This window comes from Zosterops lateralis (assembly GCF_965231275.1).
Source record: "Zosterops lateralis genome assembly, chromosome: 15".
Lineage (NCBI taxonomy): Eukaryota > Metazoa > Chordata > Aves > Passeriformes > Zosteropidae > Zosterops > Zosterops lateralis.
In genome coordinates this window covers 15,079,935-15,294,003 of record NC_139775.1, presented here as the reverse complement: position 1 = coordinate 15,294,003, position 214,069 = coordinate 15,079,935, and the positions used below count along the sequence as shown (strand labels likewise).

The following is a 214,069-nucleotide window of genomic DNA, read 5'->3' as shown; positions in this document are numbered from 1 at the left end:
CTTTTAATGAAACTCTCAATGAGTCAGTGCTCTTTTATAATACTTTATTTAAAAGCAGAAAATACTGTGAGGAGGATTGATTATGAGAACTGTGGAGTCCTCATGAACTTCCCCAGTGCCAGATGTTGTGTGGATGGGAGAGGAGCTGGAGCCCATCCCTGCCCTGAGCTGGGCCTGGGTCCTGCAGCTTCCCCCAAACACCTGCACTGCCTGGGAATGCAGGGGGGGGTGTTCTGTCACCTCCAGCACTCATCAGTGCAGGAACACTCCTCCTGTTTAGCTCTTTGTGGTGGTGAATGGAGAGTCTGAGCATTCCTGCTTTGAGGCCCAGGTGTGGATAAGGACTGGAACCAAAGGCAATAGACTCTTGCAGCAACTCCTAATGCAAAATGGTGAGGCAGAGGCAAAGCGGGTGGGCACTGTGTTCTCACCCAGGAAGGCAGATCAGCTGCCCTCGTGGGGCTTGGGTGGCTTTAAACAAGTTTAAAGTTTAAAGTTATCCTGCACACAAACCTCCCAATCCCTGTGGGCTCCTGTCATGTGGAGGATGAGCTGAGATCCAGAGCCATCCCCTGTGTGTGCACAGCACCCTCACCCTGCAGAGCCCCAGGGCTGTTCCCTGACCCTGCAGACATGGACACTGCCAGCTCTGGGGTTCTGCTGCCCCAAGAGCTCCCACTGTGAGCTCAGCTCAGGTGTGAGTGTGGCTGGAGAGAAAGTGCTCTCTGCTACCAAGTCCAGAAAAGGAGCAAGGAGCAAGTCAGGGATCTGAATCAATGCACAGGCACCCCCCTAACCAAAGCTTTAGCCCCCAAAAGGCAAAAGGGCTGCTGAGAAGTCCCTAAAGAGGGGGAACAGGAGCAGAGATGACACAGGTCTGCTGATGTTCACACTCACTGAGGCAATCTGAGTTACGGTGTCACCGAGCTCTGCACAACACAAGGACAAGGGACACAAACAAACACATCAAACCCTGCCTGAGAGCTGGGAACACCTTTTCACTGAGGGGATGACCAAGCACTGGCACAGGTTGTCCAGGAGATCCTTGGAGATATCCCAAAGCCATCTGGACACAGTCCTGGGCAACCAGCCCTGAGTGAGCAGGGGCTGGAGCTGGTGATCACAACCTCCAGCAGTTTCCTGTGATGGTGTAACCAGCAGGTCGAACACAAAGGGTAAATCACTGAGGGACAGTGTTAAGCAAGAAGATGGTGTTGTAGCAGCAGGAAGAGACAGCACAGGGTGAAACAGCTTGTTTTCTGCAGGGTGAAATGCAGATTTTCCTGCCTTACACTACTGAAAATCAACCTATGGGTTGTGTATTTGTGCAAGAGACTTTGTGTGGGCCTGAACAGGGCACAGTCCAGCTGCAGCACCAGGGAAAACTCCCAAACCCATAACCAGCCTGCAGTGCAGTGTAATTACTGAGGTTTCCTTTCAGCATTGTCACATGCTGTCCTGGTTTGGGGAAGAAAGTATTTCTCCAAGACAGAATTTCTCTCTAGGATACAGTTTTTCACGCAGTGAATCACATTTTCCTTCACAAACCCCCTGCCTAAGTAAAGAGGGGGTTTGTGGCAGCACTGGGAACCAAAAGGTGGGAGAAATAATAATAAGGAAATGCAGTATTTTAAAAAAGTCTGTAAGATTAGAGTCTTTGACTGATGGCTGGCAAAGCCTGCTTGCTGCCTGCTATAAGGGGTGCGTGGTAGGAATGGGAGATGTGGAATTTTTAACTACTTCTCACTCAAAGGCTGCTCTGGATAATCTGGATCTGAGGATAAATCAGAGTCAGAGCCTTCCCTGAGGAAATGCCAGTGCTGGGCCAGTCTGTGCTGCTGTGGGAGATGAGGCTGATCCTAAGTTCTAATTAGAGAGATGACATAAGGTCAAGTGTTCTGGAGCAGGATGTCTGCTACGTTGTTGTAATGTCTCTGCACAGAGTCGGAAAAGGGTGGGGGAAGGCTCAGAGCAGAGAATGGAAAGGAAGAGGAGAAATGTGGCAAACATCCAGCAGAAGCAACTGAGATGCTCAGATACCATCGAGGACAAGGAGAACACCCCGTGTGAGGAGCAGAGAGGCAGCCCAGGCACCAACTCTGGGTGACACAGGAGAACTGCACCCACAAGGAGCTGCCACTGCCCAGCCAGGCTGCTCGAGGTCCTCTGTTGCAGAAGATCCAGGGTCTCAGGTTTGAGGAAAAGCTTCTCCTCAGTTTGGTATTTCCCCACCCCAGAGGCAGTATCAGCTTTTAGTAAACAAACCCAACACTGGAACATCTGATCCATCTGGCAGGTTCCCAATAGGAAGGTCACAGTTGCTGGTTTTCATGGCTCTGTGCTGTCTCTGGGGCTTTCATGGCATTTGATCCCAAAGGACCATGATCAGGACCATAATGAACTGTCTGGTCTCATAGAAAGTTTTTAAAACTCAGGATATCAGAAACATTACTTTCACAAGACCAAAAATAAAGTTTCTCACAGCAATCAGCAAACTGAACTGTGCAGGCATGGGAGGAACCAGGGGACATCATTTAGGAGCTCCAGGGGAAAGATGAGAGGGAGGTAAGGTGTAAACCTGCTCTGCTCAGTGCCAGGTGAGGATGGCTCATGACTGGCTTCACTTGAAGTGAAAATGTTATTTAGACCATTCATCCACTAAATGCATCACAAATTTAAATTTAAATTTATATTTAAAATTGACCACCACATCATGCCCAGTGGGACATCACCCTCCAGTGCACAGGTACCTTTCCAAGAGAGAGAGAATAGGAGACACATCAAAATGAGACCAGGCCATGGAAAGCCAAGCACTGATGCACTTTGGAAATGTATCCAAAGCAAAAAAATCACCTAAGAGGAATCACAGAATCATGATACAACAGCCTGTGCTTCTGGGCCTCCAGCCCCACTCTTTCAGCACCTTCTCTGGTGGAGGGTGAGTGCAAGCCCTCCTCAAAAGAAATTCATAAATATCCCATGAACTCAGACATTCAGCTGTTCAGTTTTCAGTTCAGGACTCCATAAGCTGATTCTCCACATGGTTTTGATCAGCTGGCTTGAAGGCTGCAGCATAAAAGGTCCAAACCACGTTCTGGCTGAAAGGCACCACAACATTGTGGCTCTGAACCACCTGAGGGGCTGCTTTTATAGCCCTGTGAGCTGATGTGGAGGGAGAAATTCATCACCAAACCATCTGGGAGCTGCTTCCTCCATGACACTGGGTGCTGGTTTCATGAGGCACTGACAGGTTCAAGCTTTTGCTTCTAAAATAATTATTAGCATAAATATACAAACACAGTGTAGGGGAAGAGGAAAGTTGAAAAATAATGTTCAAAAATAGTTGCCTTTAAAAATTCAGCCCTTCCTATGTTACCAAAATCTATTTAAAGGGATGGAGCAGTTGCTGTCTCTGAGCAGCCTTTGGTCCCAAAGCATTAGGAGTCAGTATTGTTCAGGTCAAGTTCATAAGTTCTTCCAGTGTCTTTAGTTCTGCTTGTCTCCTTTGTGTTTCCAAGGGTAGATGAGCTCTCCAAGGAACAGCTTCTTGCAGAGAGATGCCCAGGAGTCCCTGGGATAGCAGCTGTAGGTGGGCAGTCTGTATGTCTGCACCACACCTCCATAGGACAGGGGGTTGATCTGTGTGGAGAAAAGGGGACAGCAGCAAGGGAAACATCAGTCCTGCTCCTCACACAGCACCAGAATCCCTCCCTGGCTTGCTAAGGGTGTTTATCTTCCTCTAATGTCCCCCAAGATTAACAAATGGAGTTGGGCAAGGGGTGTCACTAGAATCATTCCCGAGCAGAGGGGCAGACAAGCACCAGCAGGAGATGGGGGAATGAGAGGGGGGTGTGTTACACACCAGAGAGGAGGGGACACCTCCCACTGTCCCAGGCTGCTCCAAGCCCCATCCAGCCTGGCCTTGGACACTTCCAGGGATCCAGGGCCAGCCAGAGCTTCTCTGGGCACCCTGTGCCAGGGCCTGCCCACCCTCAAAGGAAAGACTTTTTTCCTAATATCTACTCCAGACCAGCCCTCCTTCAGCTTAAAGCCAGTTTTCTCCCTGGGCTATTGGTTCAGTTGAGCCACACTGCCAGAATTATTTCTTCTTGTGCACCACAAGAAATTACTTGAAACACTAATGAAAACACTGACCTATGTAAGAGTTGCTGAAGAATATTAAGTAGCATTTGGAATGGAAATATCATCCCCCATCCCCTGCCCTGCTCCAGGGTCTGGACTTTGCATTCCACAGACACTATCTTAAAAATCAAAAATAATCCCTTGGCAGGAGCAGGAGCTGGTTTGGAATACTCAAAGCCAGCATTATTGATTTCTAATCCATTAGCAGTGCCCCACAGGACAGCTCAGACTATCACCTACAGCTGCAATTATTTTGGGCACAGGTCCATGGGTCCAGCCTGACTCCCACCAGGCACAGCTCCAAGAGGGGCTTTCACAGAGAGAGGAGGAAAAGCCACTGCAGATTCTCAAGAAAGGCACATCACCATGTACAATAAATAAAAATTCCACTTAAAAATAGTTTTTTTAGATTACCCTCTCCAAAAGCTTATCAGAAAGTGGGATATTCAGCAAGATTTCTGACACAAGCCCATTTTTCATTTCCACCAGCACACAGAGAGCAAAAAAAAAGGTGCCTTTTCTGCCTGTCTGCTCATTATTATTGGAACAGAAGGCCAGGACAGACATCTACTGCAGCACTTCCACCTCTCGAGGTGATGACTTGTGCTATATTCCAGACAGAAAATGGATCTTCCTGCAGTGGTCCAAGGAAAATTCATCACAGTCATATGATTCAGTGTCCCTGCTCTTTAAGTCGTGGTCTTTTCCCTCTGCAGATTCCATCCACCTCATCTCTCACAGACAGCAATGCCAAAGCCTCTGCTCAGCAGCTCCTGCTGTCTGGTTTCCTTCTCCTGGAATGTCCTAGCCAGGGAGGATGGCAGATTTTGGTTCTTACACCACTGAAAGGCAGAAGCTGGGAAGACAGCTTGCTCAGAGAATGTTAGTTTTGCCCTAGAAGACATATGGAGAAGGGATTCCCCCTGGAATTGCTACTAACTGGTTTGCTGGTTCCCTGCTAGCCTGACCTTTGCTGAAATAGGGTGGGACTGGGTGATGGAAAAAGCAAAACTACTGGGAAGCTGCAGTTAAATCCTTCCCACACACTCTCCCAGTGTCCAAGTGCTTTTATAAGTGCTATACACTATTGGCAGTCTCTCCTCTTTAGGATGCAGAGAGCAAGAAAAGCCGCCCTGGGTCATGGCTGTGTTCCTGCTGGGTCAGGAGATGGAAATTCCACTCCTGAAAGTGAAAGGAAAACTTTTCCCTGCTGGCAACACCTCATTTCTTTTCAGAAGATAATTTCCTTTAGTATCTTTGATGCCAGAGCGTGGGAATGGGGGGTTACAAAAGCACAGGTGAGCTTTGCCTGTACCCCTCACCAGAGCAACTCAGGAGAAAAGTTTGAGACCCTTTCCCTCTCATCTTGTCCAGGCTCTCGTCCTGCTGGCCCCATGGAGCAGCCAAGGCTTCCCAGCATCTCTGGAGGAGAAGAGCTTTACCTGCTGCTTCATTCTGGATGGTTTAACTGCCTTCTTTTGGAGCTGATGATGGCATGAGCTCTTATTCCCAGAAGTAACACAGCTCTGTGTTTCTCCTACCTCCCCTTCTTCTACATTTCCCTTCACGCCACCCAGGGCACTGCGTTTTCTCCAAACACACGATGCAAGCAGGGCATCAAAAAGCACAGAAAGCAGCAGCCAGCCATAGCAACACGAGGTTATTTCCCTTGTTTTAGCATTTTACAGCTGATAATTTTGAAGTGGAGCCTTTCAGTGGACTGGGGTCACTCTGGGGAAGGAACTGCCAGGGAAGGCACAGGAGCTTTACCTGCATAAGGAGCCTCAGAGGTTTTCCATCCTGCTGCTCAAGGACTCTGAACTTCACTCCAGCTGCAGAGACACAAAACAAGGAGAGCAAAGCCATGGTGGGATTGTTGGGGTGTCCTGTGCAGGGTCAGGAGCTGGACTCGATGATCCCTGTGGTTTTTTCCCACCCAGGATATTCCAGGGTTCAATGCCTGGAGCACAGACTCAGTGCTGGTGTTTGAGAACTGATTCCCTGGAAATTGTGTTCATCCTTTCTGGATTTGGGAACATTCCCTGTTTTCAACAGGAAGGATGGATTGTCTCTACAATGCCTTAAGCCTAATGACACAGCTCCATTAAAAATAAACCCTCTCACCTCCAGCTTGAAAACTCAGTCCTAGAGCAAGCACAAAGCCTAGAAATCAGCCAGACAGACTTGAAGATGACAGAGGGACTGGAAAAACCTTCCACTTTTCCCAAACTTCCATCAGAACGGGAACTCCATGTCAGCAGCAGGCAGAGAGAGCCTGCATTTAATTTGTGCTCATGTGGACAGAGCACATGTGCAAATCTTTCAGGCTGAGAGAGGGAAGGGGCTGACCTGGAGGCATTAAAATATTTCAAAGCAATCCCTGTGTTTTTAACAGGCTGACCCCATCAAACCTGCCACTCTCCTATTTCCTCTGGGATTTGCCTCATTGCCAACACTGTAAAGATAAACAGGAAAGATTTTTGGATTCTGAGGGTGACACGCTGCACACACACAGATTTAATACAATGTTTCAAAGGTAACAGCTTGGACCAGAGAGACATTTTTCTTACAAAAATGTCAAGTTACTTCACAGAAATAAAACCACCAATTCATCTCTGCAAACCTGTTCCAGCCAAGCATGCCCTGTTTATTCTTTCCTGCAGGTAAGAAGATGAGAAAAGACCAAGGCACAGATCAAACACTGACAGCAGCACAAATAGAAATAAAACTCTTCACCATTGTAAGTGTAACTGCCATTGCTGCAGTATCTCTAGGTTTCTTGCACACTGGATGGAAAAACCAAAATGTTTTCTCTTTTTCCTCAAGTTCTGTATTAATTAAAATGATACAGTTCACTCCTGGGATAGAATGCTTTTCTCCAGCACACAGCTCTGGTTTAAACTCTCTCCCCAAATCATGAAGCTTTTTCTGGCCAGGATAGGAAGGATTTATCTGCATTTTGCTGGATAATATTGATAAAGGAGCTTCCCCAGTGGCTTGAAATAGATGTTTGAGTTCTCTGGGCCTCAACAAGCAAATGTGCTGGATGACCAAAGTGCTCAATGTGATTCACAGAGCTTTGGCTATGAGGAAGTGTCTAAACCATTCCAGGAACTACTTTTCTGGCAGACAGAAACAAGCAGGCACTGAAGGTTCAGATATGTGGTCGAGCACTTTGGAGTCTCACCCCAGGAACAGTCCATTTACCCCAGCAAATGCTGGTTCTGTAGGTCCTGGCCACACACCTCCCTTCTAAAGCTGCAGGCCAACACTTTCTTAATTGGATTATTTATTTGCTCAAGAGTCTTAAACATGTAAGAAAATACAAGCACAAAAAGGCAATAAATTCGTTTTAGAAAGAGCTGCAGGTAACTGCAGTGCTCAGGACCCTGAGCAGTTCCCTCCTCATGGGAAGAGTAGGAAGGCTCAGGGTCCTGCAGATCACTCCAGCACAGAAAAACCCACACTCTCTGAAGTCCTTTGCATTGGATTCAATTGCTCCATCTGTCCCTGCTGCCATGCCATGGTTTTGTGCTGGGGCAGCAACACAGGCTGCAGAAATGCTCAGAGATGCCTCTTCCTCTCACAGGCACTGCAGTGCCAGTAAAGGAACTCAGCTGAGAAGTCAATCCCCTGCTCAGGTGGGAGTTTGTTTCCTGCAGCAGAGACCTGGCTGAACAGGAATGAGGAGAAGTAACCTGTGGCCTTACATAACCTAAAGGAATTCATGGTCTTACACCTCTCAGTGGAACCAAGATTTCCTCCTGCCCTACATCCTGCTCCTTACTGGGTCACTTCTCTTCAGCAGCATCTCCTGTTCCCCAAAGGCAAACCCTGAAGGGTTTAAGACATTCCTGCCAGGAAATTCATAGGAACCTGCTGAAGGCTTCCATGGAAAAGGAAGAGAGTTGGTAACACAGCTCAGCTCTATCTTCCCAAAACTGAACCTGGCAGAACTCCAGCAGACAAAGCTGCTGAGGTTGCCTTGAGCCTCCTCTGCCTTTGATGCCTGGCCTTGGTTTCCTGATGATCAAGCTCTTTCTTCTATGCTAAATTCCTGCTGCATGCTCTTTAAAAGGATGGGAGATGATAATTTAGATGTGCTTGATTGTAACTAGATCAACCATAGCTGTGGACAGTCAAAGGCATTCCAAAGTGAGTCCTTACTCTAGTGCCAGCCATGGTTTATGGTTACCCAAAGTGGAAAAACAATGACTGGTTTCAAAATGGTGACAGATTAGTCTCAAAAAGGGAATGATTATCTGAACTCTGCAGTCTCAAAAAGGGAATGATTATCTGAACTCTGCCCAGAGCTTTGAAATTCATCCAAACACCTCAGCTCAGGGCTTCAGTCAGTCAAAGTCAGCACAGAACTGAAAGAGCTCCATTGATTTGCAACCATTGTAGATCCAACCCTTTGGAACAGCTGATATTCCAAGTGTTTTTGTGATTTGGCTTGTTTCAGAGATCAAACAACCAAAGCCAAAAGCTTGTTTAATAGAATCATGGAATGGAATATCATGATTTGGGAAGGACCTCCCAACAATCCCACCCTGGGCATCCCTCAGAGCATTGTCCAAACCCTCCTGGAGCTCTGGCAGAGCCCATTCCCTGGGGAGCCTGGGCAGTGCCTGAACCCTCTGGGGAAAGAATCTTTTCATAATATCCAACCTAAACCTCCCCTGACACAGCTCCAGCCATGCTTGACTCGCAGAAGTTTTACCTGACCTGTCTAGAACTGGAATAAAAGATGACCTTGTTTATATGATGCTTGTTTGGATGTCATTTCTGGTGGCCAAGGGCTTTCTAAAGGTGCTCCTGATTCTGCTTCAGGTTCAGATTTATTTCCATTGACATCCTTATCCTGCTGGTTCACAGCAGGGACATCTGCACAACTCAAACCTTGGGTTCTTTCCTACCCCCACTGCACTGAATCCTCAATTCAGGAGTGACCCAGTGCACCAAAATCCAGCACATAATACAAAATGCTTGGAGTTCTGCAGGGACAGAGCTGAGGGACTCACCTGCAAGCCTGTAGGATCTGCAGAGGCGAAGGATGAGGGAATAAAGAGGCAGGGAGTCAATCAGGTCCACCAGCAAGTGAATGAGGCCCTGCACAATCACCACCAGCAACCGGAGCTACAAAAACCAGTTTAACAAAACATCTCAGGAAACAGGAGATTAAACACTTGTAAATTCCCAAGCTGAGCTGGGATCTAATGCTGTGGGCTAAGCTAAAGCCTCCCAAAGTGGGTGTGATATCTGCAAGTGCTCAGAACCTCAGCAATCTGGGTTTAAGGTGTAACTGGAATGAAGCTCCCACAGCTGGAGATGCTGTGACCAGCAAGGACACGAGAATTATTTCATTTTCAACAGCCACAACTGAAAATGAAACCCAAATTCTCCCACTTTGAGTCAACTCCATCACTGTGTACCAGGGAATGTAAATTTTACTCTCTCCAACAGTGAGCTGCAACAGCTCTTTGCAGCCTGAAGAAACCCCATGAAGAGTTTGAGCAGGAGCAGAGCAGGCAGAAATGAGCTTCCTGCTCTGTGTTTTCTATCCCTGACTGAAGCACCTCCTTTTGTCACACTGCAGTTATTTTGTGCTGCCAAGCTCATCTGAAAAGAGAAGGCTCAAAAAAAAAAAAAAAAAAAAAGCTGAAAGCATTTGATGGCCACTGGCTGTGGAAAATTTGGCTCTGGGCAGACCATGTAGAGGACTGGTCATATTGGGGGAACAAAAGAAAAATAAAGAAGTTCCAGCCTCTGAGGAAAGCTTGGTTGAAAACATTTACAGTTTTTAATACAGCAAATTAATTCCCTGAAAAAAAAAAAGTTCTGGATCAGACTAGAGATGCCATCATTGTAGATGTGGATGGAAACATAAAAAAAAAAAACAACTTCTGAGAGAAAAAGAGTGGAACAGTTTCTCCTGCTGGCCAGGATTTGCTGGGAATTCCCTTTGGAAAAACACAAACATGGGCTGTGTGACAATCCTTCCTAAGACACCCAGATTTTTATTTTCTTTATGGATGATCATAAACCATTTTTTCCTACCTCAGAAGAGAATGGCTGACTTGTTTCAAGGGTTAAATCTTACCAGGGTAAACACCAAATAATAGAGTGCAGTTGTAGGCAGGAGGAACAGCAGGATCGTGAACAGCAAAGTGCCAATAAATAACTGGGGAAAAAGGAAACACAATCAATGAGCAGAGCAGTGGCAAAATAAAAATATATTACAAATAAAAAATAGGAGACTCTGAGGCAATGGAAGTTTGCAGGACTCCTTAATGTGTTTTTATCTTGCCTATGTGAATAATGCTGTTACCTTGGATATTTTCAGTATTTCTCCTCTCATTGGGCCTTCTTCAAAACTCCTTATTATGGGAGTACATTTGGAAAGAAAAATAAAAGCTGGATCCTGACAGAACTTTTCATTTACAGGCAACATTCAAGATTTCCCATTTCAGGTCAGCTTCCTTAGGAAACAAGACCTGCATGATCTTGCATTTTTTCCACGCCCTGTCCCCAAAAGTTTTAGAGCCATTGATCAGATTGTGGACAAGAACAAAGAAATGGTTATTTGAATGGGAATACTGTGAAGAATTGAAAAGTATTTTTGTTCCTCCTTGTTTTAGCAGTGCAGGCACCTGGTGCAAACCTGACAGAATTTGGGTGATGAACATTCCCCAAGGCAGCAACCAGCTGAGTTGTCCAGCCACAGGAATTCTTCCTCTTGCTCAGTGGGAAGATGGGAGAGAGGAAGAAGCTGGAGTCAGGGAGCAATATTTAGAGGAGGAAGGAGAAAAATCCCCAGGGAAGCAGGTGTCATTAGCTCCACTGCCCACAGAAAAAGTTATTTTTATTCTGGGCCAACCCAGCTGACAGAGGTCTAAATAATTCCAAGTGGGAGAAATTCAGATTTATACCAAACAGGGACCTGACTCTTCTATTTCCAGTCACCACTTCCAGAGCAGAGAGGCCAAAGCAGCACAGGGCACTGCAACCTCTGCAAAAAGGGACCACGGCTGCAGGACACCATGAAAGAAAACAACCCATGGCAGAGAGGTGGATCAGCATCTCAGCTGTAACCAGGAATAGACCATAACCCCATCCATTCTCCTCACAGCAGTTGTTTCTCCCTTCTCCTGTCATTGCATTGCAGTTGTTTAAACCTCGAAAAGTCTTTTAAGGTCTGCTTTGAATGTCTCTTCCTACCCGGCCAGTGACACAATTCCCACTGGTCTCCAGAGCAGCAGGATGAAGCCTGAAGTGCCAAACCAATTCTCCTCAAAGTACACAGGGAGTGAGCCCTGATGCAAACCTGGCACGGTTTTTAATCACCAAAGGCTTTTAATCACCAAAGAAACAGAAAACCAGCTCTCAGCTCTGGTGCAAGAAGCTCGAGGTGATCTGTTGTAACAGAGAGAGGCACTGACCCTGCAAGTTCCCAAATATTATTGTATTATTTCAGTGATGTTTGCAGCTGCTGGCCTGGAGCAGCTCAGCCTCTGCTGGACTTTTGCATGGCATTTCAGAAATTAAAAAGAGCTTACAGCACACTCCACAAAAAAAAAAAAAAAAAAAAAAAAAGAACTGCCTCTGCTTGAGTGAGAGTGTGTGGGCCAGGCTCCAGCACAACGTGAATGAAACGGGGGCCTTTTAATAGAAACGCTGCCACGGCTGTTACTGTGACAACACTGCTGGGCACCACATTTCCAACTGCCTCCATCCCTCCCCCATTCCCACTCCAGGCTCTGGGAGCTGCCAGCATCTGCAGCACCCACACACCCACTGCAGCTCCCCCAGGGCCTGCCAGGTGCTCAGGAAACTCTGCACTTGCCAGAATTTGGCCCTCTGAGCAAGGGAAAGGGGTGATGGAGGGCAGGGGAAGGGGAAGGGGAAGGGGAAGGGGAAGGGAAAGGGAAAGGGAAAAGGGAAAGGGAAAGGGAAAGGGAAAGGGAAAGGGAAAGGGAAAGGGAAAGGGAAAGGGAAAGGGAAAGGGAAAGGGAAAGGATGCTGGAGGTCAGGAATAGGGTGCAGGGTAGGGAAAGAGTGCAAGGAAGGGTGCAGGGCAGGGAAGAGGAGGGGTGCAGGGAATGGAAGTGGTATAGGGAAGGGAAGGGGTGCTGCAGGTAAGGAAAGGGTGCTGGAGGTCAGGGAAGGAGTGCAGGGCAATGAAAAGTGCTGCAGGGTAGTCAGGAGTGCTGTAAGGCAGCAGAAGAGCCACGGGCTCAGAGTGTTGGGATATGTCCTTGTTCTGGGCACCACAAAGGCTCCTGTATCTGTGTCCCAGCATCAATCAGAGCAGGATGGGAGGGCATCACCAAGGGCAGTGGCCCGGGGTGTCCCCAGGGCTGTGGCAGTACCTGGTCCAGGTCATAGGAGCAGGAATCCACCCGCTGCCTCAGCACGTTCCACTTCTTCCCCCGGAACAGGCGCCACAGAGAGGACAGGCCGTAGATCTTGAGGCAGTAGAGCCTGAGCAAAGAGAAAACTCTGCAGCACAGCTGGCAGCTCCCAGCTCCAGCAACACCCAGCTGTCACCCACCCACCTGCAGAGCCAGGGGTGGCAAAAGAAATCCCCTGGGAATGATGCAGATAAAGACTCATGGCACAGTGAACCCTCTCTGGGCTGCCCCTGGCACAGGGGGTACTGCAGCTCCATGCCCTGGAGCCACAGCAATCACCAGCCTCATGGCAACTCCTCCCCTGCAGCAAAAGGGTGCTGAGACCCTGGTACAGAGAAGCTGTGGCTGCCCCTGGATCCCTGAAGTGTCCAAGGCCAGGCTGGACAGGATTTGAGCAGCCTGGGATGGTGGAAGGTGTCCCTGCCACAGCAGGAGTTGGAATGAGATGAGCTGTAAGGCCCCTTCCAACCCAACTCATTCCATGATTCAATGAAAAGAACCAGCAATCTTATTCCACCTGTGTGTCCCCAGTTCAGATCTGTCCCTTCCCCTGCCTTCACACCCTTCCAGGCAGGGCTGGCCAAGGTCTTACCCCCACACCTGAGTCAATTGTGTCTCTACAGCAGAGACAAAGGGAGAGGAGTCCATGTATCTTCTCTAGTAACCCACAGCTCTAAAAATCCCCAAGAGTGGAATGAGACCAGTGAAATGCCTGGAGGCCCCTACTGATCTCAAGGCTTTCAGAACTTGGTGCTGTGAGACTTGGAGCTACTTTCCTCATACAAATAAAAATGACAACAGTGAGGGAAACTTGGAGTGACAAGGGGTGGGAAACAGACACCTCTCTATGGAATAACATCAAGGAAGAAAGAGCTCTTGGGATGGAGAGGAGGCACAAAGTGCCAGGGGCAGCAGTGCCAACGTACAGGGATGTAAAGAAAAGGTACATGGCCGATGTGTGGGGCAGAATAGAGTCTGAGAAAGCCTGAGCTACAAAAGCCAGACTGGCAAACCAGGTGTGGAGGCTGCTCAGATTTCACAACAGCAATGTGAAAGCAGAGGCAAAGGAGTCTCATCCAAGAGAAGAATCTGGTTTGAGGAACACCAACTGCTTCAAGGAATTGGCAGGGTGCCTCCAGACTGGCAGGCACAGCTTGGTGCACTAATCCCTAGGCAGGAGGGAGCCCAGGACAGCTTCTCCAGGTTCTAGCACACACCTGCCCGTGGCTGTGACTGAGGCCACGTTCTCTCTGCATTCCCTGACATGACACCCAGTGGGTGTTGCTGCAGTGGCACCTGCCCTGCTGCCTGTTCACACATGCCTGCCCTTGTTTCACTCTGTGGTTTGCTCCAGAAGGAGATCTCGGCCTTCACCAGCACCTGAACCAGCAAATTCTTCCTTTTGCCAGCTGCAGGAATTCAAGGGGCTGTGGGTGACTCTTCCTGGCTCTCCATGGGACAGCACACAGCTCTTTGTACTTCTGATAAACACAGGACAGGTAAACGGGCTCCCTGCAGCTCCAGGGAAGAGCAATCAGCTGAAAAAAAATGCTTTTCCTACTTCCTGCTCCCACTCTGCACAACTAGGATGAGCAAGGCAATTCCTCACAGTCCAACACAGAAATTCCAGTAATTAGAAGAGTTGGGAAGAGGCCTCCCACTCCTGGCATTACTGATTCTGGGTGTAAGACCTGTGCTCACAACAGAGCCAGCTCATAAATCAAGTCTCAATACTTCCAATCCAACCATTCTCCAGTTCCCTTTAAAATCTCTAGCAAGGTGCAATGGAGGAGAGTACTCTGAGGCTGAACCAAAGGGAGGGGGTGAGCTGCTTTCTTGCCCTCTGCCTGTGGTGTAGTTTCATTTTTCCAGGTCACTACCACAACAGATAAATATCTAAATGCAGGAGAAACAAAAGACGGGCTGCTTGTACTAAATGATGGTTGTGGCCATCACTGGGAGTTAAAATGTGAATTCAGGAGAACTACACCAGGACTGAATCCTTCCCCACAGCCTGAGGTGCTCCCAAGCAGAGCCCAGGGAGGGAGGGACACTCACCTGGCCCCGTAGACATAGAAGCAGTAGATGTGGAAGGTGAGGAGTGCAATGATGTCCGAGAGGAGGCAGAGAGCCACGGTGAGCCCCAGGCAGGCAGACAGCCCCACGTACCACAGGATCATCTCGATGAATGGGGACAGCAGGTGGATGTAGCCTGGGGGACACGGCAGAGGGTCAGTGCTCCACTGCCTCATCTCCCTCCTGGCCCTCTCAAAAGGCTGATTGTCCTCGCCCTACAACGCTGCTCCAGAAATCAGAGCCATGGAAACATGGAGGTGAAGCTGGAAAACTCCTTTAGATGCCATTTTCTCTACAGGAGGGACAATGAAAACTCTCTTTCTGCCCAAGTTTCTGCCCCAAGGTGGGGCAGCACTGGGAGGGTGGGAAGGAGTGTGCACAGCTTGAACACAGCACTCACCTTTCTCACATGGGATTTAATGGAATCAGCATGGCATGGTTTGGGTTGTAAGGCATCTCAAATATCATTCAGTGCCACCTCCCTGCCATGGGCAGGGACACCTTCCACCAGACCAGGTTGTTTCAATCCCTATCCAATCTGGCCTTGAACACTTCCAGGGATGTAACATTTAATTTTCTACATTGGTGTCCAGGTTCTTAAGTACATTTTTAACTGCACACATCAACCTTTACTGCAACCATTCCTGTTTTTCTCTTCTTCCCACAAAAGCCACCTCATATGGCTTTTCTAAAATAAAGCAGTGTGGACAAACAGTCTCTTTCAGCACCAAAGTGGGGCAAAGTCACAGAAACAAGACCATACTTGACTGGTGAGCAAAGTAAACCAGTAAGATAACTATGGAGTTCATGCCCACCATGCCTGCACTGCTCCATCAAGGATAACAGAGGTGTGTTATTTCAAGGAAGAACCTGAAATGATAAAACTGCACTAAGCTGAAGTTGGTGATGGAACAGGCTTGGCATTTGCATCCCTGCATATTTCTCATCCCTGTCCCAAAAGCTGCATTTCACATGGCAAAGACCACAAAACCCTGCAAAAGACCTCACAGCAGAGCCTTCCCCTGGACACTCACCACCAGTGACACCAAAGAAACTAAGCCTCAGTAGGATCTGCACTTCTTGCAGAGAAGATACCTCAATATCAGCACTTTATTTAATACGCATGAATTCCTTGTGTGGGAATCCAACTTTGGCTTCAGTTCCCACAGCAGGAAGACTCCCAGACAAGTCTGTACTTGCACAAAGTGCGTTTTGATTCATTACTCACCTCTAGGCAAACATTAAACACTCAGAGGGAAGAAATGAAAAGGGAGGCTGGAAAGTTAAAACAATTTCACTTACTGATCCAAAGATGGATGTGATAAAGGAAGAAACGGCCCAAAACTTGATCCAGGGCTCGGTTCATTTTCAGTCCAGCTGGGGCTCCCATCAGCCACTGGAGCAGGTCCTGCAGCTCCTCTGCCACGTGCTGCAAACACAAGGAAACCAGGCCATGGAGAGAAGAAAAGGCTGAAATCACCCTGAACAGGACCAGTAACTGCTGCCCCCTCAAGTATTCCACCACAACCTTCAAACCAATGGGAAAAAACCCAAATGACTGCTTTACAGTCAACTACCTAAATCAGAAATGCACCTTTATTAACTCCTTACTGAATCAAACACAACAGCTGAGAGGAACCTGAAGTTTTCAGTGGTTTCTGTGCTGGGAATATGGAACTGTGTCACCTCTGGAAGGTTTGCACAGTGGCATTTCTTGGGGTAATGAGGGTTCTAGAAATAAATGGCAAATGCTGGTGCACAAATCCACTTCTGGGGAGAGTCAGGTGAAAAGCCAGAGCTGAGCTTGGGGAAGGCTGTCAGGATTTTAAAAGGGGAGAAGGTGACAGTGCACTAATAGGCAAAAAAGAGTGGATTTTTATAAACAATCTGTGTTTGTTTAGAGCAGGGTAGAAAGCACAATTACATAAATGTATTCCATGCACAAAATCTCTTGATACCTTGTGGTGTACTAGGAAATAACCCTGATCTTGCCTCTCACTCTCTGCAGGCTTCATGGACAGGCACTCATGGCATCAGCAGCAAAGCAGCCCTGGAATCACTGAGGAAAAACACTAATGGAGCTCCTCCCCACATCACTGAATCAGAAAATCATTATGGTTGGAAAAGCCCTCTAACATCATCAAATCCCATGAACCCAATACTGCCAGGTGCACCACTAACCTCCATCCCCAAGTGCCACATCCATATGGCTTTTTGAACACCTCCAGTGACTGCACCACTGTCCTGGGCAACCTGTTCCAATGCCTGACCACCCTCTTCATACAGGAATTTTCCCAATATTGAATTTAAACCTTCTCTGCTGCAACCTGAAGCTGCTTTCTCTTGTCCTGTCCCTTGTTAACTGACTGTCCCCTCCTGTCAGGGAGTTGTGCAGAGCCACAAGGTCCCCCCTGAGCCTCCTTTTCTCCAGGCTGAGCCCCTTTCCAGCTCCCTCAGCCTCTCCTGGTGCTCCAGACCCTTCCCCAGCTCTGTTCCCTTTCCCTGGACACGCTCCAGCCCCGTGTGCTGTCACTTCACTGCTGCAGAACAAACCAAACTCCAGCTCTGGGCTTGTTCCTCCCTACCTCAAATGTGAGCTCCAGACCCTTCACTGAGGGCTGTGATTCACAATTTCTGGTGATTTCAGCCCAGGCTGGTGTTATTCATTGATCTTCTCTCTCCACTCCACTACTCCACACTCCCCTTGCAGTTGGGTGATTTTTCTCTTCAGAATTTCACACCTGCCCTGCTCCCTTGAGCTGAAACCATTGCTGAGCTCCAGTTACCAAGCTCTGAACTGAGGGAAGGGATAACCTTCAGCAAACAGGTGGGGAAAATACTTGGGAGAAGTGACCTCTTACACTGCCCCACATGAACAGAGACTGAGGAAAAGCCTTCTTTCCCCAAAAATTCCCTGCAAGTGAAGGGCACTGAAAACTGCCCATGTGTAGAACCACCAAGCCATGCTCCCTAAAGCTGTAGCCTACTTTCCTTATCATCCACACATATAATTTCCCTAAGGAAAAATTATTTCCAAGGAATGATTCCATTTTCTTTATTAACCAACACATCCCGGCAAAATGAGTTTGTAAACATTTACTTTTAGTGCAGTGGCAAAATTAATGGTTCCATTTTCAACTTCTCCAAAAAGGCTTGTCTGTTTTCTTCCTTTTCCCTCTGTCTCACTGCAAGTCAGGGCTGATTGGATCCCATGGAGCTCACCTCTGTGGCTCAGAAGCCTTTGCTGCTTTATAAATAGACTGTTTTTAATATTTAAAGTGTTGGACTGGTAACTTAGAAAAAGCATTTGGGGATTTTAATGAAATATTTAAATGCTTGAAAGCAGTCCTTCAGCAAGGCTGGGTTTTAGCAGGGAGTATTTCTGGAGGCTGCCAGTCCCAGAGGTGCTGCTAAAACTCTGACAGGGGCAAGTAGCCCTGGGAAGGTGCCCTACCTTGCTGCTCCTTATCTCAACAGAGTCCTGAAGCATAACCTTGCAGGTTGTTTCCCAGACAGATATTTCAGGACTGATCAATAGCAAATAGAATCAGGAAAGGTGACTGTGAGTCCGAATCTCCTCCTGCAGTCATGAATACTGAATGTGGGCATATTAATAAATCAGATACACTGGTTTGGAAGTGTTTCATAACAGGGTGCTGGGACATGACCAAAATGGAGAGAGAGTGGAGCTAATGAGGGTTAGATAAGCTCACTGGGGAAATATTCTCTTTACTGTCATGCTCTTCTTCCTGGTTTCCATGTGCAGAGGACTAATGCTGGTGTGACATGGATGGAGAAGGACATTGTGATGCTCCAGAGAAGGGAACAGAGCTGGGGAAGGGGCTGGAGCACCAGGAGCAGCTGAGGGAGCTGGAAAGGGGCTCAGCCTGGAGAAAAGGAGGCTCAGGGGGGACCTTGTGGCTCTGCACAACTCCCTGACAGGAGAGGACAGCCAGGGGGGGTCGGGCTCTGCTCCCAGGGAACAGGGACAGGATGGGAGGAAACAGCCTCAAGTTGCACCAGCAGAGGTTTAGACTGGACACAGGGGAAAGTTCTTCACTGAAAGGGTGAAGGAGCCCAGGGCAGGGGTGGAGTCCCATCCCTGGGGGCACCTGCAGACAGGGGTTAGTGATGAACACAGCACTGCTGGGCTGATGGTTGAACTTGGTGATCCTAAAGGTCTTTTCCAGCTTTAATAGTTCTGTCTGCTGCAAGTCAGAGCACACAGAGCCAGAGCTCTCCCTGTCACACACACCTGCCCTGTGTCTGCTGCAGGTGGTTGGGGCTATAAGAGACACTATTTTATAAATTAACATCTAAAAATAATTTTCAGGAAGTGTTTTCTCTGCTTGCTTTGTTTATGGATCAGTGGAACAAGACTGAGTAGGAACATACATCAAATCATCTCCAAGCCCCTGTAAAGCTTTTGCAGGCACAATCTATGATAAATATGTAACTGTTTCAGACAGATTGCAACTTAGGAAAAAGACACATCGGCAAGGATAAAAGAGATGAAGGGGGAAAAAAGGAAGATGGTTTATAAGCAGTTCTGTTTAAAACCAGTGCAGAGCTCTGAGTCAGGTATTTCTGAAAGAAGGCTGTCTTGTGGAAGAGAAAAGCAAGGACAACCATTGGGAAGCCTGGTGGGATCAAGAGAAGGAGGAAGGTAGGAGTTGTGAGGGCACCTACAGAGAAAAGATTATTCAACTTTTCCATTTTAGGATTTGAAAGCCTGCTTCAAAAATCAGTCCTTCCTAAATGCTCCCTGCCACTTACTCCCTGGGTGTCTCTGAATCACATCTGCCTCACTGAGTGACAAAAGTAACTTGTTATTACAGCCAGCACAGCACAGCACAGCACAGCTCACCACGCTGGGAAAGGGGGAGCTGCACTCAGTGATGTACATCAGCATCAACAACTGCCACCCAAGTGCTGATTTGAGATCCATTTTATCAGAGGATGACAAGGGATGGCCAGGGAACACAGCTTGAACTCCTGACAGCTCTCTGGCAGTGCTGAGAGTCAAAATAACCCACCTGCACTGTTTCCTCCCAGAGAGAAGTTGGTTGGGAAAAAAACTGAGCACTCTATCCAGTGCTGGGATTTTGTCAATGTTAAAATCAATCAATCAAACCAATAAGGTTATGGGTTATATAAGGGTACCCTGTCAATATTAAAATCAATAAGGTTAAAGTGAGGTTATGTATATAGACTTATTATATATAACAATCTTATTATAAAAGCAACATAAAATATCCTGAGTTGGAAGGGACCCACAGGAATCATCCAGTCCAACTCTGGTCTTGCACAGACATCCCAAAAATCCCATCCCTGGCAGAGCTGTCCAAACCCTCCTGGAGCTGTGGCAGTGCCCATTCCCTGGGGAGCCTGGGCAGTGCCTGGACCCTCTGGGGGAATGAGATATCCAATGTTCTATTTACCAACAGACACAGAGGTGCAGGGTCACTGCTATCAGCAGATCTGGGCACAGCTCAAAGCAGAAGAAGGAACAGGAGCTCTGTGCACACAGGGAATGCTGAGTTACTGAACTTGGCAGCACACAAGCACTTGAGAAAGCCCAGTGATGGGAATAATGCAGGCCAGATGGACACTCAGCAGCAGAGAGGAAACCTACTGCTGAATGGCTGAGGGGAGATTCTGCTGTCATACTGGAAAAGAAGTGGGGCTGGCTTGCACACCACATGCTGAAGTCACCGGTATATTTTGGGATCACTCAGATCTGCATTTTTTAAGACCTGCACATAATGCATATAAATCAATGCCCAGCAAAGGGAGTAAAAGGACTCCAAATGATTTTATGTCCACAATCTCACATGCCTGGAAGAAGAAAGTAAGGCTGGGAAAAAAGAAGAGTTGTGAGTGGCCTGAAGTGATAAGCCTGGAAAAACAGGGAAGAAAGGCACTGGCTGGCTATCAGCTCCCCCAGACATGGAGGAGGCAGCACTTCCAGGAAAGAAAGCAAACAGCTCCTGGTGATAGCCAGGTAACAGAGTCCACACACGGAGGAGGCTCGGTGAAGACAGCTGTCACTGTGATGCCAAAGTTGAGTGACAGGTGAGCTAAATTACTGAAAGAGGAACAAACAAACAACCCTCACAAGAAAGCCTGGCCAGGACAGGTGCTGGGGGTGGACACACCTTGAGCACGGAGAGTGTCCATCTGCCAAAGACACTGGGCAGATGGAATCCCTCCCAGAGCCACCTGTGCAGCCAGAAATGCAGCCAAAGCCACCTCCCTGCAGGCTTGTTAAGAAATCAGATTTCTGAGAGCTGGGCACTTGCAGTAATCCCAAAGGGAAAGCTCTAGATAACTTAAATTTCTCCAACTGAAATACATGTAAGGGAAAAGATGTAGGAATAAAGCTTAGAAGAATATTTGCAGTGTACAGCTCAAACACAACAGCAAGTGTCCTGCAACAAATGTGGTTTTTCCTACCCACCACCACTGCTGAGTAGTATCTATAACAAACATGCTGTCCTTAAAAGTTTGACTATGAAAGGTAAGAAAACCAGCAATAATCCTGATCCACAGCCATGCTGGACACTCCATAAATGCTTTCTGAAAGTCCAGCATGTACAAGAATGATCAGAGACCTTGTAATAATTAAAGAGTCAGACATGGACCAAGAGGATCATCATCAAGGGAAATGTGAGCTCTTCCCGGTAGGAAAAATAAACCATTGCTGGAATTCTCTGATCAAAATCAAATTCTTCCCAACCAAGAAGCTGGAGAAAGAGCAGAGAGAAGACATTCTCCTGCTAGAAAGAAACCAATTCAGAAATGAAAGAAAAGTGGGCAGAGAAAGGATTAGGCTGTGCAGCTGCATGGCAGGGCTCAAAATTGGCCACACAGAAGCTCTTAAAGCAGAGCTGACCTCAGATTAGTGCTCTGGTCTCCAGCTTCTGAAGTACATTATATGTTCCTTACTGCCACTAAACAGATACACTGGAGCTCTGCACCTAAAATGAACCACCAGAGGAGCAGGACAGTGTGAGTCATACTCCCCATCCGTGAATTTCTGCTGATGTTGAGGGATCTCAGTGGGCAAGTGGAGTTATGTTTAAGAAAATCACAAGACACAGCAAGTTCTCCTAGTTTAGCATCCATACCCCAGAGCTCTCAGGCAGGATTTCAGGTGTTTGTACTACCCTGACCAGCAAAGCCTTTGGACTTCCCCATGAAACTCCTTTCACAAGCACAGCTGCTCTGCTTATCATGTTTGACTTTCCAACAGTTTATCAGATTCAACCCAGGTTACAGCTTTTTCTTCACCACAAACAACCCATATACCAACATCTTGACACTTTCTGTTGACTACAGAAAATTAAAAGCACTGTGGCTCCATAACCACCCAACCTGCAGCTGCAGAGCTCTGTCCAAGCCATAATTGTTCCCTTAGAAGCTGGAGGAGCCCTCCCATAAACATCTAATTACTATTCACAGCGCATGCAAAGCAGAGCTAAGTTTCTTTGGAGCAGCCCCAACAGGCTTGATTTGAAGATTTCACTGTTCTTGAGGAGACCTAATTTGCATGACTTCAGAGAGGTCTCTCTGAAATGAGGCATTGCCTCTTTCCAGACACGGCAGGCAGGAGCTGGGCAGGGCCCAGAGCAGGTGAAAGGGGATCAGATTTGGCCAGACTTACATCAGCCACAGGGATGAGAGTGTCAGCCAGGTGACCAATGCGGTTCTTCCTGTACAGCCACGACATCAGCAGGATCCCCAGGGCCACATCAATCAGCAGAGACACAAAGATGTTGGCTTTCCTGCAGGCAGGGCAGAGAGAAACAGAGATAAAGGAAGGACAGTGTTTAATGTTTCAATGATAGTTGTTGGCTTTGCTTATGTAGCACCTTTAATGTCCCAGGGACGCCAGGACAACTCAGTGAAGAGGAACAATTTTGGAAATTTATCACTTCCACTGGTGTGCTGCTCCCTCTGTAGCCAAGCACAGCACAGGTTTGTTCAGCCTGGAGAAGGGAAGACTGAGGGAAGACCTCACAGCTGGTTACAGCCTCCTCCTGAAGGAGCAGCTCCAATCTGTGACCAGGGACTGGACCCAAAGGAACAGCTGGAGCTGTGCCAGGGGAGGTTTAGGCTGGATTTCAGGGAAAGGTTCTTCCCCCAGAGGGTTCAGGCACTGCCCAGGCTCCCCAGGGAATGGGCACAGCCCCGAGGCTGCCACAGCTCCAGGAGTGTTTGGACAATGCTCAGGCACAGGTGGGATTGTTGGGGTGTCTGTGCAGGGCCAGGGGTGGACTGGATGATCCCTATGGATCCCTTCCAACTCAGGATATTCTGTGATTCCATGATTCTAAACTCGAAGCCATTCAGAGCCTGCCACACCATGAAACCTTTCTTGGTATGGAGCAAAAAGGGGATTGAAGCTACAAAGAGGAATGTTAGACAGAAAGGTTTATACACACTCAGGGGGGATTTACCAATTACCAGCACTTGGTACAGCCACACTGAGATCAGATGGCTTTCCCAGACAAGGGAATAAATAGTGGTTTTGGGTTCATACACAGACCCAGAAGGGCTGCTGAGCTGCCCCTTCCTCACTCGAGTTTCTGAATGGAATTCCATGATGTGAGTTATTCAGGAAATCAGACTGAACAATCACAGTTACTTTCAGCCTTCAAATCTGCTAATCTATTTTAAGTGTTCCCTGGGAGTCTATTACTGCAGGATCAGAGAACCACAGAACAAGACTGGCTGTGGAAGAGCCTTAGGGCATCCAATATCTGTCTCAGATCTCTGCTCTGTTCCTCTCACTGTGCTGCATGTTTGCTTTTTCTCTTACACTTTGTTACTGTTCTAACAGCCTAAGTGGAGTTTCTGGTCTGCAGTTTCTGCACAAAAAGCTTCCCCAAAAGAGTGGGTGAAAGAGGGGAGCATTTAAACCTTTCTGCTCTTATGGAAAGTGTCATTTAACACTGATGGATGGCTGTGGTTGACAGCACCACATATAAAAGCAGTGAGCCTGTGGGAGTAGTGACAGCAAAGCACTCACACATGGGTGCAGGACATGTTTTTGGGGTGCAATATCCCAGTTGCCTCTCCTGGGCTAGGGAAAAAGGCAGGTATCTGGCCAAAAGCATAATTAACATATAAATATACAGATATATATGCATATGGATACAATGCAGAGTAAAGATGTGTAAACTAGCAGGGAGTAGAGCAACATGACAGGGTGCAGTGAGGACCTAGTGCTGTCCAGGCATGAGATCCATGGCTTGGGCTCCACACAGGAGACAGGAATAGAGCCAAGACACACCTCACTTTACATGTACCCCATACCTCATCAGCTGACTTTGGTTTTGAGCCTTCTTGTTGCTGCTGATGACCTGGAGGTGCTGCAGGCGATGTCCCAGCTGCTCACAAGTTGAGAGTTTGCTCCACAAGAAAGACAAAGGCCAAAAGTTCAGCACCCTGCAGAAACACATGGGAATGTCTCCTCTTTATTTTGCCATGCAGCAGGCAGGCCAGCAGCCAACATCCATGCAGAACAGTCAGTGTTTAAGTTAAGGTTGTGCAACCACAGCTGGTGATTAGATGTTAACGACTCTCTGAAAGGTTAATAAAATTAAGGCAGCCTTGCTAGACCAAGACATGAACACAACCCAAGCTCTCATTTGCACTCTGTCAACCACGTCTCACTCTTCCCAGAAAGCCACAAGGCAATCCTGATTCCAGCCTCTGCTTTTGGATACATTGCTGGGCTTGCACAATGCCAGGAGAGCATCTGATTTCCAGGAGAGCAGAGTCAAGTTGTGTTCAGTGCAACAATTAACTGCAGCACAAATCAGTTACTCATCATGGATCATAGGATGGTTTGGGTTGGAAGGGATCTTAAAGCTCATCTCACTCCACACCCCCTGCCATGGGCAGGGACATCTCCCACTATCCCAGGCTGCTCCAAGCCCCATCCCAACCTGGCCTTGGGCACCTCCAGGGATCCAGGGGCAGCCACAGCTGCTCTGGGCACCTGTGCCAGGGCCTGCCCACCCTCCCAGGGAACAATTCCTGCCCAATCTCCCATCCAGCCCTGCCCTCTGGCAGTGGGAAGCCATTCCCTGTGTCCTGTCCCTCCATCCCTTGTCCCCAGTCCCTCTCCAGCTCTCCTGGAGCTCCTTTAGGGCCTGGAAGGGGCTCCAAGGTCCCCCCAGAGCCTTCACCTCTCCAGGTGAGCAGCCCCAGCTCTGCCAGCCTGGCTCCAGAGCAGAGGTGATCACAAGTCTCCTGTGTGGTCTCTGTGTGGTGTGAGCCTGGTATAAAAAAAGCCATGCTCTCCATGCAGTTTATGCCCCTTTCCCCCTGCTCTTTTCTTTTATCTTCCACTTGATCCTTCTCTTCTTTTTTTTTTTTTTTTTTCTTTATTACTTCCAAATTCCTTTTTCAGGGTCTTTACTTCTACCTTCTCTCCACTGCCTTGCCGTGACCAGCATTATGTAGCTAACACAACATTTAGCATTTAATTAGGTTTCAAAGTTAACATCCACATTAAGCTTGTAGGGGAGGAAACAGTCACAAGGTTCTTTTCTTATGACTCAGAAGCAAAGTACTAAACGATGCTCAATTATTTTGGGGAGTTACTTTTATTACCACACCACCTATAAAGCAAGGACAGATGGTGATTTGTGCAGGCTGAAGTGACACAGTACTGGGTGCAGGGCTGGTCACAAAAACCACAGCAACACCAGGCATCACCAGGCAACACCAGGTTTGGTTTGGGGGATAAATTCTGATGTGGACATAATTTGGATCACTCCTCCCCTGTACACAGAAGTACACTACACCAGTCAGTGCAGTTGTTGCACTATTTTCACACTGTTTCATTGTTTTTTATTACAGGTCCAGGAATCCACAGTCACTTTTAGTCACTTCACCTGCTCTCCTGTGCTGCTTTGGCACAGTCTTTCAGGTTACATTCATTTCACACACCACCATTATTTCTTGTATCCTGCTTCACTTTGGAAATTGCACAGCTGCTTGGGTCATTACTGAGCACAGCCTGGAGATGGATGTTTTTGCTATCTGTGTGTGCCTTCCATGGATTTCACCTGGAAATGGACCATGCCAGCCTGTGCCCAGCAGGAGATGCCTCCAGGACAGGCCAGGATGGGCACCCTGGGGTGCCCCTGCTATTTACACAATTCACACCCATCACAAGGGTTTGATTCCTCTAAACCCTGCTCAGTCCCCTGGGACTGCTGTCCCTTTCCTCCCCACATCCCCCTGAGCCCTTTGAACCCCACTTTGTGCACAGTTTGTCAGCTCAAGGACCGGAGTGTTGAAGCCCCCCCGCTTCCCCCTCCCTCACCATTCAAATTTCAGGCACATTGGGTTTGAAACACACGCACTGTGCTGTGAATCATTCTTAATTTGAGGTCTCCAAGTTACTCAGCTCTGTGCTACAGCCTCCCACCTTGGAGACAAATGAATGCACTGTTCTTCAGCTGCCTTGTCAGGGGAGGGACCTGAGGCTGTGGAGAAAAGAGCAAAGTGCAGGGGAGGGAGAAGGGGGTGACTGCTCTGGCCACTGATCACACACACACCTGGGCTCACAGATTCACCAAGACACGAGAGCAGACGAGTTTTCCCTTCCGATTATGCCCCAGCTCGGTGGTTACAAACTCTGGTGTGGCAAAACTTGACTAGAGCAGAGAGAATTGCACTTGAGATGTAAAGGAGGGGAAGGAGGAACGCTCTACCTGTGGGATTATGTACAGATGGCTGAAGGTGAAGAATTATGGGTCAAACACCAGCTGCCAGACCCTGTCAGCTCAGGGAGAAAGCAGCAGCTCTGGGGCCTGGGCTGCACTGGACATTCACTGGGTGATAGGCACAACCTCTACTCTACTCACATATTTCCTTTGGAAAGGAAATACCTACACATGCTTATTGAAATAAAAATACAAACATACTGCAAAAAGCTCAATAGAGCGGCTGCAAGATGTGCTATGGGAAGTCTCCTCTCTGTGAGGACTGAAGGAGAAAGCAAAAAATATTCCTTGCGTGGTCTCCTACCCTTTGCACATCGACTGTGCATTGCCAGAAATACTCCCACTTGTTTGCCACGCACTATATAGAACAATTTTCAGAAGTTCAATGGAAAACTATCCAGATTAAAAAAAAAAAAAAAAAAAAAAAAAAATATCCAGTGACATTGTGTCATTGCATTATTTAAGCAGCAAGAGATCTTTGAGGTATTTCCAAATATATGGAATTACAGCAATAAATTAACATAAAACGACTAAATCTTGATTTTCCAATTCAGAGGAGAATTTTCAGATATGAGATGAGAAGCAATTTTTCCAAATCTGGATCACATGCAAATATTAAGCTCCATTAACCAGCTCCATTGTGCAAATACACAACAGGGGCATATCCAGCAATCCAACAATCCCCAAGCCTCCCCAGCTGTACTGAGCACTGGGGAGGCCACACCTTGAGTGCTGTGTCCAGTTCTGGCCCCTCAGTTTAGGAAGGACATTGAGTGCTGTGTCCAGCTCTGGCCTCTCAGTTCAGGAAGGAGGTTGAGACACTTGAATGTGTCCAGAGGAGGCAACAAAGCTGGTGAAGGGATTGGAAAACAAACCATATGAGAAACGACTGAGGGAACTGGGGGTGTTTAACCTGGAGAAAAGGAGACTCAGAGGTGACCTGATCACTCTCTACAACTTCCTGAAGTTGGTCTCTTTCTCCAGGCAGCAACTGACAGAGGACACAGTCTCAGGCTGTGCCAAGGGAAATACAGGTTGGATATTAGGAAGAAGTTTTTCACAGAAAGAGTGATTAAATACTGGAATAGTCTGCCCGGGGAGGTGGTGCAGTCACCATCCCTGGATGTGTTTAAAAGGAAACTGGATGTGGCACTTGATACCATGATCTAGTTAGAGGTGTTAGGGCTGGGTTGGACTCTTGAAGGTCTCTTCCAACCTACACATTCTGTGATTCTGTGATTCTGTTTCCCACAGAACAACTTTGTATCACATTTCTCACTGGGGTCCAGCAGCAATCCTGCAATGCCTAAACACAAATTACACTGCCAGGCAAAACAGAACCGGGTTGATGCCACATCACCTACCTGCTCCTGCAGAGCCCAGAGAGCAGTGAGAGCAGCAGTGTCAGCAGCATGCAGGCTGGCACAGAGGCCTGCTTCAGCAGCTCCACGATGATACTGGCCTCCACCCCATCCGACTGCCAGTGGGTCAGCTTGACGGGCCCCTCGTCGTACCTGTCTGTCATGAACAGCACCTGGCTCCTGGCCACCGTGTCAAAGATGGCCCAGAGCTTTGAGGAGTCCTCTGCCCCCTGGCCAGATGTGTCCAAAGGGGGGTGCAGATGGGAAAGCATCACCTTGCGCTGGTCGTAGTAGACCAGGATGATTTCCTCCTCCTCCTGAGGGTTCTTGGAGTGTTTCTGAAGGGTGGAACAGCTCCAGAATTTGCTGTCTCCCTCTTTGCTTATCTGGATCCATGGCTCGTGGCAGAATATGGTCCCAAGGTCTTCCAAGAACTCACTGAGACTCTCTTCTTTCTCCTGTTTGCTGTTGCTCCATGAGCCAAGCACTGAAACATTGACTTTAGTCACACGTTGAACTTCCCCCAGGTACTGCTTGACCTGGACAGGAATAAAGGGGAAGTGCACCACGGCCAGGATGACAGCAGAGTTCTGCTCCGAGATCCAGCGGCCGATCAGAATGCCGCTCTCTGCTGAGGAGCAGCACGAGGGAAAGAACACCTTCAGTACCATGGCAGTGCCCCTGGAGGGACGAATACCTGACAATAAACACAGAAATTAAACCTGAGGATGGTGAGTAAATGCAAGGAAAATCCAAGCTGGCCAAAGCCACCAGAGAGGAGAACTAAGGATGTTTGAAAATACTAAACCCAACCACTTGAATAATGACATTAGTGACAGCCAACAGCCATACGCACATTCATGAGGTTCCTGATGATCTACAGTCTTTGAAGTGAGGGAAGGTGAGCCCAGAGTTTCCCAGTAAAGCCCTTCTCCCAGTCCTGGGAAGATCTTTCATGGTGGTACAGCCCATCAGAGCAGCCAAGATCTGGAATTCACCCAATCTTAGATCTTGGATCCCACACTGGATGTGCTGGAGCACTTCCTAAAGAAGGGACCACACCATGGTGCCTCTGGGGAGTGTTTCCTGCTGCTACCAACAATCAAACTCTGCTTCATGCTGTTCAGCCTCCTTTACCACCTTACAACCCAGAGCTCTGCTCTGCAGCAAACTCACAGAGCAACCCTGATCTCCTCACTCAGCTCCTCCTGCCTCACCCCTCTCATCTGGAAACCAACACAATCACTTTGTCAAAAGGGACTACAGCGATTAATTGAAGCAGTTTTAATTCATTTGATTCAACAGCCTAAAAAAGGAGAAGCACCTCTGCTTTATTTTAATGCTTTTCTCCCCATCATTAAGAACACATCTCGATGGCCTTGGGAGGCTTTTCCAGCAAGGAACTTGGAGGCAGCCGACAGCGTCTCTTTAAATAAGGTGGAGGTTTCTAACAGGAATGTGATTGCAGTAAGGGGGGCGCTGGCGCAGAACAGGCGGCGCCCGCTGTCCTTCCCCGTCCTTCAGCGCTTTGTTGGGGATGTGAAAATGAAAACTCCCTCCGCAGCGCCCCGGGGCTGCTCCTCTGCCAGGGACCCAGTCAGCTGGAAAGGGAACACAGAGGGTATTTACAGCACGGAGAGAGGATGGGCAGCAGGAAGGGCCTGCTGGCTTTGTTCTCCTCTCCCTCAGTAGAGGAGAGCTGAGGCAGTGAAGCTCAGCACCTGGGAATTTCCTACAGCACGGAGGGATGGAGGAGCAGCTATGGGGAGTGATTAATCACTCACAGTTGGGGACTCCCCATCCCTGAAGTGTCCAAGGCCAGGTTGGATGGGCCAGGAGTGACCTGGGACAGTGGAAGGTGTCCCTGCCCATGGCACAGGGTGGAATGAGATGGTCTGTAAAGTCCTTTCCATGTCAAACCATTCCATGATCTGTGATTCCTTTGAGATCCTCACAGACTCCAGGGCTCTGAGGTTATCCCTCTGGTCAAACAGGGAGAAATGAAGTCCCTCTGTGGCCTCCAGATCTTGCTGGGGTTGGAAGATCTCTGGAGCAGTGAGGGCTTCCAGCACCTTTGAACACCGTGCTTCCAACAAAATCCCTCAGGAGAGGGAAGCCTTGGGACGTCCTTTGCAGTTTTGCAGTAAAAGGGAAAATTCAGTCCAAGGAAGAACATCAAAGACAGCTCCATGGTGTTTTTCCCATCAAAGGGAGGAGAGTTATTGCTACAAGAGACTCTCAGTGTCTGTGCACAGCTGCCCTTAAAGATCTGTCCATCCACTGGACATTTCAGAGAGGAACTGCCAACTGACTCTTCAGACACACATTTTTCACTGAGATTGTTTTTAAAGACAGCCACAATCCCCTGGGAAAATTTCTCATGGAGTAGAAACACTTCTCATCCTTATCTTCTCTAGTTTGTGGGTTTTTCCTCTTACACCTTCCCCAACTTTTTAAATTGACATAGTTTAATGCACTCAACTACTCTGGCTGTAGCTCAAATGATCTGCCCTTTGCCTGCTGGAGACATGGAAGAGAAGATTCTGATATGATTTTTCAGGCTGTACAAAATATCTTGATCGCTGAAAACCTGCCTGATCAACTATTGTTATGTTAATGTGCCTCATATTCCCCAATCCACGACTTGTCATGCATCCACCTCATTCATTTCAAGAGACTGAAATATCAAATGTCATCACAGTCAACTGCTTCACTGCTGCCAATTTTAACAGAAAAATTCTACCAATGCTCACGCAGCCCCTGTTTATCAAGTGCCTAAAATCTTCGAGATCCACCCATTTCTGCTGAAAACATCCATTTTTCTCTGAGAGCACTAACGCAATGATCTCAGGTCACCAAAAAGAACAAAATAATAAACAACATCTAAAATGTGTTCATGCAACCAACAAACGAATACAGGATGCCGGGACTGATTAATTCCAGAATTTTTGGTAGAAAAGAAAAGGTGAGTGGCAGGATGTGCCCCATGTCTCATCCCAGAGGTTGTGCCAAGGGGGACTGATCCCACAGCAGACCTAAACCTGAGCATCCCATGCTCCTTGCAGGGGGGTTAGGGACAAGATATTAAGAATCATAGATTTGTGCAATTGTAAAGGTTGGAAAAACCCTTTAAGACCATCAGGTCCAGTCATTCTCCCAGCACTAAACCATGCCTCAACTGCCACATGCACTTTTTAAACACTTCCCGGGCTGGAATTCCACCCCTGCCCTGGCCAGGCTGTGACTTTGCCTGACCAATGCTTTGTGTGAAGAAATTCCCCCATCTATCCTACCTATATACAAATTAAACCTCTCCTGGCACAACCTAAACCTATTTCCCCTTGTCCTGTCCCTGTTCCCTGGGAGCAAAGCCCGACCCCCCCTGGCTGTCCCCTCCTGTCAGGGAGTTGTGCAGAGCCACAACAGACAGAACTATTAAAGCTGGAAAAGACCTTTAGGATCACCAAGTTCAACCATCAGCCCAGCAGTGCTGTGTTCATCACTAACCCCTGTCTGCAGGTGCCCCCAGGGATGGGGACTGCACCCCTGCCCTGGGCAGCTGTGCCAGGGCCTGAGCACCCCTTGAGTGAAGAACTTTCCCCTGTGTCCAATCTAAACCTCTGCTGGCACAACTTGAGGCTGTTTCTTTCATCCTGTCCCTGTTCCCTGGGAGCAGAGCCCGACCCCCCCTGGCTGTCCCCTCCTGTCAGGGAGTTGTGCAGAGCCACAAGGTCCCCCCTGAGCCTCCTTTTCTCCAGGCTGAGCCCCTTTCCAGCTCCCTCAGCCTCTCCTGATGCTCCAGCCCCTTCCCCAGCTCTGTTCCCTTCCCTGGACACGCTCCAACCCCTCGGTGTCACGATGGGCCCGTCGGGGCCTCCCCGGTTCCCGGCCCGTTCCTACCGCCCGCTCCGCCGCGCCGCTTCCGCCCGCGGTTGCCCGGAGACGGCGCTGCCGCCGGTTGTGCAGCGGGACGGGCCCGGCCGGCTCCACTGCCCGCCGCCCTCGTTCCGCGGTGCCCCCCTGGCTCCCGGCTCCCGGCCCCGCGGTGCCCCCCTGGCTCCCGGCTCCGCGGTGTCCCGGCTCCTGGCTCTGCGGTGCCCTGGATCCCGGCTCCGCGGTCCTCAGGCTCCCGGCTCTCCGCTCCCGGCTCCGCGGTGTCCTCCTGGCCCCCGGCTCCTCGATGCCCTGGCTCCCGGTCCCGCAGTGCCCTCCTGACTCCCGGCTCTGCCGTACCCTGGTTCCCGGCCCCGCAGTGTCCCGGCTCCCCGCTCTCCCGGCCCGTCAGGCCCCTCCAGCCCCTCTCCCGGCTCTCCACTCCCCAGGCCCGTCCCGGCGCCTTCCCGCGGGCCCGAGCGCGGCCTGAGGCGGGCGATAAGGACGGGCCGTGCCCCCCGCCCGGCCGGGCTGGAGCGGGGCCAGGCCTGGGCTGTGCCTGTGGGACACTGCGGCTCCATCCCCAGGAGCTCAACTGCCCTCACAGCACCGCGTTGTGCTCTAGAACCAAAATAGAGGGGCTCCGGTGTTCTCATGGGACCCTCCTGTCCCTCATCCCACAGGCCAGGCACTCCCCTTTCCCTGTGGGACCCCCTTGTCCTTCATCCCTAAAGCCCAAGGACTCACCTTTGGGACCCTCCAGACCCCCATCCTGACCGCCCCAGGGGATACCCTGAATTATTAAAAAAAATATGGATATTGATCTAACACCAATATCCAACTATGACAGACAAAGACTCTCTAACAGTTTAAAGTTAGAAAGTGTATGTTTATTATGGCAGCGTGTGGGATCGCTCCCAAACACACACCACAATTTACAGATGGTCACAGGGTCTTTTATGTACAGGAGTATTGAATACCCAAAACACAAATGTACATTCATAACTCTGGTACATCCCATTCCCCAATCTGTACGGTAATTAGCCAAAAAGCCATTAAACATGGGGAGTTTATTATTTGAAATGGGTCGATGGTCTTTTTTATGAGGTGGGGTCCCAAAATGATGAAGAAAGATTGTCTTCCTCAGCTCTGACTTTTTAACCTTTTAGTGTTATGTGACAACCGAATCCTGTTTTTCCAGGACTGTTTGATTTATGATTGTATTGTATTGTATTGTATTGTATTGTATTGTATTGTATTGTATTGTATTGTATTGTATTGTATTGTATTGTATTCATGGGGTCTATTGGTAATTTGATGGGTCCCATGATTTATCAGTTCCTTCAATCCGGCCTCTGTTAACAAAAGGGAAGCTTAGCTATCTTACCTCAGCAATATCTATTTTAACTAAAATCCTTAATTCTTCTAAATCAATGCTTCAGCCCGGCCCAGCAGAGCCCACGGGTGCCAACAGGTGCCCAAGGGTTTGTCCTGTGTCCGGCACTGGGCTTGGGACAGGAGATTGGGGAGCATAAGAAGGTCTCACATGGAAAGGGAGAGCAGGTGCAGAGGTGGGGATGGGCTAGAGAAAAGGTTTGAGGTTTTATTTTTGTTGTTGGACGCCACAGAATTGGGAATGAGATGGGGGAGATTAGGTCTTCTGAGAGGGAGCTCAGCTTCCCAGGATGGGACAGGCTGATTCCCTGTCCCTGTCCCTGCAGACCACACAACCCCACTCCTGCTGTGCCCCACTCTGCAGGGACAGGGCTCCTGGAGGGCACCACGAGCTGTCTCTTGTGTTCAGCGCCTGTTCCAGGGACAGGAGGGGCTAAGGCCCTCTCCAGGGATCATTTAGGATTGAGAGGAGGTGACTTGGGACATCAGCAGAGCCCGAGGAGCCGTTGAGCTCCGTGCCCAGACCGAGGGCTGGGACAGGGAGGAGAACGTGCCCGTCCCTGTGCAGGCACACCCTGCCCGCCTTCTCCTGGCCCCTGCTGATAAAGGCAGCGGATTCTGCTCTGAGCCCTCCTCTCCGGAGGATAAAAGGGCAGCTCCAGCCCCAGGACGGGGGCAGTGTGAGGAGTTCCACGTTTCCATATGGAATTCACTCCGTGCAGTGGTTGCTGCTTCCCTGTAGAGGTCAGGAATGCAGCACAGAAGGAGTTACTTCATCTTATCCTTTTCCTGAAGTCTGCTGCAGACCCAGTGCTGTTCTCGGATTGCAAAACCCACTCTAATAGCCTGAGAATGAATTCGAGCAGACCAGTTGGCTCAGTCATGCCAGGCTGGACAGGGCTTGGAGCAACCTGATCTCAGGGCAAGGTGTAGATCTAGGTGATCTTTAAGGAGCCAATCCAAACCATTGATTCTGTGATAGAACATGGACTTCTGGCTTGACCTCACCCCTCTGGCCATGGTCTGGCATCAGGAAGGTGGGACCATGGCACATCAAAATTGCATGGAGAGAGGAGAAATATTTATATTACCTTGTAAAACACACAAGGAATTGAGGGTGTGCCAATGCAAGGTACCAATGCAAGACCAATTCTGAGTAGCTGGGTCATCCTTTACATACTGTGGTGGGTGCAGAGCTGGTCTAGTCCTGGGGAAGCTGGGGGCCATCAGGCAGTCAGGTCTGGGGCAATGTCCCATCCCTGCAAGTGTCCAATGCCAGGCTGGACAGGGCTTGAAGCAACCTGGGATAGTGGAAGGTGTCTCTGCCATGACATGGTCTTTACTCCCAACCCAACCCATTCCATGATTCTGTTCCATGAATCTGTGAGAGCAGTGGAGCTCTCAGCCCACCAACAGATGCACAGCTCAGTGGGACTACAGTGGAACCATGCCCCCTCCCCACCTCTGTGTTTGGTTGGGCTCAGTACCCAATGATGCCCCAATATTAGTGGGTCTGTACGGGGGCCTCACACAATACTTAAAGACTTTGACACAGTTCTCCAGTGTATCTGCCACAAAAAGGTGCCCAGAGGAAGAGCAAGCCATGCCAGCAGGCCTCTGCAGCCCTGTGGACACCAGGCAGATGGGAGCTCCGTGCTCTGGGAACAAGTGGACCGTGCGGCGCTGCTCGTCTGCCACCAGGATGCTGCCATCCCTGTCCACACACACCCCAGCAGGGTTACCAAACTGGTGTCCGTACTTGCTGCTGAGGGAGGAGGGGAGCTTGTGGCTGCTCACAAAGACCTTGACGTCTCCACACTCCTCACTGACCACAAAGCCTCCCCTGGGAACGGGACTGACGTAGCGAGGTCCCTGCAGGTTGGGGACAGACTGGACACTGAGTGTCCTGCAGGCGTGGTCCAGAGCAAGGCTGTGCACTTGGCCTTGGGCATAGTCTGCTACCAGGATCTTGCCCATGGAGTCCACTCCAATTCCCCTGGGGGAACCAACCTTCCTGATCTTTATCCATTCCTTCTTGGAGAGCCTGGCGTGAGGGTTGAAGATCCAGATGGCTTCATTCACCATGTCAGCTACAGCCACCATTCCCATCCTGGTCACAGTCACGTCTTCTGGCAAGAAAATGCTGCCTCCCTTGCCCGTCTGCTGGCAGGGCAGGGCCTGCAGTGTGTGGCCTGTGCTGCTGAGGACGTGGACCCAGGGAGAACTCTCAGCTGTCACATAGATAGAGCCATCCAGGGAGCAGTGGATCCCACTGACACCCCCATAGCAGCTGCCAGTGGGGTTGGGAATCTGCCAGACCAAGTCATCCTGGCAATAGTGGAGGAGGTTCTTGATGTTGTCCAGATCTCCACACAGGCTTTTGGCCTTATCTGCCAGCTGGTGGACTTGGTGCTGGCTCACCATGCCCATGCCACGCTGGCTGTGCAGCAGGGGGCTGGCTGACTGCAGTGTGGTAAATGACTTCAGCTGGAGGCTGTAGATGGTTTTCAGAAGCTTCTGCTTTAGCTGGCTGGTCTCTACCGTGTAGTCCATGACAAAATCTCTTGTCCCTGTGTGGGGGAAGCAGTTAGGACCATGACTCTCCCTGCCTGCTGCTATCTCTGTGGCCAAGCTGTGGTGTTTGTTATCTGCCCAGGGTCAAGGTGTTGGGGCTAGTCTGGGTTCACTTCATGCCAGAGAGACTGTCACTTTATTGCCAGGTAATTATGAAATAAAGACAAACAAGGACCTTGGCACAGAAATGAAAAGGTCACCAAGCTGGATCTGCAGCTGGAGGAACAAGCCAAAAAGGTCCAACAGCTCAACTGGTATCAGATGTGGCCTGAAGGTTTGTATGTGAAGGTGAGCTCTGTGTGTCAACATATTGAATGTGACCTCAGACTCTCCAGTTCCTGAGATTGTGGCATTTTTCAGGTCTTTAACACTTGTTACCCCTATTTTCTGTGAGCCCTATCTCTCCAAACCAAGCTCAATCCATGATAACGCTTGAGTCACTCAGAGTGACAATTCCTCAACTCCCACATGTCAGATGTCAAACGTGGCCAGTGCATGTCTCTGCTCAGGGCAGCCCCTTTCCCATCCAAATAGTTTCATAGAACCACAGAATATCCTGAGTTGGAAGGATACAAGAATCTTGGTTGGAGTCCAACTCCCAGCCCTGCACAGACACCCCAACAGTCCCACCCTGTGCATCCCTGGGAGTGGTATCCAATTATTCCTGGAGCTCTGGCAGCCTCGGGGCTGTGCCCATTCCCTGGGGAGCCTGGGCAGTGCCTGAACCCTCTGGGGGAAGAATCTTTCTGTGATCTCCACCTAAACCTCCCCTGGCACGGCTCCCTTGGGTCCTGTCCCTGTCACAGAGAGCAGAGATCAGCAGAGATCAGTTATTTCTGAAGTAGCCAACAACTTGTCAGGAAGCAAAAGGGAGGTTCTGCTCTGAAAGATACATTCAATCTTCACCATTTCTTTCAGACAAGAGAGCCACCATGAGAATCCAAATTTCTCTTTTCACACTCTCCCTCTGTTTCAAAACCAGGCAGCAATGGGAGCCCAACTTTGCTACGTTCTCCCCAGGCCTGGCTGGAGCATGGCTTGTAACACACAGCCAGGAGCTGGCAAGGGAAACGTTAAGAGAAATACGACCTCATTAAAGCTCCTGGAGAGGCATAGCTTTACTTTGCTTTAAATGTGATTATAATTTATATTATAATGGGCACACCTGGCTGTTTTGAATTGTTTGCCAGCCATCACTCCACTTTTATTGCCCCATGTCCCCATGATTGCCTGAATCACATCCCTTATGGTGCTCACCAAAGTGACATTTCCCCAGACCACAGCTGAAGGAAGCTGAGGCACACGGTGCCAAATGGTCCTTCTCATGTGCAAATACTACAACTATCTAAAAGCCATCCCTGAATAATTGCAGAGTTACCTAATGCAAATACACAATGGTGGGGATGAGCGAATACAGAATACCAATTTCTGCTGTTTGGGGCCTGGGAACAGCATTTCCTTCCCCATGGTGGTCATGCCTTGTGTCTCCAGCAGCAGAGATCTGCTGGGTGGAAACAAGCCCTCCATATCCCAGGACTGCTTGTCAGGATCCTCCTTCAGAGCTGGACAGAGTCCTCAATCCAGAAAACTGGATTTTACAGCTGGGGAAACTGAGCCACTGCCACACAGCCCTCATCAGGAGCATCCACCTTGCTTCCTGGGCACCCAAAGCTGCCATCAGACACTTGGTGGTGTATCCTGAGCCTAGCTTGAGCTGCTTGGGGTCCAAACCTAGAGGAGGGCTCTGACACTGTCTCCCACACAGCTCAGGCCAAGCACCTGTGGATAAAAGCCCAGCACCACAGATCTTTTTTTTACCTTAGTCCTGCTGTCCTGGGGGCTGCCTGTCCTTCCCTGGCAGCGCTGGCCTCCCACTGGCTCTGTCCTGCTCCCTCACCTGCCCCAGGGCAGTGGGACCCAGGGATGTTGTGTTGTTAGTGACGGGTGATTGCCCTGAAGTCTGGGTAAACACAAGAACTCCCTGTGCTGACAACCAGAAGCAGCAAGACAAGGGCTGAACCACATGGTTTTTACTCTGTGCTGGTCTCTTGCCCAGAGACACAAGGTGCCTTTCCCCCAGGATCAGTCTGTGTCCCACCTGCCTGCTCCTGCCAGAGGGAGGACCCAGCTGCATATGGGGGATTTGGGGCTTTTCAAAAGGGCTGATTTGCTGCTCCTCGCTCTTGGGAGCTGCTGGGGTGGGACAAGGACACCGACATGGTGAATCAGGGTTCCTCATAGCTTCACCACTGCCTCCCCTTGTGCCCCAGCCTGGGCACGGTGCCTCAGTCTCCCCACTTTCAAAAAGGAGATTAGTGAATTTTGCCATGTCAGGCTTTGAGGTGCAGTGATGGAGAAGCATCTCTAGAAGAGACACATCAACGAGGAATGCTGGAACAGCCCCCCTTTCCATCTCCACACTGCTCAACCCAGGCTCCCCACAACTGGACAAAACCATGCTTGGAGTTGGTGGTGGCATTTATTAATTCTGCCCCAAAAGCTGAATTAGCAAGAGCAGCCTGCAAGGGGATGCTCAGAGCCTGCCCTTCCTCCCTGGCAGTGATTTCTGACAGTGCTTCCTGAGAGTTCCCTCTCTGCCTTTGCCTGCAGTGAGCTCAAACCACCCACCTTAAACTGGCAAAGTCGTGAAGAAGTTTGTGTCTCTTCATTATTCAGAGTGGCCAAATGTAAGTGAAGTTTTGGTCAGACTCAGCCACCTTTTGGGATATTTGGAGGAGCTGCAGCTGCTTTGTTGGGACTAAGGAAGCAGGTTGGGGTCCATCTGGCTGCAGGAGCTGTGGGATGGGGATCTGCCTCCAAAGCCCCAGGGCTGGCTGCTTTTCTCACCAGGTGTTTAAGTCCCTTTTGGTCCTGGATCAATGTATCCCTGAACCTCCCAATGCCTGCCTCAGACCCAGCCAAAATTACAAAAATAACTTGACATGACAAGCGCTGGGGCCACTCCATCCGAGCCCCAGCAGGACGGGAGGCAGCTTCAAAAACCATCTCCCAGGGCAACGGGATTTGACCTTTTGTTTCGCTGTTGTGTGCTCCATCACCAGGATAAACAAACACAGCCTGGCCCTGGGGCTCTGCTTCACCTTTCCAGGACTGTGGCTCTGTCACAACCTGTTGGGAAGCCACCCCAGACCCCAGGAGAGGCCTGTGACATGGCAGAGCCCTGGCACAGCCCATGCTCTCGCCAGCACCAGGAGCTGCAGGGCTCAGGGACGTGGGCATGGTCAGCCTTGCTGCTGCCAGAGATGGACCAAGGCAAAGAGAGCTTGGGTTCAGTTCAGGCTTTCCTGAAGCACATTCCTTGTGGGTATGACTGGCAAACTTCACCCCCTGTGGCTTTTCCAAGGGCAGCAGCTCTTGGTTGTGTGTCCACAAGGAACACACAAGCCCTGGGAGACAGGGCACATTACAAGTGTGCAGGAGATCCCACAGGAGAAGTCAAGGCCACTGCCCCAAGTCACAGAAAACAACCCACAATCATCCACTGAATATTTCCTCACCTAGAGCACAGCTCTGTGACTGGGTAAAGTGTGGTGAGACCTGAAATTCCACAGCGTCAGTCCAGTGTAAATTGTGGGGCTGCAAAACCCTCCTGTGGCTCCTGCTGGACACAGAGCACTCCAGCCCCAGTAGAGGATCTCAGCAATCCCCAGCCTGTCCTCACCACTGTCAGGGCAAGGAGGCTGCGGGCAAGGCTTGTGGTGCTTTGCTGGGAGCCAAGGGGCGATGAGAGGACAGAGCAGGGATGGCAGAGGGCTGGACACCGAATGGTCATTGCTGTGTGCGGACACCAGGCGGCTCCGTCTGTCCGAACAACCGGGAATGATTGGCACTGAGCATTGGACAGCTTAAATGTGCCGTGTGTGTGTCTGTGTGTCTGTCTGTGTGTGCAAGGGAAAGTCGTATCCCAGGACTGTGGAGCATCCACTGCACATCCACACACAGAAAACACAATCCCCAGCCTGAGCAGAGTCTCTGTCCTGCCTGCACTCCCCCACTGTCCAGGGAATGCCTGCAGTGTCCACCTGGGGACGTGCAGGGTCTTGGGGACACTGGGGGACACAGCTCTTGGATTCTGGTCCCCCACACAGATTAAGACTGGGCTGGGGCTTCCTAAACTTGGTTCCTTGGAGGTGAGAGCAAGAGCTCAGCTCCTCTTCAGGCATCACAGAAATCCCTCCAGCAAGGAAAGCTGTAACTACTCTGGTCCCTAAAAGTGACCTGGCTCTGTCCTCTGGCCAGCATGGACACCCCGGAATCCCTGTTGCTGGCTAGATAACCAATGGAAAATATTCTCCAGAGTCTGATAAGGGCTCAGCTGATGCCTCAGCTTCTCCCTTTCTCCCTCCTCCTCAGCAGCCTCCCTTGCTCACAAGGCTCACAAGAGGATTAGGGAGTTAATCCTCTTTGGGACATCAAGCTCCCTGTAGAGCCTGCTGGAAAGGGCCAGAAGCTGTGAAGCTGAGTGGGGGCCCTGCCACAGAGCCCCTTTCCTGCCAGGAACAGCCCTGTGGGTGAATCCCTGTCCTGATGGCAGCACCCCATTGCCACCCCCTTCTCCACCCGAATGGGGTACAAACCTACAGGGCCATGGAGCTGGTAATGGGTAATGCTCTCACCAGGCTGCCTCAGTCCACCCCATCCTGGCCTCTCCACCTGCTCTGGAGGGCTGGTGGGAGGAAAGAATCATCCTCCTGTCCTGGCAGGGAACAGCATCCCAAGGCTGTGCAGGAAGTGGCAAACAAACAGAAGATTTCTGCAAACACAGCTCCGTGCTCAGCCCACTGAGGAGGATGTCCAGGAGCTCTGTAAAATCCCAGGGGCATGGCTATTAGTGGAACAAAGTGATGTGCTGGAAACATTCCCTTGTGGATGGCACTGAGCCAATTTGTCTTCCATGAGGGATTTCTCTGGCTCTTCCTCTGGAGAGGGAAGGTGCAGGCTGGCACTGCTGGTGTGCCACAGGCTTGTGGCCATTGGCTACAGGTGGGCAAGAAAACACCTGAACCTGCACCTTCTGTTCCCACTTCCCACCCAATCCACAAACTGTCAACATCCTTGGGTACCCTGTACTTAAAATCAGGGAGAAAATAACAGTGGCTGAGTGCTTTGAGTCTCCGAGTCCTGGATTTGAGGAAACTATGTGGGTGTTTTGGCTTTGCAAAAGTTACTGCCTGGACTGGAGGAGCCAGGGCTGCCCAGGCACAGTACCCAGCTGTGCAGATGCTTCTGGGTCTTCAGGAAGCTTCTGCCTTGCAGGAATGTTTGCTCCTTCTCTCTGAACTATTTGACCTTCAGCATGTTCTCCTGCACCCCTGGCAGCAGTGGGGAACACGCAGCTGCAGTGCCCTGGTACCACTTGGCACCTCCTGTGCTGCCCCAGTGCCAGCAGGGATGGGCCCCTTCCAGGCAGGGAAGTGGGCAGGAAGGCAGGAGCTGATCAAACAGCAGCAGCAGCACTTGGGATCTCACCCTGCCTTAGCCTGCAAAGCCTGAGGGAAACCTTCTCTCTGCTCAGCTTGGCTGCCTTTGGAAGCATCAGCCCTGGTGAGACCCAAGAGCACTCTGCTCTCACCCAGGGCACTGCTCTCACCCGCCCCTGCTCTTTTAAGTACTTAAACCCTCACTGCTTCCCTCCCTGGGCCTTTGATCCAGCTCCAAAGCTAGAAAGGTTCTGCCCTGGGCAGATACCCCAGGGAAATGATCCATTCACAGGCATCCAGGAGCAGGGAAAGGAAACCTCCAATTGCAGTAACAGATGGGGAAACGCAGCAGGGAAATTTTGCAGCCTTTTGTACTGTTTTTCCAGGGAAATTTTGCAGCTTTTTGTACTGTTTTTTCCAGGGAAATTTTGTAGCCTTTTGTAATGTTTTTCCAGGAAATTTTTGTAGCCTTTTGTACTGTTTTTCCTCATTTAAAGCTGAGGAGATGGGGATAGCTGCTCCTCCACACTGGTTACACTATGGGGGGATGAAGAACACGGCTGCTGCTGGAGCAGATCTGGAGCTGCAGTCTCAGGGACTGCTCTGCACTTCAGTGTTTGTGGCTGATGGGGGTTGAAGAGTTCATGCAGGACTGAAAATACACCAGCAGTGTTCCTGTCAGAGCCGGGGGACAGTCACCAGGGCACAGAGAGATGGCTCGAGGCAGGGATGCCACCACAGTGGTTATGGTGGAGAGAGTGGTGAGGAGCAGAAGTGCTGCTGCCACAAACAGCTGGGAGCACAGCATCCGAGAGAAGCCACAGGCAATGTGTGGAGTGATGCTCCTGGCTGCCTCTGCTCCTGTTCCTCCCACAGAGGAGCTCCCAGGAGGATCAGGAGGAGTTGCTGTTCCTCCCCAGGAGCTGCAGTCTGGTTGAGAGCAGGTGGAGGCCCGGGCTGGGCTGTCCCTTTGATCAGCATTGCCCTGGCAGATCAGCCCCTGCCAGGTCTCAGCACATCTGTGCTGCTTCCCCCGTGTGCTCCCAGCCCTGGGGGCAACATTTGTGCCTCAAGGGGAGTCACAGCCTCCCCTGCTTGCTCCTACTGTGCTTAAGCTTCCAAGGCAAGGGAGGAACAACACTGAGAAGAGGTGTGAGGAACAGACAAAGTTCTCCTGGCACTGTTAGTACCTTCCAGGACACTTTACTTGGAGCTCCCAAGAACAACACCAGTCCTTACTTAAGTTAATGGGGAAACTACCCCCTCAACATGCAGTCATTTGGCAGAAAGAAAACCTTCCCAGCCTTTCCCCAGGTGGGTTGGGACAGGCCCTCTTGAGTGATGAGACCCCCTTGGGGACAATTCCTGATTTGTCTTCCCAGCTCCAGAGTCCTGTCAGTCTGGTACCTTTCCCTGCCCTCAGCTCACAGTTAAAGCTGCCCTGTCACTGCTGCAGGGCCGGGTCATTGCCTCCCTCCTGCCACAGATGGAGCAATTCTGCTCCAGGTTGTCTTTGCAGCTTCACATGTCTGCTCAGAAATCTCCTGGCCGACCTTGGCCCTTCTTGAGCCCACGTTTGGTAACTTTCCACTGCTCCCAGCTCTGGCCTGCCCACCTTGGGGTAAGAGAAAACTGGTTGTGCTGGGCAGGAACCACTTCTTGTCCCCAGGTGGTTCCACCTGGTAGCCCACAGTTCCGAGTGAGTGCCCACCTGCCCACCTGCTGCAGGTGGGGCCTGGGTGCCCTGGCACAGTGGGGTGACCTGCAGTCACCTTCCTGCTCATCTCAGCCCCTGGATTTGTGTGGCCCCAAACCATTTGGATCTCCACCACCCAGCTGAACGTTGTGGGGTGCAAGGGGTGAACTCCCCCTGGAAATAAATGCGTCCCCATTTCTTGGTGTCCCACCCAGCACCTGCTGATGCTTGGCAGCATCCAACTCTGGACATGGCATTGGCTCTACCACATATTTCACTTGTGGGCAAACCCAAGGGAGTTTGCAGCTCCATCACTTGGACCATGGTTGCCCTGCCAGGCTGGAGTGCAGTGGGAAGAAAGAGGTGATGCCCACCACAGCTCCAGCCATCCTCCATGGGGGTGGGTGACTCCTGGGACTCCTGATGACTGTATCTCTGCAGTGAATGTCCTCTTCCAGCATGGGATCAGCCCCCAGATTCTGTCACTGGCCCTTTGCCACCAAGCTGGGGAAATCTGGGGACTGCACTGCATTTTCAGGGGTCTGCTGGGGAAACCTGGGGACTGCACTGCATTTTCAGGGGTCTGCTGGGGAAACCTGGGGGCTGCACTGCATTGTCAGGGGTCTGCTGGGGAAACCTGGGGACTGCACTGCATTTTCAGTGGTCTCTGGGATGTTCCCACCTCATGCTCAAGGCTCCCTGCTCACAATGAGCAGCCTGACGTGACGTCCTGCCACCCTTCCCCAGGAGCTCTGGTCCCATCCCTGTGTCCCGGGGTGTCTGCTTTGCCCCTGTACTCTCTCTCCTTGCTGTGGGCCCTGGCAGGGCGTCCAGCCAGAGCTCCCAGTCACACCAGCTGTGGCTGGAAAACTGGTTGGCAATGCAGCAAACCCACCCTCCGTGTCCTCCACTCCCAGCTCCCCTGGGGCCATGTCCTTGTACCAACAACCTCCTCTCTTACAAGGAACCTTGGGATCTGGTTCCTTCCACTGCCTTGCCTGAGATAAGCCTTCCCTCAGGGTTTGTTTATTAGGAAACTTCCCTCCCTCCCAATCCCTGAGCTCTCCATTGCTCTTGGAGCTGGAGGAGAAGGAGCAGGAGCAGCTGTACCCACCTGGGGTTAGAAACCCATAAAAATTGTGCAGCTCCATTGACCAGGACCTGCTGGGCTCTGAGCTGTGCCAGGGACCTGCTGTGACCCCATATCCCCCCAGCCCAAGGAGCAGGGGAGGGATTTGGCTGCATCCTCCACCTGTTGATTGGGAGTGGGTTTGGATGGCAGGAAAATGGGGGGGACATGCAAGTAGGGTGAGTGTGGTCAACCATGGCCAAGAACGATGGCTATCGGGGTGGTCCTGCGTGTAAAGGGGGGGTAATGGCTCACTATCAGATGCCTTTAGGGTGACCAAATAGCCGTGTAATGGGTCCTGTGCTGGAGTGGGCTGAGGGCCCTGGGGCTGCAGATTGCAGCCTGGATAAGCCACCCTGGTAGTTCAACTCCCATCCATTATTTAAATGTAAGGGCAAATGCTTTCATCTTTTCAGCTGGAATGGGGCCAGCAGCTCAGCCACCTCCCTGATGGCCTGCAGGCAGGAGTCCCTGGGGAGGGGACTGCCTTGAACAGCCATGACCGGGCAGAGAGGGGAGCCATCCCTTCTGTGGGGTGCTACCAGCACCCCTGGGGACAAGGGGCAACTGGGGACACGGGATATGCACCCTCTCTCTGCTCTTCCCTGCACCAGAATCCAGGGTCTGGTGTTGTGGTCCCAAAGCCCAGCCATGGGAGATTGTAAAGGAGATGGAAGGCAAAGGCCACATGTGTGTGTGCAGGGAATTCTGCAGGAGCAAGTAGTGTCGTGATAGGAGAAGGGGAATGACTTCAAAATGAAAGAGAGGAGGTTTAGCTTACAAAGAAATCCTTCCCTGTGAGGGGGGTGAAGCCTTGGCAAAGGTTGCCCAGAGAAGCTGGGCACAGGTTGCCTCATCCTTGGAAATGTCCAAGGCCAGGTTGGATAGTGGGATGTGGGATCCCACTGGGATAGTGGTCAGTGTCTCTCTTCATGGCAGGGGGTGGAAAGAGATGAGCTTTAAGGTTCCTTCTGACTCAGACCATTCTGGAATTCTGGGATTCTATGAATTAGGACACCCCTGGCTTCTGTGAGGACATATCTCAGCCTGACTTCTGCTGTCACACACAGTGGGCAGCCCCCCTCCCCAGCATGGGACAAACCACTGGGATCCTGGTGTTGATCCAGCAGAATGAAAGAGTCACCCACATAAACACAGACCACACTCATCCAGTGCCAACACCCAGCCACATCCTGCTGCTGGCTCACCTGGCACCTCAAAAACAGAGACTCTGCACTAGGAACTGTGTCATGAAACTGCTGCAGGATCCACGCAGAGCAGGCAGAGCTCCCAGCAAAGAACAAAGCAGCCAGCAGCAGCTCCTGCTTGGAGGTTTTCCCTTTAATGGTTTGGCTTTTGTTTTGTACATTCGTAAAACTGTGAACAATAAATACTGTGTGATTGGCCCCCAGCTTCCACTTCCCCCCCCCAGCTTTCTGCAGAAGTGAGGGACACAGTGAGTGACACAGGGAGGGATGCTCTGCTCACAGCATGAGCACCACAGAGCTCTGGCAGCAGGCTGGAGTCAGTGTCTGGGGACAGAGAGGTGACAGTGTGCAGGCAACATCTCGGCTAAAAAGGGGTGAAAGGCAGCACTGCCTGGTGGTCTGGGTGTGGATCTCCTGCTGCAGCTCAGGGCTGGTGGTCGCAGACCTCAGTTACCCGTCTGGTGTCCTGGGCCTCCAAGGTGCCCACATTCACATGGGGATCTGCTGGAAAATATGGCATGATGTTTGGAATGGGGGAGAGATGGGGTTTCCAGGTAGGCAGAGAGACCTACAGGACTTGTTGTTCCTCAGAGGAGGTGTGGGCAGGGAAGGATGTAATGAGAAAATAGGACTCCAACTTCCTGGCTGTGCCTGTGAGTTTTTCCTGCAGTGATTGAGGTGAAGGTCCAGGCATGGAAGAAGAGATGGTGAGGGGGGAGAGTAGGGAGCCCTGAGATATGGGAACAGGAAGGTGCTGGCAGGGGGGTGTGGGCTGCCAGGGCAGTTGGGGAGCTGGGGACAGGAGGTGACAGCAGGCAGGGGGTGACAGAGGGGCACAGGATGGCAGAAGAGGCTGGAGGGAGACTGGGAGGTTGTTGGGGGACAGTGATATGAGCAGGGTGCTTGGTGTGGAGGGTCTGCTGTGCTGATGGTGTTCTGACATCCAGAGATGACAGCACAATTCACACCCAGAAAGGCTGGGCAGTGCCACCTCCCTGAGCTCTGGATTGAGGATTGAGGAACTTCTGGGGTCTGTTCTGGTGGAGTTTCCCACCTTCCCTTGTGGGACCAAGGCCGTGCTGGGAAGCAGCAGGACATGGCCCATCAGGAAGATCTGAAGCTGGCTCAAAAGAGCTACACTGCTGAGCTGAGCATCTCTCCTGAATATCCCTCCCCACCCCACACTCTCCTCCAGAGAGAACAGACCAATAACCCCACAGGGCCCTAAGCAAATTCTTGCAATGAGAAATAAACCCCTTTGATGATGTGGAAGCTTTGTTCAGAATGCAATCAGGTGAGAGGAGCCTTAATATTGTCTGGGTCCATCAAAGCACCCAGGAGTCCCAGGTCCCACATGGGCCTTGCCTTCTTCAGCCACCACAGTGGAATTGTCCTCTCTGGGCCCAGAGTGTGTAAAGCTCCTGGGATGTGCTGTGTACATCCCTTGTTTGTGGCTTTGTCACTGTCTTCTTTGTCCTGCCTTCCTGCCCCCAGCTCAGCATTTCCCTTTCCAAGGAATAAGCCACCAAGCTAATGAATTCCCTGGGTGCTAACAGAACACCCCACCATGTCCTGGATACAAAGTGTGGATGGGAGAGGAAATGCTTTTTCAGGAAAGCACTACAGGGAGGGACTCCAAGAGTTCCTGGCCCAAGCATGAGGCCATCCTGAGCCTGAACAGATGTTTCTCAGAAGGGTGGTGGGGACAGGGATGTGTGACTGCCCTGCAGTGGGTCCCAGTCTACAGAACAGAATCAGGAGCCCCCAGTGAACACAGGGAGAATTGTGGCCTTTTGGGAAGGCCAGTGCTGATCCCACAAGCAGCAGGCACCTGCTGGGTGGTTTGATCTCCAGGGGTGGTGGCTCAGCATTGTTCCAGCTTGGGACAGGCCAAGTTTGTCCCTTCACAGCTGTTTTGGGTTTTGTGTCTCTCGAGCTCTGTGATTCACAGCACATCCTCTCACCCACTTTGCTGTCCCATGTGTCAGGGTTTGGGGGTTAGGACTAGTGGGCAGGAGCTCCTGGGAGCTGAACTCTGCAGGACAGGGGCGTTGGTGAGGAACATGCATCACGTCTGCATAGGGAGAGCGGGAGGGAAGGTCCTTTCTGTGTGAAGGCAAAAGGAGGACCAGGACACTGGATGGTCAGTGAACAGGAACAAATCCCCACAGCCCAGCATTCCCATGCTGGCACATGAGAGCTCAGGACCCAGGTGTGGAGCTGGCAAGGTGAGTCCTGTGTTGCACTTGTCACTGTGACTGGCAGGATGTTCTTGTCTCCACAGTGCAGAAAACTCTTGGCCTCTGGGTCAACCCAGCTGGGCACCTGGTTCCTGTCTGTGACCCTCCAGCCTCTGTGGGACAAAGCCACTGTGCCTTTGCTGTGTACAAGGTGACAGCTGTGGTCTGTTCGAGCACAACCCAGACCAAGGCTTGGCCCCCTGCAGTCCCTCCTGTGCACAGATTATGGAAACTGGTTTGCAAATGTCCCTGAGTGTCCCTGACGAGAGGGCTGGGTGAGCCTTTTGACGAAAGCTTGGTGCTTTTAGCAGTTTTCTCTTGGTGCCTGCTGGCGACTCCCCTTTTCAAAGGGAGTTCCAGGACTGGGGTGCTGAGGCTGGGAGCATGCAGAGCCCAGCAGCACTGTCCATGATTAACTGGGGAGCACAGGAACTGGGTGGATTCAGCTGGGGGGAGCTACTGGAACCTCTCCCAACGTGGTCCCAGCCAGGCAATGGCAGAGCTTTCATCCACAGCGAAGAAGAGGAAGAATAGAGCAGGGGGACACCGGGAAGGTGAAGCATGAGGTGGTCGGTGACATCCAAGGAGCTTTTTTGAGCAAGGTGGACTTAGGGGTCAGCAAGGTGGACTTAGGGGTCAGCAAGGTGGACCTAGGGGTCAGCATGCAGAGGGCTGTGCACACACACAGCATCAGTGTCAGGGGGCAGGCTGCAGGACAGGGAGCGCTGCACTGCCCGGCAGCCCAGGGGTCCATCCTCAGCACTGACCGCCAGCTGCGCGCCCTGCGAGCCGCCGGACCGGCCGTCCGAGCACAGCAGGACACTGGAATCAGCCTCACACTTGGTGGTCCGGCTGTAGTAGGGCTCCATGACGTGGTGCAGCTCTGGGGGCACACTGAGGGGCAGCACCTCTGCCTTGATCACAGCACCCAGAGGGGCTTCAGAGGTCGCCCTCAGGCTCTCGGAGCGGCTCATCTTGATCAGCAGGTCTATGGTTTTGTTTTCAGCCTCCAGCAGGCAGTCGGGCAGCCCCTGCCCATCCCCAGCCTCCCCGCTGGATGGACATTTGCTGAGGTCTTTGCAGTGAAGTTTCTCGCTCCCCAGGCTCACGTTGCAGGGCTCCTTCTTGGTTTGCTGGACCTTCTCCAGACCTTCCGAGGATCTCTTCACCGACAGGTCCAGCGGCCCCTCGTGGGGTTTGGTGGCTTTCTCCAGTGCCTGGTGGATGTGGTAGAGCTCCCTTCGGATTTTGACCAGCTGGTCCCTCAGCTCTTTTTGCCCGGGTGTGTCCTCCTTTGCCAGATCTGACAGTTTCTTCTCCACCTCTTGGTACTCCTCCAAGGTTTTGGACAGGTCCCCGATGAGCACAGTTGTGGCCTCAGAGCCTGTCGTGGCAGAAGTCTCTTGGGGTCTGCTCTGCTTGCAGAGGCCGTGGTCCAGGGCAGCACCCACAGAGGGGAGGACTTCAGTGTCACTGCCCCTCTCTGGTTCCTCAGGCTGGCCTGGTATGACATCCGAGTGCCAGTGGTCCAGGGCTGTGGGGATGTGGCCAGGGTTGGCCCTTGAGCCACTGCAGAGAAGAAGTGGGTACAATCAGTAGGGAAAAAGACAGGAAAATCCTCACGCTTATGTGCAGGGCCAGCATTACCAGATTTAGCCATGTCTCCTCACTGGCTGCTGCCAGCCTGGGACCCTTCAGGAAAGGCTTTGGTCAGAGCAGGCAGAGCCTGGCTGGACCTGCCCCTGGCACTGCTCTCCAAGAGGAGGATGGATCCTGACACTATTTCATGGCACTGACAAAGGGAGAGGCCAGTCTAGGGAGATGGTGCTGATCCCACCTCAGACAGCCAAGCCTGGATTCTCTCTCTTCTTGGAGCACTGGAGAATATTAATGGAAATTACCATCCCACAGTCCTGAAGGCTCAGTTGCAGGGAATCTACCCAGCCAGCCTGGGAGCATGGAAAGGGCAGGTGGAGATAGAAAACTGCAGAGATCTTCTCCAGAGAAAGCTCCTCTGGGTGTCAAAGCAGTGGGTTCACTGTGACATTTTTCTTGGAGCCACAGCTGGACTTGCACAACCAGGGGAGGAACTGAAATTCTGTTTAAAGGAGCTGTGCACATTTCTAGCCCCAGGTAAAAGGAAATGTTTGGGAACGTGACCCTCCTTCTGGGCTTTGAAACCAGAAGGCGAATCAAAGGAATGCAAATGTGTATGTTTAAAAATAGACAATTATTGTTCCAGCCAACCTGGGATATCTGGGGACATGAGAGGTGCTTTCCTGGTGCCTGGGGAGCACAGGTCCACCCCACACAGACACCACATCACCTCTGGCTCCACATAGACCAGGGGAAGGCAAGGGACAGCAATGTGACATAGCCCAGGTGCATTTGGGGGCTTTTGAGGCCCTGGAGAGCAGGGAGCTCTGCTTGGGTGGGCCCTGGGGTGGACCACCAGCCTGAAGATTGCTCAGCTCCCATGGATTAGTGGGGGGAACAGAGAAACAACAAGATATGAAGATAAACAACGTCAACCCAAAGTGAGGAAGGGGCAGAGAGATCTCAGGCACCTTACCTGCTCTGGTAGCTGAGCTTCCCAGGCATCATCCTTTCAGGTCCTATCAAATCCAGCCCATTGACAGGGAACTTCCTCTTCAGTGGGTTTCCTGGAGGGCTGCTGCTCTCCAGACAGGTCACCACTGGCAGCTCTGTCTTCCTGACACTGCTGTGAGCGAAAGCACCATCCTTCATCCCCACCACGGTTTGGTAGACGTCAGCGGCTGACTTCTTGCGTAGGTTGCTGAGGCCCAAAGCTGGGTTGCTCTCCTTCTCCTGGGACAACCATTTCTCCTCTTCCTCCTGCCCCAGCATGGCAGAGTGGCTCAGCTCTGAGCCTGGCTCCTCCCGGACGCCTTTGGACCAAGGAAAACCTGTCTTCAGCACAGGGACTTTGAGCAGCCCGGGTTTGTTTAGCTCACTGGGAGGTTTGGTTTGGGGTGGCGTGGGCATGACTGAGCCCACCAGCTGCTGGGGGTCTGGTTTGCTGGAGGAGGACATCTTGCTCTCCATGGAGCCAAAGGTGTGCTCAAAGAGCAGGGGGTAGTAGAAGCGAGGGAGGAAGGCTGAGCGCTCGGGGCTCTGCAGGGGCTGGAAGTGGGAGGCATGAGGGTGCATCAGCTGGGCTGTGGAGGCCAGGAAGGGCAGCTGAGCCAAGTGGGGGTGTGTTGTTGTGCTGTTGGCCATGGTGGGGCTCAGGTAGGAGAAGAGGCTGGGGTTCAAAGGGTAGTTAATACCCAGCAGGGAGAGGTTGAGGCCCTGAGGTTCATGGTAGTCGCTGTAGGCTGGAGGGGGGTAGCACGGGATGATGTTGCTGTCAGTACACGGCGGGGACACCTCAGGTGTGTTCCTCCTTTGCCCGTTTGCCACCAGTTTCCACTGCTCCATCAGGATCCCACCGCTGGCCAGGCATTTCTTTGGCACCTTGCAATGCTTTGGCTTTGCATCCAGGTCAGGGGAGGCCATTTCCCTGCTCTTCATGACGTGGTTCTTGAGGGAGAAGACATCTGTGATGATGAAGTCGGGCTCCACCTCCTTGCAAGGCTTGTTGTCCCTCTTGTTCTTGAAACCGAAGACCAAAGCGTTCACTTCTGGTTCACCTGGGTCACCTTGGCAACCTGGCTCTTCATTCCTCTCCTTCTTCTCCCCCGCATCCATCTCCCTCAGCAAGCCAGCGACATCCTCCTCCTCCTCCTGGAACTGTCCGCCTTCCTCCCCAGCCCCTTCAGCAGGCAGGATCTCCACTCCTGTCATCATGGGCTTGTCCTGGTGGCCGTCCCTGGTGAGGCCATGCCTGGCCCGGGTGGAGCCCCCCGGGGCAGCCGAGGTGTCCCCGGTGTCCCTGTCCTCGCTCCGCGCGCGCAGGCGGGAGCTCTCCGTCTGCAGCAGCCGCAGCTCGGGGTGCAGCAGGTTCCCCTTCTTGTAGGGCCAGTCAGACTCGATCAGGAGGGACAGGGAGTTCTTGCACAGGCTGTACTTCATGTGGTTGTAGAGGTGGGACTTCTCCATGCAGGTGAAGGGGCACTGGAAGCATTTGTAGTTGTAGGGTTTGCCCCACGGCCTCGGGATGTAGTGGGGCTTCTTTGGCTTCCTCTCCTTGTGCTTGTAGACTGAGGTCAGCTTGCAGCCCCCGTCGTCCTTGGACATGGTGGAGGCTGCCTGGAGGTGGCTCCTGGTGGAAGTGGAGGGGCACGGCAGGTGGACCTTCCCACTCCTCTCTGGGAAGCACAGTGTGCCCTGGAAGAGGGACAGTGTGGAGTGGTGAGCTGTGCCTGCAGCTCCCAGGGAAATGCTCTGCCCTCTGGGCACCTCCTGGCCCCAGAGACTGGAGCTTCTGGGACCTCACTATGGAGCTCCCAGGTCTGAGATTTAAACCCAGGCCACCAGTGATGGAATTCTTGCCCAAACCCTTCCTGTATGCACTGATCCCATTATTGACCCTCTTCTCCCAAACCATCCCAGAGGAAAGGGAAAACGAACACTATTAAAGGCGTTGGAGCTAAACCACCTCCAGCTGACATTGAGGTGCCCAGGTGACCTGCCTGGCCAGCCAGAGCCTCTCTGGGGCAGCCCCAGCTCAGGGACCATTTCCCTGCTGAGGGCAGGGATAAAAGACAAAAAAAATCAGCAGCCCAAATACCACACTGAGTTTGGACTCATTTGGCTTTGCTCATTTGGACTCGTTTGGGGTACAGCAGTGCCAGAGCCTACCAAGGTATCCCAAAACCCTGGCACCAAAATTGCTGCAGAGCTGGGCTAAATTTGATACCTGCAACCTGCATGTGAATATGTGATGGAGGTGCAAAGAGGGCAGTGGGATGGATGGGCTGCCTGGGAGAGGCTGCAGACTGACTGCCCGTAACCTGGAGTTACTGCTGGAAAAGCAGTCCAGCCTCCACGGCCCCTGGGACTGGCACTGTCCCGTGACAGAACAGGAATAATCCAGGCTAAACTACACCTCCCCCACTTCCAGGTGATGCCAAGATCAAAATGCCCAGGCAATATCTCCTGCAGGACTCTGACACTGGGCTTCCCCCTCTGTGCTTCCCCCACAACCTCCCTGGGGGCAGCGGGGTCATGCCTGTCCTACAGCCTGGCCCCCACCAGCTCTGAGATGGGCAGGGGGCACAGCCCCCCCATTCCTCATCTCACAGAGGAGCCAGACCAACACAGGCACCATGGGCATGAAATTGGGCTCCTTCACAGATGGGCCAAGTAGTCACAGGGCACCCAACACAGTCTGTGTCACTCCTCCAGATGCTGCTTTGCTCTGGAGTGACTTGCCGGCTTCTCCTGGGGAGAGCAGTGATTTTGGGGGCTCATTCTGTGTGTCTGGGGCTCATTTCTCAGGGGCCAAACCCTTCCCCCCCACCATGTATCAGGTCCCAGGGCAGAGCTCTTCCCCAGAGACCCTGCAGCCAGGCTGGGATGGGAATGCAGAGCCCAGGAAGGAGAAAGCCAGAAGCAGCTCCAGATTGGCACCAATGTGGCAGCTGGAGCCATTTGGGGAAAAAATCTGCTCCCTCGCTTCTGGGAAGAAGGAGACAATATTTGAAGGATCGGAAGGGAAACAGCGTGTGTCTCTGCAACTTTGGGCAGCTGGGATGGGGAGTTGCCTGGGGACAGGCCCAGGCAGTGGCTCTGACAGCCTCTGCAATGGGCCCTGCTCCCCTGTGGCCTGGAGTGTGCCCACATCCCTCTGCACACAGTCTGGGAGTTTCCCTGCGGGGCTGGGGGAGATCACTGCAGCTCCCAGGGCAGGGGGATCTGCACGGCACTGCCAAGGGGCTGGGACCAGAGTGGGATGGGCAGGGAAGGGGCTCCTGCAGCAGCACCACACCAGAGGATGGAGTGCCCACCTCTCAGAGTTGGATGGCATTCCTGCTGCACACCTTGGGGCTGGCCTCTTGCCCACAGCCCCATGGCCCCGTGCATTTTTCCCTGATCATCCTGCTCCAGGTACACAGGGATGCTCTGGCTGCAGACTGCAGCACCAGTGGCCCTGGGGACAGTCCCACCAGAGCTGTGCAGTGGCTGTGCTGGGCTGAAGGATGATCTTGTGCTCTGGTACCCACTCTCCTCACCACAGGGACCTTGGGGCATCCCCTTCCCCTGGCAGCACAATGAGAGCATTTGTGTGATGGAATTACCTGCACAGAACCTTTTCAAATTCCTTTCTGAAGTTTGACATCCAACAGCAGAGTATCTCCCACCTGCCATGGGGACAGCAAATGAGCCATCCTGTGGCTTTCCCAGGGGCAGGCTGAGCTGCAGGCAGGGCTGGGGGACAAGGCCCTGTGTGTTGTGGGCTGAGCTGGTAGTCGACCCTGCCACTGAGATCTGCTCATGCAGAAAACAGGCACAAACGTCCCCTTGTAATGAACCTGCGTCCCCTGGGATGTGGAGGAGAGCCCTGGGGGTGCAGCCCTGACCTGCAGCAGCCCAGGCTGATTTCTCCCATCACAGTGGGATGCGTGGGCAGAGCCTGGGGCCTCCCACCTGCGGGTTCACCTCAGCACTCCCAGCCTGCCCCCTGTCCTTCAGCCATCAGCCATCAGCCATCAGCCATGCTGTGTGTGCATCACACCTGGGAGTGTGAGAGCTCCACACTGCCCAGGGGAGCAAAGGGATGCAGCAGCAGCTGGGCAGGATGAGACCCCTTCGAGCATCACTCCCTGGCTCCAGCCACTGAGCCTGGGGTGCCCTGGGCATCCTGGACCTGCTTGTCCCTGGTCCCCTGCCCCGTGTCACCCTGCTGGAGGGCAAGAAACCAAGAGTGGGGCAGCCTTGGCCTCGCTGAGGTGCACGTCGCCTGTTTGCAGGTCAGTTGAACAAACATTGGCTGTTTATATGCCAGAGGCAGATTAAATCTTTGCTGGAAGACTGGAACTGGTTGTTCCATTCCTGCACACCTGATCCTCCTTCTCCAAAGGCCAGAGCCGTGTGCTCCCCTCCTGTGCCCGGTGGTGCAGAGGGTGGCAGAGAGATGTCCCTTGGTAGGGACAGGCAGCTTGGCTTCTACATCCTTAACGCTGCAGAGAGGGAACAGCCAGGGAAGAAAAAAGAGAAAGAGCAAAGAGAAAAAATGGGAGAGAATGGGGAAATGCCCTGCGTGTGAGGCATCCCCAGAGCCGGCTCAGGCCCCGCGGAGCAGGGAGACAGGCGTTGTGGCTCCTGGTTGCTGAGCACTTCCCGCACCAGCAGATCTTCGTGGTCTGCTGAGTCTCTCTCTGCCACAACACATTATTTCCAGTGGGCTGGCAGCCGCGGCGGCCGGGGCCGTGCCCGGGGGCAGCGCTCGGCGGGGACCGCGCACCTGTGCCTGGGAATTGCAGCATCCCCGCTCTGCTCCCTGGGACCGCCCAGGGGACAGGGACACGCTCCGGTGGAAGGAGCCCATGGCAAGGGGAGGAGAAAGAGAAGGAGAGACAAAGGGAAAGAAGAAGAGAGAGATGCCCACGAAAGAGATCTGCGGTCCCTGGTGCTCCAGTACTTAAAAAAATCCCAGCAGAGGGATGCAGGGAAGGGCACACGGCCATTGGGATGGCTGAGCTCAGTTGCCCATCAAGCACCTCAGTTATCCATCAAGCACCTCAGTTGTCCATCCAGCTCATGTCTCAAATAACAGCCAAAACTCCATTTCCAGGATTTAGACAAGCATCTATGGTGCTGCTCCAATTTTCCTGACCCATCAGCCATCCCAGCAGAGCACTGGATGCAGCACAAAGAATGCACATCCCCACTCTGAATCTGCAGGAGCTTCTGTGGAAGCTGTGGGAATGTTTATCATCCCTCAAGCGTGCTGCTGCAGGGAGTTCTCGGCACACCACCCAGAGCTTCATCCTCCACCTTGTCCCCACAAGTCTCATTTGATGCCCCCCAATTCTTTGACTGGTAGAAGCAGCAACCACAGTCCCTGTCCACCCTCCAGAGACATGGATCACCACCACAGCCCTGCTTCACCATCTCCTCTGCAGGCTGAAGCTAAACACAGGGCCAAACCCTTCCAGATCCCATCCCTGAGCTGCTCCTGCCTGTGTGGCAGCCACTTGCAGGAAAGGGCTCAGTCCAGTCAGTTTCCTGTACCAATACAAACTCTCTCTGCCCATAGGTGGACTTTTGCAGACTCCCAAGGGTTTTTCTAACTGGAACAAAGACTCCATCTCTCTCCAACTGGTGTCCTTTCTTTGCTGCTGACCTCCAAGTGCTCCAGTTGCTGACTGGGAGGCTGCCAGGGAGCTGCAATGGAAATTGGCTGCCCTCAGCCTTTCCCAGATGGCTGTAGGACATGGCATGGAGGAGTGGGCTCAAGAAAGGCACTCAAGTTCTTCTCCACTCAGTGTTGTTGTGATGAACCTCCTGCCTTGCACCTCATCCTGCAGCTGAGGATTCCTGTGGTCTTTTACCAGCTGGTCCCACTCTCCCCAGGTGAGATTTCATTGCACACCCAGCACCACGCACAGGACAACTCTTCCTTGCTCCTACACCCACCAGTTGCTTCCCTTCCAGGCTGTCCAGGCCATTCATTTCCCAGGGCTCAGCATCACTCCAGGCTGTGTGTCCCTGCCATTGCTGTGTGTCATCCAGGGATGTGTTACCCTGGTGACTAAGCCAGGACAGGACAGTGCGGAGCAGAAGGGCCCTTTGATGGGATCTCACACCAATCCCACTAATCTCCCTGCCCCTGCCATGAGCCGGACTGTGCCTTTTTGGGAATTCCCGTGGAGTTTTGTCCTGTTTTCCCCAGCGAGGGAGAGGCGGGAGCCGCTGATCAATGCAAACCACTTTCCCTACACTGCTCGCTTTTGCCGCAGGGGCTGCTCGGCTATTAGCGGCTATCGGGTCCCTTTTCGTTTTCATAGCCCGGAGTTGTGTGGTTTGAGCTTTTAAGCGTTTATCGGAGCCAGGATGAAGGCAATTTGCCATGGCACAGCAGGCAAGAGGAGGGAAGCGGGGCTGGTGGAGCTGGAGCTCTGCACCTCCCCAGGCTCACCCTGTACAGCTGCTGTGAGTGTCTGTGCGAGGCCATCCCACCACCTCTGTGTCCTTACATCATCACCTTTGAAACCATTCCCACCTCGAGCTGTGCCTTCCTCCAGCTCGATCTCAATTGTTGCACCAAAATCTCTTCCCAAAACCATGGCTGGAGAGAGCTGGAGTTCCCTGTCTCCTCCAAACAGCCAATCTTTCCCTGTCTGCCCACCCACCACCTCTTCATGTCCCAGGCCAGAGGTTGTGGCCCATGTCCTGTAGCTCAGAGTGGCTCTGCTGCTCAGAGGGTTCTCCATCACCATTTCTGTGTCTCCCTGTGTGGCCTCACCAAACCATGTCCTTCACATCCCAGGGGCAAGACAAACTCAGAGTTCTGGTCTACAAATCTGACAGAATTTGGTTTCCCAGCCTTTGGGTTTCCAGCTTTTGGAGGGATCTGGAGTTTCTGGTTGGGAAAGCTCAGCTCTGCTCACAGGTGGGTTTTGGTGAGACCCAAACCCCAGCCCAGACATGGTTTGGTGCTCACCTTTGTGAGCATTGCTGCCTCTGGATGTGCAGCTTGTCTGGCATCTCCTGCCTGGCCTTGGGGTGTCCTTCAGCCAGACCATGAATGTTCTCCCTGTAGCCACAGCCCCTCCACATGTAAAGTTCTGCCTCATTTTGGGACAAATCTTCTCCCATTTGTGCACTTGCTCAAGAAGTGTTGCTGTGTCTCTGACCTCTCCTCTAGCCTCCACCCACAAAAAGTTGGCCTGAAGGTTCCCTGTGGCAACCCCAACACCCCGTGAAAAGCGCTCAACCAAGCTGCAAGGGGCTGGAGTCATCATCGTCTGCCTGTGACACTCACAGCACAACTCACAGGCTCCCTGAGAGATGAGATCAGGCCGTCACAGCCTCCAGGCTACTCTCCAGAGACGTGAGGGTCCTCCACGGCAAAAGGCTTTCCTCCCACAGCCTTTCCTGCTGCAAACCCTCCGGGGGAAGAGGCAGGTCCTGGTGAGGAGATATAACACTGTCTCTCCTCATTATATCAACCACCCGCAGAGCTTCTGCCTGGGCCCCACTGTGGGAGCTTCCTACATCTTCCTCCACCTCCCTCTACCTGCTAATGGAGCCTCAGGAGACCACAGGCTCCCAGCCATGGAGCCAGCAGCTCGTTGGCAAAATCATCTTCAAATTTTTTAAGACATCGTCAGTGTCCGGATGAAAATGTGCAGCTGGATAGAGGGGAAGGTGTCTGTGCAGCTCAGGAGGATCAACAGTGGGGTTGGGACAAAGGGATGTGCAGAGGTGATGTCCAGGCTGGTGTGGTGAGCATGGGAAGATGATGGAGAGAATTTGGGGGGCTTAAGAAGTGTGTGCAGCTGGAAGAGGAATGTAGGTCCTCCACCCTTTGTGCTAAAATCTGTGTCATGCTTCCTGTTTCCAGAAAAAAATCCCATGGCTTCTTCCAGTTTCTGTGACCTCTGAAATTCCTTTCCCCACTTACGAGTTTCTCCTTTTCCTGCTGGTGTGATGGATCCCACTGCCTGTGACCACCTGTACTGGGAGGTTCCCTTCCAGCCTTCCATCTGGAGGACCTCTGGGGATGGTGGAAATCTCCAGAACCCCTTTCTGGTCTCTGTCCCCTCTGTTTGCTGTGACACACCAGCAGCAGTCCAAGGCTGCCAACGTGGGGCTCAGCTCTGCTCTGATTAAATCCACTCCTCCAAACCACATGGGTGTCCTCAGTGTGGGCACAGGGGTTAGATCATCTCTCTGCCCACACGAGCACAGATCCCCGGTCTGGGTATGGACAAGATTCCACCCCCTCTGCCACCTCCCCTGCAAAGAAATGAGCTCTGAGGTGTATTTAGTCACCCCCTGACCAACTCAAAGGCTCCCTGAGACTCTCCAGATTTCTACAGCCCAGTTCCTCATCCCAGAAATCTTCTCCTCCACTTTACATTTATCCTTGGACAGTTCACGTTCCATAAATGCCCTGGGGATGGGAATGGTAAGAAAGGAAGGAGATCTCCTTTGCTTTGCTTTGCTTTTCCTGGCTTGGCAGAGCCCAGCTCTTTTTGTGTCTCCTAGACACAAAAATGGCCACAGGTTCCCATATTGACACAACCTTGCTCACACCCTGAGCTCTCTCCCACCTGCTGCTCCTGTATTTTCTGCTCGGGTGTCTTGCTCCACCAAACCACTCTCCATCTTCCCTCCAGAAAATGCACCTTCTTGCAGTTCAGATCTACCTGGTATCCTCTGGGGACAGGAACAGGGAGTTTTCACCCCTCCTCTGCCTGTGCCTCTTCTGCCTTGCAGCCCAGCCCTCTGCTGCTCCTGGATGTGTCCATTGCTGTGTCCTCACTTATCCTTTGCACAAGGACAAATTATTAATTATTATTATTAATAATAATAAAATTAATAATAATAGTAATATTATATACGTATTTATTCCTGGGCAGGAACCTCTGCAGTGCTTTGGGCTGACCCATGGGCAGCAGACACCTCTCTACCTTCTCCCTGCTACTCGGTGGTGATGTTTAGTTGAGCTTTTAACGCAGCTCAAGGGTGGTGCTGCCTCCTGGGGTCCTCCCTGTGTTTCCAGCTCTGTTGCACCCCCAGACTGGCCTGAGCTGCTCCGTGGGCAGTGCCTGGTGCAGGGTGGGGATGTTGCTGTGACACCGAGCAGGTAACAACACTCGGCTCTCAAATTGCCCAGCGAGGTCTGTGCTGGCCGAGGGATGACCAGGAGGAGTAACAAGGGCCCGAGGCAAAGCCACCGGGAGGAGGCAGGGATGTTATTAGCTGGTGCAGGAAACGGGAATGCAGCTCGTTAACCTGTGCTGTGCTGCAGGACCAGCTGGAATGGCCCTGCAGCCGCGTTCCTGGGGGTCCCGAGTGCTGTGACAGTCCCTGGGATGTCCCTGCAGGATGGGGGGGTCTGTCTGCATCCCCCTTCCAAACCAGACCCTCCCCACTGCCTCTGAAATTCCTTGGGATCCCCAGGAACCTACAGGAATGAGGAGTGACACATCTCACATCCACAACCTCCCATCCCGGCTTTTCACAGATGGGAACCCAAATCCTTGCCATGGGCAGCAGCATCCAGAGAGTGCCAGAAACTTCTCCCTGTGCCAGTCCCAGGGTTTGCCACCACCCTGATGCACAGCTGGGCCTCGCTGACCTGGTTTTCCTTACCATTTTTTTTTTTTTTAAGAAGCCCCTGACTGCTGTGAACTGTTCCTTGTTATGTGACCTTTTGATTTAATTGCCAAAATTCCTCCAAACGCGCATTCCCTGGCGTGAGGAAGGATATTCCTAGTTGACACCATTAAGCATCTCAGTAACTCACCTCCTCTGGCAATTCAACAGCTCAGTTTAGTTTTCACTTCCTTTAAGGAAGATTTAGAGGGGGGAAAAAAAAATATGGATAACAAGGACAATGCTGTCTTATTGTTAAATTTTCTCCTTAGCCTGGTTTGTATTTTTTTCACGATTGCAAATACTCATCACATCTCCAAACCTGCAGAAAACCATTGATCTTTTTGATTATTACCCAAACAGGGAGAGGCAAACACGTTAAAATTAACCTGCCCTCTGTGTCCTCTTGGGCTGATTCCCTTTTCCCTATGTATCCTTTAATTTTTTCAGTGAGGAAACCAGCAACCACGACACAGAGAAAGCAAAAGCATCCAAAATCCTCCCCAAAGTTTCTATTGTCAGGGACTGGCGTGAGCAGATCCCAGTGAAGGCAGTGGGATGTGCCATTAGGAGAACAACCCAAGCAGAAAGGCCCCATATGACCTCTCCGGTGCCGAGTGTCTTTAATAATCAGAATTCCACGGCTCATAGAGAGAGAAGAGAGCGGGATCAAAGAGCAGCATCACTTGGGAGCAGTCGGTTCCCTGTTCCCAGTGGGTTTGCACATCCCGGCTCCCGGCACAGGCATTCCCATGCCTGGAAATTTATTTGGGAGAGTGGGAAAACTAACAGGAGCAGGCGGCTTTTAACAGGGGATTGTTTTCCTCGCCAGGTCCTGGGTGGGTTTTATTCCCTGGCCAGACCCGCAGTGAGTCCAGTCCCTTTGCTGCCTCCAGCATCTCCCACCTCCTCCCATCCCAATCCCTCCCCAAAAGAGATTGAAATGTCGGGACTTACAGCTCGGCCCGGCCGGGTCCCTGCTCAGGGCCAGGAGGCTGGAGGGGCGGGATGAGGGTTGTGGGACCCCCAGAGTCCCCAAACCCCTCCGAGCTTGGGGACAGGTGATGTCCGGAGCCACTCCTGAGCATTTACAGCCTTGTTTGCAGGAAACATCAAACTCGGCAACAGAAGCGCCAAGGCAGGAGTCATCGCCCCCCCTTTGACCGTCCCTCCCCAGCCTCTTGCTGGGTTTATTTGTACCGATTTGCCCCGCAGGCTTGGCGCTGATTTGCCACGGCCCTGGCAGGGGGAGGCAGACGGGGGGAGCAGCCACGGGCAGGGTGCTGGGGACCGACAGGAGCCTGCCTTGCCAAAAGCACTTCAGAGCTGGAAAAAGCTTTAATGTGCACAGACGGAGCGGGCTGGGAGCAAAACCAGCTGGGCTGGCGAGAGGCTGGTTTGGGGCTGGGTGCGTGTCTGGCTCCTGCTCCAGCCCTCTGGCCCCAAAGGGGAGGCAGAGAAAAGAGGGGAATGTGAAAACCCCCCTTCCATAATCAACTTTTCCTATGGATGAGTGATGGGCAAGATGCCAGCCTGGTTTTCTCCGGTATTAATGATTTACCTGCTCCAGCCACCACATCTTGCCCTGACAGCTCCTGCAGCACATCTCCAGCTCCAGATCCCCCTCTGTGGCATGGGATGGGTCCCCTCGGGCTGGGACAGTCCCACCACCATCCCCACCCTGGAGGTGACACCATTCCCTGCCTGGTGCTGGTGGGCTGAGCACCATCACCCTGGAGAGAGACAGAGTCTGAGCCTGGGCGCTTCCCTTCTCCCCTTGCAGCTCCTTTTCTCCTAGAATTGAGTCCCAGACCATCCACTTGGGGTGTCTGGCACCTGCCTGGGTGTTTGCCCTGCTGGGAAGGGCTGTGGGAAGCTGTATCCCCATAATCTCCTCACTAGATGTTGGATCCAGTCCAGACATCTGCACTGGGCTGTCCCTGCATAGCGTTGTTTAAAATCCAATTCCTTAAAATCCGACCCTTCCGAAACCTCCTGATGCTCTGGGTGAGTTTATCTCTCTGGGGCCAAGAGAGGACACTCCGTGTCCCCCTCACACTTCTCCCTGTCACCTGCCCATGTCCCCACTTTATATTTCATGGTGAATCTCTGGGTGCAGCACTGTGGGCCCCCCTGGGCTCTGCACCCCCTGTGCCATGAGAGGGGCCTGGTCCCCGGAGCGTGGCAGGGGCTCTCTGCAGGCAGCCGGCCCCAATCTGCCGTGGCTCAGGGCCACCTGTGCTGGCTGCCCTCGCCATCTGCGAGGGGCGGCTCCATCCCCCTGCCAGGATCAGCGAGCAGGGGGGACAAGCGGGCTGGGAGCAGCACGGCCCCCTCCCTCCATCCATCCATCCTGGTGGATGCCACTGCATCCCGGAGAGGGGAAGAGAAGGGGATGGAGGGGGTTCCTCCTGGGATCTGCTGCCCTGGGGCTTGAGGGGACATTTCTGAGCCTCATCCCCTCCCTGCTGCCTCTGGGTGTCCCCTGGTGCAGGGACAGAGAGGTGGATCCCGGGTGGGTTTTTGGGGTGTCTTAAATCCGGATCCCCTTGCACTGAGCATGGGGACATCTCATCCCCTCCTGTCCCAGGGTGTCCCAATGGGAGCAGCCAAAGGATCTCTGGGAGCCCAGAGAGATGTCTCTGCCCTCCATCCCTCTCCTCCCTCCCTGCTCAGTTACAGGAGCATCCTGAGATCTCCCACCCGCTGGACCAGACACCGGCAGCCTCACCCCAGGAACCCCCAGGGCGTTGTGGCTGTGCCTGTCCCTCTCACAGGCAACGCCATCCTTTGATAACAGACCCTTGCCCTGCTCCTTCCTACAGGTAGCCGGAAAGTTTTATTCATCACCGGCTGCTGGAAAGGTCACGGCGTCCTTCTCCTCTTTCTATTTGTGGCCTGTGCCCTTTTGCCATCGCTCAGGCAGCGCTCGGTGCTCTGGACCCCGGACACGCCGTCTCAGGAGCGCTATGGGGAGGATGCTCTGAGCCTGCCCACGCTGCCTGAGCTCTTCATGGACCACAAAAACCGCCATCGGGGAAAAAAAAAAATTAAAAAAAAATGGAAATTTGGGGATGCTACAGGAATCACTGTGGTATAAACACGGAGGAGGTGGGTCTGGCCATGGGTGTCACCGTGCTGTGACCCTCCTGAGGTGCCCAGAGAGGGGTGGCAGGGATTCAGGGGGATGTGGGACTGGAGGGGATCTCAGCAGGGTTGGTCTTTCAGCTTCCTTACACAGCCTGGACAGGCTGCAGTGATGGGAAGGGGAGCATTCCAGCACTAGGGAAACATGGGCTGTGCAATGCTGCCAGGTCTTACTGCTGCCACCCAAAAGTGGGGAGCGAAAAGGGAACACCCCTCACTGACAACAGGAGAGAGAAAAAGGGGATTCACCCTGAAAATTGCCCTTTGCTCAAACTCTGCAGGTTTTTTCCCTACTCTGAGAAATACCCAAACCTTTATCTGAGCTCTTCATGGGGGTCAGGGAGTCAGCCCAGGGATCCTCCATCCTTCCCAGCCGCCGTGGCCTGGGATCACCCTGGACCAGCTCTGCATGTGTGGGTTGGCTTTCAGTCACACAAGGAGCCCTGGAGACCCTTTGTACCCCAGAGAGGGCCCCCTGTTACTCCTCACAGCATCTCAGCATATCCTGGGAGGGCTGTGAACCCAGAGGAGCTGCAGAGGAGCCCAACTCCCCTTTCCAGCCTGCCCAGTCTGCCCATGCAGAGTTGCACCCTTTGCAGTACAGAGCCTTTTCCAGCTCTGGGCCAACCCGAAGAAGGTTGAGAAAAGCCCCGGGGAGCTTTTTCATCCCTCTTTGTTCACGGAGCAAAGATATTCCCATCCCTGAATCTATAGATCGGCCCTTAAACTACAACAATCTCCGGGGAGCAGAGAAACAAACGTGGATTTTGGTTGCGGTTTGTTGTGTTTTGTGGTTTTTTTTCTGTTTCTTTTCCTACACAGACAGTCTTTGCCCAGGAGGGGTTCGCATGAAAAATGCATGTGGGGATTGGGGGGAGTGGGAGGAAGGAGCTATCGATCAAGTATCTCTGAAAGCCACACAGCTGTGCCAGCCCCGCTGCCTCTGCCGGCCCTTCCCGAGCTGTGCCTGCCCTGCCTTTGGGATGCTGAGCCCAGAAAACCCCCAGGATCCCTGCAGTGATCACATCCCTCTGCCAGCCCTTGCCAGCAGTGCCAGTGCCAGGCTCGGTGCCTGCCCCGGCTTTGGGATTCAGTGTTGGGAAACAGCCCTGGATCCCACAGAGCGATGGGATCCTCCTCAATCCCTGCCCTGGGTGCAGCTCCCTCCATCCGAGTTCCCAGCCCCGCTCCTCGCCCTGTGACAGGTCACAAATGGGGTTGGTCCCTTTTCCCCCACATCCAAAGGATTCTCCTCCCAGGCTCCATAAGGAGAATCTGTGGAACAGCAACAGCTCTGCTCTCTGTGCTTATCAACTCTCCTGGCTGCCCCACACTTCTGTACCGCTCTAATCACAAATAATAATAATAATAATAATAATAATAATAATAATAATAATGAGCCTGATGTGTACATGGACACAGCCCAAGACAGGTAACCCAACCCACCTCCTGGACCAAAAAGAACAAGCTGAGGCATCTCCAGGTCCAGCAAGAGCTGGTGCTGGCAGATCAAGGACACAAATCCAGCTCTCAGCTCAGGAGCTGTGCTTTGCCTGGTCCCGGCAGAGCTGCTGCTCCCAGCAGGGTTGGTGGCTCCTACAGGCAATGCCCTCACAGCTGTGGCCACTGAGAAACCCAGGGTACAATCCCTGGATCGGGGTAAGGCACTGCAGGGGTAAAACCTTCTCCAGATGGTGCCGATCGAGATGGGAGCACCAAGAAATGGCGCTGGAATGGATGTTTCATTCTATCAAAGTCTCCCCCACCAAAACCAGTCTGGAGCCTGAGAGAACCAGAAGGGCTGATTTTAGGCATCACCTTGGCTGAGAGTGCCCTGAAATTTGTCCCAAATTTGAGATTTGGGGAAGGGTGAGAGAGGAGGAAAACAGCGAGGAGAGAAGCGGTGGGAGAAAGGGATTATCTCATCCCATGGAGGGGGAAAAATCGCTGACATCTTTGCTTCTCCCTCTGTCTGGGCACCAGTGAGTGGCATTGGGGACCTCCTGCTTTACCAGGATGTGGCACCCAGCAGTCCCAGGCCTGATTTAGCTGAGATTTTGCTCAGTTTCTGTGCACCCAGGGAGAGCAGCTCAGTGCCCTGCTCACAGCCGGGATTTTGGGGTGTGAACACAACCAAGGGGGGTCAAAAAAGCTGGAGAGGAGTTGAGCTGTACAGAGATCTCAGAGCATTTGCCACCAGGAAGGATTTTCAAAGGTCCAGAGCCAGGGGAATGAGGTGTTCTCTTGTCTGTTTGGTCCGAGCCAAGGGCAGGGGACTCCCCAATCCCCCACCAGCTCTTCCTGTGCTGCCTCATCCCGGCCATGCTGAGCTACTCAGAGCCCTCAGATTTCCACCCTTCACTCAGGAAAAGCTCATCAGAACCCTCACATTTCCACCCCTCACACAGGAAAAGCTCATGGCAGCAGAGAAAGAGAAATCTTGGCCCAAATCACTGACTCCACACTTGGCCTGGCACAGACCCGGGACCCCCTGCCAGTCCCTGGACACCCCTGACCCCCCATGCAGAGCTTGGGGCCAAAACCCAAATTGATCACACAGGATGGGCATGTCCAGCTGTGCCCAGAGCAGGGCCAGGGTGCTGTGGGGTGACCCCTGTCCCAGTGTGGGGACACAGCTGTCCCCCTCCCGCCCAGGGCAGGGTCACAGAGCTGCCTTGGATTGTTGCAGGTTCTCAGAGTCTCCTTATCTAAATATAATCGTAATTCCACTCTGATGCTCCCCTGGGTTGACCCTTCCTACGTGTACTGGGGCACTGCATCGAGCACTGCCCGGGCACGGGGCTGATCCAGGGATGGGGAGAGATGGGGAAACTGAGGCACAGGAACATCCTCAGCCTTTGCCCCACAGAGCAGTTTTATCATCTCCGCACTTGCTGGGGGGTGTATAACGCCCAAATACCCCAAAAACATTAATTTTAATGATTTTGTTCATCTTTATCCCAATTGCAGTCACGGAATCTCTTTTACCTGGGACTGCCAGGGCTTGTCCAAGACTCTGCCAATTCCTGGAGGTTCCTCACCCCAAACACAGCCAGGGCTCCTTAACCCCCACACCACCAGCAGCTCAGTGGATACCCCAGAGCAAACAAACCCCCTCCCTGCCATGGACTCGGCGAGGCCCCGCGGAGCAGGGAGCTGTTGCTAGGATGATTTTCCATTCAGAGGGACACAAACTATTCCGGGTCTCCCTCCCTGGGGCCGGCTCTGGGGTACAGGGATGCTGCAGCAGCTGGGCTGCACAGACCCCCCCTAAACCCACAACAAACCCTCTCCTGCACATTTTAATTTGTGTGCAGGATTTATTAAAATAAATATATTAAATTTATTAAATTTAATTTATTTTCCCACCGCGTTGTCTCCAGCCCCCGTTCAGTCCCAGCTGAAACAGTTTTCCTTGCAAAGGAATTTCCAGTGCAGGGAGGTGAAGGCGCTGGAGGCGGCGGGATGAGCAAAAAGTGCTTGTTAAAGTTATTTGAGGATTCCTTTTGCTGCTTTGTCAAAGGCAAAGGGACCCCCCAGCGGGGTGGGGTGGGATGGGACAGTGATGGGAGGGAGATGCGGGAGAGCAGCGGGGCAGGAGCCCAGGACAGCAATTAATGCCAGTAAAGGAACCTCGGCTGGCCCGGGATGCTCTGCCACTCCTGCTGTTTGCAGGGACAGAGGCTTTGCCACATTCCATCTCCCACTCTCTCCACCACTGTCCTGAACTCCAAAAAAAGACTTAAAAAATCCCAGCAACAACCACCCCATCCCACCTGCCTGCAGGGAGCAGGTCCCTGCACCTTCCCCCTCCCTGGGCCACCCTTGGGGAGGAGGATGAGACGAGGGAGGACTTACCTGCACACACAGGACTCCTCTGCCCTCGGAGCGGCTCTGCTCTGCCTGATGTTCGCTCTGTGGAAGTGGGAAGCGTTTTAGATCATGCAGTAGGTTATATATTGTCTGCAAGTCTGGCCCTAGGGCGTCCATCAGTTGGTCTTGCTTTGCTCCTGCCCCTATATGGAAGATGCATCACATGCTCCGCAGCTCCCAGCTATCCGCCTGGCAAAAAGAGGGGAAAGGAGAAGGAGAGGAGAAAAAGGAGAAAAAGAAAAAAAAATATATTAAAATAAATAAATAAATATATATATATATATATATATATATATATAAAAGGATCTTCATCGCCATGAAAGAGGCAGGGAGAATTTCTCAGTGGAAAACCCACCAGGCAGAAATCCCTGCCTGACCTGAACTTTCCCGGCTCTGCTTTTGTTATCCCCAGCTCTCAGTGCTCCCCTTTTTCATCTGCTGCTCAAGGCCGGGGAGATGAGAAGGCGCCTTCACCTTGATCATTCTCCTGCCTCACCTCCGTGCAGGTGAGGGGCTGCAGCTCTCCTGTCCACCTGCAGCTCTCCAGCGCTAAATAAATATATTTATATATATATATATATATATCTCTGCCCAGTGCCCCCAGTGCTGCTGGGCAGGGCAGGGATGGGGCACTCCCAGGGCTTCCCAACCATCCTGCCCCAAACACCCTGGGGCATCACAGGGTGCAGAGTTATTGGGATGGCTCCTCTTGGATTTGGGTCCTGGCCAGGAAAGATCCATGTGGGGCTTGGAATGGGGCTGCTCCCCTCACCCACCCAGGGCTGATGGGGAGCTGCAGGCACAGCCAGGCAGTGTCCTGGCCACCACTGTGGCCACATCTGGGCTGAGCTGAGCTCTCCTCCCTTGCAGCTCACAGCTCCATCCTGCTAAAGCTCAGCCTCACCAGTTCTCATCATTATGAGGACTTTGGAGGTGAAGTCCTGGAGAGGCCAATGCCTGGTCTGAGCATCCCTTATCCAGAGGGACCAGGGTTTCCTCAGAGTGCCATATTCCCACAGCATAATTGCTCCTGGTGCCTCTGTGTGCTCTGGGGCTTTGTGGTGTTGCTGTAGAGGGGCCCATGGCAATGCCTGGAGGTCTGGTCTTCCCAACCTCAGTTAAAATAACTGTGTCAGAGCAAAGGGTGTTTCCCTGGATCTCCATCTGTGTGTCACACCAGGACCTGCTGAGGCTTTGTGAGAGCTCACAGCTCTTTCCTGAGGAGCACAGTCCCCTGTTGGGGCTCTTCTCTCAGCCACAGCTGTGATCTTCAGAGCAGGGCAGTCCCACCTCCTTTAGGGATGGCGTGATGGAACAGTACAGGGAAGTCATTCCAGAGACAGGGCAGAGCTCTCTCTGTCCAGGTGCTCTCAGCAGGAGGGAAGTGACACTGCTCCCTTCTCTTTAGTTTGAACTTCATTTGGGTTCCACTTCAGCTTCTTCCTGAGCTTCTCAGTGACTTTCAGCAATCTTGAACTCATGGTTCTGGTTGTGGGATTTTTTTATTGGATCCACACTTATCCCAGTATTTTGCCATACTGGGTAAGGGCCCCATCCCCCCTGCCAGGATCCCCATCCCACTGAACACCTTCCTCTCATGCTGATGCCACTTTGACACGAGCTCCCACCAGGCTGGAGGTGTCTCTGCTCAGATCACAGAGCTGCATCCAGCTGGGGAGCTCAGAGGCAGCACAGCTCAGACCCTGGTGGGTGATGCTGTTCCTGTTGCTGCAGGATCCCAGGAATCTGAGTCCTGGTGAAAATCTCACCTTCTCCTTTCTGAGCAGCTCCTGCTAACAGGCTCAGCCTGCTCCCAGGGGTTGGGGACAGGAGTGGAGGGATGAAAACAACCAGGATAACTGATGTCCTTGTGGTCCTGCACTGGTGAGTGTTCAGGAAGTGAATGGCTCACAAGGACTTTGGAGTAGGAAGGATGGGCAGATCCAGCCAGGCACTCCCTGCTGAGGTGGGAGCTCCAGCAGGAGTCACTGAATATGGAGAAATCACACCTGGTTCATAAAGTGCCCCAGCTTTGACCAGTAGGAAGCTTGGACAGGGCCCAAGGGAAGTCTCCTGTGAGTTTGCTCTGCCAGTGTCCTCTCCCCTCTCCACTATCCAGAGATCTTGCTAGAAGGACTTTCTTCATGACCTTGTGCAGCCACCAGCTTCTGGTGTCCCCTGTGGTGGTTCAGACACTGAAGACGATGGGGAAGTCTCAGGCCACTTTCAGAAGCACCCAGATAATATTCTCTAGAATTAGTTCAAGTTTTCCCTTTTAGGAAGACCTATCCCCTTGATTATAATCTTTCACAAATCAAATGGACAGTTAACAGCTGTGCATATCTGTTTTCTGGAAGGAATTTTTTTTCCCTGAGGACCAAAGGAAGGACCAGTTCCCATTTCCATGGAGTCTTGAATCTGGAGGGTTTTATTCTTCTGCCCAGGACTAAAGACAGTTTCCTCTGTTTTGCTTTGTCTATTCAGCTGAAAATCCCACCAGAAGAGTTTTGCTGAAGGTCTCAGTATTGAAAACTCAGGTGTCTAAACATCAGTGCCAGGACAGGTATCTGTGTTTGGGGGCTGAAATGATGAACCTGAGCCTGGTTAAGGGAGGAGAGCCTTGTCTTCCAAGGAGCCAGCCTTGCCTAAGTCAGCCTTGCTCTGCAGCTGGCCTGGAGCTGGTCAGAGGAACCCCCTGGGAGCTGTGGGGGCTGTTGGGGCAGCTGCCCCATTGCCCTGTGCAGTGCTGGGGTGGGAGGAAACCCCTGCCAAGAGGGGACATTTCCATTTCCCTGTGTGGTTCTGAGGTGGTGGAGACCCTTGTAGCTGATGGAGAAGACAGAGAGCCCTGAAGGGGCTGTGGCTGCAAAGTCCATCAGCTTTTGCTGCAACAGAGGAGCTCAGGAGGCTGGAGGCAGCTGCTGCCACAGAACCAATCTGGAGCCCACATTCCTCCCTCCTGCAATTAAAAAGGCGGAAAAGGGGGGGGAAAAAAAGAGCAGCTTGGCTGGTGACCTTTCCCTCCTGCAAATCTCAGCCCGCCTCACTTCATACACCAGCACCAGGAGCAAACAGCCGGGCTGGGACCTGGCAGACCAGGAGTGGCACAGAACTACCCAAGGAGGTTGGCCGTGCTCTGTGAGTGTGTGTGTGTGTGTGCACACACCAGAGTGGCTGCTTTCTTCCAGCCTGCAGGCTGCTCCAGGGAGGGGGAACGGGAAGGCTTGGCTTGCCAGCTCCTCCTGAGGTCCACTGAGAGGTGTCTGTAGGGCTCATCTCGAAGAATGTCAGAGTGCATGTGCTCCGTGAGACGGCCTTTCAGGAGGCATCAGTCCTGCTGTCACGCAGTGGACCGCAAATCGGGAGTGACAGCTGTCTCCGTGTGCACCATCCATCTGTGGCAAATGTGTCAGCTAGCTGAACACTCCCGAGGAAACTGCTACGGAGCCGGTAGAGGAGGAGGAGGAGAGAGACAGAGGGGGAGTGAGGGCAAGGGAGAGGGAGAGGGGGGAAAGCACTGCAGCAACAGGGGCCACGAGCAGCAACACGTTAACCCAGCAAGGCCAAGGGTCCTGGGAGCTCTTGGGACAAAGGGCTGTTGGGTGGTGGCGCTTGGGAGATGCGCATTAAACAACAGCCCTTTGCTCTCCCAACACAAGAATGTCCAAACCATAGAAATTAATGATGCCGTAGAGGGTGGTGGCACTGGTGCCACAATGGAGTGGAGGGGGACAGCTGGGTTTGTCCAAAGCCATGGCTGGAGGTGCAGCAGACCTGGGAGAGGAGGCAGAAGTCCCAGCACCACCCCAGCTGCTGGTGCTGCTCAGGACCAAGGAATGGGTTGGGCTCTGGGCCCATGGTGGGACAACCTAAATATTAATATATTAAATATTGGAATAGTCTGCCCGGGGAGGTGGTGGAGTCACCATCCTTGGATGGTGTTCAGAAAAAAAACTGGATGTGGCACTTGATACCATGACCTGGTTGAGGTGTCAGGGCTGGGTTGGACTCGATGATCTTGAAGGTCTCTTCCAACCTACACATTCTGTGATCTCTTCTCCTCTGATGGATATCACCTCCCCCTTTTCTCCTCTCCCCTCCTGTTTTCTCTGAATTCTTCATCCTGACTGTAGGACATCACAGCCATGGGAACTGCATTTGTTTTACCATACTTCTGAGGCTTCATGGTTAACAGAGAAAAGGTGATGGAGACTCTCTTCCCTTGAATGTCTTCACTCATCCTGTTGAAATGTGCTTGAAGAGGGGATTTCTTGGGCTGGAAAAAACTTGGTACTTACAAACCACTCACTCACTCACTCACTCCTTGTTCAAATGATACCCAAAAAGTTCAGTCCCTTCACCTGTCCTGTGTTTTTGATGCTTTTCCAATAACACCTTTTGAGATCCTCTTCCACAAATTTACCATCGGCACGAAAAAGCTTTGGAATCGTTGTACCAACTCTTTAGGGGAGCTAATTTACCTACTAAATTATTGAGTAACTGGAGTCTTTCCAATGGCTGGAATGCTGCTTGGAGTACAATCCATGTATTCCCAGACCACTGGTGACACACACACACCTTGTCACCAGCTCAACCCTGACAGTGAACAACAACCTGAGCCTTTCAGCAGCCCAAAGCCCACTCTTCATTCTTGAACAAAAGCACTGTTCAGGCACTTCAGGGCTGTTTGGAAGGGGGAAAGCCACAGGAATTGTTCCTATGGAGGTTGGAGGACAGAATTAAAAGAAGGTGCAAGGAGGTCAAGATCTGAGTCTTTGTAGATATTTCTGTTTTATGGTCCCAACTAAACTCCAAATTCCAGCTGACAATGGTAAACTGGGTTGTTTCTGGTCACAGGTGGGCCACAGGAAAATTTTAATTTCCTTTTAATTTAAGTTTTTCTGCAGGACACACCCACTGCAGAGAGGAGACTTGGCCAACACCCGTCTATGGGTTCTGCAATGACAAAACACCAGTTTCCTGCCCCAGATCCCAAACTTGGGCCAGGCATCTCCCCAAACCTGGGGGCATTTCCTGGCTCAGGGTGCTGCTGCAATGACTGTGAAGAGCTTTGTCCATTCTCCAGGAAAGAAAGAGATTGGGATGGGATGGGATGGGATGGGATGGGATGGGATGGGATGGGATGGGATGGGATGGGATGGGGTGGGATGGGATGGGATGGGATAGGATAGGATAGGATAGGATAGGATAGGATAGGATAGGATAGGATAGGATAGGATAGGATAGGATAGGATGGGATAGTTCAGTTGGAAGAGACCAACAGTGAGCATCTAGTCCAACTCCAGTCCGTCCAAACCTTTAGCATCTGGAGCTGGGAATGACAGAAAGATAAAGGTCTCGTTTTCTCTGAATCCACTGGAATTGCAAGAAAAACTTTCCAACAAAGGAGGCATGAAATCCCTGGCACTGGCAGGGACAAGCTGGACATCTCCATCACTGCCACAGTGCTGCTGAGGGAGTCCCCAGAGCACAGGCAGTGACATTTCCACATTGGCAGCCCGTGCAGGGGGCTGGGAACACTCACAGGAGCAGAGGAGTGGAGCCAGTGGGGCAGGGAGGAGGGGGATTTAGTGATTAGTGATCTCAACCATTTTTTCGTGACAAAAAACTCCATGCCATCGGAGCTAATTACAGTTTAAATCCCAGAATAAGCAACATATTCCTCCTCCCTTTGGGTTTGAATGATAATCCCTCTAGTAGTGCTTATTTATAACACCACTCAGCGCTGAATTGAGCAGTGAACACAGCGAAAACCTTCTCTGGGAGACAGGAACCTGTCAGCCAACAAAGCCAGTGAAAGGTGTTTCCACAGGGAAAACATGGAAAGGACGTGCAGGTAATTCCCAGCTGGTTTCCAACACCCAGAGTGGTTGGAGGGAGAGTTGCACAAAAAAAAAAAAAAGTAAATCAGAAAGTTCAGTGACTGAGTTACCTAAAGGCACATTGATCTGGCAGAGGTGAGTTCTCTGCTTATGAACAGAGGGCATGAGAGTGTTGAAAACGTGAAACAATTTATGGAAGGATTAATTCTGTATTTTTTTTAACCAATTGAGGACCGTTGGGAATCAGGGAGCAGATAAGTTGAAGTGCTCTGTGGAATAAAAATTGTCCCAGAAACGTGGGAAGGTGAGAGCAGAAGCAAATATAGCCCCAGCATCAGCTGTCACGGGTGATAGAGCCTCATGAATCAGGCTCTAAAAGAGTCAATTCCTCCATAGCATTAAAATTGCAGCTTTGGGACTGCTGAGCCCTCCATCCCCGGCCCCTGTTTGTTTTGAACATGTACAAATAACCACAGGAGGGGCAAAACACAGGGAGGGGCAGAGCAGCTGGGTCAGACTCCTGCTCTTCCAAAGGTGCTCCAAAGAACAGATGTGCAGATCTCTGAGGGGCTTCCAAAAAAAGCACCAAGTGGCATCTTAATTTGGGTGTGGGACCCTGAAGAACTGAGGGGAAGAATGAGCATGGGGAAAGTAATTCCAGTAATTCAATAAAGCAAGAACTGCTCTGATCAAGGTGTCCTCAATCCCAAATTGAGGCTGAAACAATGATCTGAGTAAGACAAAATGGAAAGCTGAAGTCTCCATTCTGATAGTGTGAAGTTCCTCTGTCTTGTGTCTGGATCAAACACATACCCAGAGGTATTTCATATTAAACCTGGGACCACCAGAGAATGTGCACTTACCCAGAAAACGCAGTAACAGGATGAGTAAAGGGATGCTCAGTGACTCAGAGAAAGGAACTGGCTTTGTTTTTCTTTTCAGGGATTGATCTCTACACCCCTCCAGGAGAACAGGAGCTGTGAGAGGCTTTGCACAGTCAGTCAGCACCTTCCCCATCCAGCTCACCTGGTGCATCATCACTTCTGCCATGTCTTCCAAAAGATTGGGCTGAACAGAGAGATTGGGAGCTTTTTTACCCGTCTGATCTTCTGTTTCATCACTGTAAAATGCTTTCACAGATGTCCTGGTCGCCACTGGTCTTTGGTTGGCAGCATTTCATGGGGATGTGTGACTTGCATCCCAATAATGCTCCCCATGGCAGGAGGTCCTTCCACTGCTTTGCTGATCCTTCCTCCTCAAAACTCTCCCAGCACTGAGCTGTGGTCAGTGTTTGGTGGCCTGGCCATTTTTCTTGGCAGATGGGAGAGATTTAAACTGACAGAGGGCAGGATTAGATTAGTTAATAGGGAGAAATTCTTCACTGTGAGGACAGAGAGGCTCTGGCACAGGGTGCCCAGAGAAGCTGTGGCTGCCCCTGGATCCCTGGAAGTGTCCAAGGCCAGGCTGGATGGAGCAACCTGGGATAGTGGGAGGTGTCCCTATCAATAGCAGAGTCTTCTTTATATGTTTATTGGATTTTTGGGTTTTTTTGACCAAACAGACAGTTTAAGCACGCTACATCAACTATTACTGCTATGCCTAATTTTCTAAAAACAGAAATAAAAAACTTCTATCCTATATCCTTACCACAAGGTTATTAATCATATAACACACATCTTGCGGAAAGCCAACTTTATAATATACATTTATAACACTCTGGCACCTGCCAGATGTGGGATCTTTGCCCAAAACTCTGGCACAAACAGGCACAAAAGAGTGGGATGGGATGGGATGGGATGGGATGGATGGGATGGATGGGATGGATGGGATGGGATGGGATGGGGATGGGGATGGGGATGGGGATGGGGATGGGGATGGGGATGGGGATGGGGTGGATGGGATGGGATGGGATGGGATGGATGGATGGATGGGATGGATGGGATGGGATGGGATGGGATGGGGATGGGGATGGGGATGGGGATGGGGTGGATGGGATGGGATGGGATGGGATGGATGGATGGATGGGATGGATGGGGTGGAGTGGGATGGGATGGGGATGGGATGGGGTGGATGGGATGGGATGGGATGGATGGGATGGGATGGGATGGGAGGGGATGGGATGGGATGGGATGGGATGGGATGGATGGGATGGATGGGATGGGATGGGATGGGATGGGATGGGATGGGATGGGATGGGATGGGATGGGATGAGATGGGATGGATGGGATGGGATGGGATGGGATGGGATGGGATGGGATGGGATGGGATGGGATGGGATGGGATGGGATAGGCTGAAATGGGCTGGGCAGGGCTGTGCTGGGATGGATGGGATGGGCAGTGACAAGAGCCGCACTGGCGGGTCCCCCCAGGGCCGGCTGTGTCCGCTCGATGCTCGGGTTCCTCTGCGCTGCCTGATGGGCTCCGGCTGCCTTCAAGAGCCATTAACACCAGGGCAGGGAGAGAACAGCAACAAAAGGCTCTCGAGTTGTCCCTTTCCTGCCTGGGAAAGTCCTCGCCGGGCTGCGGGTGCCAAAACCTGCACGAGACAGGTGCTGGATGAGAGTGAGGCTCTCGCAGCCGAAAAATGAGAATAAAATTTAAAATCAGCAGGAGAAAAATGACTAAAGCGCCTGTAACCTGTCTGGGATGCTTTTACCACCCAGGGAAGAGGAAATCAGGTTCAGAGGCCAGTAAAAAAGGTTTTAAAGGATGGAAAAAGCCACAGTAGGAGCAGTTTTCCTGAGTTTACATCCCAATCTCTTCCCACTTCACTTTTGTGCTCTCTGTGCTGTGACACACGACATTCACTCATTTCCCCAGCTCTAATGAGACCTTCCCATCCCCATCCCCTGTCCCACCCCATCCTGCAGGACCCGAGGCAGGATCTCCTGGAGCCCTGGTGCTGCTTGGGTGCCCATGCACACCCTGATTGGCCTGGTGGTGCTTTTAGGAGTTCCTGGTGACTTCTCATGGCAGCATTTCCTTGGAAATCTGGGTCTTTTACTGGACTAATCCCAAGAAACTTCACAAAAATTCTTACCACTTTTCACATTTTTGACTATTTTGTCCAATTCAGTTGAACTGGGGCCAAACACTCAGGGAGGGTGAAGGCTGGGACAGTCAGCACAGTGATTCAGGCTGCACTCACAGCACCACATTTAAACTGTGAGAGGCACCAGGACAAGCAGGAGCTGGGAGCAGGGAACTGGGATGGACTGGGATGGACTGGGATGAACTGGGATGGACTGGGATGGACTGGGATGAACTGGGATGGACTGAGATGAACTGGGATGGACTGGGATGGACTGGGATGAACTGGGATGGACTGGGATGAACTGGTGCTGCTCACTGGACACCAGCACCTGGCAAAGTCAAGAGCTGCTGGAGCCACATAATGAGGAATTGGGGACAAGTCCATGTCAGTTGATGACACAAACTGGCCTCCCTCAGCTGCTCTGACAGAAGGAGAGGACACAGTCTTAAGCTTCGTCAAGGGAAATACAGGTTGGATATTAAGAAGAAGTTTTTCACACTAAGAGTGATTAAATACTGGAATAGTCTGCCCGGGGAGGTGGTGGAGTCACCATCCCTGGATGTGTTTAAAAGAAAACTGGATGTGGCACTCGATGCCATGATCCAGTTGAGGTGTCAGGGCTGGGTTGGACTCGATGATCTTGAGGGTCTCTTCCAACCTACACATTCTGTGATTCTCTGACACGTTTTTGGAGAGGATGAAGCTTGGCCAGGGGCAGAAGAGCTCTGTGGCCAGTTGCCTTGGAAGGGCTGGTCTGATGCCACTCAGGACAGTGATTCAGGGAAGAGGGAAGGATAAAACCACTCTGCTGTACATTGAACCAGCCAGGGAACATCTCCCAGGCAGGGAGTCAGCTCAAGTTGTCTTTAGGTTGTCATTTCTCCTGCTCCACCACCCACCTGCTCCTTAACCTAAGATGGAAATTTTAATGGAAATTAATTAATGGAAAAATGGCAGAGCTGGAGGCAACTGGGAAGATTTGAGAGCCACAAGGAAGGTCCTGCTCTCCAGTCCTGCACAGAGCCCAAGGTGGGCAGCAGGGGAGGAGGGGTGGAAATGGTGAGGAAGGTCTGGGTGAGGGTCTGAAGGAGCCCACCTGGGCTGCTCCCAGTGCTCAGTGGGGTCTATGGAGGCACCAGAGGGTCTGCAGGGAGCTGGGAAGGGTTTAGGGAGCAAAGGGAGCACTGTGATTCTCCACTCTGACCCACCACAGGTGTTGGAGGCAGAGCCTTGTAACTTCAGAGCAGCAAATGTGGGCAAGACAACAGCAGGAGCCACAGAGCAGAGAGAAACGAGAGGGTGAGCAGATCTTTCAAGCAGCCAGGGAAGAAAAAATAATCAGAAAAAAAAAAAGCACTTTGGCTAGAAGGTGCTTTACAAAGTATTTATGAGGTGTGTGCTCGTTAAAAATGGATAAGCTGTGCAGTGAGGCTGCAGAACTCCTGCAAGCACCAGGAATGGGAACTTCTGCTGCCCAAGGGAGGCCAGGAGGAGCCAGCCTGAGCTCGGGGGAGCAGTGTGGACATCACACCGGGCTGCAGGACCTGCACAGGGCCCTTTATTTGGGCTCTGCTTTATTTGTGTTCAGGATCTGGGTTGAAAGGGATCTCTACCCCTCATTTTCTCTCAGGTTTAATTGTTTTTCTTTTCCGGTATTCCAAGGCTGGTGGTTCATGTGGGCTCGAGGGAGTGATTTTCCCTCTTGACCTCTGAAGGATTCAGAGTTTGCTGTCTGACTCTGTGTCTCTGTGTCTGTGCTGAGCTCGGTGTGAGAAGGATGAGGAGTCTCAAGGTCTTGGTTTTCTGGTTTCTCGCGTTGTTTATTAATTCTGATCTTACAATTCTCTGTGTCCAGCCAAGGTGTTCACAGCAGCTCAGACACAATGTGACACCCCCGTGTGATGGGAGGTCACTGCCTCTTACACAGATCACCATGTACCCATTGTTTACAATTCTGTGCCAATGTCTATCACCTGCACTAACAGGGTCATTTCTACTCTGCCCCAATCCACTGAAACTCCCTGTGCCCACGTCACTGCAGACAATGGAGGCCAAGGGAGAAGGAGAAGAACCCAGAGCACCGCCCTAAAAATCTCCACCTTGTCCCTTTGCATCTCCATTCTAAAAACGCAAAACTACAAAATCTTTTGCACGGTGATAACTACACTACTCTAACACATTTGTGACTTGCAATTCTTCTCTGTGTTGGAAGTTTTTCTCATGGACTAAAATCAAAGATTGTGTCCTCCTGGGCTTTGTGCCAGGGAAACCCCCCTGCACAGACCCCAGACCCCCCTGGAGAGACCCCAGACCCCCTGCACAGACCCCAGACCCCTCTGCACAGACCCCAGACCCCCTGCACAGACCCCAAACCCCCTGCACAGACCCCAGACCCCCCTGCACAGACCCCAAACCCCCCTGCACAGACCCCAGACCCCCTTTCTCAGGTCCCAGGCCTCTCTACCAAGATCTGTGACTTCCCAGGGTGCCCAGAGGGATGCCTTGGACTCCAACATCTTTCCACCTCGTCTCTGCCAGAGCTGGAGTCACTCCTGACACTTGTGCCCCACACATTTTAGGAGCTGCTGCATCCAGGCTGAATCCACCAGCATCTTTGCAAAGCTGGCTGCTCTCTGCAGGTAAAAGGAGGAGGTTTGGATGCAAAAAGTGCAGGAGAACAGCAGCAAAATGCTCCCGGCCAGAACTGACCGTGGGTTGGATGAGCCAGGAATAGCAAAGGGAAGGCACAACCTGCTCGGATGCATCTCTGGAGGTGGCAGATGAAGAAGAAGAGAGAGGAGAGTTTTGCAGGGTGTGTGGAGGAGGGAGGGCACACAGGTGAAGGATGAACCTGCAGAGCCCTGCCTGTTCCCTCACCCTCCCCAAAGTCCCCGACAGGCGGATCCATCCCCACCCTGCCCGGGTGCGTCGGTGCCTCGATGTGATGGGGAACAGCTGCTCCCTGCAATGCCACCTCCCCCGGGCCCCTGGGCCGTGAGAAAAACAGCAGCGCTGTCAGCGCCCATCAGCTCTGACGGGCACCGGGGGAGACAGGGATGGAGACAGGGATGGAGGGGAGAGTCAAGGCTCCTCGCCACCAGTGGGGCTGGGACAGGGTTTCCTAAGGGTGAGGGAGATGCCCAGGGGTTGTGGTTGGATTAGAGGTGAGATAGGAGTGGGTTTGAGGTGAGGCAAAGGCAGCAGGGTCGGTGTCCCAGGGAGGGTGGGATGGGCAGCGGCTTGGTTGGGATGGAGGATTGTTGTGGTTTGAAAGCAAAACGAGTGAGAGGCTCCAAGTCAGAGATATAATTTAATAAGAAAAAAAGGTAAAAAGGTAAAAATAAAATAAAATCAATGCAATAACACAAAGGAGCACTGCCAGAGTCAGAACACACCCTGAGCAGGGTGGGGGGAGCAGTCCAGGTGAGGGGCTCTTCCTGAAGCAGTGATCCCACAGAAAGGTCTGGGAGCTCTGCTCCTCTGGGAATCCAGTGGCTCAGGGCTGCTTGTCCTGTCCCAAATCCCAGATTCTCTCCAGGTGGGAATGCTTGGCTCCTCCCCCTGGGCATTGGGAGCATCTCCCAATGGGATGAGGAGTCGTGCAGTGGCTCCTTGATGGCCCATTAAACAGAGAGAGCTCCTGGAGGGAGTTCCCTGTGAGTCCTGGGCAAGGCATTGATGGGCCATGAGCAGAAGAGCCCAAAGGAGGGGCCTGGGAAAACACTGCCCCACCTGGTTTAACAGTTCATGGAGATGGTGAGACAATAAATACTTTGTGTACATCCCACACTGCAACCCAGGACAATGATCCTCTCCTGGATCTCTCCTGTGTCTCTCCTGGATCTGAGGCATTGATTTAGAAGAATTAAAGACTGTAGTCAAAATAGATAGTGCTGAGATAATGTAGCCAGGACTTCCCTCTTTGTTAACAGAAGCCAGGAGCTTTTCTGTGCAATCTCACTTGGGACCACGATTTCCAGGGAAATGTGGAAAGCTGAGGCTTCTCCACACCTGCTCCATCTTTATTATTAATCTTTTCACCATCCTGAAGTGTAAAACCTCATTGACTTGGCCCATGACAGCCCAATGTGTAGAGGTGGGTTTGATGATCTGGAGACCTGAAATACAGAGAGACCCTGACCCTTTTTCCCTCAGGCCTCTGAAGTCCCTCCAGGCCAGCAAGAACCTTCAGTCACCAGAAAAGCTGAACTGAAACTAATTGCCCCAAAAGAGAAAAGCTTCACATCCCATCCCCAGCCCCCCCCAGGCCTTTAGGATTTCTATGGGCAGCATGAAATTAGTAAATTGCTATTTGTGTGATTCCCCTAGACTCTTGCCCACAGGACATTTTTTGCTCTGTCATATAATGTAAACTGCAGGCTTTGGATGTTCAGGGAATCATAAGTAACTGGAAGGAGGGAGGCAAATGTAACGTGGTTCCTCAGAGAGCTGCAGGCTCCCCAGAGCCTCTGTGGGAATGTGGAACTCACACGCAGAGCTGAGACAGCCCCAGACCCCTCTGAGCTGAGCACAACCATTTCCTCCCATGTGCTTATTGCTGGGGGAAAAGCCATCATTAACAGCCAAAATTGAATTTTTAAAAAATTATTGTAATGAATGGATGGATGGATTCCACAGCAAAAGGGTTTTCTGCCAGTTGTGATCCTTGTTTGTCTCCTCTGTTTCAAGGTCACCCCACTCAGGTGCAATCTGGGTGTTTTTATTTACTGGTCAGTGCTGAATTTGATGGTCCATCCGTGGACAGGAATAATCATTCACACCAGAGAAAACTGGGGCAGACAAACCCTCATGGAAACAGCACTTGACAGCAATACCGAGCTCGAGGCTGCTCCTTGCCCTGACCACAGAGAGGGAAAATGCTGGTTACACCCAGAACTCTGCACCTCCTCCCACCTGCAGACACAGAACTGGAGAGGGAAGGGACCCATAAGGATCATCAAAGGCTCCTCCAGGACCACCTTGAACTGCACTATAGGACTGTGAGCACCATCCAGGTGTCTGAAATTTCGTAAAAATTAGTTTTGCTCTTGCTCTGGATCTATCTTGTCCCCCAAAGTGCCTTTGTTCCAGGTGGGTCACTGTCTCACATACCACAGACCTGAGAGGCTCAAACCATGGAGGACTAACAAAAAAATCATAGAGGGGGTTCTCTTGGGGGAACTTTGTTTGAAAGGTTGAAAACCTTCTCCAGACATGTCTCTCTTTTGTTTCAGAATAGTTCAAAACAAAATCTGGAGCCCCCTCAGCAGCTCCTCTGGCACCAGAACTTGGCCAGAAGGACAAGCAGACCCTAAACCATCACCCATAGTGTGGTGCTGCACTCCTGGTTCCTGCTCAGACACCAGAGTCATCTTTTTTCCTCTCTGATGTGGTGGTGCCAGAGAAAAGGGGATAATGGAGAGGACACACACAGCCTGAAAAGGAGATCTTGTAGAACCACAGAATTATTTAGGCTGGAAAAGCTCTCTGAGATCATTGAGCACCACCATTAACCCAGCATTGTCACCTGGTGTTGTATCTACATGGCTTTTTAATCTCTCCAGCAATGGGGACTCAGCACTGCCCTGGGAAGCCTGGTCCAACCTTTTGTGCAGGGGGAGGGAGGTGGGAATGGGCTCCAGGATGCTGCAGGAGGGGTTTTGTCCCAGAATGCAGAAACAGATGGTGAGGAACAGCAGGAGGAGAGATACTGAAAGCGAGGGAGACAGGTGATGTCCTCCCATGAACTGCTCTCCCAGGTCCAGCCTTGTGCTTGTGCGTGTTAAACCTTCTGCCCTTCTGGGTCCTGGAGCCCAGCAGGGAGGGGGTTCCAGGTTCTCATCCTGGGCAGGCAGACAGTTCTCCAGCCAAACCAGAGAGGTGCTGCTGTGTTTTCATGAGAACAGTCTGATAAGAGATTTGTGTCTTGACCTTCATGCAGCAGACTCCATCCCCAGCACCCCCCACTCTCCACCCCCTTTGGCCTGGAGGTGCCTGGAAGAGGGTGAGGAGCTCTCTGGTTCATTGATCCCATCTCTGCAAGGCACAGGAGGCGCCTCGGCACCGTCGGCGTGGCCGCTTGTTATTGTCACTGCTGATTTCTGTGCTCTCCTGCCTCTTTCTCCCTGACTGGCTTGGTGGCCCTGTCATTACCAGGTTTCTCCAGCTGCCTGTCAGGGTCCTACTGGCCTCAGCGTTGCCTCAGGCTCCTGGATAACAAACAAGGCACACAAGAGTCCTTGGGTTTCCACGGCCCTTAATTAGCTGGTGTCATTTTAGGGATGTGTGTCCTGCTGGGGAGACACAGACAGCTCAGGAGGCCTCTTTAAATGCATCCAATTAGAGGGGGCTTCAGAGATGAGCCAGCAGCTCCTGAGTGCTGGGGCTGCTGTGGGTCCTCACTGGAGGCTGGAGGTGGTTTTTCTCCCCCTGGCAAACACCAGTCTCTCCTCAGTGGGACCTGTCACTGCTGTGGCCCTGGTGGCATTCACAGGGTCCTGACTGGTTTTTTTTGCTCCAAGAAACCTGCCATGCATCCTGTGGTGCTCAAAGCTTGGGTAGATGCTGGGATAAAATCAGTGTTTGGTGTGGTTTTCAGCAGCCCAGGATCTCCAAGGGAGCTGCTGCCTGATGTTTTTGGACAAAGCACAACTCCCCTGTCCCTTCCCCACTGTCAGGTTCTGCTGTGTGTGACAGGCTGATGTGCCAGTTCTGGGGTTGGACTTGATGATCCTTGTGCTGAGTTGATCCCTCCCAGCTCAGAATATTCTGTGGTTCTTTGATAATCTGAGATCCAGCCCAAGGAGATCCTTTATTCCTAAGGATGGCTCCTTAGGGAGTCTAAGGAGGCACTTTCATGCCCTTCATGGACACATGAATTCCTCTGCAGGCTGAGGGATGCCACCACAAGCACTCCCTCACCACTGCAATGAGGTTGTTCCCATCAGGATCCACAGGGAGAAGCCACCCTGGGGTGACACTGAGGTGACACTGAGGTGACACTGAGAGGGAGTGGCTTGGGGACTTCACACAGAGCCTGCAGTGGCAAGGCAGTGACCTGAGTTACCTCCAAACCGAATGAGAGGCCAGTGGAGTGAGGATGTGAGTCACAGAGCCACACAAAGGTTTGGGTTGGAAAGGACCTTTAAAGCTCATCCATCCCTGCAAGGGGCAGGGACACCTTCTACTAGACCAGGCCCCTCCAACCTGGCCTTGAACACTTCCAGGAATGGTGCCAGGGCTTTACCACCCTCATTGTAAAAACCATATTTATATCCTATCTAAATCTCCCCCTTTCAATTTAAAACCATCCCCCTTCCATCCTTTACCAACAGGCCCTGCTGAAAGGGTCCTCTCTGTGCCGTGAGTGCTGTAGGACGTTTTCTGGGATGTGTTTGTTCTTTAACATCTGCACACAGCTGTTTGCAGAGCCCTCCTGGGGAACTCTGCATTCCAGCCAGCCGTGAACATCTCCAGCCAAACACGGCCACACTCAGACTGCCAGACCCTCCTGTGCAAGGTGAGTCCATCCCTTCTCCCTGCCCCTGTCCTGGCTGTGACAGGTCACCTCTGCCACCTCCTTTCCCCTGGAGAGGTCCTGTTGGGGAAGATGAATCAGGGAAACCTTATAAATATGATTGTTTGGCAAAGGATTCTGAAAATATGAAACCTGTAATCAAATAGAAATGGAAGTTTAATTTGAGTTGTAGGATACTGAGTTTAGTTACTCTATAACCTGAAAAAAACAGCCTGGGCAGCTGAAGGAGAATCCCTTTGGATTGAACAATTACCTTTTTAATTGAATCCCTTTTAACTGAACAATCCCCTTCTGCTGGCTGAGGGATCCAAAGGTCAATGTAGCAAAACAGAAAAGTCTAAAGAGGAGTTTTTAGAGTTTAAAATATAACACAGTTATGGTAATGTAGTAGGTCTTATAGGCTGTGTGGAGATTCTATAGGATTTTGTGTCTTGTATTGGTTGGTCACTGTAAATTAGAATATTCATCACAAAAGGAGATAGAATGGATTGGAACAAGGATTTTGCTCTCTTCCTCCTGCTCTCTGACCCCTGCCCTGGCTCTCTCACTCCCATCTTTTAGCTCTCACCCTCTTGCTCTCTCTCCCTCTCTCTTTGGGGTTCCCTCCAGCCCAGGCTGGTGGCTGAAGGCAAAGCCCTTTTTACCCACCACCCTGCAATAAACCCACATATCCTAGAATATCTCAGGTCAGCAGAATTCCTTCTCCCTGCCATCCAAAGATGCTCCTACAAGGTCCCATCCTCCCTTTCTACCCCAAACCTCACTGCTGCTGCAGGTGACAGCACCCACCACCATCCATCCCTTCAGGAGGCAGCTGGATCCATCCCCTTCCTGGGGCTCAAAAATGATCAAATCAATTAAAATGGGGTTCCCATCCAAAAATGATCAAATCAATTAAAATGGGGTTCCCATCCCCAGTCCCAGGTTTGGTGCTGAGGGGTCTGGACTCTGCTGTGCCCAGGCTCAGTGTCTGCCCAGCTCTGACCTCTCAAAGAGTTAACCCCGAGCAGCACCATTAATATTCTCACTGATAACACCAAATACCAGCCCTGCACGGCTGTCGCTTTCATTAGCGCCGGGAAAATGAACCCTTCAAAATAGGACAGGCAGCTGAGAGAGGGGGGAGTGTGGGGAGGAGAGGAGAGGAGAGGAGAGGAGAGGAGAGGAGAGGAGAGGAGAGGAGAGGAGAGGAGAGGAGAGGAGAGGAGGGCTCTGGGGCCAAACATGCGATTTTCCGTGCCATTGACGGATATTAAACCGCCTTCCACTGACGTCAGGAGTGGCTTTGGGGGGTGGCAAAGGATTCCCTTGGTCCCTGAGCCCCCCCAAGCCCTCACTGGGTGGCTGATGTGCCCCGAGTGCCTTTATTGGGAGGTGTGTGGGCTCCTGTCACTTCTCATCAGCTCCTGGCCCTGACTCGATTAAGGTCCTTTTGCCGCAGAACCGGTTAAAGAGTCAGCGGTTCACTCAAGCGCTTGGCAGAGCCAAAGGGTGGCCGGGCACCGCCGGGCACAGGCACCTCCCAGGGATGGGGCAGGGGGATTTTTGTCCTTTTTGGATGTGGAAGGGGAGAGAGAACCTTTCTTGGTGTGTGTAAACTTGTCCTGGAGGTGCAGAGCCAGCAGCACCTCAGATCTCCTAAATTTTGTTTTACTGAGTGTATTCCTGGCAAATCTGAGCCTTGGGGGCAATGGGAAAGGCTCAGCCAGGGCCAGATCCCTCCTGCTCCCCATCACAGACCCCAAGGGGGTCCTGGGGAAGGTGCCAGAGCATCAGTGTAGGAGCATCTGTGGCTTACAGGGACAAGGAACCCTAACCCTGACCCTAACCCTAACCCCTAACCCCTAACCCTGACCCTAACCCTAACTAACCCTGACCCTGACCCTGACCCTGACCCTGACCCTAACCCTGACCCTGACCCTGACCCTGACCCTGACCCTGACCCTAACCCCTAACCCTGACCCTGACCCTAACCCTAACCCTAACCCTGACCCTGACCCTGACTCTAACCCCTAACCCTAACCCTAACCCTGACTCTAACCCCTAACCCTAACCCTGACCCTGACCCTGACCCTGACCCTGACCCTAACCCTGACCCTAACCCTGACCCTAACCCTGACCCTAACCCCTAACCCTAACCCTGACCCTAACCCCTAACCCTAACCCTGACCCTAACCCTGACCCTAACCCTCTGCTGACTTGAGATATTAACTAAGACTCAGTATCCTACAACTCAAAGTAAACTTCCATTTCTATTTCGATTATAAGTTTCCTATTTTCAGAATCTTCTGCTAAGCAATCATATTGATAAAGTTTCCCTGATTCACCTTCGCCAACAGGGGGGCCTCTGGAGATGTTCTGGTCCAACCCCCTGCTCACAGCCAACCCCTCTCTGGCCTTTGGGGTGCCCTGCAGAGCTTCTTTCTATTCTGCCCAAGCAGCTGGTGTCCCCAGAGGTCTCCTGGCACCCAGGTGTGGGATTTAGCACAGGACAATCCCAGCAGCATCCTGTGAAGAGGGACAGTGTTACCCTGCTCTTTGAGGGGTAACAAGTTGTGACATGGGTGTGGACCCTCACAGAGGACAGCAGGTCAAACATGGAAGGCTCTTTATTATCTGACTCCAATTCTACTTATATACACTTTGTACAGAGGGCCCAGATTGGCCCAAGGAGGTCACAACCTCCTGACCCCATTGGTCACTTTTACTTTCACTCAAATTCTCTCTCAGAGAACAACTATGCAAAACATACAGATAAATTCTGAGAACACAATATTGTTTAAGTGAAGCAAAGTGAGAATCAGGCTGCAAAGACTCAAATACTTGAAAACAAGAAAATTCAAGGGCGACAGGACAGAGGTTTCCTCATCTGGGGGTCACTGCTGGACCAGAGGTACCAAGAGTCAGCAGGGAGGTGACACAACTGAGAGGAGAGGCTGCATCTCTCTCTCCCTGCCTTTCTGCTTTCCCTGGTGCTGGGCAAACCCAAACCTGCAGCCGAGGAAGGCAAAGCCCAGCTCCTCACACGGAGCCCTGGGCGCGGAGCAGGCGGCACAGCCTGTGTGACAAGCCAGAGCAGCGTGGTGGATGGCAGTAATTATCCTGCCGCCCACAGCTGAAGGGGAGCATATGGTAAGGAAAAGGAAACTAACTTGTATTTTTTCCGCACCCCCGGGCTCAGCCTTTCTGGGGCTGTCACAGTCCATTTGTGCTGCCTGAGCTGTTTCGCCCCGGCCGCCTTCAGCATCCGCCGGCTCCTGGCGGGGCTGGTGCTCGGTGCCCGCTGTTCCTGCTGCTCCCCTGGGGTGCCACAGCCTCGGTGCTGCTCCCTGTCCCTGCTGGGACACGGCCAGAGCCCTGCTGGGCCAGCCCTGGGAGCTGGATGTGCCAGAGGGGTGTGGTGGATACCTTTGGAGCATCCCGGGATGAAGGAACCTTGGACATCCACCCTACCCTGGGAGTTGCTTTGGGGGCTCTCTGCAGCATCCCTGGGGTTACCCATCACCTCTGAGCCATCTCTGCTTCCCAACCACACCAGTCTTTCCTAAAGGTGGGTTATTCCCCTCTGGAGCTCCCAGGCAGCCCCTAAAAGCCACCACAAGTCTCGTACAGAGCCCTCCCTGGGACACTGTGTGTGCCCTGTGTAGGATGCTGGAATGTTTGGGTTGGAAAAGGACCTCAAAGATCATCTTTTTCCACTCAGGAACACCTTCCACTGTCCCAGGTTGCTCCAAGTCCCCCCCACAGCTTCTCTGGGCACCTTCACAAAGCTCTCAGCAGACACCAGTAAAAAGTGGGGACATGAGGAGAAGAGAGCTGCACCCAAATGTCCTGAAACTGCTCTTCCCACAGCCTGGGTCACCTTCCTGGGCTCATTTCCAGCCCCACAGCTGGGACATCAGAGCTGGGGACAACCATGGATGGAGCTCCTTCCCCTGCTCCAGGAGGTGCCCATCTCCATCCAGCTCCATCCTGGGCCAGCTCCCTGCAGCCCCTGCACGCCAGGGGAGGGTGGCACAGGCTGGGGCTGCTGGTTTTTATCAGAGGGCCCTGCACAGGGCACAGCACAGGGCACAGCACAGGCCCATCTGTCCCCCCGGCCCCTGGGCAGGCACAGATTGTTCAGCAGGGGCTGCAGCCCCCAGGCACGGCCAGCTCTGCCCTGGGCTCCCTCCACAGCCTGTCCCCCCACCCTGCTCTGACCAACCTCCCAGGGGTACAGATGGAGCAGTGAAAAGGGAGCTGTGCAGCCCCTCAGCTCATGGGGCTGGGGGGATTATGGTGTGCACAGAGAGCAGGAACATCAATTAATTTGTCTCTAATAGCAGGAGGAATATGGGGGCTCTGGAGGGAATGGGGGGTGTCCTGGAATGCAGAGCTGAATCCCCAGGCTGGAGGAGTTGAAGGATGGAGCAGTGCAGGGAACCCTTTTCATGTCTGTGTTCCCTTATGTTTGCCTGTGAGACCCCAAAATCATAACCCCCTACCTACCCCAAGAGCCCTTTTTTGGGTGGAAAAAAATTTATTTCAGGAAAAAAACCCACCAAACCGGAGCTTAACTGCTCCAGCCAGCTGTGAGTGAACAGGAGCGGTGGGATGGGAGGGAGAAAACCCCCGGGAAGCTGCGGCTCGGTGCCTCCTCCCCCTGCAGCTCCCTGACCTCCCTTTTGCCTGTCAGGAGCCAGCTCCGCCACTGAAAACACCCCCTGTCAAATTAGTGAGTCAGAAGACGTAAGAGAGACCACCGCTGCTAATTTGTACATTAACTGGTTCTGACAGAAATATTTCACAAGTGAAAAAACAGAAAATGTGCCTCAAGACAATGTGCAAAGTTCCGTACCAGCAAACTTCTGTTTAACTGTGCTGGGCCTGGGGAGGGGGGACCCCCCGCCCTGCTGGGGGCACCAGGGTGGGTTTAGCCCCAGGGGATGCTCCTGGATGGGGCTGAGCTCTGGGAGGGGGAAAAGTGGCCGCAGAATCCCCAAAATGATGTAGAGGGAGGGGATGTAGGGAGGGGAGGGCAGGGGATCCTGGTGCAGTTCCCTATTGGGAAAAGGGAATTAATGACAGGGTGGAAGGGGTTTGGTGAGAGCCCCATCCTCACCTGGACAGGGTGGAAAGGGCTCAGTGAGAGCCTCATCCTCACCTGGACAGGGTGGAAAGGGCTCAGTGAGAGCCTCATCCTCACCTGGACAGGGTGGAAAGGGTTTGGTGAGACCCCCCTCCTCACCCCACTGATGGAGAGATGCTGCCCCTCCCTCCTGAGCCCCATCCTCACCCCGGACAGGGTGAACGGGCTCAATGAGAGCCCCATTCTCACCCTGGAGAGGATGGAAAGGGCTCGGTGAGAGTCCCATCCTCACCCCACTGATGGAGAGACGCTGCCTCTCCCTCCCCAGCTCTGTCACCCAACCCAGCCTGTCACAGGGCTCTGCTGGGTCTGTCCCCATTGTCACCAGGCAGGACAAGCCGTGGGTGATGAACTGTGATGAGAAAACCCCCAGTGCCCACCCCAAACCTCCCTGGCCCGGGAAAACCCACTGAACCACCGCAGCACCGCCGGCTCCTGGTGGCCAAAGCCGAGCCCCTGGACACCAGAAACCCCATGGAGAGGAAACAGGAGCTCGGTGGCCACCGGGGCGACCTTGCCGGGGCTGGTTCCTCTGCGTGTTTGGGGCGGCGGGTGGGATGCGGGTCCCCGGGCCAGCAGCATCCAGCGCCTGATGTGTTGTGGCAGGTTCCCTGCAGCCTGGAGCCAGCCCCGAGCGAGCGCTGCTGATGGCTTTAATTGCTTTCAGATTCGATAGGCCAGGCCCTGACAGCCCGGCCGGGCCGGACCCTGCCCGAGGATCCAGCCCGGGAGGAGAAAGAGCCGTTCTGAGAGTGGGGAAAACCCGCTGTGATGCCAATGGGGCCCAGGCTGTTCTCTCTGCTGGCTGGTTGTGCTCTCCCGGCCTGCACGGACTGGGGCTGCTCTCTGGGTACTCTGGGCCAGACCTCGGGGGGTTTCTACCCCATCTGAGCGGGGAATAAACTGACCCCAAGCATCAGGTCCTCTGGTTGGGGGATAAACTGCAGCCTGGAATAAACTGACCCCAAGCATCAGGTCCTCATCCCACTGGGTGATGGGTGGGGGAGAGATGGGGCTGTCAGGGGTGGGAGGATAAAGGGCTGCTCAGCACCTCCAGGCTGGCCCTGACCCTCTGGTGCCTGTGCCTGTATCATCATCATCATCATCATCATCATCATCATCATCATCATCATCATCATCATCCTGTTTCCCGCTGCTGCCCTGGCCGGGTACCTCCCTCCCCTCCCCTCCATCCCAGGTGTGTGCAGGCACTTCCAGATCTGTAATATCCCCCTGCCCTGCACTGGAGTGTGTCTGCTCGAGGGGAGCAGGATGAGCACCCTGAACTCACCCCTGCAGGTCCAGCAAGGCTGGGGGTCCCAGGATGAGCACCCAGAGCTCCCCTGTGCGGGTTCAGCAAGTCTGGGGGTCCCAGCCTGAGCCCCCTCCCGGCACACAGTGCTGACAGTGCCCTGAGTTTTTCCTGAGGAACTCCGGCCCCAGCGGTACCAGCTCCCCCCGGGGCTGGGGATGGGGCTGCCTGCAAGGAATGGGCAGACCCCATCCTGTGCCTTGCCGGTGAAGGTGAAAGCTCCTCCTGGCAGAGCCCGGGATGCAGAGGAGGATGAGGAGGGACCGCTCCCATCCCCATCCATTATTGCGGGCAGCGCCGGCGGGCGCCCGGGGCAGCGGCTGCATTATTGACGAAGGGAAAAGCAGGCAGGGCAGAGGCAGGGACCCTCCTGCAGGGCTCAGCCCCGGGCAAAGCACTTCTCCTGAGCCGCAGAGCCGCAGAGCTGCCGGGCCTGGCCCGGGGCAGCGGCCGCAGCCACCGACCGCATCCTGGTCCTGCATCCTGAGCATCCCCCGGGGCCGGGCCGGGCTCAGGGCACCCAACATCCTTGTCGTGCTCACGGTGCCACCGGTGCTGCAGCTCTGCCCCCTCAATCCAGCGGAGCTGGTGCTGCTCCTTTTTTTTTTTTTTTTTTTTTTTTTTTTTTTTTTTTTTTAAGCATCCCTCTGTCTCCAGGCGGAGATTTGTGGCGTAAAATGCACAATATGTTCTATCTGCCCTGTGGGAGCTATAAAATATTCACCAGCAGCTCCCATTATAGTCAGAGTGAATCACAGAGAGTGTTGGAGCTCTCAGTCTCTGTTGGGCCCTTCCTGCCAGGGCCTGATGGGGGGTCAGAGCCCCCCTGGGTCCCACAGCAGGACCCACATCCCCACCCCTGGCCAGAGCCCCCCCAGATCCCACAGCAGGACCCACATCCCCATCTCTGCCCCAGGAGAGGTTTCCCCAGGCTTTACAGGTCACTGTGCTGATGAGACTGCGACTGCCTCAGAGAATCCCAGACTGGTTTGGGATGGGACATTAGATCCCATCCTGTTCCACCCCACACCTTCCCCCAGCCCAGGATGCTCCAAGCCTTGTCCAGACTGGCCTTGGACACTTCCAGGGATCCAGGGGCAGCCACAGCTGCTCTGGGCACCCTGTGCCAGGGCTTCACCTCCCTTCACCTTCATCTGAGCATCCCCTGTGTGTGCCAGGGGGAGCAGCACCAGCCCTGGACAGCAGCAGGAGTGGGGTGGGTTCACACAGCCCTGGGAACCTGCCCTGCTCACACTGTCCCACCAGAGGAGCTGGTGTGGACACCCCTGGGGGAATTGCAGTGTCATTTTTGCAGTCACAGCCTCTTGGGTGAGGTGTCAGAGCTGTGCCAGGGTGGTGGGACAGCTCCTGCCTGCTCCCTGCCTCAGCTGTGAGCTGTGCTCTTCACACGGCTGGGTACCACAGCATCCTCCTCCTCCATCTCCCCTCCACAGTGTCCTGCTGTCTGTCCTTCCCTTCTGTCCATCCTTCCTTCCTTTCCATCCATCCTTCCCTTCCATCCATCCTTCCCTTGGCCTCCTGCTCCCTCTGCCCATCCCCATCTCCTCCCTCAGACCTCAGGCTCAAGACTGACAGAGCCAAGGGATGACAAATTTCCTGCTGAAGCAACACCCTCCCTCAGAGCTGACGTGTCAAACACAATTTTATCTTTTTGCCACACAATTATTTGTAATTATAAAGCAGTTAATGCTGCCTCATCCCTTTGGGAATTGGGCACAATTAGGGTTTGATTTCACACCTCCATCCCTCCCATGCAGCACTCAGCCCTGTCTGTGATGTTGGGGGTGTTTTGAGGGATCCCAAAGTGTCCAGGTAGAATCACTGCCCTCCACTCTCAGCAATTGAAGGAGAGACTGATCATGATCAGAATCCGATTTTACTCAAGTTTTCCAAGAACTTTTACACCATTTCAGTGAGGTTAATAATTTCTACTACAATAATTAGGTTAAAAGATCATACAAACAACTCATACATTTTTCAACGTATCCATGTAGGGGGTTGATTGAATCTTCTTCTCTTAAGCAGGTTTCTAATCCCATCTTCTCATGAGCTCAAAGTTCTGTTTGTTCTTTCCAGGGCATCCCAGTCACCGACTAGATGTGCTGATTAAGTCTGTCTTACTCTTGTGAATCCCCTGTCCTGGGTTGCAGTGTAGGATGTACACAAAGTATTTATTCCATCTCCATGAGCTGCTGGAACCAGGTGGGGCAGTGTTTTCCCAGGCCCCTCCTTTGGGCTCTTCTGCTCATGGCCCATCAATGCCTTGCCCAGGACTCACAGGGAACTCCCTCCAGGAGCTCTCTCTGTTTAATGGGCCATCAAGGAGCCACTGCACGACTCCTCATCCCATTGGGAGATGCTCCCAATGCCCAGGGGGAGGAGCCAAGCATTCCCACCTGGAGAGAATCTGGGATTTGGGACAGGACAAGCAGCCCTGAGCCACTGGATTCCCAGAGGAGCAGAGCTCCCAGACCTTTCTGTGGGATCACTGCTTCAGGAAGAGCCCCTCACCTGGGCTGCTCCCCCCACCCTGCTCAGGGTGTGTTCTGACTCTGGCAGTGCTCCTTTGTGTTATTGCATTGATTTTATTTTATTTTTACCTTTTAACCTTTTTTCTTATTAAATTATATCTCTGACTTGGAGCCTCTCACTCATTTTGCTTTCAAACCACAACATCCCCATACTCCACTGCCACAGCAGGGAGATGGTGTCCCCTGCCAAATCTCCTGCCATGGTACCATTTCCTCCCGGTGTTTTGGCAGGGACGGAGCTCACCAGGAGGTGGAGGACACCATCACCCACCTGGGCTGCTCATCCTGACAAGGGCCACCAGCAGGTCACTGCTCTGAGCTGTCCCAGAGTGTCCTGGGCACTGAGCGGGGTGAGGGGACCCGTGGTGGCCCCAGAGCCCCCCAGGGATCACCAGGAGGCAGCAGAGAGGGTTAAACCCGGCTCCTCTCCCTGAACAGACTGAAGGAGAGGAGGCAGCGTGGCAATGCCCTCCCCGCCAAAATTAACTCTCCATCTGTTTCTCCCCGGCTGAGGCTGATGCCTTGTGACAGGGCCTTCTGAATGCAAAGATGTTTCGCCCCAGAAAAAAATAAAATAATAATAATAAAAAAATCTATTACAAGTTGCTGTAAGAAAAAAACGAAATCCTCTCCTTCTGCCTCTCCCTACTGGTCTCAAGGTGCCCACCCCGGGCGAGAGGGGGGCTGGCAGCAGCTCAGCCGGAAAATCCTCCCCTCGCCAGGCGGCCCCGCCAGCGGACAAAGGCACGGCAGGGGCTGGGGCTGCCCTGGGTGTTGGGAGGGGAGAGAGACAGAGCGGCTCCTGCAGCCCCAGCCCGGGCACGGAGCTTTGGAACGGCCGGGGAAACTGAGGCAGGAGAGAGAGAGCGGGTGGTGGGTGCCCTCTCCCGGCCAGGCCCTGCGTTTTATGGGAAATTCTGGGTTTTGCTTTTGTTTTGCTTTATTTCCCCCCTTTCTGCGTTTTCACACCCCCAAGTGCAGCTAAACAACTTCTAATTACCTTTTTTTTTTTTTTTTTTTTTTTTTTTTTTGTGTTCAGCTCTCCCCCCAGCACCATGGAAATTCTCATTGCTTTGACCCCCAAACCAGCCCCATCATCCCTTTTGTCTCTTCCACAGAAAAAAAACCAAAACAAAACAGGCAGCTTCAGTAAAAAACAAAACTTTATTTGGTCCATCAGAACCTGAGTTTGAAAACCACCCATGGATAATTCATATCATACAGGGATTACTGATCTGATTTACAATTGATAAAATATCCTATGATTCTGAAGAGCTGGACAGTATTTACAGGGTTAAAAATATTCACAGCTCAGAAAGACAGAGAGAGAGAGAGGAGAAAAAAAAAAGTGAAGGACAAATCATCCCAAGGAAGAAGGAGCTGGAAAGAGAGAAAACAGATCAACAAACAGAAATACAGACAGAGCTTGGCTCAGCAGCCCCGGCTGGGGGGTCAGGGCAGTCCCCCCAAAATGCCCAGGGGACACAGGGGGACACAGGGGGACACAGGGGACAGGTCAGGCAGAGCCCCCCACACCCACGCCCAGCCCAGCTGCTGGTGCAGGGTTTGGGGTGCAGGATTTGGGATGCAGGACCCCCCAGCAAGGTCTCTGCCAGAAGAGGGTCCAGCAGTGCCCATCGCCCCCCTCAGCTGTAAATCCACACAGCTCAGGAAGGAGATGAGACCCCAAAACACACACACACACACACACACAGGTCAAGTCAGAGAGCCACAATGCCCTGAAAACGAGGGGTGGAGCTCTCCCCAGGATCAGCCCCCACCTCGGAGCACCCACAGGGCCAGCAGCAATCCCAGTGCAGCTCAACTGCCTCCCACAGCACTCAGGCTCTGGATGAGGGGAGTTCTCCACTTCTCCCCCAAAACCACCCCCTCCCCAGCACATGGACTTTGTGGTGACTGCAGGGAACTCCCTGACCCCAGGTCTGTACCTGCTGCCCCTCTCCCTCCATGGGGCACAGGGGGAGCCCACGGGGCAGTGCTGGGGGCTGAGCCCAGCTGGGGGGGCCATGGCTTCTCTCCAGGCACTGCTCCCACCGGCTGCCTTTGCATAGTAACACTTGTGTGACAGGGAGAGAGAGGGGCCCTGGCTCTGCAGCCCCCCAGGCCTCAATCCCCACCCGGAGCTGAGACCTCAGAGTTTCACCCCAATTACAGCAAAACCCCCTCAAGCAGCAGCAATCTGTGCCCTCTCTCCCCACAGCCCCAGCACCCAGCATGGGTGGGGGGCACCCTGGCATGGGTGGCACCATCCTGGCGCCCCCCAGCCCAACCTCAGCACCACGCTGGTCCTGGCAGCAGACAAAAGGGGCAACGAGACAGCGGGAAGAGCCCGGGGACAGACGGAAGGTCACACAGACGGACAGACATCAGAGGTATATTCTTCTTTTTGCAGCGCCAGTGCCCCGGCGCCGCGGGAAGGGGCAGAGTCCTGAGCGTGGTGCCTGGGAAGGGTCTTGACAGCAACCTCCAGCCCCTCCCTCTCCCACAGCCCCCGGGGCGGGCAGAGGGCACCAGGCCCAGCACAGGTACGGGGCAGGTGGGATCCTGAGATGGCCCCGTGCCCCCGACTGCTCCTCGTAAAGTGCGTGGGGGGCAGCGGTGCCAGGGCAGGGGGAACTAACAGAGCTGGTGCTGGCCCTGAGAACTCACCCCGGCCCTGCAGCGTGGGGCAAAGTGCTGGGGGTGCCACTCTGGCTCTGCCCCACAGGTCAGCGCTGGTGGCTCGGGGGGACACCCTGGGCCAGAGGCTCGGTGACAGGAACGGGGCAGTGGGGTGGGGAGGGGGAGGCTCTTTGTCATAGGGGCCGGGGGCCGTGCAGCCCAGCGACCTCGGGCGTGAGCAGCGGGTTGTGGGTGCCCTTTGTCAGCATCCAGTCATTGAGGAAGGCCTGGGTGGCTTTGCGGTGCGCCAGGCGGTGCGTGATGGAGAAGCCGGCGTTACCCTCCAGCTGGGACAGGATCACCAGCACCTGCCTGTGGAGAGAGACACGGGCTCAGGGCAGCAGCCTCTGCCCTGGCAATCCCATCTCTGCCTCAGCAATCCCACCTCTGCCCTAACAATTCCACCTCTGCCCCGGCAATCCCACCTCTGCCCCAGCAATCCCACCTCTGCCCTGACAATTCCACCTCTGCCCTGACAATCCCACCTCTGCCCTGACAATTCCACCTCTGCCCCGGCAATCCCACCTCTGCCCTGACAATCCCACCTCTGCCCTGACAATCCCACCTCTGCCCCACCAATCCCACCCCTGCCACTGGAATCCCATCTCTGCCCTGGCTACATCACCTCTGTCCTAACAATCCCACCTCTACCCCACCAATCCCACCTCTGCCCTGGCAATCCCACCTCTGTCCTGACAACCCCACCCTGTGTGTACCTCCCTGCCAGCCCAGGCTCTGCCTTTCTCCCAGCCCCATGGCAGCCCCAGTGACCCACCCCTGCCTACCCCAGACCTGTGCAGGGGGGGGACGCTGTCCTGTGTCTTGAGGCTGCCACGTGTGGACACCACGTTGAAGCTGTCGGTGCAGTCGCACTGGACGTGCAGGTAGGACTTGGGGTGCCGGTTCTCCACCACCACGATGAGCCCTGCCCAGCCGTGGGTCAGGTAGTAGCAGGTCATCCCCTCACGGCCCTGGGGCAGACAGCAGGGAAGGGGATGAAGCCTCTGGGAACTCCAGAACATCCCTGAATCAAAACCCCTGCAGTGGCATCTTCCACTCTGCCCATCTGCTGGGGTGCCACAGGCTGCTCCAGGGGGCAAAAGGGGGTAGGTGGCTGGAGGTGCTGGCTGCCCAACCCCTGCCTGAGGACACCACAGGTCCAGGCTCCCCCTGGTAGCATCACCCCCCTCCCCACTGCAGCCCCTGCCCTGTGCCCCCCACCCACCTCGTGGCGCTCGCCCTTGTTCTCGGTCAGCAGGATGATGGCATCTGCCAGCGTGGTGGGCTGTGCCTCCACCTGCTCCACCATCACCAGCCGGGAGCTGTAGATGGCCAGGATGTAGCTGGAATAATCAGTGGCTGGTCTGCTGCTGGTGGGACTGGAAGCTGCAGAGACACCCAGAGGAAGAGGGATCAGTGAACTGTCACCAAGGCCACACTCCCCAGGAGGGTGGTACTGTTGGCATATACAACATGCAACCTCCATCCTCAAGAAAGTCTCCACGATCACAGGACCACAGAATGTGTAGGTTGGAAGAGACCTTCAAGACCATCGAGTCCAACCCAGCCCTGACACCTCAACTGGATCATGGCATCGAGTGCCACATCCAGTTTCCTTTTAAACACATCCAGGGATGGTGACTCCACCACCTCCCCAGGCAGACTATTCCAGTATTTAATCACTCTTTCTGTGAAAAACTTCTTCCTAATATCCAACCTGTATTTCCCTTGATGCAGCTTAAGACTGTCCTCTCATTCTATCAGTTGCTGCCTGAAGAAAGAGACCAACCCCTAGTTGTCCACAACCACCCTTCAGGGAGTTGTAGAGAGTGATCAGGTCACCTCTGAGTCTCCTTTTCTCCAGCCTAAACACCCCCAGCTCCCTCAATCGTTCTTCATATGGCTTGTTTTCCAATCCCTTCACCAGCTTTGTTGCCTTTCTCTGGACACGTTCAACCATCTCAACGATGGGAACCAAAAGGCTTTGGCACCTCTCCCTCCCCCAGGGCCCCTCCAGCCCCTCACCCTGGGCAGCAGGGCCGGCCAGGGCAGCGCTCCAGTGGTTGAAGGCACAGCACACGACGGCGTATTCGCCCGGCTCCAGCATCACGTCGCAGTTGACGAATTTCTTGACGGCTCGTTTGCTGTGGGCCATCAGCCGGCCCAGGCTCAGCTTGTTCCCACTGGTGAAGGTGGCCCGGAAAACCATGATGCACAGGTCCAGCAAGTGGCTGTCCACCGTGTCTGACCTCCTGTGTCAGGAAGAAGGGTCATATATCAGCCAGGACACAGAAGAGCTATTCCACTGCCCCAAATATCCAGCCCTGCATTCAGGAGTTGGTTCCAGCTAAACATGAGCAGTTACCAAAATTTGGAGAGATGGTGATGGGGGCCCATCCCTGAGCTCTGTGACCCTGGGGGATGCCATGTGGTGAGATGTCAATGTTTGGATTTCTTCTGGGCCCAGGGACTCACAAAATTGTGGAATCATTAATGTTGGGAAAGTCCTCTAAGATCATCGAGTCCAACCATTAACGCAGCACTGCCAAGGTCACCACTAACCCATGTCCCCAAGTGCCACATCCATAAGGTTTTTAAATCCTTCCAGGGATGGTGACTCCATCACTGCCCTGGGCAGCCTGTGCCAGGGCCTGACCACCCTTTCAGTGAAGAAATTTTCACCAATATCCCATCTAAACCTCCCCTGGTGCAACTTGAAGCTGTTTATTACCCTTGTCCTGTCTGAAAGCAGAGCCTGACTCCCACATGGCTGCACCCTCTTGTCAGGGAGTAGTGCAGAGCCAAAAAGTCCAGGCTGAGCCCTCCCAGTTTTGCTGCCCTGCCCAGCTCACCTGCTGCCCTCCTGGAAGAGAGCAAACTCCAGAGCTGCACGCTCCAACACCGTCAGCGACGTCACTGTCACCGGCCCGTTGGCCTTGTTGGGGAACATGCCCTGCACACGCACCTCGTGCCAGTCCGAATGGAGCTTGCAGATATCCACAGAGTCAAAATACCTGTAGAGAAGCCAGGTTCAGTCCTGATGGGGCACCCCACATGCTGCAGGACATCCACATTCCCTATGGATGACCAGTCCCGCCTGCCCCATTGTGACCCCGTGGCCCCTTTTCCATCCCTGCCCTGTTCCCTGCCCTCTGGCAGTGCCATACTTGATGAAGTCGCTGTACTCCATCCAGAAGACGCCCTCGCTGCTGCCATGGGGCATCAGGTCGTGGCGCAGGGGCAGTGGCCAGTGCGGCCACTCGTCCGACCAGCTGCCGTTCCAGGAGAAGCGGCCCCAGGGATTCCGGAGACGCAGCAACCTGGGGGAAGGGGAAGTGTCAGAGCCCCAGGAGGGAGAGGAACCCAGCCTTCCCCCACAAAGGACACCCCACTGCCTCGCAAAGCCCTGACAGTATCTCAGAACTAATGTGTCACCCACATTGTGGACCCAGATGTCCCTGTCCTGTGATTCTGTACCTGCCCTTCCCTGCCCAAAGGGGCTCAGCCAGGGAGAGGCTGCTGGCTGAAAATACAGCTTCCTACAACACCCATTTCTATCCCTCCTCCACTCAAAGGCAAGCAGTATGCTCTGAAGTGAGCTCAACTCAGTCCTCTGTGTCTTGTAAGACCAGATGAAACATTCTACCCTTGGACACGGAGCCAGCACCAGGCAAGGACAACTTATATGACAACAGCATTTATGTGACACCCTAGGGCAGTGTCATCCTTGCTGGCCATGAGGACGGGACACCAAAGAGTCCCCAGGGTCCTGTCCAGCATGCCCTCAGTTCTCTGTCCCCAGGGTTTCTGCTGGCAGGAGCAGCTGCAGTGGCATGGCAGGCTCCAGCCCAGCTCACCTGAAGCCCTGGACGTCCCGCACGTCCAGGATGGAGTAGGCGTGCCGGGGCCGCAGCCCCATGCTCTCGTAGGCCACGTCATCCACCTTCATGTTCCCTCCGCCGCAGGACGCGCCCATGAGGAACCTGCACGGGGACAGCAAAGCCTCGGGGTCCTGCCAGGCCTGGCATGGGGGGAAGCTCATTCCTATCACTCAAGCTTCCTCCCAGGAGGATCCTGGATGTTCCCTCTCTTCAACAACACTGTTGGGATCAATAACACCCCGCAGGCAGTGCCCAGAGCTCCCTCCCCTTGCCCACACGCACACTGAGCCCAGGCTCCAAGGAGAGCTGCTTTGCCTCAAACCTCCCCTGATTTCTGCCAGGCCTCAAGGTCCTGCCCACTACAGCTGGCTGGCAGAAAGGCAGGTGGTCCATCAGCTAGACAAGTTGGCAGGGGTGAGGACACTATTTGGGGCAGGAGGTGTGCACCAGTCAGGTTTAGAGGGACACCATGTGCTGGGAGATATCCATCCCTGTGGCCCCATAGCCCAGCCTTCAGCCAACCCAGCTGCCCTGCTGCCCAAGTGATGAGCAGGAGGTCTCTGCTCTGGCTGTGTCCCCTCTAGACCAGCGTGAGCCAGGTGTCATTAGCAAAGATGTCACATATGGGCAGAAGACATGGGCAGGGTCAAGCCCATTCACACAACAGAAAAGCTCAAAGCAAAGCAAGGGGACTCAGTGCCACTTCCCAACTCCTGCAAGACAGCAGTGACGTGCAGGGGAAGTTCATCAGGCTCTTAATTTTATATGAGAATTACTCACAGGAGAAATAATTTCTTAGAGCTTTGAGTGGGAGCTCCACCAATGCTCCAGATGAGTGGCAAGGGTGGAGGACTCTGCTCCAGCTAATGCAGTAACCCCTCTCCTGAACCTCTAAAGACAAGAATGCTCCTCCTCACCCCCCTGCTCCTGCCTTGTCTTACCCAGCCTCCTTAGAGCTCAGCATTTTGGCCCAGATGAGGTCAGTGTCGATGGGCTCCTCGCGAGGGTTGGTGGAGCTGACCTGCAGCATCAGGCTCTCGCAGGGGGCCCCCGTGAGCGTGGCCAGCCCCTCGATGGCACGGCCCGCCTGGAGGGCGAAGTACGAACCGTGCAGCTTGGCCAGAGCCTTCTCAATGAGGGCCACCCACAGCTGCTTCCTCTGGGCCTGTAGAGAGAGAGGGAGGGACACGTCACCACCGTGGGCAGGAGGTGGGAAAGCCTCTCACACCCATCCCGGGGTGGAGCAGAGGCAGGAGCAGCAAGGCCGTGCCAGGAGCTTGTCCCCTTGGCCATGGGTGACCTGTTTGCTCTTTGGTCAGTGTTTTGTTTGCAGAGTTCAATTCCCCTTGGGAAGAAGTCCTGGAATGAACAGCCAAGAGGCCTGGATGCTGACAGAGCTGCACCCTGGGGTGTCCAGCAATCAGGCTGGCAGGGTGGGTGCCCACCCTGAGCCCCTTCTGTCCACTTCAACCTGAACTTAGAACCATTTAATAATGGAAGAGGATACCAAGGCCACCAGAGCTCAAAGAGCATTTGGACAAAGCTCTCAGGCACAAGGTGGGATTGTTGGAGCATCCTGTGCAGGGCCAGGAGTTGGACTCATGATCCTTGTGGGTCCCTTCCCACTCAGGACATTCCAGGATCCTGTGATGTGGAGCACATCTGGAACAGCTGCCTTTAACTCACACATCTCTGCAAACCCAAACCAACACCCCTTTGGCTGAGGAGGTTGTACAGTCCAGAGCACACACAGCCATGGGACTGACTGGATTCCACCAGGGAACACAGACACTGCTTCAAGGACAAGCTCCAAAAACTTGGGACTGGCAAAGTCCTCTACTCCAGCACAGGGAGGAACTACAAGGCCTAATTACAAGATCCAAGTTTTTTTCCCAGCAAATGGGGTTTGGTATCCAGTGCTTGGAGAGCAGCAGGGAAAATCACTGGTACATTGTGCCTGTGTGACTCACAGGTGGCAGCCAAGAGCTGGCAGAGGAAAGGAGGGCAGTGAAGATTTCCTTCTGATGGATCAAGAGAGCTTAAAACTGCTTTTTGCTGGTTTTTGGGTCCCTCACTCAACAAAATCCATGTTGTTTATTTCTGCCTGAACCACAGCCAGGGAGCTCAGATAAGAGCCTGATTTTCCTTTATTTTTAAAACTCCGATTTTCCTTTTTTATCCCCCAGCTCCCACAGCTGAACACTCAGCAGAAAAATCTCATCACGATTCAGATGCTCGTGGAAACAGAGGCAAGTCCAGCCCATGTGAAAACCTCCAATCTTTAAAAAAACTCTAAAAGCAGACTTGAAATTCATGAAAGATGGAAAGAAAAGGTAAAAACCAAGAGAGGTAAATCTTATGCTGAAATAAAGAAATGCATCTGTATCCTCTGTGTACTGAGAGGCAGAATGCAGACACAAACTCCTTCTTCTTCCTTTCTTTGAAGTTTGAGTCCTGTCTTGACATGGCTGTGTGTCAAACCTCAGACTGGATTTGCAGAACGAAATCCAAGCCAGCAGCTCCTCCTGACATTGGTACTTTGTTTTCTTTGGCAGATTTTGCCCCCTGAGTTTCAATAGAGACGTTCTCAGTCTCCTTCATGGACGTGATCCCAGCAAGAGCCCCTGGGCCTGGCAGGCAGGGCAGGGCAGAGAGATGTCCTGGAGGGGCTCAGGGAGCTCCACTGATCCGAGCAGATGCCACCCCAGTGTGCTCAGAGCAACTGGGCACTGATTTGGAACAGGCTGCTCCATGTGCCATCCCCTCCTTCTCCACAGTCCCTCCCTGGCACAGCCAAGCTGACAGACCTCCCCTCAGAGGAAAGTAACAGCTTTCCCTCAGTCCCTTGCAATGCAAAACACAGGTTAAAATCTTTTCCTTTTAGAAAACATTTTAAGCTTTCCCTGCAAGTGAAGTGGCTGTGGTGGAAGGAAGGGTGAGGGAAAAGCAACTGTAAATGAAACTTCTTCACTGCAGCCTGAGAAATGCCAAAAGGGCTCTAAATAGGGGCATATTGTGGCCTCAAAGAGTTCAGCTGTCTTGAGGACACAGCAAAGAGCTGCAAACAGGGGGCAACCAGTGCTGGATCTTCCATTTGTGTTACAACATCCCCTGGCAGCTCCAGGCTTGGAGCAGCTGGGAAGTACCTGCTGGGAAAGGACCTGGGAGTGCTGCCTGGCAGCAGCTGAACATGAGTCAGATGTGCCCAGGTGGACAAGAAGGTCAATGGCATTTGGCTCAACAGGAAGGACATTGAGGGGCTGGAGCTTGTCCAGGGAAGGGAACAGAGCTGGGGAAGGGGCTGGAGCACCAGGAGAGGCTGAGGGAGCTGGAAAGGGGCTCAGCCTGGAGAAAAGGAGGCTCAGGGGGGACCTTGTGGCTCTGCACAACTCCCTGACAGGAGGGGACAGCCAGGGGGGATCAGGCTCTGCTCCCAGGGAACAGGGACAGGACAAGGGGAAACGGCCTCAAGTTGCACCAGGGGAGGTTTAAGACTGGATATTGGGAAAATTCCTTAATGAAAGATAGTGATGAAAGATGCCTAAATAAAGGCATTGGAATGGGCTGTCCAGGGCACTGGTGCAATCACCATCCCTCGGAGTGTACAAAAACAAATCAGTGTGGTGCTTTGTGGCAGGGGGTATTTGATCACTGGTTGGGCTTGATGACCTTTGGGACCTTTTCCAACCTTAGTGACTCTAAGACTCCAAATGCAGCATCCCATAGTCTTAAGTTCGTCAAGGGAAATACAGGTTGGATATTAGGAAGAAGTTTTTCACAGAAAGAGTGATTAAATATTGGAATAGTCTGCCCAGGGAGGTGGTGGAGTCACCATCCCTGGATGTGTTTAAAAGGAAACTGGATGTGGCACTTGATACCATGACCCAGTTGAGGTGTTAAGGCTGGGTTGGACTCTATGATCTTGAAGCTCTCTTCCAACCTACACATTCTGTGATTCTGTGATTCTGTAGGGGCCTCACACAAACCCCAGCAGTGCCTCTCCTGGCAGAGCCTGGGCTGAGTAGAGCACTGCCCACCACCCCTGCTTCCCCATTTCCCCATTTCACCATGGCACCAACCTGGGAGAAGAGCAGGTAGCCGCACTCGTCGCAGGGCAGCATGTCATCCACCAGCACCGTGGTCCACGTGCCGTCCTTGCACAGCCGCACCTGGTAGGCGCCCTCGGGGCACAGGCTCCTGGTGATCATCACCCTCTCCACCAGCTCTGGCCGCTCGGCCAGCACGGCCAGGGCGCTCAGGAACCTGCAGGGCAGGTGGGGTGGCCTCAGAGGTGGGGCAGCACCACCTGCCCGGCCATGCAGAGCTGGGATAGGGGTGAGGCAGAGCATGGGATACAGCCTGGGGGTGTAGAGGTGTCTTATCTCTGCCTGGGCCAGCCCTGACACCTCGACAGTGAAGGGTTTGGTAGCAGGATGAACCTCACCGACCCCTGTGAGTTCTTGTCTTGCTTGAAGGAGTGAAACAACGACAGCAGGAGAAAAGAGGAGGCTGTTCAGGGTTAATTTAACTGCTGGCTTTATTCATCAGGGGATCTGCCCCAGCAGACACCCCTCAGCAGAAGCAGTGGGGAAAAAAAGGGGGGAAACCCCTGAATGTAACACCTTTTATTGGGGGGAGGAACTCAGGGATGGGTTTAACTGGGGACAAATCAGGGGCCAAAGGGCTCTCTGAATAAATGACACACAGTGTAACAAATCAATAACTCGGGTGGGGAGACAGCTGAAGTCTTGTCCAATCACTTGGGGTCCTCAGTGGAACTTTGCAGACTTTTGGGAGAGACCCCAAAGTGACAGACAAGGCCCAGGGGCTGGAAAACTTCTGACTGACACATAACTGGGGTTGGGATGAAACCAGTGAGGGTGGGACATGGGTGACATGGGGCAAACCATTATAACTTATAAAAATGAACTTAATACAAGGAATAAAACTGATAAAACCAAAACCACACCTCTACATGGGGGTATAAATGGGTTTGAGTAGGGCTGAGATGGAGCTGGAGGAAGAAGGGGGTAAAGAGGGAAGGGGAGGGAAGGGTTGACTCGCCCTTACCAGCAGTTCCCCAGCAGTCCCTGCAGGATGTCCGAGGGCCGGGGCGTGCGGAACACTGACCACTTCACTGACCGGTCCTTGAAGATGCTGCAGTTGATCTCGTGGGGCCTCAGCCACTGCTTCACCCTCTGCTGGACACTGTCACCTTCTGGGAACCCCACGGACTTGGGCCCAGGGGGGAAACTGTCGTCTACAAAATTGACTTTGTTCTGTGAGAGCAAAAGGCAAGGAGAGCATCAGTTGGAGCCACTTGGGACTGGGGGGTCTGGAGAGTCTCCCTGAGAGACAGCAGAGCCTCCTGCCTGGCCTAGGCAGTCCTTTCCCAGCTCTACAAGGGGGCAGGATTAGGCTGGTATCTGCTGGCAGCAGCAGAGATGCTTTTTGTGCTTCAGGTCCAGCATTCAGCCTTTCCTCGGGCTCACCTCTCCGGCCCCAAGCTCTGAGCTGTGACTCCAATCTGCCTTTTTGTGTTTCACAGGAGCCTCCCCGGGCAGGGACAGTCTCACACTTTGTGCTGGTGCTAAAAGCTGGGCTGTGGGGTGCCTTGGCTGCCTCCAGAAGCAGCAAAGCCTGCAAATGCCAAGGCTGTGAGGAGCCACCTGGCACATAAACACACCTCACCCCGAGCCTTGTCCCTGCTCCAGAGGGGACAGGCTGGGCTTGGCAGCCCTGTGCCATCCCCAGACACGTCCATGAGGGATGGCAGGGGCAGCTTTTGCAATTGCATTCAGCCAGGCCACAACCAGACAAGCAATTCCAGAGTGAGGGTATCCCACATCCCAGCCCTCCTGCAATAGCTGCTGTGTAATAAATAAATAGGATGGGTGGAGGGGCAGGTAATCCCATAGGCATTAACCACATGGATGGAAGCACAGAACTTCACCAAGTGGAGAAGGGTGGCTTTTTCAGTCTAACACAGGGTGAAATGAGAACAGGTGTTTCTTTGTTATTGTTAATTAAATTAAATTAAATTCTTTCAGCAAAAGCTGGCTCTGATTTAAATTAGCTTTATGCACACTGAATTAGTAGTTGACCTCCTCTTTTGTGGTAATCCTACCTGAATGATCCCTTTGTGGTGCCTCAATTAGCACCTCCAGCTCCTCTTTTGCAGGAGGGTGTTTTCCAGCTAATACTTGTCCTGCTCTCTCTGGGGAGCATCTGCCTGGTGCAGGGAGGAGCAGCCACAATTCCAGCAGCCTCAGCCACATCCTGGCTGGGGACCTGGATGTGACCCATCCCTGCACAAGGATCTCTGGGCTTTGCAGGAATTTGCTGTGCAGGGCCATGAGGACACGAGGTAGGGGATTCTCCTCTGCTCTGTCCTTGTGAGACCCCAGTTTTGTCCATCTCTGGAGGACTCAGCACAAGAAAGAGGTGGATCTGTTACAACAGGACCAGCACGGAGATGCTCTGTGGGCAGGATCCCCTCTGCTCTGGAGCCAGGCTGGGAGAGCTGGGGGTTATCACCTGGAGAAGGCTCCATGGAGATATTAGAACCCCTTCCAGTGCCTAAAGGGGACTTATTAATAAGAGGGAAAGCAACTTTTCACATGGACAAGCAGTGATGGGACAAGGGGAAAGTTTTAAACTAAAAGGGGAGACATTTAGATTGGACACTGGGGAAAAATCCTTCTCTGTGAGGGTGGGGAGGCCCTGCACAGGCTGCCCAGGGAAGCTGTGGCTGCCCCATCTGTGCAAGTGTTCAAGCCTGGGCTGGACAGGATGTGGAGAAACTTGGTCTGGTGGAAGGTGAGGTGGGTTGGCAGGGTTGGAATGAGATGAGCTTTAAGGTCCCCTCCAACCCAAACCATTCTGATTCTATGATTCCAGTGGAAGAGATCAGCTCTGCACTGCTCCCCAACAAAGGGTAAAGCTAAAATATGGACCACACATTGATAAAAGTTGGAAAAGGCATCCCTGGAATAGCAGAGGAAGGAAAACCCACAGCAGGAGCTGGAGCAGAAATCCTGGCAGGGCACAAGGGGCTGCTCCACATGACGTGGGGCAGGGACAGCAGATGGGGGAGAACTTGGCCAGCCTGACTCCTGCAGGGAAGGCTGAACAGCCTGGGAAATGCTGGGGCAGCAGGGAGAGCAGGGGCTGCCTCACACGCCTGCCTGACCAGGAGGGACACAGAGAGCAGAGTGAGCACAAGGAGGGGAGCAGCACTGTCCCTCCACTGCTGCCAGGCCCAGCCTCACACCTGAACACTGCCAGAGCACAGCTGAGGGGGATTTTTGGGAGATGGCCCAGGATCTAACAGCCCATTACTGGTGGGTTAAGGAGCACAACAGGCTCAGCCAAGGCTCTGACTGAGCACTGCAGGACAGGGCAAGGCAGCTCCCCTTCCTGGCAGTGCCACGCTGCTAATTCAGCCTGGCCATCATCATGATTCATCCTTCAGGCCTGATTCCTGATGTAACAGATGTTCCCTGCCTACAAAAGAGGCTATTCACTTGCTTAAAAGATGGGGATAAGCAGAATCTGGGTCTCTGCTATAAAGACACCCACGCCTGTTAGGAAGGACATGCAGCAATTTAAAAAAACCACAAGGCCAAACAAGATCATTCTCAGAGCTTCCCCTCCGAGCCAAACATCTCTGTTCGTTCCCTGGACTGTGCAGTGGAGGCACAGGAATGGACACAAGGCAGGAAAAGCTTTGTCTGTACGTCAAAATGGGACTGCAACTCCCTTTCCATCTGGTCCAGAAGAGCTGGAGGCTTCCCCCAGAAGGAGGCCAGAGAAAGCAGCATTCACAGGAGCTTTTAATGCCATACAGGGAAAAAAAAATGAGGCCATCAGAGTGATGTTTGAGGCTGAAATGAGGCTGAAACCCAACTGACTGGAGCACACACCTCACAGTGGGAAGGTGGGTGCTGGCATGTACTCCTGAGACCTTCAGCTAGAGCTCAGCTGGCCTGCCAGGAGGAGCTATTTGTGCTGCACCTCTGCATTTGCAACACCCAAACCAAGAACACCAAGGCCCAGCCTGTGGTTCTGAAACACCTGCAGTTGCTGGCAGTGGCAGCAGTTCCTCTGCCTGCTCTCTCATCCTGAGCCTCAGCTCTTTACAGCCCAGATTTCCTGCATCCACAGACAGCAGTGCCACCAGCAAACCTGGACATACTCCCCACCTTTCCTACCATTAGACACTGGAAGGAGATGGACTGACCACCTAGGGATGTCCCCTTCATCCCAGAAGTTATCTCCCAATGATTTAAAATACCACTGGGTAAAAGAGTTAACAGGTTTAGCACTAGGTTTTAGACTTCCTCACCCTTGCACCAGGAGTGTGCTGCATGGGCTGTCCTCACCCCAGAGATCAAAATATGACATTTCAGTGCTAACAACAGCACCCAGCTGTTCCAAGGGAAGATCCCTGGAACACCAGGCATGGAAAGTGCTGCCCCAGAGCTACAGGGGAGGCAGAAATGGAAGATAAAGAACAAACAATCACTCACCTCCCGGCAGAAAGTCACGATGTTTTCCCACAAGGCTTTGGCTTCACCCTCATCTGTTTGCCTCCTCTTCTCCACGTGCATGCTCTCCCTCCTCTTGAGGGGCTTGAGCCCCTTGTGCTGAGCCACGTACTGCTGTGGAGTGTGGCAGGCTCCACAGTGCTTGGCCTTCACCTCGTTCAGCAGGGTGCAGGCAGGACAAGCCCACTGGCCCTGCCTGTCCTGCCCACCAGGTGTTGGGGCCGGGAAGAGCCGGGCGACCTTGCGGGCAGACGGAGCTTTGGGGCCGCAGGAACAGCCAGCCCTGTCCGAGGCGCCGCAGTCGGGGCAGCGCGGGGCCGGCTCGCTGGGAGCCCCGTGCTCCTGGAAGCCGTGCAGCTTGGAGGAGCCACACACCTTGCACTTCTGAGCCTGCGTGGGGTTCTTGAGGGTGCACTTGGAACACGACCAGGTGGTGAAGTCGGGGCTGGAAGGGCTGCATGGGGTGAACCTCACCGAGTCGCCCACCAGGTTGATGGTGTCGCTGCCTTTCTGGGCGCTGCAAACCTCGCACTTGCCGGCCCCGGCGGAGTTGAGGAGGGAGCAGGAGCTGCACTTCCAGTGGGACGGGCTGACCTCCATCTCCTCCTCCAGCACGCTCAGCCGTTTGTTGGACAGCAGGTCTGGGAAGCGTGTGGCAGGGGCAGCCCTGGCCTGACCTTGGGGAGAGCCCTTCTGCCCCACGGCGCCCGTAGCTGTGGGCTGGGAGCCTTCAGGGCCCGGCATCTGCAGCTGTGGGGGCACCTCCCGCCGGCTCCGGGGCACAGGGTTGTTCTGGAGCCCTGGGGAGAAGGGGCTGAAAGCTGGGATCTTCTGGGAATCTTGTTCCATAGCCACGGGGCCGTGGGTGGCCATGGCATCACCATCAGAGATCTCTGCAGAGACTAAAGGCTGCGGGGTGGAGGGGGCCATGTGGAACCCGGCCGGGGTGATGACTTCAGGGACGACCAGCGCCTCTGGTGGGATCTTGGGCAGGGAGAGCTTGCGTGGGCCACCGCAGGCCGAGCAGGAGTTGGCCACGGGCGTGTTGTGCAGGGTGCAGCGCTGGCAAGCCCAGCCGCTCTCCAGCTCCGCCTCGTCGGGGCTTTTCCCCTCTGAGTCCTCGCTGCTGCTTTCTGCCTTGGCAGCCTCCTCCTTGGACGTGCCCTTGGGCTCCATCAGCACGGCAGGCTTGGGCAGGATGCCGTTGATGACGGGCAAGGGGGAGCCGCTGGGCCCCGGCTCGGGGGTAAAGCCACACACCTCGCAGGTTTCTTTGCCCAGAAAGTTCCTGAAGGTGCAGCGGGCACAGGCCCACTTCTGCTCCTCCACGCTGAGGCGCAGGATGTGGTTGAGGTCGGGTTTCTGGCGGGGAGCCTCACAGATGGAGCACTGCCGCTGGCCCACGGGGTTGAGGAAGGTGCAGCGTGTGCAGGACCACTCACGGACTGCAGCCATGGAGCCAGGAGAATGGGAGTGGCTGCAAGAGAGGAGACACAGTGTGAGGTTGAGGCCAAAGACACTCAATAGGCAGCAGTGCCACGTGTTTCCTGGGCTGGCATGGTCAGGACCTTGCCTGCAGGAAGGGAACAACCATCAGTCCAGTCACTGCTCTACAGGCACTTGCTCCTCTGGCACTGACAAATTCTCCAAGTGCGTGGCAATGCATTGCCTTCCATCCAAAATGCTCCAGGGAGGGCAAAAGAGAAGCAGCCCAGCACCCACTGACCCCATTCTCACAGTGGGGTTGTACCCTGGTGAGCAAACACACCATATCTGTGCCCAACCCTGGCAACTTTGTATGTCTGCAGCTCCTCTGGAACCTTTTACAGGAGGTGACACCTTGCTCTGCCTTCTTGCTGTTCTAGCATTAACTCTTTCCTCCTTCTCTACTCCACCCCACCTCTGTCTCACTTTCTGTTCCTATCTCCCTCCTCTCCTTTCACACCACACACTTATCCACACTGCGATAATTCCACACCAGACACCACCAAGCCAAGGAAGGCAGGCTTTGGTGTGCAGAGGTGTTTTTACATCACCCTAGGTAGGTTTTGGGGCCAGAAGCTCCAGCCAGCCTGGGAGCAGCAGCTCCACGGTGCAGCAGTGCCAGGACAGCCCACCAGCAGCTTCCAAACTCAGCAAAGAGGGGCACCATGTCCCAGCTCCAGCTGCTTCCCCACTTATCTGTGAAGCAGAGAGGCCAAAATGCCCCTCTGGCTGCACCAGGCGTTGGTTTCACCTCCAGCGTTGCCTGGGAATCCCTGAAACTCTCTGATGGGAGAACAGTCCAACACACAACATCTTGTCCCAGGGCAGGAAGTCACAATTACATTTTCTAGGCAGGTTCAATTTTCAGGAAGTGCAGCAGCAGCACCAACTCCATGGACCATGGCAATCCCTGGGTTGCCAGAGCAGTCTTCCCCCAGTGTGGTGCTCTCAGGATGCCATGTGTGCCCTCACACTGGGAACAAACCCAGCCCTGCACAGTGCCCTTTGTCCCCTGCCCGGGGTCATTTTCTGCAGCTTGGAGCAAAGGTGGGGCTAAAGCAGAGTTTCCTGCTTCCTCCTCCTTCACACAAGGACAAAGCAGTTCTCCCTCAGATAAACATCCACCAGGAGCCCAGAGCCCTCCCTCCACACACTCCTGCTCTCAGATAAGATGGCCAAGTCTTAAAGCCAGTCTTGAAGCCCAGCTCCAGGTCAGTTGTACCTCTCACCAGCAGAGCAGAGCCCTGCCAAGCCCTTCCACCCTGCTCTGCCTGCCTGAGACCACAGACAGGGTCAACTGTGCAGAAGAAGCCTCCAAGTCCATCCCACGCTCTCAGCTCTTCCCAGAAACAGCAAAGTCAAACCTCCAGAGACCAAGAGCAGCCTAAGTCATGGGAGCTGCACCTCAGTGGGCTCACCACTGGCTCCCCCTCCAGCGTCCCTTCAACCACCACAGTGGCTGGAACAAAGGGAAGGAGGGTGGTTAATCCCACAAAGGGCAGGCACAGACAGCTCTGAGATGCCGGTGCAGCCTGTGGAAGGAACCGGGTCCTGGCTGGCCTCCAGAATCCCAAGCAGCAGCACCTGCACACGCAGCTTCCCAAGACTCTGAGCAGACTGCAATGCAGCAGAGAGGTCTGGAGGGGCAGAGGATGCAGCCAGAACCCCCCTGGGGAGGAGGGAAGTGACCCTCCCTTTGGCTGGTACATGAGAAACTCTCCTGGGAACACTCCAGCAGCAGCAGCAATTCAACCACATTTCCACACCATGCTCCACAGCCACTGGAAGAGCAGCTCCATCTCACAGAGATCAGATATAACCTTCAACTCCCTTCTTAAATCAAACGTTTCTCTAAATAAAGCCTGAAATCAAGAAATCCATTTTATTGCAAGAGAGAGCTTGAAAATTCATTCTGGTTCATATACGGTGCCTGCATCGTTTGAACTCTGCAAGGTGTTTATTTACTGGAGTTATTCCCAGCTAAAAGAAATCTAAACATTGATTTTTCTGCCTCAAGTCCTACAGCTGGGAGCCACTGTACATCCCTCTCCCCTGTGGCAGCACCATGTCCACAACATCTGAAAGGGGAGATCATTCCTCAAGCAGAGGAAGGGAAGGAGCTGCTGCCCAGCTCTGGCAGTAAATGGGACCATGAAGGGCACCATGATCCTGTCACATCCATTTGTCTTACTGGGTGAGGTTCATCAAACCACAGCAAAAGGCAAGGGAAGGCTGTCAGCAACCTGTGCCATCCTCCTGCAGTGCTCCACACTCAGTGCACACTGTGCAGGAGAGCATTGGCTCCAAAAATCCCCCCCAAAATGTGGATGCTGTGGATTGGGACACACAGCCACAATCTCCCTCCTGCAATCCCTCACATATCCATGGTCCTACTCAGTAGGCAAAGGCTTCCAGCAATGCCACCACAGGACTGTGGAAGGAATCACCCTGTCCCTTCCTATAGAGAGGAGAAAACTCAGGGTAACCTAAAAGACAGAAGTACCACCCAAGTTAAGATGAGCTGCATGACCAGACCTGCTTGATGTGGCATCAGCAACAAGCTGCAGGCTCAGGGAAGGCAGCACCATTTCACTTGGCTGGGTGGGAGATCCAGGCTCCAGGACACTGCAGAGTCCTGGAATGGCCCTGGAGAGCTGTGACATTCTCTGGTCACACTGTCCCCCTCCTGGTCCCATCTTTGTGCCCCATGCAACAGGAGTCAGCCCCTAACACAAGCCTTCCAAAAGGACCATCAGCTCATCTCTCAAAGGTCCTGCAGTGGCTGGGCCACCAGTATGACAAACTCCCTGCCTTTTGTTGTACATTGTGGTGCCCAGCAGCCACACAGTTTTCCCTGAAAGTGAATAGGAGACACACAGCATGGCAGAGGACATGGGACATAAACCTTCAGCTGTGCCCCACAGTTCCAGATTCCCAGCCCCAATCCCCCAGCCTTGGTGACTGGCAGGACACCAGCCTGCTTTCCCCACACTCCTGCCTAGGACTGATGGACAGCTCCAGTCCCTGCCTGGAATGGAATTAAATTTAGAGTCCAAAAATCCCAGTGGGCACCAGGCTGGAATCTGCCTTTACATGGTCCAACCCATGCCAGAACATGGTGGGTTGTGGCACAGCTTCTGCCCCACAGCAACAATTTCTTCCCAAAACTGAACCAGCTGAAGGAGAAATCCATCCTCAGCCTGTCCAAGCTCCACACTTCTCCTTAAACAGCCTGGCTGGCTCCTTTCCCAGCAGGCAACAAGCCTGAGTGAGGAAATAGGGTTATCTCCAGCACCTATTCACCAGGCCCATCTGCTGCGTGTTAACACAGTCACTCTCCAGCCCCAGCAAACACAACTGAGATAAACATTGCCTGCCACCTTCCTGCAGGAGAGGAGCTCCTCTGAAACCAGGGACCTGGCAGCACCCACCCACGGGAGGGCTTTCCTGGGGGACACTCCACAGGGAGTGGGTGACACAGGGCTCCTTTGGGCTGCACACTAAAAGGGCAGCTTGGGGTGCAAGGAAAAGGGTAAGAGGCTACAACCCCACACCTCCAGGAGTATGGACAAGGCTGGATCCTCGTGGCTGCGTTTCTCACCACAGCAGCTCTCCCCAAGCAAGGCAGGAGATGTCAGCTGGCAGGAGGCACCACGGCGTTGTCAGGAGTGCCCCTACCTTGGCAATGGCAGCAGTGTAATTATCATGTTTAAAAAATAATATAGAAAGTACTCAACCAAGCAGGCAGCTTTCAACACACTGAGCAGGTCCCAGGGAACCTCACTGCTCTGGGGATTAAGGAGGTTCCAGCTGATCACCTTCCAAAAGCACTTCAGGACAGTGATATCCCCGCCCCGGGCTCTGCTGAGGGATGAGTTTGCTGAGTCCAGCTGCTGCAGAGCCCTGGCTCCCACACAGCCACCAAAGTGTCCTGGGATGGTCACTGTCCTTGGGCACCATCTGGGAGCCAAACTCTGCAGCAAGGCAAAACAGGAAGGAACAAGGCAGGATAGGAAATCAGGAAGTGCCCAAAAACCTGCAGTTTGAGTCTTTCCTGCTGGCAGGGAACTGGTGGAGTGCCAGGGCTGTGGATGTGCAGCTGAGCTCCATCCAGGGCAGCAAACACCACCCACCCCTGGGCAGAAGCACCCAGGGAACAGCTTGAGGTGACCTGGACACCAGAGTGAGAGATCCCAGGGCTCTGCTGCAGAGCCCACACTGGCAACAGGATTAGAGGAGCTTGTGTCAATCACACACAGCAACACAATCAGGCTGTTTCTCTAAATAAAACTCCCCCAGAGCAGCTAAAGTCTTAAAACTTATGGCTTCGTTTCTCTCCCGCAGTAAATAAACAAATAAATAAAAAATCAATTGTTCTAGTCAGCAACACAAACCCCGAGCTCTCTGACACACAATGCATCCCAGCAAAATCCTCACTGACAAATACAAGAAAAAACACTAGAATTTTGTGGAAGAAAAAACAAAAATTACCAAAAAACCTTAAACAAATCCTCAATGTCTGTGAGTTGTGAATCCCTTACCCTCAACCCCACACTTTCTATTTAATATTTCCCATTTAAATTTTCTTTCAGCAGCACGGCAGACCCTGACCTAAGAGAGAGGATTGCTGAGCCTTCTCCCACACAGACCTACCACATCTCCAGAGCCAGCAGGAGCAGAAGGCACCTGTGCCCAGCAGGAAGGGCTGCAGGAGCTCAGGATCCACTCAGAATCCCTCTGGCAGTGCCCTGTTAGCAGCACACGTGGGTTGGGATGGTGAAGGCCGGGTGAGGAGATGCTGTTGGCTGAGCTGACTCACTTTTGCAGAGCCAGGCAAGGGCTGGGAGGCTGGACCTGGAAGGTTGCAGCAGATAATACTGGCAGAGCAACACAGAAACACGGGGAGCTGGGACTTTCCACTTGGTACAAGTTCCTGTAGGAGCATCAGTGGAGACAAACAGTCTCTGATTCACATTTTGGAACCCCCAAGGATATAAAGGAAAAGTGTCACCAGCTCTGTGCTGGAATCATCCACACAGGGCAGGTTGCATAAGTGCTTCCAAATCCTGCCTCCAAAGTGAAACAGGATAATAAAACAGGCTTTAATACACCAGCAACCTTCAACCCATCCTTCCAGGACCCTTCCAACTCAGGATATTCTGTCTTGGAGAAACATGGACAAAGATAAAGCACCAGAAGGGACTTGTCTCTTTGCCCTTTTCTCCCAGATCTGCTGAGGAAGGGAAGAGCATTGCCTTGGAATTCCCCAGTGTTCTCAGGCACAGGGTGGGATTGTTGGAGTGTCCCCAGCAGGGCCAGGAGTTGGACCCACGATCCTGTGGATCTCTTCCAGCTCAGGATATTCTGTGATTCTGTGAAGTCCTTTTTTGCCTGTCCCACAGCAAGATGTCCCCTCTCACCCTCCTTGGTTTTGGGGAGGTGACAAGAGAGTAAATAGCAGGGACAGCTGCAGTTTGAGAGTGTTTTCTGTGCCTTTGTTGGCTGCCAGAAAACTCCTGTGCTAAGTGCACTCTGTACAGCTGGGGCCAAGTGTTATTTCTCTCAGACCTCTCATTAGCAGAGTTCAGCTTTTCCCCTGGGAACTTCTCATTAAAACTCCCAGCCTCTTCTCTCCCTGGCTGTTGGAGCACATCTGAGCTGCTGGAGCTGTGTCCAGTGTGGGAAAAGAAGAAACTAAATAGAAACTGTGCAAGAACCATCTGGAGGTTTGATGCAATGGGACCAAGAAATTCCCAGGAACTGGAGTGTGTCATCAGCACTTGGGAAACTCTTTGTGTCTGTCTGAGCCTCTCGGTATCTCTGGGGAGGGTTGGGTGGTGTTGCTGGGTCTTTTTATGGCCCCATTCACCATGAACCCCTTGCAATGCTCTGTAAATATAAAGGCTTGCAAGTGGGGCAGAAAACACACTCCTCTATCCTCCACCAGCCATGAGGAGACACCAAGGCATGTGTTTGGGGTGTGGTGGGAAACAGGAGGAGGGCAGAAGCACAGCTGGGACAGGAGCACCCTGAAAGCTCCTGTGACACACACCAAAGTCTGGCTTTGATGGAGAAGGGAAGTTGAGGATATTATCATGGCTTGCAGACTCCTCCTCATGGCTGAAATCCCTGGTTTTGTACAGGAAAAGGGAGGGAAGGGGCAGAGTCTTTGGAGGGATCAGCCCATCTGCAGCTACTGGAGCTGCTGCAGGGATGCCAAGTGACACACACCTGGAAGGAACGTGCCTCACACTGGCTTCTCTCCCAGCCTGGGGACACACAGGCAGCATTACCCTCAACTGATGGACAGGAGACAAGGCTTTCATCATTCTTCATCAAAGCAGAATCAGAATCTGGAAGGCTTGTCTTGTGAGAAAAACAGGCTGGGCATGATTAGCCTTTAATACACCTTAATTGCTGCAGTGTTGTAAGAAAGGAGCTCTGAGAAGAAAACCAGTTTGGCTGGCAGAGCACAGGCACGCTGGGACAAGACCATTCCCAAAGGCTGCCTGGCTAATGAGCAGGTTTCCCACACCTCTGCCAGGGCAACAATTACAATCCCTGGGGATACAAAAGGAGGAGGCAGACTGAGTATTCCAAGGAGGTCAGCAAAGTCCAAGTCCCAGCTTTGCTCGAAAGTTTTGCAGGCTCTGGATTCATGAGCTTTTGATGAGGTCTCTCTCCCTAAAGCAGCACCACCTGCACCTGTGCAAGATTATTGAGATGCAGGGCCCAGATGAGAAGGCAAACAGCAATGTGATTTGTTCAAAACCCAGTCTGGAGGCTCTCAGCAGCATGGGATCATTGTGGGCCAGGCTTTGCAAGGTCCTTCTGGAGCCCCAGCTCCTCCCAAGCTGCCCTATTCCTCATTAAGATCAATTCCAACCCATTGTTATAATTAATAACCTCATCTTGCCTCTCTGCATGCAAGCAGGGGAAATTTCTGCAGTTGCAATCACACTTAACTTCAAAGGAACCAATTTAGCACAGCGCTACTGCTGCCATCATTCCTCTTACTCAATGACTTTATTTACCTTCTCTGTACCTAATTTCCCCCAGCCCTTTGTGTGCCTGGGGAAATTAAAGGCAAAAATTATTGAGCTCCATCTGCACCCAAATATTACAGCAGGGGGAGGAAATTTGTGTCCTTAACTTGGGCCAGCATTGTACTATGGCCATTAACAAACATTGATTTGGTTCAAGGAGGTGATGAACTCAACAGCCTTGTTTTGACTGCACAACACTGACTGACCAAAATTCTACGTGTAATGAGTATTTGAACCCTCTCAAGAGCAAACACAGAAAGGACGTGCAGCAATTTTATAGGAGTTTGTCACAGTGGCATGAAATTGGTGTAACTTGGGTGTGGAAAGCACAAAGGACCTCTGGTTCTGCCAAAACATCAGTGACTGCTTCAGCATGGCTGCAGCTCCCAAAAAAACCTGCTTTTTCAGGGGAAAAAAAGCCAGGAGTCCTTCAATAAATACAACACAAGAATTCAAGAATTTTATCCTTTTTTTTGGTCAATAAAAGGCCCGAATCCTAGAAGACTGATGGCCCCAAGTTCTGTTGGACACTTGGAGCAAGAATACACTTTGAGAAATGTAATTTTGTTTTTCAGAAAGCCTGGTAAAAACTGGACCAGCTATCCTGTATGGTTTTTACAACTACACTCCACCTGTGGTCTGAGCAGAAAATTTCCCACCTAAAATAAACTTGCTGGGGCTATCCTGGCACAGGAAGGAGGTGGGAGGGCACTGCCAAGCCCCTTTCTCCTTTTGTCCCTCCAGTTCCCAAGCCCTACCCTGGGCAGGCTGCTATTTGCCTTGGAAAAAGCCATCTTCTTCCCTAAATTCTCCCTGATAAAATAAATCAAAGCGTAGCTCCAGGGTGCAATTAATACAAAAAAAAAATCAACAGTAATAAGAGCTTGGTACCATTTGGGATGGAGGGAGAGAGGAAGACTCACATTTCCGTGAGGTCTGAGGGTAAGGAGAGTGGGGCTGCAGCCTGGCAGGTGGAAGGAGAGCCCCAAGCCTCCTCCTCCTGCTCTCCTAGGATTTAACTTGGCCACACTCCTGGCTGCTGGCAGAAAACTCTTCCTGCAAACGAGGGAAGCCAAATTCTGCAGTTGCACTGTCCCATGCCCTTCCCATGGCTGCCAGTGACACTGGGGCACCGTGGGCAGGGCCATCCCGGGGAGCTGGAAGGCAGCAGGGCACTGTGCTCCATGGCCAGCAGCTGGCAGGCTCCTCAGCATCATTAACAGCCCTTAATGAAGAGCTAAGCCAGCCCTGGACATCAGGAAAGCAGCTCATGTTTAATATCTCAGCCAACGAGGTTTGCACTGGTGTGCAGAGAGAAGGAAAGAGTGCCAGGGGCCAGAGGAAGAGAGAGAGGAGCTCTGGCAGCTCCCAGCATCCCTGGAGCTCAGTGTGTGGCTGATCAGGGCACAGCAATGAAGCCACACTACAAACATCATCCCAGTGAGGGTGGAGGTTCCCCCACAGGCACTGCCACAACAGCACACCCTGCTGGACCTCAACCTGCCTGGGCACAGCACCAGCTCCTTCTGACTCAATGTCCCCTCTCTCCTGCATCAGGAACCTTGTCCAAAGATGCACAAAGCAGAGTTCCAGGTGAACTGGGTACTGCAGTTTGTACACACACACTCTCCACTGAGCCCTTGGCTCCACAAACAACTTCCAAGTGCACTCACACTCCCTGCCAGGTGCTGGAAAAGACACAGCAAGGCCTGGTGCAGCTGCTGTGCTGGAGCCAAACCCTCCCACTGTACTGACCTGGGCTACAGAGGGACCACCACAGACACAGCAAACCTCACCAGCCTCACAGACAGCTCCCACCTTTCCTGCTCCTGGAGCATCAGCACCTTCTCCAGCTCTGTTCCCCTCCCCAGGTCATGTCAGGCCAAGCAGCTGAATGCAAGAGCACACAAAATTCATTTGCTGCATCAGGCAAGCTTTGGGGAGCCTGTTGCCATCTGCAGCAGGCTCTGCTCTCCTTGAAGGCTCAGGGGGAAGGAAGAGCAAGGAGTGGGAGAAGCTGCCTCAGGTGCTGCTCAGACTCAGGGCAAACAAACCAGCATCTCCCCCACGCAGCAGGAGGAAGAAGCAATTTATTGTGACAAATGGTGAGAGCCTGCAGCGGGGTTGGCCCTTCCTGTCAAAGCTGGTGAACCACACCAGGAGAGGGGAGGGCCTGGCAGTCAAGTGGGATATGCATCACTCCTGGGGGGGGGGGAAAACCATCAGGAGAACCAGGCTGCAAGAGATCCCTGCCTGCCTGGGGTGCTGGAGAGCACTGTGTGAGCCAGCCAGCCACCACTGCTGGCCTCCCACTGCCACCTCTCAGTGTCTCCTGCTCCACAGGGATCATCCTTGGCCATTCAGCCTCAAAAAGGGGTGGAAGGTTTGGGCAGAAGTGTCTGGGATGGGACACAGGATTAGGGAGCATCCAGTCATGTAGCACAAGTGGGATGTTCGTATTTTCATCTTGAGGTCATAAGTGCATTTCTTGTTGACTGTGGAGAGTTCAAAATTTTTAACTTTTAAGGAACCTGAAACAAGGACAATCCAGGATGCCAGTAGTCTGAATTAGCCAGGAGAGAACAGGGAGAAGCCCCTGCTGAAGCAAAGGAATTCCAGTGTCCATTTGGTCTCCAGGGAATACAGAGATGGCCGTGTCCTCCTTAGCCTGCAACAACCCGCCTGGCTGCCACATTCCCTTTGTCCACAAAGTATCTGGTGGGGTTCCAGACAGAACTGGGACTGATTTTCCCACTGCAACCTAAGAAACACCTCCAGCACCTGAAAATAATACAGCTCCACGCCTGGACAGAGTTCTCTGTGTGTGCCTCCTCAGCTCTGTGCCTGCAGCAAACAGTGGCGTTTTGGAGAGCCTTGGATTCTCCTTCCATGAGGCCTAGACAGCAGCCAAAGCACTGAGAGACCACTAAGTCTAAGACAAATTCAGAAATGAAATGTGAATCTCTCAAGTAGTGGCAATACACCTTCACCATTCTCTGAACTCCTCTGACTGTACAGCAGAGTGATTTCCCAAGCCTTGGGTCAATCCAGAGCTGCAATAGCCTCGTGTGGGCACACACATTTCCCTGCATCTCAGAATAGAAAGCAGCTGGAGTTGCATCTGAACGCTGCAATGGGAAGATGAAAGACTTCCAAACACTCCTCTTTTTCCACTGAGCCCTTTATGGGCTCTCCTCCCTGCTCTCACTTCATCTACAGCTCCTTCAGCTGCTGATTTTCCACAGGTGCTGAACTTCCAGATGCTCCTGGAGGCTTTTCCATTTTTAAATTTCTTCTATTTCAGTAACAAGGTTTATTACAGCTATTAAAGGGTGTGTGTGTGTATTTATGTGGGGGGAATCTGACCCTGAGATCCAGAGGGCTCCCAGGCATCAGTGCCTGGCCCCAGCTCTGCCTGCAAACATCACCCCAGGGCTGAGAATGACTTTCCAGCTCAGCTACATCACACCAGGTCTTTCAGTGCTAGTGAGGAGGTTTATACCAGCCCAGGAGACACTCAGGACTGCTGTGCCCTTTCTAGGACAGCTCCACACCCTGAACAGGATGAAAGCCAAATCTTCAGGACAAAACCAATGCCAGGATCTAACCAGGGCTTCTTCCATCACCCCAGCACCACTAATAAAAGCTCTGTGCATGAATTGGGTTAGTACAGCAGAATAAAGATCCCACAACACAGGAGCCCAGCTTCTCCTGGGAGAGAAAAGGATCTCAAGGAAAACCTGCTGCTGTGTCCCTCACCCCAACTCACAGATTTGGGCATGGAGATCCCTGGAACAAGTTTTGATCAATTCTCTCCAAATTCCATTTGAAATGGGCTCAAGAGCAGCACAGGCTGCTCTTTGAAGGAAGCACAGGGATGGAGGATGCAGGAGGATGTAACCAGGGAGGCCTTTCAGCTGAGAGTGTGGGAATAAAGGGAAATACTAATAGGGCTGATATCCACAATTGTTTCACAATACAGCCTTACCTGCTCTCAGCAGCAAGGGGAGGAGGCAAGGAAAGGAGCAAGAAGCTGAACTCATTAAGCTTCTCTCTCATCTGAGGAGCTGGGATGGCTTCAGCAAGAAAGGTGGACTCATGGGACCAAAGGACACTTGTTTCCATCCATTTAGCTCCCCACACCTGAGGAATGTTTGAATAGTCACTTCAAAAGCAACCCCTGAGGAAAGCTGGCTGGATGAAGAGGAACCTCTACTTGTTTTCATTTCTCTGTCTTTAAGTCAATTAAGGCATTTCCTTTTAAGTGAGGGTCTGTGGTCTGCCTCAAAGAGCCTGTGCTCCCCAGAGAGCAGAGAGAGGTGAGGTGGCCATCTGGAGCCAGCACTGCAGGGACTTGTGCTTTTCTATAAAAAAAAGAAACCCTGCACCAAAGCCCCAGAATCTCTCTGTATTTTAACACACTTCTGCAGCAGGTGCCTCTTCTCTTTGCACCTCAGTTTTCTCTCTGGTACATCACACAAAAAGCAAGTGGTGTTGACAACAGGCAGAGTTCTGCTTGTGTCTTTCAACACCTGCCCAGTGCTTGAAGAACCCAGCGTGGAAAATGCCTTTGAAGCTTCACATCCAGCCAAGAGGAAGGCATGGTCTGTGCTTTATCCTGGTTTCATATTCACAGAATGGGCTGGAAGGGACCTTAAAGCCATCTCATTCCATGGGACACCCTCCGCCATTCCAGGTTGCTCCAAGCCTCATCCAACCTGGTTTTGGACACTCCCAGAGATGGGGCAGCCACAGCTTCTCTGGGCAAGCTGTGCCAGGGGCTCACCATCCTCACAGGGGACAATTCCTTCCTAGCACCAGGGTGGTCAAGCTGATGGAAGGGCACTAAGACAGGCAGAACAGATCCAAGGATACAGAACCAGCAGCTGGGACAAACAGCTCCCAGTGTGAGACTGCAGACAGACCCCTTGCATTTTGCCTTTCACACACCACTGTGAGCTATTTTCCATCACTCCTCCCACCACAGTGCATGGAGGATTCACACATTCTGCATCAGGTAACAGAAGCACCAGCGTGTGCAGGGTAGTTTGGAGGGCCAAGGCCGTTTGTTCAGATGAAGACACCTTGTACTGTCTTCAAGAACAGGGGACAACTTTAGGATCACACACCTGAACAACAGCATTTGGAGCTTATGCTGGTACCCCTCCTGTTCCATGTTTGAGGCTGTTTCACACCACTTCCCAACATATGAAGGCTGGGATGGGAGAAGAATTTTCCTGTTTCCCAGGACTAGAGAGATGTGGGACTAAGGCTATGGAAGGAGCCAGGAGAACCTGATGGGACTGTAAACTCAGGACTCACCCACATCCCCTCACTCCCACTGTGACTTCCCTCACATGGGGAGGTTGCAAGAGGAAATTTATTGGTGGCTGCCAAGCCAAATTGCTGCTCAGCTAAAGATTTATGCTGCAATTTAAAGTGCTGTTAAAATAAAATTGGAAGAGTGGTGGGGGAGAAGAGAAAGAGAGAATGAAAGAGAGGGGAAATGGATCAGGAGCAACACCAAAGCTGTTTGCTCCATCTCTCACATCTCCACTGAACCAATCACTCTGCATTTCCAGCTGCTGTGTTCCAGCCTTCAGAGCTGCAGTGCCAATGCCTGGGCTCCCTTTGCAGGGGGCACAGCTCATAGAAATCTGTCCATCCCCACAGCACCTGAACTGCCAGGCTCAATAAATACAGCTGGCAGAGAATGGCACAAAAGGGACAGGCCATCTGCAGCCACTGAGGACAGGAAAAAGGACACTCCCACCCCAAGCACCACCCTCTGCCTTCTCATTCTGACACTGCTTAAACACCATTTCTACCTGATGAGGTGGGAGGTGAGTTAAACCACCCCCTGAACCTCCAGGAATTTGCCAGCTCTGCACACAGGATCTGGAGGGAAAAGGCTGTCAAGTCATGGATGGATATCACTGGCTGTGCAAAGAGCCAAGGGCTCCCCCCACTGAGGCCCCCATTGCCCCCTCCCCTGGGAAGCCAAGGAAAGGTCAGAGTGCCCTGCAGCTCCCAGGGAATCCTGGCTCTGCTCTGCACAACTGGGTGACACACAACCTTCAAAAAAACCAAAAGCAAAGCCTCTTTAATGAATTTTAACAGAACAGCTTTCCTTTGACACCAGGGGAAACTCCCCGTGCCCTGAGCCAGCCCTCTGTCCTGCACTGCCAAAACCATGGAGGAATTTCAGAAGGACAGCCAAGGAGACTTTGGCGTTTCAGCCCCTGGGCATCCCTGCAGAAAGAGCCTGGCCAGGCTCATTCCTCATTCCAGAAACCACCCCAGGCCTGGGGGGCTCAGTTCAGCTCTCAAGCCTTGCCACTGAAGTAACTCCTTGAGCCAGAAACTCAGCCAGAAACTGAGTGCAGCTCCTTCCTGCAAGGGAGATGGGAGAGGATGGGATCCTGTGCACAGGATTGCTGTTGGATCTGTTTGTGTGTGTGCTCCTGACCTACAAAGGTCACTCCTCTTTCTCATGTGCCTGAACTTCAGAGGGGACAATTAGCCACAGTTCCCTGGAGGCTCAATGGGATAAAACACACTGACCTTCCTGTGGCTGGGAATGCTTCATCATCATGCACAGCCTACTTGGCATTTTCATTTCCTGGCACTGGGGGCTTCTAGGACAGTCCTGGGCTTGCACATTCACAGTCAGAATGCAGGTGAAATAGCTCTGGGTGTGCAGAGTGAAGCCTGGCCCCTATCCTCCGGCAGAGCAGCCTGTGAGGGGTTCCCTCAGCACAAACCCCTCCCATGCACCTCCTGCCCCATCAGCAGCTACCCCAGGCAGCTGCCAGTCACAGATCATCCTCCAGGAGCCCAGGAGGACACAGGAGCAGCACACCTGGAGCCCACCACAGCCCCAGTGCCCCATCAGACACAGGTTCAACACAGGAATCCACAGCTGGCCTCAGGTTCAGTTTGGCATCACTGTGCCCTTTCCAAATGGGTGCTTTGTTTGGTTTCTCCAGCCTCTTGGAGACAGAGAGGAGGATTTGGTGGGTTATATGGAAGGGCCAGGAATGGAGCAGACAGAACAACCCTGTCCTGGGGCAGACTGAGCCACAAACCATCCCAACCTGCTCCTTCTGCTCATACCCCAAGCTCTACAGCTATCACCACTTTAACTGAGCCAGCAACAGTCAACATCTGGCTGACTCCAGGAGCAGGCAGACAGGCTGGAATCACCAGGGAAGCCCCTACAAGTTATACTGCACCCTGGAGCCCTCCAGGGCTAATTCAGACTGTAGCACTTCTGTGTTTATTGCCTTGTAAAGATGACACACACTTAACTCAGTGTTTTGACACTTGGAGTCCAGAGAATACTCTTGGCTGGAGCACGTGCCATTAACCCTCCTGTGCCAGAAGGAAACATCCTGCCAGGACAGAAAGGCTCCAACACCTCAGTGTCCCTTCACTGCAGCACAAAACTGAGTTTTCCACCAAGGAGAGCAATTCTTGCTGTTGTTTAAAGCTCCTGAAGCTCATCAAGTCACACAAAAGCTCACAGACAGCCCTGGCTAAGTCCATGTACTCCTCAAGGACACCCTGAAGGACATCACTGCCAACCTGCACAGGACAGAGGGGGAAGGAGCACATCAGACACAGGGTCCTGTCAGCTGCTGTGCCCAGAAGACACATTTACCGTAGGAAAACATAACCCAGGGAAAACAGGTCACTGGGTGAAGCTTTGTTGTAGATTTGCTATGGTGTGTGTAAAGTGCTCAGTGCCAGTCACTGCAGGCACCACAGGGGCAGCCTGACAGCAGCAGTGTCACTGATCACTCCATTCTGTGCCATTCCAGCTGCAGCCTAAAGCTCCTGCAGAGCAAAAGTCTTTCCACATTCCAGAAGTACCAAGTGTTTCCATGTTTGTCCCTCCCCACAGACAGACACAGCAGCTGGGGGTAAGGCAGCAGGAGGAGCCTCAGCTCCCGGGCAGAGAAGGTACAGCTGGTGGAAGGGGTCTGATGGAATGTCCATCATGGGTCTGATGGAATGTCCCAGGGCTGCATGGGGCATGGGCCAGCCAACACCAGGGCTCTGAATAAAAGATGTCCTCTCCTTGGTGCCCCAAGGAAGCAGGGAAAAAAAAAATACAGATATATATACACACACACATCTATCCATCTACCTACTTATAGCTTCACTTTTTCAAGGCAGGGAGATTAAAATCAGATTTTAAGGAAGATAAAAGATCCTGCTGGTGTCTGCCCTCTCCCCACTCCACAGCTGGGGAATGCTGCTGAAGGCCAAGGAGTGTAGATAGACACTGTCCTCTCCCACCAAAAGCTGGCAAGATCCTGCCTCCCAAAATCCCCTTTTGCTGCAGCCAACCTGCCACGCCCCAAATGCCAGAGCCCAGCTCTGTGTAGCCACAAACCTCAGTGTGTGATGCACAGGGAGCAGCAGGGCTGGAACCTGAGTGTCTGCAGAGCCAGCTGAGCTCTGCACAGCTCTGGGCAAGGGCAGCAAGGCCCCTTCAGCTCCCTGCAAGCTGCTGACTTGGCACCTGCAGCCCAAACCCTGCTCACCCCCCACACAGCCCCACCAGCTCTCCTGCTGCCATCCAGAAGGGCTCCAGGCTGCCTTCACACTCCACTTCCAGCTTCCTTCTGCTTTGGATGTCCTGCTGCAGCCTCAGAAATGCCATCTGGAATGCAGGAGCAGCTTCCTTCTCTTTGGATCAGTTCTCCACAGCTCCTGACGGTGACCTGGAGCACCTTGCAGGGAGTCAGGGATGCCTGGGGGTGCTGTGAGCTGCACTGCCTGGCAAAGGGTGCTGCCTGAGCTCTGGTGCCTTGCCAGGCAGAGCTGGCAGGGTGAGAAGCACAGGGAAAGTGCCCAAGTCAAAGAAAACCCCAGGGCAGTTTGTTTGAAGAGAGTGGCTGGAAAGGCACAGGCACCTGGGTGGGTTGTGGCTCCCCAGGCAGGAATAGAGAGATGCAGCACAGCTTAGCAAATGCAAACAGCACCCAAGCAGGGCTCTCCTTTCCTCTCCTCTCTGTGCCCTTCTGTTGGCAGCTGAGGGTTGTTTCATCCCAGAGAACAAAGGCCTGCAGAGGGTTCATTCAGCACAGCCTCCCCTCCATGCACAGCACCAGGCTCTGGCCACGCTGGGATCAAGGAGGCCTTTCAGGGATCACGGGGGAAGAGGCTGCAGGGAGCTGAGTGCAGCTCTGAGCAACCCCCCCTCGCTGTTTCTGACTCATGTTAGTCAGACTCCAGCCCAGAGCCACCAGTGTCAAACTGGATTAAGTTACTGGTGGGAGAAATCCAGCACGTGCCTTTCACAGCAAACAGCACCTGGAAATGTGAGAGGGAAGCAAAGGGCTCTGGAGTGATCCCAGGAAATGCTGGGGGCAGAGAGGGAAGGGAGGATATTCCTGCCTCCACCCCTCCTCTCACACAAGCCACGAGGTCACTGCAGGCCCATCTCCCTCCAGGACAGACACTGCACACTGTTAGGGGGATGTGTCTGCAGTTTCCATCCTGATCCTGAGAGAAGAAACAACCCTCCAAACACACACTTTCCTCCATTTCCTCCTTCACTGCAGCAGCTCAGCCAGGCTCCTGAGCTTCCCACTGTCACCATATCCATCCACCAGCTTCTGCCAGAGGGCTGAGACCATTTCACAACTCTGGGCTACGTGTGTGACACCTCTCAGAGGGACAAGTGATTTGTCCTGAGACCCCCCCTATGCAGCCAAAGAATCAATGCAGAAGGGTTACTCTGGCGGAAAAATAAAACATCAACCTCCTCTGTCTCCTCCTCTCTGTTCTTAAAAAAAATTAAAACTCCTCAAAAATTCACAAGCTACCAATTTCTCCCCACTGCCCACCTGGAAAAATACCAAGTACCAAAGGACTCTCCCAAACCTTCAACCACATATTCCCACAGCATCACTTACATGAGACCAGCTTCCTTCACAGCAAAACTGCATCTGCAGGGCCCCTTCCCAAAAGAGATGAAGGCTGGACTATGCACAGCCAAAACTGGATGCTCAACTCCTTCATGTCATGCAGCATCCAAAGCAAAACTCCCCAACACCAGCACTTGGAGAAGGACCTGAATCCGTGATCTTGGAGCAAAAGTGCTCAGCTCCTGCAGACAAATCAGTTTTTTTCCTTTCTCCAGGCTGGCATTTTCAAGGGGACAGCTCTGCTGTGCTCTCCATGCTGTGACAGCAACATCCAGGCAAGAGGGTCAGGCATTTCTGCTCAGATTTGGGCAATTGCATAAGATGAAGATACATTTCAGCTGCCTCTGCCCTGGATTTGACCTCCTTTGAGGCAGGATGGCTCTTGTGGGACATGGAAATGAGGAAGGTTGGAGGGCACACAGGGAGCAAAGGGAGGGCTTGTTTGGTGATCTATTGAGAACTCTGGTCTCCACTGCTCTGCACCACCCTCCAAGTTATCCATGCCTCCAGAGCTATAAATAGCCCTAATTGAAACAACTAATAGGCTTTGTGACCGCTGGAGCAGCGTGGAGAGAGGATGGGCAGGGCTGGGAGCCTCAGGCAGATGGAACAGCATCCCATGCTGCCAACTCCTTGGCACTGCAACACCTCCTTGAGCAAGACTCTGCTCCAGATACTGCAGGCTCTGGTGAGAACTGGAGAGCAAACAGTTACAAGCCAAATATTCCTATCAAACGAGCACCCACAACAACCTGCAGCATCTTTACTCCACCAAATCCCAGCACAACCCACACAGGGATTGCATCCACCTCACTGGGAAACACTCCAGTGTGATGAGCAGGCACATCCTGAATATGAGAGCTGATGGTAATGTCCTCATGGTTTGGATGAGTAGCTCCTGTTTCCCTCCTCATCCCTCCTCTTGGATACACAGTCAGAGCACATGTTGGTGATCCTCATCTGCTCCACAGCCACACCACAGCCTTGTCCAGAAAAGATTAGGGACTCAAATCTGGTTGTCATAAGTCTGCTGCTTCTACCACTAAAGCCCTTTTTCTGCTCCCTCTTGTTTCCCTGTCTGCAGCAGACAGGGAATTCCACACCATCAGCCTCACCCAGGCAACAGGAGACAGTGAATCCTCCTCTCAGGTTCTAAAATCCTGAAAGCCAAACAGCACTGATTTCTGCCCTCATTCCCATCCCCCCATGAGGGATGACTCCCCCTTCAAGTACAGACCAAAGTCACTCACTAAGTATTTGTGTCCCTGTTTTTCTGCCAAGGAAGGTCTGTGTTCAGCCCTGAGACAGCCCAGAGCAGCTTGGCTCCGTGCTGCTCCACAGCAGCCAAAGCATTATCAGCTTTGAAGGTGGCTGCAGGCAGGGACAGAAAATCAGCAGGAAAAGCAAAGACTATCCCAGAACTCCTGCCTGGCCTCAAACTGACTCCCCAGTACTCCACTTCCTTCCTAAACTACACGACTCCAGGGATGAGGGCATGCACAGGCAGGATACCTACCCTGACTCGTTCTATTGACTTACTTAATTTTTTCAAAGAATATATTTATCTGTTCCTCTCTGGAAACCAATCAGCTGCTGCTCCCTGGCCCTGCTGTTCCCTGGGAGCAGCGGCCCTTTTGATGCCTGGCTGATCTCAGGTCTTTTGAACCCACTTCCATAATCACTGCCTGGAGCGAGTTCTTCCCACGCAACTCTCTGCTCGGTGAATCAGGGCCGGTGATTTTCCTGTCTCCGGGAGCTGCCGACACCGAGTTGGGATGAGTCCTGCTCTCCCTCTAGCAGGGGAAATGAGGAATTATCACAACAGCCACTCCTGTCCCCACAGGACACCAGCGTTATCTGCACCAAGACCGGCAGTTCCTGTTCTTGCCCCAACATCCGCTCCGCCACCGAGGCTGGTTCTTCAGGAAATTTGTTTCCACATGTCAAGATTCCACTTAGTTCCTCGAACTACAGACCTGGAGTAATGAGCAGCCTCACTGCCACACACGAGGCTGCAGAGACACCTCCTTTTTTAGTGCCCAGGGCCAGATTTACATTGGAAGTTCCCAAATTTCAGTCCTGGCTGGGCACAGCCATACCAGGGAGTTCATCTGTGAGCTGAGACATCTTCCCCCTACTCCTCAAAGCAGCAGAGGGAAAACCAGCAGTCCAGAAGGGATAATCCTGCAGGAAGGACCCAGCTGTGTTTGCAGGATCTCTCTAAACCAGAGGGGACAAACTCACACAGCACACATCACCGACCAGAGCTGTAGACCAGCCACACACAGCAACAGAATTTGGGAACTGCACAAAATAGCTTTTCTATAAAGGTACTCAAGTAAAGACAACAACTTATTGGTTTCACACTGTTCCCAGCTCAACAAGAAGACCCAAGACAGGGCCAGAAAGGAGCAAAGCCTGACATTGCTGGGAGGCTCCAGAGCCATGCACCAGAGCCTGGGGAGCACATCCCAGGCCTTGCAGCAGCAGGAAGGCAGGAAAACAAGGACTGCACCACAAATACCGCACCAACATCACAGCAAACACCTCCAGGGCAAAGCCAGGACAGCTCAGGGACACTCAGAGCAAGCAGCTATTCCTAAATGAGCAGCAGCTCCAAAGAGATTCAAGCAGGTGTGGACACCCATCCAGGCTGGAGTTCACACCAAGCAGGCATTAGGCAAAGGCTCAAACGTTATCAGCACAAACACAGCAGCCTCTGTAGCCAAGCCCCCGGGCAGAGGGGTTTTGGATGCTTTTTGATAAATCTCTCGACCTGTCAGAGATTGAATGCAGGGCACCAGCCCCTCAAAAACAAGAGAAACTCCTCACTGCAAGTGGCTGATGCAGAGGGGGCAGAGGCAACAGCTCAGAGACACATCCGAGGTGCTGATTTCATTGAGGTGGGATAGGAATTGAGGGCTAGAAACACCAATCTGTTTTTAAGAGTAATTCTGTTTTGGTGTGTTTCGTTCCTGTGGATCAGGATTTCACTGCTTTTGCATGAAAACAGCTTCTCTGGCTCTTCTGAGTTCAGAAACTCCTGCAACTTATTGCCACCCAATCTGGAGACACAATCCCCCACCTGTGACACTACAGTGTGGTTGGGAGGCCAGAAGGAAAAGGAGCCAAGAAGGAACTGAGATCCCACTCCCAGGCAGCCACCTCGACAATTTAGGTGAGGAAGAGCTGGGCATGAATCCTGCAGTCCATTCTGCAGGAGACATCAAAACCAAAGTTTGGCATCACTCAAACAGGTGGGAATTTAGCTCAAAAAACTGAACTCAGCCTCCAAATGAAGGAACCCAACACTCAGTAGGGATGCAAAGCAACTCGGTGTCCCGAAGGCAGCGCTGGGACTAAAGCTGAGAGGCAGGTGAGCGTGTCAGCAGGTGAGCAGGGCTCCTTCCCCTCCTCCTTACCTTCGCAGCCGGTGCTGTAAGTGCTGGTGCTGCCTCGTTATTAGGGCGCTCTCCCACACGGGGCCGCCGGGGCTGCTCCTATACCAGCCCACGGCCGGGTGCCCCGGGTAGGGCGAGCTACTGAAGCCATGGTCCGACTCCGTCTCTGCGGCCAGCGATGAGGCAGAGCTGCCCATGGTTTCCCCCCTGCCCCAGGCCACGCTGAGATTGAGCCTTAGGTTAGGTCGGAGCCAGTGGCATGGGCAGCTCGGGTGGAAGGGGCGAGGCGCTGCGGCATGGGCTGCTGCACAGAGATCCCAGCACGCTGGAGAAAGGAAGGTCGGTTCTGATCAGAGTTGGGAAAAAATAAAAATAAAAATAAAAACAACAAACGAACACAGAGGAAGGGAGGGGGAAAAAAAGGAAAGAAAAAGAGAGAAAGATAAGGTATGGTTTTAGCAATAACCTTCCAGTTTTAAAGGGTATCAATGCATGCTCTGCTCAGGGTCCCCATCCCAGAGCTCAGTGGGATGGGAAGGGCTGTGTCACTGAATCCAGCTTTTGCTGCTGGAGATGAGGAGTGTGGGGGCTTTAGGAGAAGCTCTCCCCAAGCTGAGCACCAGGAGTTCTCAGGCACAGGGAAGCACTGACTGATGGAGGGAAGCACAGCAGAGCCCAGCACAAAGCCCTTCACACGTGGGAAAGAAGCAGAAAAGGGGACAAGACAGGCCCAAACCAGCAGCCCCTGGGGACCACAGACACCAGGTTAGTCTGGGCTCTGACTGGCACATCAGTTTTAGTCACTCAGCTACAAGGACTGGATGGCTTGTGTGCTTACATGTAAAATAAAATATTCCTCTCTTCCTGTTTCCCACTGACTGGAACTGGACAGACTGGGGATCTGCACAAGTATTTTCTGTGACTATTTACTTTCAGCTCAAGGCAAGTTGTAGCTGGTCCTGGGAATGCCCCTACCCACAGAAGCAGGTCTGGGGCTTTGCTCCTCCTTTTCTCTGTCTCTCTTTCCTATTTTTTGGAATGTATTCTTCAAGCATCCTCACAATTAAAATCCAGAAACATTTCATGTCCTCTGTATTAAAAGGAATTTAAACACACACACACAAGTCTCTCCTTCAAGTGAAAAGGCAGGACAATCTAGATGCATGTCAGGAGCAACGGATCAAGGTAACATTTAACAGAGCAAAAAAAGAAGAAACAAGGAAGATGGAAAAATTAGCACAGCTGAGCTTATTCAATTATCCACCAGGATTTAAGGAGATGAATGAACCACAGAAAGACCTTTGCGAAGAAACTACTTTTTGCCATAAAAAGGCTGAGATGAGGAGTCCTAAAATACAGCTTTTCAATCCCAGGATTGATCTAAGGGATCAAGAAAGGCCTTGATAGATAATAGACTCTCAAAAGCAACAGCTCAAGGAGCAGGTGTAATTTTGCTACAAGCTCAATACCAGAATGTGCCTGCATTAGGTCATTAATTGAAGAATGTTAACTGCTCTGTCACAGTCTCTGTAGCCTGCAAAGCCTGGATGAACCAAATAAATCTGAGAAAAGCCCAAGAACACAGTTTTCCCTACCTCCTCCTTGTTTTAATTGGGCTGTACATCCCCAGTACCCAAGAGCAAGGCTTCACTGATTTCTGCAGGTCCAACCAAAGTGGATCCCTGGCGCTTCCCCTCTCCTTTCCTGCTATTCGAGCAGATAATTTGTAACAAATCAGATTTTCTGGCTAAATGAAAGGCACAGGATGTGAAGGGAAAAGCACTCCCAAGTATGATCAAGTCAGTCTGTCAGGAAACATCAGTCACCCCACTCCTGGGGTGTCCCTGGCTCTTCACCCCACCCCAGGGCCCTTTGTGCTCCAGCAGCAAAGGCACAGGGGAGTCAACTCTGACACCTACTAGAAGAACAAACTGTCTCTTACCTCAAAACTCGGGTTCTATCATGATAAAGTAGATAAATAAAGGCAAGATGGGTAGAACAGCCCCTCACTGCAGGCTGAGCCAAACAGAGGAAGTCAGTAGCCTTTTTCCCCCTTGAGCTGGGTTAAACTGCCTCATAAAGCAATCCCACAGCCTGGTTCAAGACCACTTCCTCAGGCTGGTAAAGCAGAACCCTTTGCTTCCTCTTGCTGCCCATGGAAACACCAGTTTTAGCTCATCCAGACAACACAGCTGCTGCCTGCATCACTGCTGGCTCCCAACGTGGTGCTGCTCTCCTGTTTCCTCCAGCAGCTCCACGCCAGGGAGCAGAACAGGCAGCTCCACTCCACGGGGAGGGGAAAGGCTGGGAGCCCTGCTTTAAAACCTGCAGTAAAACCCCACAGTGGGTGGAGTTGGGAGAGGAAGGGAGCTATAAATAGGTGGAGGATAACCCAGCTAAGTCGGAGTGATCTCCGAGACTGTCTGGTCTGACTGGGCTGCTTGGGCTGCGAGCGCTGCGTGAAATCCGATTTCTCCAGGCAAAGCAGTAAATCCTTCTCCTCAGGGTCACCCTCATGCCAGGTGAGAGCAGCCAATGATATTTGAAGGGGGAGCCTTGGCCAAAGGTGGGGAGAGGGTGAACCAGTTTGAGAACAGGAGTGGCAGCAGCATTACACATATGTGCTCACCATGCCCAGCCCCAAAACTCCTTTGGCCAACACTAAGCAAATGAGGAGCCTCCAAGGACACAAGGTGAGGATGGAAATTGCACCCCAGTGAGGGAAGGGGTCAATTAAATAAGAAGAAAGCCTCTCTGGAAGCACTGAGCCTTACTTTTGAGGAATTTCTGCCACTGGGCAGGGAGATGCCCCAGGATTGACCTGACGTGGCTGAACAGGGGAGGCTTCAGTCACTAAAAGGGAGAAAATTGCCAAGAGTTCCTCTGTCTTGGCAGGAGGGAGCAGGATTTTTAATTAATAAAGCACTGCTTCCACCTATCTAATCTGGAGAGGAAGCAACAACGTGAACAGATTGAAGTGTCTTGAGAAGGGTGGATCTCACACATGGAAATTAACAGTTAAGCACCTTAGCAAGATGCTGAGTTTGGATTTTGGTTTTCTGCCCCTCACAGCTGCAATGATTACCAGGTTTGAACTGATGCTGTGTCACTGCTCCCAAAATATCGCTTCCAAAATAAAACCAGGTTTGATCTTGTCACCCCCAGGGCCACTCACAGCCACTTACCCTGATCTGTGGTACATCATGCAGACCCTTCCTCAAATTCTCCACCAGAGCCAGGGCAAAGCTGTCCCTTGGAGCTCCTCCTGCTGCCAGGACAGCAAAGCAGCTCCCTGGATGCCTCCACATAACCTTAACCCTCCAAACCAGTGAGCAGTGCTGACCCTTTGGGCCCCAGCTCTGGTGTCACAGCAGAGCAGGAAGGGTGGGGATCTACCCAGCCCCCTTTCCTTCCCTCCAGTTTCAAAGTAGGTTTTGGCTCTGAAGTGAGAAGAAAAAAAAAAAAAGAAAAGGGAACTAGCCCATGTGTGTTTCAGTGCATGGAGGAAGTTGTGGGATCAACCTTCCCAAGAATCAGCCCTAAGCTCTTCCCTTTGACACAGAGCAGGAAGAAGAGACAGAGATTCCCGGAGCTGCTGCAGCCACTGAGGAAACCAGTGAGGGCTGAGGGAGACTCACCCCAGCTGGTCCCATGTGCAGCAGCCCCTCTTTGTGCTGGGATACCCCCACACTCCTTTTCCCAGTAATTTACTGATCCATGTGGTACAAACCAGCTTTGCTCCTGCTTGAATTTTCCAGCCTCTCTTGGTTCCCAGCCTTGGAAACTCAGGGACAAGACTTTGCCACTTCATTAATTCCTCCACTCCCCCAGCCTATAAATCAAGATAATTCTGAGCTACTCCCTTGCTCCAGGGAAGATGCAGGAATGAAAATACCAGCAGACATACTGAACTCCAGACAGCTCTGGGCTGAGGTGAGGGCTCCAGGAGAAGGCTCACCATAAATACATCCCTCAAAGCTGTGCCCAGAGGATGCTGCAAGAGACTTTCTTCTAAGATTGAAGCTGAAGTACCAACCAGCCCTTCTCCTCCCTCTGCTGTGTGAGCTCCTCTGCCTGGGGCCTGATTAACATCCACACCATGTCCTGAGTTGGAAGGGACCCATAAAGACCATAAGTCCAGCTCCTGGCCCTGCACCAGGACTCCTCAACAATCTCACCCCATAACTGAGAGCATCATCCAGACACTCCTGGGGTTCTGGCAGGGGAGTGTCCGATTGTGCTGTGCTAGCCAAGGATTTGTGTGATCCAGCCAACCCCCAGCTCCAGGCAGGACCTGAGGATGTGCAAAACCAGGCACCAGCACCCAGAAAAGCACGGCTGGAATTCACTAGGCTGAGATGACCCTGAGAAAAGAAGTAACCCCTGGAGAGGAAGGGAAAAATCCTTTTTTTTCCCACAAGGCAGCAGGGGAAGAGCAGACAAGCAACAAGACACCCACCTCAGGCAGACCCAGCACTGAAATCCAAGCTGCAAACTCCAACCCAATGAGAGCTCCAGGGCTCAAGTGCAGCAGGAGAGAGTGAGCTGGAACACTCTGTGCTGAGCAGTGTCGTGCACACAGCTGGGGACAAGACAAACTTTTGCTGTTTTTTCTCCCTGCTCTCACCTGCCAAAGCAGCCCAAGTGCTGCAGTCTTGGCAGGAAATGAAGGTGTCAGCAAGTTCCAATTCCTTGCAAAGCTTCTGTCAGGGAGGGGTGGGAAGGACAGACTGAGGCAGGGGTATAACCAGAGGGATGGGACAGTGGTTGGCACATTCAGCTGGGATGGGGGAGGCTTTTCCAGCCCTCATGCTCCACCACAGAGCTCTGATTCAGAAAGCTCTGCCCTACCTGCCAAGGAGTCTTCAGGTGTGCAAGGCACGAGGATGACAGGCAATGTGTAAGTAGAAAAGTGTGTAATAGAAAAGGGAGAGAAGGGTGAAACTCATCCACACAAATGTTCATTCTGGGGCAGAGGGCTGAGGGAAGAGAATCAGATACTCTGGCCTTGCAGGAAACTCAGGGGACAGGAAACTCTAAGTGAGCTGTTTTCCAGGTCTTGGTGAGAAATAAGACATCACTTGCAGAGATAGCACTAGCTGAAGTGAATTGTTTGGAAACAGATTTCCAGATGGGCTATTAATGAGGTAAGAAGATAATTGAAGCTGGAGTCCTGGACCAGCACAGAACAGGATCTCACTGTCCATGCCACAAAGTCCAGAACAGCAGCACAAGTCTCTGGCCACAGACACCAACATGCAAAGGCAACCTTGAGGGTCTTTACCTCCTTTCAGCTGCCTTGAAACTGGTTGTGGCCCAACTTTAGCCCAGAAGAAACTCATAGACAGCAGCTGAATTGGGCTAAGGTGCATTTAATGCCCAGCACTGACTCTTTGTAAATATGCAGGCAGAGGAAGAGGTGTCCAAAGCTTGAAGTGAAAGATCAATAGGAGAAGTAGATGTATTACAAAGTAACTACCATCGAAGTCTGAACAAAGTTTCCTCTTCTCCCTTGCACTGGACACTGTAAACCAGTGACAGATAATCCAGGGAGCTACTGGAAATCTATCCTGATCACTTTGAGAGAGGATTACACAGATCTGAAAGGGCAATCAGCATCTTAATCACAAACTGGAGGGAGAAAAAGAGGAGAAGCAGGAAGGTTTTTTTTCAAAATAAGGGTTAAATTCAAACCTCATCTCCACTGACAACTGCGAAGCAGTTTCTGGACAAGCATGAAAATGGCAACGAGGGCTCTGCTGCAGAAGGGTCTGAGTGCACACACGTTTAAGAAAACCCACAGAAGGAAACCCCCGGGACCCCGGTGCTCTATTAAGTCAATTAACACTGCTCCAGTGGAGTGTAATGAGCCACCAGTGTCCCATTGTGGGTGACTCTGGAGTGTCACCACGGCGTGGGTGGGCTGGCAGAGCCCTCCCAGCTCCAGCAGTGAGGAAATGCCACGGAGAGACTCACAGGGGAAGGAACAAAAAAAACAACACAAGCCACAGCATCCATCCAACCCCGGGAAGCTTTTACCAGCAGATCTCATTTCCAGATCTTTTTCCTTCCCCGTGTTTATAATCCTTGCAGCAGAGTTCTGTCATCCTACTCAGCTCGCAGGCTGCCCCAGCTACAAAAGATGTCAGGCTGAAAAATCACCTCGACAGACTGCCTGCTGAGACCAGTTGCATTCTAAAAACAGGAAGCTCTTGCCTGCCTGCTCCCAATATGCCGTGGATTTAATGGGAAGGAGCATACGCAGGGATGCTTTGCAAGAAGAGCACACACATGGGACTCTTGCCAGGAAAAATGCATCTTGAGTAACACATGTGCTCTTAGTTTCCCCTCTTTTTTCAGAAAGGTTTAACTACACTCTGAGCTACCCAGCAGCAATAAACCACTTTTTTTCCCCCTCTTTCTCACTTATAGCAGAGTGTTGCTTGGTAAACAGCAGATCTTCCTGTCTGAGGCTGTGCCAGCCTGTGCTGAACAGAACTGTTGTTATTGCACATTCACAGCTAGAGATAAACATGAATAAGAGCCACGAGTAAGAGCCAGGCACTGGCTCTTCAATACACTGCTTCATCAGGTTCACCTTGATTCAAATGTTTTCTGACATCTCTCCCTCCTGAAGGGGCAAGATGGCACAAGTAGCAAGGACAGACATTAAAAAGGACAGAAATGACAGCAGCACAAAAAGTGCTCTTCTGTGCTTGCTAACATCCACAAACTGTGTAGCTCACAGCTCCACCTGCACTCCAAACACTCAAAAGCACAACAAGGAAACAAATGGGCCCAGCCAATCCAAGCTGCCCAAAATGGGAAAAAAACAAAACAACCTTCAGGACAAATCTCCATCCAGAGCCACAACTGCTGTAGGACACAAAGGTTACAGAGAACCAGGGAAGGTAAAAAAAAAAAAAAAGTGCAAGTCATCATCTCATCTGCAAACTGACACTCTGCAATGACACAGGCACAACAAACCGACCCGGGAAAAGCGGACACTGAGGTGTGAGGAGGATTTCTAACCTTTCCAAGAGCAGATCTCTCCAGAAGCACTGGGGGAAAAGAGCACAGCGTGAGTTCCAACAATTAGTTCCTGGAAAAGTTCATGACCTGCATGAGATGACTGCCCATCTCCAGCAGCACAGAACTGGACTTGATGACCCATGGAGTTCCTTCCTCCCCATCACTCTGCAACCCAAATTCACAGAGGCCCAGACACAGCACAAACACGAGGTCATTCCCAAAAGGACAGCAGGGATTGTATCTTCAGATCATGCTAAGCTGACAGATAAGCAGATGAAGGGCTGGCCACTGCAGAAGGGAGGGGAACAGAATTTTGGGCGGCAAGAAAACAGTCTCACAGCTGGTGAAAACTTGAAAAGTGAAGACTGAGAGGCAGGAGGTGGAGATGTCCCCCAAACACACTGTCCCCAGACACTCCAGTCACAGCTTTAATTCTAACACAGATTAAACGGACAGTAAATATATCATTTGCCCAAAACACATCCAGTTGCATCCCTTCCTAGAGATAGTTCCAGTCCTCACTGCAGTGCCCTGCTCAAGCTACACAGGCAGCAGCATCTGGCTGTCTCCTTTTCTGCCATTTTAATGCAATTTGGCCTTCCCTGGCTTTCATCAGGCACCACGTCCCAATTTCCAACCAAATGGCCTAGATTTAAGCCAACACATCTCTGGCTGTGCCTCAGGCAAGCACAGAGGTGGGAGAAGCCTGTCAGACAATGGTGCCATTTGGCATTTCCATCACAAACAACCAAGAGACAAAAGCGCAAGAATTTCTGAGAGCTGCACAAGAAGCTCCTGCCTTCCCCAGGAGCACAGGGGAAGACTCAGGGGGCAGAGAGGAACTTCCTCATCTAGAATTACAGAATGACACAACGGTTTGGGTTGGAGGGAACCTTAAATCCCACCTTCTGCCACTTTCCACTAGCCCTGGCTGCTCCAAATTCCATCCAACCTGGCCTTGAACACTCCCAGGGATGGGGCAGGCACAGTTGTGGCTCAGGGAAGTACAGCTCAGCACAATCACTTAATGCAAAAGCACCACATTACTGCTGACCCCTCTCCACCTCCAGGTGACACCTAAAAACACATCAATCCCTCTGCAGCCTGATGTGGCAGCCATTGCTTCTGTTAGATTATACTGTACTGAAATTATAGGTGTGGAAAACACCTGGTACAAGGAAGTGATACAAACAAAAACAGTGCCTGACACCACCACAACCCTCCCCTCTCCTCACCAGAGTAGTTTTACTGGCTCACTGTCTGCAGCACAAGTGGCTCCTCTTCAGCTACACCAGTACAGCTGGAATTGTAGGATGTGTTCAATTACACACACCTTAAGAAATATTTTTTCTGGGAACAGTCACTTGAACAAACACAATGGTCATACGAGGAAAAGGTTGTACTCTGAGAGGGCTGAAACATAATGCAGATGGTTTGAGTAATGGTGGAGCAAAGCCAGTCAGCCATGGGAGGTCCCTCCAGCACAGGGAGGGAGCTGAGCTTTAACCAAGGGCTGCTGGCTGCATCCTGAACCAAAAGGGCAGATGGAGAGGAGATCATGTTACTGGAGTCACTCCCACATCCAGCTGCCTGAGCCTTGTGTGGCTCTGCAGACCCCCAGGCTCCCCCCCAGCAGGCTCTGCTTGCTGAGACACGGCAAGGTCAGGCAGCAGGAACAAGGGCAGGAGCATTTGAAGACATTCCAAGGCTGCATCAAAACAGATCCAAGAGCCACCTCATCCCTCTCACCCATGAGAACAAGCTGTGGTGGAGATCTGACAGTCACCACTCAAACACAGAGTGCTCATGGCCCAGCCTCACTGACCAAAGCTATGAGAGGTTCCTGCAGACCTTCTGCTGTGGCTGGACATCAACAACACATAAAGACTCCAGTAAGATAAACATCCAGCCAGACCAGACTGACCAACACACAGCAAGCACTAGTGTCCATCTGATGAATCCAAAGCCCCAACCTGGATGAGGCCACCTCAACCTGGATCATTTGAATTCAAGGAAAACCCCATCACACGCTGCAAATGTATCCTGATGGTCCAAGCTCAGATTGGATTCCCAGCACCTCGTCCTGCCTCCACAGCCCAGCCACAAAAGGCACAGCACAGTCACCTCTGTCCCAGTGGGCTGGGAACTGCCACAGCTCTGTGCTTACTCCATGCAAAGCTGTGCAGAGTTTCTTCACTTATTGCCCTGCCTCAAACACATCCTGGCACTCTTGTGCAGTTTCCACTGATTAAAACTGCGAGGTGCTGGAAGACCCCAATATTCCTCTTCCATTCTCACAGTTTATTCTTCATCATGAGAAAACCAGAGGACCTTGGTATCCCCACCCATTCGAGCACAGAGCCTTCACACAGACAGCATGGAAACACTCAGAGAAGGAATTCAAACAAGGAAGAAAGACAAGAACGAGAGGCACGAGAGACACGAAGCAGGGTAACTGTGCTCACAAACCACAGGAGAGAAGGTCTCCTTCCTTCCAGCCCCTCCCAGCCCAGCTGAGTCAGAAAAGCCTCTCACCCAACACAGTTCCTGCTCGGCAGGTCCAGTGCCAGTCTGTGTAGGGTCAGCCTGGTGTCCCTGGTCCCGAGCAGCCACTGCTGGCACCCGCTGAGTGGCCTGGCTGGAGGAGCATGCTAGAAGGTCCCTGCACCAAGCCTGGAAGGAGCAGCTGCTGTCCCAAGCTGCTGAACAGAGAGTGAAAAAAGGCACGTAAGAATAAATGACTGCTGAGACTCCAGGCCCGTCAGCGTGGCACCAGCAGAGACAACCAACCTCACATTTTTGGTCCCTCAATCAGCATCCCCTTGAAATCCAGCTCGCAGAGGGCTCTGTGCTTCCCACGACATCCAGCTGGAGCTTGGTCCCCTCTGGAGACAGCTTTTGGGTCAGCTCAGACTCTTCACTCGTGCTCTCAGAACCTTTGGCTGTGAGTTTATAGTTCCGTGCCCACCGCTGGCCTCGCTCCCTGTCAGCGGCTGCTGCTCAGCATCCTGGGGCAGGCTGTCATCAGAGCAGGGAACGCCACAGCTCGGGAGCACAGCGGGATGGAGCACAGCAGGATGGGATGGAGAAGGACTCTGGACAGCTCTCGACAATTAGCAACAGGGCAGGAGCTCCCGAGGGGCCGGATGGGAACGCAGCGATGTCTGGCGGGGCACGCTGCCTGAATGTTCAAATACAGAAACAGATGTTAATTACTCTGCATAGCCAGGACATCATTAGCAGCTACATCTCCTGGAGATTCTGAAGTACAAATTCCTCTGATTATGCCAAACATGGCCATCCCACCCCCAGAAAGCCATGACGTTTGAGTAGTTGCCTCGGCAAACCTCCCTCCTCCGAGATATTTCCCCTTCCTCCTTCGTACTCTCTGCTCTCAAAACAACCTGTTCTAATGAAATCCCTGCTTTGGGAAAGTGCTCCTGCCTCCTTTGGGATGGGCTTTTAGCAGATGGAGGCAACAAGAACCCTAGTCCATAAGTGTCTGGCTATCAAGCACATTCTCACCACTCAGGGATCAGTAATGAGCAAATAAGGGAATGATTCAGGAACCCTTTAGGTTCAAAGGATCACTCTGATCCTTGCAGCACAAGGGTCTAAGCAGCTACACAGGGAATTCCAGGCCCACAGCACCTCTAAGGCACTGGCTGAGCTGCTCCCACACTGGAAAGGTGGAAGATTCAGGAGAGCTGATGAGGGAGTGAGACCAACACCCATGGACAGAGCACCCCCCAAGTGCCACATCTCACCATTATCCCTGCACACACCGTGGGATAAGAAGGGAAACAGCTCAGCACAGACCTGCTGGGCTGGGCTGGAATTCCAAGGACTTCCTGAGCTCTGCCTGCTGGCCAAGTCTGCAGGAAGGAGACTGACAAGGGGCAAGCTGGAGAGCAAGACCTTGAGCACAGCAGTGCTGCTGCCTGTGTGGATTGTGGATGGCCACAGGAGAGGACCCTGGTGCTGTGCTCCCACTTCCAGGGACCAGCACAAACACGGGGGATCAGCTGCCAGCAAAGCTGTCCATCAGTAACTTTCTTTTTGTTGCAGGAGCAGAAGGACATAAGTTGGGAAGCTGCCTGTGATACCCTCAGTAAACTGAAATCACCTGGGCTGGAACTGGCAACAAGATGCTGCAGGGGAAACTTTGGTGCCACTGGAAGCATCATGTGAAAAGCGCAGCTGGGCAGCATCACTGGAGGGGACAACAGCTTTTTCATAAGGTCTTTGTCTCTATTTCACCAAACTGAGAATGCACTGATGACCCTGAGGTTTGGCAAGGGCTGGGGCACGATACCAGCTCAGTCCCCTGCCACAGTGTCCCTGTCACTGTCCCTGATGCTGAGCCTGCTCAGGCCCACAGCATTTCCCACAAAAGGGGCTGCACTGCAGGAACAGAAAAGCTCTTTCTTTTTTTATGAACACTCATCAGAGTTTACACCATTCGCAAAGTGTGGAGGCACGCATTTGTGGAGGAACAGAGATATGGTTCCAACACTGGTTTTAATGTGCAAGCCTAAAGACTCGGCTTCAGTTTTTAGAAATCAAACTTGATCATCTCAAGCTGGCAAAAATAGCCCCATGTTCCCTTGAGTTATTTTCTTTTCAAAGAGGCAGGGTACAGCACAATAGGAAATATCAGCAGTTATGTATTCAACCTCCAGAAACCCAACGGGCCAATTCCAGCAACCCACGGCAGCTTTCCAATCCTCCCTGATCTATTTGCTGGAGTTACTCTGAAAAGCAGGCTGCCCCCGAGCCATTCAGCAAACTCCACGTCCCGCTAATTACATCAATATAAATGTATTATCTTGGCTGTCAAACACGGGCTGCCTGAACAGGACAAGGCTCTGCCATGGAAATGCAGGAAAACAATTGCTCTTTCTGCTGGTGACACATTTCTCTGGATCCTATTTCCTTGCCAGGGCTCCCCCCTTCTCCCTTGTGCCCAGGCACCAGGGCACCAGTGGGTTTTTTTTTTCTTCCAGAGCAAGAGGAAATGGCACACAAAAACCTTCTCATCTTTTAAGCAACTGAACACAAACGAATTTTGGGAACACTTCTGGCATTTCCTATCAGCCAACCTGAGAGCTGCCAGCAGGCTGGGATGGGAGCTGTGAGGGCAAGAGTTAAATATTTCTCATGAGCAGGCAGCAGCCCTTCTGCCTCTCTTGGCTTCCTCAGCTGCCACTGCTAAATGCAAGGCAAGTGTCAACACTCCAAACAGCAAATGTGACAGAAATTCTCCTCCCTGCCCGGCTCAGTGTGGTCTGGAGAGGAGGGAGCCTCAGCAAGGCTCCAACAGCAACCAGCAAGGTTGAGGCAACCACAGGGAGATGCAGATCCCTCCTTGCAGGGAGCAGGGAGGCAGCTCACTTCGCTCCAGAGAGTGGGATTGTGACGGAAAATGAGGAGGAAGCCACTGACTCACCTGTCCCACCCGCGTAAGCAGCTTTCCCACCGCAGGCTGCACAGTGTCACCTTGCTCAGAGCCACAAGTCCCAGCAAAGCAGGAGCTCACAAGGGTCTCCCCCAGCTCTGGGCATTGAGAGAGAGAGCCGTGGTGGCAGGACACTGGGCTGACACACTGGGCTTTCCAAACCTGCCTCCTCTGACACAGGCCCTGACCCCGGCTACTTCCCTCTGCTGCATAAAAACCCTCACTTGGAGAAATGCCACAAGGTCTGGTCCTCCCCAGGAAAAGGTCCTCCCCCTCTCACAGGAAGGGGTCAGAAGGAAGCCAGCAAAAACCAAGCCTGGATTCAGATGAAGCGGGAAAATGGAAGGAAAAGCACATTTCTCCACCCATGAGCAGGTGATGTTTCCACCAGCGAGGATCAACACAACCACGGGCACACAGCACAGGCTGAGCCTCTCTCTAGATCTCACCAGTGCAAACTTGGAAGGCTCCCACAAAAGCTCCTGGACAGAGGAGAGCAGAGTGTTTTCCATGAGTTAAAGCCAACTGCACTCAGCTGGCTGAGGGAACAGCAGGCCCGTGGCCCCTGCAAAGGCAGCGGAATTCTGAGCAAAGATAAAGGGTGCTCAGAGCAAAGATAAGGGGAGAGAAAGAAGGGATAATCAGTGCATCTGCTGAGGGCATCCAGGCTCCTCTGTGGGGTCACTCAGCCCTTTCCACCACCATGAGACAGCTCAGAGTCTGGGCACGACGCCCGACCCTTTTTACGTGCGACTTTAGCGCTTTTGGGTTGTTTTTCCAAGATTTATTCTGATCCAGGAGACAGCGTGCCTGGCCCACACCTCCAGTTCCCTTACAGACCAAACCATCAGGCTGGAGGAGGCTGCTCTCCCTCCTGCCAAAGCAATTGGGCTTAGCAAACCCAGCCAGTCACATCAAACCCTCAAAGGGCTCTCCAGCCACTCAACCCCTCCCAGGGAAGGGAGCAATGTTGGGTCTTGCCTTCTGCCTCCAACTGTTAAAGCCTTGGACACAAACAGAAGCTGATGCAACTTGAAACGAGTTAATATCCCTAAATACATAAAATCAGGGTAATTTGAATAATGCCTTGGACAGGTTATGCTCAGGCAGAGCTTGGCCCTGCTCTGGTGCACTCAGGGGCATGAGCCAGGCTCAAAATATGGATCTCAAAAAATGGAAAGACAAAAGCCACCAGCAGACTTTAGGAGTCACAGGCAGCCAGTCTGTCACTGCTCCAGTTTAGGGAAGAGCACAGCACTGAGGCAAAAGTGCCTCCAAGTCCCAGCTGACAATGTGCAAAGCGTGGCAAGATCTCTGCACTCAGAGCCACAAGAACCCCTCACCTCCACCTTGGCTCCCTCCAAACACATCTCTCAGCCTCCATCAGCTCTTGACTGACCCACAACAGTGCAGCACTGTCCTGCCCCAGTGCCCCAGGCCACAGTTCCCAGACAACCCTCTGTCAGAGCATGAGAACCCACCCAGCCACATCCTGGGCCTGCAGGCCTGTGGAGGGCCAAGCTTCAGTGAGGTTCCCAGCTGAAAAAAACGCTCAGAGGAAACAGTATGGCATTTCAAACACATCATCCCATCTCCTCTAACAGGCCCAAGGATGATCACCCCAAACAGTTGTTTCTTGATGCTTAGGGGGACATATCCCAGGAATAGGGAGAGAAGAGAGCTCAGTAAATGGAGAGGCTGGCAATTACAGAGCTTTTGCCATCCCATCCTCTAAGACTCCTGCATCCAGGACTTGGAGGCTGAGATGCTTCAACTGCAGCAAAACCCAGGGGTCTTGATGAGCCACTGGTCCCCAACAGCCTCAGGATGCTCAAGACCCAAGGATAAGATCCAGCCAACTGATTCTAAAGGGCAAACTCGCAGAGGGCTTGAGAAACTCTGCATAAAAACCCTGCTGAGCCCCAGCACGGGTGTGTGAGCTGGGGGTGAGGGTGAAGCCCTGAAGGACGGGCAGTCCGGGGTGCGGGGGCTCTGCCTGGGCCAGCAGCAGGACTGCCCTGCCCGCGGGAGGACCCGGGAGCTGCCATCCCTCTGCACCGGGGGAAACAGCTCAGCAGGCACTGCAGCCTTACCGCGGGAGCCTCACCGGCTTCTACAGCCCGTTAAAATCCCTCCGGCCGTGCGGGTGCCCGGGCTGGGTTCCCTTACATCCCCCATATCCCCCCAAATCCCCGGGTGAGACACCCCGGCCGCAGCACAGCCCCGAGCCGGGACCCCGGCACCGCCCGCCCCCCCGGGCCTCCCCCACGGCCTCCAGCGCCCGCTGGGGCCCAGCGGCAACAGGTGGAGTGGGGGGCGAACGGGCCCGGCCCAGGAGAGCTCCGAGCGACCCTCAGTGCGGGCAGGACCCGCGGCCTGAGCAGGAGGCCCGTCCCCGCCGCCTCGCCCCCGCCGCTCACCTGGGCTCACCGCCGCCGCTCTTCTGTCCCCCCGGCCCCGCGCCTTCCCCGCGGGCGGAGCAGCTCGCCCCCGCCCCGGCCGCCCCGCCGGGCCCGCCCTACGCCGCCGCCGCCGTGGCGCAGCGCCCCGTCCCGGCCGCGGGCGCGGAGACGGCGCAGGGACCGGCCGTGAATAAGCGCGGCGGGACTACCGGCCCCGAGGGGCGCCGCGCGGAGGAAGCGGAAAGCGGCGGCCCAGCGGGAGGGAGGGAGGGAGGGAGGGAGGGGCGGTTTGGGGTCGGGGCAGGCCTGGTGGAGCTTTAAGCGGCGGGCGGCGTTTCGAGGCCCGGGGAACGGTGAGCGCTGGGCGCGCGGAGGGCGGAGCGGCCGGTGAGGGGCGGCGGGCGCCGGGCGGCGGGTGAGGACTACATCTCCCAGCGTGCCTTGCGGCGGTGGGACAGCGCCGCCCCCCGGACGGGGGTCGCAGAGCGGGCGGTGTTGCCCTCAGGGGCCGGTGGGATCTGCCCGGGCTGAGGGTCCTAGAGGGGTGTTTGGGGATCCTGCGGCTCCGTTGGTCCGGAATCGCGGTTTGGAAAGGCGGGTGCATAGCCCTGAGTCCTCCCAAGGAAGGTCCGTGCGCCCCTGAGCGTCTCCCCGCCCGCTCCCCGTGAGGGGATGGAGGATGCGGGCCTTCCCCATGAGGAGCAGAGCAGAGCCCGCGGCTGAGCCAACCCGGGCAGGAGCCGCTCGTAATTACAGCTCTTAATGAGCTTGGCGGCAGATGAAGCCAAGGTGGGGCCGGCAGGGCTGTGCTGGGCGCTGCGGGCGAGGTGCGGCCGCGGTTCGGCTGCAGGAGGGGCCCGCACCCCACCGGGCCTCGGGCTCCAGAGCCACAGCCCGGCCCGGCCCAAGGACAGGCTCGCCGGGTTAAAAAGCACCTTCAAACCCTCCTGCCCCACGGAGATGAGAGCTGGGAGCAGTTGGTGCAGCCTGTGCTGGGGCTGCTCCCTCCTGGAGCCACGAGTGACAGCGGGGAGGGGGGTCCAGAGGGGACCCTGCACACCCTGATGGGAAATCAGTGGTCAGGTCCCAGCCTGTCAGAAATTCAATGAACTGATATCCACATTCTCTAATTTTAGCTGGATAAACTGAGGCCCGTAACTGGCAGTGGCCATCACATCTATGAGCACTGGAGAAAGATGGAGGATTCCAGTTATTCCAGACAAGTTCCTGTCGTTGATGATAAAGTGAATCAAACATTCAGTTGGTGCAGCAGAGACATCAGTATTGCAGTGAGCTGCATTCCTGGGAATGAAGGAATGGCATGGCTAAAGGTGAGGGGAAAGTCACCTCCTGCTCTTCCCTGAGCAAACCTCATCACAGAAAACAATATTTTCAAGCATTGTAACTCCAGACTGTCTCTTCCACCTGCCATGCCTCCTAAAATGACTATTCCGTGGTTTTTCCTGGAGCTGGCTGGGCTGCTTTTTTTGACCATACAAACCTTGCTTTCCTCTGGCTGCAAAGGTTCTCCTCCATCCACCACCACTCCCCAAACCTGACAGAGGAGAGCATCAGGCAGCTCTCCCCACAGCATGGACTCAGAGAGCTGAGATCCAGCTGTGGGTCAGTTGTGTCAGCCCAGACACAGCCCCAGCTCTCCCTGTGAGCTCCTGGCCCTGATCCTGAGCTGCTGTGCCATGGGATACCCCGGGGATGGGAGGTGGCCTGGAGCACACCCAGCTGGCCAAGCACAGGGGAACACACCCAGGGCTGGCAGGGACAATTCCCGTTGTGTGCTGGCACTGCTGGAAACAGCAGCTCCTGCCGGAGGCACAGCAGGTGAGAAATGCTTGTTCCACATCTCAGGCTCTTCCAGTTTTCCAGGAAAGAGCCTGCCCTCCATTCTCCCCCTGCTGGCAAGTGACTCTCTCCTGGTACTTGCCCTCAACCCTCCCAGCTGCAGCCTGAGCCACGAGGAGGTCCTCAGGACAGAAAGGGATATGATCCATCCTTGATTTGGGAGATTTTCCTCCTTGAGCTGTTGCAATGGAAGGCTTTTTGCAGCAGGGCAGGTGCAAGGAAATGCAATCCTTTAATAAATATATAACGTGTGTATATTGTATAAGGGTGGGCAGGCCCTGGCACAGGGTGCCCAGAGAAGCTGTGGCTGCCCCTGGATCCCTGGAAATGTCCAATAGCAGGTTAGACAAGGCTTGGAACAACCTGGGATAGTGGAAGGTGGAATAGGACAAAATGAACTTTAAAATTCCTTCAACCCAAACCATTCCACAACTCTGTGATTATCTGTGTGTGCATCTATCACTGATCAGTGCTATGTTTGTAGTTGGTTGGGATCTCAGTTATGCAGAAAATGTGTAATATCTGTGTGCAACACTGAGGGCATTTGAGGGAACAAACCCAGAAGAGTTTCACTTTCCTTGTCAAGAGAGAATGCATCAGCCACATTTTTTGGTAGGAGGGAAGTTGGATTTGATGACTTTGTACTGGAATCTTCCCCAGGGAAGATGCAGCCTGTATTTGTGGAGGCTCGTGGTTCCTCCTGCTCACCCAGCACCAGGGGCTGTCCCCTGCAGCTGAGGGGATGGAGATGAATGATCCTGCTGCAGCTGTGCCAGGATATGTTCAGTGTGCTCTGTTGTCTTTTTCTGGTGTGGTTATGACACTCAAACCTCTCCCTGCCTGAGGGAAAGATCCATCCCCTCCACTCAGGGAGGATTGTCTGTTCCAAAACTCCCCAGGTGATCCCACACCTGTCCTTGGGACTGAGTCTGTGGCCTGAAATGGCCCCAAATCATGGGGAGGTGGTGGATTGGGCTGTCTCTTGGGGTGCTGGAGCTGTGGGAGTGTTCATGGCACTCTAGGGGTACTGGGAATTCCCATTAATCCTGGGGGAATTCTCACTAGAGGAGGAGAGTTGTCAGCATCTCCTTTGGGGGAATTTGAGAGTCCTGGGAGTATCAGGGCTTTCTTGGGAGAATCTGGGAATATCAGGAATCCCCTGGGTGTGTGTGGTGTCCCCAGGAGATGTCACAGTCCCCAGTTCCTCACAGGCACTGCACAAATACATGGGGACCTTGGAGATTTGGGGTACCCCAAACCATCAGTGGGGTGGAGGTGTCAGGGGACCCCAGGGAGGTCACTGCCCAGGGGGGTGGACTCGCTGTGGCAGAATAAGGAGACAGTAAATGACAGAGGAGCTGAGACAATGCAGAATAAAGACTCTTTTATGGCAGAGACAAAGCAGGTGGAGCTCTCACCACGCTCACCCACGGCAGAAATCAGCTCCTGGCCATCAGTGGTGCTTGTGGTGCTCGTCCTTCAGGGGAGGCATGATCTCTCCAGTCTCTAAAATCCTGTCCCCCTGTGGGATGAGAGCGTGGTGAGCATTTCCTGTGACATCCAGACTCCTCCTGCCCAGCCCAGTCCTTCAGGACACCCCAATCCTGGCAAGAATCTCACCACAACTCACTCAGAACACCCAACATTCCCAGAGCATGGAATAACAGCAAAACTACCTGGATTCTGTACTTGCTTTACCCTTTATTTTCACTACACAACAGCAGCCACACATTTTGAGCCTGTTTTGTTTTTAAAATTACTTATAGCTTTCTGGATAACCCCCTCCAGCAGTGATCAGTGAGCCCAAACCCACAGCCCAGAGCCCATGGGATCCCTCAAAAATCAACCTGCTGCCCCAGGGCTGCTTGTTCCTGCTGAGCTGACCTAACTCGACTGAAAAATTAGGCTGAAGACAGAAGCCAACAGCTTCAATTTAAGTGTGTAGCTTTGTGGTTGTTTTAGATGGAATATTTTATAATTTTATTTTAGATAGAGCACAACTAGGAGGTGTTATGCCAAAAATAAGCGGTCAGAAAGGGCAGAGCTGATCTTCTGTTGGGAATATTTGCCCTCTGAGTTGTTACAGCAATCAGTAACAGCTCAGAGCAGCGTGAAAACAGAGAAGACCAAACACTGTGACACTCTCTGCTACATGAAACATCCCAAAGTGAGGGGACACAACCCTTTGGGGACACCTGAGTGTGGGAGACCTTCAGGGACAGCTGGGACCAAGGCAGAACCACTGCTCTGGTTAAAAATCCCTGGGGCTTTGAACACCCAAAGGGAATGTTTGTATTTTCCACCCAGCATCAGCCAGGTGCTACAAAGGAGGTAACAGTGAAACAGGGACTGAGATCAAGATGAAAGTGCCCAAACCCAGAGTCCCTGTGGTCCCCACAGGAGCTGGAACATCCCTGGGGAAAGTCATCACCAGACATTCCCCAGGTGCTGCACAAACCTCCCTGGAAACCCCTTCCTGTTTGTTTGATACAGCTGGGAGGGGAAACAAGTGTTGAGAGACTTACTGGGAATATCCGTGGGTTTGTCACAACCGCCCCATGAGGTGATTTCTGGAAGCAGAGGGAGAAGAGAGGGAGAGAGAAAGGAGAAAAGTGTTACTGGGAGGAAATGGGCACCATGATCCTTCCAAAATATAAATTGTGCTAAGCACAAATCTTATTAAACCTTCCACTATTTAGAGAAATACCTCAGGCTACAACAGTCCCACCTGCCAGGGAGGGCAGGGCTCTTTTCCCTCCCCACATTAACAGCTGCCCTGGTTATCCCCAGGGCTGTTCCTGCAGGGCAGGAACAATTCAGACACAGCTTTTCTGCTCACATCACAGGAAAAGCTGGGCACTGCCATAAATCATGGAATGGTTTTGGTTGGAATGGACCTTAAAACTTCCATTCCCCTGCCATAGGCAGGGACACCTCCCACTATCCCAGGTTGTTCCAAACCTTGTCCAGCCTGGCCTTGGACACTTCCAGGGATCCAGGGGCAGCCACAGCTGCTCTGGGCACCCTGTGCCAGGGCCTGCCCACCCTCCCAGGGAACAATTCCTGCCCAATCTCCCATCCAGCCCTGCCCTCTGGCAGTGGGAAGCCATTCCCTGTGTCCTGTCCCTCCATCCCTTGTCCCCAGTCCCTCTCCAGCTCTCCTGGAGCCCCTGTAGGCCCTGGCAGGGGCTCTGAGCTCTCCCTGGAGCTTCTCCTCTCCAGGTGAGCCCCCCCAGCTCTCCCAGCCTGGCTCCAGAGGGGCTCCAGCCCTTGGGGCATCTCCGTGGCCTCCCCTGGACTCTCTCCAGCAGCTCCAGGTGCTGCTGCTGTTGGCCCCAGGGCTGGGGCAGCTCTGCAGGTGGGGTCTCACCTGAGGTGATTCTTCGTGATGAAATATCACACAAAACTTATATCTAAGTGTTACCCCAGCAAGGAAACACAAGTGGTGAAGAGGCCACGGGGAACAACCGAATAGCAACAACACATTGACACACCAGGTGTGGGATCACTCCTCGCATCATCCTCCCCCTCGGCCCTGGGTTTTTCCAGCCCCTTCCCGGGCATTCCCTTTAAACACCGTGGTTTAAAGTGGGTTTACACGCACCTGGATGTGGTACTTCATCAGGTAGGTGAGTGCCCATGCGGGGAGCAGCACCCGCAGCAGGACGAAGCGGCCGCCCAGGTAAACGTTGTGCACCTGCGGGCACAGGGAGGGTCAGGCCGGGGCGGCGGCCCGGGGGAGGCCGCGCCGTGTCCCCGCCCCGCCGCTCACCTGGTGCCGCCAGCCGTCCCCAGGCCGCAGGAAGCGCTCCCAGAAGGCGGCCAGGGGCCCGAGCTTGCGCGGGGGCAGGACGGGCTCCCGCGGGCTCAGCTCCTGGTCCCGCAGCCAGCGGCGCCTCAGGGCGCGGAGCTGCTGCACCCGCAGCTTCTCATCGTCCACGGCGCGGCTCATGGCTGCTTTTTGGCCCTGCTCGGCTCCGGTTCGGCCCCGCTCGGCTCTCTCCGCTCCCGTTCGGTTCGATTCGGTTCGGCCCCGCTCGGTTCCCCCCGATCCCCTTCGGCCCCTCTCGGGCGCCGTGTCCTTCGCCGCGGCGCGCGGCGGTGACGTCACAAGGCGCGCGGGTATGACGTATACGGGTGAGGCCGGGTGATGGCGGCGCCGTGAGGGGAGTCTGAGGGAACCGGGAATAAACAGCTCAGGGGTGGCTCAGCTGTGACCTCTTTCAGCTCTTGCAGGGAACAGAACGGATGGGGGAGACGGGGCGAGTTTGTTTGCAACAGGACACAGGGAATGGATCCCACTGCCAGAGGGCCGGGCTGGATGGGAGATTGGGCAGGAATTGTTCCCTGGGAGGGTGGGCAGGCCCTGGCACAGGGTGCCCAGAGCAGCTGTGGCTGCCCCTGGATCCCTGGAAGTGTCCAAGGCCAGGCTGGATGGGGCTTGGAGCAGCCTGGGATAGTTAAATGCCATCCCCCCCCATGGCAGGGGAGGGATGGGATGGTCCATTTCACGGTCCCTGTTATAAATATTATAAAATTGGCTTTTTGCAAATATTAAAATGAATGCCGTATGCATAATGTTGGAATAACTTTGCTGTATGAATATTGGTTTTATTAATATATATCTTAGGCCACAGCATAATAATAAAATGGAGAGTAATGTTAAAATGCATTTATTCATGTAACTAACTCAAAGAATAGTAAAGGTAATTAAGTGATTTTTCACCTCTGTGGATTATCCCGTCCGGATGAAGGTAACAGTGACAGAAACCAGAGCCCCAAAGGAAGAATTTATTGCCTCTGTTATCAAGGACTGTAAGAACAACAGGATGGAACCACGAGGAGAAATAAAATGTATTGATTTAATCTACAGGATGTCAGGAAGACAAGTCAAAGGTTAAAATCAAGACAAAGAACATCTAAACTCAAAACTCAGCATAATGGTCTGTGAATATGCAACAGGCTAATTCAATAAAAAAAGGATTTAAAAGGTGTTTTCAAAATAGTAACTGTGCTCTTGGTCGGTTTTTGATTTGTTGTTTTTTTTATCCTTTGCTTTATTTCTGTCTCCTGTTGTCTTTTTATTAAACTTTTACATTTTACCAAGGAAGTGATGCTCGTTTTTCACAATCCCACTGATTCCATTACTCCAATATTCTATGTTTCCAATGATTCCACGATTCTATAACTACAGTTACTTCCATTATCCCAATAATTCATTGATCCAGTGATTCCGTGTTTCCCAGTTCTGGTGTCCCCCTGACCCCGGTGTCTGTCCCCCTGATCCCTGTAGTGGTGTGGGTTTGGTTTTATCAGTTTTATGTCGGTATTTGTTCCTTGTATTAAGTTCATTTTTATAAGCTGTAATGGTTTGCTCCATGTCACCCACGTTCCACCCTCATTGGTTTCATCCCAACCCCAGTTATGTGTCAGTCAGAAGTTTTCCAGCCCCTGGGCCTTGTCTGTCACTTTGGGGTCTCTCCCAAAAGTCTGGAAAGTTCCAGTGAGGACCCCAAGTGATTGGACAAGACTTCAGCTATCTCCCCACCCGAGTTATTGATTTGTTACACTGTGTGTCATTTATCCAGAGAGCCCTTTGGCCCCTGATTTGTCCCCAGTTAAACCCATCCCTGAGTTCCTCCCCCCATAAAAGGTGTTGCATTGGGAGGTTCAAAGAGATTCTTTCCCCCCACTGCTCCTGCTGAGGGGTGTCTGCTGGGGCAGATCCCCTGATGAATAAATCCAGCAGTTAACCCAGAACAGCCTCCTCTTTTCTCCTGCTGTCATTGCTTCACTCCTTGGGGCAAGACAAGAACTCACAGGGGTGGGTGAGGTTCATCCTGGTACCAAACCCTTTTACTGTGGAGGTGTCAGGGCTGGCCCAGGCAGAGACAGACACCTCAACAGATCCCGGCGTTCCCCTGATCCCGGTGTTTGTTTTCCCTCTCTCGCTGTCCCCCTGATCCCGGTGTTTTCCCTTTCCCGGTGTTTGTTTCCCCGCCGTTCCCGGTCCCAGTCCTGGGGCTCAGCGGGGCAGTGGCGCCCCCTGCCGGCCGGCCGGGCGGTGTCCCGGAGGTCGCGGGTTCGATTCCCGCTCCGGCTCTCCGCGCTCCTCCCCCGGCCGGGCGGTGCCGCTCCTCCCTCTGGGCGGCTTCTGCTCCGGTGCTCGCTCCAGGCGAGGCCGGGGACCGGGGCCTGCCGGGCTGTGCTGTGCGGGGCCATGGCCGAGCCTCTCCCGGGGCCGGCGCTGCTCTTCCAGCGCCGGTTCCTGGCGGCGCGGCCGCTCCGCTCGCTGCCCTGGCCGGTACTGGGGGAGGCGGGCAGGGGAGGGAGGGATGGAGGCGGCACCGCAGCGTTATTTTATTCATTTATCCTCTTTCAGGAACTCGAGCAAAGCCTGAGCACCGCGCCGGACTCTGCGTTGCTGCTGCTGGGGGATATTCTGGGCAAGGTGAGGGACAGCTCGGAGCCACCAGCGGGCGAGTCCCAAAACCCCCAGAATTGTCCCCAAATAGAGACCGGTGACCTGGTATGGTGGTGTTTCCTTAGGCCCCGCAGAATTGCAGATTTCCCTCTGTGCCTGGTGTTTATTTGGGTGTTCTGAGATTAAAAGTGAGACTCCTGGATAACAGGGAATGGTGGTGCCCAAACTGCCCCTGCAGAGGGAGATCACAAATCAAGCAGTAAACCAAAACAGAAAGAAGGAAAAGAGCAAAAGAAGGACGAGAGTAAATTGGATTATTTCCATTCCGTTTTCATCTTTATTGAAAAGTGAGATTTTTTTGTTGCCACAAAAAGTAAGAAATCTGTAAACTCACAAACCTGTCAGAAATAATCCCATTTCAGTTTCTGGCTTAGCATCCCTTGTACAGAATAAATTCCAATGGATTTCATGGCACCCAGAGCCAATTAATGATCCTTCTCTGGTCCTTAGTGCCTTTCCTGAGCCCTGCCCTGTGTAATTGGTTTTCCTGGCTGTTCTCATTGCAGACAATTCTTCACCCTCTGTGTGTGAAATATCCCCTTTCAGCCAAGTACAGGAGGTGCTTCCTCACTGAGCTCATCAAAAAGGTACCTCTTGTTTTTCAACTTATTTGTCACTTCTTTTTCTCTTCTTTTTTTTTTTTTTCCCCTTAAAAATACCTCATGTAATAACCAACTACAGGATTGAGTGTAAATACTCTGTATTAAATGGGGCTTAGAGTGCAATTGTTTTCTGTTTGATGACAGTGTGATGCTCAGAGCTGTTCTGTTCTCCACAGCTTGAATCCACAGCAGCTGAACCCCTGGATGAACTCTACGAGGCACTGGCAGCTGTTCTAAAAGAAGAAGAATCTCCTCACTGTTACAAAAACTACATACTGGTAAAACCTGACGCTGCACTGTTCTAAACCACATTTACCCACCCAAACTAGGCGATAATTTGCTTTATAAACACCCACCCTGAAGCACCTGGAGTGCTCCCTGCCTTTTTAAGGTTCTGTTATGTAGTATTTTCTGTGGAGGGCAGGGAGAGGGAACTCTGCAGAGCTGAGATGTTCTAGAGACACGGGGGTTTATTATTCCAAGGGTGGTGGGTAAAGAGGGTTTTGCCTTCAGCCACCAGCCTGGGCTGGAGCAAAGCCCTAAAGAGAGAATGGGGGGAGAGAGAGAGAGAGAAGAGAACTCAGGGGTAAAAACAGGGTAGGAGCAGGGGAAAAACATGGGGAGAAAACAGGAGCAAGTGAGAGGGGAAGAGAGGGGCGAAGCAAGAGAGAGCAAGCGAAGAGAGGAGAGTAGGGGGAAAAAGGGGAGAGGCAGGAGAGTAAGAGAGTGATCACCTTGTTACAACACATTATATTTCTTTTTATGTTGAATATTCTAATTTACAGTGACCAACCCGTGCAAGATACAAAACCTACAGACTTTGCATGCAGCTTATAAGAACTACTATATTACCATGTCATTTTATATTCTAAACTCTATAGACTCCTTTCTTATGTACTTGTTCCCTGATGCCTTTGCAGGGTGGAAAGGCAACATTTCTGAGTCTTTTGTTGTCCTGTCTTTCAACCCATCTTCAGCTAATATTTTCCTGCCTGCCATGCTCACATCTCAAAACTGGCTTTCATTTCTATTTCACTCACAGGTTTTACATCTCCAGTATTTCTTACCATACAATCATATCCATAAGTCCTTCCTGTCCCGTCTTTCCCAACACTGTTGTTGATTGTAAACTCTAATTCTGTGGCCTGTGCTGATCCGTGTTTGCCTCCCCTGCCCTGCAGCCCACGGGGGACACTGTGAGCCTGGGGGAGAGCACGGCGCTGATCTCAGAGGGCACCACGGGGCTGGTGACGTGGGAGGCAGCTCTGGCCCTGGCCCAGTGGGCTCTGCACAACCCCAGCGTGTTCAGGGACAGGTAAGGCAGGGCTAGGGCAGTGAGCAGAGAGTTGTTCATTCCTGGGGGGTCACTGAATGGTTTGCCTGGGAAGGGATGTCATTCCATGGGCAGGGACACCTTCCACTATCCCAGGTGGCTCCAAACCCCGTCCAGCCTGGCCTTGGACACTTCCAGGGATTCAGGGGCAGCCACAGCTTCTCTGGGCATCTCCCCACCCTCCCAGGGGACAATTCTTGCGCAATATTCCCTCTGACAATAAGAAGCCATTCCCTGTGTCCTGTCCCTCCATCCCTTGTCCCCAGTCCCTCTCCAGCTCTCCTGGAGCCCCTTTAGGCCCTGGCAGGGGCTCTGAGCTCTCCCTGGAGCTTCTCCTCTCCAGGTGAGCACCCCCAGCTCTCCCAGCCTGGCTCCAGTCCTCTGATTCTGTGAGCTACACAACTATAATTACAGAAATATTTAATAACAGACTATACACCCAAAATAACCGAAATTACACCCTTTTGCTGCTGAATGATTGCTGCTCTTGTCTGTTCTGCCAAACTTTAACCCAGGAGAGGAGCTGTCAGGACACAATTTAGGATCAAACTCTTGCACTGTGCAGTGTGAGCTGCTCTGTGAGGTCAGCTCTTCAGTTCTCAGTAATTTAACTAAAGACCTTCACTCCATGATGGGATTCACCAAGGATTATCTGTGTTAGATGATTAATGTGCAGCTCTGATCACATCATTTCGACTTTATTTAGAATCAGTCAAAACAAACAAAGACTTTTGAGGAAAGATAATTTAATAATAATTAAGCTCACAGGGCAAGGAGCTGTGCTGCTCAGTGTCTGTTTCTCTCCACTGACTAAAAACTGGAGATCCAGCTCAGGTGGAAACAATGTGCTGCAGATGGCCAAAGCCAGGTGGAAATGTCTCTCATCCCTGTGGTGGGAATGCTTTGTGCCTTACAGAAATCAGCATTTCAGCTAATTAATTTTATGCTGACAATTCCACCCTTAGTTATTCCCAACTCTCCAGTTGCTTGGGACGAAGGTTAGATTGTGGATGGTTCACTCAAAAATTACTGTAATTACCTGGAACTGATTTTACCTTTAATTGTATTTAGAATGTTTTGATTTCCAGCTCAGTGCAGAATATCCTAATAGCACCTTTTACTCTATTCCCCTCAGGACAATCCTGGAATTAGGGAGTGGGGTTGGTTTCACTGGAATTGCCATCTGCAAGAGCTGCCAACCCAGGACATTCATCTTTAGTGACTGCCACCCCCGTGTCCTCAGCCAGCTGGGAGAAAACATCCGCCTGAACGGCCTCACCCCGGAGCCTGACGGGACCTGGAGCTCCCAAACACAGTCCCAAGGGCAGGAGGGGGAAGGAGAGAAGTGCCAAAACACAAAAGTGATCGTTGCTGAGCTGGACTGGAGCTCAGTGACAGAAAAACAACTTCTGGGGCTCGGAGCTGATGTTGTCATTGCAGCAGGTATTTCACCCACTCACGGGGAGCAGGGATGGGCAGGGCTCAGCAACCCCAGCAGCCTCCTGAGGAATAACAGAGGAACAAAAACAGCTACAGACTTTCCTTGGACTCCTCTGTGTATAAAATCAGAGGGAGTTCTATAAAAAATCCAGTCATGGATAATACTGACAGTGAGACAATAGTGGTGATACCTAATGAGAGCAGAATGTCTCAGCTCTGGTCTCACCCCTGATTTGGAGCTTTGCAGGGAAAAACCTGAGAATCCAGGTGCAAAAATGGCTTTGCCATCCAAGGGCTCACAGGCTGCAGGGAATGGGAATTCTATAAGATGAAGGCAAGAACTGAGGGGCACTGACATCTCTCTATTTGCTGTTGCTCACTGCAGCAGGAGGAACTGCAGTGGTACAAACACCTGGACACCTCTGGGTGGGAAACAGCCCCCTCTGAGCATCACATTCCCTCCCCTTGGTGTTCACTGAGCTCTCCCCCCCATTCTGCTCTCCAGGGGATGACTCCAGATGAAAACTTCTCTAAGTCCTTGGCATCAGCCTGTAAACCACTCATTTCTAACAAGGCAGGTTTGTTTTGCCAAGGGCAGTGGGAACAGAGCAGCAACACTCAGTGGTTCTGCTGCCTCCCTTAGGATGGGCTTAAATAAAATATCTGACAATCCATTTACAAAAAGGAGCACTGATTTTTAGTGATGAGGGCATAGCCCATAAAATATCAATATTCTCCTGCACTGTGAAGATTGTATTTTTGCTTTACAGTTTTTTGCTCAATTCTCAATAAATATTGTATGTTTCTTTTTTTTGCTTTTTTTTTTTTGTAGATGTGGTGTATGATCCTGAGATAATTTCAGCCCTCGTTGGGATGCTGCAGAAACTCTCCACCTCCAGAGCAGACAGGAAAGCTCCTGAGGTGTTCATTGCTTCCACAATCCGAAATCCAGACACGTATCAGCTGTTCCAAGCTGAGCTGGGTGGGTGCCTGTTGTTCAAGTTTTACCTTTTTGCCTCTTTCCCCATTATTTGTTCTGTGGTAGAGAAGAGCTGGAGCCCTGTCCAAGAGCAGGATCTTATCCCAGAGCTGGATTTAAGAGCAGTGGATTGTTTTGCACATGGATTTCATCAGGAGGGTGGAACTCCCCTGGCTATCACAGCTCACATCTGTGAGGGATCATTTGTAACTCTGGTGCCAATAGGAAAGTAAAAAAAAAGGTTTAAGCTTGAAGGAGGGAGCCATCAGTGCTGCAGTGTCACAGTGATAACACCTGAGATGGAGCCTAAACCCTTTATCTTATCTGTTCTTTGAGGGTTAAAACCCCCAACTGGAGATTAAATAAAATAGAGATTTGGGGATTTTTCTTCATATACACTTCTAAAGCTTATCTTTGGCAGTCTCTTTGCTGTTCAGCTGGTGTTCACCAGCTGGACCTGATAATCCTTTGTGGGTTCCTTCAAATCAGGATATTCTATGAAATTTTGGTTAATTCACAAAGTGACACTGAGTGTTCAGCAGAGGCATTAATGGGATTTTTTTAGAAACACGCCAAGCATTTGCCTGTTGATCACAGAACCTGTCACACAACTTTTGCTCTTCATTTGATTAGGCATAAATATGATTCCCAGTGTTTCTCTTCACAGATAAATCCGGGATCAGGTGGCAGACCATTCCAGCCCAGAGCAGCTGTGATTTTCTCTATGATGTGCAGCCAAATGTGACCATTCTACAGCTCTTTCTATAGGCTTGGCACACAGAACTGCAATTTTGAGACCAACAGGAGCTGTCTCAGCCTTGTTATAAGATTATCCTGAATTCTGGAAACAAGAGGTTCTGAGGATAGAACTGTGGACAAGTGGACACAAATCCTTCCTTCCTGTCATTCCCAGCAGGGATCCAAGGCTGCTGCTGCCCCTGGGAAGTGACTGAACCTCAAGCAACAGAAACCAAAAAAGCCCAAATCACACTTCATTGAGATTCTGTAAAGGACAACAGAACTCCAGAGGGGTTTTTTTTCCAAAGTGTGTTGTGATTTGTAAGCACTGGGGGCAACCTGCAGGATCACAGGATGGGGATCTCACACAGACAAGGGAGCAAAACAATAACAGGGTTTGATACTAAAACCAGCTGTAATTGTCCACTCTGGCCTTTTCTCTCTGCAGTTTGGGTTAGCTTAACCCCCAATAAAACGGTGTAACAGCTGTCAGTGCAGACAATATAAAATGTTTATTCCCTGTTTCCCAAATCTCTGCAGCTGCAGGAAGATGTTTGACACCTCCTTTCCCAGTCATTCCTTGTTCCCCAGCAGGGGAAGGACAGTGTGGTCCCAGCTCTGCTCCCAGCGCTGCTGCCGGCACCTTCGCAGGTTCTCTCGGAAGCTCTGGAGTTTCCCTTCTGAGGCAGAGAAATCCAAGAGAAGCATCTGGAATTTAAATTTAAAAATGTAATCTGGAACTGTCACATTCCATTTCAGGCTCATAACAGCCTTCTCAGTGTTAACTCTCAAACTACAGCTGCAGTTCTGGTGTCTGGCCCCACAAAGAGAGAACAAGGACAATGTTTGAAATGTTTTTGCCCACATCAGGTTCACATTTAAACAGAAGTGAGGCAAACAGTGCTCAGCAGGCCAGGCAGGACCTTGTGAGAATGGAAAACACACAATGCTCAGATGTGAAAATGCTGCTCACACAGTGGCACCTCTGGGGTTATTTCTGAGGGGAAAAGAAATCAGTCAGAGCCTTTACCTTCAGTTGTTCTGCCAGTTCCTTCGAGTCCCTGAATATCAGACCGTTCTCGTTGTGTTTTACCAGTTCATGTAAACTGTGGAAAAAAGTCACAGAAGGAAAAAAAAATGAGGCAAAAAGCAGCAGTGAGACATTTCCAGTGTTGCATAGTGAAATCCAAAGGGACCAAACCAGGATATCTGTGTCATTATGGCCCCAGATGTCAGAACTCCACACTGACATAATGGAATTGAACAGTTTTGAACAGTTTTAAACAGTTAAAGACTTTCTTCTGCTTTCTATGTCAGACTAAATCTACCACAGCTGTACCAAAGGGCCTTCATTCTGTCTTTGTGCCACTCATCTGGACATCCATTAAAAACCAGGGCAATGATCTACTTTAAAACTAGATTTTTATTTTTCCACCAGGAAAATCTGTCCATGATCCATCATGAAATCTTCCCAGAGAATTTATCTTCTTTTATAAAGCTGCTGTTTTCTCAAAGGACCATAAATTCCAACATTCAGCCTTTCACTGAACAGGTGTGTCTATGCAGAAGAAAGCTTTTTTTAAATTTAAATATATGGAAACAATGGAATACAGGGATTTTTTTAAGGCAAGTGCTTGCAATAAATGCTCCTAATTTTGTGGAAACCAATATTAACTTTTAAACTTAAAACAACCTTGATTTCTACCTTACCAAATTTTAAAAATGGCATAATACAGGAATCTCACTGAATTCCTGCAGTAGCTGATGAACTTTGGCTTTGTAAAAATATTGTTTTATGTGATTCCCTTGAGCTGTAACAGAATAAACTCTTACCATTCAAAATGTATTGCACACACAGGTAAACAGCAGCCAAACATATCCACCACCTTCATGGGCAAATCCAAACCGCTGGAGGATTTATGGAGACACACCCCCAGGTCTGCTGAGCCTGAAAAAACAACACAACACAGTCTGAACTCTCTGAAAACAGCTCCTCTGTCCCCCAAACATTTATTTCTCTGCTGCTTTGGATGGTGCAAGTGAAACTTTCATCTACCCAGACACAATTTCAAGCAATCAGGGAAAAAAAAAATAAAGCACAAGGTGTTTTGGGACTCAAAATAGTTATGTTTGAGAAAAGTACTAAGTGAGTGTATGCTAAATTAAAAGGGATTTTGAAGTTTTGTGTATCTTAAAACAGCCTTTCTGCCTCTTAATCTGCTAAAAATGAGTAAGTGAAGGAAAATCCCATCACAATCCAATCAGGATACACTGCGTAGCTCACTAGTGACCTCTCCCAGTTGAAATCAGCTCAAACAGAGGAATTACAGTGTGATTTTACAGAAATTATATTCATTATTTGAAAAGGACCAAATAAATAGTGTTTTACAGCCACATAAACTGTCAGGCTCTAACCCTGCAGAATGAAGATCACACTGAACAGGTATTTTATAACTCTACTATTCCCACTTTATGCTGTTGCAATGAAGATGCTGAGGGAATAACATTCCAACGACATGTTAATTTAGAATTTCAGCTACTTTTGGTTGCTCAACCCACAACTTTTTAATTTCATTTACTGGAGTGAGCCTGAAAGTGAAGCACAGGCACAGCTGGAAGAAACAAAGAATGCAAAGAACAAGCTGAAACAGCAACACAGCTACTTCTTGGGAAAAGAGGGAAAAGCCAGCCAGGGGAATTCATCAGCTTTGCTGGAATGAGTTAAATCCATGAATATCCTGTCACTAACCAGAAACATTCCTGACTGTGCAGTCTGCATCAGCCCCTGCAACTGTGCACATCCCACAAATCCTCCAAGCTTTTCCATCACCCACTATTTACCAAGCAGAAGAGGGTAATCCTCAGCTTCCAGCCATGGTGTACAGATCTGGATGTGCCTAAAGTGCAGTTTTTGGATCAGCCCGTTGTAGTAATCTTTTAGAGGTCCTTTACCTGTTTAAAACAGAAAAGAATGTTTTGTCAAGGTGACTGAGAACAGTTTGGTCTGTGAAATATGAGCTCCTGTTGGATCAGGTGCACAAACAGGATACAACACTTGTGGTGCCCTAAAAAGACATGAAAAGTCTAAGTTCCCTTGGGAGCAATGTGCACCTGGACTTCTCTTACTCAATATTTCATTGAGTTGTTTTGCATGCAGAGCTGGAGCAGACAGGGAGGCTCTTTAAAGATGTGCAATAACAATAACTATAAATCAGCTATAAATCACTGTCCTTATAACAGACACAAAGGCAACAGTCCCTCCTCTCTCCCACCAGCAACAGAAGAGTCAGCACAGAACAAAAGTGACAACTAAAACTCCTGTTAGCACTGAAAGAATTGCAGCACAAACATCCTTACCTGTTATCACACACACCAAAGCTGGAAGCTTGGCTCCCTCCTCAATAAACCTCTCATAATCTGGAGAAGATAAAACACTGGTCAGAGCTGACAAATCTCAGGGTGAAAAGTGGTGACAGTGGATTAATTATTGAGCTTCCCACTACAAGCAATTTCCTTTCAAGCATGTGTTACTAACCCAGCAGTAAATTCAGCTGTGTTAACATTTAAAGACTTCTAGAGAAATAAATCAGGCTGTTTATGCACAAAGCATTTCTTCAACTGCTCCCCAAACAATTCAATAGATCAATTTAGAACTGCAGCTGTGAAGTCTACAAGATAAAACAATGTATTCCCTCCCTTCTCATTAGCAGATACCTGTGGAGAGTAGGTGTAATAGCTCAGAAAATAAAACTGCACTTTAGGAGCCAGTTAGAGATTTAATTCTCCCTCTGACAACTCCTCTAATTGAATTCAGATGTTGCACTGCTGTATTTCAATTACTAATCTGAAATTAGTGCTAATTAATCAAATACAAGTGCATTTTCACCTGAATATAGAAGCATTGCTCTTTAGCAAAACTCTTTTTAAGTGTCCAGAAGAACTCTTTGAGAAAGGGAGATCAATTCCTTCATACCAACCTTCTAAAGCTCTTAAAAGGACTGAGAAGTCTTCATCCTCTGAAAGAGAAAACTTTATTAGTGACACTCATATTTCTACCATTTTTAATTTTTGTCTTTAAATAACAGTTGAGATTTTCCTCACCTTCACCTAGACAATTTAAATACAGACCATGTACTCAGAGGTTTTAAGTACATAGTCTGTACTTAAAGATGACTATTTACTAAAATGTGCCATTAAAAATCCCCTAGGTTATTTTCATAAATAAAAGTGCATAACCATGCAGAGTGTTTATTTATTTCCCTTGTTGGCAACATGACAGACAAACCAGCTAGAAATACTGTACATCTTTGAAGCTGTCAAGTTAAAATTTTCTAGTTTCTAAAACTGAGAATTAAGTGTAAAAACTGTCCTGATTATTCACAGATAAAGACAATCCTGCCCGTGGCCACTGGCAATGGATTTGTTTCTTTCCAGTCTCTGTTCCCTTCCTCATACAGAGGGGAAAATGTACATAATTATGTAATAAACATAATCAGAAATGATGGAATCACAAATTGGTCTGGGTTGGATGGGACCTTAAAGCTCAGTTAGTGGAGAGAAACAGACACACCCTCAGGTGCCATAAGAAGTAAATATTTGAGTGTTTTAATCTGTTTCACACCACCATGCAAGACCTTTTTAATCACTCCTAAAGCTGAGCTCTATAATTAAAATATAACTTCTAAAAAACATTCATTTGTAGCATTATGTGAGTTACACAACATGTAGTCGCATCGCGCACACCTCGTCTTCAAATTCTCCCAGGAAAACACAGGACAAAGTGAAGTTAAGGTGTGAGAAAGCACAAACAGCCCTATTTTATCTGAGAAATAAAACTGATTCCCAACCTGTCCAGCTGGTGCTGCTGATGAGAAGGGCTGGGCGGCCCCTGGGCTTCACCACATTCCCATTTTTCCCATCTCTCTCCGTGAAGGCTGATGTGTCAGCACTGGGACTGCCAGCTCTGCACTATGGAAACACAACTTCCTGAGAATGAGCTACACAACAGCAGGGAACACTCTGCTTTACTGGCACCAATTTCCACACTTTTGGCTTCAGATTTGCTGCTCGACTTGTCTAGAAACAGAATTGTTATGTTACAAAAATACCAGGACAAGGCAGGCCATTTTCCCCTATAGGCACAATTCCATTTTCCAACCAAATGTTTTCCTTCACAAGTTGAGCAGAGTCAGCCCCTCTTTCCACAATCTGTCTCACACTTGGAGGACAACAGCACATTTATTCCACTGAACTCAGAACTTGCATGTTCTGAGCTGGGCATTTCCCAAAAAATCCTCACCATGCATTGTGGATTTCACTTATTTTCCAAGCCTTGGTTTAGTGAAGTGAATTCCCTGGTACATCTGCTACACCTGCACAGCCAGAGGGGAGTGTGAACACTTGGACCAAGATCCTGAAGAGTCTCTCACAGTAATTAAGGAAGGGATGCTATTAAGGAAGCATTTAACCACTGCTGTGTGGGTCAGACAACTGCAGAGTTCCACCCCAGACACTCATCACAGATTATTTCACTGCTTATCCCAAAATCTTTAAAAACAAAACACTTCTACTGCTTTTGTCACCACACAGCTCAATCATTTCACTCCTTCTGGCCTCTCCTAATGACAATTAAGGCAACTCATTGCCTGCTGGGGGTCAGAAGATCCCACACAAATATTCCTGGTAACTTAAGTGCCACAAGTCCAAATTCCTTGTTAAGGACTGCAGGGGCAGCTGCACATACCGTGGTTTGAAAGGCTCGTAGTCCTTGGCAAGTTTCATGAACAACTTGTGTTGGAGGTCTAATGGTGTTTCCTTAAAATAAGATGCTGGTTTGTCATACAAAGTTACAGCCCTGGGAGAAAAATAAATGTGTAGCTTAAATAAGATACAGATGTAACAGCATGGTACAGTGGGAAGCTGCAACAATGTCATCAGAAAGGAATTAACTAAATCAATACAGAAAAGTAATTAGTTGGTTTTTTTTGTGGTTGGTTTGTTTTTTTTTTTTTTTTTTTTTTGACTCTTACAACTTCCTGTATTCCTGAAGTTTGCTAGGACACACCAAGGTGGACACAAATAACAAAGAACCCCATTCTTGTGTTCTTATTCTAAGGGTGAAATGCACCTGTAAAAACTGCAGACATCACTGTCCTGATTTTCAAACTCACTCCATAAAACCCCTGAGCAACTCAATTGTCTGAGGCACAGGACTTACTTAATCCTGAAGTTCGCCCAGAGATCTTTTTTCATGGCATCAGTGACACACAGGTTATAGTCAGACAAGCGCCCAAAAAGCTTTTCATACCTGACAAAAAATGAAATGTCAGTCAGAAACCACAGGCAGGCAATTGCAGAAACTCTCCCCAGTGCCCAGGCTTGATGAAAGCCAAACAGAACCCAAAGAAACCAAACTGCCCCTAGAACAGAAAATTGATTGCCAATTTTTGATGGACTCCTATTCTCCAAAGCCTTTAACTACATATAACCAATTATACTCAGCAAGGAGCTGTTCAAAGAAGAGAAGGAGTGTAAAGCAGCATTAGAGAATAAAAAGCCCAGGACATATAATGAAATTCCAGTAACATTTGCATATGTACATAAAAGCAACCTGCCTACTCCTGCAACTCCCCTCCCACGTGTCCAACAAAGCACCTGCAGAACACAAACCAGTTTTACACAGCAGAGCCCAGAAACCCCTCCCTGTGCCAATTATCCTCTCCCCAGTGGCTCCATTCTGGATTCCACCAAGGCGTGATATTTGTAAAGAGCAGAAATGAGTGTACAAACCACTCTGCAATCAGGACCAGTGGGTGGCTCCTCCCGTGGCTCAGGCTCAGGATGGTGTAGCCGTAGTTGTGCCAATCCACGATGAGTTTGCTGCCCCACCACAGCCCTGCCAGCCAGGCAACAGCTATACTGGGCAAGCCTGGGGGGTTCTGCTCAAAAACAAAACCAAAATAGCATTAAAAAATGTGACCGAGTGACAAACGCAAAGCAGCTGCCGGAAAGAAAAAGTCAAATTGGAATTGCATCGCCTCAAAGGAGCTTCATGAACAGAAAATGTTTGTATTCACTTACAAACACTGGCAGGTACTTCAAATTTAACCCTTGGATCAGGATCAAAACTCCCTCCAATAAACACACCAACATTTCCAGTAAGATTTATTCTTTAGTACTACCCAAGGCAATGAGGTTTGAAAAACAAACTGTCTTGTTAACAGACAAATCAAAGTTTAGAGCCAAAAAAATACCTGGATACAGGTTTACACCACTAATGAGGCCAGTGCAGCTCTGAAATGATTAGAATAATGTCTGAGCTGGCTAAAAAACACTCTATTTGTTTTTACTGAAATTAGTCCCAATACAAAACATACCTGAAGAAGAATATAGGAAGGCTGATCTATCCTCAGTAACGTGTACAGTAACTGCACTGACTGCACGAGCACCTTGAGGACATACTGGAAAAGCTTTGGACCCACTGCAAAGTGACAGAAAAAAACAGGTAAGAATATTAGAGCTCTTCCCCACAAAAAAAAGTGAACATCAGGACCAGCCAGCTGTGCAGAGGGATTTGGAAAGGCTGGGCCACTCCAAGGCAGACACTGAGGGGCTGGAGCGTGTCGTGGGAAGGGAACAGAGCTGGGGAAGGGGCTGGAGCACCAGGAGAGGCTGAGGGAGCTGGAAAGGGGCTCAGCCTGGAGAAAAGGAGGCTCAGGGGGGACCTTGTGGCTCTGCACAACTCCCTGACAGGAGGGGACAGCCAGGGGGGGTCGGGCTCTGCTCCTGAACGAGGGAGAAGATGAGAGGAAATGGCCTCAAGTTGTACCAGGAGCAGTTTAAGCTGGATACTGTGAACATTTCTTTATGGAAATGGTGCTCAGACACTGGCACAGCTGCCCAGGGCAGTGGTGGTGTCACCTGAAGGCATTTATAACTGGATGTGGCACTTGGGGACATGGCTCAGCGCTGGGGGAATGGTTGAACTCAATGTTCTTTGAGGGCTTTTTCAACCTTTGTGATTTTATTCTACGATTGCTATAAAGCCATGCGAGTTCTCATTCTATATTTTGTACAGAAAGAAATCCTACACTCATTGAACGATTTGAGTTGGAAAGGGCCTTAAAGCTCATCCCCTTCCACCATCCCAGGTTGCTCCAAGCCCTGTCCAGCCTGGCCTTGGACACTTCCAGGGATCCAGGGGCAGCCACAGCTGCTCTGGGCAACAGGGGAGGGAAGAAGAGGCAGAATTTCATTCTGAACGTGACCAGCACCAATATACGAGCAGGTGCTTAAATTCCAGAAGCTCCTGTTTAACAGATTAAGGGAGACAAGAGTGTGGAGCTGTGTGTGCACACGCTGCGGGCTCTTTATCGCCTCACGTACCCCCAGCCCGGCCTCTCACGCACCTCGCAGCCCGCACAGCTCCGCCACGGGCACCAGCCGGATGTTTTTGCTGTTCAGCACGTCCGGGTGTGGTCTTGTTTCTGCGAGAGGACAGGCAGATCAGCGCTGAGGCCGCCCCGCCCGGCCCGGCCCGGCCCTGCCCCGGCCGCCCCTCACTCACGGAGATAACCCAGCAGAGCGACCCTCCGCCCGTGCCGCGCCAGCGCCAACGCGTGGTACTGCATCCGCGGGCTGCGGCCCAAATCCCCCAGCACGGCCACGCACACCCGGCCCTCGCCGCCCTCCCATCGCCGCCGCCGCCGCCAGAGCAGCAGAAAGAGGAGAAACACCACAGCGCCCGTCACCGCCGGCCATGGAACCAGCCACGGCCATGGCCATGGCGCCGCCATATTGGAGAACCGGAAAGGCGGGAAAGGCGCGCTGAGAGCGCCCCCTGGCGGCGCGGAGGCCCCGCGCTCTGAGGGGAGCCCGGGCGGGCGGCGGGACGGGGATAATTACCCGTGGAATGGTTAATTAATTATAGCGATAGGGAGGGGTTAGTTGATTAATTAGTTATAGCGGTACTGGGTACTCATCGGTAGTGTGGGGTTTTGTGGTAAATTTTAGAGAATCTCGAAGTCAGGGGTGATTTTAGTGAAGTGCCATTACCCCCAATGCGTGTGCTTTACTTTGGTTTGAATTCGGCTAAATCCTGCCTAGATCTTGTCTGGATTTGAGTTTCCAACTAGGAAAATTTCACAATTCTCTCGGCAGACCCCTGTGGTCCCCCATCTGAATGCCACCCTGCTATTCCAGATGTGTTTCTTCACCTCCTATGGCAAAGCCAGATTTTAGAGTATCTCAAAGTCAGGGGTGATTTTAGTGGAGCACCATTACCGTAAATGTGTGTGCTTTACTTTGGTTTGAATTCAGCTAAACTCGGATTAGATCTTCTCTGGATTTGAGTGTCCAACCACAATTCCACGATTCTCTCGGCAGACCCCTGTGGTCCCCCATCCGAATGCCATCCTGCTATTCCAGATGTGTTTCTTCACCTCCTATGACAAAGCCAGATTTTAGAGAATCTCGAAGTCAGGTGTGTTTTTAGTGAAGCCTCATTACCATCCAATGTGTGTGCTTTACTTTGGTTTGAATTCAGCTAAATTCGGACTAGATCTCTGGATTTGAGTTTCCAAGCAGGAAAATTTCACAATTCTCTCTGCAGACCCCTGTGGTCCCCCATCCGAATGCCATCCTGCTATTCCAGATGTGTTTCTTTGCCTCCTATGACAAAGCCAGATTTTAGAGTATCTCAAAGTCAGGGGTGATTTTAGTGGAGCACCATTACCGTAAATGTGTGTGCTTTACTTTGGTTTGAATTCAGCTAAACTCGGATTAGATCTTCTCTGGATTTGAGTGTCCAACCACAATTCCACAATTCTCTCTGCAGACCCCTGTGGTCCCCCATCTGAATGCCATCCTGCTATTCCAGATGTGTTTCTTCACCTCCTATGGCAAAGCCAGATTTTAGAGTATCTTGAAGTCAGGTGTGTTTTTAGTGAAGCCTCATTACCATCCAATGTGTGTGCTTTACTTTGGTTTGGATTCAGCTAAATTTGGACTAGAGCTTCTCTGGATTTGAGTTTCCAAGCAGGAAAATTTCACAATACTCTCTGCAGACCCCTGTGGTCCCCCATCCAAATGCCATCCTGCTATTCCAGATGTGTTTCTTCACCTCCTATGACAAATCCAGATGTCAGATGTTGCATTTCCAATGTAACTCCCCACATTGCCAAACAAGCAGGTGGTAACAATGAAACCATTGTTCCCTTTTAAAAACACATAATTAATTACCAGCGTGGGCAGACTGGTTCCACAGCAAAACAAAGCCTGGAATGTTTGCTTAAAGGCTCTGCTCAGAATTTTTTTAGCGACAAAGAGTAGAATCACAGAATTTTCTGAGTGGGAAGGGACCCACAGGGATCATCCAGTACTTAAAATTACAAGTGTGTCGGCCTTATGGACGCAGTGACTTTTAGTTTATGAAGGTATAGGTGCAATAAAAGTCCTTTTGACCTGTGTAATCTTCAGAGCACTTAGCTGGAGAAAGATAAATAAAGTGCAGTCATCACTTCTGGCTGAGGCTGTGAAAACAGGGATGCACTTGAGAGAAATGCATTTTCAGAGACTACTGATCTCTGCCTGTAATTTTTTTTCATATGTATTGAATAGCAGTTCTGTTTTACAAAAGACTTTTCCTGTCTCTTCTTCCTGACCCTTTCAGAAAGTTTGGAAATGCTGTTTGCATTTACCCTAGAAATAATCTATTTAAGCCCCATCCCCAGTCCTCCTGCCCTCCATCGACTGCTGTGAGTGCAATAAACACAGACAGAGCAGCCAAAATCCCCCTCACAAATGGGACTTCACTCATCTCAGAACTCTCCAATTCAAATGTTTCAAGCAAATCCCATGACAACCTGCTGCTACCCTGGTTACCCTTATTATTGCCACTTGATATATGTACTTCAAACTTTTTAAAACACCCTTTCTTTTTTTATTTTTTTATTTTGCACTGAAAAAATAACACGAATATCCCAGTAATATGTATTTGCACCAATCACATCTGCATTGTGAGGTACAGGCTAGCAGTGCTTACAAACACAATGTGACTCCATTGGGCTGTATCCAGACCCCTATCCCTGTTCCCTGCCCATGCCAATACCCCTATCCCTGTTCCCTGCCCGTGTCCAGACCCCTATCCGTGTTCCCTGCCCATGCCAATACCCCTATCCCTGTTCCCTGCCCATGCCAATACCGCTATCCCGGTTCTCGGCCGTGCCAACACCCCTATCCCGGTTCCCTGCCCATGCCAATACCCCTATCCCTGTTCCCGTGTCCCCGCAGGAGCCGCCCCGTCCCCGCCCGCCGCCAGGGGGCGCTGTGGCCGCCCGCGCCGGGCGCCCGCCAAGATGGCGGCGTGTGGGGCGGCGGGCACTGCGGGCCGGGGGCCGGGCAGGGGTCCCGGCAGGGCGGGTATCGGAGCGGGCCCGGCCCCAGGACGGGGATCGGGGCGAGCAGGGATCGGAACGGTGCTGGCGGCCGCGCTGGCGGTGCTCGGCTCGCTGCAGGTGGCCCGCGGCGGCGGGTGAGTGTCTGTCCCGGCTGTGCCCGGCCCGGGGGGCTCCGGGTGCCCTGAGGCGGGGCCGGTGGAGCGGGACGGGACGAGACGGGACGGCCGCCCTTGAACCGCACCGGGGGCGCGGGACCAGCGGGCCTGGGCTGTCAGCGAGGCTCTCATCACCCTGTTTTTGCGGCTTTGGGGCAACCGGGTGTTGTCTTTGCAGGCCCGGCGAGCCCCCGCTGCAGCCGTACCCGCCCGGGCAGCACGGCCCCCGGCACGGGCACAGGCACGTCCGGGACTGCCAGCCCCTCAAGTACGGAAACCTCACTCACGAAGCCTGGCCCGCCGACAACAGCACGGCCGGCCCGGTGGCTGTCACCAGGACGTTTGTTTCGTACATCCCTCCGGAGGGCAGCGACCGCAAGGTGATTTATGGTCATTTCACCTTCGTGAGGGACCCCCTCAGGACTTTCTCCGTGCTGGAGCCCGGCGGTGCTGGCGGCTGCCTGGCTCGACGCAGAGCCCCCGTGGAGGAGACCGCAAAGCTCAGGAAGTGTCTGGTGGCTCAGAACGGCGGGTATTTTGACATGAACACTGGAGAGTGCCTTGGGAATGTTGTGAGCGATGGGAAGCTGGTGAGAGACTCTGGAGGCCTCCAGAACGCTCAGTTTGGTATCCGGAAAGATGGCACCATGGTGTTCGGGTAAGAGCTGGGGGGTGTTTGGAGAATGCTCTCTAGCCTGAAGACTTTGAGGCATCACTGGGCAGGGAGTTTATCCCAGCACTGCCTCCTTGGCCTCCCCAGTGAGAGTAAAAGCTCACTTGGAATGCTGAAGCTGGGGATGTTCTGGCTGTATTTCGTGGAGCTATCTCTGCCCATTTGCTCTGTCCTAGGATGAGAAGCTCAGTAAGTTATCACCTCCAGCTGCTTGTGTTCCAGTGTCTCATCTCTCTGACTCAGGAGAGAGCAGTGTTCCTGGGGAAGCACCCTGTGGTGACACACAACAGCCAAACATGCAGGTGGCAGCTGAACAGAGCTTTTGCTGTCTGCAGGAGCAGGGGAACCTCCTTCCCAGATGAAACAGCAGGTAGCACCCAGTGCAGCTGTGGGCAGGCTGGATGCTGTAGCTCCAAATGCTCTCCAAAGCTGTTTGGTGTCACATTTTTGGAGAATAGGAGCTGACAGGCAGCAAGATGTTACACAGCTGCTTCCACAGATCCCTGAGTGGATTTGGATTTGGCAGTGATTCTGTCCTTGTGTTCCGCCAGATGCTTTCTGCCCTTGTTTGAGGCCCAGTGGCCTGGGACCACCATTAGCTGTGGGTTTGCACAGAAGAGCAGAGAACAGGCTGCTCTGGCTGCTAAAGTGATGTTTCACACTGCTTGGCCCCTGGTTTTGGGTGTAGCTGTCCTTCATCCCTCCTTGTTCTGCCCTCCTCCCTGCTCCAGGAGCCTGCTGGCAGCAGGAGAGACACTGTGTCTGTTAACTCTCCTGCCCTCTGTTCCCAGTTACCTGTCTGAGGAGGATGTCCTGGATCAATCAAACCCTTTTGTGCAGCTTGTCAGCGGGGTGGTTTGGCTGCTGAGGAATGGAGAGGTGTACATCAACCAGAGCCGGGCGGCCGAGTGTGGGGACACTCAAACCACAGGTAAATACTGTGGGCCTTCAGCCTGCCCGTGGGTTTTCCTTCCCCTGGGGCTCTTGGGAGAAGGGGCACTTCACAAATCCAGCTTTCATGGACTCATGGAATAGTTTGGAGTTGAAGGACCTTAAAGACCATCTTATTCCACACCCCTGCTGTGAGCAGGGACACTTTACATTATTCCAGGTTGCTTCAAGCCCCATCCAGCCTGGCCTTGGACACTTCCAGAGATCCAGGGGCAGCCACAGCTGCTCTGGGCACCCTGTGCCAGGGCCTCCCCACCCTCGCAGCCATGAATTCCTGTTCTGTCTAACCTGTCCAGAAAAACTCAAAGCAGGTTTACATAGTTTAAAGCCAAGGGATTGTGAATCCTGTGCCAGACAAAACCTTAATCAAGAGCACTTCTGTAGGGCTTGGATGGACAAGAGGAGCCTGAGCTGTGCTCTCACTGTGCCTCAGTTCAGACGAGGCCCCTGCTGGGACAGACAGATGTGTCTCAACGGACATTCTGAGTGTGAATTGTTCCCTGTCCTACAGGAACCTTTGACAAGTTCATCAACGTGATCTCGGCCAGGACCGCGGTGGGACACGACCAGCACGGCCGCCTGGTCCTGGTTCACGTGGATGGGCAGACAGAATCCAGAGGGTAAGCCTTGGTTAAAGTCCTGAATTCCTGGGGGGACAGACAGAATCCAGAGGGTAAGCCTTGGTTAAAGTCCTGAATTCCTGGGGGGACAGACAGAATCCAGAGGGTAAGCCTTGGATGAAGTCCTGTATTCCTGGGGGGACAGACAGAATCCAGAGGGTAAGCCTTGGTTAAAGTCCTGTATTCCTGGGGCTGGAGGGACACTGCAGCTCTCAGGGACATGTTTTAAGGCAGAGACTTGCAGAGCTGGAAGAGGCTCACACAGGGTGCCTGGGATGGGAGAGCTTCCCAACAAGCTCCTGATCTAACAGCTTCACTGAAAGCAAATCAATAACCAACCTCTGCTTTGCAGGGTGAACCTGTGGGAAATGGCAGGATTCCTGAAGGAGCAGGGAGTCATCAACGCCATCAACCTGGATGGTGGAGGCTCAGCCACGCTGGTCCTGAACGGGACCCTGGCCAGCTACCCCTCTGAGCACTGGTAGGTGCTGCTGCCCCACGCCCTGCCCTGCCTGGGAGGGCACAGCAAAGGCAGGTGAGAGAGAGCAGCTCTAGAATTTGTAGAGATTGAGTGACTCCGTGCTTTTTTTCCCCACTTAGTCATCCAGGATTAAAGCTGAGCTGGTTCCAGACAGGCAGCAAAGCTGTGGCTGATGTGGGAATCGGATAAGGCAGCAGCTCTTAGTCTGGGAGATTCAGAGCTGAACTTCCATGGGAATTAGCAGAGATCTGTCAGCAGCTCATTATTATGGAGGAGAAACACTGACTGGGAGACCCTGCCCTGCCTCATTGGAGGGAATCTAAAGAATATTTTGTTTTAAATTCAACTTTTTATTCAGTTCTGACTGTAAACATGGAGGGATTTAACATTCAGTTGCCATAACTACAGTGATATATAATGTATATCAAAGCAAGTAACATTCAAGAAAATGTGTGCTGGGTGCCAAAATGACGGAAGCAGGGACTGCTTTAAGGGAGTCTGTTGCTTCTGTAATTCCATGTTGAAGTGATGCCTATCAGATGGGATTTATAACTCAGTTAATACATTGAGTCCAATGTAGTTTTAGTTTATATTTCCCCAGTATTAATGTTCATATTATTCATATATTATTCATATATTAATGTTCATATTCATCCCCAGCATGGATCAGGGGGAAACCTCTGGGTTATCTAACGGGGTTTGGGCTGTCTCAGCTCACGCTGTCCCTGTGCTGTCCCCAGCTCTGACAGCATGTGGCGCTGTCCCCGGAGCATCTCCACGGTGCTGTGTGTGCACGAGCCGGGCTGCGACCCCCCCGACTGCAGCGGCCACGGGCTCTGCGTGTCCGGGCGCTGCCGCTGCCACGGCGCCTTCTGGGCCGGCCCCGCCTGCGACACCCTGGACTGCGGCCCCGCCAACTGCAGCCTGCACGGCGTCTGCAGCGCCGGTGAATATCCCCGGGGAATATCCCTCCTGGTGGGTGGGGCTGCTTCCCCTCTCCTGCAGCCTCTGCTGGTCAGAACTCCTTCAAGAGCCGGCGGAGGGGCTGGGCCGCGGCTCGGGGCTGGAAACTTCAACAACTTCAACCTCTGTGCTGCAGTTTCCCTTTCTGCCCCAGAGTTGTGCTCTGAGTTTTCTGTGAGGCTGCTGATGGGGCATGGCTGTGTGTTATGCTGTTATACTGCTGCTTCTGTCCCCTCCCCTCACTGTTCCTTCTTTACTTCCCTCTCCTACTTCATAATTGTTACGAGTGTGCAGTTGCTACACTTCCATGAATGTGAAGCTAGGAATTGCTGGAATGTCTGCCCTCATCTTTTGCCCCTCCATGCCCAATCCTGTTACTGTTTTCCTGTCCTGGAAAGCTCAGCTCTCATTCAGGTGTTTCCCAGGGCAGTGGCTGGGCAGATTTGGTGGGTGCAGGAATTGCCAGTAGTGACCCAGAGCTGGTCCCAGGGGATGCCACCAGCAGGGATTCTGCTGCATTGGGCAGGGGGGCTGTGTGAACCCACCTTTGTGTGAGCTCAGGATTCCTTTTCTGGGGTTCACTGGCACTGGGGGGGTCAGAGGCTCCTGATTTCAAGCCCTCACTGCCTGGAGGTGTTTCTGTGTGGTCACTAATGCCTGTTCTGTGTCTTTGCACAGCTGGCTGCCTCTGTGACGCCGGCTGGACTGGCAGCAACTGCACTGAAGGTAAATGCTGACTGCTCTTCACTGCTCTTCACAGCCAGGGACAGGGGAGTGGGAGCTGCCTGCCCGAGGGGGAGCAGGGGAGGGAAAAGCCACCCTGTGGGCTGGGCTGCTCTTTTCTGGCACTGTGAGTTTAATTGCAGCTGGAGCATCTACAGCTGCCTTGGTGTGAGACACTCAAGGTCTTGCTCCTTGTTCAGGGCACACACTCGGCTTATTGCTGAGCATCTGTCCATCCCAGCCTCCCTGTATCTGAGTGAATGAGTTAATTACAGTGGGGTGTGAACTTCCTGGGGGCCTGATTCTGTCAGTGATGCTCTGTTCCAGCCTGGGGACACTCAGCCAGTCCCATCCCAGAGATGTTGCCCAGAGCAGCTGTGGCTGCCCCTGGATCCCTGGGAGTGTCCAAGGCCAGGCTGGATGGGGCTTGGAGCACCCTGGGATGGTGGAAGGTGTCCCTGCCCATGACAGAGGGTTGGAGCCAGATGAGCTTTAAAGTCTCCTCCAACTCAAACCATTCCATGACTCTGGAATCATCTGGAATCAAACTTCCCTCTGAGGCACACCAGAGAGCAGCCCTGAGCTCCCAGCATGGTGCTCCCAGTCTGCTGCAGGCTCAGCTGAGCTGAGGGAGCTGCAGCCACAGCCTGGGTGGTCTCTCAGAGCAGGTGGAGCTTTGGCAATGACCAATCCCTTTGTGATCCCATCCCCAGAGTGTCCCCTGGGCTGGTTTGGGCCCAACTGCCGGAGCCGCTGTGAGTGTGAACACTCGTGTCCCTGCGACCCCGAGACAGGGAGCTGCAACATCACCCACCACAGGGCACTGCAGGAGCACCTACACAGAGGTACCCACTGCAGGCAGCAGCTTTAGTGCATAGTGGGGCTTGCTTAGTCACCAGCTCTGCTTAACCTTGCTCTTTTTTAGTGGGATTTTATACCCTGCCTTCACCTTTCTTTCCTCTCGGTTTTCCAGCTGGACAGTGTTTGGCCTCCCAGAAAAAGGAAAAGAGCAAAGACAGATTCTGTCTGTCAGAGTAAGTGTGTGGTGCTCACTGTGCATCTCAGAGCCTGCCACAGCATGGGGGGTGTTCAGCCTGGAGAAAAGGAGGCTCAGGGGGGACCTTGTGGCTCTGCACAACTCCCTGACAGGAGGGGACAGCCAGGGGGGTCGGGCTCTGCTCCCAGGGAACAGGGACAGGATGAAACAGCCTCAAGTTGTGCCAGGGGAGGTTTAATTTGGATATTGGGGAAATTCCTTCACAGAAAGGGTGGTCAGGCAGTGGCACAGGGTGCCCAGGGAGGTGGCAGAGTCCCCATCCCTGGAGGAATTTAGGAGCTGTGTGGATATGGCAGTGGGGACATGGGTCAGTGGTGGCACTGGCAGTGCAGGGTTAATGGGCTGGATAATCTTGGAGGGCTTTTCCAACCTAAAGCATTCCCTGGCTCTCTCCTGCCTGAGAGCAGCCCCACAGAGAAGGGAAGACAATCCTCTGCACCCTGGTGCCCCAGGTGAGCCATTGGTGATGTGATTTGTGTCCCACAGAGGCTCGTGGCTGTCCCTGAGCTCTGCCCTGGCCCTGCTGCTGGTGCTGAGCGCCCTGGGGAACGTGGGGCTGGTGCTGCAGGGCCGGCGGCGGCACCGCGACTATCGCTACATCCCCCTGAGGGACATCAACGGGGACTCCCCACACTGCCCCACCTCGGCTGCCTGGGACCATGAGGATGTGCAGGAGCCTGAGGACACTCAGGAGCCCCAGGACACTCAGGACCCAAAACAACAGCTGCTTTAGTCACGGATGGGATGAGGTATTTCACCCTGCATCGCCCCTCAGCACCGACTGGGACTGGGGCTGTTCCTGCTGGGAGCCTCAAACTGCTGCCTGAGGAACCTCAGCCCTGCTGAGGCTGTGCTTTCCTTTCCTCTGCTGCCCCAGCACCCAGGGCTGCAGGACATCTCCTGGGTGAGGGAATTCCACAGCTGCAGCAGGAAAGGAGTTGTGTTGGTTCCTTCCAAAACTTGAGGGAAACAGGTGAGGGATGCAAGTTACAGGCACCTCAGAAAGGTCCCTGCTCACCTGAGCAGTACTTTTTAAGATTCAAATTAAACTGCCTCTAGTACGAAGCTGGGCTTCAGGGTATTACAGTCAATGTCTGCCCTTCTTTGCTAAGCTCAGATTTTAATCAGAAAAGTGACAAAAAGTTTGTTCCAAAATGTTGAAGCAGGTGCAGCACCCAGTGCCAGCAGAGCCCTCCTCTCCAGGCCCCAGTGATGGCTCAGGGGGACACACAGGGTTGTGACAGGGCTGGAGTGTTTTCTGACCAATCCTCAGCCCCAGGGGGTGATGAGGGCTGTGTTTTGGGGCAGCTCCTGCAGCACAGCACCACAAAAAGCCCTGTCAGGTCCTTGGTTCCATTTGTGCATCTCTCCAGCTCCAGGAGCCCGAGGCTCTGTGGGCTGAGGGAGCTGCAGTGACACAGCCTGGGGCTGTCCCCTGGGGAAGGGCACAGACAGGGACAGCCTGGAATGACACAGCTGACACTCCTCAGAGGGACCAGCCCCATCCCCAGCACAGCCAGGAGCATCCTGAGCACCTCCTCTGCAAACCTGCAACAGATCCTTGCACAGTTACATTGAAGTGTTTGAGTTTCCTTCCCCGTGAGGGAAACCCAGCCTTGGACGAGCCCCTTGGATGCTGCAGAGGGGTGAGAGCCTCTCTGAGCCCCACACATCTTTATGCACTCCCTTTTTACCTCTCCAAGTAAAGGATGTGTAATTCCTGTGCACTCCCTTTTTACCTCTCCAAGTAAAGGATGTGTAATTCCTGTGCCAGCGTTGGCACCACATCAGCCTGTTAATCAAGAGACTCTATTTTTCTATGATTTACAGAAAATTACTTGAAACTTGAATAAAGTCTATTAGTGCTACCTGCCTGAGACTCAGAATTCCTGGTGTGCAGCTGCAGAGGGAGCTGATTCTTTCCCAGTTAACCTCAGCCACCCAGTGGAACCCAGGAGCTCTTTTTTAAAAAAAAAAAAACAACACCCACACTGTTCCAGCCCACTCTGTGCTAGGAAAAAAAAATGCTGGTTCTGTTGAGAAAAGCCCAAATATTTTTGTTAAAAAGCAGGAGAAAATGAATACAAGCCTTACCTCTGCTTCTGGGAGCAAAGAGAGCAGCACACAGGCTTGAATTTTCATTGCCTTGCAATGAAAATTGTTGAATCAAACAATTCCATGTGTTCCCAGAGATGTTTTATTTCCCACATACCCAAAAGTACAGCTCTACCAGGACCCACAGACACCATCACTGGAGGACATCTGTTATTCCAGCACCCTGCAGTGGGCTCTTACAGCAGGTTTGAGGGTTTTGGCTGAGAAAAATGAGGATTTCAGTGTATAAAACCAAAGCCAGCTGCAAAGGAAAGTAAGTGCTGCTAAAATAATTAATGCCCATTTAACTAACATGTAACTGAAGGCTTGGAAGTGGGTGTTGGTGTCACTAAAAGCCAGCAAATGTGACTTGACTCCAATTCCCCCTTCCAAAGGAGAAATAATCAGATGTAGGGAGCATCACAAACGTGTTGGAGGAATATTAAAGCTTAATTGCATGCAGGAATCTTTGACAGCTGCTGTCAAGTAAATTTCTAATGGCTGTTCCTTGCATTAATTGCTCACAGTACAAACATTTGGGATGGTGAAGCAGCGTGAGCTCATAAAATGCCTTTTGAAATGAGGGATTCCCTGCCTGGAGCAGGGCTGGCCTCTCCCCCAGCATCTTCCCAGCCCAGTGTGGAGGAATTCCTACTGGGAACTGCAAGTGGATCGTGGCATTTTAAAAATCTTTCAATATAAGATAAATAAACCAGGATAAAGATTAAAAAAATCCAATAAACCGAAGTGGGATTATAAATTTACAAATTGCTGTTCACAGTTCCTAAAAGGGAACGGCCAGAACGGACCTGGCACAGCATCCTGCACTGCCCCAGCAGCTCTGAGGTAGGTGGTGTGTTTGCATAGGGAATACCTGAACCAACTCACTGGGAGCCAGTTTTTAATTCTCAGTTTGTTCCCCGCACACAGTCCGAGCTCAGCTGCTGGGGAGGGCCCTGATGCATCACCCCAAATGAGGCTTAGCAGATTTCTGAGGATCCAGAACCCCTGGAGTTTATTTTCTAAAGCACGTTGATGTTGTTTGAAGGGAGGAAAAAGGTGATGCAGAAGAATTCTGTGTCTCTGGTATCTGCAGTTCACAAGGTGAGGTTTAAAAAGCACAGCACAGCATCCAGGCTGTTGCTCCCTTTCTCCTGTTAATATCCAGGAGAAAAAATTGAATTATTTAAATTTGTCAGGTGGGATAAGGCAGGCAGCCTTGCCAAGAGAGGCCACAGGCTGCTCCACAGACCTGGCCATGATCTCCAGTGGACACAGGAGTGACACTGCCAAGGGACAAGAGGAAAATCTGGGATTGGGATGTCCCCAGAGCCAGGAACACTCTGTGGAATGGAACCAGCCCTCGACCTCACCCTTCAGAGAAATGCCAGGGGCCAAGTTTGTGGTGCTTCACAAAGTTAAACACCCAAAACTTCTGGTGAGCAGAAAACAGCATATACCACATTTCAAAATAAAATTAAATTAAAAAACCCAGGGCAAAGAAAGAGATTCTTACCCAGAGCAAACCCAGGGAACAGGAATGTTGCCACTGTGGGATGTGAGCAACCACGAGAGAAGGGAAAATTCTGAAACAGCTCAGGGGGGACAGGGCTGGGTTTGCTCCTGGGGCTTTGAGAGTCTCAAACTGTTTCTAGAATCAGATTTTATTCTGGGTTATGGATTTTCTATGAGGGATACACACATGCACTTTTGCTTCCAGAACTCCTGACTTTCCAGAGGAAAGGTGGTATTTGTGCCTCTATCAGACTCCAGTTACACTGAAATGCCAGAGACAGACGTTTCATTTGTCTGGGAGAAACATTAAAATCTATGGAACAACTGAGAACTGGAAATCAGAACTTCCCTGAGCTCTACAAAACCAAATCACCTGTTCACAGGGAGAGGTGCAAGGTGCAGAATGATTCCCTTGGCTCCAGTCCTTAAAAAAACCCACCAAACAACTCAAAACCACCTCAAGTTCTTGGTCTCCCATTGTCCCGAATATTTTGGCTCTTTTCTCCTTTGGCAGAGACTGGTGCTTCAAAACCAGTGATTAAAAAAAGCAGAGTGGGAAGGAACAACCTCAGAGATTCCTGAATAAAAACTTGGTGAGTATTTGACACCTGCTCATATTTTTTCTCACCTGGACAAGAACATGGATAACTTTGCTCCCCAACCTGACTTCAGGAAAAATCAGATATTAGGGACAAACATGGCATTTTTGGTGTGTAGGAAGACAGTGCATCTTCATGAACAACTCCTGAACTCAATCCTTGTTTCTTAATCTTAAAAAACAGTCCAAAAAAAAAGCACTGGACTTTCACCTTTCCTTGCAAGGAAGGTGACACAGCCCTTACTCCAATGCAGCCCTTTTGCAAGAACATCCAGTGATCACAAAGATCAGGGCCCAAGCAGAAACATTGCTTGGGATTGAAGACAATCAGTTATTCCTTTCTAAAACAAAGTTCATCCCATTAAAAAAAGGTGACTGTATTTAATAAATAGTAATTTCTGACGCTATAAATAAGTTAAAAATTAATTTAAAATAAGCTAGTATAGAATAAATAGGCTTCAGTAAGTGCTTCCATACATACGTGCCTCTCTGAAAGGTTTCAAAAGTTTAAAAAGAAGCAAGTTCTGTAATACTGCCAGAAAATCTTGTGCCTTCAGGAAATCAAATATTGCTTTTCTTAGCCCTTTAGGATTGGATTCAGTTCCCATCCACTCGGGGATGGGACAGACCTACTCATTATTGCTGTAAACCTGAGTAAAAAAGAAAACAATATTTCGGAAGATGCCACTCACTGGAGGCAGATTCAACGCCTGGAATTTCTAAAAAAAAAAAAAAAAACAACAAAACAAAACAACCATTTTGACTTTGTTTCTCAGCAGGGTTAAAAAAAATCCAACACATTTCCCAGAGCATCCTGCCAGACCAGAAGAGGTTTTTGGTTTGGCCTGGAGGTGATTCCTGAACTGTCCTGCCTGTTCTCAGGTGTTGGCAGCTCCCTCCAAGGCCCTGCCCCTGGATGGCCCCTGGACTGTCCAGTCTGGGCACCCAGGACACTCCCTCAGCTTTGCCACCCAGGAATTATCTAAAAGTCCAACAGGTAAGGCAACATCAGCCTCCTCTGTGGGAAAAGGACGGATGGGAAGAGCCCTTTGGAGTGGAATGGATTCCTGCAAACCCAAAATCCACAGGTGGTGAAGGAGGTTACTGAGGAGCAGGCAGCTGGCCCCAAACTCCTCCACCTGCCCTCAGAATTCCAGTTTTTGTGGCTGAAGCAGCTCCCAGAGGCCTCTCTGTGCCCAAAGGCTCAGCCCTGGAGCTCTTTGGTTTGGGGCTGGTGCCCCTGCTGGATGCTGCAGCCTTGGCTCTGCTATCTGGAGAGGTGGGAGCTGCTCTGGGACTGACTGGAGGATGTGGTGACTCCACTCAGCTGGGAAAAGCCGCTGTTGCAGGACTCCAGGCTGGACATGGATCCCCTGGGATGGGACAGAACAGATGTGCTGTTAGGAAGGCAGCAATTAAGGGAGAACTATTCCTCCCACAGAGCAGCTCCCCCTCTCTACCACTTGCACAAGTGCTTTTTAGCTTAGCATTTCCCACTTGCTCTCTAAGAATCTCTGTGTCACCATGAAAAATTCATCAGTCAGAGACACTTTTTCTCCAGTTACAGATATTATTCCTTGTCTGTGACTATCATTCTGGGGAAGGGGACACAGCTGGAGCTTGGGGAGCTGTTCCTGAGGAGAAAGGAAAGCTCCAGAGCACTCCAAATTCAGTCTTGTGAACCCAAGGGCTCTCCAGGCTGCTGAACACCAGAGTCCCAACTCAGCATCTCCAGCTCCTCCTGCCAAAAGCTCAGGAAAAGCCCCAAGGAACAAGCACAGCTGGAGTGGGGCATTTCTGCTGCTCTGCCCCCACAGGACCTGCTCACACCTCAGATTCAAAGTCTGTTCTGCCCAGTGCCTCCTCCAGCTCTGGGGAAGGGTCAAGGACTTGCACAGAGCTCAGATTAACAGGAGATGGGGAGGTGCTTCTGGCACTGAAGGAGGAAGCCAGACACACCTTGTTCACCTGTTCAGAAATTCTAAAGTGCTAAACAAAATCATTTGGGAAATAACCCAGCTGATATTTAAATTACTCCAAAAGCAGCTTCTCAAAATATCCCCAACTAAGATAAAAACCCTCCTGCAGTCAAAAACCTGCTCTTCAGGCAGCTGCAAACAAGACCCAAAGCACAAACTCCACTGGTGGACACAGAGTCAAGGGAACTTATAAATGTAGGTATTAAAATAAATACCTACAAGCACCAGAGGAGATTGGGTGCACAAAATACCACCAATATCACCAATTTTGTGTCCATCCACTTGCCAGTAAATCACATCCCCTGTGAGGCTCTCTGTGTTTAACTCACACTCAGTGCAACTCGTAGTAAACCCCTTGTAAATGCCCTACCTGAAGTCCTTGGAGGCCAGCACCTCGTAGTAGTAGATGAGCTTGCACTTGTGGCTGGAGCCCTGCAGGGAGGCCAGGACATCATCCACCCGGGGCAGGCTGGAGCTGGAGCAGGGAGGGGGCCCGTGCATCCTCCACTGCAGGATGTAAAAGCCAGGCCAGCGGGTGACATGGGAGCCCTGAGGGAGGGAGGGACAGCACTGACCACCAGGGGAATTGGGGAATGGCAGAGTGACCCAGCACAGGTGTCATTCACCTGTCTCATCTGCCTTTCCCTATTTCCCTGTAGTGCCAATAGGGGAAAAAAAAATAAATCTTATTTAGCTTACTTTCCAGAAGAATTTTAGTTTAGAGTCTCTTTCCAATGACTCACTTGAAATTAGGATTTCCCACTTTCACAGGGTATCCAGAAAATGATCACAGAATGGTTTGGGTGGGAATGGACCTTAAAGCTCATCCCATCCCACCCCCTTTCACTGTCCCAAGCTGCTCCAAGCCCCATCCAGCCTGGCCTTGGACACTTCCAGGGATCCAGGGCCTCCCCACCCTCCCAGGGAACAATTCCTGCCCAATCTCCCATCCAGCCCTGCCCTCTGGCAGTGGGATCCATTCCCTGTGTCCTGTCCCTCCATCCCTTGTCCCCAGTCCCTCTCCAGCTCTCCTGGAGCCCCTTTAGGCCCTGGCAGGGGCTCTGAGCTCTCCCTGGAGCTTCTCCTCTCCAGGTGAGCACCCCCAGTTCTCCCAGCCTGGCTCCAGAGGGGCTCCAGCCCTTGGGGCATCTCCCTGGGCTCCTCTGGACTCTCTCCAGCAGCTCCAGGTCCTGCTGCTGTTGGCCCCAGGGCTGGGGCAGCTCTGCAGGTGGGCAGAGGGGGCAGAATCCCCTGTCCTGCTGTTGGCAATGAGCACAGCCCCCATTTCCAGCAGTACCTGATTTCCCACACCATCAATTCCCTCCCTCCCACCCGATTACTTTGGAGCTGGCAGGACTCTGAGGCCATGGCAGACTCAAACTCCTCTGACCTGGATGCTCTCTCCTTCCCTGCAGACCAGAGGAGACTCCACCCTGCTGTAATCCACCCCCAGCACCCAGCTCTTGTCGATGAGCTGCACATTGTCCCCTGCAGCAGAGGGATTTGGGGATGAGGCCTCTTTGTGGCTTGGCTCAGGAGCTCGTTTGGAGTGGAAGAGGCTGAACACCACATCTCCCTTCAGGATGTCAAAGTCCCAGGTGATGACGGATTCCCCTTCCAGGATCTCCACAAATATCTAAGAAAGGAACAGAACAAACCCCTTGCAGGGTCAGGAGTTCAGGTGGCAGCAGTGTGTTCCTCCCCACTCTGGGGCAGACAGACTTGGCTCCACAATCCTTCAGTTAGCATCATGATGGTCTTGATCCTGAGGAGGTTACATCAATTCCCACTCCCCACCCTACCACAGTGCACCCACTCAAGTGTTTTTACCTTTTCCCCCCATATCAGAGTTGCTTGTAAATGAGTTACTTGTTCTAGGAAAACCTCAGTGAACTGAGGCACAAAGCAGGACACAGCAAAGACCCAAATCACTCCCCATCAGAGAGGCCAGAAGACTGATTTGACACTTCATTGCTCTTCTTTGGGACATTCTGTTTCCTGGTGAGTCCCATCAAGCAGTTCCTGGCACACACCTTCCTTTATCACCCCCATTACTGCCCCAGCTACACTGCTGGGAATGGGAGCTGAACTATCAGAAGGGAAACTGAGTGGCCTTTAATTCTCCTGTGAGAAGGAGGAAGCGACTGGACCTTAGAGAAACTCAGGCCATGGTAGAGATAAGAGACACTGCTGCCCAAACTGCTGTTCTGAACTCCCACACTTCCAGCTGCTCCCTGCCCTCTCCTGCTCCCTCTGTGGGAACCCCTGGCTGCTGCAGGCAGCCCCAGCAGAGGGGACACGTCCCTGTCCCAGCCCAGCCCCTCAGCTGTGCCCTCACCTCGTGTGGGGCTCCTTTGAGGACACTTGCAGAGTGGTAGATGGTCTCTGTCCACAGCCGGATGTGATCCGAGTTCTCCGACTCGTCCTCGGTTTGGTAAAGGGACTTGGGGACCAGTCCCCCCTCTGAGACCGTGCACTGCAATGGCCACACACACAAACAGGAGGCTCAGGATGGTCCAGAGGGAGCCAGGAGCACCTCCTGGCTGTCACACACGGGCTGAACAACCCACCAGCTGAGCCACAGCTGCACAGTGACTCTGAGTGTACTGGAAATACCGAGGTTTATGTGAGCTCCCTGTAGAGAGCTGCCCCCTGACCCTGCTCCAGGATCCCCAGGGCAGCACCCACTGCAGGGAACAGCCCCTGTGCCCAAATGGACTGCCCTGTGCCCAGAGCAGGGCCAGCACAGAAGCTTAACCCCTTCCAGAAGGCAGTGGAAGGCCAGTGGTGATGAACAGGGAATCAGTTCCAGATTGCACCTACACAAAAAGAAAGAAAACTCACCATGCACTCTCCTCCCAGGAAGTCTGGGATCACATCCTTGTCCACGTAGTCCACCAGCCCTCCTGAGCCCTGGTAGTTATTGCCACTGTAGATGAGGAACTTCTGCCGTGTGTTCTCGTTGATGAAGGGACTGACCTGAAAGACAAAGGGCACACAGGACAAGGCTGTCACTGAGGGCAGCTGGAGACACTGTCTGAGCCATCTCATGATGCTTTCAGCTCTAGCCTGGAACATCCCAGCAATGTGCAGATTTTCACAGCTCTGAGGCACTGCCCAAAGAGAGGGATAACAAATGGAAAATGTTCCCTCTCTCTGTATCATCATCTCACACTTTCTGCTTCATGTACAGGAGATCTGTAGCCACTGCCTCACCTCCAAACCTCACAAGAAATGTAACCACCACGTTCTCACATTGCCAGAGCAGTCAGCAAGCACCAGGCAGAACCAGATTTATTATTTACTACTCATTACCCTTCAGTGTCCTACAGCATGAGATTAAAGGGTATCTGTCTTTTCCCATCTATATGAAAGCCCACCAAGTGTGGATGGAATGGGGAATTCCTGTTCATGTTTCTCATCCTGTCCTGGTGGATGGCAGAACCCAGTGAACTACAGGAACCCCATGGCCTGGCTCTGCTGTGGCCTCTTCAGGAGCTCACCACAAGCTGCCTGGAGATTTTCCCTCCCTGCCCCTGCTGATGCAGCTATTTGTGAACCTGCACAAGTGGCAGTGATCTTGCAGAGCCCAGGTTTCACCCACCAGGGTCCAGAGCACGGGGAAGACCCGTGGTGCTCTCACAATCAGGAGCCTCCCCAGGGTCTCAGGGTAGTTGTCCTCCACCACCTCAATGATCCTGAGCAGGGCCTTCACCCCAGGCCGCCACAGGTGCCTCATGTTGAGCCCTTCCAAGTCCACCAGGCACGTCCAGGATCTAAAATAAATAGGCAGAAAAAGATCTGTCAGAACTTTAGAGGGTGGTGGCTGCTCAGTTCAGGATCCACAGTGACCCCACAGCCCGGGCAGGATCCAGAGAGGGCAACAAGGGGCACAAGCAGCTCCAATAAAAGCACATCTCCACTCAGGCAGCAGAGTGGAGCTCCAGGTTACACAGACACCCAACCCCAAGGGCAAGAACATCTGTCACTCTGGAGGAAGGTGAAGGTATGAAGGCTTATTGCTAATAAGAATGTAAAAATATGTTTTAAATGAAGGTGGAATCTGGCAGACAGGCTCCTGTATTAAAAATCCCTCAGAATTTCAAAGGTGTGGATTAAAATCACCAAGACAGGAAGATTAAATTAATCTGAGATGGGATATGAAAATGATGTAAGAAGGCTCAATACTTTCCAATGAAACTTCAGGATTTGACTGCATTAAAGTCCAACTAATGCATTTATATATATCTGTGCTCCCCATACAGCCCATAACACACACTGCAGTCTGCACTGTAACCCTAAGGACATCACCCCAAAGCACAGCAGAACCCTTCACCATGGCAGGGAGAGGTGAAAGGAGTCCAAGGACTCAGGAAAACCAGTTATACTGACGTGATGGGGCGGCCAAAGATGTTGGTGTTCTCCTCACACCTCTTCTGTCCCTCCTCATTAATGGACAGAACCTGGAACCAAAGACAGCACAGACAGGGATTAGCCCCTGGAGATCTTATTGTAAAAAATACAGAAAGCAGAGGGCAGGGATAGATGGGATCTTGGGAAGGAATTGTTCTCTGGGAGGTGGGCAGGCCCTGGCACAGGGTGCCCAGAGAAGCTGTGGCTGCCCCTGGATCCTGGAAGTGCCCAAAGCCAGGCTGGACAGGGATAGTCCCTTGGAGCAGCCTGGGACAGTGGAAGGTGTCCCTGTCCATGGCAGGGGCTGGGATGGGATAAGCTTTAAGATCCCTTCCCACCCAAACCATTCCAGGATTCCTGATGCACCATGACAAGACTTCCCAACACCCTGAGGGGGAAGAGGTGACACACAACTCACATGTCTGAGCAGGGACTCCTCTCCCAGGGCCTTCACCAAACCCTTGGTGTCCATCTGGCCAAGGCGGAGGATGTAGAGCGGCCGCCCATCTTCAAAACAGAGAGGGCAGCACTTTAGTCCTCCAGGATATCACTCTCATACCTTCTTAAAAAGCCACACTAAATATTTGAAAAGCATAAAAAACACTGCCAAAAGCAACCTTTTCAGAGAAACTGCTTTGCACTGACTGATCTGTGGAGAGGAAATACAATTCCAGGAAAGCACAGTGGCTCCTCACAGGCACTGAACTGCTTTGTTAACTTCAAAAATGTCAGCACAGCTTTCTCCAATATCCCAAGGTGCCAGGGGCAGCCTCTCACCTTTGTCCTGGTAGTGCCAGCCCCCAGTGTAGTACTCCTCGAGCAGGGCTGGGGGTCTCCAGGACTGCAGGATGAAATCCACCTGGTACTGCTTGCGCCAGGCCAGCGACTGGCACAGCATCTCCCGTGCCTTGTCGATGTTGAAGTCGCGGGCGCGCAGGAACCGCAGGATGTGCTCGTCCTTGGGGATCTGCCAGAGGAGAGAAAGCCCCAGGATCAAGACTGGAATGTTCCCTTTGGCCTGCAGAGGAGGCTGAACACTCTACACCAGTTTTTAATCTCCTAAAACTCAGACAGCAAACATTAACCTTCCCTTCCTCCGTAGCGAACCCAGCTGGAAGCAGCAGAGGGTGCCAGGAGCACAAAAGAAGGGACCAACTCACTGACTGTGCAATTCCCAGCAAACCCCAGCCTGGCTGATGTTTCCCTTGGCTGCTTATCCACAAGGACCTCCAAAATACTGGGTGAAAGTCAGGGAGTTGCAAGTTCACCTGCCCAGGGCAAATCAGCTCAGGATGACAACAGGTAACAAACAGCCACAGGTGACACATTGACCACACCAGGCACTGGAGGAGAATCACAACTGTGCAGTCTGAATGATGCCACCAGTACCAATTCCAGCTCTTGTGCAGGCCCTGCTGCTGGTGTTTGAACAGGAAAGCTGCTGAGTGCTTCCAAAGGCTTCCCTGCCCCATCACACCACAACAACTCTTGATCCAAATCAGCCGAAACCACAACACACCCTCTCCACATCACTCACCCCAGCAGTATTCTAACATCACAGGCACAAAACCTTTTCAAAGCAAGTCTGCAGAATGGTTTCCTTCCATTCCTTCCAGATCTGCCACGTTCTCTTTAGCTGAAGAATCAGAGAAAACTTGCCAGGCATGCCAAGCAGCAGGAATTAACAACGAACCTGATGGATTCCACAGAAGTGCCAGATCTGACTAAGAGCCTGTCAGCTGCAAATCCAACTGGATTAAAGCTGCATGTGCTGCTGCATTCCCAGTCCCTCACTCCAACTTCCCCTGAAGTGCTTGGCCTCATTCTCTACAAGTTTCCATAAAAAATCCCAGCTCTGTGGACCAAAGACTGTCTCTTCCACATCCATACTGTGCTAGCACAACCCAAGCACTCCCAGCCCTGCTGGGACACAAATCCCCACGTTCAGGAGTCAAAGCTCCTTTGTTTGTCCACTGCCATGCTCAGGGAAACAGAAAACTGGGTAGAAAGCAAGGCTGGCAGCTGTGTCAGGAGGGAGCAATCTCAGATTCACAAGCAAGAGATGGTAAGAACTGGCTCATAAAAAGAATGGGCAAAGCTCAGGCTGCCTAAACCAACCCTAAAGCACATTAGGAGCAGGGGGGAGATTAACACTGGTTCTAACAGTGCATCTGTGTGTCCTGGAAAGGAGAGTGCAGCCATCCCAAAGATGATCTTGTGAGTATTTAGAGGAATTCAGTATCACAGCAAGTTTAAAGCCAGCAGAGTGTTCACCAGATGATTCAGGTTTGTGTTCCTGCTGCTCAGAGGCAGCTCTCACTCATCAGACCCAGCCCAGACACCCACAGGAGCCCCTGATCTCTGCAGGAGAGGGGATGGCTGATGGAAGGTTTGATACTTTTCATCTTTCAAACCTCCCCTGTGCAGAGCTCCAGGCAAGAGGCAAATCCAGCACTTCTGTTTGGACCAAAGGCAGGAAGCTCCAAGAAGACTTATTCCACAGTGGAATTAGTCTTTTATCCTTGTCCAACCAAAGCAGTAACTCCCACATGCAAGAAAATGAAGGTTTAATTTCAGCCTGCTTTTGTATTCACTGGTGAAACTGCTGCACTCTCCTGGATGGTGCAAAGCCTTGAGCAGAGCTTCAAGCTGCTGCAATTTTAACACCATTTGCAGTTTGTTCCTTCAACTCCTCAGATCTTTTAAGGAACAACATATCTGATTGTAAAGGTAATGTCTGCTTTGGAAGGAACAGGGAAGAGATAGTGAAATAGGACAGAGGACAAAAATAAGAAGGGCCATTTTCCAAGAAACAGGAGATCTATTTTTTGATAATTTCTGACAGAGAAATAAGGCCATCCCTGCTCCGAATTAAAAGAACAGATTGTCACAGCAAGGTAAAAGCCTCCCCAGGGAAAACCCCAGCCTTGCAGGACAAGCTCCTGATTTTGGCCTGCTCTGTCAGGGAATCAGGAGAAACAAAGAGTCCAGCAGTCAGGGGGTTCAAGATGAAGTTTCAGTAGCCAACCTTATGTCGAGGTGTTTCATGCCTTGGCTCTGTGCCCCTGGCTTTGGTTCCCTTTGGCTCTGTGCCCCTCACTTTGGTCCCCACCTTGACCAACCTATAAAGACTCTGGAGACCCCAAGCACTTTTGTGATCACCCCACTGGAGAAGATCCCATCTATGGGCATCTCTACACCTTGAGGACTCCGACTCTCCACGTTGGTAGCTATAATCCCCTTCCCCTCTTTCTCTATCTTTCTCACTATTCTCTATTTTCTTTCCCTACTATCGCATTGTGGGCACTAAATAAAAGTGCATTTTTTGTTTCAGCAAACTGAGTTGTCCCTTGCTGTGTCTTTTGCGCTTCGAGATCTCCAAAACGAACCATCATATGTTTGCAGACCCTGACAAGCCCCAGTGAGCTCTGGGCTCCATCTCCTCTTCTCCAGCTGAACAAACCAAGTGCCCTCAGTTTCTCATCCTATGGCTTCACCTTGAGACCCCTCCCCATCCTCATGTCCTTCCTTTGGACACCTCCTGATAACTTTAGATCCTTCTTGTATCCTGGTGTCCAGGACTAGAGCTGAGGCCACTCTGGCACAGAGCAGGACACAGTGACCCCTCAGGCTGCCAGGGCTGACTCATGCTCAGCTCAACATCCACCAGGTCCCTTCCTGTGGTGCCACACTCCAGCCTCTCCTGCCCCAGTGTGTTTGTGCACTCACAGGGTTTCCCATCCCAGCTGGGGATCCCCTGGATGCCCCTCTGTGCCTGCCCCACCCACCTTTCCCTTGTGAGTCTCCTGGAGCCACTGGCGCAGGCGGATCAGGCAGCTCTCCTGCATCGGGGTCAGCTGGCCCAGGTAGCGCTCGATGTAATCAGCGTCCAGTTTGTCACCTGGAGGGAGGAAATAACAGCTCAGGGCAGGCTGGAACAGCCCCCAGGGAGGTGAGCAGTTATTGCTGCACGTGGGGTTCCCTGTGACTTACATGGGATTTGCTCAGAAGCCTCACTAGGGAAGGGAGAGGGAAAGAAGGGAGAGGGAAAGAAGGGAGAGGGAAAGAAGGGAGAGGGAAAGAAGGGAGAGGACACTGTCCTGGTGACTGGGGCATGAGGCCACTGTGCTGTATCACAGCTGGATCACTCCTCCTGTCTCTGGGAACACCAACATTCCATTCAGCCCTGAACTGCTCCAGCAGGAGCTTTAAAAGATCTACCATGAGCTCTGGCACTCAGCTCACCAACTGCTCCAAGAACTGGGCACTTCCATCTCCACGTGTCCCCAGTCTCAAGCACAACTGCAGTGACAAGTGGCTCGCTGGAAAACCAAGCCATTATTCTGCCCAGGGACACCAGAGACAAAGGGAGAACAACAGCACACTTCTGACAGCTAGGGAGGCTTTTGGCAAGAGGAGAAGTTCTGTGCACACCAAGCAGCTGAAGGCTCCTCCAGCTCAGAGACAAAGGACAAGGGCTTGGTGACTGCCAGAGGGATGTGCCAGCACAAGGGACACAGGATGTGTCACCCAGGGCTGGGGGGAAACAGCCCAGACAGCAGCTGGGGTGGAAGACACAGGGAACAGGGCTGGGGACAGCTCAGAGCTGCTCTTTGTCAGGCACAAGGTTCTCAGTAGGTGCCATCACCTACAGGAGGCCTGGAGAGCCACAGGATAAGCAGGATAACACAGAAATTGCATTTGGGAGTGAGACATCCTATGGAATCCTCAGAGCTACCAAGGTGGGGAGCAGGCCCAGGGAAGCTAATCCTGTCCTGAACAGGAATATGGGCAGAAAAATAAGGGCTGCTCTCCTTTTCTGCTAGATGGAACCCACCACTCTGAGGTCAATATTAACCTCAAACATTTCTCCTAATCAGCCTCTCTGTGGATTCCATCTTTTTTTCTAGAAAAGCTCCCAGAGAATGTCAGGTGAGAGCAGAACTACCGATATTTCCAAATTCCAAGCTTTTTCCCTTGTTACACTCAGCAAAACAAGAGCTGCCTTTCCTTCTCAGGAATGACAACAAGTGTTTCTATTACAACAGCTCTGCATTCAAAGGTCCCTCCTTTTGCCAGAGAAATATTTTATTTAGTCTAGAAGATATCACCAGACCAACACACGGAAAGATTAAATTTGATTCAGGCATTTTGTGTGAAAAAAAAACACATTCGGAGACATTCCTCAAGCTTGTCTTGGCCTGATACAGGGTCAAAAACCATCCAAACCTGTTCCTAAGAATATTAATTTTGGAACAGATAAAATATTTAATTCCAGCATACCAAAGACACCTTCTCCAGTTTAAAGTATATCAACCTTAAAGGGCTAACTAAAACTAATTTTTTTCTAAGCTCCAAAACATACTGCCTGCACAGCTTCTTTGTTTTAGGGAGAAAAATAATAGTTACATTATTTATTTTGCTTAAAAAAAAGAAAATACTTTCCCTCCTCCTCCTCCCACACACTCCAGATGAAAAACCTGATGCCCAGAGAAATGAAAAAGAAAAAAAAAATGAAAATAAACTCCTTGCTGAGTGCCTACCGTCGGGGCTGGCAGGCTCTGGGGCAGGGCAGGGGCTGGCAGGAGGCTCCCTGCTGGTGCCAGCAGCCCCAGGATCCAGCGGGATGTCACCCGGGGCCGGGGCTCGCTCCTCCTCGGCCGCGGGAGGGCTCCAGCGAGGGATGAAGGTGATCCCCTGCGAGATCAGCTCCTTCAGGTAGTGCTCAATCACCTCCTTGCCCTGAAGGGGAAAACTCTCGTTAGGGAAAAAGGCTCTTCCGGAGCCAGCAAGGCACAGGAGGTTCCTCAGGACAGATGGTTAATGCTGTTAAGGATAAACAGAGGGGAGGACTCTCCTTTCAGCCCCATGATCCTGTCAGAAGTATGAAAGCCCCATGTGAATTGATGAATAATGGCTGGGCAAATCCCAGTCTGTGGGATTTCTAACACTTCCACCTCATCCTCCTGCTCCCAAACCCAATTAGCTGCCCTGTTCTTCTGCAGCCCAGAGCCATTGACCCAAGTCAAGCTCTGGAGACACAGGGGGTGATTTCCCACCCAGAACTTTCCCTTTCTGCACAAGAAGAGTTTCCTCAGTGTCTGAGGAGCCTGGGACCCACAGCACCCACTGCACCCAGAGCCATCCTCCCCTGGCAGAGCTGCTCCATCCCTGCACAGACACATTCCAGCCAGCACAATGTTCTGTGCTCTTTGCACACTGCCTTTGCCTTCCTTTGCCCAGTTGAGGGGTTTCAGAGCCACAAGCAAAGGCACAAAACCACCCTGGGTGTTTGCAGAAAGGCCCCCAGAGGAGCTGGGGTGCTGTGGCAGGCAGGGAAGGCCACCTCACCCGTTTGATGTTGGAGGTGTACTGCTTCATGGCGATTTTCTCCACGGTGCTCTCAAAGCCGAAGAAGGATTTGATGTCCAGAGAGGCAGACTGCTCAAAGCACGTCCAGTCCTCGTTCTCAGGATGAACCTGCAGCCAGAGGGACACACAGGAGGGATGGGGACAGATGGCTCATGGCACAAAACTGGCTCTTTAACCTCCTCAGCCACAGAGATGGGCCACTGCCACACCTGGATTGACCAGGTTCATTCCTGTTGTGAGAATCCATCATGAACTGGGCATCCAGACTTTGGCTAACCCAACATTCCTCACATGCACAAGGAAATTGAGATTTAAACCCATCCCTGCCCCAGCAGACTGAACTGAGGTAGCAAAAGCTGCACAATAATAGCAGTGGGACTGCCCACTTCAAACCACCGTGTCAAGGTCTCTTTATGGGAAGACAGGGATGGCCTTGTGGAACCTGCAATTAAAACTCCTACACCTGCAAAGAAGAAAAATGCAAACCACGTTTCTTTTTTTAGTTTTGGATGGGAGACTCAGCTACTAATATCAGTTTTCTCCCCTAAACACTGGGGACATGGCAGAGCAGGGAGTTTCCCCATCCCTCTGCTCAACACACACCTTTCCCTTATTTCCCCTCTGTTGCTCTTTTAGAATCTTTTCCTCTTTTAAACTTAACCCTTTCCTGAGAAGGCTCTGCCTTCTCTCTGCAGGTGCTGCTGTTCACAAACTGACAGGGAAAGAAAAACAACTCCAGCCCTCACAGAAAGATACCGTAAAAGACAAATTCCCTGGGGAGATATTAAGTAACTGCAGGGGCAGGATCATATTTCTCCGAGTTGCCTCAGAGAACACTGCAGAAAAGGAAAGATGAGAATAAACCTGCTTCCGGTGCACTCTGGCAGGGAAAAGGGAACTGGTAAAAATAGAGCAGGGAACCATCTTGAGGATGCAGCCAGCAGCTCCCACCCTGTTCCCCTCAAAGCCCAGATGATGATGTTTCCTTCCTAAGGACACAGCCAAAATCAGCAAGTGGAACAATCTCAGGGTTGACCTGGGAGCGTTTCAGACCTGTCAGTGCCTTGGACAATGACGGAAGTTTGATTTACAGCAGTTTTTAGGAAGCTTCATGCAGCTACCAAGGGATCTCTGGCTCTGGAACACCTTCACCATCCAAAATGTTCAGCTTTTCCACTCCTCCTCCTGCCTGAAACTCCTTACAACCTGCTTACTTCTCAAGAAGCTGAGCTGCTGTCCAGCTGCCAAAAGGGCAGGTAAGTAACAGGATCTGGACATTTGTGTAAGGAACAACAAGCAGGATCTGATTGCTTCCAGAAGCAGCTGAGGCTGTTTCATGGTGACTGGGCCCTCAGAGCACCATTCCAGTGAAACAGCACAGAAACAGTCACAAAGGGAGACACCCCAGGCCACAAATAAGGCTCAATCCTTTCTCCAAATCTTTAGAGCATGAAAAAAAAACCCCAAAAAAAACCCACCAAGGTGCTAAAACTTTCACTTATTTGTGGGCAAAATTAATTGCCAGACTTCACTCAGGTCCTTATAACAATGAATAGTAAGGGTTTAATTCTAAGATATCCAGATTTATAGGCATGCCCAAGCTCTAGATGATTTTGTTAGCCTGAATTTCAATCAGAAAGAAACTGAGGGAATACCAGCAGTTCTGGAGCACCAATTCTGTTTCCCACTTTCACTCCAAGCAGGGAATCACAATAAAATCTAAAGAAGTTTCTCAAGCCCTGTGAAATCACAGAATGGTTTGGATGGACACACAGAATCACTAGGTTGGAAGAGACCTTAAAGATTATTGAGACTTTAAAAGGCCACTGTGTTCCAACCCCTGCAATAGGCAGGGACACATTCCACCATCCCAGGTCACTCCAAACCCTGTCCAGCCTGGCCTTGGACACTTCCAGGGATCCAGGGGCAGCCACAGCTGCCCTGGGCACCCTGTGCCAGGGCCTGCCCACCCTCAGAGGGAACAATTCCTCCCCAATGTCCAGTTTGTCCATGGGAAGCCATTCCCCCTTGTCTTGTCTCTTCCTCCAAAACAACCAAACAATCCCACACCCAGCACCCAACAGAGTCTCCATCACAACCCAGTGCTGCAGGGGTGCCCAAACCCCTCCTGGCACCTTCCCCCTGAGTGTGAGTGCAGAATTTCCCCCCTCCCAGCAGAACTCTCTCTCACTGAGTAGCTGCAGGTCTCCCTGACCACCACACGGCTGGCAAAGGTCTCGTTGTGCGCTTCGATGCGGAGCGTCCTCTCCCTCCAGTTCACCGTGTTCTTCTGGATGAAGAAGACATACTCCACCCCTGCAATCTGAAGAGGAGAGGGGGAAACACAGAGAGAAAAGAGTAACTTTAGGAGCCTTTATCTATCTGAGCCAGCCAACAAAATCCAGGCCTCTCTGCTGCCAAGGTTCCACCTGCCTTCTTCAGCAGCCTGGGAGCATCCACGTTCAGCTTGCAGCTCCTCTCAATGACGTGGATGGCTCCATCCTCACTCTTGGATTCGTGCAGGATTTCACTCCCCAGGAAGACTGGGATCTCTGGGCACGTAGGAAAGCGCTTCTCGTAGGCCTAGAAGTGAAAATAAAGTAAATTTTAGCTTCTGGGTAAATATATTTTAACTCTTTTTGAGTTAATTCATTCCCTTACAGTGAAAAGACCAGTAAAACAGAGGCCCCTGAACCCCTGAGCTGGCCCCAGTTTTCTCACAGATAAAATTAAAGCACAGAAGGTACAAACAGGGACAGCACCATGTCAGTCACCAGCCAAGCATGTCCTAACACAACTTTTCCTTCATACATGAAATAAAAACAGAATCCTGTTGTTGAAGAATACTAGGAAGGGAATCATCACTTTAACATCAGGAAGCTCCTAACTAGCAAAAGCAAACACAGCTCTGCTGATTTCTGCTGGCTAAAGACTTGAATTTTATAATCTCTGGGTCACTGTCTGTATGAAGCCTTAAAATATGATGTGCCAAACTGTTCTCACTGCCCTAAACTACCAAGGGTAAGACCACCAATTACTGGCTACTCATTTGCCTCAATTTATCCATTCCTAAAACAATTCTGTCCTGGCTCTGAAATCTTCCCTGTTCTAGTCAGCAAATCCCTGTGAAAAGCCCTTTCTCCAAGGCTTCTTCAGCAGCTCCAGCAGAAATCCACTCTTCCCTGGCACTTGCAGTGAAGTTAACTTGTATAAACAGCACCAACTGCAGCTGCTCCTTCCTTAACTTCTTCATCTCTTATTATATTCTAAGATATTTGCAGGATGGAATGTTTTCCTTGGATTTCTGAAAAACCTCCTGCATGTTGTGTTGCTGTCCAGAATTCCAGTGCAGCTTTTCCAGGAAGAGAACCTGTGCTCTCCTTCCACTGGACTCTCAGAGCTCCACATTTCCACCACAAGAAGTTTTTGCCATCATTCTAAAGCAATTCCTCTAGGAACTGCTGTCATCTTCCCATCTTCCAGAAGACACCACCATTTTATACAGCACAGAAAAAATAATAATATCCATTAATTCCCTGCCCCAAAAGCAAACTGTGCTGATGTGCTGATGCTGGAGCTGGGCTGGGCTGTCAGCTCCCTGTTAGCACAGCAATGCAAAAGCCTGGATGTCCCTGCACAGATTCATGTCCCCTGCTCCCAAAATAGCCCAGGCACTTAAGGACACATTCCATATCTCCTGCTCCCGGAGCTCTGGATGGGAAAGCAGTTATTTCACATTATCGTGTTGCTCCAGCATCAGGAGGGAAGTGCAGGGGCTGCCAGCTGGAGTCCTGGCCAGAACAAAGCACGCAGGTCTGAAACTCTGCTCTCCCAGTCCCTCAGCAACGTCCTGCTTGCCTCACCACATGCTCACAGAGCTTCTCCCATGTTCTTCTAGCTGTGCTTTCCACTCCTCATCACAGGAACAAGAAAACCAGTTTAGATAAATCCAAAATTCCCGTGTTTCCAACACAGATCCACCTGGCTCCAGCCAAGAGAAAGGACACTCACTGCTTGAAGCACTTTATTTATTAGGATGGGGGTTCACTTCCTATCTGTGCTTCCATCTGCCCTCTCCCAACCCTCCACACTCCAAACCACCATCCAGGGCTATCCTGAGGCCAAACCCTTCCCCTTGCTGGTCTCTTCTGATCCAGCACATACAAAATGTATCTCTTCAGGCCACCCACTCTCAGTTACTGGAGTCCCAAATGCTGAGAGCACCCTCAGAGGCCACTGGGATACCAAAATATTGAGCTGCTATTTTTGAGCAGTTTGCCCCATGTCACTCCATAAATGTGCCCTTAACACACTTGCAAAAAGTGTTATTGAAAGCCTTTCCCTGAGAGAAGGCTGCCCCAAGGCAGCTCCACAGCAAAAAGGAGACAGTTTGATAGGACAATGGGAAATGGTCTTAAACTAAAAAAGAACATTTAAAATCAGATATTAGGAAGAAATTCTTCCCTGTGAGGGTGTTAAGGGCCTGTCCAGAAAAGCTGTGGGTGCCCCTGGATCCCTGAAGTGTCCAAGGTCAGGCTGGACAGGGCTTGGAGCCACCTGGGATAATGGGAGGTGTCCCTGCCCATGGCAGAGGGTGGCACTGGATTTTTTTTTTTTTTTTTTTTTTTTTTTTTTTTTTTTTTTTTTTGGTCTCTTCCCACCCAAATTATTCTGTGATTCTGCTCTTTCAGGGGCGCAGCTGTGCCAGGAACACTTGAGGAAGTTTCCAGACAAACAAGAGCTGTTCTAGTGGGACCAGGACCTTCCAAAGACCTCACTTTTACAGCTCCACCTGCAAGTGCCTCCTCACCACGGAGAGACCACAAGAGCCAGTCTGGAACCACCACTGAACCCCATCTGAAGGTAAACCACTGGATCTCAACTCCAGCAGCTCCTTTCTCCACTAAGTATGGACTTGATCCAGCTGGAAACAGGCTCCCTAATAAACTGTCACTAGATCCTGCAAAACTGAGACCAGGACTAAGAGTGCAGCCACTTTTTCTCTCAGCTAAACAACATCTGGAGCAGAAGAGAGGCCAGGGCAGAGGCACATGGCAGTGCACAGCCTGGTGATATAACTGTGACACGAGCCCAAACACATTGCCTAAATAGGGGGAACATTGCCCTATTTGAGAAAGGATCCATATCCACATCGATATTAAGTCCTTTGCTAATCTTCTTTGCACAACAGCTCTAAAAATACAGCAGGGAAGATGCCTGAGATCACATGAAGGACAGCTGAAGCCCCACGCTGCAGTCACAGCAAAGCTGTTCCTGGAGCACCCAGACTCCCCATCCCTGCACACTGAGCTGAGCAGGAGAGCATCTTATTTCTGCACCCAGCATCCTCTTATCAAAATTATCAGCTCTGTGCAACAGCTCTTTGCTGCTCCAACAGGGAAACTGAGGGAGGTTGTAAAGGCAGAGAAATAATTAATTTTTTTTCAAGCCATCACAAGGTTGTTATGTCTGCTCTTCTGGGATTCTGCAGAGTCCAAGGTGGACAACAAAACATCCCAGAGAAATTAAAGGCACAGAGCATTTAGTATTAATTGTTTTAAATGCTTTGGCTGCCTGCACTTGCTCTTTCAGCTCCTTCCTGTGGGTCTGCACTTGAGACAGACATTGGGATGACTTAAGTCTCCAACAGGATCATATAAATATATATATATAAAATAAAATTCCTGGTGCCATGAAGCCACTCCCTCCTTCCTCTAAACCCCACTGGGATTGAAATCTCATACCCAAATTAACCATTCCACAAGAGGAGCTGGCTCAGCCCACCAGTGTCCTTCCCTAAATCATGTTGGTTTTCTCCAAATTTCTGACATGAGAATTGTTGCAAAAATCAGTGCTTGTGTTGTAGTGGACTGTGACCAACAGTTCAAAGAGTTGTTTAAATCTCTGCAGTCCTGAAACTGAAATTACACATTAAATTTCGTTTAAATCTCTGCAGTCCTGAAACTGAAATGACACATTAAATTTCATTTAAATCTCTGCAGTCCTGAAACTGAAATTACACATTAAATTTCGTTTAAATCTCTGCAGTCCTGAAACTGAAATTACACATTAAATTTCACAAGAGGGCTGAGTGAAGACAGAGAGACCTGGAATCTGTTTGAACTCATCAAGATCTTTTGCTTAGAACTATAACCAATTTTTTTTGGGTGCATCTAAATGTAAAAAATATATATATATATATATAAGCATTTATATACAGTTCACTGGAATGAAAAAATTCAACAAAAAAGAAATGAAATGAAAAAAAAAATTACAAGTGAAACGATTTCTCATTGAAAAGTTAAAACATGCAGGAAAGTCAAAGATCTCAAAGGTTCAATAGTGTCAGATTTTCCTTTCCCACTGAAGGGAGCCCAAAGTAGGATAAGGATATTTCCAGCTGGTTACAGTGACTGCTGCATCCCAACAAAGACCCCTTAGTGCCACTGAAGTGACAAATGATTAATTACAAGGACAATCATTAGCAGTGATTCACAGGCTGACTGTGAAATCAGCAGAGAAAAAAGCTCTGACCAAGCTTTTGCCCTGGGATCTCCTGGGAAATGCATCCAAGTGGTTTTGCCTGGTTGGTAAATATCCATCCCGAATGGATTATGGGAACAACACTGAAAATGAAAATAATATGAGAAGAGAGCTTGAGAACAATGCAAGAAGCCAGGCTTGGAAGTGTTTTAAACTGCTGGCTAAACACTCAGTAACCAGCACAAACCCCACACCTGAGAGAGGAGAATACTCCAAAGGTCACCCAGATGCCAAACAAGAACAAATTATACAAAACCACAAGTGCCAAACCCCAAAAGTGACATTGTAAAGCCTCATAGCCACAGAGGAAAGAGGAAATTACCCTGTTTACACTCCCCTATTCCATCTCCTCTGCAAGCCCTGCACATTCCCAGCTCCAGAGGTTCTGCCAGTGCCAGAGTTCTCCTGCCCCTCCATGTAGGAGCTGTGTCCCTGCTGCTCCTCCAGCCCCACAGGACATGCCCAGCAGGCAGATCTTTCTAACAGCTACTCCTGTTTCTCCCTTGGCAGGGTTTTCTAGGAAGTGACCTTGAAATCAATTACACCACAGAGGCCTCAGGAATGCACAACAGGGATGTGTAAGCACTGAATTACTGCAGGAAACAAAACACCTCAGCAGCCAAACCCCCCCCTGCACACCTCGAGGCAGTTCCCTCCAGCCCTGAGTGGTTTCAAGAGGCAGCTTCTGTTACATGGGACCTCCAAAAGTATAAAAGCTGTGTGAGGGAAAATTAAATTGTATTGTGTAGAGCACAAAGAAACTTAATAGTGATGCACCTGATGTAGACAGAATTTATAGTCAGTGTTACACCAATAAGTGACAAGGAGAAGATTCCATTCTTGTGCCAAATCACAAATTTTCTGTGATCAGACAACGTTTAAATCTGTATTAATTAATGAGATTCCTCAAGGTCGTGCTACAGCTTGCCAGGAAAAAGGACCCCCTGTGTTCAGAGGAAGGGAAGAGGAGGAGCTACAATACCAGATTTTGAGCTGAAGACGCCCAGATCATCATCCCCTTTGAAAAGAGATGATGAGAAGCAAGATGAAGACACTTCATCGCTTTCAAGTAGGAAGAGGATACATTTGGAGCAGCTTTTGAGCAGCTCTAATGATACAGAAATATTCCTCTGCAGATTCAGGCCTTCTAGGAAAAAAAAGGAATTTCATCCTGCAGTCTCTCCCACTGCTTGGTCTCAGTGCTGAGACACAGCAGACACAATAATCCACGTGTTTTGATCAGATACCAGCTTCCCACTAGCCACAAAGCAAGATAAAATATACAAGGAACAATGTGGGAGGGACCAAATGCATATTTAGGGTACAGAAAGGCACTGATTCAGGGAAAAGAGAACTTCATTGCAAAGAGGTGCAGAGCATGCACAGCAGAAATCTTTGGGGCTTGAGGGGAAATAAAGAAACACTTCTGCTGGCCAGAGGAAAAAAGATTTGCCAGTGAGGAGTGCATGGGACAACAGCACCCAGGCTACAAACATTGACCCAGTGTTATCTCTGCCTGGACTGCAGCCAACAACTTGTCTCATTCCTTCAGATTTTGGTGAAAGAAACAATTCAGGGAGCAGCAGCAGCATCTATTGCAATACAGGCACAACTGAGGGCCAGAGCAGACCCCCTAAAGCCAGGCCCTGCACTGCAGCTGCACAAAGCCCTCCTGGGAAGCCACCAACGTGCCTGACCTCCTGTCTGAGAAGGAACAATGCCCCATTCAAGCTGTCCTGCTGCAGCCTTCTCTCTCCTCTCTGCTGGGAGAAGGAACTCTGTGTGGAGCAGTTGGGGTCAGCAAGAGCACAAGGCTTTGACCTTTGCAAAAAAATCTGTGGAAATTACACCTTATCCAGGAATCGCTGCTTGCCACAGGCCAGTGTGGAGAGAGAGAAACCAAAATGGGAAGGCAAAGAAGCAGAGATCTCGTGTGAGTAACACCTGAAAGAGCAAAACACAGCAGTCAAGTGTCACATCACACATTTACCGCTTGATGATTCACCCCCAAATCAAACAGGCTGGCTCAACAAACTAATGGCTGCTTGGAAGGGCACTCTGTCATTGCCAGAAGCTGCTGTAAGAATTTACACAAACTGGCCACGATTCAGGGTCAGATTTGGGCAGGTCACTGTGCTCAGCACTTAAAACAAGCCCATACCCATTGAGATGTAAGAATTAATTATGATTCTAAATTTTACCACCTCTTCTAGCTTCTGCTGAAGAGTTTATAATTTGTTTTCTGCACCTACACGTTCAGTAGAGAAGGATCTTTTGGTCACTACTGGAAGATGAGATAAAGGAGATACACTGGTCAGAGCTCAGCCATCCCTGCACCCACCAGGTTAACCTTGAGACACAACCCATCCTTCAGGGAAATAACCTCCCTGCTGCAGCTGGAGAAGGTGAGAACACCAGTACAAGACCCTTGGAATTAGTGCAAACCTTCTCCAGTCCACAGCACCACCCTGCCCAGCAAATGGAGGCTGAGCAGCGGCAAAGCAAAGCTCCCAGAGACCTCTGTCACCCCCACAGAACACACTGAGCTCCCCGTGAATAAGCAGCTCTTCCCTGTGACAAACAGCACTCACTGAACACTTTCTACTCGCTGGAGGGGAAACATCCCACACCACCATCCCAGGAGAAATGTCAACTCTTTCCCAGCTATTGCTCACTCTCAACCTGCTCCATGTTAAAGGAAGAGGTGGCAGAGCACCTCTGAGCACCCCAGTGCAGAGCCAGCCCAGCTGACACTCAAAGAGCATCATTCCCAGGCTCCTGGTGCCAAATGCTGCTCAGCAGGAAGATGAGGGGATATTTTTAGTGTATCTTGTCAAGCCTTCAAGTCACACTGAAGCATCATGTCTTGAGTCAACATTAGATTATCTCTAAGTGCATAAAATGTTAACCCAGTAGATTCTGGGAGTCACAACAAACTCACCTTCCTAACATGGCAAGAAGTAGGGAGAGAAGCTGCCTGTTTTAAAATTCCTGGCACAGCCCATGGCTGCAGGCAGACCATCCACATCCAAGGAGGAATTGTTGAATTTTATATACCCAACAATCGATATATCAATAAAAATCTGTAACATATACCTATAATCTATAAACAATCAATAACAAACAAAGCAGATGCTGTTTTGCAGGGATTTCTTACCTACAGCTCAGGTTATTATCAGCACATTTCATGTCACAAATGGCATGGGTTGGCCACCAAAGAACATCTGTTTTGAAACATTTTTTCTCCCCTTCCAAAGTGATTTTCTCTCCATCCCCAAGGTCCTGCCACCCAGCAATCCCATTTCAGGCAGGACCTAAAAGCTGTGCCACCACCTGCATCACAGCAGCTGCAAAGGAGCTCCCAAGCACTGGACAGGCTGCAAAGCTCTTCCCTGTGTCAGCTGCAGCCTCCTGGGACACAGAGAGCAGCAGGATCCTCTCTCCTGGCACTGCTGCACTCAGAGCTCCACTCCAACCTCCCTGGCTGCTCCACACAGCCCTCTGTGCCTTCTCTGCTGCTTCTGAGGATTCCAGCTGCCAGGAACTGCTCTGCTTCCCTGCAGCAAGAGCTCTCCTGGCTCCAGAGCTCACACTTGAAAGCAGATGCTATGAGCCAGCATATCAAATATTTTAGTTAAGATTCTACTATTCTTTATTTAATACCAGGCAGTGACAATATACCATAATAGTGACAATAACCTGGAGCTCCAGATGGGATTATTTCTGGAACCTTCAACCCAAACTGTTCTGTGATTAAAAGAACACTGAATTGCCACTAAAACCACAAGAGTCAGGAAGCTGCTTGGAAGGGCAGGCCAGGAGTTCAGATATTTTACTTTTCACTTGCAGAGCCAGGCAGGGAACTCACAAACTGCCACAGGTCTATCAGAGACTCTGAGTGATGAGATAAGAAAATCCCACACCAAACAGGCACCCCCAGAGGAGCCACCCCCACCTAAATTCCTGCTGCAGGAGCAGAACTGCCCTGTCCTGATGAGCAGCACTCAAGCAGCACAGAAACACAAACCAGGGCTCTTCATGTGTGTGTGTGTGTGTGCAAAGCTCGGGCTCCCAGCTGCACAGATATGTGTCAGCACACGCCGTGGGCAGCACCAAGAAATGAGGTCAAGCAGAAAGCAGCACTGACTCACATCACACACATGTGGGGCTCCACAGCAGTTTTGTCTCAAGCACAAAATACAACTGATGGCAGCTGATGCTCCTGCAAACCTCCCCAACCCCTGATCTTTGCTCTTTCTTTCAAAATCATGATTTATTTTTATATAGTAGTGCAGAAAGATCCCTCTCTTGCAGCAGGAACCTTAAAATGCTCTCAGCAGCAAGAGCTGAACATGAAGTGCACTGTGGCAAGAGGAGCAAATCACTGACAAGTGTTGTCAGGGATTTCTCATTTGCAGCTGAAATTATCCATCACATACAGAAGACCCTGTAAGGTCTCTGGGGGGTTATTCCCAACCTGTAGCTACAGGGACCAATCCTATAAATCCCCTAAAGTGTGTGAAAATGGTTGATGTCAACCGTGAGTGTGAAGGGCTGAGGCACTTCTAAAAATAACAGGAACACAACTCCAGCTCCAGCCATCTCATCTAACCTAATAATTCATTGCAAATAACATTAAGTATGCAATATCTCTCTCAGCTGTTTCCTGCACGTTGGACTCGCTCACTCAAAGCAAATTCTCATCCCCAATACATCACAAATATTTGCATCACTCATATGTGGCAGAGGTACCTCTCCTTCTGGATTTTTCATTCATTGTAACATTTTTAAAAAAAACCTTTTGGCTTTCCAACTACAACAGAAAGAAAATGAGAAGTAAGTTTATATTTAGGAATTTTCTTGGCTGTAAGGTAAAATTAGAAGACATGCAATGTCAAATCTGCTGATCTAATTGAAGGGAAGACAAGATGAGGCCCAGAGAGGCATGGACAATCCATTGGAGGAACAGCTCCCTTCAAAAGAGGACACAGACAAAAAAGATAAAATAGAAAGGAAAAACATGACAAGCTAACGAAGTATAAGAGAAGTTGAGGTTCTTTTCAAGTATAAGGGATAAAGGTGCCAGGCACTGAATATGTGTTTGAAGTGGATAATACTTTTGATCCATTAATGTGAATCCAAGTTAGGAACAAAGCAGGTGGAAATGACTACAGTGACCTTGGACAGGTGTGGAAAAACCACCTTCTGCTTAAATCTTTTTTAGAAGGAAGGACAAGAAAAAAGAAAGACTCAGAACTCCCAAATGACAAGAAAAGACTTGTTAAGCTGATTCCTTTTTACTTCCTCGGATGCACAGACTGGCAAAGAGAGCAAGGAGGGGAATGTCCTTCCAAAAGGACTTGGAATATGTGTCAAATCTCCAGCCTGCAAATGCCCCAACCCAAGCTGCAGGAGCATTAGCCAAGGGCAGAGTGTAAATCCAGAGACAATTACCCTGACACACAAAGGTATCAGCAGGAAAAGCCCCAGCTCATCCCTGGAGCAAAGCACATGGCTGCTGCACAAATCCAGGGAGGAGAACTCCTGCTCCTGGAGGTGGGCTCCACAAAGGGCTTGGGAAACACCACAAAGCAAGGAATTGCTTGCCAAATATGGCTGTGATAACCCTATTTCTCAAAGTCTCCTATGTGAGCAAAGCACACCCACTGCTTATTTCCTATGCTCTGTTCAGGCTGTGTTGTGAGGGATGACTCTGTCCCATGAGGAATTAAGCACAAGTGTATCAGGAAGGGTGCCCAGAGATCTGTAAAACATGGGGGTGTCTTGAGGGTCAACCTCTGCTTTCCTACTACAGCCTGAGACCTCAGCACTCCAAAGTGTTTGAGGGGGGAAAAGATGAAAGCAGCTGAAATCTCAGCGCTGAGGAAGCTGCTGTCAGATTTCTGGTGAAGGGGATTAACAGCAATGCCACGTGCTGAGGAGCAAAACAGCTTCACTGCACACCCACTCCTCCCTGCAAAACTTCCAGCAACTGACAGCTGGTACCTGACAGATCTGTGAGATCCGAGCTGCCTCCACAGAACGGGAGCCTCTGTCTGAGCTCAGCAACAGGGGGGACAAATCTGCACACCCAGCCCAGCCTGCAGAGACCACCACAGGACTGAAATGCTGCTCCACAACAGCTGGGAACACAGCTGGAGGGAAGGGGGTGATAAGGGGGTTGTATTCAGCTCCCTACTCCACAGCACAGTCTGCTGAGTGACCCTAGAAAAGGAACTTGTTCGTAAGAAAGAGGACTAGAAATTTTGCTAAGATTTGCTGAACAACTAAAGGATGACATTTACCATCCCAGCCCTCGATTCCCAGGGAATTTTAAGTTTTATTTGAAAGCAAATAAAACTAAACCACTTCAAAATGAAGCCCACCAGCCCCTGGACTTTAGGCATGTACTAACAAGCTTACAAAGGATTTGTCTCAAGGCAGCCCTCCTCAATTAGCAGCCAATCCACTGAGGAGCATCTGGTGGTAGCTTTATCCTGCTAATAGAGACAACAGCAATGTGGAGAGGTGTCCCAGGAGCTTCTCCACAGGTGCTGGTGTCTTATTCTCACACTGAGAGAGCAAAGGGCACAGCCAGGAAAGCTCCACTGCCACAAACATCAGCCCCACAATGGTCAGGGCAATCCTGTGGCACGTTACTGGTTTAGCTGTGAAGAGACATGGAAAATCTGGGTAAAACTTGGAAAAAAAAGGGTGGATTTGGGAGGGAGCTCAACTGCCAGCAAAAGCAGTGTTTATCTGGATGATCAGAGTGCAAAGTGAACAGCAACCACTCTCTGCTGCTGCTGCCTTTGGGGTCCCTTACTCACCATGAGGAACAAACTGATTCTCTCAGTTTTAACTGTTGAAATAAAAGATTGGAGGCTGTTTTGGATAAAACAAATCTTAAGGCAAGTATTTCTCAGGAATTTTGAAGAGGTCACATTGTCAAGAGGAACTCAATAGAGGCTCTCCCTTCCATTCATGGGAATCACAACGGCTGTAGCTTTCCATCTTCATTCCAGACTCCCAGAAACTAAAGGAACTGAGAACAGCCAGTGGAGGAAGCAGCAGGCTGAAAGTAGCAAATACCAAGCCTGGGGATCCCTTCAGCTGACTGAAACACCCAGTAGATTACAAAACAAAACCTTGCAGGACTCCATAAGCCAGCTCCTCTAACAATGGCATGAATTTCAGTGACAGCCCTCAAGGCCCTTGTGGAAATCACAAGATTTGGAGAGAGATCTGGCAGCTCAATCACAGAGTGGATGGGGAAGAAAAATAAAGGAGACTTTTCCCAAAGATTTCCAGCCTTTAACCAAATCAAAAAGCTCAGTATTATTCAGAATCCAGCTGTAGATACATCCACACTACAGTGCTGACTGGGATCAGATTTTGGACTGAGTGGCATTTGGTGATATGGCAAAGATGGCCACAAATTTACCCTGCCTAACAATGTCAAATTTTTTTTCCTTCCTTATCAAAGAATAATTACAGAAGGTTGGATTTTCTTCTTTTGTGTTGGTGGTTATTTTTGTGGGGTTTTTTTTTGTTGGGGTTTTTTTTTTTTTTTTCCTTCTAACAACTAAGCTGCCATTCTTAATGCTGAGACACCGATCCTTATTTTTCCTGGAAAACTGAAGGAGAGGAGTTGAAGCTCTGCTCCTGCAGTGGGACTGTCACAGACATCCAGCCAAACCCACCAGAGTCCCCCCACCTCCCCCTGGCCCTCAGCAGCTGCAGCAGGGAAGGTGCTCAGTGTTACTCACTGCCATGACGAGCTCAAAAGGGTATTTGTAGACTCGAACTGGGGACTGGTATTTCTGCACCATTTTTACACCTGTAATAGAGAGAAATTGGAATATTTTAGATCCTCCATGCCAAGCAGTGCAATAGGTGATTTTTTTACAGACCTGCTAGAAGTTGTGACTCTTCCTTTCTAAATAGAGAGGAGGTTTATTAGGTAGAATATCTTGCCTGGTAAGTGGCAGAGACAGAGGGAAGTCTCTGCAGTCCCAGTCCAGGGCTGTATCCAGCATCCTGTGCTGCTTGCCAGCACCACTGCAGTAAATTCAACTTGGAGCTCCAACAAAACTCACGATAATTAAAGCACAATACAGGGATGTAAAGCCAGAATGAACTGTACTCTGGAGAAGGAGCTTGTCTTAGGAGCCTCACTGAGCCTGCATGGCAATTCTTCCCCCAATCCCCCTTCCCTACATTATATCTGTAATCAAAATCTTTTCCATTGAAAGCTTCCACAGCTTCCCATACCCCGGTGTTTTAAATGCTTTTTGTGCACACAGTGGGATTCAGTTGTTTTAGCTGACTGAAAGGAAGGGAAAGGAAGCAGCAGGCTGAAAGAACATGCCTGATGCTAAGCTGGCAATCACATCCCACTGCCTGGATGCCCACTGCTCCAGCTGAACTGAGGCAGGAACAATCCCATCCTCAGCATTTCCCTGCTCCCAGCCTCCTCTCACTGCCCTCATCAGGATTCCTCCCTCAGACTCTCCTGCCCGGGTTTTAACCCTCAAACCTTCACACATGCATCAGTGACCAGCAGCTCAAGGGAAGCATTATTAGGTGGCTTTCTGCAATTCCTTTAGGAATTCCTTTGTCCTGCTCCTGCAAAAATACCATTCACAAGCATCAGGACACAAAAGGCTGGACGGCTGGTTGGAGGCACTGTGCTCATTCCACCCCACTCAAATTCCACTGCTGAGCAGACACAGCCCTCGGCAACATGACGCAGTGGAGCGCTGAACTCAACCATCAGAGCACTCACACAACTTATCCCTGACATTTTCAGCCCAAAACCGGAGGTGAAACATGAATAGGCAAGAGATTCGCCCTCAAAAACTGCTGCAAAATACCATCGCGCTGTAAAATCTAAGGAAGGGTGAGAGGGGGAAAAGGACTTTTAAAAGTTTGAGTACCTGAGAATGGGGGATTTTTGGAGAAACGATCAGACAGTTCCTCTGCAGAGGATATCACATTGCCCAAGCAGCAAAGGTCAGGACCTGCTGGATCTCTGTCTCACTGGGGCTAAAAGCCAGTCCTCACCAAGGCAGTTAATGCAGAGAGGAGCCCCCAGCAGAGCATCCAGCGAGAGGAGCAGCACAAGCACGCCCCAGGAAGCCCAGGCTGCTATCAGGTATCGGATATCCGAGCCAAGAGGCACAGGGCACCTTGGAACACGACCTGTAACATGAGGAGCCTGGGCGGGGACCCTCCCCGAGAACGCAAATAGAGCGGGAGAAGCCTCCTCAAGCACGCTGAGCTGGGATCTGCCTTATTCCGACCTCGCCTCCTACAGCAGAAATTCCTGCACCTCTGCAGGAGGCCAGAAACCTCCACAGCTCAGAAACACTGGGATGGCACAAGCTGTAGCTCAGCAGCCTCAATTCTGCTGCCTGGACAGACCCTCTGCTCCCTGGCAGCTGCTGGACCTGAGTGCCACAGGTTTATTGTCTCTGTGCTTCTCCAGCTGAGGGAAGGCTGGAAAAAAAAGAACCAGTGGCTGCTACACCCACAGGAAGCTGTGGAAAAATGACAGCTGATAACTCACACCTGGCCTAGAAATCTTTCTCATACCTCGGGAGAGTGCAGTGGCAGCAAACCTTCTACGCCCTCTCCTCCAAACAGAGCTGGGAGACAGTCATTGTGCTTCTCAAAGCAACGGGGACTCCTGCTGAAAATCCTGGGAAAAAATAAGGAAAAAGTCATCAGAAAAGGCAGTGAAAGGTGGGTACTTGGCACACCCGGCTGAAGATGATGATTAGCATTGATAAGGACAGAGATTCAGGTGTTACCATTGGGCATCTGGGCCATATTAGCCCAATTATTAGCTCAATTAGCTCACTTGATCTTCCCAGGGCTTTAGCACCAAAGACAGATGTGTTTTCATAGTCACCTCGTGTTCCACTCAAATTATATAAACAGGTATGTTCAACCACCAGAAAGAAACCACCCAACCAGAGAGTGTCTGCTCCTTCAACACCCTCCCAGCTCTCCAGTGGCTCCCTGCTCAGCTTCCTATTTGCCTCTGCCTAAAAAAACATATCAGGAAAACCCAGGTGAAGAGCAGTGACCCACTGAACTGCAGCACAACCATTCAGAAACCCCAATCCACAGGTGGAGGCACACCTGGAGCATCCATGGGGAAACAGCAGGAAAGAGGCTCAATTCCAGCTGGCCAAGCTCAGAGCAGTTGATAAAACCTCAGAGGTTGGAGTTATCAATAAATCTGCAATCATGCCAATAATAACAACCCTAACAGATTGGGTTACCCTAACCATCCCAAGCAGATATTAAAAGTATCTCAATTCTTGCCCACCTGAACAACAGAAAACAGCAACAGGCACATTTCACAAAGCATCCTGTGCCACACTGAGCCCTGAGAGGAGCCTCAGCTCCCTGGGCACCCTTTTGCTCCAGCCCACACAGCAATTCATCTCTGAACCAAGCAGAGAGAGCTCACCACAAGCTCAAGATCCACCTGCTGGGTGTTCCAGGGAAGAGGAGGGATCTGGAGCCCTGATGGCACTTGGTGTAACTCCAGAGAAATGGATTCTGAAGAAGCAGCCATGCAGCTGTGAGGAACACACACCACTGCACACAGCCAAGGGACAGGCAGGGGCATTAACTAACTCTGTGCTTCCTTCTCATCCAGACTCAGCCACTGTGCACCTGAGGGATTTTCCATATGCTTGGCTTCTATTCTACTATTTGTAGGAGCAGCTCACTCGACAGAACACAGCCAGATGGTTGGGAATCTGAAATAAATTATACATTTATATGTATAAATTAAATACACAGAAAGCCCTGAATGGAACCCCCTGCCCCAGAGCTCAGCCAGCTCCCTCCACACTGGAGCTGCCTGTTGGATGTGGAACTGTGACTTTATTAACTTCTCCCACCTGTGGTGGCTGCTTTTCATCTTGAAGAGAACTGAGCAGGGTTTTTTTTTTTGTTTTGTTTTTGATGAAGAAGTGCTGAAAATAGCAGGATTTTTGACTTCCCCAAATGCCAATACACCACGTGAAAGCCAGCTGTGGCACCCAGCTAGGCTGATATTTCCAGGCAGAAAAGGGGGACTCCACAGGGCTGCATTCTTCCCTCCTGCCTTCCAGAAAAAGGTGTGTGACATTTCCTCTGCCTGGGGCGCCTTTCACTTAGGGGAGATATTGTAATTTAAGCTTTACACACAGAATAATAACACAGTGCCAAGCTGTATGGTATTTATTAGAGCTTTTTTCACTTAAGAACTTAAGAACGAGTCTTTTTAAAGCTTGATATAAGGAAGCCTCAAGGTGGAATGGTGCCAGAATGAACCTTTATCAGTTTTAAGAAGCAGATCTTGATCTTGCCTCCCTTAGAAACACCTCTGGAGCAGGTGAGGCAGCACAGAGGGTGCAGGGCACTGCTGGGCACTGCTCCTACACCTGGCAGAGGTATCTGGAGTCCTGGTGTGGATCAAAACCAAAGACAAGCAACACAAACACCCAAACAACAACATTTACACATTCCTGACCACACAATAAGGAACAGTCTTTTTGGCTGAGGGGAAGGGGGAAATGGAGCAGTGTCAAACACTCTGCTCTCAGAGCTGTTTCACTTCCATGGGTGTAGCACAACAAGCTCCACGGCCAATATTTCCACACATCCATCTCATAAGGTGATTTTCTCACCAAAGAAACCACCGTGGAACTCCTATGCACAACAATGCATTAACTCCCTGATGTTTGCCAGCCTGCAGCAGGAGATAAGCATTCCTGAAGTAAACCCCCTCATTCCTCACCTCACTACTCCACAGGAAATCACACCACACAGATTCATCCGTCCTCAGTGTAGGAAATAGTTCAATCCTCAAATACGATTTAGGAATAGGAGACACAGAATCCTGGAATGGTCTGGGTTGGAAGAGAACTAAAAGCCATTCCTGGACAGGGACACTTTCCACTATCCCAGACTGCTCCAAACCTCATTCTACCTGGACTTGAACATTTCCAGGGATGGGGCAGCTTCTCTGGGAAACCTGTGCAAGGATCTCATCACCCTCACACATCCCTTGTCCCAATTCCCTCTCCAGCTCTCCTGGAGCCCCTTTAGGCCCTGGAAGTGGCTCTGAGCTCTCCCTGGAGCTTCTCCTCTCCAGGTGAGCACCCCCAGCTCTCCCAGCCTGGCTCCAGAGGGGCTCCAGCCCTTGGGGCATCTTTGTGGCCACTCTGAACCCACTTTGACAAGTTCACATCCCTCTTCTGCCAAGGACCCCCAGCTTCAGTTTAACACATAAATCAAGAGCAGACCCAGGAGCAGCTCACTGACAGTACAACAAACCAACAAACTGTTTCAGCCTGCCTTGAGTGCAGTTGGCAGCTGTATTTTCTCTGAACAGAGGCTGGTTGTCTCCAGCCCCACCAGATAAGTGGTGCCATCACCACAAGCACCTTCTCACCATCTACAGACCATTTTTACTGCTTGGAGGAGTTCAGCCAAGCGACCCAGAGAATATGATTGGTTCACCCAGAAAACATGGAATCACAGAATGGTTTTGAAAGGAACTCAAAGCCCATCTCGTTCTAACCCCTGCCATGGGCTGGTTCCATCCTCACTACCCCAGGCTGCTCCATCCAAACCCCATCCAGCCTGGCCTTGGATAATCCAGGGATGGGGCAGCCACAGCTTCTGGACAACCTGTTAAATCCATCAGTGCATTTAACAGCCATTGATCAGGGACACCTTTTGAGTGAATACCTCAGGAGTTTCAGGGTAGGTTTGTTGAACCCTGAGCTGCCGGGCTGTGCTGGGGTCCCACTCACAGCCCCTCCATGGCCAACCCCTCCAGGCACCCCACAAACCCAACTTTAGCACCGCTATATTTTATCCTTAGACCTGAAGGGATTTCCCCACCACCCAGAGCCCACCGCTCCCCCGGCTCTTCACCGGCTTCCCTCCCCGATCCCACACGATTATAACTAAAATTTCTCTCAGCTTCCCGTGGCTGGGGGATATCGGCTCCCGGCGCCCTCACACACACCCACCCACCCACCCACCCTCACGCCGGGCCCGGGCACAAGAGGCAGCAAAACCCTCACACCCCTCACTCCCCACCGCTTCTCCTTCACACGGCGGCCTCCCATCTCCCACACCCACATTCCCAATGCCGTATCCAGCGCCCCGCTCGCCTCCCAGCCCGTCCCCGGTGCCGGTGGCGGTTCCCTCACCGCGGGCGCGACTCAGCCCGGCCGGCCCCATCCCGCTCTCGGCGGCTCCCGCGGCTGCGGCGGCCCCGCCCCTTTGCTGGCCACGCCCCCTCGAGGCCACGCCCCCATCGCAGGGCGCTGTCCATTGTGCTGTGCGGGGGGGAGGCCCCGCCCACCGCACGTGCGGCCCCCCCCGCCCTCCGAGCCCTCACGCCGCCATCTCGCTGAGGGGCGGGTGAGGTTGGGCTGTGAGGGGGGAGATTTCTCTGCGATATTCCCCCTAAAGTTGCTCTCTGGCACTGAGGAGCCTTGTCCTGGCATTCCGTGCCTTATCCCAAGTCGCTCTCCAGCTCTCCTGGAGCCCTTTTAGGCACTGGAAAAGACTAAAGACACCGCGGAGCTTTGTCCAGGTGCACGCCCTCAGCTCCCTCAGGCTGTCCCCACAGCAGAGCTGCTTCATCCCTTATCCCAAGTCCCTCTCCAGCTCTTTATCCCAAGTCGCTCTCCAGCTCTCTTAGAGTCCCATTAGGCACTGGAGGAGACTCTGAATTCTCCGCAGAGCTTTGTCCAGATGCACACCCCCAGCTCCCTCAGGCTGTCCCCACAACCATCCCTCTGATCATCCTGCAGCCTCCTCTGGACTGGCTCCAGTAGTTCCATCTCCTTCCCGTGCTGAGGACTCCAGGCATGGGCTCATCCCCAGGCAGGGTCCAGTGTGGGCAGAAAGGGAGAATAATGAGGGATTCTCACTGGGGATGAGGAGAATAATGGGATTCTCATTCTCAAGGTGGGGATGAGCTCAGCCCATCCCACAGAGCGGTCACAGCAACAGCCCTGCCAGAGCTCCAGGAGTGCCCGGACAGCGCCTCAGACACAGGGGGGATTGTTGGAGTGTCCTGTGCAGGGCCAGGAGTTGGACCTCATCGTCCTGATGGGACCTTTTCAGCTCAGGATGGATGCTCCATGTTTTTGTGATTCTCCCCAAACTGACACCTCCCAAACACAATCTAATCCTGCTCATCCTAGTGTGGATCAGCCCTTTGTGAGCAGAGGGACCTCTCACCTCAGCCCTTAACTCTATCACTTCACTGTATTGTTTGATTTATTACATGACTTATTACACACCTGTGAACCACCCATTGAGCAAATATTCCCTAAACTGTGCTCTCTAATGAGGTACAAGGGGATCACCCAGCCAAGAGACACTGAGAACACTGGGAGCCACCTCTCAGCTTCCCCCTCTCCCACCAGCTCTGAATATTCTATGCAGTGTTTGGTGAATCTTGAGGGGCTTTGCAGCTCAGGGTGAGTGGCCCTTGTTGGTCAGGCTGGGGAGTTGTCACTGTCCAGTGACACTCCTTGGGGCTGTGGAGGAAATGATGCAAACATTGCCCAACTTTGGGGTGTCAAAGAGTGGCTGAGCAGCTGCTCCTGGGGCAGGAGGGGTGGTGGAGGAGAGGGATGTGGGACACTGGCTGAGGAATGTTCTGCACCTTCAGAACCTTCTTTCAGGGTTTCCCCAAGGACCAGCTGCCCCTTTGCCTGCTGGTATTGAAGTATCATCACATTTACTGCTGCTTTGTCTTTTCCTGCCTCCTTATCACTTCCAGCTGTGGAGTGTCCCCCTTATCTGGCAGGCATTTCAGGAAGCTGCAGGGCTATTTCTGATGAGCAGTATTTCCTGAAATGTTCTGCTATCTCAGGCTGAGGAGGCCAGGCTGACACTGCTCAAAAACATCCAGCCCCTAGACCATCAAATGTCAGAGCTCCCAAGGCTGCAGCCCACAGAGTCAGAGCACTTTTCCTAAAGACATTTGCAGCACAACTTGGCATCAAAAGCCACAAAGTTACTCAAGGCCTGCAACATCTACTTTATATATTCAGAATAAAAAATAAATTGTATTACAAATAAATATTCTGAATTTCCTATCACAACACAACTTTCTTTTTCAAAGAAGTCGTATTTTTTTTCCTGTTCCTCATTTACTGCTAAATTTCTTCAGAGAAAACAGAAGAAAAAATAAGGCACAATTTCCATCTTCTTGCTATGGAATTTACACCACCCTGTCAATACTTTGTGCCCTAATTGTGGTGGTTTCCCTTTTGTTCAGGTCAGAAAAACTGGATTTTGTTGAGTCCCAATCCATCCATCTCTCTGCTGTGCAGCCCTGAGTATAATTCCCATTCCAACACTTGTTTTCTCCTGCTGCCAGAAGGTCACCTTGGCATTTTCCCCTGACACAGGAAACCCTCCAGGGCATTCCCAAGGGCCCTGAGTGTCCTTCCACCTGCCAGTACTGGGTGTTTGTCTCAAGGGCTGGCACTGACACTCAGGTTTGTCTTATGGGAGTTCCTCAGAAAGAAGTTCTCATCCCTCAGCAGCCCAGCCCAGGAACTCTTGCAGCTAGAAAGGAGGTTGTCTTCCAGGAAGGACATCTGATCTGGAGATATCACTCACCCTCCACTTCCCCCATTACACTTCAAATTCTGCTTTTGTCGCCACTTCTATGCCTCATCTGGTGGCATAAATTTAAAAAGTCAAAAGCAATTCAAGTGTATTGCAGAAATGCAGGAAAAAGCTGATAGGGATTGTTCATGGCATTGTTATTCCTATTTACCTTATTAAGAAAGCAGCTGAAATAAGTTGAAAAGGAGGTTTGTGGCAAAAAAAACTCACTGCAGTCAGTGAGGCCAGAAAATTTGGTGTTTTGTCATGGAGGTGCTGGGGTAGACTCAGGGGAGGGGAAGGGAAGGAAAGAGGAAAAAGGGAAAAGGAAAGAGGAAAGAGGAAAGGGGAAGGAAAGGAAAGGAAAGGAAAGGAAAGGAAAGGAAAGGAAAGGAAAGGAAAGGAAAGGAAAGGAAAGGAAAGGAAAGGAAAGGAAAGGAAAGGAAAGGAAAGGAAAGGAAAGGGCAGTTTCACACCATCAGCCCAGCGCTTTCTGCAGTGTCACGCTGAGGAGGTGCTGTCCAGCCCTCTGCCACAGGTGTTCAACAACCCTTAGAAAATCAGCACTGTTTAAAGATTAAAGGCTTGCTTTAAAAATTCAGCAGTAAA

General features: G+C 51.6%; 8 protein-coding genes across 18 annotated transcripts; 2 read left to right on the top strand and 6 right to left on the bottom strand.

The window, feature by feature from the left end:
* Positions 1–2,663: 2,663 nt before the first annotated feature.
* On the bottom strand, positions 2,664–32,062 carry PIGQ (phosphatidylinositol glycan anchor biosynthesis class Q). Of its 2 annotated transcripts, none has more exons than XM_083872709.1 (11): positions 31,975–32,062; positions 27,745–28,438; positions 23,955–24,086; positions 22,300–22,420; positions 15,936–16,062; positions 14,616–14,769; positions 12,516–12,627; positions 10,247–10,327; positions 9,168–9,282; positions 5,914–5,975; positions 2,664–3,639 (listed from the first exon to the last, which is right to left on the bottom strand). In XM_083872709.1, exons 2-11 carry the CDS (start codon positions 28,410–28,412, stop codon positions 3,487–3,489), a joined length of 1,725 nt encoding a protein of 574 aa, XP_083728835.1. In that variant the 5' UTR covers positions 28,413–28,438; positions 31,975–32,062; the 3' UTR covers positions 2,664–3,486. The 2 variants fall into 2 exon arrangements, with proteins under 2 accessions (XP_083728835.1, XP_083728836.1); XM_083872710.1 differs by lacking the exon at positions 31,975–32,062 and adding an exon at positions 31,642–31,964.
* Positions 32,063–47,924: 15,862 nt separating this feature from the next.
* Positions 47,925–60,871, bottom strand: PRR35 (proline rich 35). The gene is made up of 3 exons (XM_083872668.1): positions 60,489–60,871; positions 49,870–51,587; positions 47,925–48,866 (listed from the first exon to the last, which is right to left on the bottom strand). The coding sequence occupies exons 2-3, from the start codon at positions 51,495–51,497 to the stop codon at positions 47,948–47,950; spliced, it is 2,547 nt and encodes an 848-aa protein (XP_083728794.1). The 5' UTR covers positions 51,498–51,587; positions 60,489–60,871; the 3' UTR covers positions 47,925–47,947.
* Positions 60,872–91,706: 30,835 nt separating this feature from the next.
* Positions 91,707–143,889, bottom strand: CAPN15 (calpain 15). Of its 6 annotated transcripts, XR_014591184.1 has the most exons (16): positions 143,856–143,889; positions 138,768–139,158; positions 138,513–138,676; positions 128,967–129,291; positions 107,055–108,549; positions 103,594–103,802; positions 102,603–102,786; positions 99,465–99,688; positions 98,500–98,625; positions 97,810–97,962; positions 97,495–97,656; positions 96,668–96,894; positions 95,868–96,028; positions 95,435–95,613; positions 93,889–94,954; positions 91,707–91,717 (listed from the first exon to the last, which is right to left on the bottom strand). XR_014591184.1 is itself a non-coding variant. In XM_083872555.1 (15 exons), exons 4-15 carry the CDS (start codon positions 129,140–129,142, stop codon positions 94,777–94,779), a joined length of 3,474 nt encoding a protein of 1,157 aa, XP_083728681.1. In that variant the 5' UTR covers positions 129,143–129,291; positions 138,513–138,679; positions 138,768–139,158; positions 143,856–143,889; the 3' UTR covers positions 92,077–94,776. The 6 variants fall into 6 exon arrangements, 5 of the variants coding, with proteins under 5 accessions (XP_083728681.1, XP_083728678.1, XP_083728679.1 ...); XM_083872555.1 differs by lacking the exon at positions 91,707–91,717 and having other exon boundaries at positions 92,077–94,954; positions 138,513–138,679; XM_083872552.1 differs by lacking the exon at positions 91,707–91,717 and having other exon boundaries at positions 92,077–94,954.
* A 3,177-nt stretch (positions 143,890–147,066) lies between these two features.
* Positions 147,067–149,798, bottom strand: NDUFB6 (NADH:ubiquinone oxidoreductase subunit B6). Its single transcript, XM_083872706.1, has 4 exons — positions 149,470–149,798; positions 149,302–149,394; positions 148,223–148,267; positions 147,067–147,219 (listed from the first exon to the last, which is right to left on the bottom strand). The coding sequence occupies exons 1-4, from the start codon at positions 149,647–149,649 to the stop codon at positions 147,151–147,153; spliced, it is 387 nt and encodes a 128-aa protein (XP_083728832.1). The 5' UTR covers positions 149,650–149,798; the 3' UTR covers positions 147,067–147,150.
* Positions 149,799–150,423: 625 nt separating this feature from the next.
* EEF2KMT (eukaryotic elongation factor 2 lysine methyltransferase) lies at positions 150,424–157,303 on the top strand (the record flags this gene model as incomplete). 3 transcript variants are annotated; one of them, XM_083872704.1, is made up of 8 exons in its annotated part: positions 150,424–150,451; positions 152,080–152,148; positions 152,688–152,768; positions 152,960–153,061; positions 153,965–154,098; positions 155,252–155,559; positions 156,389–156,538; positions 157,203–157,303. In XM_083872704.1, the coding sequence occupies 8 exons, from the start codon at positions 150,446–150,448 to the stop codon at positions 157,301–157,303; spliced, it is 951 nt and encodes a 316-aa protein (XP_083728830.1). The 3 variants fall into 3 exon arrangements, with proteins under 3 accessions (XP_083728830.1, XP_083728829.1, XP_083728831.1); XM_083872705.1 differs by lacking the exon at positions 150,424–150,451 and adding an exon at positions 151,918–152,001; XM_083872703.1 differs by lacking the exons at positions 150,424–150,451; positions 152,080–152,148 and adding an exon at positions 151,894–152,001.
* A 534-nt stretch (positions 157,304–157,837) lies between these two features.
* Positions 157,838–166,074, bottom strand: ALG1 (ALG1 chitobiosyldiphosphodolichol beta-mannosyltransferase). Its single transcript, XM_083872702.1, has 13 exons — positions 165,840–166,074; positions 165,682–165,759; positions 164,650–164,753; positions 164,063–164,211; positions 163,491–163,580; positions 163,017–163,127; positions 162,121–162,236; positions 161,251–161,289; positions 160,631–160,690; positions 160,115–160,225; positions 159,107–159,221; positions 158,304–158,379; positions 157,838–157,981 (listed from the first exon to the last, which is right to left on the bottom strand). The coding sequence occupies exons 1-13, from the start codon at positions 166,066–166,068 to the stop codon at positions 157,847–157,849; spliced, it is 1,413 nt and encodes a 470-aa protein (XP_083728828.1). The 5' UTR covers positions 166,069–166,074; the 3' UTR covers positions 157,838–157,846.
* Positions 166,075–168,627: 2,553 nt separating this feature from the next.
* NAGPA (N-acetylglucosamine-1-phosphodiester alpha-N-acetylglucosaminidase) lies at positions 168,628–176,012 on the top strand (the record flags this gene model as incomplete). The annotated part of the gene is made up of 10 exons (XM_083872796.1): positions 168,628–168,803; positions 169,003–169,482; positions 170,289–170,428; positions 170,960–171,068; positions 171,421–171,549; positions 172,290–172,495; positions 173,191–173,238; positions 173,949–174,080; positions 174,209–174,269; positions 174,779–176,012. 10 exons carry the CDS (start codon positions 168,628–168,630, stop codon positions 175,023–175,025), a joined length of 1,728 nt encoding a protein of 575 aa, XP_083728922.1. The 3' UTR covers positions 175,026–176,012.
* Positions 175,903–211,089, bottom strand: SEC14L5 (SEC14 like lipid binding 5). 3 transcript variants are annotated; one of them, XM_083872698.1, is made up of 19 exons: positions 211,036–211,062; positions 209,610–209,721; positions 207,404–207,509; positions 205,576–205,646; positions 193,697–193,846; positions 193,455–193,586; positions 191,243–191,371; positions 190,435–190,633; positions 188,680–188,792; positions 185,669–185,858; positions 185,310–185,398; positions 184,871–184,941; positions 184,083–184,254; positions 183,323–183,457; positions 182,817–182,954; positions 181,869–182,114; positions 180,849–181,027; positions 176,032–179,872; positions 175,903–175,986 (listed from the first exon to the last, which is right to left on the bottom strand). In XM_083872698.1, the coding sequence occupies exons 4-18, from the start codon at positions 205,636–205,638 to the stop codon at positions 179,767–179,769; spliced, it is 2,112 nt and encodes a 703-aa protein (XP_083728824.1). In that variant the 5' UTR covers positions 205,639–205,646; positions 207,404–207,509; positions 209,610–209,721; positions 211,036–211,062; the 3' UTR covers positions 175,903–175,986; positions 176,032–179,766. The 3 variants fall into 3 exon arrangements, with proteins under 3 accessions (XP_083728824.1, XP_083728823.1, XP_083728825.1); XM_083872697.1 differs by lacking the exon at positions 209,610–209,721 and having other exon boundaries at positions 211,036–211,089; XM_083872699.1 differs by lacking the exons at positions 207,404–207,509; positions 209,610–209,721; positions 211,036–211,062 and adding an exon at positions 206,746–206,900.
* Between the last annotated feature and the right edge of the window lie 2,980 nt (positions 211,090–214,069).

Coding starts and splice junctions, on each gene's coding strand:
- PIGQ (XM_083872709.1), bottom strand. CDS start 28,412: ATGGTACTGAAGGTGTTCTTTCCCTCGTGCTGCTCCTCAGCAGAGAGC. Junction 14,770..15,935: donor TCACATCCATCTTTGGATCA/GTAAGTGAAATT, acceptor CGTGTCCCCCAG/GCTACATCCACCTGCTGTCC. Junction 3,640..5,913: donor CTCTGAGGCTCCTTATGCAG/GTAAAGCTCCTG, acceptor TTCTCCACACAG/ATCAACCCCCTGTCCTATGG.
- PRR35 (XM_083872668.1), bottom strand. CDS start 51,497: ATGTCCAAGGACGACGGGGGCTGCAAGCTGACCTCAGTCTACAAGCAC. Junction 48,867..49,869: donor AAGCTCAGCTACCAGAGCAG/GTAAGGTGCCTG, acceptor TCTTCTCTGCAG/TGGCTCAAGGGCCAACCCTG.
- CAPN15 (XM_083872555.1), bottom strand. CDS start 129,142: ATGGGCAGCTCTGCCTCATCGCTGGCCGCAGAGACGGAGTCGGACCAT. Junction 96,895..97,494: donor CTCTTCCAGGAGGGCAGCAG/GTGAGCTGGGCA, acceptor TTCCTGACACAG/GAGGTCAGACACGGTGGACA. Junction 96,029..96,667: donor GGCCGGCCCTGCTGCCCAGG/GTGAGGGGCTGG, acceptor GTGTCTCTGCAG/CTTCCAGTCCCACCAGCAGC.
- NDUFB6 (XM_083872706.1), bottom strand. CDS start 149,649: ATGAGCCGCGCCGTGGACGATGAGAAGCTGCGGGTGCAGCAGCTCCGC. Junction 149,395..149,469: donor GGGACGGCTGGCGGCACCAG/GTGAGCGGCGGG, acceptor CTGTGCCCGCAG/GTGCACAACGTTTACCTGGG. Junction 148,268..149,301: donor TGATGAAGTACCACATCCAG/GTGCGTGTAAAC, acceptor CTCTGCTTCCAG/AAATCACCTCATGGGGCGGT.
- ALG1 (XM_083872702.1), bottom strand. CDS start 166,068: ATGGCGGCGCCATGGCCATGGCCGTGGCTGGTTCCATGGCCGGCGGTG. Junction 163,128..163,490: donor TGGGCGAACTTCAGGATTAA/GTAAGTCCTGTG, acceptor TTTTTCTCCCAG/GGCTGTAACTTTGTATGACA. Junction 160,691..161,250: donor CCTTTTAAGAGCTTTAGAAG/GTTGGTATGAAG, acceptor TATCTTCTCCAG/ATTATGAGAGGTTTATTGAG.
- SEC14L5 (XM_083872697.1), bottom strand. CDS start 205,638: ATGGTGCAGAAATACCAGTCCCCAGTTCGAGTCTACAAATACCCTTTT. Junction 193,847..205,575: donor CTTTTGAGCTCGTCATGGCA/GTGAGTAACACT, acceptor TTTCACTTCTAG/GCCTACGAGAAGCGCTTTCC. Junction 190,634..191,242: donor ACACCTCCAACATCAAACGG/GTGAGGTGGCCT, acceptor TTTCCCCTTCAG/GGCAAGGAGGTGATTGAGCA.